At 39.1% G+C, this 265634-nt stretch overlaps 48 protein-coding genes, 6 long non-coding RNA genes and 20 other non-coding genes across 116 annotated transcripts in view; 30 read left to right on the plus strand and 44 right to left on the minus strand.

Moving 5' to 3' along the window:
- Positions 1 to 4760: 4760 nt before the first annotated feature.
- Positions 4761 to 8355, minus strand: LOC116931391. Its single transcript, XM_045168351.1, is given in 8 exon segments — positions 4761 to 5583; positions 5585 to 6666; positions 6750 to 6860; positions 6949 to 7026; positions 7114 to 7422; positions 7583 to 7691; positions 7758 to 7935; positions 7994 to 8355. Coding segments are annotated over 7 exon segments (2085 nt in total). The 5' UTR covers positions 7761 to 7935; positions 7994 to 8355; the 3' UTR covers positions 4761 to 5190.
- Positions 8356 to 11000: 2645 nt separating this feature from the next.
- LOC116931325 (collagen alpha-2(V) chain) lies at positions 11001 to 16424 on the plus strand. The gene is given in 22 exon segments (XM_032938887.2): positions 11001 to 11255; positions 11326 to 11611; positions 11669 to 11839; positions 11907 to 12002; positions 12087 to 12112; positions 12114 to 12186; positions 12249 to 12374; positions 12443 to 12532; positions 12611 to 12682; positions 12756 to 12845; positions 12918 to 13076; positions 13156 to 13302; positions 13386 to 13444; positions 14280 to 14739; positions 14808 to 14960; positions 15039 to 15146; positions 15217 to 15342; positions 15438 to 15518; positions 15591 to 15662; positions 15746 to 15835; positions 15918 to 16076; positions 16172 to 16424. Coding segments are annotated over 22 exon segments (2961 nt in total). The 5' UTR covers positions 11001 to 11015; the 3' UTR covers positions 16249 to 16424.
- A 3341-nt stretch (positions 16425 to 19765) lies between these two features.
- LOC123469402 lies at positions 19766 to 20557 on the plus strand. Its single transcript, XR_006642673.1, has 2 exons — positions 19766 to 20113; positions 20390 to 20557. It is a non-coding gene; the product is annotated as an uncharacterized LOC123469402 (long non-coding RNA).
- Positions 20558 to 23216: 2659 nt separating this feature from the next.
- On the plus strand, positions 23217 to 25762 carry LOC116931397 (collagen alpha-2(I) chain). Its single transcript, XM_032938987.2, has 9 exons — positions 23217 to 23378; positions 23471 to 23741; positions 23803 to 24180; positions 24279 to 24449; positions 24511 to 24600; positions 24667 to 24828; positions 24899 to 25057; positions 25126 to 25335; positions 25417 to 25762. The coding sequence occupies exons 1-9, from the start codon at positions 23367 to 23369 to the stop codon at positions 25515 to 25517; spliced, it is 1554 nt and encodes a 517-aa protein (XP_032794878.2). The 5' UTR covers positions 23217 to 23366; the 3' UTR covers positions 25518 to 25762.
- A 46-nt stretch (positions 25763 to 25808) lies between these two features.
- Positions 25809 to 28424, minus strand: LOC116931393. Of its 5 annotated transcripts, none has more exons than XM_045168353.1 (5): positions 28223 to 28424; positions 27677 to 28057; positions 27544 to 27603; positions 27363 to 27476; positions 25809 to 27305 (listed from the first exon to the last, which is right to left on the minus strand). In XM_045168353.1, the coding sequence occupies exons 2-5, from the start codon at positions 28023 to 28025 to the stop codon at positions 25873 to 25875; spliced, it is 1956 nt and encodes a 651-aa protein (XP_045024288.1). In that variant the 5' UTR covers positions 28026 to 28057; positions 28223 to 28424; the 3' UTR covers positions 25809 to 25872. The 5 variants fall into 5 exon arrangements, with proteins under 5 accessions (XP_045024288.1, XP_045024291.1, XP_045024287.1 ...); XM_045168356.1 differs by having other exon boundaries at positions 25809 to 27302; positions 27677 to 28146; XM_045168352.1 differs by having other exon boundaries at positions 27677 to 28146.
- An 880-nt stretch (positions 28425 to 29304) lies between these two features.
- Positions 29305 to 30571, minus strand: LOC116931404. Its single transcript, XM_032938996.2, has 4 exons — positions 30326 to 30571; positions 30104 to 30241; positions 29875 to 30012; positions 29305 to 29779 (listed from the first exon to the last, which is right to left on the minus strand). Exons 1-4 carry the CDS (start codon positions 30545 to 30547, stop codon positions 29744 to 29746), a joined length of 534 nt encoding a protein of 177 aa, XP_032794887.2. The 5' UTR covers positions 30548 to 30571; the 3' UTR covers positions 29305 to 29743.
- Positions 30572 to 31002: 431 nt separating this feature from the next.
- On the minus strand, positions 31003 to 35055 carry LOC116931387. The gene is made up of 2 exons (XM_032938966.2): positions 34777 to 35055; positions 31003 to 34711 (listed from the first exon to the last, which is right to left on the minus strand). Exons 1-2 carry the CDS (start codon positions 34904 to 34906, stop codon positions 31200 to 31202), a joined length of 3642 nt encoding a protein of 1213 aa, XP_032794857.2. The 5' UTR covers positions 34907 to 35055; the 3' UTR covers positions 31003 to 31199.
- Positions 35056 to 35252: 197 nt separating this feature from the next.
- On the plus strand, positions 35253 to 36885 carry LOC116931403. Of its 2 annotated transcripts, XM_032938995.2 has the most exons (6): positions 35253 to 35568; positions 35664 to 35810; positions 35878 to 35978; positions 36048 to 36172; positions 36238 to 36434; positions 36498 to 36885. In XM_032938995.2, the coding sequence occupies exons 2-6, from the start codon at positions 35667 to 35669 to the stop codon at positions 36663 to 36665; spliced, it is 735 nt and encodes a 244-aa protein (XP_032794886.2). In that variant the 5' UTR covers positions 35253 to 35568; positions 35664 to 35666; the 3' UTR covers positions 36666 to 36885. The 2 variants fall into 2 exon arrangements, with proteins under 2 accessions (XP_032794886.2, XP_045024292.1); XM_045168357.1 differs by lacking the exon at positions 35253 to 35568 and having other exon boundaries at positions 35577 to 35810.
- Positions 36784 to 40022, minus strand: LOC116931390 (nose resistant to fluoxetine protein 6). Its single transcript, XM_032938972.2, has 11 exons — positions 39535 to 40022; positions 38976 to 39459; positions 38617 to 38914; positions 38385 to 38548; positions 38187 to 38323; positions 38081 to 38115; positions 37812 to 38005; positions 37609 to 37747; positions 37347 to 37542; positions 37017 to 37277; positions 36784 to 36938 (listed from the first exon to the last, which is right to left on the minus strand). The coding sequence occupies exons 1-11, from the start codon at positions 39869 to 39871 to the stop codon at positions 36856 to 36858; spliced, it is 2328 nt and encodes a 775-aa protein (XP_032794863.2). The 5' UTR covers positions 39872 to 40022; the 3' UTR covers positions 36784 to 36855.
- A 558-nt stretch (positions 40023 to 40580) lies between these two features.
- LOC116931402 (DNA-directed RNA polymerase II subunit RPB1) lies at positions 40581 to 41655 on the minus strand. Its single transcript, XM_032938994.2, has 3 exons — positions 41552 to 41655; positions 41033 to 41473; positions 40581 to 40952 (listed from the first exon to the last, which is right to left on the minus strand). Exons 1-3 carry the CDS (start codon positions 41567 to 41569, stop codon positions 40662 to 40664), a joined length of 750 nt encoding a protein of 249 aa, XP_032794885.1. The 5' UTR covers positions 41570 to 41655; the 3' UTR covers positions 40581 to 40661.
- A 311-nt stretch (positions 41656 to 41966) lies between these two features.
- Positions 41967 to 45221, minus strand: LOC116931375 (nose resistant to fluoxetine protein 6). The gene is made up of 10 exons (XM_032938941.2): positions 44785 to 45221; positions 44234 to 44717; positions 43873 to 44167; positions 43505 to 43805; positions 43397 to 43431; positions 43135 to 43328; positions 42928 to 43066; positions 42674 to 42869; positions 42343 to 42603; positions 41967 to 42253 (listed from the first exon to the last, which is right to left on the minus strand). The coding sequence occupies exons 1-10, from the start codon at positions 45101 to 45103 to the stop codon at positions 42171 to 42173; spliced, it is 2307 nt and encodes a 768-aa protein (XP_032794832.2). The 5' UTR covers positions 45104 to 45221; the 3' UTR covers positions 41967 to 42170.
- Positions 45222 to 45707: 486 nt separating this feature from the next.
- Trnan-guu lies at positions 45708 to 45781 on the plus strand. The gene has a single exon. It is a non-coding gene; the product is annotated as a tRNA-Asn (tRNA).
- Positions 45782 to 47727: 1946 nt separating this feature from the next.
- LOC123475900 lies at positions 47728 to 47950 on the plus strand. Its single transcript, XR_006651447.1, has 2 exons — positions 47728 to 47778; positions 47839 to 47950. It is a non-coding gene; the product is annotated as an uncharacterized LOC123475900 (long non-coding RNA).
- A 625-nt stretch (positions 47951 to 48575) lies between these two features.
- LOC116931369 lies at positions 48576 to 50222 on the plus strand. The gene is made up of 5 exons (XM_032938935.2): positions 48576 to 48905; positions 49028 to 49176; positions 49251 to 49420; positions 49550 to 49686; positions 49790 to 50222. The coding sequence occupies exons 1-5, from the start codon at positions 48729 to 48731 to the stop codon at positions 50075 to 50077; spliced, it is 921 nt and encodes a 306-aa protein (XP_032794826.2). The 5' UTR covers positions 48576 to 48728; the 3' UTR covers positions 50078 to 50222.
- Positions 50223 to 50767: 545 nt separating this feature from the next.
- Positions 50768 to 53477, plus strand: LOC116931371. The gene is made up of 9 exons (XM_032938937.2): positions 50768 to 51094; positions 51178 to 51329; positions 51394 to 51527; positions 51605 to 51741; positions 52345 to 52482; positions 52591 to 52739; positions 52812 to 52939; positions 53012 to 53136; positions 53257 to 53477. Exons 1-9 carry the CDS (start codon positions 50963 to 50965, stop codon positions 53338 to 53340), a joined length of 1179 nt encoding a protein of 392 aa, XP_032794828.2. The 5' UTR covers positions 50768 to 50962; the 3' UTR covers positions 53341 to 53477.
- Positions 53478 to 55897: 2420 nt separating this feature from the next.
- On the plus strand, positions 55898 to 62651 carry LOC116931368. Of its 2 annotated transcripts, none has more exons than XM_045178934.1 (5): positions 55898 to 56243; positions 56364 to 56512; positions 61715 to 61857; positions 61988 to 62124; positions 62228 to 62651. In XM_045178934.1, exons 1-5 carry the CDS (start codon positions 56067 to 56069, stop codon positions 62546 to 62548), a joined length of 927 nt encoding a protein of 308 aa, XP_045034869.1. In that variant the 5' UTR covers positions 55898 to 56066; the 3' UTR covers positions 62549 to 62651. The 2 variants fall into 2 exon arrangements, with proteins under 2 accessions (XP_045034869.1, XP_032794824.2); XM_032938933.2 differs by lacking the exons at positions 55898 to 56243; positions 56364 to 56512 and adding exons at positions 60825 to 61378; positions 61492 to 61640.
- Positions 59225 to 60438, plus strand: LOC116931372. Its single transcript, XM_032938938.2, has 5 exons — positions 59225 to 59456; positions 59524 to 59666; positions 59749 to 59876; positions 59945 to 60081; positions 60161 to 60438. Exons 1-5 carry the CDS (start codon positions 59385 to 59387, stop codon positions 60248 to 60250), a joined length of 570 nt encoding a protein of 189 aa, XP_032794829.2. The 5' UTR covers positions 59225 to 59384; the 3' UTR covers positions 60251 to 60438.
- Positions 62652 to 62815: 164 nt separating the features above from the next.
- On the plus strand, positions 62816 to 62889 carry Trnan-guu. The gene has a single exon. It is a non-coding gene; the product is annotated as a tRNA-Asn (tRNA).
- A 46-nt stretch (positions 62890 to 62935) lies between these two features.
- On the minus strand, positions 62936 to 63765 carry LOC116931374 (endocuticle structural glycoprotein SgAbd-3). The gene is made up of 3 exons (XM_032938940.2): positions 63606 to 63765; positions 63364 to 63488; positions 62936 to 63293 (listed from the first exon to the last, which is right to left on the minus strand). Exons 1-3 carry the CDS (start codon positions 63642 to 63644, stop codon positions 63029 to 63031), a joined length of 429 nt encoding a protein of 142 aa, XP_032794831.1. The 5' UTR covers positions 63645 to 63765; the 3' UTR covers positions 62936 to 63028.
- Positions 63766 to 64678: 913 nt separating this feature from the next.
- On the minus strand, positions 64679 to 64752 carry Trnan-guu. The gene has a single exon. It is a non-coding gene; the product is annotated as a tRNA-Asn (tRNA).
- Positions 64753 to 65749: 997 nt separating this feature from the next.
- Positions 65750 to 65823, minus strand: Trnan-guu. The gene has a single exon. It is a non-coding gene; the product is annotated as a tRNA-Asn (tRNA).
- Positions 65824 to 66161: 338 nt separating this feature from the next.
- Trnan-guu lies at positions 66162 to 66235 on the plus strand. Its single transcript has one exon. It is a non-coding gene; the product is annotated as a tRNA-Asn (tRNA).
- Positions 66236 to 66363: 128 nt separating this feature from the next.
- Positions 66364 to 72560, minus strand: LOC116931366. Its single transcript, XM_045178948.1, is given in 20 exon segments — positions 66364 to 66579; positions 66581 to 66693; positions 66783 to 66964; positions 67060 to 67193; positions 67271 to 67408; positions 67496 to 67659; positions 67724 to 67862; positions 67923 to 68073; positions 68159 to 68348; positions 68500 to 68806; positions 69944 to 70056; positions 70128 to 70309; positions 70384 to 70513; positions 70604 to 70648; positions 70651 to 70741; positions 70802 to 70965; positions 71038 to 71176; positions 71244 to 71394; positions 71478 to 71664; positions 71761 to 72560. Coding segments are annotated over 20 exon segments (2988 nt in total). The 5' UTR covers positions 71948 to 72560; the 3' UTR covers positions 66364 to 66498.
- A 2681-nt stretch (positions 72561 to 75241) lies between these two features.
- LOC116934100 (trypsin alpha) lies at positions 75242 to 78314 on the minus strand. The gene is made up of 11 exons (XM_045179013.1): positions 78163 to 78314; positions 77945 to 78101; positions 77701 to 77848; positions 77513 to 77623; positions 77304 to 77442; positions 76581 to 77228; positions 76317 to 76503; positions 76070 to 76217; positions 75888 to 76004; positions 75690 to 75827; positions 75242 to 75622 (listed from the first exon to the last, which is right to left on the minus strand). Exons 1-6 carry the CDS (start codon positions 78206 to 78208, stop codon positions 77038 to 77040), a joined length of 792 nt encoding a protein of 263 aa, XP_045034948.1. The 5' UTR covers positions 78209 to 78314; the 3' UTR covers positions 75242 to 75622; positions 75690 to 75827; positions 75888 to 76004; positions 76070 to 76217; positions 76317 to 76503; positions 76581 to 77037.
- On the minus strand, positions 75717 to 76629 carry LOC116931363 (complement factor D). Its single transcript, XM_045166971.1, has 5 exons — positions 76581 to 76629; positions 76317 to 76503; positions 76070 to 76217; positions 75888 to 76004; positions 75717 to 75827 (listed from the first exon to the last, which is right to left on the minus strand). The coding sequence occupies exons 1-5, from the start codon at positions 76627 to 76629 to the stop codon at positions 75717 to 75719; spliced, it is 612 nt and encodes a 203-aa protein (XP_045022906.1).
- A 427-nt stretch (positions 78315 to 78741) lies between the features above and the next one.
- On the minus strand, positions 78742 to 80348 carry LOC116931354 (mite allergen Der p 3). The gene is made up of 6 exons (XM_032938917.2): positions 80193 to 80348; positions 79974 to 80124; positions 79719 to 79866; positions 79547 to 79651; positions 79339 to 79477; positions 78742 to 79168 (listed from the first exon to the last, which is right to left on the minus strand). Exons 1-6 carry the CDS (start codon positions 80236 to 80238, stop codon positions 78882 to 78884), a joined length of 876 nt encoding a protein of 291 aa, XP_032794808.2. The 5' UTR covers positions 80239 to 80348; the 3' UTR covers positions 78742 to 78881.
- A 357-nt stretch (positions 80349 to 80705) lies between these two features.
- On the minus strand, positions 80706 to 83037 carry LOC116931358 (serine protease ami). Its single transcript, XM_045178996.1, has 7 exons — positions 82865 to 83037; positions 82473 to 82636; positions 82231 to 82387; positions 82017 to 82164; positions 81822 to 81929; positions 81629 to 81761; positions 80706 to 81536 (listed from the first exon to the last, which is right to left on the minus strand). The coding sequence occupies exons 2-7, from the start codon at positions 82525 to 82527 to the stop codon at positions 81307 to 81309; spliced, it is 831 nt and encodes a 276-aa protein (XP_045034931.1). The 5' UTR covers positions 82528 to 82636; positions 82865 to 83037; the 3' UTR covers positions 80706 to 81306.
- Positions 83038 to 83372: 335 nt separating this feature from the next.
- LOC116931359 (serine protease ami) lies at positions 83373 to 84858 on the minus strand. The gene is made up of 6 exons (XM_032938923.2): positions 84703 to 84858; positions 84483 to 84630; positions 84198 to 84345; positions 84028 to 84129; positions 83807 to 83948; positions 83373 to 83737 (listed from the first exon to the last, which is right to left on the minus strand). Exons 1-6 carry the CDS (start codon positions 84746 to 84748, stop codon positions 83505 to 83507), a joined length of 819 nt encoding a protein of 272 aa, XP_032794814.2. The 5' UTR covers positions 84749 to 84858; the 3' UTR covers positions 83373 to 83504.
- Positions 84859 to 85583: 725 nt separating this feature from the next.
- On the minus strand, positions 85584 to 87048 carry LOC116931355 (coagulation factor IX). 2 transcript variants are annotated; one of them, XM_032938919.2, is made up of 6 exons: positions 86925 to 87048; positions 86710 to 86866; positions 86493 to 86640; positions 86321 to 86431; positions 86117 to 86249; positions 85584 to 86052 (listed from the first exon to the last, which is right to left on the minus strand). In XM_032938919.2, exons 1-6 carry the CDS (start codon positions 86971 to 86973, stop codon positions 85685 to 85687), a joined length of 966 nt encoding a protein of 321 aa, XP_032794810.2. In that variant the 5' UTR covers positions 86974 to 87048; the 3' UTR covers positions 85584 to 85684. The 2 variants fall into 2 exon arrangements, with proteins under 2 accessions (XP_032794810.2, XP_032794809.2); XM_032938918.2 differs by having other exon boundaries at positions 85584 to 86055.
- A 1273-nt stretch (positions 87049 to 88321) lies between these two features.
- LOC116931360 lies at positions 88322 to 90065 on the minus strand. Of its 2 annotated transcripts, XM_045179018.1 has the most exons (6): positions 89921 to 90065; positions 89767 to 89826; positions 89473 to 89656; positions 89274 to 89391; positions 89130 to 89179; positions 88322 to 89043 (listed from the first exon to the last, which is right to left on the minus strand). In XM_045179018.1, the coding sequence occupies exons 3-6, from the start codon at positions 89482 to 89484 to the stop codon at positions 88486 to 88488; spliced, it is 738 nt and encodes a 245-aa protein (XP_045034953.1). In that variant the 5' UTR covers positions 89485 to 89656; positions 89767 to 89826; positions 89921 to 90065; the 3' UTR covers positions 88322 to 88485. The 2 variants fall into 2 exon arrangements, with proteins under 2 accessions (XP_045034953.1, XP_032794816.2); XM_032938925.2 differs by lacking the exon at positions 89767 to 89826 and having other exon boundaries at positions 89921 to 90060.
- Positions 90066 to 90123: 58 nt separating this feature from the next.
- On the plus strand, positions 90124 to 91002 carry LOC116931362 (2-iminobutanoate/2-iminopropanoate deaminase). Its single transcript, XM_032938927.2, has 5 exons — positions 90124 to 90304; positions 90364 to 90524; positions 90600 to 90668; positions 90735 to 90790; positions 90849 to 91002. The coding sequence occupies exons 1-5, from the start codon at positions 90237 to 90239 to the stop codon at positions 90912 to 90914; spliced, it is 420 nt and encodes a 139-aa protein (XP_032794818.1). The 5' UTR covers positions 90124 to 90236; the 3' UTR covers positions 90915 to 91002.
- On the minus strand, positions 91001 to 91756 carry LOC116931361 (signal recognition particle 19 kDa protein). The gene is made up of 3 exons (XM_032938926.2): positions 91617 to 91756; positions 91249 to 91505; positions 91001 to 91186 (listed from the first exon to the last, which is right to left on the minus strand). Exons 1-3 carry the CDS (start codon positions 91676 to 91678, stop codon positions 91053 to 91055), a joined length of 453 nt encoding a protein of 150 aa, XP_032794817.1. The 5' UTR covers positions 91679 to 91756; the 3' UTR covers positions 91001 to 91052.
- Positions 91712 to 93289, plus strand: LOC116931357 (CAAX prenyl protease 2). Its single transcript, XM_032938920.2, has 7 exons — positions 91712 to 91842; positions 91950 to 92120; positions 92180 to 92282; positions 92353 to 92497; positions 92558 to 92725; positions 92784 to 92852; positions 92919 to 93289. Exons 2-7 carry the CDS (start codon positions 92023 to 92025, stop codon positions 93170 to 93172), a joined length of 837 nt encoding a protein of 278 aa, XP_032794811.2. The 5' UTR covers positions 91712 to 91842; positions 91950 to 92022; the 3' UTR covers positions 93173 to 93289.
- Positions 93290 to 93419: 130 nt separating this feature from the next.
- Positions 93420 to 96679, plus strand: LOC116931353 (GATOR complex protein NPRL2). Of its 2 annotated transcripts, XM_045178977.1 has the most exons (10): positions 93420 to 93552; positions 93659 to 93872; positions 93932 to 94049; positions 94126 to 94374; positions 94431 to 94567; positions 94640 to 94737; positions 94806 to 94936; positions 95028 to 95070; positions 95148 to 95274; positions 95400 to 96679. In XM_045178977.1, exons 2-10 carry the CDS (start codon positions 93810 to 93812, stop codon positions 95577 to 95579), a joined length of 1146 nt encoding a protein of 381 aa, XP_045034912.1. In that variant the 5' UTR covers positions 93420 to 93552; positions 93659 to 93809; the 3' UTR covers positions 95580 to 96679. The 2 variants fall into 2 exon arrangements, with proteins under 2 accessions (XP_045034912.1, XP_032794807.1); XM_032938916.2 differs by having other exon boundaries at positions 93432 to 93872.
- Positions 96680 to 102330: 5651 nt separating this feature from the next.
- On the plus strand, positions 102331 to 107882 carry LOC116931352 (homeobox protein goosecoid). Of its 4 annotated transcripts, none has more exons than XM_045178971.1 (6): positions 102331 to 102515; positions 102745 to 103801; positions 103886 to 104184; positions 106813 to 107065; positions 107191 to 107319; positions 107769 to 107882. In XM_045178971.1, exons 2-6 carry the CDS (start codon positions 102958 to 102960, stop codon positions 107852 to 107854), a joined length of 1611 nt encoding a protein of 536 aa, XP_045034906.1. In that variant the 5' UTR covers positions 102331 to 102515; positions 102745 to 102957; the 3' UTR covers positions 107855 to 107882. The 4 variants fall into 4 exon arrangements, with proteins under 4 accessions (XP_045034906.1, XP_045034898.1, XP_032794805.2 ...); XM_045178963.1 differs by having other exon boundaries at positions 102755 to 103801; XM_032938914.2 differs by having other exon boundaries at positions 102331 to 103801.
- Positions 107883 to 108336: 454 nt separating this feature from the next.
- LOC116931349 (protein-associating with the carboxyl-terminal domain of ezrin) lies at positions 108337 to 110842 on the minus strand. The gene is given in 9 exon segments (XM_032938907.2): positions 108337 to 108712; positions 108715 to 108952; positions 109025 to 109165; positions 109269 to 109441; positions 109503 to 109642; positions 109719 to 110084; positions 110152 to 110243; positions 110304 to 110489; positions 110547 to 110842. Coding segments are annotated over 9 exon segments (1806 nt in total). The 5' UTR covers positions 110730 to 110842; the 3' UTR covers positions 108337 to 108425.
- A 267-nt stretch (positions 110843 to 111109) lies between these two features.
- LOC116931351 (electron transfer flavoprotein beta subunit lysine methyltransferase) lies at positions 111110 to 112239 on the plus strand. Its single transcript, XM_032938913.2, has 3 exons — positions 111110 to 111387; positions 111474 to 111604; positions 111664 to 112239. The coding sequence occupies exons 1-3, from the start codon at positions 111110 to 111112 to the stop codon at positions 111996 to 111998; spliced, it is 744 nt and encodes a 247-aa protein (XP_032794804.2). The 3' UTR covers positions 111999 to 112239.
- LOC116931350 (SET domain-containing protein 9) lies at positions 111747 to 113418 on the minus strand. Of its 3 annotated transcripts, none has more exons than XM_032938909.2 (7): positions 113329 to 113418; positions 113095 to 113240; positions 112887 to 113028; positions 112690 to 112813; positions 112493 to 112616; positions 112298 to 112413; positions 111747 to 112216 (listed from the first exon to the last, which is right to left on the minus strand). In XM_032938909.2, the coding sequence occupies exons 2-7, from the start codon at positions 113181 to 113183 to the stop codon at positions 112008 to 112010; spliced, it is 804 nt and encodes a 267-aa protein (XP_032794800.1). In that variant the 5' UTR covers positions 113184 to 113240; positions 113329 to 113418; the 3' UTR covers positions 111747 to 112007. The 3 variants fall into 3 exon arrangements, with proteins under 3 accessions (XP_032794800.1, XP_032794802.1, XP_032794799.1); XM_032938911.2 differs by lacking the exon at positions 113329 to 113418 and having other exon boundaries at positions 111747 to 111917; positions 111989 to 112216; positions 113095 to 113322; XM_032938908.2 differs by lacking the exon at positions 113329 to 113418 and having other exon boundaries at positions 113095 to 113322.
- Positions 113419 to 136096: 22678 nt separating this feature from the next.
- On the minus strand, positions 136097 to 139606 carry LOC116935433. Of its 16 annotated transcripts, none has more exons than XR_006645273.1 (9): positions 139449 to 139606; positions 139264 to 139341; positions 139047 to 139198; positions 138766 to 138808; positions 138532 to 138706; positions 137998 to 138046; positions 136890 to 137936; positions 136609 to 136667; positions 136097 to 136532 (listed from the first exon to the last, which is right to left on the minus strand). XR_006645273.1 is itself a non-coding variant. In XM_045172089.1 (9 exons), the coding sequence occupies exons 3-8, from the start codon at positions 139083 to 139085 to the stop codon at positions 136622 to 136624; spliced, it is 294 nt and encodes a 97-aa protein (XP_045028024.1). In that variant the 5' UTR covers positions 139086 to 139198; positions 139264 to 139341; positions 139449 to 139605; the 3' UTR covers positions 136097 to 136532; positions 136609 to 136621. The 16 variants fall into 16 exon arrangements, 7 of the variants coding, with proteins under 7 accessions (XP_045028024.1, XP_045028016.1, XP_045028015.1 ...); XM_045172089.1 differs by lacking the exon at positions 136890 to 137936 and having other exon boundaries at positions 138532 to 138609; positions 138668 to 138706; positions 139449 to 139605; XR_006645277.1 differs by having other exon boundaries at positions 136890 to 138609; positions 138668 to 138706.
- A 949-nt stretch (positions 139607 to 140555) lies between these two features.
- Trnai-uau lies at positions 140556 to 140677 on the minus strand. The gene is made up of 2 exons: positions 140640 to 140677; positions 140556 to 140591 (listed from the first exon to the last, which is right to left on the minus strand). It is a non-coding gene; the product is annotated as a tRNA-Ile (tRNA).
- A 574-nt stretch (positions 140678 to 141251) lies between these two features.
- Positions 141252 to 141324, minus strand: Trnar-ccu. Its single transcript has one exon. It is a non-coding gene; the product is annotated as a tRNA-Arg (tRNA).
- A 446-nt stretch (positions 141325 to 141770) lies between these two features.
- Trnai-uau lies at positions 141771 to 141892 on the minus strand. The gene is made up of 2 exons: positions 141855 to 141892; positions 141771 to 141806 (listed from the first exon to the last, which is right to left on the minus strand). It is a non-coding gene; the product is annotated as a tRNA-Ile (tRNA).
- Positions 141893 to 142137: 245 nt separating this feature from the next.
- On the minus strand, positions 142138 to 142210 carry Trnar-ccu. The gene has a single exon. It is a non-coding gene; the product is annotated as a tRNA-Arg (tRNA).
- Positions 142211 to 142558: 348 nt separating this feature from the next.
- On the minus strand, positions 142559 to 142680 carry Trnai-uau. Its single transcript has 2 exons — positions 142643 to 142680; positions 142559 to 142594 (listed from the first exon to the last, which is right to left on the minus strand). It is a non-coding gene; the product is annotated as a tRNA-Ile (tRNA).
- A 232-nt stretch (positions 142681 to 142912) lies between these two features.
- On the minus strand, positions 142913 to 142985 carry Trnar-ccu. Its single transcript has one exon. It is a non-coding gene; the product is annotated as a tRNA-Arg (tRNA).
- Positions 142986 to 143435: 450 nt separating this feature from the next.
- Positions 143436 to 143557, minus strand: Trnai-uau. The gene is made up of 2 exons: positions 143520 to 143557; positions 143436 to 143471 (listed from the first exon to the last, which is right to left on the minus strand). It is a non-coding gene; the product is annotated as a tRNA-Ile (tRNA).
- A 1199-nt stretch (positions 143558 to 144756) lies between these two features.
- Trnar-ccu lies at positions 144757 to 144829 on the minus strand. Its single transcript has one exon. It is a non-coding gene; the product is annotated as a tRNA-Arg (tRNA).
- Positions 144830 to 145176: 347 nt separating this feature from the next.
- On the minus strand, positions 145177 to 145298 carry Trnai-uau. The gene is made up of 2 exons: positions 145261 to 145298; positions 145177 to 145212 (listed from the first exon to the last, which is right to left on the minus strand). It is a non-coding gene; the product is annotated as a tRNA-Ile (tRNA).
- Positions 145299 to 145531: 233 nt separating this feature from the next.
- On the minus strand, positions 145532 to 145604 carry Trnar-ccu. Its single transcript has one exon. It is a non-coding gene; the product is annotated as a tRNA-Arg (tRNA).
- A 446-nt stretch (positions 145605 to 146050) lies between these two features.
- On the minus strand, positions 146051 to 146172 carry Trnai-uau. The gene is made up of 2 exons: positions 146135 to 146172; positions 146051 to 146086 (listed from the first exon to the last, which is right to left on the minus strand). It is a non-coding gene; the product is annotated as a tRNA-Ile (tRNA).
- LOC116919828 (organic cation transporter protein-like) lies at positions 146167 to 149099 on the minus strand. 2 transcript variants are annotated; one of them, XM_045168567.1, is made up of 12 exons: positions 148732 to 149099; positions 148417 to 148669; positions 148246 to 148349; positions 147995 to 148149; positions 147728 to 147896; positions 147514 to 147655; positions 147266 to 147387; positions 147099 to 147185; positions 146910 to 147037; positions 146656 to 146837; positions 146453 to 146592; positions 146167 to 146351 (listed from the first exon to the last, which is right to left on the minus strand). In XM_045168567.1, exons 1-12 carry the CDS (start codon positions 148971 to 148973, stop codon positions 146270 to 146272), a joined length of 1806 nt encoding a protein of 601 aa, XP_045024502.1. In that variant the 5' UTR covers positions 148974 to 149099; the 3' UTR covers positions 146167 to 146269. The 2 variants fall into 2 exon arrangements, with proteins under 2 accessions (XP_045024502.1, XP_045024503.1); XM_045168568.1 differs by lacking the exon at positions 146167 to 146351 and having other exon boundaries at positions 146449 to 146592.
- Positions 149100 to 149405: 306 nt separating this feature from the next.
- LOC116918894 (mucin-5AC) lies at positions 149406 to 155487 on the minus strand. 3 transcript variants are annotated; one of them, XM_045168564.1, is made up of 20 exons: positions 155370 to 155487; positions 154232 to 154333; positions 154023 to 154158; positions 153311 to 153916; positions 153133 to 153189; positions 152965 to 153021; positions 152796 to 152855; positions 152611 to 152658; positions 152445 to 152507; positions 152272 to 152370; positions 152099 to 152155; positions 151716 to 151814; positions 151538 to 151594; positions 151347 to 151400; positions 151081 to 151179; positions 150910 to 150966; positions 150561 to 150616; positions 150386 to 150478; positions 150128 to 150287; positions 149406 to 150020 (listed from the first exon to the last, which is right to left on the minus strand). In XM_045168564.1, exons 2-20 carry the CDS (start codon positions 154241 to 154243, stop codon positions 149737 to 149739), a joined length of 2154 nt encoding a protein of 717 aa, XP_045024499.1. In that variant the 5' UTR covers positions 154244 to 154333; positions 155370 to 155487; the 3' UTR covers positions 149406 to 149736. The 3 variants fall into 3 exon arrangements, with proteins under 3 accessions (XP_045024499.1, XP_045024500.1, XP_045024501.1); XM_045168565.1 differs by lacking the exon at positions 155370 to 155487 and having other exon boundaries at positions 154232 to 155277; XM_045168566.1 differs by lacking the exons at positions 152445 to 152507; positions 152611 to 152658; positions 152796 to 152855; positions 155370 to 155487 and having other exon boundaries at positions 154232 to 155277.
- A 56-nt stretch (positions 155488 to 155543) lies between these two features.
- LOC116931346 (N(4)-(Beta-N-acetylglucosaminyl)-L-asparaginase) lies at positions 155544 to 157122 on the plus strand. Its single transcript, XM_032938906.2, has 5 exons — positions 155544 to 155742; positions 155794 to 155950; positions 156011 to 156236; positions 156298 to 156382; positions 156440 to 157122. The coding sequence occupies exons 1-5, from the start codon at positions 155544 to 155546 to the stop codon at positions 156883 to 156885; spliced, it is 1113 nt and encodes a 370-aa protein (XP_032794797.2). The 3' UTR covers positions 156886 to 157122.
- A 134-nt stretch (positions 157123 to 157256) lies between these two features.
- On the plus strand, positions 157257 to 160211 carry LOC116931345 (protein phosphatase 1H). The gene is made up of 5 exons (XM_032938905.2): positions 157257 to 157735; positions 157815 to 158073; positions 158143 to 158298; positions 158387 to 158875; positions 158951 to 160211. Exons 1-5 carry the CDS (start codon positions 157407 to 157409, stop codon positions 159614 to 159616), a joined length of 1899 nt encoding a protein of 632 aa, XP_032794796.2. The 5' UTR covers positions 157257 to 157406; the 3' UTR covers positions 159617 to 160211.
- Positions 160212 to 176372: 16161 nt separating this feature from the next.
- LOC116930270 (E3 ubiquitin-protein ligase RNF170) lies at positions 176373 to 177959 on the plus strand. The gene is made up of 6 exons (XM_032937665.2): positions 176373 to 176649; positions 176735 to 176808; positions 176872 to 176970; positions 177033 to 177106; positions 177171 to 177305; positions 177378 to 177959. The coding sequence occupies exons 1-6, from the start codon at positions 176546 to 176548 to the stop codon at positions 177690 to 177692; spliced, it is 801 nt and encodes a 266-aa protein (XP_032793556.1). The 5' UTR covers positions 176373 to 176545; the 3' UTR covers positions 177693 to 177959.
- A 187-nt stretch (positions 177960 to 178146) lies between these two features.
- On the minus strand, positions 178147 to 190681 carry LOC116930267 (orphan steroid hormone receptor 2). 5 transcript variants are annotated; one of them, XM_045179523.1, is made up of 9 exons: positions 190542 to 190681; positions 181962 to 182242; positions 181662 to 181841; positions 181349 to 181513; positions 180811 to 181181; positions 179760 to 180155; positions 179521 to 179629; positions 179139 to 179402; positions 178147 to 179027 (listed from the first exon to the last, which is right to left on the minus strand). In XM_045179523.1, exons 2-9 carry the CDS (start codon positions 182080 to 182082, stop codon positions 178927 to 178929), a joined length of 1707 nt encoding a protein of 568 aa, XP_045035458.1. In that variant the 5' UTR covers positions 182083 to 182242; positions 190542 to 190681; the 3' UTR covers positions 178147 to 178926. The 5 variants fall into 5 exon arrangements, with proteins under 5 accessions (XP_045035458.1, XP_032793551.2, XP_045035447.1 ...); XM_032937660.2 differs by having other exon boundaries at positions 181349 to 181528; XM_045179512.1 differs by lacking the exon at positions 190542 to 190681 and adding an exon at positions 189071 to 189325 and having other exon boundaries at positions 181349 to 181528.
- LOC123476816 lies at positions 182123 to 182452 on the plus strand. The gene is made up of 2 exons (XR_006651681.1): positions 182123 to 182258; positions 182391 to 182452. It is a non-coding gene; the product is annotated as an uncharacterized LOC123476816 (long non-coding RNA).
- Positions 190678 to 192405, plus strand: LOC116930269 (phosphoserine aminotransferase). The gene is made up of 6 exons (XM_032937664.2): positions 190678 to 190819; positions 190913 to 190984; positions 191046 to 191176; positions 191243 to 191603; positions 191659 to 191828; positions 191893 to 192405. The coding sequence occupies exons 2-6, from the start codon at positions 190925 to 190927 to the stop codon at positions 192257 to 192259; spliced, it is 1089 nt and encodes a 362-aa protein (XP_032793555.1). The 5' UTR covers positions 190678 to 190819; positions 190913 to 190924; the 3' UTR covers positions 192260 to 192405.
- Positions 192406 to 192552: 147 nt separating this feature from the next.
- On the plus strand, positions 192553 to 194411 carry LOC116930268 (tRNA (guanine-N(7)-)-methyltransferase non-catalytic subunit wdr4). Its single transcript, XM_032937662.2, is given in 9 exon segments — positions 192553 to 192712; positions 192780 to 192914; positions 192973 to 193181; positions 193249 to 193340; positions 193427 to 193594; positions 193657 to 193814; positions 193872 to 194119; positions 194177 to 194208; positions 194210 to 194411. Coding segments are annotated over 9 exon segments (1239 nt in total). The 5' UTR covers positions 192553 to 192638; the 3' UTR covers positions 194333 to 194411.
- Positions 194401 to 203374, minus strand: LOC116930271 (protein patched homolog 2). Its single transcript, XM_045179559.1, has 24 exons — positions 203129 to 203374; positions 201898 to 202144; positions 201749 to 201822; positions 201493 to 201671; positions 201242 to 201423; positions 201046 to 201171; positions 200880 to 200983; positions 200696 to 200816; positions 200326 to 200622; positions 200158 to 200264; positions 199949 to 200090; positions 199558 to 199873; positions 199346 to 199491; positions 199121 to 199279; positions 198931 to 199056; positions 198600 to 198866; positions 198360 to 198526; positions 196887 to 197126; positions 196675 to 196816; positions 196598 to 196608; positions 195420 to 195616; positions 195191 to 195356; positions 194765 to 195129; positions 194401 to 194701 (listed from the first exon to the last, which is right to left on the minus strand). Exons 1-24 carry the CDS (start codon positions 203245 to 203247, stop codon positions 194589 to 194591), a joined length of 4113 nt encoding a protein of 1370 aa, XP_045035494.1. The 5' UTR covers positions 203248 to 203374; the 3' UTR covers positions 194401 to 194588.
- A 2847-nt stretch (positions 203375 to 206221) lies between these two features.
- Positions 206222 to 207083, minus strand: LOC116930265 (protein transport protein sec31). Its single transcript, XM_032937659.2, has 3 exons — positions 207011 to 207083; positions 206819 to 206874; positions 206222 to 206742 (listed from the first exon to the last, which is right to left on the minus strand). The coding sequence occupies exons 1-3, from the start codon at positions 207026 to 207028 to the stop codon at positions 206367 to 206369; spliced, it is 450 nt and encodes a 149-aa protein (XP_032793550.2). The 5' UTR covers positions 207029 to 207083; the 3' UTR covers positions 206222 to 206366.
- Positions 207084 to 207899: 816 nt separating this feature from the next.
- Positions 207900 to 208825, minus strand: LOC123476819 (predicted GPI-anchored protein 58). The gene is made up of 3 exons (XM_045179565.1): positions 208738 to 208825; positions 208519 to 208574; positions 207900 to 208455 (listed from the first exon to the last, which is right to left on the minus strand). The coding sequence occupies exons 1-3, from the start codon at positions 208753 to 208755 to the stop codon at positions 208014 to 208016; spliced, it is 516 nt and encodes a 171-aa protein (XP_045035500.1). The 5' UTR covers positions 208756 to 208825; the 3' UTR covers positions 207900 to 208013.
- Positions 208826 to 209749: 924 nt separating this feature from the next.
- Positions 209750 to 209822, plus strand: Trnar-ccu. The gene has a single exon. It is a non-coding gene; the product is annotated as a tRNA-Arg (tRNA).
- Positions 209823 to 210088: 266 nt separating this feature from the next.
- Trnai-uau lies at positions 210089 to 210207 on the plus strand. Its single transcript has 2 exons — positions 210089 to 210126; positions 210172 to 210207. It is a non-coding gene; the product is annotated as a tRNA-Ile (tRNA).
- Positions 210208 to 210419: 212 nt separating this feature from the next.
- Positions 210420 to 210492, plus strand: Trnar-ccu. Its single transcript has one exon. It is a non-coding gene; the product is annotated as a tRNA-Arg (tRNA).
- A 335-nt stretch (positions 210493 to 210827) lies between these two features.
- On the plus strand, positions 210828 to 210946 carry Trnai-uau. The gene is made up of 2 exons: positions 210828 to 210865; positions 210911 to 210946. It is a non-coding gene; the product is annotated as a tRNA-Ile (tRNA).
- A 920-nt stretch (positions 210947 to 211866) lies between these two features.
- LOC116930264 (acid phosphatase type 7) lies at positions 211867 to 214665 on the plus strand. Of its 2 annotated transcripts, XM_045179612.1 has the most exons (7): positions 211867 to 212246; positions 212359 to 212562; positions 212635 to 212850; positions 212907 to 213318; positions 213387 to 213558; positions 213618 to 213834; positions 214347 to 214665. In XM_045179612.1, exons 1-6 carry the CDS (start codon positions 212117 to 212119, stop codon positions 213825 to 213827), a joined length of 1344 nt encoding a protein of 447 aa, XP_045035547.1. In that variant the 5' UTR covers positions 211867 to 212116; the 3' UTR covers positions 213828 to 213834; positions 214347 to 214665. The 2 variants fall into 2 exon arrangements, with proteins under 2 accessions (XP_045035547.1, XP_032793548.2); XM_032937657.2 differs by lacking the exon at positions 214347 to 214665 and having other exon boundaries at positions 211868 to 212246; positions 213618 to 214116.
- LOC116930263 (DNA repair protein XRCC1) lies at positions 213843 to 216712 on the minus strand. Of its 2 annotated transcripts, none has more exons than XM_045179593.1 (11): positions 216476 to 216712; positions 216052 to 216249; positions 215762 to 215988; positions 215567 to 215688; positions 215110 to 215495; positions 214877 to 215052; positions 214702 to 214815; positions 214402 to 214641; positions 214191 to 214337; positions 214049 to 214124; positions 213843 to 213985 (listed from the first exon to the last, which is right to left on the minus strand). In XM_045179593.1, the coding sequence occupies exons 1-11, from the start codon at positions 216524 to 216526 to the stop codon at positions 213872 to 213874; spliced, it is 1851 nt and encodes a 616-aa protein (XP_045035528.1). In that variant the 5' UTR covers positions 216527 to 216712; the 3' UTR covers positions 213843 to 213871. The 2 variants fall into 2 exon arrangements, with proteins under 2 accessions (XP_045035528.1, XP_045035517.1); XM_045179582.1 differs by having other exon boundaries at positions 215561 to 215688; positions 216476 to 216710.
- An 11868-nt stretch (positions 216713 to 228580) lies between these two features.
- LOC123476825 lies at positions 228581 to 229757 on the minus strand. 2 transcript variants are annotated; one of them, XR_006651696.1, is made up of 3 exons: positions 229698 to 229757; positions 229093 to 229151; positions 228581 to 229016 (listed from the first exon to the last, which is right to left on the minus strand). It is a non-coding gene; the product is annotated as an uncharacterized LOC123476825 (long non-coding RNA). The 2 variants fall into 2 exon arrangements; XR_006651695.1 differs by lacking the exon at positions 229698 to 229757 and adding an exon at positions 229370 to 229474.
- Positions 229758 to 242541: 12784 nt separating this feature from the next.
- On the plus strand, positions 242542 to 244045 carry LOC123476824. Its single transcript, XR_006651693.1, has 3 exons — positions 242542 to 242669; positions 242754 to 242838; positions 243986 to 244045. It is a non-coding gene; the product is annotated as an uncharacterized LOC123476824 (long non-coding RNA).
- A 303-nt stretch (positions 244046 to 244348) lies between these two features.
- On the minus strand, positions 244349 to 250062 carry LOC123476823. 3 transcript variants are annotated; one of them, XR_006651692.1, is made up of 13 exons: positions 249742 to 250062; positions 248791 to 249657; positions 248451 to 248713; positions 248233 to 248370; positions 248089 to 248173; positions 247776 to 248018; positions 247001 to 247129; positions 246816 to 246936; positions 246418 to 246749; positions 246286 to 246357; positions 245088 to 245125; positions 244947 to 245027; positions 244349 to 244851 (listed from the first exon to the last, which is right to left on the minus strand). It is a non-coding gene; the product is annotated as an uncharacterized LOC123476823 (long non-coding RNA). The 3 variants fall into 3 exon arrangements; XR_006651691.1 differs by having other exon boundaries at positions 245088 to 245129; XR_006651690.1 differs by lacking the exons at positions 246286 to 246357; positions 246418 to 246749; positions 246816 to 246936; ... (5 more) ...; positions 248791 to 249657; positions 249742 to 250062 and adding an exon at positions 245589 to 245763 and having other exon boundaries at positions 245088 to 245304.
- A 900-nt stretch (positions 250063 to 250962) lies between these two features.
- On the plus strand, positions 250963 to 253189 carry LOC116930826 (protein adenylyltransferase SelO, mitochondrial). 2 transcript variants are annotated; one of them, XM_032938226.2, is made up of 5 exons: positions 250963 to 251600; positions 251662 to 251792; positions 251866 to 252022; positions 252096 to 252254; positions 252311 to 253189. In XM_032938226.2, exons 1-5 carry the CDS (start codon positions 251098 to 251100, stop codon positions 253056 to 253058), a joined length of 1698 nt encoding a protein of 565 aa, XP_032794117.2. In that variant the 5' UTR covers positions 250963 to 251097; the 3' UTR covers positions 253059 to 253189. The 2 variants fall into 2 exon arrangements, with proteins under 2 accessions (XP_032794117.2, XP_045024490.1); XM_045168555.1 differs by having other exon boundaries at positions 251458 to 251600; positions 251667 to 251792.
- Positions 253098 to 255920, minus strand: LOC116930825 (G patch domain-containing protein 2). The gene is made up of 10 exons (XM_032938225.2): positions 255574 to 255920; positions 255428 to 255507; positions 255152 to 255369; positions 254891 to 255091; positions 254606 to 254803; positions 254175 to 254532; positions 253864 to 254111; positions 253681 to 253784; positions 253476 to 253616; positions 253098 to 253394 (listed from the first exon to the last, which is right to left on the minus strand). The coding sequence occupies exons 1-10, from the start codon at positions 255746 to 255748 to the stop codon at positions 253303 to 253305; spliced, it is 1815 nt and encodes a 604-aa protein (XP_032794116.2). The 5' UTR covers positions 255749 to 255920; the 3' UTR covers positions 253098 to 253302.
- A 6197-nt stretch (positions 255921 to 262117) lies between these two features.
- Positions 262118 to 265634, minus strand: part of LOC116930699 (dopamine D2-like receptor) — a 46021-nt gene continuing 42504 nt past the window's right edge. Inside the window, exons 4-8 of the mRNA XM_045168556.1 lie at positions 264904 to 265284; positions 264698 to 264837; positions 264352 to 264580; positions 263320 to 263563; positions 262118 to 263226 (exon numbers count right to left, since the gene is read on the minus strand). Of these exons, the coding sequence (XP_045024491.1) occupies positions 263012 to 263226; positions 263320 to 263563; positions 264352 to 264580; positions 264698 to 264837; positions 264904 to 265284 (1209 nt within the window). The 3' untranslated portion in view covers positions 262118 to 263011. The remainder of the gene's footprint in view (positions 263227 to 263319; positions 263564 to 264351; positions 264581 to 264697; positions 264838 to 264903; positions 265285 to 265634) is intronic.

Consider the following 265634-nt stretch of genomic DNA (forward strand, 5'->3'; position numbering starts at 1 on the left):
CACCAACTTCATTTATGGTTTTTAACATGTAAATGAAAAACTATAAGACCAATAGAAAAATAAACCTGATTTCCGTGATTTTCATTCAATTCTGAATCTAAATCATGTATTTTAAGCCAAATTTGAAATATGGTTGGCCAAAAATGAAAAAGTGGGAAGGGTATAGCCTTTCCACTTTTGTCAAAATCGGCCAAAAACGACATCTCTTGAAATTCTCCAAAAATCAGACGGCATAATCGAAATTGAACGCTGATTTCAATTTAGTCATTGGTTTTCTCTTTAGACTAGCCGTTAAAAAATTAACGAAAACAGTTCTGTTAGCGCACCAACTTCATTTATGGTTTTTAACATGTAAATGAAAAACTATAAGACCAATAGAAAAATAAACCTGATTTCCGTGATTTTCATTCAATTCTGAATCTAAATCATGTATTTTAAGCCAAATTATAAATTTGGCCAAAAATGAAAAAGTGGGAAGGGTATAGCCTTTCCACTTTTGTCAAAATCGGCCAAAAACGACATCTCTTGAAATTCTCCAAAAATCAGACGGCATAATCGAAATTGAACGCTGATTTCAATTTAGTCATTGGTTTTCTCTTTAGACTAGCCGTTAAAAAATTAACGAAAACAGTTCTGTTAGCGCACCAACTTCATTTATGGTTTTTAACATGTAAATGAAAAACTATAAGACCAATAGAAAAATAAACCTGATTTCCGTGATTTTCATTCAATTCTGAATCTAAATCATGTATTTTAAGCCAAATTTGAAATATGGTCAAAAATGAAAAAGTGGGAAGGGTATAGCCTTTCCACTTTTGTCAAAATCGGCCAAAAACGACATCTCTTGAAATTCTCCAAAAATCAGACGGCATAATCGAAATTGAACGCTGATTTCAATTTAGTCATTGGTTTTTTCTTTAGACTAGCCGTTTTAAAAATTAACGAAAACAGTTCTGTTAGCGCACCAACTTCATTTATGGTTTTTAACATGTAAATGAAAAACTATAAGACCAATAGAAAAATAAACCTGATTTCCGTGATTTTCATTCAATTCTGAATCTAAATCATGTATTTTAAGCCAAATTTAAAATTTGGCCAAAAATGAAAAAGTGGGAAGGGTATAGCCTTTCCACTTTTGTCAAAATCGGCCAAAAACGACATCTCTTGAAATTCTCCAAAAATCAGACGGCATAATGGAAATTGAACGCTGATTTCAATTTAGTCATTGGTTTTCTCTTTAGACTAGCCGTTAAAAAATTAACGAAAACAGTTCTGTTAGCGCACCAACTTCATTTATGGTTTTTAACATGTAAATGAAAAACTATAAGACCAATAGAAAAATAAACCTGATTTCCGTGATTTTCATTCAATTCTGAATCTAAATCATGTATTTTAAGCCAAATTTGAAATATGGTCAAAAATGAAAAAGTGGGAAGGGTATAGCCTTTCCACTTTTGTCAAAATCGGCCAAAAACGACATCTCTTGAAATTCTCCAAAAATCAGACGGCATAATGGAAATTGAACGCTGATTTCAATTTAGTCATTGGTTTTTCTCTTTAGACTAGCCGTTAAAAAATTAACGAAAACAGTTCTGTTAGCGCACCAACTTCATTTATGGTTTTTAACATGTAAATGAAAAACTATAAGACCAATAGAAAAATAAACCTGATTTCCGTGATTTTCATTCAATTCTGAATCTAAATCATGTATTTTAAGCCATATTTAAAATTTGGCCAAAAATGAAAAAGTGGGAAGGGTAAAGCCTTTCCACTTTTGTCAAAATCGGCCAAAAACGACATCTCTTGAAATTCTCCAAAAATCAGACGGCATAATGGAAATTGAACGCTGATTTCAATTTAGTCATTGGTTTTCTCTTTAGACTAGCCGTTAAAAAATTAACGAAAACAGTTCTGTTAGCGCACCAACTTCATTTATGGTTTTTAACATGTAAATGAAAAACTATAAGACCAATAGAAAAATAAACCTGATTTCCGTGATTTTCATTCAATTCTGAATCTAAATCATGTATTTTAAGCCAAATTTGAAATATGGTCAAAAATGAAAAAGTGGGAAGGGTATAGCCTTTCCACTTTTGTCAAAATCGGCCAAAAACGACATCTCTTGAAATTCTCCAAAAATCAGACGGCATAATGGAAATTGAACGCTGATTTCAATTTAGTCATTGGTTTTCTCTTTAGACTAGCCGTTAAAAAATTAACGAAAACAGTTCTGTTAGCGCACCAACTTCATTTATGGTTTTTAACATGTAAATGAAAAACTATAAGACCAATAGAAAAATAAACCTGATTTCCGTGATTTTCATTCAATTCTAAATCTAAATCATGTATTTTAAGCCAAATTTAAAATTTGGCCAAAAATGAAAAAGTGGGAAGGGTATAGCCTTTCCACTTTTGTCAAAATCGGCCAAAAACGACATCTCTTGAAATTCTCCAAAAATCAGACGGCATAATGGAAATTGAACGCTGATTTCAATTTAGTCATTGGTTTTCTCTTTAGACTAGCCGTTAAAAAATTAACGAAAACAGTTCTGTTAGCGCACCAACTTCATTTATGGTTTTTAACATGTAAATGAAAAACTATAAGACCAATAGAAAAATAAACCTGATTTCCGTGATTTTCATTCAATTCTGAATCTAAATCATGTATTTTAAGCCAAATTTAAAATTTGGCCAAAAATGAAAAAGTGGGAAGGGTATAGCCTTTCCACTTTTGTCAAAATCGGCCAAAAACGACATCTCTTGAAATTCTCCAAAAATCAGACGGCATAATGGAAATTGAACGCTGATTTCAATTTAGTCATTGGTTTTCTCTTTAGACTAGCCGTTAAAAAATTAACGAAAACAGTTCTGTTAGCGCACCAACTTCATTTATGGTTTTTAACATGTAAATGAAAAACTATAAGACCAATAGAAAAATAAACCTGATTTCCGTGATTTTCATTCAATTTTGAATCTAAATCATGTATTTAAAGCCAAATTTGAAATATGGTCAAAAATGAAAAAGTGGGAAGGGTATAGCCTTTCCACTTTTGTCAAAATCGGCCAAAAACGACATCTCTTGAAATTCTCCAAAAATCAGACGGCATAATGGAAATTGAACGCTGATTTCAATTTAGTCATTGGTTTTCTCTTTAGACTAGCCGTTAAAATTTAAACGAAAACAGTTCTGTTAGCGCACCAACTTCATTTATGGTTTTTAACATGTAAATGAAAAACTATAAGACCAATAGAAAAATAAACCTGATTTCCGTGATTTTCATTCAATTCTGAATCTAAATCATGTATTTTAAGCCAAATTTAAAATTTGGCCAAAAATGAAAAAGTGGGAAGGGTATAGCCTTTCCACTTTTGTCAAAATCGGCCAAAAACGACATCTCTTGAAATTCTCAAAAAATCAGACGGCATAATGGAAATTGAACGCTGATTTCAATTTAGTCATTGGTTTTCTCTTTAGACTAGCCGTTAAAAAATTAACGAAAACAGTTCTGTTAGCGCACCAACTTCATTTATGGTTTTTAACATGTAAATGAAAAACTATAAGACCAATAGAAAAATAAACCTGATTTCCGTGATTTTCATTCAATTCTGAATCTAAATCATGTATTTTAAGCCAAATTTAAAATTTGGCCAAAAATGAAAAAGTGGGAAGGGTATAGCCTTTCCACTTTTGTCAAAATCGGCCAAAAACGACATCTCTTGAAATTCTCCAAAAATCAGACGGCATAATCGAAATTGAACGCTGATTTCAATTTAGTCATTGGTTTTTTCTTTAGACTAGCCGTTTCAAAAATTAACGAAAACAGTTCTGTTAGCGCACCAACTTCATTTATGGTTTTTAACATGTAAATGAAAAACTATAAGACCAATAGAAAAATAAACCTGATTTCCGTGATTTTCATTCAATTCTGAATCTAAATCATGTATTTTAAGCCAAATTTAAAATTTGGCCAAAAATGAAAAAGTGGGAAGGGTATAGCCTTTCCACTTTTGTCAAAATCGGCCAAAAACGACATCTCTTGAAATTCTCCAAAAATCAGACGGCATAATGGAAATTGAACGCTGATTCCAGCACCACTCCTTAGTGTGTTGTTGTCTACAGAAAAAACTTGTTGGAGGCCTTTTTAATAAAAAAGGCCTCCATCAGTCCATCCATAAGGCTAGCATAAAAAGTTTTTATACTAGTTCTGCAATACCTACACAACAACTATTTTAAATTTTCTAATTAGTTTTAAAGAAGGATTGTTAGTAATTTTATAAGTTAATCTACTACCCCAACACTTAAATATAATTTTTTATGAATTTATTACCTTTGTTTCAGTAGGGGTCGTGTGTTGGTTTCACTGGTTTCACCCTTATGATGGCGGAAGTTCCGCATACGACGGGAAAAGATTCTGCAGAACTGCAGCCCCTCCGCGATCCTAGCAGAAGAATTCAACAGCAGCGTCCCTATCGACTAAATCCGGAAACCTCGCTTTACGTGGCGGGATGATTCAAAACATGAAGGGGAGCACTCCAGGGAAACGCTTGTTAACGCGTTCACGAATTTTTACTTTCTTTCCCCACGTCATCAATATCAATGTTTTACTGGTAGATGAATGTCAGGAAATTTGACGGTATTGACCAACATTCTATTTAATGAACATTAAGTTACTTTGGCCAGTAACTGTTTAATACATCTAAATACAATTGCTAATATTGTTAAAATTGTTTTTCTCAAATAGATAAACGAGACGGTGATCTTCCCATGCAACCTTTTAGCTCTATTATTTTTTTCTGTTGCGACTGTATATTTGTATGACTCATTAAACGATGATAACGAGGTAAAAAAGAAAGATCTGGATTTGGCTGAGAAAATGGTAGAAAACAAAACAAAAAGAATCGGCACATGTCACCCTTTAAGTGTAAGGATGAAAGTTTTAGGACAAAACTGGTGGTCAATAGACACCTTTATGACCATGTTGTAGGATTTAGATTTAAACGAACTAAACGATCCTTACACGTTTATTATAAAAAAAAAAAAAAAAAAAAAAAAGGGATTGGCCCCAGAAGAATGGTTCCGTTTGTCGTGATGAGAAAATAAACCGGTCTTGGATTGATATTAAAACAGACACGAAGAAAACTATCGTATGCAAAATGAATGGGGAACATAGTATATAAACCAAGGTACTGTCAATGTTCCAATATCTTCAAACATTCTAGCCCGTCATCAAACTCGAGCTGTCTGAGTTGTTGCTCGGCATCGTAAAGTAAATCAAAAACTTTCTGAGTCAAAAACGAGTTTCCACGAAGTGCGATTTTGTTCATTCGCTGGATACACCGCCATATGGTTTGAAACTGTTCCAACATCATCGTCCCGTTTTCAACCAAGTCACTTTGCAATACAGCGACCAAATCTCGTCCAGTTGATTTTATGCTTTTCCATTTCATTTCAGCCTCGTATCTTTGGTTAGCAGGGTCGGACAAATTGACAGGCTCCTTTTTCACGTAAACCCACCGGAAAGGCTGAATAGCGTGCATATCCGAGTTACATTTTCCCGGGCAGACAGAACACGAATCACCGATTAACCGAGTCAGACAGATTTGAAGAAGACATACTCTCATTTTCTTTCTTCATAGACGAGTTGCTGCCGCATGTGACGTAGCATTGGGTACAATTATTCACGTATTGGCCGACAGGGAGGTCCACTTTTTGTGTCAATTCAACTTGGAACTTTTCCAAAGCTTCATCGCTCGATTGGATTTGTGCTTGGCAAAAAACAATCATCTTCTTTGTCTTGCTAATTTCTTCCATTTTCACGCACCCGACCTTGATGAGTGGTCGAAGTCCATCTACAGTCACTTCCATTTGTTTTCGTTCTTCCAAAACCTGTTTGGTTAAACGCAGCGATCTTTTCTTTTTCTCTGCCAGAGACGTGAAAAAGCTCTGCATAGTTTCTTGCCACGAAGATGTGTCGCCTACGCAACTGATTGGCTGCCATGTGCTGACGATTCCATCAACGTCGTTGCCGAATATGGACAAGAAAGATTGTTGGCTGACATCTGTCACAGCAGTTACGTTGCAAATCATGTCCAGCTCCTGAATACTATCCTTATCTTTGAGGAACTCGAGAAATTCTTTGGCTGTTCTTTGGTCATTGAACAGTTCCGAGTCACATGCGCTAAAATTACTAGGCATGGCGACTACTGTCAGTGAATAAGGGACGCGGTATCCTTCGGCATGATGGAAGGTGTAGACCTTGATACAGTTCACCTGATAGATGGCTTCCAATTGGGTTACTTGAAAACGAAATTTATCTTCCTTTTCAACGGCGAGGACGTAGTTGGCGATGCAGTTGATAAAATCCATTTGCTTAGATGTATTTTCTCCAAACACCAAGACTATACGGTGCTCCGTCTGGTGATTGGCTTCACCGAAAGTAAATCGCTCAACACTTGAGAATAGGTTGCCCAGTTTCACAAGAGGAATGGCATAGAGATCGAAATCATTGGTGTTGGCAATCTTTTTTGATTGTTTTACTAGCGTCTCAGCAAAGCGAACTTCTTTAACCGGTTCGTGGATATTGTCTGGTATTTCGAGTATTTCTTCTTCGACTGGCTGACGGCATGAAAGAGGGCCCCACTGTTTGTCATTCCTCAGCGAATTCCCTAATGCAGAATATCGATTTCAATGTTTGACAGGATAAATAAAAAACAGAGGAAACCCTAAATTGGCGCAGGAGAATGCGTACCGAAATTTTGCAGAGTTGTGAAAAGGGTTTCATCTGATGGTGGAATTGAGCCTGACGGAAAATTCTGCTCCATGGAAGGTACTTCCTCTGGTCCTTTACTTGGACAGGAATCTGTAATTTCACACAAGTAGTTAAGAAAAAAATAAATTCAGCTTGACTTTGTATTGATGAATTATAGAAATCTTACCAACTAACGAACCTGCGCTATCCATACTATGAAACCGAAAATTGTTCAACACTTCCAACGAAGGCGGATTCAACACAACTGCACATGGCACTATAAATAATATTAGAAATGATACTATAATGTTTTCCTTATTCACAAAACTATAAATGATGGAGAATTTTTATAGCAAAATTTTACCGACAGCTGGAACACTTTCTGGTCTTGGATATTTTCTGGGCCGACCTCTTCCTCTTTTAACTTTTACGATTTCTGACGAGGGCATTGTGTTGGATGTGGTGAGTATTTGATGGGAGATTTGGGGCCCTGATGGAATCTGATGAATATTAGTGCCTGCTAATTCAGTCGTAGACACGTTGTTTTTAGTAAGAGAACTGTCCACACCGTTAGTTGAGGCCGAGATTTCTTCGGAAACTACGTCTCGTGCCTGATTTCGCGAAATTGACCTTGTTGTTCTACGTGAAGAAACATCATTAGATGGCTCATTATCTGGTGAAAAATAGAAAAAATTTGAAATCAAATTAAAGGATAAGTTAGAAAGACTGATGAGGTATAGTCACCTCAGTTTAAAGTGAAATTGCCATCGCTGAGCAGAAGCGATTTTTTAAAGAGAACTTGAAGAAGAAACAATAATCTCCATAATATTTACCATGTAAGTGATTGTGCATAGCAGAATAGGCAATATCATCACAGTGAGATTTTTTCTGTCTCTTGTGGGGAGTTGAGAAAATAACATTAGACGAAAGGATGTCTCTTGCCTGTAGAGAAAAACCGCAGTCTGAATCAATAACAATAATACTTTAAGTAAGTACTGCAACACCTACCATTGCCAGACAAAATCAAAGAAACCACTGTTAAAGAAAATGTTTATAAATTCCAATATTCTTGAAACAGGGATAATGATTCCTGAAAATATACTATGGTAGCTATTTCCGAGGAAAACGACGTCGATTTCCAGCAGGCACTGCCGAAACACCTGTAACGTGACACATACAAATAAAACTGTTTTCTGGTGGTAAGAAAACGTTGCCAGAATAGTGAGTTGAAGAAAACCGATTACCGATTGATTTAATCACATTTATAAATTTCTTGTTTCGACCAAACTAGAATATTTTTTGATCAACAAACAACCCTTGCCACGACAATGTTAAGGAAATAAAAGTGTGACGTGTCATTTTTTTTCTCAGACTGGGGACCTGCACCGTGTTAATCGGGGAAGGCGTTTCGGGGCGGCGCTTTCGGGGTACGGGGCGTCAGCCGATCGGGGCCAATTGGTAGTTAGAGGAACTGGTTAGACTTGAAGTGATGGCAACAAGTGAACAAGGTCTAAAGGATAGGGCCTTCCAAAGAATCGATTTTTTTCCGGTCTTTTAACGATTCAATACTTCACCATCTAGCCAGCACATACTTCACATTTAATCCGTAAACAGTTTACGTGTTACTGCGTATTATTACTATCAAATATAGACCTTTTTAAGATTCCTCGGTGTGTTACTGTGCGCCCATGGCGGGGATAGCGTACTAGCTGCGACTTGGATTCTTAATCCCTTGTTGTTTTTTCTTTTTGTTATTAAAATATTTAGTTTTAATTAGTGTTTCTTCTTCTTTCCATCCGGTCCTTTCAACTAAACATATTTTATTTTATAACTTAAAGTTATATAATACGCATTATTCCTATATATTACGTCATATATATTATATATATCCCTATATATTTACATCCTATATATCCTATATACTACGTATTAATATGTATTAATAACTTAATGTTATCCGTAAAAATATAAATAAGGAATAGACAAATTTTACAGAAATGGATAGCCCTCATCAAGACGTATCTATTTCTGTTAAATTGTCGCTTTAAAAGGATCTACTTGAGTAGTAAACCGATTGGCTATTTTTTGTGTAGGTCGGTGTGGTTTGACGGGTCTCAGGGAGTTTCAGGCCCCAATAAAAATCATAATCGGGAAAACAATTGGTTAAAAATTTATAAAAATTGCCGAAATGGTTAGCTCTTGATAATCTCTATCCATTTTTGTAAAATAATTGCTTAAAAAATAATTACTCGAATGGTAAACCGATTAGCCATTTTTAGGACAGGTCGGTGCGGCTTACTGGGTAGCGGGTAATTCCCTCCTCCCAGTCATACATGACATTTAAAATAATTATTATCGGGGAAACTATAAGCCCGAAATCAAGAAATTTTAACAGAAATAGATAGCTCTCGGTGAGGGCTATCCATTTCTGCAAAACTTATGAAAAAATATTCATAAACAAAAAAGTTTAAGACAAGAACTCTGGAGAGAGGAAGAACTTGGAGTTTTTGCGCTCTATCGAGTAAGTGACTGACGCGTACCCCCATTGTTTTACGAACGCACCTTGGTGTTTTAAGATTAGCTTTTGTGGCTGGAAACCATGTTTGTTTCGCGACAAACATGGCCGCCAGCCGCAATTTCTCTCTTAAAATAGTAAGGTGCGTTCGTAAAACAGTAGGGGGTACGCGTCAGTCACTTGCTCTATAGATTTACTGGACCTAATAGATGTAAGTCAAAAATTTCATTCTTTTTCAAATTTTTTTGTTTATGAATATTTTTCATGGCTTTTACAGAAGTGGATAGTCCTCACCAAGAGCTATCCATTTCTGTAAAATTGATTAATTTCGGGCTTATAGTTTCCGGTGGTAGTGGTAACATAAACATCAAAGCCGACAGCTGTTGAAAGATAAAATTTTATCCCTGAGGGATTTAGTTTACTAAATTACCGAAGGTTTAGGGGCCTTTAACGCAACACAACTTACAATAGGCTCCTCCTCCAGATAGGGACCCGAAAAGGTTTATTGGAATTTTTTCCACCAATAGGAATGAAGGAAAGCGAAAAAACAGCATTAACGATATTTTTAAGCTGAAATTAGTAGATTTAAATTATGATGAAGGTAACAAATTATAATGCACGTCATTTTATTGTCTTAATTGTTAAACTATGTGACAACTAGAATCTTTTTTTCGTATGTAACAAAGTCAACAATCGGCCATTTTGTATTGTTTGCGGTGCTTCAACATTTGGAAAATAGATGGCACCTTTGTACTTTTTTCTAGTTCAAAATTTAAAAACTAGATGTCACTATTTCTTATGTAAACAAAATAAGAAAACAGCAATTGAGATTTGAGACAAACAGTTGTCCGGATTATGTTAGGTTTCGAAGCCGATCAATAAAACAAACACGAAAATGAGAAAGAAATGTTAGATTGCTACATGTAGCAGTAATTGTAATAAAAACCAAACTAAATTGTTTTGTATTCCGCAAGAGCTCAACGAAAACATAAAAGATTGGAAAACGTGTCAGAGTAACAAATTAAGAAGACAGACTTGGATTACGAATCTTGGAAGTGAAGAGATAATTTAACAACTATGACAACTAAAACTAACCTTAAATCCCGAAGTCGCCTAAGGGGCTTTATTTCGAAGTAATGTGAGAAAATGCCAATTTTCGCTTCGACTGACCCACCCATTTGCTATGACCCCGAATACTTTAATAACCTTACCATCGCCATGTTGCAGAGCCATCTACAGTCCGATTTTTAGACGATAAGTGAATCAGTAAAAACTAGCAGACGAACTTTATTGTTCGCTTAAAAGTTTTTAACAATCAACCAGGCACCAGGCTGCAGTCACCCAAACCAAAACCGAGTTGAATAACCAGAATAAGAATGGAACATTTCAACTCTTACATGATAAATTTATGTTTCGAAGAACGAAATTCTGAAAATTGGAATCCTAAGAGTTGTTGGCATTGGCAGAATAGGTGGCATTTCAAAGAGTGGCCATTCTGCAACAAGTGTTCAACAACACAGTGGCGAAATCAATCACAAGAATAAATGATGACCATTCCAACAATGTACGTGACGTAATAATGTAATAGCAAATTATGAATGTAAAGGATGCTAAGGAAAACGAGTCTCCTTCTTACCTTTCGTTCGGGTGTAAACGTACGACGTCCATTGCGAGAATTTGCCACGAGTAGCTTCAAGATATCACTACGCCGCATTACCAAACTATGACCAGGAAAACAACATGAGATAAACATGATTTTTTGCATCCACAGACGTGACGTGGTGACGTCTTTCTTATTCAATACGTCGCGCTCGAGAAGGTGGAGCTGTCTCGAATGGGGAAAAAAAACTGAACTCCGCCTCTACCAACGCCCTGAAGAACGAAACAAGAAAGTTAAAGAGTATTCTCAGTCCGTCCTGGCTGTGCTCAGTTGCCTAGCGGACGCTGGCCGATCGTGTGGGACCAAACGCACGGAAGTCATGAAACTCGTAGTAATCTCTTTCAAATCAAAAATATTCTTGAATTAGTAAACAAAATAAAAAATTTGTTTTGAAATTCTAGGTGGGCACATCTTGTGTGCTGGTGATCTTAACGACCGCCTTCGCTTACCCAACAACGTTTCTTAAGGGACAAAGAAGAAAACAGTTGAACAACACCTTCGTTGCTGATGATGATTATGGATGGTACGCACCAATGGCGATGATACTAACCCCTTTATCACCAGAAAGCGGAGGCCTTGTCAAACATCGACTGGGTTCTCGATTCCCTGCTGATGGGAACATCCCACTGAGCTGGTCACCTGATCCATGGGCGCATCGTCTCCAACAACCACCTGCATATCATTACGGTAGGTGATTTCTTGACTCCGAATGTAATCTGTTAATTAAACAATTCGTGAAATAAGGTCACACACGGTTTCCAGTGGTTCACTCACCATACGACGATTTTCACGAGAGCCAATGGGCTCGAATAATGTGGTCCTTGATGACGACAGGAGCCGTTTACCTACCGAAGAAAGCAGTTAGTGAAATGAGTGGGGATTCCTATTCCAAACTCAGTTGGCCTGTGGCTTCAGGTAAATCATTTCTTGACAATCTTTTGTTCGTGATTCAAAGTAAACTGAATTTCATGGAATGCAATAGGCGGTATAGCTGAATCCAGGACGCCACAAGAAAAAAACAAAAAACAGAGTTCGCTTCCGTGGTTAGTCAATCTGGCAGGTCCACCAGGTTTGCCAGGTAAGTCCCAAATGAATTTCACCTTCAAATTTCTAGTTAAAATCAAACAGCTCAATTAAATCATTCTTTTCTTTCTGACGTAAGGTTCCGACGGGATAGACGGAGTCGAACGGGCGAGATGGTAAAGATGGCAAAGATGGAACACCTGGGCCTGCTGGCCCAGCAGGAACTAAAGGAGACACTGGTAACAACATTTTTTTTTGAACGGGAAATCATTTTAGTTTATCATTGTCTGTAAAAATAAAGGCATACCCGGAAAAGACGGACGTGACGGGCTGATTGGGCCACCAGGAATTGCGGGTCCCATAGGGCCACCAGGCCAGCAAGGGATTCAAGGATTGCACGGGCCACTAGGACCTCCAGGCGTACCAGGTAAAGCTTGCTAGCCTTTTCAATGTAAAACGCTTATGCACAATCACTTTAATCAAATGGCTATGCAGGAGAAAAAGGAGAAGATGGCAAGGACGGACGCGATGGATCTGACGGGACTGACGGCAAAGATGGTACTCATGGTGCGCCCGGTCCGGCAGGTAACTATAAAAGAAAATTAGAAAACGTGTAAGATCGAGTATTGCTAAATTGATATCTTAAATTCTGTGGATGCAAAGGGCCTACTGGAACTCCAGGACAGTTTGGAAAAGACGGACAAGATGGCCAACCTGGAGTTGCAGGACCACCAGGTTAATTTGTTACACAACAAAGGATGTTTTCATGGAATATTATTGTCTTATTTTTTTTTTCGAACAAAAAAAGGTCCTGCTGGCCAAGACGGACAAGACGGAAAAGACGGAGAGGATGGTAAAGATGGCAAAGATGGTCAACCGGGACCACCTGGTCCACCTGGTACGCATTGACAAAAACAAAGAAAATCGTTGAAATGATGAGTTAGTGTCATGAAACTGCTTGTTATCTCAGGTACTCCTGGAAAGGACGGTAAGGACGGTACGTCTGGAACAGCCGGACAAACTGGACAATATGGACAGGACGGACAAGATGGTCAGGCAGGCGCTCCAGGTCCAGTCGGGCCAGGAGGTACACCTGGAACTGGTGGCACAGATGGTCAAGCAGGATCAGGTATCCGTGTGTCCCTCATTTGAGTTATTACCAGTTTGTCTTTGAAATCCCTCGATCAATTTATTATGCCACTTCGTAGGAGGTGTTCCAGGCGTCCCTGGAACGGCTGGAACAAGTGGAATTCCAGGTATACCAGGAATACCGGGAGTGGCAGGAGATGCAGGTGAACCGGGTGCCGCTGGTCCTGCCGGTTCGGCAGGTACTGCAGGAGCAACTGGAACATCAGGTTGGCAAAAATTTCTTATCGTTACAGAATACAGAAAAATTGTTCACAATGAGTTACCAACTAATATGCTTTGTGAGTAACAGGTACGGGAGGTGCGCCAGGATCACCCGGTGCACCGGGCGCTCCCGGATCCCCTGGTGCGGCCGGACGTCGTTAATCATTTTGAATGTTATGTGCCATTTTAAACTTCTCCATTATTTCCAAGTGCTGCAAAACTAGATTGAATGAATGCATTAAACACCTTATTTATCTGACGTTCCTCTTCTTTCAAAAATGAATACATGAAACGGATTGGATGGATATCGAGTTGAGGAAAACCTTTTTTGGCTTTTAATTGATGGTAATCATCCTATAAAATAAAGGAACAATCGATAAGTTTTACAACATCCACATAAAACGAAACGGACTTGCCAGGAAAAGTTGCACTCACGTCGGAATGGCTGCATTATCATATTTTATGAATACGAGACGTTTGATGAGGTTTCCCCGCTGTTCCGTTCAACAGACACGCATAATTTATTTCGTTGCTTCTTCTCGTCTGCATAAAGAAAAATGATTGAAATATCTTTTTCTGAAATATTATTGCCATGTGATATGGAGATTACCAGCCAAATTCCTCTAGGTCAAGATGGTTCAATGATTCTTCGTGCCAGACATCCAAAAACAGCAGGAAGCTTTCCTGTTTTTTTTGTTTCATTCTTCGCGTTGTTGTTCACCGGTTGTTCCGCCTACGAACAGAATCGAGTCCCGCCCTGTTTCTCCTCGTTTCCCTGAATAAGAGTGCCCAATTCAAAGCGGCATTCGCGCAGTTCGCAGAGCCTCAGCTGAGTTGGGTTGTCGGCATTTCGGCAGCTGGAACCGTGGATGATCGTAGAACGAGCCACCATGAAGACCTTGGTCAGTAAACAATTCGACTCACATTCTAAATGATTTTCACATATTTCTTTATTCAAATCAAACTCACCATGTTTTCACAGTTCTTTGTTTTAACGTGGACGGTGGGATCGATGGCGTACCCGATGGAACCGACAAATCGGACGGAAGAAGAGACGGCCGTCGATGGCGAACTCGGCTGGTACAAGCCCGTCGCCGTCATCCTGAAGCCGGCCACCGAACGAGATCTGCAGGAACGACTTCTCCAAGCAGAAGAAGAAGAAGATCCGTACATGTTTCATCGGTACAATCAATTTCGTTCAGCTCCTCCGCCTTGGCTGTCCGTTCCAGAGCATCCGCCGTACGATCCGTGGGCTGATTTACATCAGGGCAGACACTTCGGCAGGGAAGACAGGCTCAGTGACGTGTACCAGAGATTCAAATTGCCCAGTCACGTTCAGGGTAACTTGTTATCACTGGCCCGGATGGGTTTAGTTGCCATCCCGGCCAAAGAAATCGGCCTTCAAAATCGGGGAAGTGTTGAAGAAGAAGAACAACAACAAAGTGAGGATGCACTAATTAAGTCATGAAAGCTCACATTTAGTTAACGCACTTGGTTTTTTTTTGCATAGGTGTGCAATCTCGCACACCTGATCATTACACGGGTAACAAGCCTCTAGTAGCTTACCCTCAACACAAACCAGGGAAAAAGGACAAAGGAGCAGTGACTTTATTGTACGATCTTGTTGGTCCTCCCGGCCCACCGGGTCCTGTCGGTCCTGCAGGTAAGTCTTCTCGAATCTGATTTGAAAAATTTGCATAGTACATTTCATTTGTGTGTGTGTGTGTGTGTGTTGTTGTAGGCAAAGATGGTACAAACGGGATTAATGGAATCAACGGAGTTGATGGTAAAGATGGTACGGATGGAGCGCAGGGACCTATTGGTCCTACAGGACCGCAAGGACTTACCGGTAATTTCTTGATGAGCGTCTCGATTTTTGTTTTTTTTCTAAATTATTTCGGCACATTTTCACGTTTCAGGCAGGCCGGGAACGCAGGGCGCTACCGGTACCCCAGGCATTCAAGGTGCTTCAGGAGTACCAGGTACACAGGGCCTCCAAGGCATTCAAGGACCTACGGGACCGCAAGGCATCCAAGGACCAAGAGGTTAAAACAAAAAATGGCAGGATGATTTTAAGTTTAAATGATTAAAAAAAAAAAAGAAAGATTGGAATAACTTTTGTGTTTTCGAAAACAAAAAGGGGATGATGGAAAAGATGGCAGAGATGGAACGAATGGAATCAACGGAAAAGATGGAACCCCTGGAACTGCTGGAGCAACAGGTAAGTCATTCAACTTGGTAGCTAAACATTCTTCTTGTCTCTCTTGGATTAATCAATCACTTTTACGTGTAGGGCCACCCGGCACCCCCGGACAAAACGGCCAGGACGGGAAAGACGGAGTAGCCGGGCCGCCAGGGCCGCCAGGTCATTTTCTTTTGTCACGATTTCATTATTCTGATCGTTACGTGTTGACGGGGTTTAATTAACAAACATTTCACCGTACAAAGGCCAACCAGGTGTTGCCGGACAAAATGGAAAGGACGGGGTTGACGGTAAAGACGGTCAGGACGGAACACCGGGAGCACCCGGATCTCAAGGTAATCATTTTCCGATTTTGTTCGATGTTAAGATTGTGATTAGCTTATTTCTAATCGTATTCTTTTGAATTGATTTGATTAGGACTTCCGGGAAAGGATGGACAAGACGGGACCCCAGGAACGTTCGGACAAGACGGACAAGATGGACAAGACGGAACGGGCGGTACCGCTGGCGTGGCAGGGGTTGCTGGTCCCGCAGGTTCAGTGGGGACGGCAGGTTCTGCTGGACCTGCTGGTGTAGGTAGGTCTCCAAATCATTTTTGGAAAATATACATATTTTTTGTTTTAATTGAAAAAAAATGATTCAATCAATAATTGAATTGTTCTTTATTTCAGCCGGAGCACCGGGAGTCCCCGGAACACCAGGAGCAGCCGGAGCACCCGGAGCACCCGGAGCACCCGGAGGGAAATAATCATGAAATAATTAACATTTGCCATTTTTGTTTGTAATTCTATTTAAATTAAAAAAGGGTATGAGGTTTTGGTGCAACGGATTGTCTGTACTCCGATATGGCGATGTTCAACTATTGTTGGTGTTAACTCTTATCGCTGTTTCCATCACGCAATACACAATGAAATTGTTAATTCATTCACGCGTTAGCTTATGTGGGGGGGGGCTAGACACACCTGCAAACGAATTCGTATAAATGATTGCCGGTTACAAAGTTAATGCTCAGCCAACTTGATTGATTACATTTGATGGGGGTCATCCTATAAACCAAAAAGGACTAGTGTCCTTATCTGAAGGTGTGTAGCTCCATCTCAAACGTGATGCGCGTATATCTAAATGCAACGCAAATCAAAAGGAAGCGCATCGCATATATATAGTAGACAGACAGGACCGGTTTTCTAAAACATTTCTACTTCGAAAATGTAAGACCTGAAAGAGAAGAAACGCGTTCGTTCAAAGATGGGCACGGGACATGCACGTGAAGAGGCGCAACAAACAGCGTGAGCGCTGCCGTGTCGAGAATGCTAGTCACTTATTCACGTGATGTGCGGGAGAAGGGTGGAGTATCTGTCCATCGTCTATTTCGGGACAGACAGTTGTTTTTGTTTTTTTAAACCCAAAAATTCGATTACGTCTTTGGTAAAAGCGGCGAATGGATTCGTGGAACAATCGATCTATTCTTCTATACTTACCCTTTTTACAAGAGCCCCTTCTTTTATTACTATTTTATTTTGTTAGCTATCTTTGGTTTGCCATCCAGGACATATGATTTTTCTATTTTTTACCCAAAACAACGAAGAGACAAACGAAAAAAAAAAAAAAGATACACACGAAATGTCTACTCCAGGCGGGGTAACAAGAATAAATGTTGAGTCTGGCATCCTACACCGGACAAGTTCAAGTTCGGATGTTGCCCTTTTAAAGAGACCGAAGAGCCCGTTAAATTTGCTCGGGGCGTTATATGACACTCGGAGTCTTTATTCGTTTAAGAAAGGACACTAAAGGCAGTAAAACGACAATGGAAATTTAAAAAAAGAAACATGAACAAATATACTGCGAAAGCTTTTGCATGTCGGCTTTTGAAATAGCATTGTCAACGCAGAATGACAGTGCTGAATTTTATCGCTTCAAATCGATTACGTCACTCGAAATTCACGCCCTCTGTCGCAATTAAGAAAGTAACGGTTTTTTTTTTTTTGTTTTGTTTAAAGAAGATTTGAAAGCGTCTCTGACACAATGCGCTGCAAGTCTATGAAACGAACCATAAAAATAAAACTAAACCATCAGATTTATTCGGTCCATCACGTCCGTAGAAGGTAACTAGCATTTCATTCATAATCATGATGGATGGCTCAGATGTTACATGTCTCAGCATGCTGTATACAATTTTTAAAGGAAATCAAAATGCATATTGTGAGGGTATGGACAAAGTCGCAACCGCCATGAATCATTCTTTCTGCAATCATTCGCTATATCCTGTTTGCATAAAATTCTTTTGCGCAAGAATCGTTTTCTTTCGTTGCTGTTCAGAGTGGAAAAGGGGTAAGAAGAAAAACTTATGTTAAGCGCGCTGTAATGCGAAGCAAAAGAGTTGATCTATTCACGTCTTTCGCTAAGAGCGGCTATCAAAGTACAGAAGAAAACGAAGAAATCCATCGGCTTTAAAAAGCATTTTGACCGATAGCGAATCTCTTGAAATGCCGAATAGGTATGAATCAATGTCAACTGTTGGACGCTTGTAACGCCGCGCATGCGATTTTCAACATTTAAAAAACAATGAAGTCTGATGTGTCGTGGTCAGAATAAACAAATCCTTTGATTCACTTGTGCTGAGCCGGTGCACAAAAGGCCGGCCTGGAAATGAGTCAGGAAAGTGCTGATTACACGGATCAGCAGGTGATTTTCACGAAGGCATATTTTAAACAAACACAAGGGGAAAAAAAAGAAAAGAAAAGATGCAATTCTAATGATGGTGCACAAAAGGTAAGCATAATGAAGACACGAGACATGAGAAAAGGGGCCTCGTCATTGTGGAAATCGATCAATGGCAGATTTTGAATATTCTTTAAGTGATGCCCTTCGCATTCAACTTAGGTTTAAAAAAAAAGAATGAGTGTATTATTATGGTTTTTTTTTTTTAAGGAAAGGTGATGGACTTGATAGATAACTCAATTTTTACATTGAATGAATGAGCAAGTCATTATTCCATCAAACTTTCGGCCAAAAACCACAACTCATTTCAAACGCGATCTAAGAAAATCGATTTAAAATAACGAGCCACGTTTTGTGAATGCTCGTTTCTTCAAAACTATACGTGCATCTGGTTTCACGGTCGTTAACTACACCGAGTATCACGTGTCACGTGAAAGAAACAAGTAACCTCAACAGTTTCGTTAATCGCATTACAGTAGGCTCGTGAAAATTAGCGTAACCGACCGCAGTGTTGACGCCAGACGTGACTAATACAACACATATAACTAACCACAAAACGTTATTTCTTTCTCAATAGGTTGTTACTAACCTCTTTTAGCCTCTTATGTACAACAATAGGTGATGTGACGTGGGATGGCTTGCCGGCTCGGGTGTACGAGAACACAGATTGTAGGAACACCGAAAACAAATATTGACACACGAGTCTTCGTCTGCTTGTGATATTATAGGGGTAAACAGCACCCCAGAAAAACAAAACAAAAGACATAGGAATTTTTATAGGTTTAAGCAACCATTTGTTGCAAAACTCGAGTACTGAAAACTGCAAAACGTAAACCCTTTGACAGAAACAAATGCCGGCCGTTTGTTTTGCACGCATCACGCCCCACTTTAATTTCATTTACCTCCAGAGGGCGTTATACAGCACAATATCCAATGCAATAATACACGTCGATCACAATCTAATTCATTTGTTCTCTAATTGCATTTAATTATCATCCGGCGAATATCAAGACGGATGGCCATTCGTTCTCACGCAGACCACCTGGAAAGATGCAGGAGATGGGGCAATCTTTTCTGCACGAATTTAAATCTTTCTTCTACAAGTGTTTTCGGTAGATGGATAATAAAAAAATTAAAATACAGGATGTAATCTAGCCGTAAGTCACGCACATCCATCTCGTCCGTCTGTCATATTTCTCACTCACCTTTGATAAATGCCTTATACAGTGGAAATCTATTCTGCTCATTGCTGACTATACCCATCCGTTGGCCGCAAAGCGGACAGGTCTTTTTTTTTTAAATTAACACTCTGACCTCAACAACTCTCTCGTTAGCATATTATTATGTAAATTAGGTGAATCCGGGTAGATAATAAAGGAGCAATTCATACAAGGTTATTTGTTATTTTATATCGTACATTCATGACTCAACCACAATGAGGACTCTGCACGCCCAAATATTGCTGTCTGGCTGACCCAGGTCTAAGAGTATATAATACCATTCCATTATGTATGCGACGACTAGTTAAGCGTCAACGATTTTCTTCTATTCATTTTTTGTTTTGGCCTTGAAAGGTCTCTTGAAAATCAGATGGTATTCATTATTTTATCCCAAGGAAATGCTAATCGGACGCAACTGTTACCATTTTGGTACATAAACAAGGAAAGAAGAATGCAGTAGATTATATTTCCAGTCCCAATAACTTGTGACATTCGTCCTCTTAAATTGATTGTCGTCTGTAGCACGTTTCGTGATTATATCTTTTCAGCTTCCATTTTTTGAGGGGCTGATGTCTTGGTCTACAACCTCCTGCAGTTCGTGTTTGGACGCCCAAGAAGAACCAGCTGCTAACCGACAACCCGTTTTTGGCCTTCTTCGAGTCATTTTCATACAATGTGAGTGTTCAAAATCATTGTTTCATTTGAAAACTTTTCTTTTAAATGACTGGAATTGCTGGAACGAAAACTGGATTTTAAAAACGTGTGTTCTGTTTTGGAACCGACCGTCGTTGCTATAAGCAGTTTGGATTGCCCTTATACAACTCTGTTCAAATCTCCAATATTTTTCAAACTGGTTAGCAGCGGTCCGACTGATGAACCAAACGCATCACTTTCAAACCTGCTAATCAACTATTCGTGATCTTCCAGCGTTTTTTTCTTCTCTCCTTTTAGGTTTGAACGAATCCTACATAATGGGATTCCCCGAAAAATACGATTAGAAAATGATGTTGAACACTCACATCGTATGAAAATGCGGGCTTAACCAAACTTAATTATCAAGCAAAGAAAACAAAGTGAAGTGATTGTATACGTAAAAATAAATCGGACTTAAAAGATTAACCCCGACTTTTCCTATATTTTTTTTTAAACCGAAATATTCCTTATATAAAACTAAATGTTTTTAGATTCGACATTTGATGAGAATGTCGACCATTTGATTCGGGGATTTATCGTTTACAAGTTGTATATGAAATTCAAGCGTCTGAAATTATGCATCCTTTCTCTATTGCGCGTAGGTTATACACGTTATAAACAATCACTGTTAAAAAAGTACACCACTATTTCGGGGTTATTTGCCCGAAAAATTCGGCAAATGAGATTTGGGGTTATTAACGAAATTTTGGGGTTATTAACCCTAAATTTGTGGGGTATTATAGGTACAGAAAGAGAAAAAGGTTAGTCTGCCACGGGACTTAAACACCAGATCTTCCGATTCGCAGTCCAATGCTTTACCACTGAGCTACATTCGACGAAATTCAAATGGCAAACATCTCTTCAAATATAATTAAAGTCGGTTAGGTGATAGAAAAATTTAGGGAGAAATTTTTTAAGATATGGTAACATTCGATTTTACGTTCTAAAATTCTGTTTTTGAACATCGCAGAAAACGCAGATTCATAAAATTTGTGAAGTTGATAAATATAAATTGACTTAAATTGATGTAATAAAAAGACATTAAATAAGCAACCCAAAACAATTGTATGTGTTTTTAGTATGGTCATTTTAGCTCTTATACCTAGGACAATTAGTAATTTGAAATTTTTTAAATGAGCACTATTTATACTTACTTTTTAAGGAAGTGTAAAAAACCCGTACAAAATCGTACTGTGGGATCACATATAAATTTGCAATTGAAAATTTGAAAATCGAAAATGGGGGTCTAATTGTAAATATTTTATTGTTTTGAGTACATGTAATCAAACTTTATGTGTTAATAAACGTGTGTTTGCATGTTGCTTCTCACTGCGGAAAATTTTTCTTTATTTGTAAGATTTATCGAACTGTATTATTTTATAACAAAGTCCAGTCTTTCCTAATTGAAAAAAGACCAGATAATTTTCAAATTGCTCAGAATATCTCTTAAAACTGAAGAATTTCAGTCTATCAGTCTCATCCTGCCTCTTTTCGTTCCTGTTTGTATGTCGACTACTTTTATGAATAATATACCTGCGTCGTTTCTTCGAAAATATCTTTCTCTTTATAACAAACCCCGAAATTTCTGGGATACAGCCCAAAAATTTCGGGGTTATTTGTCTAAAATGTTTGCATTGAATTTTAAAAAATGCGAATAGTAGTTAAAACCCCGAAATTTTCGAAAAAAGTCAAAATTTCGTACATTCTGACATTTTTCGGGGTTGACAACCCCAAATAAGTGGTAATACCCTTTTTAACAGTGAATAAATTGTGACATTCGTCCTCTTAAATTAATTGTCATGTGTAGCACGTTTCGTGATTATATCGTGGGATATCTCGTTACGTTGCCAACCGACTTGGCTCAACATTATTTTGATCAAAGGCCAAATGTCAAGATTTTTGGCACAGATACACACGAGACTACGTGTGCGCAAGCACATCGAACGGGAAATCCCGTTCAGCATAGCATGAAACATTCTTAAACGTGGCTTTTGCATATAGTATACATCTAATTTTTCAGTGCATGTGTGAATAATAAAATTTTTTTTGGTGATGTTCCCGTTACTTGGCTCGCATTTGTTTAAGGCGTTTCAAACGCGGTGCATCCCCGTTTGTTTTTCTGTTTTTTTTACAAGAGGATGGTAAAAGTAAATATATTTTAGTAAAATGTATGCAAAGTGAACTTATAGTATGATATCCTTTTAAGGCTCGAACGAACTAATGGATTCGGCTGTTGGTTTTGGCTTCGTCCGTATGAGGTCACAATGATAACCGAAAGCCCAGAAAAATGAACTGCAACATTCATTTCTATATAGAGTATACGCATACCTGTAAAAACACAACAATTAATTTCCAATTGATATTCAGATTACATGTCATTGCCCTATGGTAACCTATACGGCCACAAACGTGAAGGCTGCAGCCTTCACGACATGCTGTCTCGAATGAAACGCGGGCAAGCTATTTGTGACCCTTTCCCGAACAGAACAGGATTTGAAAACCAAAACAGGATAAAAAGGTTGGGTTTGGATTCGTCCGTAGAGGTCACTGAAAAATGGATTATCAATAAACAAACCTGTGTATACAAACAGATTTTTGGCGAGTGGAAGGACAGTTTTTACAGGGAAAGCCGAATAATTGATTAATAAACACATGTTCTGTTTATGTGCCGTAAAGGACAGTTTCACTATTATTTTTTAAGAGTAGCATCTGTTCTTATTGAATCAATTAGATCGACTGGAAAGCTTTTGTGATATATACGACACATTCCTGAATTTCTGAATTTATTCCAAACGTCTCCTCGTTCAAACTTGATCGTTGGAATGCGATAGTGGATCATTTTAAGTGACCAAACGACACAACAAGAAAACATGGTCGGCTTGAACAAATATGCTGGTAAATAACGGCCGTGAATTTGTTTGATGTACAAAAAAATAAAAACGCATCGGTCATTGGGGCACGTATGGGAGAGTCAGAAACCTGCCCTCGTCTGCAGCCTGCCTTCCGGGAATGGTAAAAAAAAGGAACAACCCAAAAGAAGAAAAAAAAAAAAAAATTTATAGAAACTATTCGGTAAAAGAAAACGCACTGCGCTTTTCTTTGCTTGCTGACCGTCCATACCAGTTCCTGAACTGAGCTGGGCGTTGATAGTGATGGTGTTTCCAACGTGATTAAATCTGAAGTTATACACATATTTTTTAAAAAACATTGCAAACTACAGTTTAAGAACACAACAATGACGCTGCTGGTAAGTTGAAACATTTTTTAGATCATTTCGTTTAAGTGTAATCGTAATATATAACATCAACATTTGTATAACGTTCATGTGTCGTGTATCAGGGAATCGGTTCTTTATTTTACTTGGTGGCTGCCTATTTAGCGTTTCCGACGGGCAATTCGACAGTTGAACAATCGACGCAATCCTTTGCTATGCCACCAACAAGTCGTTCGAGTCGTTCGTATTATCCTTACCGTTACACAGGACGTTATTCGCCTGCCGACGTGTGGACGATTCACGAAAATCGACGATACTTTGTGGACGATTATTTATTTGGACGTAGGACTCCTTTTGAATTCTGGAACCCATCGCTGAGTCCTCCCAGAAATTACGGTAAGAATCTTCTATATTTGAAAACTATTAAACAGCTACTCGTGAATGCCTGTCAATTTAGGTCACCATCGTAGGCGTACGGGACCCCCTGCCGATCATCGCAGCCCTTCGCGACGGGTCGATGATGAATGGTGGAGGATCTTACGGTCCATGGCCAAAACGGGCTTAGTTTCTTTAGAGAAGAGCAAGATCGGTTCGAACGTCTATTACGCTAACAATGACGATACGTCGGAAACGGATGGCGAATCGTTTCATTTCGGAGGCCAAGCTCAACCGAGAAGACCCAATCGATTTGAAAAGAACCCAACGAAAAGTAAAAAACACAATCGCAAACCATCGCAAAACGTTAAGAAAGACGAGGACGATGATGAATACATTAAAAAGAGACCAGCCATGGGTTTGGGATTACCTTGGATGTTTAATTTAATTGGACCGCCAGGTATAATTGATTCATTCTCTTTATCCCACCCCCACCCCATTTTGTTTTTGGTTTTGCTGTTCAAACTTAATCGATTGCGGATGAAAATGAATGTCCAGGCCCGCCTGGGAAAGATGGCCGAGATGGATTAGCTGGACCAATAGGACCAACAGGTATGCAAGGACTACAAGGCATTCAAGGTGTTCACGGAAGTGCTGGGCTCCAGGGTGTCCAAGGGCCTCCAGGTGCACAAGGACCACAAGGCCCACCCGGTGTCCCAGGAACTCAAGGTATATATATTGAAATAATTGCATTTTGTTTAAACGAAAATGTTTAACGACTCTGATGAAGGACGAGATGGAGCTGATGGCAAAGATGGCCGGGACGGGGTCGAAGGAAAGGACGGCAAAGACGGCCAGGATGGGGCACCTGGTCTGACAGGCAATACATATTCCTATATGCTGATTACGGATCTATATAGTAACTCAATCAACTGATGGCAAATAGGATTGGCTGGAACAAATGGTCAAGACGGGAAGGACGGAAGAGACGGTCAAGATGGCGCTCCGGGTCCACCAGGTGTGCCAGGAGAAAATGGGAAAGATGGACAGGACGGAAAGGACGGCCAAAACGGAAAAGATGGGCAGGACGGAGCTCCAGGCCCTCCAGGTATGTGATTTATACATCAATCGATGATGAAATCAATTAGGTCCTTATTGTGTTGTATAACAAACATTAGGACCACCTGGAAAAGACGGGAAAGATGGAACTGACGGCACAGGTGGGCAATTCGGACAGGACGGTACCGATGGCCAAGAAGGACAAGACGGCAAAAATGGAGCCCAAGGTCCAGTTGGTCCTGCTGGAACATCTGGTAAAGACGGAACGGATGGAAAAGGTATAAAGATTGACATCGGTTTTGTTAAAGGCAATCGAACTTTAAATTGATCACATAAAACATTTAAGTCGGAGATCCGGGTTTGCACGGTCTTCATGGAACGGCTGGCGAGGCTGGAAATCCTGGATCGCCAGGACTTCCAGGTGAATCAGGTGAACACGGTACTCCAGGAGCGGTTGGTCCACCAGGTACACCTGGTACAGGTGGTACACCAGGAACTGGGGGTACTCCTGGAAGCCCAGGCTCGCCAGGATCGCCAGGATCTCCCGCATCTCCAGGTGATTATTCATTTGAATATAAGTACACCCGTGTTTTTTAAATGCAAAATTTGAAAACGTGTGTATTCAAACCCATTATAGGATTGCCTGGCGATAATGGTATCCCAGGAGACCCTGGGCCGCCAGGTAACAATGGAGTACCTGGAAGTCCCGGAGTGCCCGGAGTACCTGGAGTTGGTTGAGAATAATCCGAGTTGCATCGATGCTGCGGTCACATGTAAGGAACGAAATCTTCTTGCCTACACCTACACCGTATACAGAAGCTTCAATTCTTTTATTTATTGATATTGAATTCAAGGCGATTGTTATATCTCCTTATATCCAAAATTGATTGTTTAATCTCAATATTATTTATGTTTTATTATTCGAGGTCTAAAAACAACAGCTTCTACATTACAAAGGATGACAATACAAATTACGGATTCTATATACTCAGCTAATATCTGTTGACGCATAAAAACAAACATATAAACTTCCAGCAATTAAATTCTTATTTACTGGGCTATGGTACATAAAACTTGTTAATCTATACACGTTTTAATGTCGTAAACTTTCCAGCCCTTCATCGAATCCGAGTAGCTTTAAATGCTGCTCTGCGTCAAAGAGGCAATCGAAAACGAATCGATTTAGAAACGAATTGCGGCGCAAGCCGATCTTGTTGATCCGCTGGATGCACCGCCAGGTGGCTTGGAAATGTTCCAGCATGGCCATGCCGTTCTCTTTGAGTTCACTCTGCAACTGTTTAACCAAATCACGTCCTTTTGATTTGATCTCGTTCCATTTGATTTCCGTTTCTCTTCTCCGATCCTGCAGCACGCGGTTAGAACGACCGACCCTCTCCTCTTTGACGGGTACCCAACGATACGATTGATTCGAATGCATATTCAAATTACATTTCTCCGGACAGAACGAACAGAAACCCGTGGCTGTTGTTTCAAAGAAATCCGAGGACGGAGAGCCATCCTCTTCGTATTTCAAAACACGCGGTTCAACGAACGAATCGTGACACGTGACGTGACAATAGTCGCAATTATTCACGTACTGGCCGACCGGCAGCTCCACCTTTCGTGTGGATTCAACATTTTCATCTAATTCATCGTTGGAATCGATTTGCATTTGACAGAACACGATCATTTGTTTCGCTTTGTCGATCTCTTCGATTTTAGAGCTACCGATTTTAACGAGTCGCTGGAGACCTCTGACGGCCGCTTCCATTTGTTTTCGCTCTTCCAGCACGTGCATTGCCAACACAAGTGACCTCGTTTTCTTTCTGGTTAGCGAAGCAAAGAAACGTTGCATATTCAAGTGCCAAGTACACGTGACGTCAGTGCAATCGTTGGGCTCCCAACTGCTGACGATTGCTTCAACATCGTTACCAAAGATGGACAAGAATGATTGCTGATTAATGCTGGCCTCGTTCACGATGTTGCATATCATATCCAGCCCTTGAATGCCATCTTTGTTTTTGAGAAATTCGTGGAATGTCTGAGCGGTTTCTTGGTGATTGAAGAGCTCCGAATCGTCAGCGTCGTACATCGGAATACAAACGATTGTGATTGAAAAGGGAATGCGGAATCCTTGTGCGTGATGAACCGTGTAGACTTGAATGGAATTCGTTTGATTCGTTTCCTGTTCATTGATTAGAAAACGAAATGTGTCTTTGTGTTCGACGTTGAAAATGTAGTTTAGCATTCCGTCAATGAACTTTGTTTGGTTTGATCTGTCGGCACCGTAGATCACGATCGTTTTGTGCTCCGGAAGACCGTCCGGTTGGCCGTAAACGTATCGCTCGAAGCTTGAAAATGAATCAGCTGATTTTCGGAACGCAATGGCGTAGAGATCGATTCCATTGCAGTTGCCAATGCGAATGGATTTGCCGCAAATAGTTTCTGCTATTCGGATGTTTCCATCGGTTGATGACGAACGACGTGATAAATGACCAAACGGATTTGCATTCTTAGATGATCCTGCTTTAAAAGGATATAGTTGTTAATCCGTAAATCTGTAAAATTAGTGATAGTACACACCCGGAGCTTCGCTGCTTGTGGGTTCGGATTGCGCATTCAAATTTGTCAGAGGACGAGGAACGATTTGAGGCATATCGTTCGTGTCACTAGACGACCCTGTATCCATTTCATCGTCTATAATAAATTCAAAATGGAGTTAACCACAACAGTTGGGATGCAATCGCTGTTATATATATCTTACGTGCTAAAGAAGTGACGCTAACCAGTCGCGGAAGATCGTACGATACCTCATCGTTTGAATCTGTTGAATCAAAATGAATCGCGTTGTTTTTCAGTTATTATCTCGTAAACATTGATGATTGTTAATTAAATACCAATCAGTTCATTAGTGTCTGTTATGACAGGAGTCGATTGATCCTCAATTGGCTCCATGGATCCATCGACGTTCTCGTCGGGAGCCGGAACTCGAGAAGCGGATCGAGTTCGTCTTGCGGCCGTTTTTGGTGGGGGTCTCTTCTTCTTTTCCTGAAATCGTCGGTTGCCGAACCATACTCGTACGACTTCCTCGTCCATTCGGACGGCATTGGCCAACAAAGAAATTTCTTTCAGCGATGGCTTCGGTTGCTGATGGAAGTAGTTCTCGAGGACCTGCTTGACCGATCCCTTGAACAACGTCCGCTTCCTCCTCTTCCTGTTTCCATGTTTTTTCCCCGTCGGTTTCATTTGAAAATTTTTCTTTTAAATGACTGGAATTGCTGGAACGAAAACTGGATTTTAAAAACGTGTGTTCTGTTTTGGCACCCGACCGTCGTTGCCAAGCAGTTTGAATTGCTCGTATACAACTCTGTTCAAATGTCCAATATTTTTGAAAACTAGTTAGCACCGGTCCGACTGATGAACCAAACGTATCACTTTCAAACCTGCTAATCAACTATTCGTGATCTTCCAGCGTTTTCTTCTCTCTCCTTTTAGGTTTGAACCAATCCTACATAATGCGATTCCCCGAAAAATACGATTAGAAAATGATATTGAACACTCACAGTGTACGAAAATCACTCGAGAAGGTCAAACAAACGGGTTGTCGGTTAGCAGCTGGTTCCTGTTGGGCGTCCAAACACGAACTGCAGGAGGTTGTAAACCAAGACATCAGCCCCTAAAAAAAATGAAAGCCATAGGGCAGAAACTGGAACATTTTTTTTTTTTTTTTATTGTTTTCAACATTTGTCGAATCCCTGATGGGTGAGGGGCGAGCCTGCATGAAAGAAAACCTCCACACTTTTAAAAATGGGGCACATGAAATCAATCAACAAGAACGGATTGTTAAGTTGTTAATGAATAAAAGATGGGGGAAGTGCTTTGCTGTACCAGTCGCGACCGATATCTAAAACATCAAAAATGTGCAGATGGTTGCAAAGAGAACGGACACATTCAAAGAGATTGCAGTCAGGTATATAGGCGTCTTCCTACATGTCTATCAGGCCGATTGGGGGTGAATAGAAAGGGCCGGAAAACAGCTCCTCCTTCTATTCAAATTGAATGGGCAGGTAAAAAGAGAAGTGGTCCTAAGAGACAAACCCATTCCAAGAAGAGATTTTGCTCCCGAGTTCTAATTTTATTCGACATCTTTATAGTGCAAAGACATTCACTTAAGTTTTTAAGTAGTACCTTTTTTAACTAAATGCGATGCTAAAACGAACGAACAAAATTTGCAACAACAATTTAACTGCAAATGGCTTAACCAAACTTATAATTATCAAGCAAAGAAAACAAAGTGAAGTGATTGTATACGTAAAAATAAGTCGGACTTAAGCCCAACTTTTCCTATTTTTTTTAAACCAAAATATTCCTTATATAAAATTAAATGTTTTATAGATTCAAAATTTGATGAGAATGTCGACAATCAAGTTCAATTTGATTCGGGGATTTATCGTTTACGAGTTGTATATGAAATTCAAGCGTCTGAAATTATATACATCCTCTCTCTATTGGGCGTATATACACGTTATAAACAATCGTCTTGTATATTTCCTTGCACAAGTGGATCAACACGGGCAAGATATCGTATACACCTCCTACACCATAAGCACCTAATAAGAAATTGCACCTTCACCGACAGTTAGAATATTCCCTTGAATTGCCTTATAAAAAGAACCCAGCACAATGCGTTTTATGTATAGCATCTATTACACGATGTCGGTAATCATTAGCGCAAGGTTCTTGTTTCAACACCTGGTCTACCTTTCTTCTTTTTTTTTTAACATTTAACGAGGGGGGGGGGGGACATTTCTTTTTAATTTTTATTCGGGTTTTACACGACACTTGTTTAATTTTTTAATTTTCAAGGTATGACGATATGATATTTAATTAAAATCACTTGGGTGGGGCATGTTGATTCAACGTGTGCCCATTATCGATGACATTCGATCGAACGTGTTGGCAATTCAACGGGAAATCGATTGTCGACAGACCAAGGCACTCTGTGCAGAAAAAAATGAAAGGATGTACTATATTACACTATATATGTTTTGAATTGAACTGCTAGCCGGAGAAGCTATACGGAAAATGAGGTTACCGAATGAGCTTTACGCAGTTTCCAGTTCTCTTCTTGTAGCTTTAAAATGACTTGTTTGCTCGTTTTATCTCGGTGATTCCCCTGAAAAGTGGCCAACCGGTCCCGTTCGGCGTCCCACTCGGATTCGCGAATTTTCGTCTAAATCCAACGTCCATATATGATGAAATTTTAGCCCCGGGCAAAATATTTGTCACAACAAAATAATACAAATATTATTATTTTTTTTTACCTGAATTTTGATGGCTTCTAAATGTTGAAACAAGACCTTCCTTTCCTGTTCGGATGCTTTCAGCTTTTCAACGATTAATCTGACACGTTCGTTTTGCTGTTGATTGACACGAACCCACTGGTGCATAGTGAAAGTCATCTGTTTTTAAAAATCGCCCACAGCATTTTAAAAACAAAATCTTAACAAGATTAAACGTTTTGTTTTTGAATTGAAAATGTGTACGTCGTTGATTGATTGCCGCATCAGAATGTTTTCTTCCATGGCCGTGTCCACTTTGCGATGCAGGGCGGCCGAATTGCAACATTCGTGAGTCGATTGACTGGATTCCAAAGATTGATTCTCCATCAATGACTTTGTCAAAGGCAATAACGCAATACTGTCCTCAAGCATCGGCTGCTGGACGGTAGATGTCTGTTGGCACGTCATGACACTCAACTGGTCCATCTCGGACTGACGACGTTTCCTTGCACAACTGCATTAATAAACTGTTTTGTTTTGTTTTGTTAATATCCAAATCTGTCTGGTCTGGTCTCTAACCAGCAATTCTGTTGCCTTCTGGCGCTGCTGGCAGTTTGCAATTGTGTTATAAGAGCTCATTATGCAAACAGCCCCTTCTCCCTTTAGCTCTTGGGAAGTCCCCGACTTTTCATTTCCGAGAAGATCTTTCGGTGTCCTTTTATTGTTTTTTTTTTTAAGGGTATATTGGCCAGCAGCTATACAGCTTCCGTGATTACATACTGGAATAATAATAAGTGTTTGAAAGATACCTTGAGGAAGGTCTACTTTTGACAGCAAAGATAGATGCAAGGCACCGTTCCAAATACGTGAGTGTGTCCGACTTAATTCCAGTCTTCAAATCACACTCTACTAGCAATTGTTGGCTGTAAACAACAACAAAATCTAGTTGAAAAATGGCGAATATCATTCGCTTTTTATTGACGCCCTCTACGATAGAAAGAGGAAAACACGTTGCAGGTAGACACACACAAGAATTATATTAGTGTAGAACTTTAGGGGGATAAAGAATTCAACGATTATCTTTCAGCTGAGGTTGCACAACATAACAACACAAATATTTCAAGAAATAAATAATCAACTAACAGTCACCAATAGCGAAAGAGTTTGCAAATGTTTCGACAAACTTCAATTCGTAAGGTTCGCTACCCGTTTCTTCCCCATGGCAAATGGCTGACGGACTCTTGCCGGCCGGCTGGACAATCTTATTTTCGTGGTGATCGCGGGCCAGGCTTTGCTGCAGCTCATTCAAAATCTCCAAACGCGTCACGTAGCCGGGCGCCGATTCTTCGGCGACTCGGCTCCTCATTAGACTCAGGTAGTCGGCCAGACTGAGCGTGTTGGCGCGTAGAGCTGTCGCCTCCAGCAAAAGGCAACTGGAACCGACACGAGCTAAAAAGCAGAACAATTTGGCTTTGGTCATCTTCAACTCGTTTTGGCAATGCTCCAACAGCTGCTCGGTCGTCAGTTTATCGTTGGAATTCGACTCGAATTCGGCCTTCATTTCTGCGTCAGTCGTAACCACTCGATGCGCCACGTGACGCCACTGCCACGATTGGTACTCGTGCTCCGTGGCCGGGCACGGGCAAAAAACGTGCGAACACTGCTTCTTGATGCCGCGAAGGTAATCGAAATTCATTGATCGAATAGGTCCCTCGCACGTCCTCCGGCAACGTCGGCAATTATAGGAAACGTATCCTCTACGGCATTTCACCTTCAGGCGACGCGTGTCCGTTTTTTCCAGCGTGAAATTCTTGTTGGCTTCCATTTTATCGCCGTATTCTTTGATTTTCCTGTGAAACATTCGAATGTTCTCAACGTTGACCAAATAAACTTCCAAGCCGCGTTCGATCTCTTGAAGCGATTGATCCAACAGCAAACGGCGCTGGATAACGTCGCGAGTCGAGCCCAAATCCTTTGCGTTCATCTTCTCTAAATGATCGAAAAATGCGCGAAAATTGTCTTGATCCATTCGCCAGAAGAGCTGGTCGAAACAGACGTCGTCTTCATCTTCGTTGCAAGCGAACAGAACAGAATTATCGAATCGATTGTAAGTGAAACCTGTCGATGCAGCGGGAAACGTGGCAGCGCTGCAAGTGTCAACAACAGGATAGGCCACGTCTGCGAACGTGGTAAGCAGCCGGATGTTGTCCTTGACATCTTTGCCGAATAAAGAAAGAACCGAATCGACGATGTGGGGCTTCGTCGATTCGACATCGTTGGAAGCGGCCACAAAACAAACGGCGTGGATGTGATCGATTCGAATGTTCTGATGCGTTAGGAACCGTTGAATCTTGCTGGAATCGCTTGGTTCACCAGCGTCTTTGCCGTATCCAGGTGTGTCGATGATCGTGATCGAATACGGAATGCACATCCCGTCTTGATGGCGGATGGTGTAGGCCGTCACCGAACTCGTTCGGCTCTCGCCGACGCATTTGAAACGGAACGGATCGTTCCATTGGACGCCTAAAATGTAATTAATCATGCCGTCGATCAAAGTGCTTTTCCCGCTGCCCGTAGTGCCCATTAGCATAATAATCTTGTGATCACGGCGGTTGAACGGCGTGCAAATGGAAGGACGAGACGGGCCGACGTCCATCCATCGGAAATCGCCGTCGATGGAATTCTCTTTGACGTTCAACAGGTGGATGTTGGGCTTACCTCGGTGCATTAAAATGCTGTTCTCCAGCGCAAATGTTTCGGCTATTCTTCGATTGTCCGATTGACATCGTGAACGGATCGAGAAGAACAGCCTGGCGTACGATGGATAGTTGAACCAGATTGCGTCTTCTTTGGTGGAATAATGAGCTCCGTCTTTATGCAAATCGCTTCTACGAGTAGATGCAGCGTCGATCACATTCGAGAAATCGCTACGGCCGATGCAAGTGTCGACCGCCACTCGAATTTCAATGGCCGATCCGGTTGGAAAGCTGATCATCGTTTGATTTTCGCCCGGAATTGTCGTCTTCCGCTGCATCCACGACTTGTCACAGCTCCCTTTCGGTCGGTATTCAACTACAAAATGATGCGGATAACCTACATCTTGATAGTTCCATAAAACTCGAACTACATCAGACGATTTCAGATCGATCGCGTTGTCTTTTGTTGGATAATTAACTCGGAGATCGTTGGGCGGATGAGGCAACGCAATCAGATTGTCCTTCAGTAAGTTATCAGCCTGGTAGACGGAATAATGGCAGCCATCTTGGCCAGGATCATCGAATGTTAGGAAGAATTGCAGTTGATCTTCCAGATGTTTGTTCTTCTGAACGTGATTGGCAAATTCACGAATCTTGTCCAGCACTTGCTTCCTCTTGCTTTGAATCATATGCCACGGAAGTCCGTCTTCATTGTTCTCGTTGTCTTTGTCACAATAGTCCAACGTCAGTTCCACGCATTTGCCAAGGTGATCTCGCATCGCTTCCAGCATCGCATTTGTTTCATCATCCACGGTCGGAATTCTTAAAACGAGTGCAAAGTTTCGAACGAAGGTGTCAGCCAATTCTCTTTCCAATTGAGTTCTGTCAGCAAAGAAGACTATCTCCTTCATGTTGGCCATCTTCTCAATCATGTCCGATTCAGACTGTTTGAAGCGGAGCCATTGTTCCAGACGAGGCGGTTTGAAAAGCGGATGGCTCCGTGCGATTTGAACGATTCGTTCAATTTCTTGATCGTCACTCTTCGCATTTTGCCGGGCCTTTAGCATTTCATTTTTCAGGCTTGCCTGGAACTTGCCCTGATATCCAGCAACGGCATCATGGAACTGACGTAAAGGAACGCGATGCATTCGGTTACCTGTCGTACGGGTTGCCTCATCTGCCATTGCCATTATTCTGTTCAAAGTGTCTGAGATTCGACAGCAACGGATCACCACATCGACGTCTACATCTCGATATTCGAACGCTTCAAGTGTTCCAGCTGAAGCCACGATGAATTTCAATGGAAACAGCATAACAGCGATGGCGTTATCTTTGCTGTTTTGGTACTCGGGGTTCTGAATTCGTTGGATTAATTGGAGAAAATGCTTGTAAGCTTCAAAAACACAATACTCACGAACAGAATGAGATTGATAATCAGCGTACAGTCGGCATTTAACACGAGTCAAGTGCTCTGCTTGCCTATCGTCAAACTGTTCCACGAAAGCGTCCAAGTGCCGGCCGTTTGTCAAAGCGATTTCCATTTTGGACGTTATCTTGGACAAGTGTTCTTCGGCCTCTTCTTCTTCGACGTTGGCAAGATCGTGAGTCATGACGCAATAGGCCTGTGCTCCGTAAACGACACCCACAACCAAGTGAGTGGCTTGATTGAATCCGCACAAACCTGATGCCACGTCCTCTTGATCGACAGTGCGAAGATCCTTGTGGGATTCCATTCGTAAGGCAACAGTTCGAGTGACGTGACCCGGTTGATCTCGATCTGTTAAGTACCTGCTGGAACCCGACAACTGGCCAATGATTCCGGCTGCAATGCTGGATCGTAGATGTTCATCGACACCCAAACGTTCCCACTTGGTGTACGACAGTCCAGAGTCGGAGCCAAACGATTGCACCTGCATTTTGGAAACGATTTCAGTCGACCATTTCGAATCTCGATCTGGACACGATTTGAACCACATCATTATCAACAAGACGATGTGTCAATGTCAATGATTTGTATACCTGGTAGGATGATGCTGTCGTTACGATAGTTGTACAGATCGCCCACTTGGAAGTGACGTCCCAATGCTGCCATTTCAATGACGTAACGATCCATGACGTCACAACGCGTCCATGTCTCTTTATTCGCCATGTTGTTTTTTTTCAGAAGGTGTTTACAGATCCAGCCAGACGAGATACCCACAGCCAGCACACACCTGTGGCTATCGCAGACTGTGCAATTATTGCGCAACTTGGAACACTCGACAAACAAAGAATTATCCGAGGGGGATAGGGTAAAGAAAGCGGGTAAAAACTGGAGCCAAAGCCCTCAAGTGTTATAGCAGCTACGTCACTGCCCCAGGGCTAATTGATACGCCTTCGTTCATATTCAATAACAAGAGTCGATTCCCTCCATTGCCTATAATTTCACCTGCATTTATTAACAGACGTTTTTCGTGTAATGCAATTATTCTAAATTGAGAAACACTTTTTGTGACAAACGTTAAGAAACACGTTTAGCCACGCCCTTTTCAGCAGTTGCTAATGCCATCACAGAGACACGCTATCTACCGCCATCTTACTAAATACAACCCATATATATAAATATGTATCACTTGACGTGTACAGCATTAAAAGACTTAACGAGGATAGTAACAATCGGACCTTTTGGGGAGTTGCCATAGTAACCTCTGATTACATCTTTCATCCGGGCATAATAAAATATACACAAAATTAAGAAGACGCAACACCTTCGAAATCGTTTATTTCGTGTTTGACAGCCTAACCTTCTGGATTTGCCATTTACATTTACAAGTAACCCCCCAAAAATAAATAATTGATTATAGTTTTAAATCAAATGTGTGTGTTTCTTTATCCATTCAACAAACAACAAAAAAAACAAAATGAAGAAAATGCGGCCAGGTAATTATGCGGTAGCTGGAAACTCCCGCAGGACGCCGAATGTTGGACGGAAGACGGTGAACGTCAAGACGGGACTACTCCGATTGTTCTCCATCATCAACATTCTCATCTACTCTCTCTGCGTCGGCTTAGAGGTATAACGTCATTTGTTTTGTTTTGTTTATTAAAAATTTGAATAAAAATGAATCATTTGTATATTAGGCGGTCCATCCGTACATTGGCCAGGGCATCTGGGGTTCCAGCGTTCACTTGATTTCCGGCTTAGTTGGATTCAGCGGTTCTTACAGGCCCACAAAAATGAGGTAAGATGAATAGGCAAAGTTGAAATGAGACAGCCAACCTGTGCTAGTTTTTTTTTTTTTGAATTTCAGGTTGTCATGGGTGTTGGCCTTCTCCTGTTTATCCATCATGTTCGCCTTGATTGTCAGCGGTTTGTCGTGGGCTGGCTACACCGACTGCCATCACTATCATTCTGAATACGACCTTGATATTGACAGTACGTTGCCATTTAACAAACGCATCGATTTCCGCACATTTAACGAGATTCTTATTGTGGAAAAGTTTGCAAAAAACCCATTTCTCAACTGGCTTTATTGGTCGTTAATATCGTGGCCCTCATCTTCAGCCTTTTGTCCGTCATTGTGGTTGCACGTCCGTTGTGTTGTGCTCCCCCTCAGCCGCAGAATCGGCCAGGTTTTCCTAACATCAATGTCTCCGTCATCGGATCTTCAACAGACACGTCCAGGGGGATGACAACGGTGGTTAATGAAAATCAGATAACCCCATAAAATCATTTTGAATTCAAACAATGGCGTTTTTAGGTTAACTCGTCAGCTATTCAAACCTTTCCGTCGCACAGGCCAGAGCGGGAAATCCTCGCTAGAATGGCCTTATTTTCATCACGTCGCCTGGAAGAAGAAGAAGAAGAACGACCTCCTCGTTATTCTATTGCCGTGGCAGAATCTGATGAACAGCAAGCACAAAGTTAACAATACAATATTTATTTGCGAATCAAATCAGCTGGCTTTCCTATATTGCTGTATGAAATGCATCGTTTTTGTTGTCTATGGAACGGTCTATAACCAATCAAATAATTCTTTGAATTGATATAGAATTTGTATATTATTCACCAACGGACGTGTGTAACGTATTTGTTCTAATAATAATCCGTTGCGAAATTTAGTATTTATTAAACGATTTGCTTTTCCAGTCGATGCGTCTAGACGAGTGTTGCTGCACAACTTCTGATTCTCTCGGTTTAGCTATAAGAAATTCGTTTAAATAGTATAGGGGCATCGTGATTGTGAAATGCTTATTGACAAAAATTATGGCATTCTTACGTGGATAAAACGGAGCGAAGACGAGTTTCTCCAGGTTTAGGAAAGAAGCCTCCACCGTGATGGAGACCACAAATGCCAGCCCGAAGACAGTGGCCAAAATCCCGAAATAGGTCGTCAATTGGCTGAGGAATGTGTAGTAAACGAGTTTGCGATTGGAGGCGTAGAACGCGTCCAAATACGAATAGTGAATGAGATAAACGCAATAACTCAATCGACTTAGAGGTAGGAATCCTTTCCAGGACAGCAATCGATTGATGAAGCCTTCAACCAATTGTTTTCTTCAATGAAATACGATGAACACGATATACAACATTAACGTGCATTAATTACCGCCATAACCACGCGTGCAAGCGTACACGATCCAGCCCACGGCGATAGCCCAGGCTGCTCTGTGTAATGAACCGTAACATAAGCTGATGGCCGGATCGATGGTGGGCACTTTGTTCTCGTCTAAATATGGAACCAATCCGTAGATGACTGCCAGGATGATAGCAGACGATAATGTCCAAAATATCACCAATATTATCTGCACATCATTTTGAAAATTAACATCATCAAATGAATTGATGATACAAATGTTATTTATTCATACCTTGGACGTGCGTTTCTGTGATTCTTTCGTCACGTGCAAGAACCAACCGAGCCACACTCCAACGATGTAAGGTGGAGCTCTAGTCCACGGTTTAGTGTAGTAATAATCAGCATCCAATCCCATTGCCAGCGTATCGAATCTGCACAATTATTTCATTCAAGATTTTATCCAAACTGCAAGGATGCCAGTGTGAAGGATCGTACGTTCGGGTGGGCATGATGGTCGGCATCAAATCGAACACGGCAAAGATGGCGAAGTTGGCACCGATCGTGCCTAGAAAGACGAAAGCAAGTAGTGCCAGGCCGATATTTTTGCGACGCCACAACATGTAGATGAACAGCGGCGAGAGGATGAACAGCTGCATGTCCAGTGCCAGGTACCACGTCTGTTCCATGCACTGATGTTCCCGTTGAAAAACAAGAATTCAAGACAATACGCTGACATCTGACATATTGAATACAAAACAACTCACCTGGACGTTGATGTCGGTCGGGAAGAGATTGTTGACTGTAGTTTAATCCAAACTCAATTAGTTTCAGCAACAAAGAAGTGATGGGATATACATAAATAGAACTCACTGTAGAGGAGATGCCACCACCAGTTGATGCGACATCCGTAAGCAGATAATTGAACGTTGTACCAATTGGGCCCCGTCCCCGTGTACACGATCAACGTAGCGACGAATCCGAGAACAATGGCGTACACTGGCGTCAATCTGCAGCGTAAAACACGTGACGTAATCCACTAAATGAATATTTTAATGAACAAAAAAAAACCGGAGATATCGATGGAGATAGAAGAAACCGATGTTGAATTTGCCCTTGTTGCGATCCAGTTCGGCCAGCAAAAGATAGCAGACGAGCAGACCGCCCACCAGCAAGAAGGTGTCAACCGAAATTGTGGCATTTGAAATGCCCTGGAACCACCACGTCATCGCATCCTAAATTCACGAAAGAACATTTCTTCAGTTAGACCAATTAACCATAGTTTGAATTGTTATATACTCACGTCATTGACCATGCTTGGATTCATCGAATTAGAAGCTGGGCCAATGATCCACGAATGTCCGATGACCACCCAGCAGGTGGACAGGACTCGTATGCCGTGAACGCAAGCCAAATTCGAAGGTGATTTCGTGCTTTTCATCGACAGCAATCGTCTTCCATTAGTTAATGCTGAGAAACAGTGTAAAACGTTAATAACATGGCCGTCTTTCTTGGAATCGAAAGGCTCGTTCAGTATCATCCTCCACGCATCGTGAACGGTTGCCATGACAACCAGCAATCCCAATGAGCTCAATACAACTCTGTGAAGATGAACAGACATTAGAAAATGTAAGAAGATCTTCAAAATGGATCTTTGTTTACATGACGGTAATGTCGGGTCCATCGAAAGAGGGCGGATCTTCGTCATCTGTAAAGCAGTACACTTCGTCCGTCACGGTCACGAGCGAGTAATTAGCGATGATGTAACTACCAACAAGCTCCGCAACGGCCTGGCCCAGGTCATCAGCGCTGCAAGACGATGGCAAACAGAAACTGATGCTAGGAAAAGCGTAGGCGAGTACGTCAGCCTTTGCCACTTTGGGTTCGACACGCCCCGCCGAAGGCGACAGGGCGCCCAGCAATTGTAACAACGTCACCAAGTTAGCGCTCCGTTCTTCATTATTGGTAGGCACTTGAGGATCAATGATGTCCGATTGCATAACTGGAGCCGCTTTGAAATAGGCCGTGCAGTACTGACCGGTGAAATTGGGACCGCGGACGGCCAGGCATTCATCGAACAACCCGTCGGCGTGAAAATTGCCCGATCCGTACAGTCCGATTGGGACTTTGCCGGAAGATTCCTTCACTAATTGAAATTGTTTATCAATTGATGATCGAGATCAAAGAAAATGCCACATTTACCGTTCATTCATCAACTTACTCTGCATAGCCCAGGAACGCCGGTAGAGATTGTGGACGTAATGGATACTATCCACCTGGCATTGGTGGCTGATGTTGCTGGCCACGGCCGTCGGGTACGAGGAGGACACCAGCCTAACCACTAAATCATGAAGCCACTGCTGGATCAAGTTCAATTGATCGCTTTCGTCCAACTCGTTTTCTTCCAGTTCAACCGTCTTCTCTTTCCACCACGATTGGAATGTTTGCTGACGAACGATCCCGCCCAGTCGGCTGACAGACTGGCCAGCAACACCAGCTTGACGACAGCAGTTGATACTCACGACAACAATGATTATTAATCGGCAACAGCTCTTCATTTTGTTCTTTCGTCTCTCCAATGACCAGCAAAAATCAGACACGTTGAACTCGATCACGTTCCAATGACTGTGACTACGGTCACCGCTTAACAAGCCATGAGACAATGATTGATTGGTTTCAATCGTTGATATTTATATACGTACAGTGCACCAACTTGCACCATAGTTCAAAATCAACACACACCAAAAAATACTGGACCCCCTAGTCGTTTGCTGATAATCGTATCGGATGGGAGACAAGATTACGTCACTTTGTCAATATGCACACACGTTCACATTTAACAAATAGTTTTTCATAAAAGATAGGAATCGCCTCCACAACTGCATTCCTCAAAACCTCAAATGGTTGAACGTTATTTGGGGGCCGTTGCTGATGGCTAAAAGGACCTTGTTAGAATCTATGGTTTTTCCTAGGCATTCCATCACTAATGTCCTTACATGACAAACAAATAATCTTTCGACAACTATAATTAACGATTGCTTCATGTTTCGGGCAGGAAAATGTTTGTCCTCATCCGTCAGAACAGCCCTGGAATAAACGTGGACGTGCTGGTTGATAATATAGAAAATGCAGATGTGTCATCGTGATCTAATCACTTCTCACGTTGGGGTTTTCACAATTAGGCTAGATATATCTCTGTATAATAGCTTGGTATATGTGTGTTTATCGATCGAACTCGTGGTTTTCCCACGAAAAATGATATCCCCATTGATTTCGTACACACGGCTCTATTTTTGATTGGTCAACACACGCGCAATTCGGAAATGTACACACATTCAAAAGTCAAATTCAGTAAGCCGAATTGTACGATGGAGTCGTCTGATAATAGTTGTTGCCTTCATATTTCGAGGTGCTGTAATAATTGGAATGATCGCTGTTGGATTGCCCGGCCGGCTCGTACGAGACATCCGCCCTGTAGCCGTTCTCGTCCGCTTCGTAGGTCACGATCTGTTTGCGACCGTCCGGCAAGTTAACGGTGTACTCTCCGCGAGTTAACTCGTTCTCGTGCGTCTCGCTACGCGATTGCTCGTTACCGAAATAATCATTGACGTTGAATTTGAATGCGTAATTGTGCCATCCCTGGTAATGAAAGAGAATCGAATTCATTTTGATCGGATTTGTTTGAATGGATTAATAAAGATTGAAGAAGTGATACTTACGTTGTCATCTCCTTCGTACTTCTCCGGATAATAAGAGGGCGTGGTGTAGGCTGTGGTGTGCTGACTCGGTTGGTAATACGTCGGTTGGGTGGTATAGCTTGGCTGGACCGTGTAAGGTTTGCTGGTGGTGTAAGCCGGAGCGGCGGAGTAGTAGGGTTTCGGGGTGGTGTAGTAAGGTGCTGAGGTGGTGTAGTAAGGTTTGGTTGTAGTGTAATAAGGAGCTGGGGTGGTGTAATAGGCTGCTGGGGTAGTATAATATTGTTTAGTGGTGGGGTAGTAAGGTTTGGCAGTGGTGTAGTGCGGCTTGGCTGTGGTGTAGTAAGTTGGCGGGTTGGCGTAATACGCTTTAACTGCGGGGTAGTAATTGATCGGCTGCTGGGGTAGTAGAAAGCCGTAGCTGCTGGACACTGGTCTGATTGCGCATAGCGCAGTTAAATAAACCTGAATTGAATAAAGAAAGTTGGTGTCAGGATAACCCATTTAGAAAAGATAAATTGAATAACCAGATAATGACTATACCAAAAGAGAGAGAAACATGATGCTGGATTGCAACTGTCTGTGATATGCTACTCTTCAACTGTGCACACTCAAAAGCTGACTGATGATCCTTTCCAATTCAAACGGTGTTTATATACAAGTCCGTCAAAACGAACAAACAAAGTGTGAAACAAAATGGCACAGAAATCCTTGAACTTCATCAGGGTACGCTCAGTCAAAAGTTAAATCCCGCAATTGTTCTTTATTCGTTAAAATTTACTGGGATTGTTTCCTATTGTGTATATACTATTTACTTCCATCATTTTCCATTGTAATGTTTTCAAATAGAACTATACATGCAATGCACTAAAGCCAATGGTTGTCTCAGAAGGCCGTATAGGGATTTCGACCAGGTACATTACCTGAAATACGATCGACTCATTATATCCTCGGACTATTTAAGCGGGTTTAAGTCTGTTTATTCCCCTATATAGTTAGGCATTACAAGGGCATGTGGAGCAATCGGAATCCCTCTTCTCCCACAGGTGTTCCCTGATGAGCAAATACAGGTATTTCAACGTTATAATTGGGGTAGTTTAAATGTTTCAAAATTCAGGTTTATTCGAGGGTATGGTTCGAAATGGCTGACATTCGCATGGTTTTACACTCGAGCCTCGACGTACGTAGAAAATGAAGTAATATCAGGTATGGCTTTAGGGACATCATAATTTCTTGGCGACAGGCCTAATTAGATAAGTTTCCAACAATCGCAACAATTTTGGTTTAAAAATTAGAATATCAAAGTTGCTCCTTTACGTTGTTTGTTAAATTACTTTTAGGTTTAGGAGCAAAGAAGAGTTTCTCCAAATTCAAGAAAGATGCCTCTAATGTAACAGCTGTCGCGAAAGCCAAACCAAAGCAAATGAGGAGAACGCCGAAACAAATGGTGAACTGTCCGAGCATCGTGTAATAGTACTGCTTCCTCAGTGCCGCGTAAAAGACGTTCAGGTAATCGTAGTGAATGAGGTAGACGCAGTAGGTCAACCGACCGAGCGGTACAAATCCCTTCCACGATAGAATTCGGTTAACGAAGCCTTGATTGACCATCCAAAATGTAATTAGTTTCCGCGCTGCTTTGATAGTTTTAGTGAATAGCATCGGTACCTCCATAGCCTCTGGAACAGGCGAAGATGATCCAACCAATGACGATACCCCAAGCGAACCGATGTAGAGGACCGTAGGTCATGCTGACGGCCGAACTGATTTCGGGAACTTGCGAACGATCGACGTAAGGTGTCAACCCGTAGATGATGGCTAACGCAACGATCGTAGACAATGTCCATCCTAAAGCTACTAATAACTAAAAGAGAGGACGTTTAAGGCCTCAGATGCATAATGTTCGTTCAAATTGGATTTACTTTGGCTAGTCGAACTTCTGATTGTTTGGTGACGTGCAAGTACCAGCCGAACCAGATGCCAACCAGGTACGGGGGAGCTCTAGTCCACGGTTTAACGTAGTAATGATTGAAATAATCAGCCGAAGTTGAAACATCGCCTCTAAAATCATGTGCAAAGAAGGATGAAACACGTGACTGAGTAGCTCAAAAAGGAATTATTCTATTTACACGCGAGTGAACATCAAAGTTGGCAACAGGTCGTAAACGGCGTAAGCGGCAAAGATGGACGCGAGACAGGCCATTGTAACAGTGGCCAACCAAACGAGGCCCACCTTCCTCCATCGCCAAAGCGGATAAACGAAAAGAGGGGCCACAACGAAGAGTTGCATATCCACCTCCAGGTACCATGTTTGGCCCATGCACTTTGTGTTCATATAAAAATAATGTTCTAGAAACCATTGAACGTGAACGCTCATTTGAATTGACTCACCGAAATGTCAGGATCGCCAGGAAACAAATTGGTGACTGTAAAAATGATTTTAAAATGCTGAGATGTTTGAACTTCAATTCAATTTTGCATCGTAAAAAAAAAACTAACTGTAGAGGAAGTGCTTCCACCATACGATGCGACATCCGTACGACGCCAAATTCACGCTGTACCAATTGGGACCGGTGCCCAGGTAAACCATCAGCGTGGCTACAAAGCCGAGGATGATGGCGTACACTGGCGTCAATCTCAAATAGCGATGAAGGTAATAGAGACCAACGTTGAATTTCCCGTTGTTGCGATCGAGTTCACGCAGCAAAAGGAAGGAAACCAACAGCCCACTCATCAAGAAAAACGTGTCAACTGAGACGGTGCCGTTAGCGAGGCTTTGCATTCCCCATGTGTAGGCGTCCTTCAAAAATGTTTTGAATCATATCATAATGAAATCGATTGACACACAGTGCTGCATCAGGACTAACCGTTTTAACCGCCCTGGGATTCATGGATTTGTAGGCACCTAAGATCCAGGTGTGTCCGATAACGACCCAACAGGTGGAGAAGAATCGAAGGCCGTGAATGCAGCCGAAATTATCGTTCGATGTCGATTGTTTCATCGACAAGATTTTACGGCCGTTGCTCAGTGCTGAGAAACAATGCAGAGAATTCACGAACGGCCCGTCCGTCTTGGAATCGAAATCAATTCCGAAATACATCCGCCAGGCTTCGTGAACAGTCGCTGACGTAACCAACAATCCAACAAGACTCAGCACAATTCTACACAAGGAAAACATTAAATGATTAACCAATGAATTATACTATAGATAATTTGAGTTAATTTACATGACTGTAATGTCGGGACCATCGAAAGTGGGATGATCTCTCTCTTCTTTGAAACAGTACTGTTCATCTGTCACGGTCACGATGGAATAATTACCAAAGACGTAAGGACCAACGAGTTGGGCAACGGCCTGTCCCAGGTCAGCAGCGCTGCAAGACGATGGCAAACAGAAACTGACGCTGGGCAAAACGTAAGTGCCAGAATCAGCACCGGATAATTTGGGTTCAACTCGTCCGGATCCTGAAATTTGACCTAAGATGCCGAAAAGCTGGAAAATTGTGATGAAATTGCTGCGGCTGTTCTCGTCAGGTGGGTCGGGCGGGACAAGTTCAGACTTGTCGACAAGCGCCGGTTTGAAGAAGACGCTACAGTATTGGCCGTCGAACGATGGCGCACGAACTGCCAGACATTCGTCAAACAATCCGTCGGCGTGAACATTCCCAGCTCCGAACAATCCCGGCGGTAATTGCCCACTTGATTCTTGCACTAATTGAATGGGTTATATTTAAACGTACGTGGAGGGTATAAAAATTAAACATTTTAAAACTTATACTCTGTAAGGCCCACAGGCTCCGATTTGCATAAAGACTGTGCACGTAATACTGGCTGTCTTCTAGACATCGTTGACTGATGTTGTTCGCAACGGCCGTAGGGAAGGAAGAGGATTTAAGCGCTGCCAACACGTTGTGAATGATGGATGATGCATCGTACGAGGTCCCGGTCTCTTCCAATTTCTTCGTGATCGCTTCACGCAACGTTTCCAACGATTCTTCGCCAGCTCCCATTGATGTGGCCAGATTCGCGAATTGCTGGGACTGACCTCCTGTCCATAACGAGCCAACGGTCAACACGACCATCCAGGTAGTTTGCATTTTGCAGCAGACAGGTGTAATGTGTGGAACGACTAATTGCCCGCACCGAGATCTATTTATATATACGTAAATGGTGTCTGTACCGGTATTGAACGGACTATCTCTTCTTTCGATATTGTCCCTTCTCATCTTGTTCGTTCTCTTTTCCCATATATTTAATCGTGAGCCTCTTATCGGAGAGCAAATGCATTGCACCAGCGGATGAAATTTCTTTCCCTCTACCCATCGCGTTCTTTTCAGATTTTTAAAGGTGCAAACTTCAAAGTTCGAGCCTCCATTAGTGTTTCAACTTGAGGTGAAATCCTATGTGATTAGTTTATTGATTTATGCATGGCTGCTGATAATTTTAGGCTCCAAATAACCGAAAACGTTTTATATTCGTTTACGGAAAACGGTTATAATAAGACGAAACAGGTTCCGGGAAGAAGACAGCACAGCAAGCTTCACTTTAGGATATAATACACTTTGAGGCCAAACTAAATAATAAAATAGAACAACAATAACGAGCACACTGGGAAAATAATTCATAGTCGAAAAAAGCCGGATGCTGATCTGCCAAGGCCAATATGAAGTTTAACTTAGTCCTACAGTCACAAACTTATATGCCTCTATGGCGCAATTGGCTAGCGCGTTCGGCTGTTAACCGGAAGGCTGGTGGTTCGAGCCCACCTAGGGGCGATAATATTTTATTTTTCAAAACAATAACTATAAATACGTTCTTAAAACAGGTACCCAACTTTATACGGAACGCCATTTAATCCCCTTGTTTTGTTTATTGACGTTCCCTCCGACCTAACTCAGAATTTATAACACAAAACAACGTTGTAAAATCTTTTTATTTAACTATTCCATTTGGTTGACTTAATAGCAGCTTATATAGTTTAAATCCACCTGGCCTTATCGTCACATGACGCAGAGGCCGTCCATTGGGCACGATAAATAATTAAATTTTTTTTTTTTTTTTTTTTTTTTTTTTTTCGTTGTAGCTATATTTACGCTCGCCATTGAACGCTTGAAAGTAAGGCTCGTCGTGCTAAGAATCAGGCCATTTTGGGCGTCATTATCTTACGTCGTATACAGCCCAGAATGGATTGCATCCACTGTTAAAAAACGGTATTTTAAAAGTGGTTTTTATTTTCGAAAAAAAGGTGATTTTTCACCCGAAAAAAACAATGTGGGTTTTAACGGGGTTGTCCATCAGACAATGGTGTTCGCGAACTAATAAATGGTGCAGCTACCCCGAAAAGGGGCTCTGTTAATTGTTTATATTTTAATGAGCGTAGCGTTAGACATTTAAAAATTGTTCGTCTGTTTTGTGTTTTGACTTTGAACTTGTGAGTTCCAGATTTGCTGCATCATGGATTTTCAACTTGAGAATATTGGTATACCATATTAATCCCGATTAATATATATGAATAATAATAACCATATAATCCCCACCCGATTACCCGACTTCTGCCCCGGATCTTACCCAGACATTTTATTTAAGTTCAAAATTCGGAAAATTCTTCATGTTTTTCATGTCTTTCTCATTTAGCGCCACAGATGCGCCATTTTTTCAAGATGCCGCCGGGGCTATCGGTTTCACCGGGTATTTTGAAGAACTCGAAAAAGTACCTACCCGGGTCGCAACCGATCGGCCATTTTTGGGTAGGTCAGTGCGGTTTTTGGGGGTAGGTATCGAGGCCGAGCCCTAATTGTCAATAATCACCAAAACCATATTTCACTGTATGGCAACGTCAATGTGTTCAACTATAACCTACGGGAATTCTTGAAAATCAGTCGGCCATTGATAGCTACACTGTCTACATGCTTTCATTGTCCAACCTAAAGTTCAGTTTTCTATTTAAAACGTGGAAAGTAACTCTCAGTAACCCTAAAAATGGTAGATTCAGATCGTAAAAATGTTATTGTAGTGCTTGAATCTAAAGGAGACGAGGATTCAGATGATAATTTTGAGATTGGTTTTTCTAATGAAAATGGAAAGTATTCAGTTCTTGCTTTGATAAAAAAAAAAAAAAAGCCAAGAGTGAAAGAGTGCAAAATTCATTAAAGGATCGTGACTTAGTCTTTAAAAGACAAAGGGACATTAAAGAAGGTGTATGGGTTGTTGTGAGGGGGGATTCGCCAGTTAAGTCTGGTTCAATAATTAAATGCACTTTCAAAACCTCAGCCAAAAGGTCTTCCTTTGCTGCTACAACAGGTATTTACAATCGAAAATTGATAAAATTATGAAGCTAAGTAAATACAGTGCAGATTACTTGTTAATTATTATAGATGCTGCAGTTATGGATCCTTCTTCTATGCCTCTTGTTTCAAATGGTAAGAATGTTTTTTAAAAATAATTAAACATTAACATTTAATCAAAATTTTATCACTTCCCAGATGAATTTATAAAAGAATTGGTAGTTAAAAATGTGTCTACTCCTGTTACTATATATGGTATATATGTTTTAAAATAGATTTAATATAAAATTTTCTTTCAGCTAATGTAAATTTTTTAGATCACTCTTCCAAAAATGTCTCCACTTATGACATTTCACATGGTACTTAAATTCATGAAATTGGTTGATGATGTAATTATGTTTTATAATTTTTTTTATTTTTTTCAGATAATTTTTTTGTTCTTCCACAAGAATTGGTTGCTGAAAATGCTTTTTCTCATTCCTTGCGAGGTATATCTGGTTTATGAAAATAAGTTTTTAATTTCAACATAACTTCATTTGTCTTAAAAGATGCCTCTGAAGGAAACTGTGTGTTAGACAATTCAGAAACAAGTACTGATATCGTCGACAGCAGCTGTGATGACCATGCCCAAAATATTAGAAGCGTTGCGAAAAACCTAAAGAAAAGAAAATTGTGTTTCAATCGCGGAATCCACCCTCAAAGACAACGTGTCTGACAACTGCTGTACTGAAAGAAAGACGAGAACCAATTCAGTGCACACTGCCAGCCAATTTCAACTTCACCCAATTGATTTGATTGTTATTGCATGGTTCAATGTGCTCGCCTTAATTTGTTAACAAAGAAGACATTAATAATAAAGATATGTTCAGTTTTAATTATACGTTTTTATTTTAATTATTTTTGAATCCTCGCCATTGAACGCTTGAAAGTGAGGCTCATGGTTTCAATTTTACCGAAAGAATTTATCTTTATTTAGGTTTTATTTTAACCAGTTTTGGGCGTCTATTTCATCTTACGTCGTATAAATGCCCAGAGTGGATTGAATCAACAACATTCAAGAGGATGTTACTTGAATACCTATACGATGATGCTTTCACCTTAAAAAAAAACCCCAATCTTTGTAGTAAACGATGTGAAAAGATGAGTTATATTCGGCCAGTGTTTCTCTATACCAAATCCGAAATAGAAACGGAAATCTGAGGCTCACGATGCGATAAGCGTAGTTTGTTGCGGACACAAATCGATTCCGAGATAGGAGGCCTTGAACAATGTTCTCAAAAGTGTTTATATACTTTATGTTCAGCAATTGATGCGTAGCCCTACTTTAGTCAACAACTCGTTCTCGGATTGTGTCGATGGTTTTATTTTTGTCTACACGATCATTATAATATCGCTACTACTAATAATCAAAAGTTAACTATCCTGAGTTTGTTGAGAAATGCATAACAACGTCAACAACACCATGGGTAGGGCCAATCCGTACGGAATCGTTGGGCAACCAGTGGCGATGGGTCCTGCAAACACCCTCAATTACAACATCGGCAAGAAATCGACTACCATCCGCGCTTTTTCAATTATCAGCATCGTTTTGGGTGTCCTCTCCATTGCTATCCAGGTAATTTCTCGTGGCTTGGTTTTGTGTATGCAAATGTTGATAATCGTTCCGTCTGTCATTGCAATTCCTTCATCTTCAAATTGAAATTTTAAAATTGGATTTTTTTTTAACATGACATTAAGATTGCGGCGTTAGTATTCTATGTTATCTCCATCTACTGCGCTGTAAATTTACCGTTTGATGTTATCGGTCATGGAATCTGGTGCGGAGCGTTCTACTTGACGGCCGGCAGCTTAGGAATGGCTGCCTGTAGAAAATTGACGAGATCACTGTAAACAAAGTTTACAAACATATCTCCTTTAATTATTATTATTTTTTTAATTTCTCAATTTGATTGAAAAACAGTTTGATTGCGACCGTAGTAATGTCCGCGATATCAATCGCCGGTGCCATCGTCGCATCTACACTGTCCGGAATGGCGGCAGGCTATGGCTTCGACAATGGTGACTACAATGGCGACTACATCTACAATTATAGCATTTCATACAATCAAACATCATCAAATTCATCCTCATGTATGATTTTTCATTTATACATAATCCTCATTCTGCCATAACATTGGAGATATCCCTGGCTAATATCTCTGAATTCTCTGAGTCTAACTTTGATGTTCTCTTTCTCGGTTGGATGATTTATATTGACAGGTGACGTGTGGCTCGGCCTGGAATGGACCCTATTTTCTATAAGCATATTGGCTTTCATGAACTCAATTGCTCTAGTATCCTTAGCATCAGTTCCTCTCTGTTGTGGCGGACGTAATAAAGGCCCACAAGGAAACACTGTATGTAACACGTTGATCTGCGCTGAGACTGTGTTTTGATCTAACCGTTTTACACCAAAACTTATGGTGGGGCATGAATGTTAACTATAATGTTCTATTACAGAATTTTACCATTGGGGTTGGAAGCAATCAACAACCAATGTATTATCAGCCACAACCGATGTATTCAGCGGCTCAACAGCATCCGAATGTTCAGCAGGCCTATTATCCACAGCAGCAACAGTTTCAATTTTTTCAACCCAATTCGGGAGTCTTCAATGTACCCCAGCAACAACAACAGCCGACGCGGCATTCGCAACTACTGCAACAACAACAATCGCAGCAGAAACAGCCGGAACTACCGCGGTTGGCCACCAGCCAACGCCAAAACCAGTCCTTAAAATCTAAATAGTTGAAAGAGGCCAGCTACATGCTGAAGAAAACTAACCCAACCATTTGAAACAATCGAGTGCAGAACTGGGCTTGTTATTGACACAACGTTAAATGCATATCAACTTGGAAGATTTGAAATAATATAAACCCCATATATCAACCAATCAAAGTTTATTTTATTGAGCTCTCCGTTAGTAATATGCAAGCCACGAACCCGGTTATTTCATCAATTCAAATGAACGTGAATTTTTCTGGAAGCAAAAATTAATTTAAATGGCCTGATTTGTTTTGACGTTGTGAAGTCTTTTCTATTTTAACAATTCCATTTAGTTAACTTCTAACTATATCTTCCTCCTTTCATCTTCAACTATAGATTATTTGGTCCGAAATCACGGTAAACAAGCTCCGGAGGTTGCCAACTTTATTGCGTCTCAAATTTGTTGACGAACTTCTCGGGGTATATAAGTCCACAATATGCAGAAGCTCTAAAAAGTTTTGGGAACTTTTTTGTTTTAAAGTTTCGATAGTACAGTCCAACTTCTTTTTAAGATTGTCTTCAGAATTGGGATTTTAAAAAAATTAAGCCAACGTAGAAACTTTGAAAAACACCGGAAATCTTGTTATCCGCGGAGAAATGAGCACAACATTTCAGCTTGATTGCGACGAATCAATAGCATTGAAACTTGGAGCAGCGTATATACGGACACAAGACTGCTAAAAGCTGATAAAAGAAAAGGGTTTACTTACAAACGGTGAATCCTTGCAGTTCACTGCTGCGTGGCACATCAGCCAAGATCCTCTGCCGATCTATTTCCAGTATAGTCCCTCAGTGTCGTTTACCCCATTTAAAATCCGACCCTTTTCATCCGGGGATTTTAGTTGACTCGTTATACTGACTTTGTAAATGTGGGAGATGACACCCGCCGTCAATCTCAAATCAAATTGTAACGTCGATTACCCCGGAATGCGAGTGTTACCCATCAGGATGTGCTCCGTGTTTTGCATTCTCTGCGGGATCACGTCCATCAGCACACAGGTAAGCAAACACCCCCAAAACCGCTTCATTATGACAATTAAATATTTAAACACGTAACCAACTTGTCTACAACAATCATCCAGACGGCCGCTTTAGCCATTTTCTTGGAGACATTTGATCGTCATTACGTCAACTTCCCTTCGGACTTTGTCGGTCCCGGTATTTGGGGTGGATCGTTCGATGTAATCGCTGGCTGTTTGGGCATTGCTGTAACTTACGCGAGGAAAAAGACGCTGTAAATATTTACGGAGAACGCCTACATTTGAAACACACGCAATTTCATTCAATTTATTTGACAGGCTCGTTTCGACTGTTGTGATGGCGGCCGTATCGATTTTCGCTTCGTTCTCAACGTCTTTACTGTCAGCCGGGGCGGCTTCGTTAGGCGTTTACAGCTCTTGCTACAGAAAATTCGGATACTCTAATTCGATATGTATAATATAACAATGAATTGATGCAATTCGCTGATATTTGCTGCATATTCAGAGGCTGAAACATGTTCATCCACAGGTGACACATGGCTGGAGTTGCAATGGGCGTCAATGAGCTGTGGCATTTTAGCCTTGATCAGCTCAATAGTCCTCGTCATCCTGACATCAGGATCTCTTTGTACTTGTTGCAGGAAGCATAATAGTATCGTAGACATGGTAAACGACATTGTTTAATATGGAACTATCACACATTACGTTATGTCTCTTGCTGATGTGTCTTGTTTTGAATCTCCCATCACGCGAACGACTTGGAAATCCATGATGCGATTGCACATCAGACGGCGGCGTTCCAAGGGACATACGTCGGTCAGCCGATTCCAGATCATCAATTGCAGTAGAAACATGACATAACATTAAATATACCCTGTAGAACAAAAAGAATGGCTGTAATACATCCAATTAAGTCATGTCTAGTGCTCTTCTTTCCACAGGCCGGCTGGAACACAAGACGTTTTGCCATACATTTCCATTGCGCAGCCATTAACAAAGAGCTTGGCAACTGAAACCTTTTCTACATCATTTTTAATTCTTAGAAAAAAAAAATAATCTCTGGTGTATGCCATATATACGTTCGCCTTTCGTGTTCCAAGCAGCTTGCGATTGTCGACGGATAGACGACCGTCTTATATTGGCTAGTCCCTTTGAAATATTTACGAATAGTCAGCTGAACCTACACCCCGGTGAAGGCAACAAATTGAATTGCATCTAATTTTTACTCTCGTTTCGAACGTGACAAACACAGCAAGCTGCGGCTTTTGATACAAAGCTTTAAAAATGGCGCGAGGTACGAATTTCAAGGCAACTTCTAGCGGTGATTACCCCAACATGAAAGTGAAACACATCCGGATTTTTGCTGCCATTTGCATTGCCAGTGGCATCGTCTCCATTCTTTTGCAGGTATATATAAATCATCGTCACAGCGAGAAAGCTTAATTGCCGAGTTAATAGTCTTACTTTGATTGTATTCGATTTTTAAATGTTTTTTTTTTTTTAAATAAAATTTAGTTTGTCGCCATATTGATGGTCATAGCGAATAATGAATATAGTAACAACTTTCCTTCCGACAACATTGGCTGCGGAATTTGGGCTGGAGTGCTTTATTTGATAGCTGGAAGCTTGGGCGTGGCTGTCACTAAAACGAAGAAAAAAAGGCTGTAAGTATCGCAGATGGAGCCACACACCTTGACAAAAAAAAAAACAAACAAGACATTCATATTCATTTTCAGGCTTGTCGCTGTTGTGGTGGTATCGTCCTTATCGATTTTCGCGTCGATCGTAACCTTCATACTGTCAAGCGGTGTGGCTATCTTCGGTGGTTATAGATCTTGCTTATGGCGTTTTGGATACACGATATGTACGTGAGGCCTTGTTATTGTCGTCCAATAGAAACAAGTTGATTAACAATTTCGATTTTGTTACGTGGTAGGTAACGCATGGCTGGGATTGGAATGGACAATAGTGACGTGTAGCATCTTAGCTCTCATCAGCTCCATAGCCCTGCTGATCCTGGCATCTGGATCTCTATGCACTTGCTGCAGAAAGCATGAAATGGTAATATGGCTCGTTGATTGTTCATGAATATAAGAGATATAACAGGGTAATTGCTAAACGATGTCTCTCTTATATAACACGATGTATTCTATGTGTGGATTGCGATTCGGAATCATGAAGAGAGATCCTTTCTCGTACATTGAAGCCACGAACGTCGGAGAGCGAATGGCACATCGTCAACTGCAATTCGACGATGACTTGTAGAACAAGCAAAACTGCAGAGAACAAAATCGATATACGTTTTGAATCCGTTTGTCATGCATTGTTCATGTAGAGCCATTGTTTCCACGTATAACACTTGATACAGTAACGCTTTGGATTATGCCAACACCGAAATCAAACTCGCCTTTGACGATTTCAGTTGTTTGGTCCCAATCAAATGTCAATTGAGCTGGGACCGTTGTTCGCAACGATTTAGGCATCATGCAGATGCAGCTGTTCATTTCTTTTGGCATTTGCTACCTGCAAAAACCCTCTCTTCCATTTTTATTCTTAGAAAAGAGAGATGAAAGGGAAAGACTCGGCATAAATGATGCTAAAGTGTGTTGCATATACGTCTTCACTTTGTGTGCTATCTATAGCATCAATTGAGCTTAAAAAACAGGTTTTGCCAGTTGGAAAGTCAACGTATATTTCCATATTTTTTAATCGTCGACGAACAGACGATCGTCCGTGGACATCATCTACTTTCGCCAAAGACAGACGACGTCCTCCACTTCATGGACAGCTTCAGAGAGTAGCAGACATTCAAATCAGGAACAATTAGTTGTGAAAAGCAGCACTTTAGAATTGAATTGCGTTTCGTTTCTAACGTTATAATGTAACAACAACAACAATGAAAGTGAAATCCATCAGAGTTGTTTCTTCCATTTGCATGATCTGTGGCATTGCATCCATTGGTATCCAGGTACGTCATCATTCTATAACCTTAATTCAGAACATGTTTCATTTTCCAGTGATTGAAAAACCTCAGATCGCCGCCATAACGATATTCTTAGCGAAATTCGGTTATTACTACATTACCTTCACGTCCGATGTTGTTGGCTACGGCATTTGGGGTGGAGCCCTCAATTTGATTGCCGGATGTTTGGGCATCGCCCTCACCTACGTGAATGACAAGTCGCTGTAAATATCTCACCTGACGAAGAAACCGCAGACGTTGCAGAATCAAAACAAAACTTTTGTGCATCTCAAACCTTTCAGACTTGTCGCCGTTGTGGTTGTGGCGTCCTTATCGATCCTCGCATCGTTCCTAATTTCTTTACTGTCAGCTTTAGCCGCTTCTTTAGGCTTTTACAGCTCATGCTTATGGCTATTTGAATATTCAACATGTACGTATGGGATGTAGTGTGTACTTAATTATATATTCAAATTGATGGTGGTTTTGATTCGTATAGGTGACACATGGCTACGACTGGAATGGTCACTGATGGCATGTGGCATTTTAGCTTTCATCAGTTCCACAGCTCTCGTCATCCTGGCATCTCAATCTCTCTGCACTTGCTGTGTGAAACAAAATAGTAGCGCAGACAAGGTAATATAATTGTGAATATGCTAAAGATACGGAATAACATTCAAGAATTATGTCTTGTTTCATTTCCTATATATTCTGCGTGATCCGAATGTCCGGCTCCGTTTCCCGATCTCGTTAACAAACGCCATCTCGCGTGCAAATGGCGAAACGACTGTCCGTATGCAAATTGCATTCCGCAGGCAGAGACTTTCAAAGTGATGGAGATCGATTAGCAACTATATAGCTGAACATCATCTTACATTCCAAGATAATAATGATACGCAAATGAATTGCGTTTGCATGTCCGTGTTTGAGCCATGTCCATGTTAATTCTATTGTTAGTGATCGTCACGTTAAATACTTTTCAAAATCAACACGACCGATGGAAAAATCGAGATGTTTTTTTGTTATCCATGTCGGAGAGAAAACCGGTTCTAAAACCCGATTTTGGGAGAATGAGGAAAACTGTGTGTAAAAAAATTTTAACAATTATAGGAATGAATATGTCTTTACAAGATCTATCTAATTATGTAAAAATATTGCTTACAAAACAATAATTGGGAAAGTAAACCGCTTCGCCCTATTTCAGGTAGGTCGCTGCGGTTAATCGGGTCGAGGTACCCCTCCCCCTAATACTACTGAATTTTTCAATAATTTTTTGCGGGAGAACTATAAGACCAAAATAAATAAATGTTACAGAAATTGATAGCTCCTGATAAGAGCTATGTATTTCTGTAAAAAAATAACATAATTTTCATAAACAAAAAAATTTTGGAAAACAAGTTGTTTGTACTTTTTTTCGCTCTAGATATATACTACATCCAACACATTTCAAGTAGCAATTTTCATTTTAATAAAAACTTTTTTGTGTAAAATATTTTTTTATATATTATATAGAAATCACCGGAATTCCGGGTGGTGACCTCGGTGATAACAAGGTTTAAACGAGGAAAGGGTTCAATAACTTCTGTTGAAAATCCGTCCTTGAAGTGCCGGTAACGGCCGCTTGTGGTGCGAGTGTCCCACGTTCGCAGGGTGGACTTCTATCTGCAACCATCTGTGCGTTGCATTCATCACGTTTGCAACGCTTTTCATCATCGAGTTGAAAAATATCGTTACTGTCGCGCGCGAATCATTAGTCGTTTTGGTCGGTACATTTGGCTTGCCATAAATCTAACGTTTACAATGTGATAAGCGCATTTTGTTGGGGAGACGAACTAATTCCGTGATATAAGGTCTACAGGAGGCCTTGCACAATGATTACAACAGTGCTCATATTCAGCAATTTATGAGTAGCCCGTCTTTAGTCACTAATAACTCGTTCTCGGATTGTGTCGATGGTTTTATTTTGTCTACAATCATTATAATATCGTTACTACTAATAATCAAAAGTTAACTATCCTGACTTTGTTGAGAAATGCATAACAACTTCAGCAACACCATGGGTGGGCCCAATCCACCGGGAATCGTTTGGCAACCAGTGACGATGGCTCCTGCGAACACCACCAACTACAACATCGGCAAGAAATCGACTGACTTCCGCGATGTTTCAATTATCAGCATCGTTTTGGGTGTCCTCTCCATTGCTATCCAGGTAATTTCTCGTGGCTTGGTTTTGTGTATGCAAATGTGATAATCTTTCTGTCTGTCATTGCAATTCATTGCTCTTCAAAATAAATTTTGTAAAATGATTGTTTTTTAATGTGACATTGAGATTGCGGCGTTAGTGATCTACGTTACCTCCATCTACAGCTATGTATATTACCCGTTCGACGTTCTGGGATATGGAATCTGGTGCGGAGCGTGCTACTTGTCGGCCGGTAGCTTGGGCGTGGCTGCCTATAGAAAATTGACGAGATCACTGTAAACAAAGTTTACAAACATATATCCTTTTATTTATTTATTTATTTTTATTTAACAATTTATTTCAAAAACAGTTTGATTAAAACCGTAGGAGTGTCCGCGATAACAGTCGCCTTTGCCATCTTCGCATCTACACTGTCTGGATTAACGGCAAGCGATGGCTTCTCCAATCGCTGCTATAACGTTAACGGTCGAGACCTATGTATGATTTTCCATTGATATATAATAATCCTCATTGTCTGTGATAACAGTGGATATTCATGACTAATTCTTTCGAATTACGTGAGTCTAACTTTGATGTTCTCTTTCTCGGTTTGATGATTTATATTGACAGGTGACGCGTGGCTCGCCCTGGAATGGACCCTATTCTCTATCAGCATATTGGCTTTCATGAACTCAATTGCTCTAGTATCCTTAGCATCAGTGCCCCTCTGTTGTGGTGGACGTAATAACGGCCCACAAGGAAACACTGTATGTAACACGTTGATCTGCGCTGAGACTGTGTTTTGATCTAACCGTTTTACACCAAAACTTATGGTGGTGCATGAATGTTAACTATAATGTTCTATTACAGAATTTTACCATTGGGGTTGGAAGCAATCAACAACCAATGTATTATCAGCCACAACCGATGTATTCAGCGGCTCAACAGCATCCGAATGTTCAGCAGGCCTATTATCCACAGCAGCAACAGTTTCAATTTTTTCAACCCAATTCGGGAGTCTTCAATGTACCCCAGCAACAACAACAGCCAACGCGGCATTCGCAACTACTGCAACAACAATAATCGCCGCAGAAACAGCCGGAACTACCGCGGTTGGCCACCAGCCACCGCTAAATTAGTCGTTATAATCTAAACAGTTGAATGCCCAGCTACATGCTGAAGAAAACTAACCCAACCATTTGAAACAATCGAGTGCAGAACTGGGCTTGTTATTGACACAACGTTAAATGCATATCAACTTGGAAGATTTTAAATAATATAAACCCCATATATCAACCAATCAAAGTGTGTGTTATTGAGCTCTCCGTTAGTATGCAAGCCATGAACCCAGTTATTTCATCAATTCAAATGAACTTGAATTTTTCTGGAAGCAAAAATGATTTAAATGGTCTGATTTGTTTTGACGTTGTGAAGTCTTTTCTATTTTAACAATTCCATTTAGTTAACTTTTAACTATATCTTCCTCCTTTCATCTTCAACTATAGAATATTCGGTCCGAAATCACGGTAAACAAGCTCCGGAAGTTGCCAACTTTATTGCGTCTCAAATTTGTTGACGAACTTCTCGTGGTATATAAGTCCACAATATGCAAAAGCTCTAAAAAGTTTTGGGATCTTTTTTGTTTTAATGTGTATCATGCCATTTCCATGATCTGTGGCATTGCGTCCATTGGTATCCAGGTACGTCATCATTCTATAACCTTAATTCAGAACATGTTTAATTTTCCAGTGATTGAAAAACCTCAGATCGCCGCCATAACGATATTCTTAGCGAAATTCGGTTATTACTACATTACCTTCACGTCCGATGTTGTTGGCTACGGCATTTGGGGTGGAGCCCTCAATTTGATTGCCGGATGTTTGGGCATCGCCCTCACCTACGTGAATGACAAGTCGCTGTAAATATCTCACCTGACGAAGAAACCGCAGACGATGCAAAATCAAAACAAAATTTTTGTGCATCTCAAACCTTTCAGACTTGTCGCCGTTGTGGTTGTGGCGTCCTTATCGATCCTCGCATCGTTCCTAATTTCTTAACTGTCAGCTTTAGCCGCTTCTTTAGGCTTTTACAGCTCATGCTTATGGCTATTTGAATATTCAACATGTACGTATGTGATGTAGTGTGTACTTAATTATATATTCAAATTGATGGTGGTTTTGATTCGTATAGGTGACACATGGCTACGACTGGAATGGTCACTGATGGCATGTGGCATTTTAGCTTTCATCAGTTCCACAGCTCTCGTCATCCTGGCATCTCAATCTCTCTGCACTTGCTGTGTGAATCATAATAGTAGTGCAGACAAGGTAATATAATTGTGAATATGCTACAGATAAGGAATAACATTCAAGAATTATGTCTTGTTTCATTTCCTATATATTCTGCGTGATCCGAATGTCCGGCTCCGTTTCCCGATCTCGTTAACAAACGCCATCTCGCGTGCAAATGGCGAAATGAATGTCCGTATGCAAATTGCATTCCGCAGGCAGAGACTTTCAAAGTGATGGAGATCGATTAGCAACTATAGCTGAACATCAGCTTACATTCCAAGATAATAATGATACGCAAATGAATTGCGTTTGCACGTCCGTGTTTGAGCCATGTCCATGTTAATTCTATTGTTAGTGATCGTCACGTTAAATACTTTTCAAAATCAACACGACCGATGGAAAAATCGAGATGTTTTTTTGTTATCCATATAAAGGAAGTTGATAATGTGAAGGCTTAGATTCATCGACCGACGCTGATAACTGGTTGATTTCATCACAGGCTATATGAATATCTACTTGATCTAACGCGCACTGTACATGTGCAAGTTTTAGATAAGAAATTAGAGCTGATTGAATATTTTGAGCTACAGCTCATATCGCCGTTCTCTCCCATTTTTCTTGTTTGCTTTGTTTGTCTTTTTCTGTCTGTTCTTTGCACCAGGCCGCAATGACGTTGTCATATCGTGCTATAGATGATACATATATACTGAAAGAGGAAATGAAATGAAGGTCATTTTTGCGTGATTATCAAGTCGAGTAAACTATTATTTTTGTTCACGCGTAACGTCTTTGTTGTTGGCAAACGTTACGTGACCACACAAACGCGTGGAGATCCTCTTTTCCCCCGCCAAAAAAAAAAAACGATTTCAAATCGGGAATGAAACCAGTTTTAGTCGTCATCTTTTCAGTGTTTTCCATCATCTTTGGATTCGGATCTGTCGGCCTACAGGTAAAAACAAATCCATCATTTCAATGAGCGATGTTTATTGTTGTAATATAACAAAGAAATTGAACAGCTGGCCGCTTTGATATTGTACACGAGAATCAGTAACTATGTTGTGCTCGGCTACGATGTCGTCGCCCACGGAATCTGGTGCGGTTTCATTTACATCGGCGCCGGAAGTCAGGGACTGTATTCCTCGTACAACCAACCGAAAGCGTAATGAATAATTTCAAGGATTATAGCTACTTATAAGCCGATAAAACAAGAGTATATATACACATTCATTCTCAAATTGCAGTCTGTTCATGACGGTAGTGACCGCAGGCGTCGCAGTTTGCGGAGCCATTGTTGCAGCCACTCTGTCCGGTTTGGTAGCCTCTTCCGGATTCTCTTACGCTTGCGATGCTTACCATTATTCAAGCTCATGTAATTATACAACATTTTAAAAACAATTAAAGCTTATTAGGGATTGCTGAAGATGCAATTGACGACAGGTTTACCGTGGCTCGATCTCGAATGGGCCCTGATGGGCATCAGCATCTTGGCGGGCATCAACAATTTAATTTTGATGTACTACGCCAATGTTGCACGTCATTCCGACAAGTGCCGCGGGAGAAATCACCACATTAGAGTAAGAGTTTTTTTTATTTGTAAGGCAATTCAATTTGATGAGCATAGGTTAAATGTATATTGCTATTCTATCCGAACAGAGTGACAGTCATTCAGAATCGCCTGGTCCTTACGTCATTCACGACCGGAGGCATCAGCAGCCCCAGAACGTTGTAACATCCGACATTTAATATCGCTCTTCTATTCGTTTGTTTTTGTTGCTGTACATTTCATATTTTATTCGCAAATGATATTCACAATGGTGTAAATATATAGAACATGACAACTTCACAATTCAAAATGTTAAGACAAACATTTGACTATAAATGAATTGGGTTGAATTGCGAATAATGTGCAAAATACATTGTTCATCGGTGTATATTCATATTTCATATTATTTAAAAGTGTTCACTTTTTTAAATTGTTGTGCCTTTAGGGCAATTGAAGGAGAATAGATAAGGCTGTGTGTCGAAAGAACTAACACTATTGAGCACACAAGGACTATATACTAAAGTTTAAATCAGCCTGTCCTTATCGCCACAGGACGCAAAGGGCGTCCATTGGACACAGCCGGTCTTAATCAACTGTCAAATAGCTTATCATTTCCATTTTCTGTTACGTGCGTTCCAATTTTGTTTGTTGGTTTTTCTTGATCGTATAATGCCGACGCCCGCCGTTGAACGCTTGGAGAGTGACGTTCGTTGTTTAAAGAATCAGATGATTCATTCTGCTTGGACGTCATTATCTTACGTGGTATACAGCCCAGTGCGGATTGCATCAACAACATTCATGTATACGTTGATGCTTTCGCCTTAAAAAAAAACCCCAATCTTTGTAAACGGTGTGAAAAGATGAGTTATTCGGCCAGTGTTTCTCTAAACCAAATCGAAACGGAAATCTAACGTTTACAATGTGATAAGCGCATTATGTTGGGGAGACGAACTGATTCCGTGATATAAGGTCTACAGGAGGCCTTGAACAACGATTACAACAGTGCTCATATTCAGCAATTTATGAGTAGCCCGTCTTTAGTCACTAATAACTCGTTCTCGGATTGTGTCGATGGTTTTATTTTGTCTACAATCATTATAATATCGTTACGACTAATAATCAAAAGTTGAACTCTTTAGTTTGTTTAAGAAATGCATAACAACTTCAGCAACACCATGGGTGGGCCCAATCCACCGGGAATCGTTTGGCAACCAGTGACGATGGCTCCTGCAAACATCGCCAACTACAACATCGGCAAGAAATCGACTACCCTCCGCGCTGTTTCAAATATCAGCATCATTTTGGGTGTCCTCTCCATTGCTATCCAGGTAATTTCTCGTGGCTTGGTTTTGTGTATGCAAATGTATTCGTCTGTCATTGCAATTCATTGCTCTTCGAATTGAATTTTGTAAAATGATTGTTTTTTTAATGTGACATTGAGATTGCGGCGTTAGTGATCTACGCTACCTCCATCTACAACTATGTATATTTACCGTGGGATGTTATCGGTCATGGAATCTGGTGCGGAGCGTTCTACTTGACGGCCGGTAGCTTAGGCGTGGCTGCCTGTAGAAAATTGGCGAGATCACTGTAAACAAAGTTTACAAACATATCTCCTTTAATTTATTTTTTTATTTTTATTTAACAATTTATTTCAAAAACAGTTTGATTGCGACCGTAGTAATGTCCGCGATATCAGTCGCCGGTGCCATCGTCGCATCTACACTGTCTGGATTAGCGGCAATCGATGGCGTCTCCTATCGTTGCTACGTTTACAGTCCATACTATGTATCAGACTCAGACCTATGTATGATTTTCCATTGATATATGATAATCCTCATTGTCTGTGATAACTGGATATTCATAACTAATTCTTTCGAATTACGTGAGTCTAACTTTGATGTTCTCTTTCTCGGTTGGATGATTTATATTGACAGGTGACGCGTGGCTCGGCCTGGAATGGACCCTATTTTCTATCAGCATATTGGCTTTCATGAACTCAATTGCTCTAGTATCCTTAGCATCAGTTTCTCTATGTTGTGGCGGACGTAATAAAGACCCACAAGGAAACACTGTATGTAACACGTTGATCTGCGCTGACACTGTGTTTTGATCTAACCGTTTTACACCAAAACTTATGGTGGGGCATGAATGTTAACTATAATGTTATATTACAGAATTTTACCATTGGGGTTGGAAGCAATCAACAACCAATGTATTATCAGCCACAACCGATGTATTCAGCGGCTCAACAGCATCCGAATGTTCAGCAGGCCTATTATCCACAGCAGCAACAGTTTCAATTTTTTCAACCCAATTCGGAAGTCTTCAATGTACCCCAGCAACAACAACAGCCGACGCGGCATTCGCAACTACTGCAACAACAACAATCGCAGCAGAAACAGCCGGAACTACCGCGGTTGGCCACCAGCCAACGCCAAAATCAGTCGTTACAATCTGAACAGTTCAATGCCCAGCCATATACTGAACAAAACTAACCCAACCGTTTGAAAGAATCGAGTGCAGAACTGAGCTTGTTATTAACATAACAATAAATGAATATAAACTTATAAAACTTTTAATACAACCCCATATCACCAATCACAGTGTATATGTTATTTAGCTCTCCGTTGGTACAAAACATTCGCAAAGCCACAAACCCAGTTATTTCATCAATTTCAAACGAAAAAGATTTTTTTTTTTTTTGAAGCAAAAATGATTTATTTGTCATATGATTATTTATTTAAACAGTTTGTAGATGCTAAGCCTCTATGGCGCAATTGGCTAGCGCGTTCGGCTGTTAACCGGAAGGCTGGTGGTTCGAGCCCACCTAGGGGCGGCTTGATTCTTTTATTTTTATAATACGTCAATAAATTTTTATCTCGTAAAATAGAATAAGACTTTATTAGCATGAATAATTTAAATAAGACAACCGCTCTATACGTGAATGTAAAACTACACTTTCAGTGAAGAAATCCTTAATAGGATTCGGCCAGTTTGGGTAGAGTGGGGAGAACGCGGGCGATCTCTTCCGGAATGGGGGGAGGTGTAGGCAAGTGGTCACCTTTAGGTTGGAATCCCTTCTCATCAGCAACCCAGGACAGTGTGATCTTCTGGCCTTCCGGCGAAGTGTAGTAGGTATTGCCCTGGTTAGTGTTGCCAGATGTCACTTCTTTATCGTAACCGGGCAGTTGTTTCTGGGCCTGGGATTCGTCGCGGGTTGTTCCATCAGATCCAGCAAAACTTCATTGTTAAGTCATTATCATTAGCAACAATTAAACGTGTTGATAAAATTTGCAATAGTGGAAATTACCTCCACTGGCTGCTGCCGTCCAAGTTACGAACATCCGACTGGCTGGTGATGGTAATCTCCGGCTCCTTCTTGTAAGCCGGGAGAGATCCAGCGGCAACGGTGGCAACGAGAAGGGCGAAGATGAACTTGATTGCAAATAAATTTCATTCGAAAATAAAATGTAGTGATATTCAATTTAAAATGTAACTTAAATGTAAATTTTCTGGTTATGCATAAAATTGGGCTTTTAAAGATCAGCTTACCACTTGCATGTTGGATGATTGGCGAATGTCTGATACCATTTGAGATCCATCTCAGCCCTTTTTATACTAGCGATACGGTGCTAAGTGTTGGGGCAGTTGCTCTCTCTTCTTCCAGTGACCCATTTGCATATGCAGATTTCTCGATAGTCTACCCTCCGTTATTGCGTAAGCGGCACCCAGTCTGCTGCACATTTCGAAGTTTATTTTCTTTTTCGCCGTTTAAAAATTGCACATGCCCTTCAGACGTCTCTTAACTTTCACTCGTGTCTAAAGCTTTCCTAGAACTACCCCCGTCTAGCTATAGGACACTTGGTTTGTTGAGAATCAAATGTAAACGATTCGAATTTCTATTAGAACGCGTCTTTGCTGTTGGCGATAGACACGTGCCAAGTCTAAACAGCCTAGAAATATTAACGTCGGTTGCTATGCCAGCTCATTCAGCAAAGTAACGCGTGTCTAGCTAATCATCCTATGAAATCAGTGGGTTTTAGAAACGTTCTAGCTGTCAAAATAAATGTGTTTCAAACATTTGATAAATGCAAATTTCGACTTTAAGAAAATTTAAATAATTTGTTTGCACCCATCGACAGCGCATGCAAATTCGACCGAGATTCATGACGTAGGCAGCCTGTGGGGTGGGCAATTATTGAAAAAGAGGCAGGGTAAGCAAAAAAGAAAACCGTCAAGGCCATGGGGGGGGGAGAGGAAAACAAAAAAAAAATTGCATAATGTTCTTCTGGGAATGCCAAACCTGATGCAAAATAACTGAAATACAATAGTTTTTGGGGACTTCAAGGAGGGAGGCGTGGGAAGGAAATTCAGAAACTAAAAAATTATGCAAATGATCAACTTTAACAAAAGGCGCCAAAAGCCAACCATAACATTTTTTTCTTTTCACTGTGCATAGCCACGAATAAAAATTTAAAAAAAATGGAAGTATTGAATGTGTGACGTGACAAGAATTCCCAATAAATTTTGGTTAAACATTAACTATTATAACATATATTGCAGCAAGTATAAAAAGTTGATAAATTCTATGCAAATTATAATTAAATGAAACTTAAAAAGGACTTCGCCCCTAGGTGGGCTCGAACCACCAGCCTTCCGGTTAACAGCCGAACGCGCTAGCCAATTGCGCCATAGAGGCTTGTTATAAAACAGCAACAGAATAAAAGCATAACCTAGTACTATTTTCGGGATTCTTTTTTCGTGATTATCGGAAGAACTATAAGTTCAAAATGCACAAATTTAGGTGAAATGAGAAGCTCTTGATGAGAGCTATCCATTTTTGTAAAAAAATTTGAATAATTTTTATAAAGTAAAGAAGTTGATAGAAAAATTTTTTCAACGTTTTTGCGCTCCGCCAGTATACTCGACCTAATAGACACAATGAAGAAAATAGTTTTCTTTTAAAAATTTTTTGTTTATCAAAATTTTTCAAATTGTTTTACAGAAATAGATAGCTCTAATCAAGAGCTTTTCATTTCATATAAGTTTATGCATTTTGAAAACATTATTCTCCTGATAATAATTATTTTAATTTCGCGTAATACTGGGAGTGGGGCCCGGCCCCGGGTCGATCGGGTAGCTTTTTGACAATCGCTTGGGTCGCTTCGGATTTTGATGTGGTTCTTTCAGGTTTCGGGGCGCTTTTTTTTTTTTTTTTTTTTTGCTTGTTTGGGTCGGTTTCCAGGTCTAAACCGTTGCCGTCAGAAAAAGATCACTGGTTGCAAAACCCGGTTACATGCTCGATTACAACGCTTTCTAGCCCGTTTGCCCCAAATTTTACCCCTATTTTTACCCAGAAATTTAATATCCAGATACAGTTATGAAAAATACACGTTAATTTGTTAAATAATAATATCAAATTAAACAACAATTAGAAGATAATAAACATTTTATTTTACAGATAATAATAATTAAAAGATAATGAATGATTATTATAATATTCAACGACATCAATGACAATGACTACAACATCTAGATTCACCACATGCTTGTGTCCCTTGTGTAATTCATTACAGGGAATTGAATCAAGACTTTTTTTGTTAGTTTTCCAGGTAGCGTCAGGGCATCTAGGCAAGATCACGTTGGTCAATTGCAATCATAAGTCTCAGATCTGGCAAAATGCAGAAAAAATAATACGCCCCTAGGTGGGCTCGAACCACCAGCCTTCCGGTTAACAGCCGAACGCGCTAGCCAATTGCGCCATAGAGGCTTGTATGTTAACGGATCCTGTATTTTTGAAATTAGGAGACATCTTAGACTATTAATTCGTATTAGTTTTTTCTCGAGTATTTCTTGTTCTTTATTATAAACCCGTAAGCGGGACATATTCTAAACAACACGAAACAACATTTAACAATGAGGTGCTTCCCATGAAACTAATTAGAATTAAACAGCCAACCAGCTGTATTTGAACAGGTAATAGAGCATTTAAGCCTGTCTTCATAGGTAAGCAATAACTGCGCCGCGTTCAGCTGAGGTGAGTTGCAATGCCTATCCATACCCTCCAACATGATTTATAGCATTGTGCAGTTGAGAATGTACATACATGCCTCTATGGCGCAATTGGCTAGCGCGTTCGGCTGTTAACCGGAAGGCTGGTGGTTCGAGCCCACCTAGGGGCGGCGTCTTTTTGCCTTGCAATTTTTTAAATTATTTTATTCACGTATTCTCCGTTCTCAATGATAAAGTATTGTTTTCCATTTCCGACAAATTTATCACATTCCATGGCCAATTAACTTAAACATCTTCGTTCACGATGAGGCTTGTATTTTTTGTGCCAAAAACTAATCATGTAATTGTAACACAGTTGGCAGTATGTGAAAGGCAATGCTGCCCTTTTCATTTTTTATTTTATGCATTGCATTTTCAACATTTAGTTCCATCATCATCGATTCATTAGCGGAATCATGCCAGGCTCCGAACCGGCTGCTGGTCCAGTCCTCTTGTTCCGGCCTTGTTCAGCTTGACTGAAAACGGTGGTCGTCATGCTCCTCGTCTTCGGGCACTTCCCAAGACAGTTCATCATCAAACAGCCTATGGCGGGGCACTTGATCGAAAATGGGCAACTTCAGCAGAAATCCTATTACGCCAAAAAACCAACACGTAAAGTCAACATTCGAAATCGATAGTTTACAGCTCCGTATATAACTTTAAAACGTTCTCGTTTACCTGTCAGGAGGCCACCTACAATGGCGACAGCAAGAGTGGTCAGAAGAGCATACATTTGAAAAGCCGCCTGATTGGTGGCAGAACGGCCCAGCCCGGGCTCCATATCAGCAAATTGGCTCTTCAGTTGGATGAATTCCGTCGTGTTCAATTCGGGTACCCTGGCTGGGAACTGACGGAACAAACTGCCATCAACATAAACATTTAAACAATTAACCTCTTTTTAAAAAAGAAAATCAAATCTAACACTATATTTTATCTAAGAAAAAAACAATAATACCTGACACCGTATTCTTCTTGGGTTGCCATGGCAGCGGTAATTGCTCCGACGATGCCCGCCATCACGCCGGGCATACCGTGCAAATTGTGGACACCACAAGTGTCGTGAATGTTCAGCTTCTTGTTCATGGCAGGCTGTGACAGTAGTGAATGCACATTTTTATTGTAGCATTATTTTAAAAAAATTTAAATAATATGTTAATCGATCACACCGTAAAGAATCGATAGCCGAGAACAGACAAGGCTCCCGCAGCGCTTCCGACTACCATCGCTCCCCACGGATGGATCATCATATCCGCCGCAGTTCCGATAGCGACGCCTCCAGCTAAAGTCGAATTTTGAATGTGAACCTGATAGGAAAGATTAAGCTCTGATTGGTTGATTGTTTGCTGATTTAGGGTAGAGTAAAAATGGAGTTCAATCCGACTTCGACATACCATGTCGAATTTATTGTCTTTGCTGACCAAAGAGGAGAGCGCAAAGGCCGTTACGCAACAAGCGGCCAGCGAATAGTAAGTATTGATAACTGCCCGATGCTGGGCATCGCCTTCGGCCAATCCGGAGTTGAAGCTGGGCCAAAACAACCAAAGGAAAATGGTACCTAACGGCGGGAATGTTTGAAAATGCATTCCATTTGAAAGCCTGTACACAGTTTTCAACATTACCAATCATTGCAAACGTATCGGATGTGTAGGAAGGTCCTTCGTTATCAGAAGAATGATCTCTGCGCAGCACAAAACTGACGGCCAGACCAAAATATGCGCCAAAGACATGGACGAGCATGGACGCTCCGATATCCGAAACCTGACGCAATTGAATTCATTCAAAACAATGATCCATTAATCCCGTACAATTTCAATATACTTTGAAGGTCTCCAATCCAAGGTGTTCATTGCCAGCGAAGATGACGATTTCAATCAGCGACATAACGATCAACTGGAACGGGGTGGTCACTCCGAGGACGGCCCCGAATGAAATGAGAACAGTGGCCGATGCAAAATCAGCATTCAATAAACTATTTTCAACAAATTTTTGCTCGTTTAAAATTTAAAAACAAAAATCACGTACAGAAATTGCGTTGAATTATAGAATCGACGTACTTGGTAATACTAACGTGAATCGAATCGGAACCTTCCAGCCCGTGGAAGAATCCCTGACAGAGGGTGGCCCATTGCAAGGTAATGGCGGCGATCAGGAAATTGAGAGCAACAGCGCTGTAGCCGTACTTCTTTAAGAACGTCATCAAGAATCCGAAGCCGATGAAAATCATGACGTGGACATCCTGAAACACTGACCCCAAAATTCGCATTACATTAAACAAACGATTCGAATGCATTTCTAAGGTCATTTGATGCGTAGTAGATCTCCGTGTCGTTAAACCCCGGCCACGCCTCGTCAACAAGACAAACGAAGCAAATTCTTACGTTGAACAACAACTTACTGGGATAATAGTGTCCGAGAGTATTGACGTCATCATTAGGGCGATGATGTCCGTTGGCACTTTCCGTTGTCTTTTTGCCAGCGTCGCTGCTATTTCCGACGCCATCCTGGACTGCACTTTTAGGTGGCGTCGTACCTGCGTGAATCTCAGGCTCGGCCGGCGAATCGTATTCAACGAAAAAACCGAACAGGACAATGAGAACGGCCTGAAGGAATAACAAGAACGGAATGTGCATCATCCGCGGCCGACGCGGCTGCAAACGATCTTCCATCGACATGTTGAATTCTGTATTTGAATTTGATTTTGGCTACCCAGGCAACGCACGTGCAGTAATAGCCGAGTCTGACAGACTACTGAACACCGGCCAACGTTGGTATACGTGTGACGGCGACCTCTGCTGTCCGTATGTTTTTTTTAATGATTTTCCTTCCCATTTCTACCGTCCAGCCATTAAACGAGGTAATCTTGAACATTTCAATCTATAGGCATTCTGTATGTTTTGTTTTGTTTTTTTAAATATACACCTGCAACTGAAAACACGCATTGGTAAACACGACGGGAACCCATTTTTTGGCTGTGTTATCACACGAGATCTCATTCACAGCCAGACTTCCCCGATTCTTAATGCAACACACTTGCAATAACAACAAATTTAATTTATGCAGAAGCGCGTGACTTGCCGTGTGCACTACCGCATTCCCGACGACCCCATACACCCACGAAACTTTAGTTGGGAGGGGGACAACTAACGAACTGATTTTTTCTGGCAGATATATCAGTGGACAAACGAAGGATAATTAAAATGTGGGGCTAATGAACCCTCGTCTATAATGTTTTCTGTGCTAAGTGGGTAGACATGTCTCTATTAATTGGGGCTCCATTCAAACGGCTTTTACCTGTTGATTTTCCCCGTAGATTGGGGTACGATAGGTTGACGATCTCACCGTCACATTCTATTGGAAAGCGTTTTCATTTCGTTATCATATGATTGGCTTTCTTTTTCTCTTTCGGTTTGTTTCAAGTAATGATGAATCAATCTCATCTCACATTGAGGTGGATAGCATTTTAAAAAAAACTTTGTAACAAGTTGGGTCGAGTCTTTTTTTTTTTTGCTTTTTTCTTAAATAAACATCTGATTTGTTTGCTTTGAATGCAACTAGATGGGACAACAAAGAAAACTGAAACGAGCATCAGCGTAAATCGTTAATCATATGGTATAACACATTAGCACATCAAACAATACACTTCAAGGGCTCAAGTATAGAATTAATCTAGAAGTTTTTCTCTTTAGCCACGGATTGTAGTAATGATACAAATTATTTTAAAAAAAAATGGCAGTGATCAAGATATTGTGCGCCACATTTGCATATATTTAAATGTGCGTATCGCCCACTGCTTTGCCGTGATGGACCATCGGCGAAGCCGACGTGTCGTGATGACTGACCTGACTGATCCCTTGGTGATGGTGATCTTCTTCGGGCACTTCCCACGATAATTCGTCATCAAACAAATGATCTCTAGGCACTTTGCCGAATATTGGCAAGCGCAAAATCAGCCCTGAATTCGAAAATGTCATTATTAGCACAAACAATCAAACTCACAACGTATAAAATGTAAATGAAACACACCTGTTACTAGTCCACCACTGATTGCTATTGCCAAAGTGATGAAGAGTGTCGCGATCTGATAGCCTCCCTGCATCGAAGCTGAACGACCCAATCCCGGATGGAGATGTCCAATGTGATGATGAAGTTCGGCGTATTCGGCAGTGCCTTCCAGCGGTCCTCGTGCCGAGAATTGCCGATACAAACTGTTGTCCAACATTTGAATGAAATTTACATTTCCAATTTCTATAAATGATTGAAAACTATCATCAAGTTCAACCTGTATCCATATTCTTCTTGAGTGGCAGCTGCGGCTGTAATCGCACCGACGATTCCCGCAATCACGCCGGGCATGCCGTGCAAATTGTGAACGCCGCAAGTGTCGTGAATGCCGAATTTGCGGTTAATGACTGGCTACATTTCAGCAACATCGTAAGGCGCGTGAAAAACGTAAGTTTGAAATCAATCAGCTGACGACATTTTTGTTCACGTATCCTCACCGTAAGGTATCGATAACCGAGGACGGACACCGTTCCGGCGATACTGCCGACAATCATGGCACCGAACGGGTTGATCATCATGTCCGCCGCTGTGCCGATGGCCACGCCTCCAGCCAGCGTTGAATTTTGGATGTGGACCTGAACGATTCAAAATGTAATCACGAACCAATCGACGAATCAAAATCGATCTACACGAACCATATCGAATTTGTGTTCTTTGCTGACTAACGAGGAGATGGCAAAGGCCGTCACGCAACACGCGGCCAGCGAGTAATACGTGTTGATTACTGCCCTATGCTGGGCATCGCCTTCAGCGAGTCCGGCATTGAAACTGGGCCAAAACAGCCACAGGAAAATGGTTCCTGAATGTCCAGCAATTTCATCATTTTTGATTAGATCATCATCATACGAACGGATTCAGTGCAAATGTATACCAATCATGGCGAAAATATCAGAATTATAACTGGCCCCTTCTTTCTCCGATGTGACGTCACGACGCAAGACGCAGCTGACGGCCAGCCCGAAATAAGCGCCAAAGACGTGGACGAGCATCGATGCTCCGATATCGGAAATCTTTAAATTCAAATCAAATGGTTTTTTTGCAGCAGAAGTTGAAACAAAGTCATTCACAATAAATTACCCTCAAAACTTCCAGGCCGAGATGTTCGTTACTGGCGAAAATGGCAATCTCACAAACGGCCATGACGGCCAATTGGAGTGGCGTCGTGACGCCGATGACGGCGCCGAACGAAATCAAAACAGTGGCCGACGCGAAATCAGCGTTCAACAAACTGAATTTTTAAAACGAGAAAAAACAAAAACAAACGACGTCATTCATTTCACGCTTTCATCTGCATACATTTGCATATTATACCTGGTGATGGTAATGTGAATTTTTTGGCCGTCAAATGTGTGGTAGAATCCCTGGCAGAGCGTGGCCCATTGGAGGACGATGGCGGCAATCAGGAAGTTAACAGCCACGGCACTGTAGCCGTACTTCTTAAGGAACGTCATCAAGAATCCGAAACCGATGAACATCATGACGTGCACATCCTGGAACACTAAAACCCCCAAACAGCAAAAGAGAAAATTTAAACCGCATTGAATCGTTTAATTGTTTTTAAAGAGCATCACATCGAATTGGTTTGGAAATTTACTTGGATAGTAATGGCCGAGGCTGTTGCCCTCGTTGGTGGTCGCATTTGCATCTTTGTCGAAGGCCCTGGCGCTGTGCGCCTCTTTGTCGTACTCGACAAAGACCCCAAACAAGATGATGAAAGCCACCTGGATTGCCAGTAGGAACGGGATATGGCGTCCGTGCATCAGGAAATGTTTGCACGACATTTTTGTTGATAGCAAAATATCAAAGAATCTCAGAAGAAACACCAGAGATGTACAAATTCACGAAGGATTTCTGGGTAAATCACAGGATTCTTTTCTCTTATTATTGTGTTTTTACTGGGAGCAGCGTAGCTCTTCACGTTGGCCACCTGGACACTCGGCTGTTCGACAGCCCTTTATGCGGCCGCTCTTTTATAGCCAACGTCAAAGTTCAATCACACAGAAATGGACTACACAGAAAAACACCTACCTCCCTTGTATCCAGGCGATTGACACTGGGCTACGACACGAAAGCCAACTGTTACGCAACAAGCCACGATCCAGGGAAAACAAAACACAAAATTCAGAAATAATAAAGAAATGAAGAAAGTATCAACAATGGCGGTAAACAACACGCCTTCGTGGACGTTTTAACGAGCGTAAACGTTACGTGTCACGATTTTTCTGTTCGATGAAATTTCAATCAGATGACACGGCACGACGTGTGTATGAGAAACACAGAGCCAACCACCCGAATGAATGCAGGATTTTTCCACAAATGAGGATGCAAATGGGTCGTTAATTAAGTTCTCGGGCACCTCACGATTAATATTTAAGTGCCCGCTATAATCCTGACGAGTTTGACGTAAAAATACAGCGAGAAAAGTTGCAAATGCAAAGTGGGCAAAGGTATGAGATTCTAAATGTCCGCTCAGCTGTTTGGATCTTAGTCCCCTCGGAAGGGGGGGAGTATTTATCTGTTTTCTTTTTTGGGGGGCTGAGTAAGGAACAAAAATTGAAAATACATGCAAAAGGGAAGGGTAATAAAGAAAATTGGTGCAAAAACCCCCGTCTCAAATGACGACGGTTGCCCTTGAGTTGCCTTAATCCTAAAGGAATTTACATAACTTGGTCTCATTGAGATGGTCTCTAGGTTGGTTCTCGACGAAACGTTTTTTTTTTGGGGTTCGATGTGTGCAGACGCATAATTCGCATTTTGTCCAGTCAGCTGAGACGTTTGTACAAATTAGTCTGCTGATGCAGGCTGTCGCTGTGCGGAAAACAACGTTGTTTGTTTTCGTTGTTGGACACAAACATGGCGATCTATAACGAACCTGCCACACTTGAATTACTAATTCATTTTTGTTTTTTTTTCTGCATGACCTTTTATTTAATCGAATATTTAAAGATACCTGAGAAGGGCACCACCAATCGAGGCTTAAAAAATAAAAAAAAATTTTTATTAAAAAAAAATTAAAAGAAAAAAAAAAAAAGAATATCCCAAAAAACACAAGGAGGGAAAGTCAAATGGAATTGCCAATTAGTTTGAAATATGTTTTATTCACATTGCCACTTTGGTTGTTTTAAAGAAATAAGCGTTGGAATGCCGGAAGTCCTATATAAGAAGTGGAATCAAATAAGGACTAACCGCATAAACTAAATAATACATGAACTATCCAATTTCAAAACAAATCAACGAGCTATACAGGACCTCCCATGAATTTTGGCAATTTATTTTTTTTAATTTTTCTGTTTTCGCATTGGCATTGATTGGTTGAGGCTAACTGCATCAAACGAGTTACGATAAATGAATCCGATCGACACACACGAGAACTAGATCTCTATGCAAAACTGTATGTCTGCTGGTGACATTCAGAGCGTGTCGTTGTCAACAGATGACGCCACCGTCTCTTAATTGATGGTGTGATCTCGGTCGTTCGCCCTCAAAATCGGGATTAGTGTTGTTGGAATTAAAGCAGCAGATAGAAATTGAATCCAGTTTTACGCTGTTTGGTGCCATACTCTGACGTACGATGATGGCACCCAGCCGTCTGCTGACGTTATAGCAAGACTGCGTTACGGACGTTTGCTATTAGCATTGTAATCATTTTCATCATGTTGAGAGAGAAAAAACAACAACAAAAGAACGGCGTGCCGATTGAATACAAAAAAAAAAAAACAATCCAAATTATGGATGGAATTCCCGACGTTAAGGCTCTCGTCACCTGACGGGAAGTCGCGTGAAAACGATGCCCAATTTCTTCAGACAGGATGATGATGATGATCCATAAATAAAAATTGTGTGCGTTGAATTATGTAGTAAGGGCTGTGGTTGTTGTTCAAAAGGTATAAGTTAGATCCGATTGCAGCGTGAACAACAACGTGATATTACTGTGCGGAGGGCGCTATACGTCTGTCGGGAAACCAATTTGAATATTTATGTAGCAGGTGTATGAGTATAAGGTGTGTCTCTGCACAGAATTTTCGGACCTATAATGAACTGGCTGAATGAACAATGTTGTGCTCAGCCCGTTCAAATTTTCAAAATTGAACAGATCGGTCTTGAAAAACAGCGTCAATTTTCGCTCAACAGATGGCAGCTGTTGCTTTGAGAGTGTAGAAACAATCACATTTTCACCTGATAAGCGTCAATAACGTAAGCTTGATTTTGTCTGGCTGATATGCAAAATGCAATATCAACAAACAAATTTCTATAACACTTGATTTTTATCAGAAAGAATATGAAAAACAAGACAGGACCGTTCGAAGGATATATCTATGGTAGCTTAATATAAGCCCAGCTTGGAACTGTCTCAATGAAAAGCTCGTGAAAAGCTCTTCTTCTGACATAGTTTCAGTATCGCTGTTTATATTTATACAATGATTAGTTGACAAAATAAAGCTCTGATTGCAGCATATATACGTCGTGGCTCTTGTATGGGTATCGTCTCGTATACAGTTAAAGTGAGAGAAAGAATTTTATTTGATGAATCAAGACGGTATATATACAGTCCGATAGCGGATGGGCAGCTCGTGTATATACTTTACAGTGTGGAAACGCACGTTTACGTTGTGTGTTTCGTTTCAGCCGCTTGACAACAAGAGATCCGCATTAATCTCTGATAAACGAGGAAACAAAAAAAAGAACCTGTCTACGTGATGAATAACGATTATAGGCATAAATCAATAGATTTCGACATTATTTACATGGGGAACAAACAGAAATGGTGATCTTTTATTCCCCTCGCCACGAGTACCTACGGCTGTTATCATCACAAGGAAACATTGATACACAAATTGACAATCACGTGAGGTGAGGTGTGATAACGATCCGTGAGCTCATTTGCCTATGAGCTCTTCCCATCAAACGGAATATGTTGTTAATCAAATCAACGTATCCCCGTTTATTCTAATTAGACGTATAGAGCTGACACTTAGGGGATGAATATATTTATTTTCTGCCAGAATATGAAGTCAGTCTTTACAACACCGTGCCCAGTCTCATCGATAACGTCGTAATAACAAAAGACGAATCAATCAAACTAAATCAATTGTATTCATCTCTTTGCAGTTGAAGCTTTTTTTATTATTATTTTTCGCTCGTATTGGTGCATGTAAATGAACGCCAATGTGAGCTGCAATTAGAAATGGGGAAAAAAATAAAAAATTGAAGTATCGGAGACACGCAAAATCCCGTAGTTTATGTTTAACGTCTAGAAGTGGCAGGGATTGGCTGCTGTCCGGCGATCCTGTACAGCCAGGCGTAGTAAACCGATAGGCGGGTGAAGACGCTTGGTTCCGCAGGATCGCACGTTTCACTGCGCTTAGACAAAACTCCGACAACGATAGTTGTTTCAGTAGGAGCAGTTCCGTATGTTTGAACCAGTGGAGATCCTTCGTCGAAATTGCATGGAGCAGCTACAAGGAATGGACAAGTGATCATCAAGGCATCCATCGTGTAAAAGAATAGCCGAAATTGCTCTACCAATGTTATCCATGTCCATGGCGCAAATCATCTTGGAAATTTGGAATTCGTTCCGCGCCGTAACGTTCCACAAATTGCATTGTCTTCTATCATTTTAAGTTGTGCATGACGGAGTCTTGGAGAAAATCCTCCTCCGGCCTTAAAAAAGGTTAAAATTATCAAGAATTTTATGGTATGTTATGGTGTTAAAGAACCTACCACTGTAGCGCCCCATCCCATAAACGTCCCCATAGGAGTTGGTAAATCATCTGTAAAGACTTCATTGAACTTGATGAAATTTCTCAAGACGCCGTCAAGTTTGATCAATGATGATAGCTAAAAATGAATATTTCGAATGGGTTCAAAACTGCCATAAACTTCTGTTAGCGTATTCAATCAACCTCAATCAGTGCAATGTCGTCTACTAGCGTGTCATTATCGAACGTGTCGTAAGGGATCACTCGGAAAACGGCATGCCTTTCTTCGGAGTAGTCGTAATCAATCAAATTGACCTGTCCGGCCACAACTACCAACTCGCCAAGAACCTTACTAAAGAATACAATAACAATCAATTTAAAAAAAATAACAATAGTCATTATTTAATTAATGAAAAATGATGGATGCCCATCGCGAAAAGAGATAACCCACTTCTCCAGACAAGACGCAGTCGTGACGATCCACTTTTCGCTGTAAATGAATCCTCCACAAATGTGGGAATTCTCGTACTCGATGGAGACAACATAAGGGAACATGGCTTCATATGGTGGTGTTGCATCTGTTGGTGCTATGGTGATCGGTGTCCCTCCAACAAGGCGTTCCTCCACATGAGGAGCACCTTACATGCAAAACAAATTAACGTACAGCTGCAATGAATTGCTACTAAAGAAAGGCTTGAAAACTATAACGTATTACCTGTAACAACAGCGACAATAGCTAAGATGAAGAACACGATGGGCTGCATGATGGCTTCTGTTCGCCGACCTCGTCAGTAACTGAATCCCAGCGTCCGAACGTCAGAACAAACATAGAGGCTCTCCAAACGTTCGGACTTTGAACCGAAACGATAAACACAAAACGAAAAAAAAAAATATTCCCCGACAAATCAAAATGGCCTTTGTCTAAAATGACCAAGGTGCAACAAGCAAATCATGAGATTGACAGTCTGTTTACTGTACATCGAACGTCACTCGTTGCGCAATTTCAACGCCGTCTGTTTAAGTTGAATTTCATGTGTATATACTGAATTCAAATTTCCATACCAGCACCTTTACAATCAATACATCACGTTGGGAACTTAATTATTCAGAGGGGTAAAAACCCATGTCTTATCGTTTTCAAGTTCTATGATAATTTGTATAGGTCTATACAATTACTGCGGCTGTGGACCGGCTGTTTGCTGCAGCCACGAATAGAAAATGGACAGACGAGTGTAGACGCTCGCAGAGTCCACCGAGCAGCTCTCCGCCTTTGACATGACACCAACGGCGATGTGTTGCGATCCGCTAATTTGAACGAGGGGAGATCCTTGATCATATTGGCATGGAGATCCGGCAGTGGGGACTGTATTATATATTACAATAAATCCTTTTTCGTGAATCAATTGATCTTACGCGATAATATAGGAGATGATTTTACCTGGTAGATCGGCAATGGCACCGTTGGCGCATATCATAGACGCCAGTTTGAATTCCGGTTGGGAATAATCGCCACATTGAACTTCTTCTTTAATGTCTACGGTTCCGTAGCGAAGTTCAGTAGATTGCACCTCATCTCCCTATTTTACAACGAATAATTAATGACGTAATTACCATAATTATTTAGACTTTTTATGTTAATATGATTACTGCATCAATTGCACCCCATCCGATGACGTTTGCAGTCAAATCATCCGTGTCGACTTCGTTGTAGTTCACAAAATCAATGTTGGGCGAGGTCAAATCAATGTCTCTCGTCACCTATGCAAATTAAAATTTATACCCACCCCCTCAGATCCAATTTTGGAGGTGATTTTAAATAACGAGTCTTTATATACCTTGAGAAGCGCAATGTCGTTCATTTTGAACGTACTATTGTACCCTTCGAAAACATAAATATTGTAAACGGATATGATTTGCTCGGAGCCCGTCGTCACGTCCCAATTCAAGCCGCCCGCCATGATTTCCAACGCGCTCGGTAATTTCCTTTCGTCATGCAAATAACAGAGATATGGACGAAGAAAAAAAAAAAAAGGTCAAACGATCGTCTTATCTTTGGATTTCCATTCGATCGTGACGCACCCAACGACGCAAGACGCTGCCGTGATGATCCATCGGATATTGTAAATGAACCCGCCGCAGAGATGGCGTTCGTTTTCAATGACCGAGACGACGTACGGGAATTGGCCCAGCGTGGCCGCATCACCTCCGATGATGCGTTCGTTCAACACCGCCAGTCCTTTTAACGTTATAACGTTCGATCAGTTAAAATGATGCTCTAATAATTGCATTACATATACCTGTAACGGAGCAGATGATAGAGAGGAATAGGAGAACAGGTTTCATGGTTGCCGACGGTTACTAACGGCATAGGATAATGTCATATCGCATCTCACAAAGTCTTTTGTTGTTGTCGTGAAAAATGAAAAATGACGGGCGTGCATAATCGTTAAGTGATAAGCGTCCAATGATTCATCCATCATGTGATTACATATACATTTTCTGGATATTATAGCGGCTAACGTATATGTATATAGTTCATTTCAATGCTGAAGCACAGATGGCGACGTTAAGAATGGTGCATAAAATCAGTGTATTAGAAATTCGTTTGAAATACTCATTTCCATAGCCGTTTTAAGTATATTTAATATATATTGGAGGGTAAGAGATAAACGTTTCCACATTTCAAACTTTGATGTCTTCGACACGCATTCGATTCAAAACTGATTATGAAGCGCAGCAGCAAACGTGTCAACTTCCCTTATCATTTTCTATCATATCATTTTACTAAATCATAAATGTCTTGACATGCATCATCTTGATGATCTTATATTGCCCTATTTATTCAAAACGAATTGAGAGAATTCAAATGTTCATAATTGAAGGTTCTAACGTGTTTATTCATGTCCAAAAAGTGTTTGCCAACGACGTCGTTCATCAACGCGTCGTCAGTAATAAGGGTGGTATTGAACGACATCTCCTAAGAGATGGTTTCACTTGAAAATTTCTTTGTACATGCTTAGATTTTACCAGGTGGAACGATTGTGGTAGGTTCAGGTGTAATAGGTGCAGGTGTCGTTCTAACCGGCTGTTGACCAGCTGTGTTGATCAGCCATGAGTAGAAGATGGAGACGCGCGTGTAGACGCTAACAGCGGTGTCCAACGAGCAATCCTCACTCTTGGATAAGATGCCAACAACAGTTGCAACCTCGTTAAATTTTTGAACTAGTGGTGACCCCTCGTCGTACTTGCAAGGTGACCCGACAGCCCGCCCATTTTTGGCAGGAGGAGTAGGAGCAGGAGTTGCTGAAAGATGAAAAAATTAAGTAAGGTCGTTGTGTTGTGTTTTAGATTTCCATGATGTAATAGACAACAGAAATAACATCTCGATTGAATGTCATTTATCCTCTACTAACATTCGTCTTTCATGATTCATTTAATAAATGACTAATCAAATTTTGAAATGTTTAACTTACCATCAGGGACAGTCGAAGCGCAAATCATGGTGGCGAAATTAAAGACGGTAGTATTGAAAGTTCCACAAAGATCGCCGGAACCCTTAACATTGATGTGGGCTACCCCATGACGAAGATTGACGGATTCGAATCCTCCCTCCTATTTCGGACATTCATCATTCGAAAAGTTTGAACAGGACGCATTTTGACAAAATGTATCTATACATACGAAAGTAGCGCCCCATCCCATGATTTCTGCCGGCAACGTGTTGTCTGCCTCGTTGTATGCAACAAAGTCAACGTTAGTGTAATCAAACGTAATGTTTGCAGTGAGCTGTCAAGAAATTATAGCCGATGCTGATCATTCATCAAATGCTTTTTATGTACAATTTATACAGTACCTTCAGCAGAGCGATATCGTTTAGCTGCAAGATGTTGTCGTATTGCGGGAAAATGGTGACTGTGTACACGGAAATCGTCTGCTCGTTAGGGTCAGCATTGATAGCGCTTACTTGGCCGGCAACGACTTTCAATTTGCTTGGTGTTTTCCTTGAGAAAAAAAAAAAAAAAATAAATAAAAGAGAATTTTAGTTGGTAGTTCGTAGGCCTGCAATCAACGTCCAGCAGCTTACGTTCGATTAAAAATTATGTCTTACCCTTCAACACAAGAGGCTGCGGTGATGATCCATCTTTCGCTGTAGATGAAACCACCGCAGAAATGGCGATCATCATCAGTTATGGAAACCACGTACGGATATTGTCCAGCCACGGCTTGATCTCCAGCATTAATGCGCCCGTTTGGAAGCGCTTCACATACATCAATTTGATTATAGGTTCGCAATTTTAAATTTGTATATATAACTTATTGCGCTTACCAGAGACGGAGCAAACGATAGCGATTAGGAGTAGAACGGTCTTCATGGTTCTCAACTGGGTTTCCAAATGACAGTCGTTCGGCTTCGCTCTCCTGTATCCCTAAATATGTTTGCCTCGAACTTTGAACGCGTCTACTTTACGATAACAGGTGATTGATATGTAGGTGTTCGTTTCTTTATCGCGCATCGGTTTCGATTGCTTTCACAATTGCCCACAGTTTTCTTAAACCATCCACTCGTTAACCGTTGCATTTCAGTCGTCTGCGTGAATGTATATAATGAATGCAATACTATAATGAGCAATTTTTTACCATTTTTATCGATCAATGGCTTCTACCAAGATATTACGGCGTTCGACATTCGAAGAGGAACATCGAGTTGTATAATGCAAACAACCCACATCTAATCCAACACACGTGCCTACACCCAAACTATAGAAATCCTCTGGAATAAAAAAACCCATGATTATTTTTAGGGGGAATTAAACCTGTAGGGGAAAACCGTTAAACAACACACAGCTAAATCCTCTATATTTTGTACATACACAAAGTTTCGTAATCCTCGTATCAAACATCGTGATGGAAGATAAAAAATCAAACAACGTACCCAACGATGTGAAAGAACGTCTGTCTTCCTGACACGCATCAAGACAAACCGAGTCGTATTACATATAGACACGTTAATCTATTGCACCGAGTTTCTAACGACGAAATATATGACATTAGAATTAACTACATAGACCATACGTGGAGGTAAATTAAATTCCCCTAGTTTCTTTTGTTTACTTTTAACGAAAGATTTTATGATATGGAGAAAACCTCGTACACGTACTGTAGCCTACACATTAGCCGATATAATTGTTTGTTTTACGCTTGCTGGTATATATCAATATACAAAGTCCCCGTATCTCATTTTTAAATGGTTATAGATAGCGGGGGTTTTGTAGCAGGAAACGACATAGTTCATTTGGGTGATTTAGGGATTCAGCGATGTCTAATAATAATAACAAATACATATAGAAGATTTAGTCAAAATGAATCGATTGCAGTGATTATACGATATTCATGTTCGTATAATCAACCGCACATTGATTATACGAACATTCCCGATAGAATTATCGGCTGTCTTGTGGACGATGAGGTTGCGGTCCGGCTGTGTTCAGTAACCAAGAACCAAAGAGGGACAGACGCGTGTAAACAATAGGTCGTCCCAACTCGCAGATTTGCGTTTTCGAATAGACGCCGATGGCGGTGGTGATTCTCAGCGATTCATTAGAAGGATCAGTGAATTCCTGGACGAGTGGGGATCCTTCGTCGTAAGTACAAGGAGTTCCGGCAGGAAGTTCTTTCCAGAAAGAACAAAAACTGAACTAATTTGCTTAACATATTGACAGAATTATATATCATCACACACACACACACACACACTATATATACCTGAGAGCAAAGTGCCTGCAGCACATATCATTGTTGTCGGATCAAACTCCTCGTTGCCAAAGGGTCCGCACGTTGCGTAGTCATTGGCTCGTACTGCCCCATAGCGAAGGTAAAGGGATTCGTACCCTGCCTCCTATTTTGGTCAGTTTGCGAAACGCGTCAGGGCATTGTTATATCATTTAGGAATACTTACGTAGGTGACGCCCCACCCCATGGTGATTGCTTCTTTCGTGTAATCCACCTCATTATTGTATTCAATGAAATCAACGTATTCATAATCGAACACAATCTCTGCCGTGAGCTGTTGACAACAAACAAACCAAACATATTAAATGATTCAAACAAATCAAAATCAAAAATTAAAAAAAGCTTTGCTTATAATACTAACCCTAACAAGAGCGATATCATTCGCTTTGTTCGTGCTGTCGTACTCGGGAAAAGGATTGAGGGTGTACACAGCCATCGTTTGCTCGTTAATGTCTGGATTTAAAAGGTTAAACTGTCCCACAACGACCTTCAGTCTAGTTAACGATTTCCTATAAACGAAATGGCAACGAATGAATCGTTAGATTTCTATTATATAATAAGGACAGGAATGTTACCCAACAAGACAAGACGCTGTCGTAACGATCCATCTTGAGCTGTAGATGAATCCGCCACAGAAATGGCGTCCATCTTCTGTGATGGAAACTACGTATGGAAACTGGCCAGCCGAAGCCGAATCACCTCCGATGATGCGACCGGTCTGAGAAAACGACCCTTAACGAATAGACATGAACGATTATGCAATAATGAAGGACAATAATGTTACATTTTGCAACCAATTTCCAAAAGTGTGTTAGACCTGAAATACAGAAGATTACGGCTACCACAACTAAAATGGACTTCATCATTGTCATCACGAGTTGCAAACATATCACAAACGCGTCTGGCTGTTAAATGACGTCCGACCTGTTCGCTTTCCTTTTCCAAAATAATATTTGAACGCTGAACTGCGAGTGGGGACATCTGAATTGGATAACAAGCAATTTTTCTATAACCGGGTTTTCCCATTTAATTCTCATTGTTTCAACGTGTCGAAATTGTTTGGGATAGCACTGTTGGTATTAGTCCTAAAATGAGCGGGATGATTGGCCATTTAGGACTACCGCGGACGAGTGAGTCCCGCCCCTGATCAGACACGTTCAAACGAATTGTACGTACACTATATACGTACAGTTTACTACCTTTACTAACCGATAGTCCAGAGTCTTTAGTAATCGGTGGTATGGCTGACAAGCGTCGTGTGGCGTAGTAGTGGCTGCTGTGTTCTTCTCCATTTCATTTTCCTGAAGAGACGCGAAGAAACTGGATGTACAATGATGTTGATGAAGAATCAAAGGAGTTATGTGTACAGACAAAATACTGATGGTGTTGATTTATTGTCTCACTCTCCCTCTTTGTTTTGATCATCAGCTCCCAAGGCAACAGAATGAAACGAGGTAAGCTGTTTACTGTTTCACGACGATTGTGTGGTGTGTCCAATGTAACTCGCAGTTAATTGCTAAAAAAAGTGAAAATAAAGGCCATTAAAGTTGGATCCTTAGGCGACGAAGCGTAAAATTTTAAGTGTTTACCTTTATAGAAACAGAGGCTGCGATAACAAACCAGCATCTCTCACCGTCTCTGAATTCAAACTGTTCGGAATGAGTCACCAGTTAAAAAATGTTTTAGAAAAGTTAAATGTCTTCAGTTGGCCTTATAGTTTGGTGGAAAAGAGTTGTATTGAATAATCAAATAAGGTATAGTATAATTGCCATTTAAGACTTTTGGGCTTCAGAGGCTCTTGCTATATCCAAAGTAAGAGGAACGTGTTATATAGTCAGCACTTTGTCCTTTAGAAATGTGAGCTGTCTTGGGAACGCGTTGGTTGTTGGCCGGCTGTTTCCAGCAACCACTTTGAATAGACGGACAAACGAGTGTAAACTCCCGGATTTTCCAACTTGCAGCCCCCTGTTTTAGAAAAGATGCCAATAGCAGTGGGGATGACCAATGCAGGATTGGCAGGATCGGTTAGTTCTTGCACGAACGGGGATCCCTCGTCATACTGACAAGGAGACCCGTATGGAGCTGGAACAAGAGGAACAATACCAAATGATATTCATCACGATATAGACGGTCTGGATACGGTAGACTTACGTGCGGGCAGGGATATTCCAGCGCAAATCATGGTCGCGGTATCGAATTCATTGTTTGTATAATTGCCACATGGTAGTGTAGCATTGGTTGCAACGATACCAACACCCCCGTAACGTAAATTGACAGACTCCAACCCTCCGTCCTGTTTCAACCAACGATAATGTCAACATGCTCTTCGAGGCGGCAACGTGTTTTTGCTATGTAAGGAAATATATACGCACAAAGGTGGCACCCCATCCCATGACCTCTCCTGGAATGTTAGCCGCTTCGTTAAATGCGATGAAATCGACATATTCCCCATCGAATAGAATATCTTCTTTGAGCTATATCAACGAGAAGACAATGAATTATATATAGCAACCGTTTAAGTTTAACATTACACGTGTCTAACCCTAATGAGTGCGATGTCATGTCGTATGAACGTACTGTTGTACTCGGGAAAAATCGTGATGGTGTAGATATCCATTATCTGCTCGTTAACATCTGGGTTTATAAGGTTGAACTGTCCGACAACGACGTTCAGTGTCTGCATGGATTTCCTATAAACAAAACGGCAAGAAGAACTTGATTGCAAAGACCAATCTGAATCTCAATGAATCCCTTTTCTTTCAAGTGAAAATTGCCCGCCATTTGTTATTCGCCATTACAAAATGTGAAACTGACTATTATAATATACCCAAAGATACAAGATGCTGCAGTGACGATCCACCTCGTAGCGTAAATGAATCCACCGCAGATGTGACGACCATTTTCAGTAACAGAGACGACATACGGAAATTGCCCCGGTGAAGCCAATTCTCCTCCAGTGATGCGCTCACGTATTCCTTAACACCAAAAACGATACGCCAATGTCTATCTATATACCTTAAACGGTTTCCATTTTCAGCAAGACCTACCTGAGACTGTGCACGTAGCAGCAAAAAGAAGGAACAAAATCTTCATCGTTATTCAACAATAACGCACCAGCCAACCGTTCGGCTTGTGTTCGCATACGATACAACCTTTGCGAGGTGGTACTTCATTGTTCGAAAGCTAAATATCGATATACAGTACGCTATAGATAAGCAATAACGCTATACATGTTCCTGTGTGCCCATTATAAGGCCTATTATTCAAACCAAATTATACGATAACGAAGATGGGCCTTGTGATGTTCACGTCGTAGCTAAAGCCATGCATCAGTCACGAACTAAGTACCAACGCTTTAAATCGAATGGAGTACCTGCATCATCTTTTCAATGACACGAACATATTTGCGCTTATACTTTTTGAAATTTAATTCATCGATTAATGGAATAGAAACATTTAATTTGTTGATGTACTTGGTATCAAACTCTGTACAATGCTGATAATCAGTTCATAACCAAGTTCACGTATGATGTTATAGTCTCCTGTGATGTCTACTCACAGTCTGCATCAACTGTAGGTAAACAAATCGACAAGTAACGAGACTGTTTGTTGATATTCAACATTTGAAACGAGTTTGATGTAAACTTCTCGTGTCTACATCTCACCTTCACAATTGGCTTATTGAAATAAATGTGTACAGCATGAACTAATTTTTCTCTTGTGTCGAACGTATACGTGATCATCACGTCAGCATTCCAAATCTCTGTTATCTATATACTTTGTTTTTGAAATGCTGTTGTCACTTCCAACTGAGGTAAGACTGACATGTAGCTTCTATTACCTATAATATTCGAGAGAACGTTTCGTCCGATCGTGTTCAATGACGAGTTGCACCGTTCAAGACGTCCAAACAAATTGAATTGTTTCATTGCGTGGTATACGTGTTATATTCCCTTTTATATTATTATACAACATGAACATTCTTTTCAATTCATAATTTGCAATATAAATGTTGACATCACAACTAACTTAAATAGAATCCTGCTCCGTCCCAGCAGTTGTAACATCGGGTTCCGTCCCAGTTGTAACGGCCGGTTCCGTCTCAGCAGTTGTAACGGCCGGTTCGGTAACTGTCGTGACAACCGACTCTGCTGTTGTCACAGGATTTGTGTTGGTAATTCCAGGCTCCGGGGTAGTGACGGTGGTATTATCCAATTCCTGCTGGCCGGCTGTCTTCAGAAACCAGGAGTAGTAGACGGACAAGCGAGTGTACACGCTGGATTGATCCACAGAACAGCCTCTGTTCTTCGACATGACGCCCACCACCGTCGGTTTGCTGTTAATGTATTGGACCAAAGGCGATCCTTGGTCGTACTGGCACGGAGCACCAGCAGTGGCTGCTGTATCCAATCAAATTTCATTAGGATTTAATCCGATTTAGGTGTATAATTGTATAGCTACAGGTAGTAGTTGCGGCGTTTGTGCAAATCATGGTTGCCAATAGGAAGTCTGAGCCGGTGTAATCCCCGCAATCCATTTCATTTTGGATAGCTGTCGTGGCGTAGCGAAGTCTAATCGATTCAAATCCTCCTTCCTAATTAATTAAAATTTTTTTAAAATTCAGAACTTGCTAATTTTGGTTATGTTGATGAGTGACCCATATACCTGATAGGCACCCCATCCCATGATTATGGCCTCTGGGTTCGTCAAATCAACTTCGTTGTAGTTGATGAAGTAAACTCCATCGGGAGTGACGTAACTGATATTATTCGTCAACTATACATAACAACATTTTGGAATGAAACGCAGTGAGTCGAAGGAGGAAGTGTTGACATACCTGAAGAAGGGCGAGGTCGTGGAGCTGATTGGTGGCATCGTATTCGCTGAAAGGAACAATTCGATAAACTGGGTGGATTTCTTCATGAGGATCAGGTGTGGTGAAATCCAGCTGTCCCGTAATCACTTTCAGGTTACTCGCAATTTTTCTAAACATCGTGATAACAAACAAGGGGATTTAAAATCGGTATGTGACTTATATATATGAACAGTCTTACCCGACGATGCACGACGCTGTCGTGACGACCCATTTCTCGCTGTAAATGAAGCCACTGCAGAAATGTCGATTGTTTTCAGTCAATGAAATGATGTACGGAAATTGCCCAGGTGAGGCGATCCCACCGCCTATGATGCGTTCATCGTAAGTCGGTGCTCCTGGTTATAGAAAGGGTCATTAACGATTCTAAGACAAATGATTGCAAGAAGTCAATACCTGCACTAAGGTAAAGGATGGAGAAAAGGTAGGCAATGGTCAATTTCATTGTTCTTGAAGGAAGTGAACTCGATTGAATGATGTCCTTTTAAAAACGTGGGTTTCCTATTTATGACATTGTCTTGGGTCTTATCACAGCAATTAACTTCGATGGTGCGACCTTTCAAGATCGATAACAGAACGAAAAGAGGAGTCACGCGCTTTTCGAAATGACGCAACAGTTTGACGTCAAGTCTTACAGAATAATTCAGTAAATGGGACATTTCGTGATCCCAGCGTAACACTCTGTTTAAACAAACACAGAAATTAGTTTGCGGTGTTTTATATAGGCCTACCTGTGATTGGGTCCATCAAATTCAATGCTTGTATATATTTCAAAACTGCGCAAGATGTAAACACCCTGTTTGTTCTCCAATAACATTAGGGTTCTCACGTATATTTATGTGAGGACACATGACTACAGTATCGGTTCCATATCTATAGACTTATGCAATGCAATGATGTTTATCCAACTAAATGTTTTCAACCGTTTTCAACAGTTTCACACGTATTTACATTCTGGGTTTGAGTGTAATCTAACGAATAGTTTCGAAAACAATCACTACTTCATTAATTTACAATAATTTAACTCAATTCGCATTTCTTTTCCGCTCTATGAGCATTATGTTTCTTTCTTCCGGATGAACCATAATTGCAAGAAAGTGCAATCCATGGCGTATAGTTCAACAAAATAATGCGGTATAACCTTTTCTGCATGTACCGGTTTTATACCGGATATGCAAATCACTATTAATTGCTAAAGAAAATATTAACAAAAAACAACGTCTGCCAACTTACGCAAGAGTATAAAGGGCAATCGTATCACCAAAACCCAAAGATCCCAAAGATCATTTGTGTACAACGCGTCGTACTAGTCAAGCATATATCGGATATGTGCGCTATGATTTAATCACATAATTATCAGACTATCATTTGACATGGCTGATTAGTGCCCTAGTGGACTTTTACTCCTTGTCACTTGATGAACACCACGTAGTCAACGTCATTTTGAAAATCGGGAATTGTAAATTATTCATAAGTAGGGCACCGCATCTCTGAAATATTCAAAACACCTTCTTTTATAGAAGGTATGATATACTTATGTATTTTTCTATTGATTACGCAGCAGTTATTGAAATACGCATACGTGGCATTTGAATCAATGCTTTTCGTTTGCGACTAAAAACTAATGTGTCACGGTTTGATTTTGATTGAGATCTCGTATGTCATTCGCGCATAACGATATTAGTTTTGTTGATGACGTGCAAGATCAATATGTCCAAACATTGCTATCAGCAGATATACCGGTGTATAATGCCCCCGCGTGCTACTATTTAGATTAAGGTTGTCTGCTGTGATAAGGAAATGAAACGTTTACTTTGCTTTTGTAATGCCAACGTAACTGTTTGACTTGACTCCATCACATATCACCAATACACTCGTGGAGGGCCAAATAGCAAATGAACGATCACGATTGGTATATAGTAATACCTCGAATTATATTCAATGTCCTTGAAAATGTTTAAGTTTTCTTGATGATGAAGCCTCTGTAAGAAGTGATACCGTAATACCACTGCGTGATTTTGTCGGTAGCTAAACTTTGTTCGTTTTCTTCATCACCGTCAACTTCAATTTGCACTCGAACCTTATCGTTAGCCTCCAATGGCAACGTCATTTCAACATTTCGAAGAAGCCAGTTTTGATCTTCCTCCGGTTGGCCATCTTTCGTTGTTATTACCGTATGCAAAACGCCCTTTTCTTCGGGATTCGTAGGCAAAATAACGGTCCCGTTACGATAGAACTTGACCAACAGATTTGAATATGGGCCCTCCAATGGCTTTTCAACTGTCAGCGAGAAATAATAATTGCCTTTGACCGGGGTAGTAAAACGCAGATCGTTCGGTTCCATAACGGCTCCGTTGTTCAATAAAACAAAGTCACTAGGAATGACAGAAATTCGGGTGACATTCATTGTTTTCATTGGTTCGACTTTGTAGAAATGGAAAGCTGCTTGAACTCCATCATCTGGCGAAGGCAATGGGAGAAGGCTCTCTTTCTGGCGTAGGAAAGTCGTCAGCAGCTTTACATTTGGGCGTGAATATGTCATAAAAGGCATACACATAAATGTGAAATTATCTCTAATGGTGTTGCATAATTTGTTGTTACCTCCTTCTGTTTTTCTATCGTTTTTATGGTTTCCTCATTAACGTCCTTGCCTTCACAGAAGAACGAAACATCCGCAATAAATTACAAAAAGAAATGAATTTAATTAAATAAATTTGCAAATTAATACGCTACTATTTACCTTACCTAAATAGAATTTTACCAAGCGCTCTTTGCCGATCTCCACTTCAAGTACCTTTGGCATTGGCCGGCTGATAACTTGGGCGAATGCCGTCCAACTTCCCAGCATACACATCAACCATATCTGAAATGAGATTAAAACAGAGATTCTCAATGTAACAGATTAATTAGCAATAAAAAAAAACAAAAAAAAACAACGTCCTACCACATAGCACATTCTTTTTCCGCTTAGAGATGGTTATATGGGTTCGTGTTATGAATCCTAATGGAGTTGCAAATTCGGGAATTGTTGTAGATGTACTATACTCCGGACTTTGCGAACCTATGGTAAGGTTAGGTAGCCTTGTCACGGAAAACGACAATGGTGGCCGTTGCGTCTTAGCCAGTAGCTGATTGCCAGGTATACCGAATGACGTGATATTGAAAATCGGTCAATTTACATCATATACGCTATTCAAATATCTGCTGGAGATCAGATTTCATTCATAGCACAACTTACAGCACAACAAAGCTGTTGCAAGTTTCAAAACACACCACGATATACGTATCAGGCCATCCACTGGACGGGGTACGCAGTGAGAAAAAAAGAAAGCGGCCATCAGGAATTTTTGATCTCTCCTCCTTCAATCCCGACGAACTCACGAATTCCCTACCTCGAAAATTTGCAGTTTCTTGGAATTTTAGGAAAAGAGGGAAAAACAACCACTCAATTAAGATGGAATTGTGTCAATTTGTGCCCAGCAACACCGAAAATGAAAACAAATGGAAAACATTAACGGACCCTTCCTCCTGAAATTCGTTCAAGATCGTGAGCGTCGCCTTCGCCATCTGATGTGAAAAGTCGTAACAATAAGGTCATTTGCGATCTTGGCAGAATACCCGTCGGGAAACACGTAGCCTTTTCTCTAAAGAATCTCTTTCGATTGATAACATAGTTTGTTTTCTTCATTCTAAGTTTCAAACTCGATCATGTCGAACACCATTTTACGTCGCATTATTCACTCATCGTTTGCTCCAGCAGCCATCGGTCCTTATAGGTAATATTTCTTGAGCACTGTCTATAAAATTTGCTTATCTTACATTGCCATCAAAATAGTCAAGCTGTTCTAGTGGACAAAACATTATACATCTCTGGACAGCTAGGACTTGATGCCCAAACCGGGTCATTAGTTCCTGGAGGGGTTGAGGCTGAAGCAAAGAAAGCCTTGGATAATATGGGCCATATTCTAGAGGCAGCTGGAATTTCTTATAAAAATGGTAACAAAAGTTTGTGGTATAGAAAGCATAATTTTTCATAATCATTTCCATACTTCTGGGTTTCAATATGTTTAGTGGTTAAGACTACCGTATTGCTTGCAGACATTAATGACTTTGGCAAAGTAAATGAAATTTATCGCCAATGTAAGTTGTTACCCATACTTATAAATCTTATAGCATAAATGGTTTATTGAAATCTGTTCTATTTAGATTTTACAGAAAATTTTCCTGCTCGTGCTGCCTACCAGGTTGCTGCTTTGCCTAGGGTATATAATTGAAATTTTTATCCATTTAGATCCAGTTAAAAAGCAATTTTTAAAATAGGCTGGAAGAGTTGAAATTGAAGCTGTTGCTGTTGTTGGGGTAGTAGAAGACATGGCTAAACTGTAAGAAGTTTTAAGTTTGCTAGGATTTTACTATTACTGTTAAAATATTTTTGTTCACACAGAGAACTAAAAATAGAAAAGCTCAAACAGTTTATAATGTAATTTCATTTATTTTCATCTTTTCTTGTACATAATTGTCCAATTAACGTCTTCCTCCTTTGCCTTTCTTCTTACCACCACCACCCTGGTTGGCTGCTTGTCCTTCTCCACTTGACTTGAAGACTCTGCTTTTTAAATGGGGAATTTTCTCTCCAATGTATAAAAACAATGAATCTCCTATTGTAATATTTCATGTCAGTCATGTTAGCCTCTTTCTAAATTCATACTGTTCATCTTACTAGTGGGAAATGTTGGATTGACAGGTGATCCATCCTCATTTTTCAGCTGGACCCTAACTCTTCCACGCATTTCCTCTTCCTTGCTTGACTCCCTTGAGTAGAACTTTGGTTCAATTCCTACCTTGAAATTAGCGGCTTGTAAGACATCACTTATTTCAGTACAAGTAGGTCGCTCAACAGCACGGGATTTAGGAACTCGGCGACCAGCTACTCTAGTCTTATTGCTGTCGATGTATGCAGGGTAGATGCAAATCCATCTGTCAAAGAAAACACCAAGAAAGAAACAAACTGAAGGATGATGAAAACAGAACACTTGTCAAGCTTAACTTGACACAAAGTCTTAGCCAAATTTCATGGACTTGATTTACCTTTCAGGATCACTAGGTTTCTTATTTGGGTTGAAAGAAGTTCTTGTGAAAGTGGCAGCCATTTTTCGAAGTCAACATCAGCACACTGGGTGACGTGAACAAGTAAACAGACGACTTTAAAAAGTTTCAGGTGTTTTACCCACCTGCCCCTAGATGGCTTGTTAGTTTTTAAAGCAGACGAACATCAATTTCTTATCGTTCAACAACTGACAAACCGCGAACACGGGTAATGTTGCCTTAGTTCAGTTTCTCATTCGATACACAACTATAAGCATTCTAATATTATTTTTCTGTTTATTATTTATATATTAATCTCCCCATAAAATTCTGTAGTCGACTGCGCAGTTGAAATCGCTCATGATGATCAAACCTTGATTGCTTAACAGCGACCATAATCAGCACAGTCATGGATGAGAGCTGTTCTAAAACAGCAAATTTGTCCTGCTTTATACTTTCTTCTGTCTATGTTGGAAGCCTCTATGTTTGGAAGTCAACTGAAGATAGGTATTGCTTTAATTGACACCAGAAATCATCTCTATGCATATTGTTTTTAATCCTCTTAGAAATCACCCCAAAACTGTGATCCGGAGGTTTATCAGTGCATTCTGCATGTTGTTTGTGGCCCCAGCCATTGTTTACATCACATTAAAATATATGAACCCTAAGGTGAATGAAGGTTTTTTCTACATTTTCAAAACTTTAAACTTTAATAATTTATGATTCTTTAAAATTTTAGGAATCAATTGATCTTTTAAGTTTATTGGGTTTAAGATATAGTGGCTTATTGTCAGCCATCTCACTACCAGTGCTTTTGACATCTATCCTCTTTTTAGGCCCAATCACCATCACATTTTTTGATGGGTCATGGAAAGATATGTTCAGTGAGTTTAATTTTACAATGTAGGTGAGTGGGATAAATAAAATTATTGCTTTGGTTACAGGTGCAGAATGTTGGAAGACTAACCTGCAAGATATATTATGGATTCGCAATCAAATTGTCGCCCCGATCTCGGAAGAATTTACATTTCGAGCATGCATGCTTCCCCAGCTGCTCAAATGCTATTTAACTTCACAAGCCGTTCTAGTCAGCCCATTGTTTTTTGGAGTTGGTAAGGTGGTAAAGAAATTTGTGTGTATTAATGGTGGTTAAAGGCTTTTATATTTTAGGGCATTTCCACCACATGATCGAGCGTTGGCGACAGGGTATGCCATTGTTGCAGTCTCTACTTGTCTCATGTAAATAATAAGAGAACTGGACGTTATTTTAAGGGGAGTCCATATAACGTGCCTCTATCGCTTTAGGTTTTCAGTTTGCCTACACTACCCTCTTCGGAATGTATGCGGCTTTTTTATTTATTCGCACGAATCATGTCGTGGCGCCTTGCGTGGCGCATGCGTTCTGTAACGTGATGGGTTTTCCCGATTTTGGTGAGATTGGTCGGCAAACAGGTTGGAAAAGGATCATATTGGCTTCAGCATTCGTTGCCGGTCTTGTTGGGTGGTACCTCTTACTTTGGCCTTTGACTGAACCTACTCTCTATTATAATAACCCATGAGAACGCATACGTGATGCTAGCGAAAGTCGTGTTACAACAAACTAAACACTACCATAAAACGGTGCTTCAGCAGTGGTAATGAAAAGCGTGGAAATAAACTTGCTTCTGTGTCACGAACTTATTTTTAAGCGCATCTAGTATCTTTTATGACTGTTAAAGAAAGCCGAAATTGCACGTTCAAATATACTTTGAGAAGCCAATGTTGCTTTTGAGAAAGATAAGAGGCTCCTCGCAAGGTGGCACTGCTGGTGTTGTTTTCATTTGCATATTTTGGAGATTCTGAAAGCACCGTGCCGACTGCGGTCGTTTTATCACAGTTCAACGATTGTTCTTCGTGATAAATCAGCAATCTTCCACTACAGACTTTCGAAATTTCATTGGTTGGTCAAAGTTAAATGAATTCATTTGTAGAAGATGTTCCAGTAGAACACTTATTACGTGAAAATACCACCGCTCAAGTAAAGAAGACGATGCATGGTTTTTCAGATGGTACATGAGAAAAAGGAAGTAGCCAAGCTGGTCGTCACCCACGTTTTCTTTCAACGATCATTATTTCAGAAATTCCGTTCTGTGTTTCTGTAACCTAAATATTCGTGTAATGTAATCCAAGAATCATATTGGCTACATAAAAAGAAAAATGATCAAAGCCATATTTTTTTCCGAGTTTCATCCAACCCTGGGACCTAAAATAAGCTATCAGGTACTTTGTGTTTCTAACCATTTTAATTAAATTTTTTAAAAACACTTGTTGTGATCTAGGTGCCAGAAGATTATGTTTCTAAGGAAATATTTGATGCAGTTAGCGTTTATATCATTCCTAAAGAGCAACTAGATAGTTGTATCATTACAGTGAATGTGTTGGGGCACAAGATAACAGGTAAGATGTGTGCAATTTGCTTGTTCAATGCTTCATATTTAGATTTCTAGCTTAACTCTTTTTTTCACTTTTGTAGGATATCCTGTGCGCATATCAGATGAGAAGTATCCACGCAACTTTTTGATTTTCAATCTGTGTTTTGTGTGCGATTCTGATGCCAGAACCGTACAATTTGAGCTAGTTGTTAGGAAGTTAGCTGAGCATTTGGTGACTCTGGAAGTGGAACAAAACTTTCTGTCCACTGAATCTAACAGAGCATTGTTGCCCAAAATTTTAGGCCAAATTCTCAGTGATCTCAATTATTGTGGGTTATGCACAGTCACAGGTAAATCAAGATGATTTATTTTGATTTTAATTTACTCAGCATTTTTTAAAAATTAGTTGGGACGTCAACGTTACACCTTAAAGTAATCCAAGTAGCCGCCGAGCCCCCTCCCGTATTTGACCACCACGTCCCTGTGTTCACGTCGGAGTTTTCTCCGCTAAAGCAAGACTATTGGGACCTGACTACAAAACAGGTGTTTATTTCATAGAACAATGGATCTTTGACAATATCTTTACGCATACAACTGGTTTTGGGACAAGAGTAGGTATTGCCGTACATCGATGGACGCATTCACGTTGCTAGAGTAGCAATCGAGGCCGACGTAGACATCGGTTTGGTCAAGGCCTGTATTCAGAATCTCTTGTAAGCAAATTTATTGTATTGATCCCTGTGTTAAAGATCTCCTTTATTGACTTTCTTTTCGTTTTTAGATACTATGGTGTCGTCCAACTCATTCCCATTTTCCAGTACAGCAACATGTACGCTGCCACGCCAAAGCTCCGAGAGCTTCCCATGAATTCAGACTTGAGCAGAGAGTGCATCACTTTTGTTGCCAAATCTGGTAAAAAACTGACTCACTTGTTGTTGTTTTTTTAAAATTATCTTATCATCTTCTACATTGAAACTTATCAATCCTTATTTTACTGCTCTAGATAGACACCCGCCTTCATTTCGAGATGTTTTCCAAATGTACTGGTGAGTTGATTTCTTTTGCGTTTCCAAAATTCATACGCAAACTGATCTAATGAAACCTTTACGTTCTTTCGTAACAGTGGGATGACTTACGGTACTACCATCAGAGATCTGTGTCTGCGCTTCAATCCGCACGCATTGCGCATCGACGAGCACCGACTAGTCCAGTTCGGCGTCCTGCAAGGCATCATTCGTCGGATTTGCAAGGTTAGTCAGTGCGTTCCTCTCTTTCATTCTTTTCTTTTTCTGCGACTCCCTATCGAGTAACACGTTCCCGTTGAACTGTCTCCCTTTTTTCTTTCTCGCCCATTTTTTTTTTTTGAATGAGTCAGTATCCGGTGTACAAACCGGAGACGCAACGGGGATCGCACAAGAAACAAATGACCTCTTTGCATCGGCTCTGCACCGGAGTGGCCTCTTACGACGAGATTTGCTGTCGAACGGGCATGTCCTACCACGAATTGGACGAAAAAATTGAAGCCGATGCCGACATATGCGTCCTCTGGAAGTGAAACGTGTTAACGCCCCCCTTCTCTTTCCCTCTTTTAATTCAATCATCCTATCCACCCTAGCCCATCGATTTTCGTTTCACCAAACAAAATCAAAACCAAAAAAAAACAATTTTTTAGCGACTCGTTAATTCCAAAACGAACAGTTCAACGTTCCCGAACTGAACTCCCTTCATTTTATTTCATTTTTAAATTTCTTTCTTTGCAATCGGATGCCTCTTTTATTGCGCAACACAAGACCTAAGTCAGTCGTTGGCCATCGTCACGTTTAAATAGGCAAATGTCGAAACTTACGGGAACAAGTTTCAACGTTTCTTCCCGACCGTTTCTCGCAATTGTGAAAACAAGGATCGAGGTTTAGAGAGGCAACGATCCATTGGAATTTCCTCTTCCTCCCGTAGCGAAAAGGTGAGGGGCACTCACGCAGGCGAGTAGTATTTCCAGACAGCCGTAGAACCGACGAGGTCCCAGTAAATCTGTCCGCTAAGTTTTGACAATCTTTGTTGGCCGTTAAAATGTGCTCGTCGGGCTTTGAAATGGGAACACGAGAAAAAACACACACTACAAAAGATGGGGCTACGCATTCTCTTTGTCCCTATTGGCCGTCTGCCAAAAATTCCGCTCCTCTTGAAAAAGAAAAAGAGAGAGACCCTAATAAGATTTACACGCATCAACATGGCGCGATGGTAGAAACAGAGAGAAATATTACAAGCAACAAAAAAAGATAAAAGCCTCTCCCACTGTTTGAAACGTAGCTCCGCACGCAACAGCGTCCATCCTCTTGGCATCCGAGAGGCTTCCGTTCGTGAGAGAACCGCGTTTAGTCTCCCCCCCCCTTTTTTCTTGCGCTCTTAAACAAGCAGACAAGAGGTTTATGCTGATAAGGAGTCGACAAGCTTGTCGACAAGTGTTATGTCGACAAACCGACACGGCGGTCACCCCCCACCCACTTGGGCCTATCTCAATGGCCGTACGAAACACTTTCTGCCACTATACGTGTATGAATATGTTTTTGTTTTTTTTTTGTATTTTAAAGAAGAATTAATATGCCATTTTATGTCTGACGTCTGGCACAATAAAGTGGAACGCTATATTGTACCATATCCGGGTTTATTTTGATGTGTGTGTGTGTGCGCTAATCTCGTTAATTAAAGAAGAAAAAAAATGGTTGGATTTTTTCGGATTTTAAAAAAAGCCTGGCACGGTGTTGAGTTACTGGCGCTTCCTGCGTGAACATAAGACGGCGTGATTTTGTTGGGTGCAACCCATTGCAGGGCGATTAAATGTCGATCGGTTTCCCTTGCCGAAACAGATTAACCCTATCCCAACCCGTAGATGTATGCACATCGTTTTGAATCGGCTATCCTGTTGTCGTCGTCTCTATGACAAGCCCGGGAAATGGCCGATTAAATGCGGCTGTTTTTAGCGTTGGCAATCAAAGACGTTCGTTAACATGCCATTTCTAGTCTGCATATTGCAGACTAGACTCTCTCCCTTGTTTCTTTTTCTTTTTTTCTATTTCATTCGTCATCTTGGATTACATTTCTCTCTACTTGTTGGCCAGTCTTCATCATCGATCATTGACTGGCCATGCGGAACCGTCCGTCGATTCTTCCGAGGCGGAAAAGTCGGGGACGGCCGCATCACCAGCACGAGTCTTGCGGTGGAAGCAGTTGAGGGAAGGGGGGGAAATCTGGTTTAAAGAGTCGTCACACAGACTAGAGGGGGTGCTAATTTGAGAGCTTGATGGACGACATTTCTCTTATTTTTTTTCCCCTCCTTAAACATCTCTCTCTCTCTCTCTCCGAGTTATTTGCCTTTTTCCTCCCTCTCTTGTCGTTTTTGACTGTCGAGACGAGCCGTACACGCACAAAGACAAACTCCCTTTTTTCTTCTTTTTTTTGTGTGTGTGTATGTTCCATCTCATTACGTAGGCGTAACCCGTTCGGAAAAAAAAATCGAAGTTCTTCTTTCTTGATCGTTTTTTTTTTTTTCTTTTTCTAACTGCACCCTCCGTTTCAGCAACTCTGGGCCCTGGGCAGGTCATCAATTCTCTTTGGCCGTGGTTCCACATAGTCGCCGTTAGTAAATGTAGACATAACCCCTGAGCGCGCAGTTTGCGTTAGCTACGGTTACACGGGGTGGCTGGGTGGGGGGGGTTTACAAACACATATGGAGTCGAGTTGTTTCGAATGGCTATAGAGAAACGAGACAAGAGAGAAAGAAACGAGAAATGGAGACAAGCAGATTGCGTATCCTCTTCTATACTTTGTGTTTCGTGCACCAAAAACGCACGTCTCCATTTTCCATCGCCTTTTCATTTGATTTTTTATTTGTTTGTTGCCCGGATATGACCTGTCGCGCCCGCCGGCTTTTGCACGGCCATTTGCTTTCTGAAACTCGCTCACTATAAGCAACACAATCTATAGACACAAAGAGTCAGCGCTATTCAGTCCGCTTCCGAGAAACGGGAAAAGAATTAGAAAATCGTCTCTTCTTCTTTTTCTTTTTTTGATTGATGGATGAAACTCTTCCATCGCCAGGCAATTTGTTCAATAGCCCGAGGCAAACATCGTTCGTATTATATTCACGCCAAAAGAAAAAAAAGGAAGAAAACAAGATGGCGTGTCGGAACGAAAGTCCTGTAGGCCTGTGACATCACAACGACGGGGTTTTCACGCAACCAAGCCGTTTAGAACGTCAAACTCTGGGAACGTTCATTCATTGTGAATTGACAGCCGAAGGCAATGATTGGTTTGAAAGGAACAAGAAAACAAAAGCGATACGAGTCGCATCTTTGGGATGGATGTACTTGAACGTATTGCGGGCGACAGATGAAACCCAACATTGAACACCTCAGCAAGAAGAAGTGTTGCGATGGTGGATGATGGTCGTGCTGCGTACACAATAAGTCGATGCTTGTTGAAAGAGGAGCCCTTACTGGCTGCTGCTGGATGAGTCATAACGGAGATCCGATGAAACGCACAGACAGCAAACGGAGGCAAAAGTCATCGACACTCGCATTCAGCCGCACGACGTGTTCCATGGCGACGGCCAGACCGCGCAACCGCCTGTCTTAATCACTTAATTCAATCATCATCATCATCGCTGTATCCCTCCCTCAACGATACCGAAGAAACAAAGACGGCCATTTAAAAAGAACAACAGCCATTTGCATAGACAAACACGTCAAGACAAGTTGAACGTCCGGGTGTCCGATTTTCACCGTTTTTTCATTTCTTTTTTGTTTTCAGAACGGACTGACGTTGCCTAATTTCTATATGATGTTATAGCAGAAGCAACGATGATACTTGTTGACAGCTCGGCCAACAAGTTGATGTCCAATCATCACTTCTTTGACTTAACCAGACTTGACTGAAACAGCCAACGCCGGAAAGGCTTTGCTTTGCTCATTGGAGTGACAACGATGATCTAATAACGCAAGAACCCACGGATTGTGTCATCCGCAAAATGGGCAGCAAGGCGAATATTCAAGGGAAATTTGCATACGAGTTGACCGGAATCGAATGCGACATCCCTTTCCCCCCTTTTCGTTCGTTGACGCCATCACGGAATTCCCCCGTCGGAAATAATAATAAGAATTTGAAAAAAAAGGGGGGAGGGGGGTTGCATAATAACATGCAACCAAATCAAAAGGGAAGGATGTGAAACTAGAAAAAAAAGGGAAGGAAGAGGGGGAGGAAATGTTTGAACGACGACAAGTCCCTCAGCCATACGAAATGATTTACTTTTAAAGGCCTAAAAAAAAAAAAGAAAAGACTAACGCATACTTCCGCAATGGATGCGCAACATACACGTCCTGTACAACACACACACACCCGCACTTTCAAAACTTGGTGAGTTGCTCTTTTTTCTTTTTCTTTACACTCCCCTAACGAAGCATCAGGAATTCGAAATCGTTCGAAGGCCTATTTAGAGGTAAACGAAACGTCTTTTGATGTTCGTTTGTTTTTTTCCGGCTACTGTTGTTGTATGTATGGCGCCAGGAGACATCGGAACGTATAGGCCTAACTATCAGCTGTTTCTACTTTTGTTTTGCAGTACAATAACATCTCGTAGTATTTGGTGACAGCCTCAAGTCTTGACGTTCATGAGGATCGAGTTAAACAAAACTTTTAAAAAAAAAAGATACACAGAAATAACCCAGGAAAACAGACCCGCATTGGATGACGTTATGCCGATAGAAACATGAAATGTTGTTGACACAAAAAAAAAAATAGAGCACTTGAGTCAGATCGATGCACCTCATCCATGGCATTTCTATCGTGGCTGGCCAAAGCAAAAAAAAAGAAAAAGGGGGGAGAGACGAGTTTGACACGCCCAACAAAACATTTCAAATGTAGTAGATATGCATCATATACAAAAGAATAGAGAAAAAGAGAGAGAGAGAGAAGGGTATATAGACGGTTTGTGACAGCTGACACTGTGGTCCAGCCTTTGGAGGCGGCGAGTGTCGGCTCTGTCTGTAGAAAAAGGTCAGCGCACCCACCAGCCGGCCCGTCAGCCAAAGCAACGTTGCTGGTGGACGGTCCTCTGATATTACAGAGGCGGTGACCTCATCCTAATGTATATTTTAAATATACACCGTATTTTTCGCGACTTTTGTCGCTAACGTAATGACTAGATGTAACATGGGCCTCATCTTTGATTGAGGGCGAATTGAACAGAAGACGCTGAATGACACAGCGAAAATAATCAATCGAAGTGGGCCGATCATTTGAAATATGGAAACGATGGCAGCACTATCTGTCTGCACATCTTACCGTTGTGAAAGAAAAAAACACATCACGGGATTCGTGTTGCCTTGCCATTTAATACGTCGCCGTGTAGAACCGTCTAACCTCCTGATAACCCCCCCCCTCCTTTTTTTTTTTTTAAATATATGGAAGGGCAATAAAAATTAATAGAGACGTCGGCGCAATTTGATACAAAATCATAATCCGTTTTTCTTTTGTTTTTTTTTTTCCCTCCCCCCTTTCAATCAAATAGCCTTCCGCATACTAAAAACTGGTGTGGAGGCTGTTACTCAACGGATTTCAGCGGTTCTAATATCAATCTGCATAATAACGCTTTCAGTTGTTTTCAAAGAAGAGGCATTCGAAAAACACAGTCCGTGTTATTTCATACGCCTCGCCCTTACAGCGGTGTAGTAAAAAAACCAAACAAAATTGTAGCGCGTCATCAACGATTTGAAAGTGACGCAATGGCCAACAGTAAAAATGCGAGGTGATACGGTTTCATTTTTCATAGCCTCGATGACACCGCTCTTCATCCAAAACAAGCAGAAAACAACGAGCCAATAACAACCTTTTTTTTTTTCTTTGCTGACGCTCCATCGTCAAAGGATCCATTACTACCCCCAGTCTACGTGCGACACGGATTTCGAATAGTTGCCTCTACTTTTTGTTTTTGAAATGCAACAAGTCATAGCTTAGAGCTTAAAAACGTAGGCCGATAACACAATACGCTTTTTTTTTTTCCCCTTCAAACTTTGCTCATTTTCGATGGTGATGGCGGCCTGATGGTTTGAACGTATCCCGTTTCAAGGGTCCAGGCGTCTCACTGGCGACTTGCACCGGGGGTCTTTTTTTTTTTTTTTAAATTCTATTTGATTTTTTTTGAAAAAATACATCCCAGTAAATAGTTTCATCTCATATTAACTGACCCCCCCTTTATTTTTTTGTTTCAAATTATTGTGTCTGTCTTAAAGAGATGGGACTCGTTAATTTTAAATGGCAGATAATTGAATAAATAGGGTCGCGTGCACTGGCGCAGTGATGGGCCAATTTGAATCATCCGCATTTAACACTTGTGGCCTCTTTCTCATTAGACTAATGCGCATAATCAATAGATGCGAACACGTTGAAAAACTATTGATCAACAAATAATTAACAAGTTGATTATTCGTTTACTTCGTTTACTCTCCTCCTCCCTTTTCATCTTTTTGTTTTTTTCTTTTTAATGAGGCATGTCGCATTTGAAAGCTCTCGACGCTTCTTTAATTGAGTCTGACGATTATTTATAAGCTGTTGATCTGAACATTTGGCCTGCCGTTTGGTGGGGTGAGGGCATCTCTTGGGTCTGCGGTGGGTCGTGCGGGAGGCCGCGGATGACGGTACGCAAGACGGATATGGTGACTGAGTTGGACTAATGAGCAGGGAAGGCCAAGAACTTTTACTTTGATTGTCTTAATAGACGTTCGGTCTATTATGTTGTTACGGTACAGCACAAAAAACAAACAAAACAAGCCGGGGAGGGAGGGGGGGAGGCTTGTATAAGAGCGCAGGAATGCGACGGCGTTCCGTCACGGCGCGTCGCGTTTGATGGAACAGGCCAGCTCATACCTTATGTATTTCTGAGCAAAAAAAATGAAAAGAGGAGCTCGTGACGGCCAGGCCATCCAGCGAAATTCAGCCGCAGGATATCGGGAAGAGGAGGGCGCACAGCGAGCAGATGCAAACGTTTGCCAATAAACGTAAGACGGCCATCATAGCCAACGCCACGCAAGTATAGTTTAAATCAATTTGAATCATGTCATTTTTCTTTTTGTTTTTGTTTTTCGCAATGTTCAACTGGAGGTCCGACCTATCGTCCATTCGTGCAGATTTAACAAAGCGCTAATGTGAGTGTCTCGTTCTTAGCATTGACACCCTCCTGTTTTTTTTGGTTTTTTCCAAAACGTTTATGGAACGGAGATATCTTAAATGCATATTTATCTTTATTTTGGTATTGTTTTAAATTTTTTTCTCGGTGCCTTCATCACTCTGCCTGCATCCTCGTAAGTGATGACGACGTCTTTTCAAGGGGGAAAAAAGAGAAAAATGTACTCCCCGGTGCGGCCCCAGCATTGCGGGAATCGGGACTGGAGCGCCCTGCACGTCGTTATGTCACAACCAATCAGAGCGCCCTTCATCAATGGTACGTAGAAAAATAAAAAAGGCAAACCCCAAAACAAAACAAAACATCATTTTATTCTTTTCTTTTCTATTCTTAAGTTGTAATCCCAACATGGCTCCGGTGTAGTGTGCATACATAAATATCTAGTCTTAAACTAAATTCTTACACACACACACACTATTTGATTTAATGTAATTTTTTTCAGCTACAATATTCGAATAGAAGAGATTGAAATGATATTATTTTTGAGGGGGGCAAAGGGGCTTGTCTGATTGGTCGGAGCTCCATTGGCGCTGTTCGAGCTGATCGCAGCGAAAGGAGGAGGAGCCTGGAAAAAAAGGGCTCAGCATCGCCTAGGAGAAGAAGAAGAAGAAGAAGGAGGAGAAGAACTATAGCCGTGCCACTCTATTCGACTGGCATTCAGTAGTTTGATAGACACTTGAAGTGTCGGGTCGCAACGGTCATGGCTTCCTACACATTGCGCATCAACCAGGGAGGGACGGTCCAGCATCATCACCACCACGGTAGTGGCCAAGTCATCGGTGGATCGGCAGGGAATTATTTGAATGCGAGTGGTCACCATCTCGGCCCATCATCGAATTGCGGTTCAGGCACAGCCGATCTCTTGGCCGTCAACACCTACCTGGAACGATTCTCCAGCGGTGGCAGCAGCACCCCCGCCGTGGCCTATCAACCGGACGTGACGGTGATGGCCAGTGACAAGTTTAGCAATTTCTACATCAACAATAATAATAACAACAACAGCAACTCGGCTAGCAGTTATCAGAGAATAACGCCGTCGATGGAGAGTCAGCAACAACAACAACAACAACAACAAAGTGATTATTTCTTGCCGTATCTTGGCGGATCGCAACAGCAGCAGATGACCTCCCTGCAACACCAACAGATCCACCAACAGCACCAACAGCATCAAGAACAACAACATCAGCAACAACAATCGTTGCTGGCGCAGGATCAGCAATGGCCAGTGATGCCTTACGACAATTGCGCAGCGGCCGCGGCGGCTGCGGCGGCCGCCGCCGCCGCCGCCGACACGCTCAAAAGGTTCTCCGTGACGCGCCTCATTCAACACCATCATCACCATCATCATCAGATGGAATCGCCTTCGTTAACAGGAGGTGCTAGATCATCTGCCGTGGGGTCCGGTGGTGACCCGTTGATTCCCGCCGTCGGTGTGGCCCTTCCTTCCGCCCACCAATCGCCCACACCGGTCCAAGCGCACGGACTGATCGCCTCCGTCAGGGACGATTCGGAGACATCATCGCACGCCACCGATAAAAGCGACGGTATGTCTGCTTGCATTAAACTTGAAAAAAATTAAAAACAAATACAAAAATGTATTTGACGTTTCATTTTGGTTGAAAATGCAGACGAATCAGAAGCCGGCGGCGATCCTGCCAATAAGAACTGCGCTAAGAAAAGGAGCAGCTCGTCATCGTCTTCACCTTCATCGCCGTTGATGTCCCACCACCATCGTCACCATCCACATCACTCGATGTCGAGCGTGTCGTCGAGTGGCGGCAGCAAAAAACCGCGTCGCAATCGGACGACGTTCACCAGCGCCCAACTGTCGGCGTTGGAGAAGGTCTTCGAGCGGACGCACTATCCGGACGCGTTTGTCCGTGAAGATTTGGCCAAGCGGGTCAGCCTGAGCGAAGCCAGAGTTCAAGTACGTTTGTTTTTGCTTGTTTTCTTTTTTTCTTTTGTCTGTTATTATTATTACGACGAGTTGCCATGTGCGGATGTCAAGAGCCGCCAGTGTAAACGACCACAAGGGCGCCGATGTACACACACGAAAACGACGTCCTTCATTCAATTCCGCACCCAAGTTGTCCGTGAAAGAAAACGCAGAAACAATTCTTCCATTTATTTTCCGCTCTATTTCAGCTCTTTCCTTTACTGTCACAACCTCCCCCAGAAGAAGAAGAGGGGAGTAAAATAACATTTGATAAATGGATGATGAGAAAACAGAGGGGGAAAAAAAGGAATTTACATTTTTTGTTTCGTATTTTTGCTCGGGAATTTTTCGGCCAAAGTGAAGTGACAACTGTTGGCTGGCTATGCTTAATGAAGCCAAGACAAATGTTGTTTCCCTTTTATTTTAACTTAACAGTTCACTCTCGATCTTATTTGCCCTTCCCCCTCTTTTTTTTCCTTACGTCCGCCTCTCTAACGTGCCGGCATCGTTTTTCTAAAATTTTCTTTATCTCTCCTTATTTTTTTTCTTTTCTGTCTTCCGTTTGCCCGGTGTTGTTTCAAACGAAAAGACAAGAGAAATGAATAAAATAACAAAAATGGTCGTCGGTCGGATTGAGTGGGGGGAGGTCATTGAGGACGTTTATTCAAAAAGCCTCGCAAAGATTGAAGTCGAGATTCTCTTGTTTTACAGTTTCTTTTTCAAATCGGTGTCGCTTGATATTTGCATACGATAGCCATTGAGAAATTGAATCGAAGCTTCTATTTGCAGATTCGTGTTAAAACTGCGGAAATGCAAAACAACACCCCCGTTTCATTTTGGGATGTCCAACAATATCAACGACGGTCGCTCCAATTTTTTGTTTGTTAATCTCGCACATCTCTCTGCTCCCCTTCCCTCTCGGAAAAATGTATTGCTAAATGAATCGCAACGAAAAGAAAAAAAAAATTTTGGAATTGGCACTCGGGCACGGCAGTTTATAGTCGCAATTTGATCGTCACTCGATCCAAATTTGATTTGGCATCAGTTACAAGAGAACGTTCTGTTGATTCTTTCCCGTTTCGGTGTGTTTCATCTCGATTACGTTTGTCTACGTGATTTTGATTTTTTATTTGATTTTTTCTTTCTTCCCCCATCTTCATAAAAAGATGGACCGGCTAGTTGGTTTTTTAATCGGTTAGGGATCAAAAGGTTTAAAAAAAAAGAAAAAGAAAAAATCCCGCACCCGATCTCAGTTTTCTCGGACGATTTGCGCACCGTCAGCAATAAACCGCTGCGCGTATTAGAAATGCGACTCTCTTTGCACCCGCCAGTTTTTTTTTTAAAGCTATGGCGATGCTTAAACGAAAATAGAAAAAAAAAAAATATTCATGAATTCATTTTTCCTTTATTTTTGGATTGATTTAAAAATTGTGACGACATTTTGGGAAGCGCATAAATAGTCGTCGATGATCAATGAGCTCATTTCAATTCTGATTCTGCCGCGCAGAATTTGTGTTTCGTAATTCGACTTGTTTCTTGTATTTCGCTCTTATTTTTGTTGTTGCGATATTTTAGATTTTCGTTTTGTTTTTTGTTTTTTTCAATAAGAAAATGCCAATAGGTCAACGGGATCAGACGCGGGTGGCGCTCATCAATCTCCTTCAATGCTAAATAGCTTCATTATCGCGCTGAATGTAATCTATCCTTTTTATACTCGGCCACCGCCTCGTGCGTCAATGGCGTTTTCAATCATTTGCATGTCCAATTTTTTTTTTTTGTTTTCGCCAATCACCTCTCAAGGTTAGAAAGCAATCGAAATTCGAATTTCTTGAATGTTTTTCATTTGCGTTCATGGTTACACGTGCGTTCATTTGATTGCAAATTGATTGCAGACTTTATGGGGGGGGGGGGCAATGGATAGCATAACGTTTGACAAGGTCAAAGGTTTAATATGTAAATCAAATTAGATAGACGCGCACACGGTTTCCTTTAGCCGACCAAATCGAGAGCTCAAAGTCTCGACTGTACGCTCGGCCATTTGCATACGAGCAGTCCAGTCCGGCGCCGCCAGGATATAGGCAGACGACTTTGTCGTCTTTATTCTTTTTCTTTCATGTTTGAATTCTTTCTTCTTCTTCTTCTTTTTCTTTTTGTGTATGTCTGTGGGAGGAGAAAGGAAGGAATTGTACGTCCCGCCTATCTTTTCTTCGGTAACTGACGCACCCCCCCCAGCAGTTGAACAGTAGACATGGGGGGGGGGAGAGTGAGGCTAAGGATAGTTTTCTTACTTCTTCCGACAAACGACGGCATTCCGCCCATCCGGCCACCCACACCCCTAGCGAGAACTGGCCTTTTCATTCTGTGCTTTGCTCTCTTTCCTCTGCTGCTGCTGGCGCACCGTCGTCGGCTGACACGCACCCATCAACTGTCTCCTCCAATTAGGGCCATTCACTTGGCCGATATATTTAGAGTGAGACGGTGCCATGGGAAAAGATGCAGAGACGGAAACAATTGCCGTGCGCTTCTGCAAACGTTTCGGTTTCATTTGTCTTGATGTGGAGAGGGAGGCAAACGAATTCAATGAGAAACGATGAATTATATAAATGCCGTGATTTGCAGGTGTGGTTTCAAAATCGGCGCGCTAAATTCAGACGTAACGAACGATCGCTCCAATCGCCGTCGGCCACGAACGTGACAACGTCGCCCGTCCAGCGGGTTGCAACCACAGCTTCATCGTCCTCTTCGTCGTTCTCCACCTCGTCAATGACGTCGCCGCCCGTCAACGGCGCCAAATCTCCGTCGGACTTGACCGCGTCCGACCAGGCGTCTTTCGCAGCCCGCACGGCCCCTACCGTCCCGTCGCCCAGCAGCTGTACGTACATTTTAACTGACGCCATTAGAGGCTTTTGTTGATCCAATCAAATTGCTCCCTCCTTCAATTTGAAACGAAAGAAAAAACAATCGCGAGGGTTCTCTATGTTTCTTTGTTGCTTTTAGTCGATGGACTGTACGCGGTAGGCAGCTGGAAGAGCAGCAGTGCAGCCCTGACGGCCCACTCTTCGTCGTCCGCCAGCAGCGCCTTACCATCGAGTCACCACGCCGCCGCTTTGGCTCTCATGCAGTCGGGTAAGTCTCTCCTTTCTTTTTGGTTGAAATCCTTATTCGTTTCATTCCTAACTCGCATCCCCCCCCATTTCTTCGCTAATTGATGGTGATATGCAAAAGAGCATAGTGGCATCCGTGCTCTTCATCCGCACACAAAATTTTTTTTTTTTGAATTTGATTTACATGTTCTCCTCCTTCACGTCACTCTCTTTGCCCATGTGCGACGACTTCACGCTCTTCCATTTTTTTTGTCCCCCCCATCTTTCAAAGCCGCTACGACGGCGGTTCCTCTTGTGCCTTTGACTTGATGTGCGCCCAACAGGTGCCGAATTAGTTTTCCCTCCTGTTTAAAATTCCCAGGCTACTCAAGTCATTCATAAAGTCGTAGTTAGATCCATCACCAATCCCGATGCTACCATTTTTTTGTTTATTTTTTTAAAAGTAATTGTGCTGTCTTTCTATTTGGCCAGCAGGTTTCTCTTCGATGTACCCGAACCCGATGCCAAGCTGCAATTACGGATTGGCGTCGCTTCGCTACTCGGGCGGAATCAACTAGACCTCCTACAGTTATAAGTCAAAACAAAGAAAAGAATGAAACAAGATCGATAAACAAAACAAAACAAAAAAAATACGACGTTATGCATTATAGATATACTGTTGCTGTATTGACGGATATATTTTTTTTTTGTTTGATTTTATTCCCCCCCCCCCCTACACCCACCTCCGCCAAATTTGACCCTAATTTTTTTTTCTTTATTATTATAACATTGTTGATAATTCTTTGGCCTTGGCACACACAACGACATGATGAAAACAAATCCTTTCATTTTTGTTTGTTTTTCAAATCATGTCATTCTCTTGTCTCGTGTGTGTTTCTTTTTTTTTTATTATTATTATTATTATTACAAAATTGGCATATACAAAATACACTACATCATGCGCGTCGTCGTGATTGCTGGAATGACTAGACACAGGTGTCGATGTGATATAAGAAAGCAGTTCAAAACTGATGGAGAAAAAAAAAAAAAAAAAAAAAAACAGATTTTCTAATCTTTAATCTCTTTCTCTTTTACCTTTGCCCAATACATTTGAAATCGCCACCCCTCTTTTTAATTTTTCTTTTTTTTTTAGTCATCCCAATTCCAGCCATCAACTTCGTCTTTTTCCTCTTGCGATTGGACGTTGAAATCCAATCCATTGGATCCGGTTGACACGGCCATCGGTTCGTCGGCCGGAGCGAAAATGGCCGGAGTGGACGTGATGGTCGGTTCCATGTCGGCGAAATAATCAATCTCGTCTTCGCGCGATTTGATTTGGATTTCTAGGGCCGACAAGTCGCTCACCAGCGGCTTCTTCGTCGTCACTCTTGCCGGACTCTGCAGCTCTTGTTTCTTTCCAGGGAAAGAAGAAGCCGAGGTTGAATCGGGATTGGATTCGATCCTTGTTCTCTATCGTCTTCACAAACTTCTTCTCCTTCAGCTTCCCAATCGGACCAGTGCTCATCTGAGTCCGTTTTTTCTAGCAGAGAATGCACCCCGTCTTCCCCGCCGTCAGGTTCGTGACGTTCGGGTAGCGTCCGAACGTGCACCACGGCGTTGGGACTCGATTTCTTCCTGACCATTTCCAGGACTTTGGCTGGTCGGATTTCACTTTCCTGGAGAGAGAGTAAAACAAACAACGGCTGATCATTTTCATACGTCCACGTGTGCTTAGCTTTGCCTATTACCTTGGGCATTCCATTGGTGAAAAGTTTGAGTCTCGTACCACCGATAACGGTGGACCCGCCGAGAATGGGAACAAGGCAAGCCAAAGCTTTCAACGTGGCCGCCACCACCGTGTCGTCCGTGTCTTTGATGCCTAAAAGCAACTGCCAGCCAAATAAGATAGGGAGGATTATGTATGCACGATGTGGAAGGCCAGTAACAGAGGGGGATCGTATGACGCGCGATATGAATGAGCTACTCGTATACCTCCGGAAGGATATTATGAACGAGATGGTCTGGTTCCATCAGACCGACAAAGTGTGGGAAGTAGTGAAGCAGGACCAGCCTAATCTGAGCGTCTCTCACAGGGAAGATGCGCGACACCACTGGCAGGACGAACAGCCGGTAGTTGGAGGCGTCAAATAACCCTTGCGTCGAATCTGTAAAAGGGTTCGATGTTATCGAACGGTTTCATTGTTCCATCGTGCCTGGCAATCTCACCTGTTCTGGGGATCAACAGATGAGGTAGAAGGTGTTGCTGAGCGGCCACGCTAAGCACTACTAAGCGGCTAAGTAGAGAGCTGGCCAATTTGCAGCCGACTACGCTTTCTGACATTGAGTACAGTAGCGTCGGTAAGTCCCTTCAAAAGAAAAATACAAAATGTCAAAACAAAACAAAAAATACGAATAAATCATATCAACTTTTGCTCGTTTTACCTGAAAAATTCGTCCTTTTCTTTTTGGGACTTGATGGAAATTTGAGCTAGAAATTCTTGGGCATGCAAAAGAGGCTGGTCGAAAAATTTATGCCTCGAAAGAACTGAGGCAGTTGGACGAGATTGTGGCGTGACACTTTGCATCTGCTTATTGGCTAAATCACGGAAGACATCGGCGTCGGTAACGCCAGATTCCACGCATTTGCTTATGGTCTCTTTAACAAGTTGTCCGAATGCGAAGATATCTCTTGACGAAACGTTGCCACCACCGGGAAATTTAGTTTTCTTTTCATCTTCCGGGGCGATGGCCTTTTCATATCGAAAAGATCGAATCTGATCTAGAAAGCCTTCAGTCACTTCGGCAAAACTATGGAATATTAATTGGTTGTATTATTAATTGGCTTTTTTTAGCTTCTGTTAGCCAATCATCATACCTGCAAGCAAGATCAAAATAGCCCAATTTCCAATCTCCTCCTGTGGTGACGAATATTGCATCTTTGCAAAGGTTGTTATGCACAATATTAGCCTGCTCACAGAAGTGTTTTTGTTTATTATTATTTAAAGCCAAGTCAATCAGAGACAGTACCTTGGAATGTATGAAATCAAGAGCTGAGACAATATTCTGAAGCCCACAGCATATTTCCAGCTCAGTTTGCTGTGGCAGGACTTGGCTCAAAGGTGTAACATACTCAACAAATAGATGGACAGTTTCACCTGCTATACATGAATTCAAGTACTTGAGGATTGACGGATGTCTCAACGTTTTCAATCTCTGTTTCAAAGGAGAGGCTCAATAGAAAATTCATTTGATAAAGAAAATTTAGCGAACCTCGACCGCACGTTGGAATTCCTTGCTAAGTTGGCCGTAACTTTTTAATTTTCCTGTAAAAACGGACACTGTTTCACTATCTGAATTCTTTCTCGTGGCTGAATGCAATGTCCAAGGTCCTAATTGGGCATAATGTGCATCGTCAACCTGATACTCAGATAAAACACTTGAATCGTTCCCCATACTAACTGTCTCATTAAAACTAACGCAAGGGAAGGTGACTTAAACTATTATTTCACGAAGTGCTACACAAACACAAATCACCTGTCAGTTCTATCGGATTTTGGCGCAACGACATCTAGTGGCCATCGTACAAATTTTTGAAATTGTTGTTTCGTCTGCTTTATTGTGAAAATTGTGCCGGTTGCTAAAAAAGGGTGCTTAAAAGTCAAAACTCAAAGCATGCTTAAAGCAACTTTACATGGTTAGTTACGACAAAGCTACAATCATGTATAATGATGCATACATTGTCGAGTGATTCGGTATATTTTGACAGAGAAAGTCATAAAGGCATTATTGACTTGCAAAATTTCATTCAGAAACTGTTTTCCTTCTAACAAATTATGAATCTATTCAAGCCGCATCGTCTGTGGTTTTACCGTGGCGGAATTATGTTTTCTGAAAGAAATGTTTCTCGGCGAATTCATTCTTACTCGAATTATCGGGAGTTAATAGAGAGTTATACTACTATCTCAGATAAACATTTGACTCCAGAAATCAAATTGAGGCTAATTACGCCTGAATGTCAAGCATGGAACGAACCAGTCGAAAGCAACTCCCAGCATCCACTAGGTGAACCATTTTGGGCATTCTACTGGCCAGGTGGACAAGCACTTTCTAGGTATGGCTATTGGATCTTAGTTACTCATAATATCATATGGCAATGTTACACTTAAAGCAATTTACAGTGGCAATTTAGAAAATTAGGTATATTCTAGATAACCCTTCAGTCACCAGAGGAAAACATGTGCTGGATTTTGGATCTGGAAGTGGAGCACTTTCTATTGCTGCATTAAAATCAGGAGCCAAGTCAGCAGTAGCCAACGATATTGATCACCGTTAGTGAAAAGTTAATGTTTTTCCAAAAAAGTATTTGAAAATATGCTTCTATTTTTAGTGGCCATTGCAGCTTCACAGTTGAATGCACAAATCAATGCAGTTGAGCTGAAATTCAGTGAGGAAAATTTAATAGGCAATGAATGCATGGATTACGATTTAATTCTTGTCGGAGACATGCTTTACGATACAACCCTCTCGGATTCTATAGCAACTTGGTTACTGAACCTCCGCTCGGCCAACAAGACAGTTCTTGTCGGTGATCCTGGTCGAGGACCTGTTGGTACCTCATCCCTATTGGCCCAGTTGTGTCGTCTTGCAAAATACGAACTTGATTCAGTCACCAAAAAAGACAATTATGGGTTTCATCAAGCTCACGTCTTTACCCTTCTTTAACAATGTTTCTCAAGCATGCACCACAGTGTAGTATGTTGAAAAAAGTTCTGTATCAACTACAATGTCCTTCACCGCAACGAGAGCTACTAGCCGCAGGAAATCTGCCCGATTCCATTCTGAAGAGCTGTAGTAGATATTTGGGAGATAGCGCCTCAACTCAATTGGAAATCTATCCAGTGGAAGATCACACTCTTGATAGGCGACGTTGCAAGGAAAATCTAATAAAACATCACAAAATTAACCGTATGAATTGATTCTGAATATGAGGACTTCGGAAGGTATGTGCACGCATACTTTACCTGGTGTCTCATTGTTAACATATTGACCACAGTTAAGGGGATTAATAAAGTCTCCTGTTAGCCAGCTTAAATCGGCAGGAAAGAAAGGCCAACGCAGATCTCGGTGTACACAAGACCTGTTTTGATTACAGAATTCTACTCACTAAGCGATAGTTCATGGTGCTAAGACACCCTTCCATCATACGAATTTTCTACTTGAAAATCATGCGCGAAATACCGCTGTCCTTCCCGTCTAGGTGCAGTCCGTCAATGCAACGGAAAATGAATGGATTGGCAATCGATTGTAAAAGCAAAGGTTCTGTACCTCTATAAATGGTCCCTGAAAGTAAAAAAGAAAAAATTTATTATCCAAGTACATTGCAATGTCTAGCCTTTCATTGCTAATAGAAAACCTGGATAAAAAGCAACTATAGACCCTGCTGTAACAATGCCCTGAGTTACAAAAACTCCTACGCCAGCCCCAGGAATAGTACTCTGTTTTAGCTGAACAGTGTAGCCCAACACTTTTTCCATTACCTAGCCAAAAGAAATCGAAATTGGTTAAACTCTCAAAAATAATATTTTTTGAAATGGGTAAAATATGATCTACCTTAAGTGATTCTATTGGTTTCTTGTTTACAAACCCATTATTCAAGTTTTCATGTAGAGATGCAGAAAAATGAAACAATGTGCTAATAATGGCATCATCTGGAACTATTTTGTCATCTACCTTGCGAACTGAACGATGACCTCTGAATAAGGCGTGAATCAGTTAGACTTCGAACTTGGAAGTAAAATCAGAAGTATTTGTAGCCTACTTCTCTTTCAAGTTGAGCGCAATCCATGGAACAAATCGAAAGCGGTACGACAACCATTTTTTCTTCACCAAATGCCAGAATCCTTTCATAATTTCGTGTTGACAATGGTGGACAATACGCACTCGCTATACTGAAATATAGCTTGGCTAAATGAAGACAATATAAAGTAAAAGTAAAAATATATGTATAGATTTGTCTAGCATTAAATTTAAAAATCAGAATTGAAAACAAAACTTTATTTCGTCTGTGGCGACAAAAAGTTGCCAAATGTATCTTTTTTAGAAGATGTCACCGACCGGTTTGACGGCTTCTCTTCATTCTTCAACACTTGGAGAAAGGGGGATCTGGAGACTGGACTACGGTAAAAATTGAAATCTAATTCGGAAGATACCTAATTGGCAACCGTTATTATTATAGTGGGAATTTTCCTCCTCTGCAGTGGTGCAAATCGAATTTACAGTATTGCTCTTCATCGATATTACTCTTAAAAGGACGGAAAAGCAAGGTACAGTTAAAGCAAAGGTTTTGATTTTGAAGTCAATAATGCTCTACCATAAATGTTTAATATCATAAATCAGCAACACGGAACGAAAGCAGGCTCTAATTAGCCAGATCAACCAGTGGTAAAACGATCTTCTACTGAACAAAAATCGCAAAATGTAAGACTTGTCTTGTAACGAGGAAGTTATCATATCCCATATGGTCTAGTGGCTAGTTTATGGAGGGGTTTCCGGAAGGGGAATAAACATGTATGAGGTAGGTGCATTTTAAAATATTACTAAAATTACATAAATAAAATATGAGGGAAAGAATCTACTAATCTACTGGGTGGGGAGTTTCTACGGGAAAAGGGGGGATATCCTCAGCTTCGGGGTTTGGTGCACCATGATGGAAATGGGCACACACCATATCCATTGATCCCTGGATCACTGCCAATCGGGCCTTGAATCGGAAGGCACCCCAGGATCTTCCGTTGATTCCGAGAATCGAACGGATTTCGTCGTTCCTGGGGTACCATGATCCAAGAGACCCGACAACCAGGGGGAGAATCCTCCCATGCGAAGAATATTTATCATATTTCCGCTGGTAGGCATTCTCCATACTCCCTGGTTGGTCATAGCAGACCACGACGTCAACCATCACCCGGGAACCGGATAGTTGAAATTCAACATCCGGTCTTAACCTTTGCCCGGGGATGGCATTGTTGATCGTGACGTCGTGTCCCTGCTTGACTAGCAGCGATTCCAAGAGATCTTGGATGGTGTTGTGCCTCTTGGTGGCGAGCTGGAGACCTTCTTCACAGTGGTTAAGCACATGAAACCCGGTCTCGTTTTCCTTTCCGCATCGGCGGCAACTCGTATCTTGCTCCTGTGAGCAAAACCACGAGTGCCCCCGAAGAGGAAGGATGTCGAGCCGGGCCCTGTGAAGATATCTCCAGTCGCGGAAGGAGAGGGGCGTACGGCAGGATACCAGGCGAGCCATGTCTTTCGACTTGTCTTCCAGGGAGAGGCCAGTGGCAACTACTCCCTGGTGGCTCTTGTCGGAAATTAGGTCCCTGGTATAGCGCTGCCGAGCTACTTTCCGAAGTCCGCGGACTGCCTTGACTGGGCTTACGGAGACGTCATCGGCGACAATTCTTAGATTTTCGTCGCCGGATACATCAATCCGCACTCCCAGTCGTTTGGCAGCTTGGCGGGCAAGAGTCCAAAGATTGGACCCTGCCTCCGCGTACCTCAGTCTGTAGAGCCCCCCATCCACGGATCCCGAAAGATATTCCCCAACTGGCAACACTCCTGGATGCTCGTTTCTGAACCCTCGCCGGATGGTGTCATGGAGCTGCTCTCGGCATATGTTCCTCACTGTAGGGTCTCTACAAGTGAGGAGCTGAGCAGACCCTGGCGATGGTCCAGATATCGGCATCATCAGTGAGGCGGCATGTTCCTAGGCCCCCAACCCGCCGGTCCGCGTAGAAAAACGGGACCGTTGCGTGATTGGGAAGGTTGCAAATTAGGCCTAGAAACTTCCTACACTCAGTGTCCAGTTGGGTAAGACAGTCTTTCAGGACCCGACCCGAAGCGAGGTGATGGGAAAGGGAGGGAAGAAGGTGGCTACGGAAGATTTCAAGTTTTTGCCATGGTGCGAGGTGGGAGGCGGCAATCTTGTCGAGGTTAGGGATAAGGTCAGTTGGTGGTCGGAACCGCAATTTTCCTCCGATCGGTGTACCAAGATATGTTTCTTGGTCGTCTGGACCCAAGCACCGAATTAATTGATCACCAATTCGGCACTGGGCGTCAGACGGCTTGCCTTTGTCGAAGACCAGGCAAGCACACTTCCCGGCATTAAATTGCAGCCCCAAGGTGTTTGCGGTGAGGGTAAAAACGTTTAAAATGTTTTGGAGCTCGGAGGGAGAATTTGTAACCACGGCAATGTCGTCAGCATATGCCGTGGTTTTCACGAGCGAGCCAAATATTAAAAATCCGGGGTTAATATTGGACTTTCCGGCCCTGACGAGGGGTTCGGAAGCCAGGTTAAAAATAGGGGAACTAAGAGCGTCACCCTGGCGAACACCTGCTGTCGGGAAAATGCGGATGGATTCTTTCCCAACGGCAAAATCCATCCGATTTCCCGAATATATGTCCACCAGGATGCGCCGGAGGTCCTCTGGTATTGGAAGTGATGTGAACAGCTCATTCAGAACGGCGTGAGGCACAGATCCAAACGCGTTGCACATGTCCAGCCATGCAATAGACATGTGCTTTCGTTTGGTCTTTGTCTCCTCGACAACCGTCTGTAAGAGCTGTGTATGTTCCTGAATACCATGGACCCCCGGGAGGAAACCCTTTTGCTCGGGAGATAACCAGCCAAGGTCTGAAGCGACTTGCGTTATTCTCTGGCTGATCACTCCCGAGAACAGTTTGTAAATGGTAGGAAGAAGGGATATTGGTCTAAAGTTGGAATAGTCGCTAGTGTCCCCTTTCTTGAAAATGGGGACAGTTCGCGATGTCTTCCAACAATTAGGAACCCCTAGCTTCCAAACCATTTTACAAACTGTTTCCAGCAGAATGCAGTTGGGGTCGATGGCTCTAAGATGACGGTATTCTAGGCCATCAACCCCTGGTGATGTGTTGGTAGCCCGGCGGAGCTTAGCTTCAAGCTCTTGTTGGGTTGGCGCACGATTAAGGAAGTTCATCTGGTCCTCTGAAGGTTGGGACCAGTCGCAGGTGTCGTAGAGTTCCCTCGCACTTTGGCACTGCTGCGGAGATGGTCTCAATCGGTTGTAAGTCCTCTTGAGATATTCCTCCGCAGCTTGTACAGTACCATCGTAGGAGGGTAAACGGTCTTCGAGCACCTGTCGAACGGCTCTTCTTGGGTAAATGTTGAAGAGCCGCTGAATCTTCCTCGCCTCGTACGCCTTTTGCTTGATATGTCGCCGGGCCTTCTGCATCTGCCGGTTTTGGTTTCTTTTTCTTTTGTCAGGGTTTCCTCGGGGTTGTTCAGGGCTAGGGTCTTGTAAAATTTGTGCTTTAGGGAGCCAGTCAGCTGTGCAACGTTCGAGGACATCGTCTAGGTCATGTAGAGTCTCACAGCTCAAGAAGGCAGGAACCCAGAGACTGACAAAATCGTCGTCTCTTTGACTCTGCTCTTCTGAGCTGTGGTGACTACGTCCTCGATTGCTGTGCTGACTGGGGACAAAGGATAAGGTCTCGGGGTTAGGTGAAGGGTCTAAAATCTCTTGTGATAAAATTGTGGGGCTAGTATTTTCTTGTGGGGGAGTTCATAAAGCCAACTAAAATTTTGTGTATTAAAAGAGGAGGCGAACTCCCTCCCAAGATCTAAAATAGGGCTAGCGGTAAAATTTGCTGGAGATAGGACATTACCAGGGGATTCCTCGATCGCTGGGATTTCCACCACGGATAGCTCATCACGCTCGTCTTCTGTTGCAGTAACATCCTCTAGAGAGATCACTGCAGCAGAAGAGTCACGGTTTGAGCCATCCATACTGGATATCCCAGCAAATCGGATGGAGGGTGATGGGTTGTTATTAGAATGTAACCTTTGGTAATGTCCTTTTAGTGTAGGGCCATCTCCAGCAAATCCACACACTCCGCATTCCCAATATTTAACTAGTCGGAGTGTGTGGGCTGTCTCTAGGTGTCTGTGGATACTACCCATGGCTCTGGTGTTAGTTGCCAAGGTAGTCCACTCACACCTAGGACACTTCGTGGGTTTACCAGGGTATTTTAAAATGATTTTGTCCCCTTCAATTCTGGAAGGGGAAAACGTGGGGAGAGAAGAGTGAGCGGGATTAGGAGACCCCTGCAGAACCATCCATTGCAGATGCAATGGTTAGTTCGAGGGATTGGCGGAGAATACTGGAGGAAAGGGACTCAGTACAAGGTCTTGCATGTCTGCCGGCTGAAATAAACGAATTAAATTCCTTTTTACAGCCAAGGCAGACATACTGGGTGGTGTACTGAACCCCTCTCCTAGAATGTCTTTCTTTTATGTGTGTCTCCGCCAATTGTCTCTTGCGATCCCCAGACCAGGGACCGCTACCTCGCTCACCTTGACAGGATTTCTCCCCACATTTTAAAATAATTGGCAGAGGAACTGGGATTTTAATGATTGTCCCATGGAGTCTTACTCTAGTAGCATTTCTACTAGATGCTCCTACCTCTGCCATTGCTACCCTGGGCCCACTTACATATGAAAGAATAAAACAGTAATTCTTATTGACTAAAAACAAACAAATAAAGAAAAAATCGGTAAAATATTGTTAGAAAAATTTAAAAAAACCATTAAAAATCTGAAGAGAAAATTCTAAAAAAATATAGAAAGAGAGGAATTTAGAAATTTAAGAAAGAAAGAAAAAAAATAGAAAAATAGATGTTTTAAGTACTAAAAATTAAAAATTAAATAATTTTGTAAAGAATAAAAAAAATAGAAACCGAAGAAATTGTGGAATAAAAAAAAATTTAGTGAAGAATAAAGAAAAAATTTTAAAAACAAAGAAATTGTGGTATAAAAAAATTAATGAAGAATTAAAAAAAAAATAATAATAATAATTTAAAAACCGAAGAAAGTGTGAAATCAAATAAAAAAAAAATTCATGGATGAAAAGAATAAATAAATAAATTCTATAGAGTACTAAAATTAAAGAAAGATATGCATTAAAATTCAATATTTGTTTTGGTTAAAGCATAATAAAAAAATTTTTTTTAAAGGGTTTTTTGGATGTAAATGGATAAAATGTAAAAATAATACAAGGAGCTAAAACATTTCATCAGTGACAACGGGAGCTCTTTAAAAACACGTCTGCTCTACACGAAGTCTAGCAGACCGACTAGTGGCTAGGATACTTGGCTTTCACCCAAGAGGCTCGGGTTCGATTCCCGGTATGGGAGGGTTTTTTATTCATTTCCAAGCAGATTTTCTTGTAACAACAGTCAAACACAAAAGAATACATTGTCTAATTAAATCTTTTTGGCTACTACAGGAAATGCAATTACCACGTTATCACTAAACAAATACTTAATCCCGACTTTTTGAACAAAAAGTTGCCCTTATGTTTTCATTTATAAAAAAAAAACGCTGGTTTAACGAGAAAACCAATAGCATAATCGAAATCTGCGTTCGATTTAAATAATGCCGTGCGATTTCGGTCGAATTTCAAGAGATGTCGTTTTTTTTTCAGATTTTGACGAGTTTTTCATTTTTAGCCAAATTTTAAATTTTGCTTAAAATACCTGATTTCGATTCAGAATTGAATAGTAATCAGGGAAATCAAGTTTATTTTTCCAACGATTATATAATTTTTGAAATAAACGTAAAAAACAAAGTTAGTGCGCTAATAGCACTTTCTTTAAGTTTGCTTTAAAAACGGCTGGTTCAACAAAAGATCTATTAACTTAAAAGAAATCAACGTTCAATTTTTATTATACTATGTGATTTATCTTTTCTCCAAGGCTATCGGGAACACCGGGAGCCATTGAGTAAAAAATATGACAAGACTTATTATGTCAGGCTTATTTTAAAACCTGACTGAACTTAACTTAATAATCATTCATTTCTGAATCTAAATCATGTATTTTAAGCCAAATTTGAAATTTGGACAAAAATGAAAAAGTGGGAAGGGTATAGCCTTTCCACTTTTGTCAAAATCGGCCAAAAATGTCATCTCTTGAAATTCTCCAAAAATCAGACGGTATAATCGAAATTGAACGCTGATTTCGATTTAGTCATTGGTTTTCTCTTTAGACTAGCCGTTAAAAAAATTAACGAAACTGTTAGCGCACCAACTTCATTTATGGTTTTTAACATGTAAATGAAAAACTATAAGACCAATAGAAAAATAAACCTGATTTCCGTGATTTTCATTCAATTTTGAATCTAAATCATGTATTTTAAGCCAAATTTGAAATTTGGTCAAAAATGAAAAAGTGGGAAGGGTATATAGCCTTTCCACTTTTGTCAAAATCGGCCAAAAATGACATCTCTTGAAATTCTCCAGAAATCAGACGGTATAATCGAAATTGAACGCTGATTTCGATTTAGTCATTGGTTTTCTCTTTAGACTAGCCGTTAAAAAAATTAACGAAACTGTTAGCGCACCAACTTCATTTATGGTTTTTAACATGTAAATGAAAAACTATAAGACCAATAGAAAAATAAACCTGATTTCCGTGATTTTCATTCAATTCTGAATCTAAATCATGTATTTTAAGCCAAATTAGAAATTTGGTCAAAAATGAAAAAGTGGGAAGGGTATAGCCTTTCCACTTTTGTCAAAATCGGCCAAAAATGACATCTCTTGAAATTCTCCAGAAATCAGACGGTATAATCGAAATTGAACGCTGATTTCGATTTAGTCATTGGTTTTCTCTTTAGACTAGCCGTTTAAAAAATTAACGAAAACAGTTCTGTTAGCGCACCAACTTCATTTATGGTTTTTAACATGTAAATGAAAAACTATAAGACCAATAGAAAAATAAACCTGATTTCCGTGATTTTCATTCAATTCTGAATCTAAATCATGTATTTTAAGCCAAATTTGAAATTTGGTCAAAAATGAAAAAGTGGGAAGGGTATAGCCTTTCCACTTTTGTCAAAATCGGCCAAAAATGACATCTCTTGAAATTCTCCAGAAATCAGACGGTATAATCGAAATTGAACGCTGATTTCGATTTAGTCATTGGTTTTCTCTTTAGACTAGCCGTTTAAAAAATTAACGAATCTGTTAGCGCACCAACTTCATTTATGGTTTTTAACATGTAAATGAAAAACTATAAGACCAATAGAAAAATAAACCTGATTTCCGTGATTTTCATTCAATTCTGAATCTAAATCATGTATTTTAAGCCAAATTTGAAATTTGGTCAAAAATGAAAAAGTGGGAAGGGTATAGCCTTTCCACTTTTGTCAAAATCGGCCAAAAATGACATCTCTTGAAATTCTCCAGAAATCAGACGGTATAATCGAAATTGAACGCTGATTTCGATTTAGTCATTGGTTTTCTCTTTAGACTAGCCGTTTAAAAAATTAACGAAACTGTTAGCGCACCAACTTCATTTATGGTTTTTAACATGTAAATGAAAAACTATAAGACCAATAGAAAAATAAACCTGATTTCCGTGATTTTCATTCAATTCTGAATCTAAATCATGTATTTTAAGCCAAATTTGAAATTTGGTCAAAAATGAAAAAGTGGGAAGGGTATAGCCTTTCCACTTTTGTCAAAATCGGCCAAAAATGACATCTCTTAAAATTCTCCAGAAATCAGACGGTATAATCGAAATTGAACGCTGATTTCGATTTAGTCATTGGTTTTCTCTTTAGACTAGCCGTTTAAAAAATTAACGAAACTGTTAGCGCACCAACTTCATTTATGGTTTTTAACATGTAAATGAAAAACTATAAGACCAATAGAAAAATAAACCTGATTTCCGTGATTTTCATTCAATTCTGAATCTAAATCATGTATTTTAAGCCAAATTTGAAATTTGGTCAAAAATGAAAAAGTGGGAAGGGTATAGCCTTTCCACTTTTGTCAAAATCGGCCAAAAATGACATCTCTTGAAATTCTCCAGAAATCAGACGGTATAATCGAAATTGAACGCTGATTTCGATTTAGTCATTGGTTTTCTCTTTAGACTAGCCGTTTAAAAAATTAACGAAACTGTTAGCGCACCAACTTCATTTATGGTTTTTAACATGTAAATGAAAAACTATAAGACCAATAGAAAAATAAACCTGATTTCCGTGATTTTCATTCAATTCTGAATCTAAATCATGTATTTTAAGCCAAATTTGAAATTTGGTCAAAAATGAAAAAGTGGGAAGGGTATAGCCTTTCCACTTTTGTCAAAATCGGCCAAAAATGACATCTCTTGAAATTCTCCAGAAATCAGACGGTATAATCGAAATTGAACGCTGATTTCGATTTAGTCATTGGTTTTCTCTTTAGACTAGCCGTTTAAAAAATTAACGAAACTGTTAGCGCACCAACTTCATTTATGGTTTTTAACATGTAAATGAAAAACTATAAGACCAATAGAAAAATAAACCTGATTTCCGTGATTTTCATTCAATTCTGAATCTAAATCATGTATTTTAAGCCAAATTTGAAATTTGGTCAAAAATGAAAAAGTGGGAAGGGTATAGCCTTTCCACTTTTGTCAAAATCGGCCAAAAATGACATCTCTTGAAATTCTCCAGAAATCAGACGGTATAATCGAAATTGAACGCTGATTTCGATTTAGTCATTGGTTTTCTCTTTAGACTAGCCGTTTAAAAAATTAACGAAACTGTTAGCGCACCAACTTCATTTATGGTTTTTAACATGTAAATGAAAAACTATAAGACCAATAGAAAAATAAACCTGATTTCCGTGATTTTCATTCAATTCTGAATCTAAATCATGTATTTTAAGCCAAATTTGAAATTTGGTCAAAAATGAAAAAGTGGGAAGGGTATAGCCTTTCCACTTTTGTCAAAATCGGCCAAAAATGACATCTCTTGAAATTCTCCAGAAATCAGACGGTATAATCGAAATTGAACGCTGATTTCGATTTAGTCATTGGTTTTCTCTTTAGACTAGCCGTTTAAAAAATTAACGAAACTGTTAGCGCACCAACTTCATTTATGGTTTTTAACATGTAAATGAAAAACTATAAGACCAATAGAAAAATAAACCTGATTTCCGTGATTTTCATTCAATTTTGAATCTAAATCATGTATTTTAAGCCAAATTTGAAATTTGGTCAAAAATGAAAAAGTGGGAAGGGTATAGCCTTTCCACTTTTGTCAAAATCGGCCAAAAATGACATCTCTTGAAATTCTCCAGAAATCAGACGGTATAATCGAAATTCAACGCTGATTTCGATTTAGTCATTGGTTTTCTCTTTAGACTAGCCGTTTAAAAAATTAACGAAACTGTTAGCGCACCAACTTCATTTATGGTTTTTAACATGTAAATGAAAAACTATAAGACCAATAGAAAAATAAACCTGATTTCCGTGATTTTCATTCAATTCTGAATCTAAATCATGATCTAAATCATGTATTTTAAGCCAAATTTGAAATTTGGTCAAAAATGAAAAAGTGGGAAGGGTATAGCCTTTCCACTTTTGTCAAAATCGGCCAAAAATGACATCTCTTGAAATTCTCCAGAAATCAGACGGTATAATCGAAATTCAACGCTGATTTCGATTTAGTCATTGGTTTTCTCTTTAGACTAGCCGTTTAAAAAATTAACGAAACTGTTAGCGCACCAACTTCATTTATGGTTTTTAACATGTAAATGAAAAACTATAAGACCAATAGAAAAATAAACCTGATTTCCGTGATTTTCATTCAATTCTGAATCTAAATCATGTATTTTAAGCCAAATTTGAAATTTGGTCAAAAATGAAAAAGTGGGAAGGGTATAGCCTTTCCACTTTTGTCAAAATCGGCCAAAAATGACATCTCTTGAAATTCTCCAGAAATCAGACGGTATAATCGAAATTGAACGCTGATTTCGATTTAGTCATTGGTTTTCTCTTTAGACTAGCCGTTTAAAAAATTAACGAAACTGTTAGCGCACCAACTTCATTTATGGTTTTTAACATGTAAATGAAAAACTATAAGACCAATAGAAAAATAAACCTGATTTCCGTGATTTTCATTCAATTCTGAATCTAAATCATGTATTTTAAGCCAAATTTGAAATTTGGTCAAAAATGAAAAAGTGGGAAGGGTATAAGCCTTTCCACTTTTGTCAAAATCGGCCAAAAATGACATCTCTTGAAATTCTCCAGAAATCAGACGGTATAATCGAAATTGAACGCTGATTTCGATTTAGTCATTGGTTTTCTCTTTAGACTAGCCGTTAAAAAGAATTAACGAAACTGTTAGCGCACCAACTTCATTTATGGTTTTTAACATGTAAATGAAAAACTATAAGACCAATAGAAAAATAAACCTGATTTCCGTGATTTTCATTCAATTCTGAATCTAAATCATGTATTTTAAGCCAAATTTGAAATTTGGTCAAAAATGAAAAAGTGGGAAGGGTATAGCCTTTCCACTTTTGTCAAAATCGGCCAAAAATGACATCTCTTGAAATTCTCCAGAAATCAGACGGTATAATCGAAATTGAACGCTGATTTCGATTTAGTCATTGGTTTTCTCTTTAGACTAGCCGTTTAAAAAATTAACGAAACTGTTAGCGCACCAACTTCATTTATGGTTTTTAACATGTAAATGAAAAACTATAAGACCAATAGAAAAATAAACCTGATTTCCGTGATTTTCATTCAATTCTGAATCTAAATCATGTATTTTAAGCCAAATTTGAAATTTGGTCAAAAATGAAAAAGTGGGAAGGGTATAGCCTTTCCACTTTTGTCAAAATCGGCCAAAAATGACATCTCTTGAAATTCTCCAGAAATCAGACGGTATAATCGAAATTGAACGCTGATTTCGATTTAGTCATTGGTTTTCTCTTTAGACTAGCCGTTTAAAAAATTAACGAAACTGTTAGCGCACCAACTTCATTTATGGTTTTTAACATGTAAATGAAAAACTATAAGACCAATAGAAAAATAAACCTGATTTCCGTGATTTTCATTCAATTCTGAATCTAAATCATGTATTTTAAGCCAAATTTGAAATTTGGTCAAAAATGAAAAAGTGGGAAGGGTATAGCCTTTCCACTTTTGTCAAAATCGGCCAAAAATGACATCTCTTGAAATTCTCCAGAAATCAGACGGTATAATCGAAATTGAACGCTGATTTCGATTTAGTCATTGGTTTTCTCTTTAGACTAGCCGTTTAAAAAATTAACGAAACTGTTAGCGCACCAACTTCATTTATGGTTTTTAACATGTAAATGAAAAACTATAAGACCAATAGAAAAATAAACCTGATTTCCGTGATTTTCATTCAATTCTGAATCTAAATCATGTATTTTAAGCCAAATTTGAAATTTGGTCAAAAATGAAAAAGTGGGAAGGGTATAGCCTTTCCACTTTTGTCAAAATCGGCCAAAAATGACATCTCTTGAAATTCTCCAGAAATCAGACGGTATAATCGAAATTGAACGCTGATTTCGATTTAGTCATTGGTTTTCTCTTTAGACTAGCCGTTTAAAAAATTAACGAAACTGTTAGCGCACCAACTTCATTTATGGTTTTTAACATGTAAATGAAAAACTATAAGACCAATAGAAAAATAAACCTGATTTCCGTGATTTTCATTCAATTCTGAATCTAAATCATGTATTTTAAGCCAAATTTGAAATTTGGTCAAAAATGAAAAAGTGGGAAGGGTATAGCCTTTCCACTTTTGTCAAAATCGGCCAAAAATGACATCTCTTGAAATTCTCCAGAAATCAGACGGTATAATCGAAATTGAACGCTGATTTCGATTTAGTCATTGGTTTTCTCTTTAGACTAGCCGTTTAAAAAATTAACGAAACTGTTAGCGCACCAACTTCATTTATGGTTTTTAACATGTAAATGAAAAACTATAAGACCAATAGAAAAATAAACCTGATTTCCGTGATTTTCATTCAATTCTGAATCTAAATCATGTATTTTAAGCCAAATTTGAAATTTGGTCAAAAATGAAAAAGTGGGAAGGGTATAGCCTTTCCACTTTTGTCAAAATCGGCCAAAAATGACATCTCTTGAAATTCTCCAGAAATCAGACGGTATAATCGAAATTGAACGCTGATTTCGATTTAGTCATTGGTTTTCTCTTTAGACTAGCCGTTTAAAAAATTAACGAAACTGTTAGCGCACCAACTTCATTTATGGTTTTTAACATGTAAATGAAAAACTATAAGACCAATAGAAAAATAAACCTGATTTCCGTGATTTTCATTCAATTCTGAATCTAAATCATGTATTTTAAGCCAAATTTGAAATTTGGTCAAAAATGAAAAAGTGGGAAGGGTATAGCCTTTCCACTTTTGTCAAAATCGGCCAAAAATGACATCTCTTGAAATTCTCCAGAAATCAGACGGTATAATCGAAATTGAACGCTGATTTCGATTTAGTCATTGGTTTTCTCTTTAGACTAGCCGTTTAAAAAATTAACGAAACTGTTAGCGCACCAACTTCATTTATGGTTTTTAACATGTAAATGAAAAACTATAAGACCAATAGAAAAATAAACCTGATTTCCGTGATTTTCATTCAATTCTGAATCTAAATCATGTATTTTAAGCCAAATTTGAAATTTGGTCAAAAATGAAAAAGTGGGAAGGGTATAGCCTTTCCACTTTTGTCAAAATCGGCCAAAAATGACATCTCTTGAAATTCTCCAGAAATCAGACGGTATAATCGAAATTGAACGCTGATTTCGATTTAGTCATTGGTTTTCTCTTTAGACTAGCCGTTTAAAAAATTAACGAAACTGTTAGCGCACCAACTTCATTTATGGTTTTTAACATGTAAATGAAAAACTATAAGACCAATAGAAAAATAAACCTGATTTCCGTGATTTTCATTCAATTCTGAATCTAAATCATGTATTTTAAGCCAAATTTGAAATTTGGTCAAAAATGAAAAAGTGGGAAGGGTATAGCCTTTCCACTTTTGTCAAAATCGGCCAAAAATGACATCTCTTGAAATTCTCCAGAAATCAGACGGTATAATCGAAATTGAACGCTGATTTCGATTTAGTCATTGGTTTTCTCTTTAGACTAGCCGTTTAAAAAATTAACGAAACTGTTAGCGCACCAACTTCATTTATGGTTTTTAACATGTAAATGAAAAACTATAAGACCAATAGAAAAATAAACCTGATTTCCGTGATTTTCATTCAATTCTGAATATAAATCATGTATTTTAAGCCAAATTTGAAATTTGGTCAAAAATGAAAAAGTGGGAAGGGTATAGCCTTTCCACTTTTGTCAAAATCGGCCAAAAATGACATCTCTTGAAATTCTCCAGAAATCAGACGGTATAATCGAAATTGAACGCTGATTTCGATTTAGTCATTGGTTTTCTCTTTAGACTAGCCGTTTAAAAAATTAACGAAACTGTTAGCGCACCAACTTCATTTATGGTTTTTAACATGTAAATGAAAAACTATAAGACCAATAGAAAAATAAACCTGATTTCCGTGATTTTCATTCAATTCTGAATCTAAATCATGTATTTTAAGCCAAATTTGAAATTTGGTCAAAAATGAAAAAGTGGGAAGGGTATAGCCTTTCCACTTTTGTCAAAATCGGCCAAAAATGACATCTCTTGAAATTCTCCAGAAATCAGACGGTATAATCGAAATTGAACGCTGATTTCGATTTAGTCATTGGTTTTCTCTTTAGACTAGCCGTTTAAAAAATTAACGAAACTGTTAGCGCACCAACTTCATTTATGGTTTTTAACATGTAAATGAAAAACTATAAGACCAATAGAAAAATAAACCTGATTTCCGTGATTTTCATTCAATTCTGAATATAAATCATGTATTTTAAGCCAAATTTGAAATTTGGTCAAAAATGAAAAAGTGGGAAGGGTATAGCCTTTCCACTTTTGTCAAAATCGGCCAAAAATGACATCTCTTGAAATTCTCCAGAAATCAGACGGTATAATCGAAATTGAACGCTGATTTCGATTTAGTCATTGGTTTTCTCTTTAGACTAGCCGTTTAAAAAATTAACGAAACTGTTAGCGCACCAACTTCATTTATGGTTTTTAACATGTAAATGAAAAACTATAAGACCAATAGAAAAATAAACCTGATTTCCGTGATTTTCATTCAATTCTGAATCTAAATCATGTATTTTAAGCCAAATTTGAAATTTGGTCAAAAATGAAAAAGTGGGAAGGGTATAGCCTTTCCACTTTTGTCAAAATCGGCCAAAAATGACATCTCTTGAAATTCTCCAGAAATCAGACGGTATAATCGAAATTGAACGCTGATTTCGATTTAGTCATTGGTTTTCTCTTTAGACTAGCCGTTTAAAAAATTAACGAAACTGTTAGCGCACCAACTTCATTTATGGTTTTTAACATGTAAATGAAAAACTATAAGACCAATAGAAAAATAAACCTGATTTCCGTGATTTTCATTCAATTCTGAATATAAATCATGTATTTTAAGCCAAATTTGAAATTTGGTCAAAAATGAAAAAGTGGGAAGGGTATAGCCTTTCCACTTTTGTCAAAATCGGCCAAAAATGACATCTCTTGAAATTCTCCAGAAATCAGACGGTATAATCGAAATTGAACGCTGATTTCGATTTAGTCATTGGTTTTCTCTTTAGACTAGCCGTTTAAAAAATTAACGAAACTGTTAGCGCACCAACTTCATTTATGGTTTTTAACATGTAAATGAAAAACTATAAGACCAATAGAAAAATAAACCTGATTTCCGTGATTTTCATTCAATTCTGAATCTAAATCATGTATTTTAAGCCAAATTTGAAATTTGGTCAAAAATGAAAAAGTGGGAAGGGTATAGCCTTTCCACTTTTGTCAAAATCGGCCAAAAATGACATCTCTTGAAATTCTCCAGAAATCAGACGGTATAATCGAAATTGAACGCTGATTTCGATTTAGTCATTGGTTTTCTCTTTAGACTAGCCGTTTAAAAAATTAACGAAACTGTTAGCGCACCAACTTCATTTATGGTTTTTAACATGTAAATGAAAAACTATAAGACCAATAGAAAAATAAACCTGATTTCCGTGATTTTCATTCAATTCTGAATCTAAATCATGTATTTTAAGCCAAATTTGAAATTTGGTCAAAAATGAAAAAGTGGGAAGGGTATAGCCTTTCCACTTTTGTCAAAATCGGCCAAAAATGACATCTCTTGAAATTCTCCAGAAATCAGACGGTATAATCGAAATTGAACGCTGATTTCGATTTAGTTTGGTTTTTCTCTTTAGACTAGCCGTTAAAAAATTAAAGAAACTGTTAGCGCACCAACTTCATTTATGGTTTTTAACATGTAAATGAAAAACTATAAGACCAATAGAAAATAAACCTGATTTCCGTGATTTTATTCAATTCTGAATTAAATCATGTATTTTAACCAAATTTGAAATTTGGTCAAAAAAAAAAAAGGGGGAGGGAAAAACTTTTTGTCAAAAAATCGGAAACTTGAAATTCTCCAGAATCGACGGTATAATCGAATTGAACGCTGATTTCGATTTAGTCATTGGTTTTCTTTGCTAGCCTTAAAAAAATTAACGAAACTGTTAGCGCACCAACTTCATTTATGGTTTTTAACATGTAAATGAAAAACTATAAGACCAATAGAAAAATAAACCTGATTTCCGTGATTTTCATTTTCAATTCTGAATATAAATCATGTATTTTAAACCAAATTAAAAATTTGAAAAAAAAAAAAAAGGGGGGAAGGGTATAATGCCTTTCCACTTTTGTCAAAATCGGCCATCGGAAAATGACATCTCTTGAAATTCTCCAGAAATCAGACGGTATAATCGAAATTGAACGCTGATTTCGATTTAGTCATTGGTTTTCTCTTTAGACTAGCCGTTTAAAAAATTAACGAAACTGTTAGCGCACCAACTTCATTTATGGTTTTTAACATGTAAATGAAAAACTATAAGACCAATAGAAAAATAAACCTGATTTCCGTGATTTTCATTCAATTCTGAATCTAAATCATGTATTTTAAAACCAAATTTGCAAATTTGGTCAAAAATGAAAAAGTGGGAAGGGTATAGCCTTTCTTCTTTCATCACATTTTAAATTATCAAAATGGACATAATAAAAACTGATTTCCGTTTCAATTCTGAAATCATGTAGAAATAGACGGAAATTGAAATTTGGCGAAAATTTAATGAATTTTTTTCATAATAATATAATCGAAATTGAACGCTGATTTCGATTTAGTCATTGGTTTTCTTTTTAGACTAGCCGTTTAAAAAATTAACGAAACTGTTAGCGCACCAACTTCATTTATGGTTTTTAACATGTAAATGAAAAACTATAAGACCAATAGAAAAATAAACCTGATTTCCGTGATTTTCATTCAATTCTGAATATAAATCATGTATTTTAAGCCAAATTTGAAATTTGGTCAAAAATGAAAAAGTGGGAAGGGTATAGCCTTTCCACTTTTGTCAAAATCGGCCAAAAATGACATCTCTTGAAATTCTCCAGAAATCAGACGGTATAATCGAAATTGAACGCTGATTTCGATTTAGTCATTGGTTTTCTTCTTTAGACTAGCCGTTTAAAAAATTAACGAAACTGTTAGCGCACCAACTTCATTTATGGTTTTTAACATGTAAATGAAAAACTATAAGACCAATAGAAAAATAAACCTGATTTCCGTGATTTTCATTCAATTCTGAATCTAAATCATGTATTTTAAGCCAAATTTGAAATTTGGTCAAAAATGAAAAAGTGGGAAGGGTATAGCCTTTCCACTTTTGTCAAAATCGGCCAAAAATGACATCTCTTGAAATTCTCCAGAAATCAGACGGTATAATCGAAATTGAACGCTGATTTCGATTTAGTCATTGGTTTTCTCTTTAGACTAGCCGTTTAAAAAATTAACGAAACTGTTAGCGCACCAACTTCATTTATGGTTTTTAACATGTAAATGAAAAACTATAAGACCAATAGAAAAATAAACCTGATTTCCGTGATTTTCATTCAATTCTGAATCTAAATCATGTATTTTAAGCCAAATTTGAAATTTGGTCAAAAATGAAAAAGTGGGAAGGGTATAGCCTTTCCCCTTTTGTCAAAATCGGCCAAAAATGACATCTCTTGAAATTCTCCAGAAATCAGACGGTATAATCGAAATTGAACGCTGATTTCGATTTAGTCATTGGTTTTCTCTTTAGACTAGCCGTTTAAAAAATTAACGAAACTGTTAGCGCACCAACTTCATTTATGGTTTTTAACATGTAAATGAAAAACTATAAGACCAATAGAAAAATAAACCTGATTTCCGTGATTTTCATTCAATTCTGAATCTAAATCATGTATTTTAAGCCAAATTTGAAATTTGGTCAAAAATGAAAAAGTGGGAAGGGTATAGCCTTTCCACTTTTGTCAAAATCGGCCAAAAATGACATCTCTTGAAATTCTCCAGAAATCAGACGGTATAATCGAAATTGAACGCTGATTTCGATTTAGTCATTGGTTTTCTCTTTAGACTAGCCGTTTAAAAAATTAACGAAACTGTTAGCGCACCAACTTCATTTATGGTTTTTAACATGTAAATGAAAAACTATAAGACCAATAGAAAAATAAACCTGATTTCCGTGATTTTCATTCAATTCTGAATCTAAATCATGTATTTTAAGCCAAATTTGAAATTTGGTCAAAAATGAAAAAGTGGGAAGGGTATAGCCTTTCCACTTTTGTCAAAATCGGCCAAAAATGACATCTCTTGAAATTCTCCAGAAATCAGACGGTATAATCGAAATTGAACGCTGATTTCGATTTAGTCATTGGTTTTCTCTTTAGACTAGCCGTTTAAAAAATTAACGAAACTGTTAGCGCACCAACTTCATTTATGGTTTTTAACATGTAAATGAAAAACTATAAGACCAATAGAAAAATAAACCTGATTTCCGTGATTTTCATTCAATTCTGAATCTAAATCATGTATTTTAAGCCAAATTTGAAATTTGGTCAAAAATGAAAAAGTGGGAAGGGTATAGCCTTTCCACTTTTGTCAAAATCGGCCAAAAATGACATCTCTTGAAATTCTCCAGAAATCAGACGGTATAATCGAAATTGAACGCTGATTTCGATTTAGTCATTGGTTTTCTCTTTAGACTAGCCGTTTAAAAAATTAACGAAACTGTTAGCGCACCAACTTCATTTATGGTTTTTAACATGTAAATGAAAAACTATAAGACCAATAGAAAAATAAACCTGATTTCCGTGATTTTCATTCAATTCTGAATCTAAATCATGTATTTTAAGCCAAATTTGAAATTTGGTCAAAAATGAAAAAGTGGGAAGGGTATAGCCTTTCCACTTTTGTCAAAATCGGCCAAAAATGACATCTCTTGAAATTCTCCAGAAATCAGACGGTATAATCGAAATTGAACGCTGATTTCGATTTAGTCATTGGTTTTCTCTTTAGACTAGCCGTTTAAAAAATTAACGAAACTGTTAGCGCACCAACTTCATTTATGGTTTTTAACATGTAAATGAAAAACTATAAGACCAATAGAAAAATAAACCTGATTTCCGTGATTTTCATTCAATTCTGAATCTAAATCATGTATTTTAAGCCAAATTTGAAATTTGGTCAAAAATGAAAAAGTGGGAAGGGTATAGCCTTTCCACTTTTGTCAAAATCGGCCAAAAATGACATCTCTTGAAATTCTCCAGAAATCAGACGGTATAATCGAAATTGAACGCTGATTTCGATTTAGTCATTGGTTTTCTCTTTAGACTAGCCGTTTAAAAAATTAACGAAACTGTTAGCGCACCAACTTCATTTATGGTTTTTAACATGTAAATGAAAAACTATAAGACCAATAGAAAAATAAACCTGATTTCCGTGATTTTCATTCAATTCTGAATCTAAATCATGTATTTTAAGCCAAATTTGAAATTTGGTCAAAAATGAAAAAGTGGGAAGGGTATAGCCTTTCCACTTTTGTCAAAATCGGCCAAAAATGACATCTCTTGAAATTCTCCAGAAATCAGACGGTATAATCGAAATTGAACGCTGATTTCGATTTAGTCATTGGTTTTCTCTTTAGACTAGCCGTTTAAAAAATTAACGAAACTGTTAGCGCACCAACTTCATTTATGGTTTTTAACATGTAAATGAAAAACTATAAGACCAATAGAAAAATAAACCTGATTTCCGTGATTTTCATTCAATTCTGAATATAAATCATGTATTTTAAGCCAAATTTGAAATTTGGTCAAAAATGAAAAAGTGGGAAGGGTATAGCCTTTCCACTTTTGTCAAAATCGGCCAAAAATGACATCTCTTGAAATTCTCCAGAAATCAGACGGTATAATCGAAATTGAACGCTGATTTCGATTTAGTCATTGGTTTTCTCTTTAGACTAGCCGTTTAAAAAATTAACGAAACTGTTAGCGCACCAACTTCATTTATGGTTTTTAACATGTAAATGAAAAACTATAAGACCAATAGAAAAATAAACCTGATTTCCGTGATTTTCATTCAATTCTGAATCTAAATCATGTATTTTAAGCCAAATTTGAAATTTGGTCAAAAATGAAAAAGTGGGAAGGGTATAGCCTTTCCACTTTTGTCAAAATCGGCCAAAAATGACATCTCTTGAAATTCTCCAGAAATCAGACGGTATAATCGAAATTGAACGCTGATTTCGATTTAGTCATTGGTTTTCTCTTCAGACTAGCCGTTTAAAAAATTAACGAAACTGTTAGCGCACCAACTTCATTTATGGTTTTTAACATGTAAATGAAAAACTATAAGACCAATAGAAAAATAAACCTGATTTCCGTGATTTTCATTCAATTCTGAATCTAAATCATGTATTTTAAGCCAAATTTGAAATTTGGTCAAAAATGAAAAAGTGGGAAGGGTATAGCCTTTCCACTTTTGTCAAAATCGGCCAAAAATGACATCTCTTGAAATTCTCCAGAAATCAGACGGTATAATCGAAATTGAACGCTGATTTCGATTTAGTCACTGGTTTTCTCTTTAGACTAGCCGTTTAAAAAATTAACGAAACTGTTAGCGCACCAACTTCATTTATGGTTTTTAACATGTAAATGAAAAACTATAAAACCAATAGAAAAATAAACCTGATTTCCGTGATTTTCATTCAATTCTGAATCTAAATCATGTATTTTAAGCCAAATTTGAAATTTGGTCAAAAATGAAAAAGTGGGAAGGGTATAGCCTTTCCACTTTTGTCAAAATCGGCCAAAAATGACATCTCTTGAAATTCTCCAGAAATCAGACGGTATAATCGAAATTGAACGCTGATTTCGATTTAGTCATTGGTTTTCTCTTCAGACTAGCCGTTTAAAAAATTAACGAAACTGTTAGCGCACCAACTTCATTTATGGTTTTTAACATGTAAATGAAAAACTATAAGACCAATAGAAAAATAAACCTGATTTCCGTGATTTTCATTCAATTCTGAATCTAAATCATGTATTTTAAGCCAAATTTGAAATTTGGTCAAAAATGAAAAAGTGGGAAGGGTATAGCCTTTCCACTTTTGTCAAAATCGGCCAAAAATGACATCTCTTGAAATTCTCCAGAAATCAGACGGTATAATCGAAATTGAACGCTGATTTCGATTTAGTCACTGGTTTTCTCTTTAGACTAGCCGTTTAAAAAATTAACGAAACTGTTAGCGCACCAACTTCATTTATGGTTTTTAACATGTAAATGAAAAACTATAAGACCAATAGAAAAATAAACCTGATTTCCGTGATTTTCATTCAATTCTGAATCTAAATCATGTATTTTAAGCCAAATTTGAAATTTGGTCAAAAATGAAAAAGTGGGAAGGGTATAGCCTTTCCACTTTTGTCAAAATCGGCCAAAAATGACATCTCTTGAAATTCTCCAGAAATCAGACGGTATAATCGAAATTGAACGCTGATTTCGATTTAGTCACTGGTTTTCTCTTTAGACTAGCCGTTTAAAAAATTAACGAAACTGTTAGCGCACCAACTTCATTTATGGTTTTTAACATGTAAATGAAAAACTATAAGACCAATAGAAAAATAAACCTGATTTCCGTGATTTTCATTCAATTCTGAATCTAAATCATGTATTTTAAGCCAAATTTGAAATTTGGTCAAAAATGAAAAAGTGGGAAGGGTATAGCCTTTCCACTTTTGTCAAAATCGGCCAAAAATGACATCTCTTGAAATTCTCCAGAAATCAGACGGTATAATCGAAATTGAACGCTGATTTCGATTTAGTCACTGGTTTTCTCTTTAGACTAGCCGTTTAAAAAATTAACGAAACTGTTAGCGCACCAACTTCATTTATGGTTTTTAACATGTAAATGAAAAACTATAAGACCAATAGAAAAATAAACCTGATTTCCGTGATTTTCATTCAATTCTGAATCTAAATCATGTATTTTAAGCCAAATTTGAAATTTGGTCAAAAATGAAAAAGTGGGAAGGGTATAGCCTTTCCACTTTTGTCAAAATCGGCCAAAAATGACATCTCTTGAAATTCTCCAGAAATCAGACGGTATAATCGAAATTGAACGCTGATTTCGATTTAGTCACTGGTTTTCTCTTTAGACTAGCCGTTTAAAAAATTAACGAAACTGTTAGCGCACCAACTTCATTTATGGTTTTTAACATGTAAATGAAAAACTATAAGACCAATAGAAAAATAAACCTGATTTCCGTGATTTTCATTCAATTCTGAATCTAAATCATGTATTTTAAGCCAAATTTGAAATTTGGTCAAAAATGAAAAAGTGGGAAGGGTATAGCCTTTCCACTTTTGTCAAAATCGGCCAAAAATGACATCTCTTGAAATTCTCCAGAAATCAGACGGTATAATCGAAATTGAACGCTGATTTCGATTTAGTCACTGGTTTTCTCTTTAGACTAGCCGTTTAAAAAATTAACGAAACTGTTAGCGCACCAACTTCATTTATGGTTTTTAACATGTAAATGAAAAACTATAAGACCAATAGAAAAATAAACCTGATTTCCGTGATTTTCATTCAATTCTGAATCTAAATCATGTATTTTAAGCCAAATTTGAAATTTGGTCAAAAATGAAAAAGTGGGAAGGGTATAGCCTTTCCACTTTTGTCAAAATCGGCCAAAAATGACATCTCTTGAAATTCTCCAGAAATCAGACGGTATAATCGAAATTGAACGCTGATTTCGATTTAGTCATTGGGTTTTCTCTTTAGACTAGCCGTTTAAAAAATTAACGAAACTATTAGCGCACCAACTTCATTTATGGTTTTTAACATGTAAATGAAAAACTATAAGACCAATAGAAAAATAAACCTGATTTCCGTGATTTTCATTCAATTCTGAATCTAAATCATGTATTTTAAGCCAAATTTGAAATTTGGTCAAAAATGAAAAAGTGGGAAGGGTATGGCCTTTCCACTTTTGTCAAAATCGGCCAAAAATGACATCTCTTGAAATTCTCCAGAAATCAGACGGTATAATCGAAATTGAACGCTGATTTCGATTTAGTCACTGGTTTTCTCTTTAGACTAGCCGTTTAAAAAATTAACGAAACTGTTAGCGCACCAACTTCATTTATGGTTTTTAACATGTAAATGAAAAACTATAAGACCAATAGAAAAATAAACCTGATTTCCGTGATTTTCATTCAATTCTGAATCTAAATCATGTATTTTAAGCCAAATTTGAAATTTGGTCAAAAATGAAAAAGTGGGAAGGGTATAGCCTTTCCACTTTTGTCAAATTCGGCCAAAAATGACATCTCTTGAAATTCTCCAAAAATCAGACGGTATAATCGAAATTGAACGCTGATTTCGATTTAGTCATTGGTTTTCTCTTTAGACTAGCCGTTTAAAAAATTAACGAAACTGTTAGCGCACCAACTTCATTTATGGTTTTTAATATGTAAATGAAAAACTATAAGACCAATATTTAGAAAATTTCAGGAAATATGGGCTGTATATAAAATCTAATAACTTTAAAACTAATTCCCCCTTCCAAAAATCTTTTACTGGGTTTGTAGAAGAGAATTAGCTCTTTAACATAAGACAAAAACGGAAGAGGAGGGGATTAAAGATAACTAACGGCAGTGATTTTCGCTAAAGCCGTTTCCCCGTAAACTCTGTGTTAAACACGGAAGCGGTTTTTGGGTAGTAAAAAGGGAGACGGAACTCATTTTTCGTGTGGTGTTTCATCATTTTACAAGTTAGGGAAATAAAATTTGGCATGCATGACTCCATTTCCATCCATTCAAAGTCGTGCCACGAGATCTCACGAGACTGTCGAAACAGAAAATCTGTTTTGTACCTCTCGCAGAAAAGGGTGAGAGAAAAAATGCTTGGAGTTCATCGGATGTGATAAAAAGGGTTACAACAAATGGTACCACAAAATGTGCGTTAATGATTGTCCTGTAAATGTGGCTGACGAATGGTTTTGCATGACCTGTAAAAAATAAAAAAATTTAATCCTGAATATTAAATATTAAAAGTAATATTTTTTTAGTTGCCTAATGTTAATGTTAACGAAAAGAAAACATATTGCTCGTTCTAGAGCAATAAGGAAAGTCGCGACTCGAAGCAGACTAAAAAAAAATGGGGAAAAAAAAATAATAAATCAAAAATTGATATAGTTTGGCAACGCTGTGTGAGGTGCAATAAGTGTGACCTTAATACATATGTAGTGAGACCATGTTGACAACCTCACACGGCCTGTGGAAAAACCAGTCCGTTGCCAGGCGACGCACAAAGCCCGGCCTTGAAGGGGGTTGGGAAATGCGAGGTTTGATAGAATCCCTATCGGGAAATTGATGTTAATTGAAAAGCTTAAACAGGAAGTATTCATTTCTCAATGAATCTGGATATTCAGAGTTTGTAACTGAAAATTTGTTGTTGTTGAAATAAACCTTCAAGTCTTAAAAGAAGTGCTATTGACTTTCAATATTCTGCTAGAGTTGGATCTCCATTCTTGAATTTACTCGGAAACTTTCACGTAGAAGTATGCTTAATGAAGAATTTATTTAATGTTAGTTTTATTGTTTTGTTCACGGACTTTTTGCATTGACATAAACTGGATATGTACCGCTCTATAATTAGTAGTATTAGAATTAGAATCAAAAAGTTCATATCAATGCAGTTCTCGCAATAAAAAATGAGCAAGTTTTTTAAGCTTGTATTTTTTTTAATAAATTGTAAAACGAGATGGCGCTGCTGCGCATTTATACTTGTTATGTGATCAAGCTCTATGTGACCATAGACAACGAAGTGGAAGATCGCTAACGCTTATATCCCTCTGTAGCGATGCGCGTGAGGTACCGCATAGTGGCGCTGAGTCCGCTAAGATAATAATTTTGGGTTTCCCTACTGATCCAATGCTTCACATACTGTAATTTTTAATTAAATCATGCACGGTATCACTTTGGTATGCACATGTAAATTATGCACAAAAATTCAGCATATCGTGTGAATTATTTCATATTTTTAGTGGTTGGGTAACCTACGTTCATAAAATGTTTTATTTTCCCCCATTTTCCCTATCTCGAAAATTCGAAAAAAAAAATTTTTGTCTCAAAACAAACTATAAAAACGAAACACCATTCTTCGCGAGAATACTAAACACTTAAAACATTTTACCCACCCTAACAAGTATATGCAGCATTCCATCCCTGGCATAGCTTGCGCCAATCATAATCAGCTCAGAACTGGAGAGAATGATCTTAAAATGCATTTCCATGTGAACTAAAGATGAACTGAACATGAAATAAAAAAGAACTCACCTGACATAGACAACACCTTCGAATCTTATCACCACAGTGTCACAAGCATCTAGAAACGGTAAAGCAAAGGACGCAGAAGATTATTTATCTCACCCATGAATTTATAACACCCCAACGACCATACCAAGCGAAAACCAACTTATTTGTAATCCCAACGACTATTGACTTTACAAACAGCCAAGTTACCCCTAATGAAACAGATAACAGTAAATTGAAAGCAAACGACATGACAAAAGTTAATATGTAAACATTCGAATCCCCTCAAACGCGAAGCAATTTACTTGGCTTTCGACAGACTAGTATGAATTGAGTTTTGCAGTTAAATAAAACTCAATCGTACGTGAACGTACAATCTGTGTTATTAATAGCCCTACAACAAGAGCCAGGCCCAGTTTTAGACATCCACGGGATTACCTATAGCAAACAGTGCACCCCGTATGTGACTCCCAAATGCGAGATTTTCGGAAGCCATGGAAGCAACGTGAAAATTCAACAGGGATAAGCTCAGAACTCAACGACATAATGTAAACCTACCGACAAACAGCGTCGACAACAGCGCCAGCCCCGCCAATGAAACTCTGGAATAACCATACTTGTCTCCTTCAAAACAATCTTAAACGAAAGGTTCCTATATCAGCACCAACCAAAACCCATCTCACAGCCCAAATACCTGCATCCAACAACCAGAATGCATGGCCATCTCTAACACCTGTGAAAGAACACAAAGAGTAGAGATCCACAGCAGCTAAAAACATGAAATAGGCCTACCTGAGAAAAACTCAGCAGTCAAAGAAACACCACTACAGATGAACTATGAAAATCAATGAACAGACAACCGATAATGAATCAAAAGGACATAAATATCCAAAATCACTATTGATCACTGCATAAATGACAATAGGGGAATAAAATTTATCCCCATCGAATGAGAAAATATCAGCTATCATTAACCACAAAGAGCCTCTAATCAAACCAAAAATCATTGAACTAATTAAAGAAAATTAGCATCATGCAACTTAAACAAATTTTAACGTGCAACACATACACACCTTGAATGGAACGACCAGCAGCAATTGCCTCACCGCCATAGCAAATTTTACAGTGCAGCACAGCAATATGAAACACAAGAGAAGCAACTCTTACTTCAACCCAAGACATGATCCTGAAGGTACATACTCAGGCTCAAGTTATCAAATTTTATCTGAAAAGGTAAACCAAAATTAAAAAATCAATCTCTGTGATACAATAAATTTGCATCAATCATACAGCTCACGTGAATCATGCACATCTGACATTTGGTTGGCTTCGCCACGCAATCTTGCGTACAGAAACATTTGCTCGCCACTACATGGAATTAAGCCAAATTAAACACTCCATACCATGACCATAATATAATTTTCAAGTTTATAGAGCATGTTTCATAATGTACCAAACTTTCCAATAGAACTTACGAATTACGATTCCTTCAAACACACAATCGCAACGTTGATAGCTGGAGCTTTCCGACTTCCAACTGGCAATTAACCGCGCACACCACACATTAAATAGATGACGGATGGAGGGAGGGAAGAAACACGTGCAAAGCTCAAGGCAAAGGGCCAGGCCGGATCACTTGCATATGTTGCCAAACGGAATAATAGAGTTTAATACGAAAATGCATTATATTTTAATGAAATGTAATAAAATAGGATATGGATAAGTAATAAATTACATTAAATATAATTTAAATAAAAAATAATTTTATGCCGATTTTTGAATCATATATTGTATTGACAACCCCGTAAGATGGAAATCAAACGTTCAACACAACCAGACATGTTCACTATTCAGTGATCGCTACAAAGTCATATGATATAACAGATCGTTTTACTTTAGACACGGAACTTATTTTATTGTATACCCATGTATCCAGCCCACCTATTTTCAAGAATAAACAAATGTATGTAACACTTGCATAGCACTAGCTGTTTTTCGTGTATCGCAGTGAAATCAGACTGTTTCACTGACGCTGAATCTGACAACAGGTTTGTTGAACAAGAGTCAAACCATGTTCCATGGCCGTGGGAAAAATGGCATACCTTTCATAGGATTTTATGTGTAAAGTATGACAAAATCCAAGACTAGATCGTGAACAAACTTTCTTGCAGACGAATTTGTATTACCCATCAACAAGAAACAATTTCGAAGATGTATTCCGCATTATAATATTCTACTACATGTTTGTACCACTGGTGGGACTAGAACACATAATTCCCGGCTTAGGACTTTAGGAGGCTACAAAGGCTTACCTAATCATTAAATCACACGGATCTATGAAACACATATTGTACCGTGAGCTAGAATCCCAACTTTCTGCAAGACTTTTTCACATTTTCTTAAGCATTCCCAATCACAGCGAAGCCTTCTAGTCTTTACACTGTTCTGCCATACTCGTTAAAGGTGTTAATAAGTGTGTAATAGATCGATCGATCTCCTATTGACGTATTTTGTTATAAAACTTGTGTGCAATAGAACAAGTTAAATTATTGGGAAAGTCATATAGTGGATAAAACCAATAATTCTCCAGGCGAGGCTCGAACTCGCGACCTCGGCATTACTTCTTTTTCCTTTGCATTATTTATCAGCGCAATCATTTACTGTCTTATAAGTACCATGCGCTAACCAACTGCGCCACTGGAGATATTTATCTTGTATTCCATATATACTAAGATTTTAAATATTGTCGCGGAGGGACAATAGCAGAAATGCTTATCTCTTCCTAGAGAAGCTACAGCTGACGCTGTAATTACGAATATGGAAATTCGTTGTAATGTCATCGGGCATTACTCTTTATTAAGCAGAAATTTTAAAAATAGATTAAGAAAGTACGTTAAGTTCATGTAACCTTAGGGGAGGGGCGTATTTTCAAGGCTAGTATAAAACCCACTATTTTCTCTCCCTCATTAGTTCTTATTCCGCTAGACCCGTAGCTACTAAGTAAAAGAGTGTTATTCTTTTTCTCGCATGTATTTCACTTGTTTTGAGTTACAATACATCCCTTTAAAGTCAAGTGTGACAATATACTAGTAGATTACAGAACCCTCTAAGTGTTAATTCCCATTCAGTACAGGTATTAACAGATTTTTGATTTTCGTGACCCAATCATTCATAGAGTGTTCGCCCACATCGCAGTTAAAATCTAAATAATCTCTATCAACCTTTCTGCTTCGAGACAAACATTTTTAGATGCAATGCCATTAATTATTCATTTCCTTTACCTCTGGCGGGACTCGAACCCGCAATCCCCGGCTTAGGAGGCCGGTGCCTTATCCATTAGGCCACAGAGGCTTGCGAGTTAATAATTTGCATTTAACTTTTTAAAACATGAAATTGTTTACGTGATAACTACCCATCACCAAGCAACAATTTTAAAGATGTATTCTGCATTATAATATTCAACTACATGTTTGTACCACTGGCAGGACTAGAACTCTTAATTCCCGGCTTAGGAGGCTACAAAGACTTACTTAATCATAAAATCCCACGGATCTACGAAACACATATTGTAGCGTGCATTTAGAATCCCAACTCTTTGCAAGACTTTTTCACATTTTCTTAAGCATTCCCAATCACGGTGAAGCCTTCCAGTCTTTAAACTGTTGTGTACTCGTTAAAGGTGTTAATAAGGTTGTAATAACTCGATCGAACTCCTATTGACCTATTTTGTTAGAAAACTTGTGTGCAATAGAACACGTTAAATTATTGAGAATGTCACAATGGATAAAGACCAAAACTTCTCCAGGCGAGGCTCGAACTCGCGACCTCGGCATTACTTCTTTTACCTTTGCATTATCGATCAGCACAATCAGTTACTGTCTTATAAGTACCATGCGCTAACCAACTGCGCCACTGGAGATATTTGTTGGTTATATTTGTTTTGTATTCCATATATACTAATATTTTAAATATACTAGTAGATTAAAGAACTCTCAAAGTGTTAATTCCCATTCAGTACAAGTATTAACAGATTTTGATGATCGTGACCCAATCATTCACAGAATGTTCGACCACATCGCAGTTCAGATATAAATTATTTCTATCAACCTTTCGGCTTTGAGACAAACAATTATAGACGTAATGCCATTAACTATTCATTTCCTTTACCTCTGGCGGGACTCGAACCCGCAATCCCCGGCTTAGGAGGCCGGTGCCTTATCCATTAGGCCACAGAGGCTTGCAAACTGATAATCTGCATTTAAATTTTGAAAACATGAATTTGTTTACGTGATAACTACCCATCACCAAGCAACAATTTCGAAGATGTATTCTGCATTATAATATTCAACTACATGTTTGTACCACTGGCAGGACTAGAACTCATAATTCCCGGCTTAGGAGGCTACAAAGGCTTACCTAATCATTATATCACACGGATCTATGAAACACATATTGTACTCGTTAAAGGTGTTAATAAGTGTGTAATAGCTCGATCGAACTCCTATTGACCTATTTTGTTAGAAAACTTGTGTGCAATAGAACACGTTAAATTATTGAGAATGTCACAGTGGATAAAGACCAAAACTTCTCCAGGCGAGGCTCGAACTCGCGACCTCGGCATTACTTCTTTTACCTTTGCATTATCGATCAGCACAACCAGTTACTGTCTTATAAGTACCATGCGCTAACCAACTGCGCCACTGGAAATATTAGTTTTGTATTCCATATCTACTAATATTTTAAATATACTAGTAGATTAAAGAACTCTCAAAGTGTTAATTCCCATTCAGTACAGGTATTAACAGATTTTGATTTTCGTGACCCAATTATTCACAGAGTGTTCGCCCACATCGCAGATAAGATATACATTATTTCTATCAACTTTTCGGCATTGAGACAAACAATTATAGACGTAATGCCATTAACTATCCAATGCCTTTACCTCTAGCGGGACTCGAACCCGCAATCCCCGGCTTAGGAGGCCGGTGCCTTATCCATTAGGCCACAGAGGCTTGCAAACTGATAATCTGCATTTAAATTTTGAAAACATGAAATTGTTTACGTGATAACTACCCATCACCAAGCAACAATTTCGAAGATGTATTCTGCATTATAATATTCAACTACATGTTTGTACCCCTGGCAGGACTAGAACTCATAATTCCCGGCTTAGGAGGCTACAAAAGCTTACCTAATCATAAAATCCCACGGATCTATGAAACACATATTGTAGCGTGCATTTAGAATCCCAACTCTTGGCAAGACTTTTTCACATTTTCTTAAGCATTCCCAATCACAGTGAAGCCTTCCAGTCTTTAAACTGTTGTGCCATACTCGTTAAAGGTGTTAATAAGTGTGTAATAGCTCGATCGAACTCGTATTGACCTATTTTGTTAATAAAACTTGTGTGCAATAGAACAAGTTAAATTATTTGGAAAGTCATAGTGGATAAAGACCAAAAGTTCTCCAGGCGAGGCTCGAACTCGCGACCTCGGCATTACTTCTTTTTCCTTTGCATTATCTATCAGCACAATCAGTTACTGTCTTATAAGTACCATGCGCTAACCAACTGCGCCACTGGAGATATTTACTTTGTATTCCATACATACTAATAATTTAAATATAGGGGAGAGTGGGGGCAATTGATACACTTTTTGGTTTTTTGTATTTCTTGAAGAAAAAACTGAATAATTTAATATAAAAATTATATAGAATTGTAGCCTATTATCTCAGCTACTAAACTGTATTTTTTCAAATGAGAAAAGATTAATTTTAATAGTAGTAAATTGTAAAAAACTGAGGTTGCTTCGAGTGTTTTAATTGCCATGGTAGCAGGGCAATTGAAACGGTGTGTCAACGCAATTGCAACGCGGGTTTTCCCATAAGGAAGCTTCTTTATACCCACATAAAATGAAAATCACGATATCTCAGCAGCCACAACTGCTAGTGTGATCAAATTTTACCAATAGGTACAATGCGATTTACAGATTTTTAAAATATGCTTAAATTATATCGTAATTTAGTTTAAAATATTTAAATAATTAAATTTAAAAAAAAACATTAAGCAACATGCTTTTTTAAATAAATCCCAAACAGCGAATACAAGTATTATAGTTGTGTTAATATGATGATTTACATTTGTTTAAATGAATTACGTCAAATACTTGCAAAAAAATGCAACCACTCGCAGACAGGGAATATAAATAAAGTGTTTCAATTGCCCTGCAATAGGGTCATCGTTACATTTAATTATTCAAAATTATTTAAGAGTGCAGGGAAAAATTAAATGACATTAAATTGTAGAAAAATGAATTGCAAATCATCTGAAACTAATTTTATTACTAAAACGTAGCGTTTTAGGGGTTAAAACAAAACAATTGAAAACGCAAATTTAACAGACGGAGAACAAAAAACAGTTTTTTCGAGATATTTTAAAAAGTTTTTAATAAAAAAACTCGTAAATTTTTCTAAACTTGTAAACCCCCTCATTCTATTAACCCTAATTTTTTTCAAGAAAATCCCTCGTATACGGCGAGAGAAACAATTTTTGTTTCAATTGCCCTGTGTCTCAATTGACCCCACTCTCCTCTACTAGTAGATTAAAGAACCATCAAAGTGTTAATTCCCATTCAGTACAGGTATTAACAGATTTTTGATTTTCGTGACCCAATCATTCATAGAGTGTTCGTCCACATCGCAGTTAAAATCTAAACTATTTCTATCAACGTTTCTGCTTCGAGACAAACATTTATAGACGCAATGCCATTAATTATTCATTTCCTTTACCTCAGGCGGGACTCGAAACCGCAATCCCCGGCTTAGGAGGCCGGTGCCTTATCCATTAGGCCACAGAGGCTTGCAAACTGATAATCTGCATTTAAATTTTGAAAACATGAAATTGTTTACGTGATAACTACCCATCACCAAGCAACAATTTCGAAGATGTTTTCTGCATTATAATATTCAACTACATGTTTGTACCACTGGCAGGACTAGAACTCATAATTCCCGGCTTAGGAGGCTACAAAGGCTTACCTAATCATTATATCACACGGATCTATGAAACACATATTGTACTCGTTAAAGGTGTTAATAAGGTTGTAATAGCTCGATCGAACTCCTATTGACCTATTTTGTTATAAAACTTGTGTGCAATAGAACAAGTTAAATTATTAGGAAAGTCTTAGTGAATAAAACCAATAATTCTCCAGGCGAGGCTCGAACTCGCGACCTCGGCATTACTTCTTTTACCTTTGCATTATCGATCAGCACAATCAGTTACTGTCTTATAAGTACCATGCGCTAACCAACTGCGCCACTGAAGATAATTGTTTTGTATTCCGTATATATTAAGATTTTAAATATACTAGTAGATTAAAGAACTCTCAAAGTGTTAATTCCCATTCAGTACAGGTATTAACAGATATTCGATTTTCGTGACACAATCATTCACAGAGTGTTCGCCCACATCGCAGTTAAGATGTAAATTATTTTTATCAACCTTTCGGCTTTGAGACAAACAATTATAGACGTAATGCCATTAACTATCCATTGCCTTTACCTCTAGCGGGACTCGAACCCGCAATCCCCGGCTTAGGAGGCCGGTGCCTTATCCATTAGGCCACAGAGGCATGCAAATTAATAATCTGCATTTAAATTTTGAAAACATGAACCTGTTTACGTGATAAATACCCATCACCAAGCAACAATTTTGAAGATGTATTCTGCATTATAATATTCAACTACATGTTTGTACCACTGGCAGGACTAGAACTCTCAATTCCCGGCTTAGGAGGCTTCAAAGACTTACTTAATCATAAAATCCCACGGATCTACGAAACACATATTGTAGCGTGCATTTAGAATCCCAACTCTTTACAAGACTTTTTCACATTTTCTTAAGCATTCCCAATCACGGTGAAGCCTTCCAGTCTTTAAACTGTTGTGTACTCGTTAAAGGTATTAATAAGGTTGTAATAGCTCGATCGAACTCCTATTGACCTATTTTGTTAGAAAACTTGTGTGCAATAGAACACGTTAAATTATTGAGAATGTCACAGTGGATAAAGACCAAAAGTTCTCCAGGCGAGGCTCGAACTCGCGACCTCGGCATTACTCCTTTTTCCTTTGCATTATCGATCAGCACAATCAGTTACTGTCTTATAAGTACCATGCGCTAACCAACTGCGCCACTGGAGATGTTAAATTTGTATTCCATATATGCTAAGATTTTAAATATACTAGTTGATTAAAGAACCCTCAAAGTGTTAATGATCAAAATATTGACAAAAATAGTCTACATCGACACTGAATCATCGATTGTTCCTTTTGGTTCTTCCATTCGATTCTTGCTCCGCCGCAAACATGATAAGGTATACCTAGCATTCGTATAAAAGACAACATGTGCATAAAATAACATATCACAAATAGAAGTAAATAAAAAAATTAATAAATAGAACTAACTAAGGAACTCGCTTACTTTTCCATTTCCTCGGCTTCTTCAACTGTGTCCGGTAGAGTTGTCTTGTTAGTTTCAGGTAAAAGAAGACAAAGGAGTCCTACACTCAGGTTGACACCAGCAAATACTATGAAAGGCAATGCTGGATCAATTTTCCTTCCCTGTGTATAAGCCGTAAATTCAGGTAATCTCCAGTAACGTAATATTTTACGTAATTTGCTTACAGCGGTAGCTATAATAGGTGCTAATATCCCACCAACACGGCCAAAGGTCGAACAGAGTCCTACTGCAGCACTTCTAGCTGATGTAGGGAACAGATCTGACGTATAGGAATAGACCGTTGCCATCACGCACGATATGAACAGTTTTCCGAGCATGGAGAAAGTGATCCTGATTGCCGGAGGATCTTTATCACAATCAAGCAGCTATTCATGCTTCTCTTTGCCCTTTTAAGCAAAATAATATATCTAATTCATACCTTCAGGAACAAGGCCTGTTATCAGACAAGCTACGCCACTGGCAATCAAACCGCCGCTGAGGGTAGGTCTTCGCCCAAGTTTGTCCACGAGAAAGATACCGCTAATATAGGCTGGGATTTCCACAGCCCTGTGGGTAATCAATTGAAATGATAAGAAATCAGTGAGCTATAGACGAATTGGATACTTGCATTGCTAGTTCATAATTGAGGAAGAAGTCATCAGATAAGTTCGTCGCTGCAAATGTGATCCCGTAATACCCCATCACGGCAGCAATCCTTTAGGTTTTTCCATCACAATTAAATCGTTGTTCTGGGATGCTAATAGTATATACTTGATGTACAAACTTGATACTTACCAAGCCAAGAACATGATCGCAAATCTCTTCAATAGAACTTTGGAATGAAATACATCTTGAATGCTCTCTCCCTTTGAAACGCTGCTGGAAACTGGTTCCCCTTCGTGATCGCGGCCACCTGTCTGTTAAAATATTCGTAGACATGATTGTGTCGTAATTTTGCTGTTATAAAAATCTTAATGTTTTGTTTGACTCAATGGACATTTGCAGACTTAATATATAAGATGTTTAAGGATTTTGGTGTGTACATCGTCGCTTTTTTCTTTTTCAACAAAGATCAAGTGATCTGGCACGTTTTTCTTATTCATTTTCGCCGCCTGAAGGATGAGGAGACGGGCTTCTGAGTAACGTTTCTTCGCGATTAGCCAACGGATCGATTCCGGGACGACCCTTTTCATTTCAGAGAATCATGCATAGATCAGCAACAACTTGATGTAAAACACGTACAATCGGAGTTCTTACCAATAAAGGGAGACGAGGGCAAACATTGGAACACTGATGACGAGTTGCAGATTTTTCCAATCGCGGATGTAAAAAGCCACCAAACCAAGGACTGCGCATCCGACGGTAAAAACGCACTGGTATATGAAACCGCACATCACACGGTATTTCTTGCCAACAGCTTCCACACCTAACTCGTTACCGGGAAACGTTTTTAATTGGAAAGAAGAGTAATAAATTCATCGTTTTTTCAGTAGTGAATAGTTTCAAAGTTACCAAACAACTTACCCCATACGAAAAGTATAAGAAAATGGCCGATGGCGGTGACGCCGCACAAAAATCGCAACACGCAGAATGTAATGAAATTCGGAGAAAATGCCAAACCAGTGGTTAGAGTGGCAAGAAGCACAACGTTCACAGAAAAGGCCAACTTGCGGCCAATTCTAAACAACAATATTACTTCAATTAGGATAACCTTAAACAGGTTGGATACCTATACACCTACTGACTTGAATTCTGTATAAGAAAATTAGGTATACCTATCGGCTATGTTGCCAAGTGTTGCTGCACCAATTAGCATTCCAAACATGTAAACTGAGCTGGCCAGGGTTTCTTTCCATTCGTTTTCGCAGGTCAAATCAAACTGTAAAATAATGATTCTTACATTTAAAAAAAAAAAGCAATTCTGCAGGAGTATATGATAAACAAACCTCCGTGACGATGGTTGATTGGAATAATGATGTATCATAAATCCAATGGTCACATCCTACAATCATTGTTGGGTCAGTCGGGGCGTCAGGTTGCTGGCATTCTTCTAAGTTTGTCCAAGTATAATTGTAACGATTGCATTGATCCGGGGTATTGTCTTCTTTCCAGGGAATTGTATTGTTTAGCCAAGGCGTGAAGAAGTGATTGGACTCAGACGAAACGCTATAGTCAGCATCGCAGCCCTCTACAAAACACCTGTGCAAGAGTTATACATTTACAGCTTCAAACAAACAATAAACGTTTAACGAATTATTCACCTATAATCAGGAACAGCGCCCGTGAACGTGTAAGACATCACCACCATACCCGGGAAAAACGCGGGTACGCAGAGCCATAAAAATGTACGTAGTTGATATTGTCCTAACTGCCCTACATGTTCCAAAATGTCGTCGTAGTTGAAGCTTTCCCCTTGCTGTGTTTTAAGGTCATTTTGCTGACTCTTTGTGGAATCGTCTTCGTCGCAAATGGAGCTTGTGGATGAATGTTCCGCCATTCCCATTAATTGTGTATTCAATTAAAGTTGAAAAAGGCTTAACTTTCGCTGTTTTAATGACAGAAAACTCCAGGAACAAGAATTAGGCCAAGCGCGGTGCATTTGCTACATTCATGCAGCCGACTGATCACCAAAGCGACTCATTTGCGCATGAAGACCCTTCTTAATCTCTATAGTCTGGCCTTGATTATACTGATGTAGTGTGCTCTAATCATAGCTGTCATTCATCGTCTATGTTATTATCTAATGATAATTTTTCGTGTCATGCAAGCCCAACAGTGGCAAGGCTTCAAATGCCATTGTTTGCTTTGTGTTTACTGCCGTTTTATGTACATAAGCTTCGAGCTGTCTCACACAGCTTGGAACGAATAACTAAACGTCAGCATATTGAATTCAGACGCATAAAGGAAGGGAAAGCACAAGAGATGAGATACTGCATTCTTTTGTGCTACATTCATTTTTATTGGCTTGATTTGATCCAAAATGATTTCATCAGAAATATGATTGTGCTCCAGAAGCAAGCCTAAAATTTCATGTACAGTCCATGATTGGCTTTGGAAGCACGGACGCAATGCGCTCCGTTGGGAAAGGGTACTGGGACACCAATAATTTTAAAAATTACGATTCATGATGATCATGTGTCGGAATGTTTACATTATTAGGTTGCAGTTTTATTTTTATGGTTTTAAATTCAAACGAAAATTGTTAGTGGTCGGAATGTATAGTGGGTATTCGGAGTTCGTGTTTAATCGACATCGCCTACGTCTTGTTAAACAATTTCAGGGCTTACAAGAAAGCCACCAAAACTAGTCATAAGGTGTTCTAGATTTTCACTTTCATGAATGGATCCGACAAGTAATTCAACCTCAACAGTGTCATTTTCTTGCAGCTTAACTGTAGCCTGTAGAATCACAGGGAACCACCCATGCATGTCGTTGGAGTTGACATGACCTTCGGCCAACATTTGTGCAGATTTTTCTTTCTGATTTCTGTTAGCCCAGAGCCGAACAGTGATAATGCTTGTGCCCGAAATCTCCGCACTGGCCTTCAATGCTAAATTTAAAACACTTGGAATTATTGAACGAAAGCTTCGTAATGTCGCTCGACATTCGACTATTGCATAAATCTAAGAGAAAAATAATAAAAAATTCCGTAATAACCGGTAAAGTAGAAATGGTAGTTTCCGTTAATTGGCACTGTGAATATTCCTGATGCTTGGTTAAACGCCTTTCCATCATTTAATCGATTTATGAGGTACGGCTGTATAGTATTCTTTTGATCAAAGCTACTGTTCCTTTGAGCGAAAAAAGCAACGTTTGTCTGGAATTTTAAATATACAGTTACATTTGCAAACGCTATTCGATTCCCATTTGTTTAAAAAAGCCAATAAAATTCAAAGGAAAAACAGAGTTACTTACCAGTTTTTTAGAGTAACGTTGCTCTTCGCCATTAATCTTTTCTACCACTTTATCTATCTTTTCCTCGATTGTTTCCAGTTTTTTCTGTATTATCTGAAATGAAATAGAAATACGTGAAATCTAAATGTCAACAAAAACGTACCTTGAAACGAATAAATGCTTCACTACTGCTTACCTTGTTGGCTATTTTGGTAAAAACTCTGATTTCATCTTCTGATACATTTCCGCTATCTAAAACAAAATTCAGTTTGGATTAATTTAGCACAAGAAACTAAATGGATCAAACGACCAATGATAACAAGCAACATAAGTGATGAAATGGGAAACTTTAACTTCCGATGATAAAAAATCGATTATCACTGCAGTAAAACAATTTTATGGAAACTTTTACAATCTCTATCGGATCATGGCCTTTCCTTTTGGCGGACCTATCAGAAAAGAGTATTGGAGGAACACATGGCTCGAGCAATCATCGTGACAGGGTTGAAAACGAAAAAGAATGGAAGTAGTGCACTGATATATACCTGAGCTTTCTGGAAGAATTGCATTAGTAGTTGGATTATTGGTTATTCCTAAAGCCCCTGTGGTATCAAAGAGGAACGAGAAATTCATTAGAGGCTTACCTTAAAAGAGAAATGTAAATATTCACCAAGTGCAAAACTACACTCGGGGAAAAAGAATATTAAGGAGCTTACCAGCATCTATAGTTGCTTCTGTGGTAACAGGTTTGTTTTCCATATTCGGCGTTGGTTCCGTCATAGTTAATGCCTGAGCATAGGCATTTGACACTATTTCTGCATTGGAGTTTTAATCAGATTTTTTTTTTTTCGGGATAAACTATTAACTAAAGAAACTCATCATATGAAATATACACACACCCAAAAAAAACGCCCATGACTTCGACTGAAGAATTTCCCTACCCTTCAAACAGTAAATAGAAAGGAGAATTGGTGATTGATACCTGAGATTTCTGAAAGATCTGTAGTTATCGGATTATCGGTTGTTCCTAAATCCTCTGTGGTATCAGGAGAAATTCATTAGGTAGAAGGATCAGCGAATAAAAAAGCGAATAAACAAACAAACATGCGTTGATAGTGAAGAATTTTACTATCCTTTAAACAGTAAATGGAAAGGATAATTCTTGATTATTACCTGAGACTTCTGAGAAATCTGCACTGGTGTTCGGATTATCGGTTATTCCTAAAGTCCCTGTGGTATCAGGAGGAATGAGAAATTCATTAGGTGGAAAGGTTATATCTTAACAGGAAAATGTAAATGTTCACAAAGTGCAAAATTACACTCGGGAAAAAATGAATATTAAGGTGCTCACTGGCTTCTGTAGTTGCTTCCGTGGTAGTATCTTTGACTTCCGTGTTTGGCGTTGGTTCCGTATTAGCTGATGCCTGAGAAGAGGCAGTTGACGGTAGTTCTGTATTTGAAGTTTTAATCGGATTTTTTGAACAAAAAATTAGGGTTGAAGTATTAACTAAAGACAGATGATTTTATGAAATACACGGCTACTGTGGATAAAATCTACGTGTTTCCGACATGTTGCCAACTGACATCAAGTTTACAATACTTGCTTAGGTGGAAACTTCGCCGAACGTAGCGAAGAGAAAAGCGGAAAAAACAAAAAAAACAAAACATGCATGGCTATGAAGAATTTCACTACCCTTTAAACAGTAAATAGATAGGAGAATTGGTGGCTGATACCTGAGGTTTCTGAAAGATCTGTCCTGGTTGTTGGATTATCAGTTATTCCTGATGTTCCTATGGTATCAAGAGAAAATGAGAAATTCGTTAGGTATAAACCTTAACAGACAAAATGAGAATATTAACCAAGTGCAAAACTACACCCGGGAAAACAAGAATATTAAGGAGCTCACTGGCATCTGTAGTTGCTTCCGTGGTAGTATCTTTGGTTTCCGTGTTTGGCGTCGGTTCCGTAATAGTAGATTCCTGAGCATCCACATTTGACGGGGTTTCTGAGTTGGAGTTAATACAATTATGGATGAACTATGGACTTAAGAAATACACAGCTACTGTAGATAAGATATACCTGTTTTCGATGTGTTATCATCTGGCACCAAGTTGACAGTACTTGCTTGAGTGGACAATTCGCCTAACGCGGCGGATAAAAAAGCGGAAAAACAAAACAAAAATGCACGGCTATCATTTCACTAGACTTTAAACTGTAAATAGAAAGAAGAATTGATGACAGATACCCGAAACTTCTGCATTAGTTGTCGGATTTTGGGTTATTCCTGAAGCCCCTAGTGGTATCAAGAGGAATGAGAAATTCATTAGGTGGGAAGGTAACCTTAGCAGAAAATTGTAAGTATTCACCAAGTGCAATGCAAACACCAAGTGCAATGCAACACTCGAGAAAAAAGAATATTATGTAGCTCACCAGCATCTATAGTGGCTTCCGTAATGGCTGCTGCCTGATCAGGGGTATTTGACGGTATTTCTGTATTGGAGTTTTAATCAGATATTTAAAAACAAAAGAATTTAAGGACGAATTGTTGATTAAAGAAACTTTGTATATAAAACATACAGCTACTGTCGATCAAATATACCTGTTTTCGATGTGTTACCAATTGGTATCAAGTTTACAGTAGTTGATTGGGTGGAAACTTCACCGAACGCAGCCGATAGAAAAGTGGAAAAAAAAATACACGCATGATGTGAAGAATTTCATTGTACCCTTTAAACAGTAAATAGAAAGGACAATTGGTGATAGATACCTGAGATTTCCGGAACATATGGTTTAGTTGTCGGATTATAGGTTAGTCCTAAAGTGCCTGTGGTATCAGGAGAAATGAGAAATTCATTAGATCGAAAGGTAATACCTTAACAGAAAAATCTAAATATAAATCGAGTGCAAAACTACACTCGTGAAAGAAAGAAATAGCTCGCTGGCACCTGTAGTTGCGTTGGTGGTAACATTTCTGGTTACCATTGTTGGTGTTGGTCTCGTAGTAGCTGATGCCTGAGTAGAGGCATTTGACGATGGCGTTGAATTCGTAATAGCTGATGCCTGAGTGGAGGCATTTGACATTGACGTTGGTCTCGTAGTAGCTGATGCCTGGGTAGAGGCACTTGACGTTAGCGTTGGTATCGTAGTAGCTGATGCCTGAGTGGAGGCATTTGACATTGACGTTGGTCTCGTAGTAGCTGATGCCTGGGTAGAGGCATTTGAAGTTAGGGTTGGTATCGTAGTAGCTGATGCCTGGGTAGAGACATTTGAAGTTAGCGTTGGTCTCGTAGTAGCTGATGCCTGGGTAGAGGCATTTGAAGTTAGCGTTGGTCTCGTAGTAGCTGATGCCTGGGTAGAGGCGTTTGACGTTGACGTTGGTGTCGTAGTAGCTGATGCCTGAGTAGAGGCATTTGGCGTTGGTCTCGTAGTACTTGATGCCTGGGTAGAGGCACTTGGCGTTGGTCTCGTAGTACTTGATGCCTGGGTAGAGGCACTTGGCGTTGGTCTCGTAGTACTTGATGCCTGGGTAGAGGCACTTGGCGTTGGTGTTCCTGTATTGGAGTTTTAATCAGATTTTTTTAGGAAAAAAAATGGGACGAACTATTAACTAAAGAAACTCATTATATGAAATACACAGCTACCGTGAATAAAATATACCTGTCCTCGTCGTGCCACCAACTGGCATCCCGGTTACTGTAGTCCTACTAGCTTGAGTGGTCAATTGGCCGAATGCAGCGGATAGAAAAACGGATAAAACCAAAACAAATGCATGGCTATGGAAAATTTTACTACCCTTTAAACAGTAGACAGAAAGGAGAATTAGTTAATGACAACAATCATAATATACTTGCAATATTAAGTTTTACCATTGCTTTCATAGTCGAATTTTCGTTTTGCTTTCGGATGTACAAATGAGTCTAATTACGGTCTCTCTGCTTATATTTGGTACGTATAATACCGACTACGTGCTTTTTGAAAAACAAAATTAGTTTTCACTCAACAGAAAAATGATACGTCCGAAACGAACAAGATACACGTTAAGAAGAAAAAGGTTACAAATTTAGCAAATCATTTTAGAATCAGCTTTCAGTCTTCGTTTCAATCCATGTGGCCTTTGTGGTTCTTCTAAAACTTTACATCTAAACATGTTTCAGAATTCAACAAAGCTAAGCTATTTTGATTGAAATTGAACGCGGAATTCGAATTTCAGGTCAGATTTAGCGTAAGCTAATCTGTTTCAAGTTTTGATTAGAATTTGAACATGTTAGAATTTCATTAGAAGGTCCTACTGTTAAAACTACAAGTGTAACTTGAAAATGGACCTGATTTTCGTGATCGCCGTCCAATTTCGAGTAGGAATCAAGAGCTTTTAGCCAAAGTTGGGATTTGACCAAAAATCGCAAAAGTGAGAAGGCTATAGCCTTTGCTGTTTTTCAAATTCTTGAAAATTGGGACATATCTCAGAATTTGACCAAACTTAACCATCCTGACCAAAATTAAACGAGGATTTCGAATTTCAGGTCACATTTGGCGTAAATGAATCGGTTTTTGTGTTATGAGTAGCATTTGAGCATGTTCGTATTCCTAGATTTCCATTTCGAAACGTCTTATTATCGAAAATACAAATCACAATCCAAAACGGACTTGATTTTCGTGATCCTCGTCCATTTTCGAGTAGGAATCAAGTGTTTTTAACCAAAGTTGGGATTCGACCAAAAATCGCGAAAGTGAGAAGGCCTTTGCTGTTTTTCAAATTCTTGAAAATTGGGACATATCTCAGAATTTTGCCAAATTTAACTATTCCAACCAAAATTGAACGAGGATTTCGAATTTCAGTCCTGATTAATGACTTTACTGTTAAATTTTGGACATGTGTATACCGTTCTGTTTAGAGCCTTTGCCTCAATAAACTTTACTCTCTAATGGAAAAAGTAAGTCAATGACCAGCATTCGGCTGTTTAACTACATAAAGAGTCCATGCAACCATGCCAATATGCCATATACCTGTGCCATATATGAAATACGAAATGACTTCGTATTGAGCCTCATCTTTCGGGTCGAACTAGTGGCGCCGATGTCTGTTATGTGACTTGCTTATTGCTCCACGATTCACATACAAAGATAAGCAGACGAACATACTTAGTAATTTTGTGCTCGACAAATATAAAAATCAGTATAATGTTACTTGGGGTTATTATTGGGTTGGCTGCCTTCTTCCTACAGTTCAATAGCTCCTCCGGAGTGCAATTTGTAATTAAAACTATGAATGATGAGATTGGTAAAGAAGTTCCATTGTGGGAACAGCAATGGTCTTCAACAAAAAGTATGCTTCCTGCTGTTATCAATACATGGGCGTTCACCAATGCTACAAACAGAGGTAATATCTTTGACTAAGGTAGAAATGAATGCTTACTGTTATTATGTGTAGCATGGGAGGTCCTTTACAAAAATGGAAAATCTGCATTGGATGCTGTTGAACAGGGCTGCTCTGTTTGTGAAAATGAGCAGTGTGATGGTACAGTTGGTTTTGGTGGAAGTCCAGATGAAAATGGAGAAACAACCTTGGATGCCATGATTATGGATGGGTAACAATACCAACACCTTCTTTCCTATACTTAATACATAAACTTTTTGTATTTTTAAAGGCCCACACATAGCTGTGGAGCTGTTGCTAGTATGAAAAATATCAAGAGTGCCATCAGTGTTGCAAGGAAAGTTATGGAACATACAGACCACACACTCCTAGTTGGTGAAGGTGCGACTCAGTTTGCAGTAGAAATGGGCTTCCCCTATGAAAACTTGACAACTAATGAATCTAGTGAAATTTGGCAAGAATGGAAAAACAGAAACTGTCAGCCCAATTTTTGGATGGTAATCAACTATTTTTTTTTATAAACTGAGCCATAATTGACATATAGCTCACTCGCTTTAGAATGTACTGCCTATTCCAGAAAGGAGTTGTGGGCCATATACTCCCTATGAAGTGCAAAAGGAGACGGAATTCGGCACAAAAGATGGTATAAACTATTGATAGTCAATGCGTAAGCTGGATTACATTGATGTTTGCTATTTAGAACCTAAAAAAAGCCATGACACCATAGGAATGGTAGCAATTGATGTGGATGGAAAGATGGCTAGTGGGACATCCACTAACGGTGCTAGACATAAAATCCCAGGACGAGTGGGTGACGCCCCCATTATAGGTTCGGGATCTTACGTGGACCAAGAGATTGGAGGTGCTGCTGCCACCGGCGATGGCGATGTCTTAATGCGATTCTTACCAAGCTTTGCCACGGTTGAACACATGCGAAGCGGCATGACTCCGAGCACTGCCGCAGCTTACTCCCTGAAACGAATAGCAAATTATTACCCTCGATTTGAAGGAGCTGTCGTTGCAATGAGAAAAAATGGAGAGTTTGGTGCCGCTTGCCATGGTTTCAAAAATTTCACGTATGCCGTTTCGAATCCCGATTTAGAGCAACCTCGTGTGTTTTTCGTCGATTGCGTTCTTACCGAATAATATTTCTTGCTTTCTTCTTATTGTCGTAAAAATATGTTGGGTAACTATAGAAAAGGAGAGCTCTCTGTGATCGAATGTCATATGTGTAATCGTTGATTTCAAGTGAACTATTGTGCAATTTGCAATTACTATTACAGGTTCGAATTAGGTTTCATTATCTTCCAGTTCAGAGGCTGTAAAAAATTCGAGTGATATTCATAATGGTACCAATAAGTAACAATACATAGAATGAACATACCAAAAGTTTTTTCAATAGAAGTCGACAAGTCGTGTGAATAACAACGGAAATTCTTAGCTAAACAAATCCGCGGTACGATGACATGGCGACAACAGAGCCATCTGGCAAATTTGTATACATAACAGGTCTACCAGGCGTCTGCTAAATGCTGATGTGTTATTTCTCATTAATTGTTCAGCCGTGCCAGGAATTATTTATTGTTTCTCGACTGCCATTTACAGGGTTATTCTTTCGTCAACACTGTGATTGTCTTGTTTTCACCGTCTGAGACGGTGTTTTGTTGATGTCTGTGGAACTTTTTACATCGTCGCTGTCGCACCTATTCCACTACCGTCCGTTTCTCGTCACACGCATCGTCTCGGCCATGCTCAACAAATTCAAAAATGCGTTTTTCTCCGTGGTGAACAACTTGGACGCAACGTCAACAGACAAAAATAATGATATAGGTCCTAATGGTGAACCAAAATTACCCCTAAAATTTCCATACTCCAGACCACACTTCCTGCAGCTCAACGGTGAAGATGAGATCCAGGTGGCTGGAGATCACGCCATCAGACCCATTATTGTTCCAAGAGACATTACCAAAATCCCCTGGAATTCTGGTTATGCAGAGTCAGTTTAAACTATATTATATGTTTATATAAAATTATTTTGTTTCTAATTTTCCCCTTTGTGTAACTGTTTCACACAGGGCTGTCAATGCTGGCAAGTCCTTAAGGAATGAAGACCAGGCAAGAATCCATGTGGGCTACCTGGAAAGAAGACATTCCGACAATGGTCACTCAGCTGAAACTACTGAATTTCACACGCCACCCTCCACCCCAGAGAAAGATTCTACAACACAGAGACCCAGACAAAGGATACCTTATGCATATTTTGCTCTTTTTGATGGTCACGCCGGAACCGGAGCGGCAATATCGGCAGCCAACGAACTTCACTGCATTCTTCACGTAACATCTTGACAGCCCCAAATACCTTAAAACAAACTCAAGTGTAATCTCTTTGTCTTTATTTCACAGGATAAATTAATGGATGTGATTCATCATTTGCTACCTCCTACAGACACAGGCGAGTGTGCCCAGAATGGTCGCAATCAAGTTCTGTGGTTTCCCGAGAGAGAGATTAGTGTGGAAAGTTTCATTGTAGGAGCATTAGAAGCGACGTTCCACGAGATGGTAACACTTCGTAGCATGCACTATAGTTTTGCAGATATCGGCCTTAGTCGTCAACCTGATCCATTTCTCTTTTTCTTTTCTTGTTTAGGACAATTTGATCGCTGAAGATCGATTCGTGTATCGTGTAACAGGCGGCTGTACAGTGGTCGTATCTCTTTTCATTTGTGGCAAACTCTTTGTGTCGAATGCTGGAGACTCACGAGCCGTTCTCTGTCGTGGCCGAAAGGCTTTCCCGTTATCAAACGACTTCACTCCCGAAACAGAACGCCAACGAATTCGCAAGCTGGCCGCACTGCAGCCAGAGCTGCTGGGTGGCGAATACACGGCGTTGGATTTTTCCCGTCGTCCCAATCGACGCGATATCGGTCAGCGGTTACTCTACCGCGAGCCCCACATGACCGGATGGGCATACAAGACGGTCACACCAGAAGACCTCAAGTTCCCCGTCGTCTACGGTGAAGGCAAGCGGAGCCGTGTCCTGGCGACCATCGGTGTAACTCGTGGCTTCGGTGACCATGACTTGCGTGCCCCCAATTCCAACATCCTCATCAAGCCTTTCCTTTCATCACAACCCGAGGTCGTTATTTCTTTCTTTATTCTTCTCAACATTTTAGCTGACCATGAATATTGCATTTTGTTTGACTTGATTCAGGTTCGCATTGTGGATATAGAAAAGGAAGCCATTTACGAGACGGATGTGTTAGTGATGGGCACTGACGGTCTGTGGGACGTGACGAGCAACGAGCGCGTTGCCGAATCGGTCCAGCGCAGTTTGGAGCAGTTCCCTATCGAGGACAGTGCAAGGTATCGATACCGCTTCACGTCGGCTGCACAAGATTTGGTGATGTGCTCTCGCGGCAAGCTGAACGAGCGCAGTTGGCGAACAGCTGATAGCAAATCGGCCACGATCGATGACATTTCCGTCTTTGTCATCCCATTGGCCGCCTACAAGGAGGAGTATCTACGTTGGAAACTCGAAATGGAATCTCATACTCTGCGCCCGGAGACTAAAGCGGCGGACATTCCGGTCAATGAACCGGTCGGATCTTTGTCGACAGTCAGCGTGGGCAACCAGCCGGGTCGAATGACCGAGCCCGCCAATACGAACGGTACACCTGCTGTAAATGAAACTGCCCTATCGGACCCGTCTCTCGACGCGGTTAGTGTCGAAAAGGACGAGGGCATCGTCGTCATGGAAGAAGAAGCTGCCGTCGTCACCGCTGCCGACAGTGCGCTGCCTCTGAACGAGGCTGTTGATCCCTTGCAAATTCCCGCCGACGGAGCGGCCGGCCTAGAAAATAACGAGTCCAATTCGTAAGACTTGTTTGAGCATTCGTTTTTTTGTTTATTGACCGTCATAGGTTCGAGTTGCTTTTTTCGACCGCTAGATGGCATTGGCGGACGCGTACAAAAAAAAATGAAGGGAAAAAGCGCTGCATCTTCTTCCTTTTTCTTTTGGTTCCCCCCCTATGGCGAAAAAAAAAAAAATTACCGATCGCCTTAAAAATTTTTCTCTATTATTATTATTATTCATCTAATCTTATCCATTCCTTTATGTTTTGTTTTGTTTCCGCGTTTTTGTCTTTTGAAAGAAATAACGTGCTCAATAGGGAACGTTGGCGGTAGGCATCTTGGAGCGAGGGAATGGTGGTTCGTGGTCATCGATTATTAGCAATTTTGTTTGAAAGAAAAACTCGTTGTATACTAATCTGAATAGCAAGAGAGTGAAAAAAATGTGATTTGTCAAATGCACCTAATAATTCCTATTGTTATACTCCCCCCCTCCTCAGTGTCTATCTTCATTACGAAAACTGTAAAACAAAACACATTCATACAACTGTGAGAAAGACGAAAATAAAAAAATTAATACAAAATACGATACCGCCGCTTGAAAATGAATGCCGGCTACTTAACTTTTCTTTCATTCTTGTTGTTGAAAAATTTCCCTAATAAAAGATAAAAATGACCCGTATCAGTGGTGGACTCGTCTTTTTTTAAGAGGCCATTTTTCAACAAAAAAAAAAAAAAACGAGTCATTTTTTTTCCCCCTCCTATTCCTGAAATCCTCTTTTGCTAGGCCTGTCGTGTATAAGATTTGGTAATCAAGAAGAATCGTATCCGGGAATGGCCCCTCCTCTCAAGGGGGGGAAAGTTTCGATTCCAAGTTATCGTTAGATATTTTTTATTTTTTTCAATGCTTCTTTATTTTTTATTTTTTATTTTTTTTGTATTTGTCTGTGTGGGGTATAGAGCCTATTCTATTGTATACGTCCCGCATCAAAGAAAATGATCCGGCATAGAAAAAAAAAAGAAGTGCGGGGGGTTCGTTTTTTTTTTTTTCACGTCATCGCGGAGGAAGAGCCGAGGGAGTTTCCCACGTCACATCGGCGTTTCCCTTAAAAAAAAAAAAGAAACTTCCCGAGTTTTGCGCGCCTATACAAAAAATTCACCTCTCGTTTTTTTTCAGAGGGGGTATGTTCCAGTGTGACGTAAAAAAAAACTGGACACAAAAAAAAAAATGCGTCCCCCTTTTTTCTCACGTTCCATCAGATCCTATTTTTTTTTTTTTATACGGAGGTATTTGTATTTTTTTGTTGTTTGTGTGTGTACGATGTACATGTATATATATACACATTGCTAGCATAGGGCTGATTACCTGAACAGCGCGTCACACTGTTACGTGTTTGTTTCTCACCGTTATAGCTTAAAAAAAAAAATAGGCAAAAGCCGATACAAAAAAATGGCTGCGTGGTTGAAATAACGGTCATTGGCTATAGATGTAATTTCAGAGGCATATTGGTATATAATAAAAAATAAATCGAATTTCCAGTGATGAAATTCTATTTTTTGTGTGTGGATTCGATGTGTGCGTCCGCATGGCAATAAAGAGCGTACCCAATTTTCGTAAGGGAAAAGTATTTATTTATTATTTTATATTTTTTTAATATGAAAAGGAAGAAGAAAACCACAGATTCTGTTTTTTTAAATTTAATTCAAAAGAATATCATCCGCTTTTTTTCATCTTCTGAACTGGTTAGATTAATTCGAGTTGAATACGAGTCACGGTCCAAAAATGCTGAGCTTCTCCATTTTCTTATGATTTCTTTCCCCCATTTTTTTTTTTTAGTTTAGAAATTCAGGGGGATCTCTGTTTCCAATGAAACGATTTTCTTTTCTTTCCCCAACCGGAAAAAAAAAAAAATAAGAAAATTCCTTTTTTTTTTTTGCACTTGAGCGACTCACGTCGGCCGATTGAAGGGCGGAGGGAAATAAGAAACTTTTTTTTTTTCTTCTTCTTTGAATAGAAAAAAAAAAATAAAACTTTGATAACTAAAAAAGAAGATTCGAATTTCTTGGCGCGCTCAACGGAACGCAGAGGGCATTTCGTTCATTAACTATTGTATATAATAGAAGCGTCTATTTCGCTGACTAATGGTCGGCCTTGGCGTCTTAAATTCAAAAAAAGAAAAGAATCATTTTCTTTTTAAAATACATCCCTACACACACAATAATGTGTATAACCTCAAGACTCGGCTTTCAATCGTTTGTTATTGTTCCGCACTGTTAATCTAATGACTCGACTTGATGGTATATAGTCTACTGTCCTTCCTTTGATTGCTGCCTATTTGTTCGTCTGCACCTAACAAACCTTCCAGCATTTGTCTGCCTCCTGTGTGCGTGCATCGTTAACTCGAAATAAAATACCTGAAACTCGATTTTTGATGACATGTTGAGATCACGGATGCGGCAAAAAGTATATTGTACAACAAAAGCCACACACACAACAAAAAAAAAACGAATAATAGAAATGAAAACAAAGTCACATCCATTCTCGTAGATAGATGGATCGTATCGATCCCATTGTCCCCGGCTTTTTCAGCCGCACGCACTGCCGATTCATTTATTATATATATATTCTATATAACACATAAATCCGAATTCAATACAGCCGACATTGCCGGAATTTTAATATATTAACACGTCCATTTTTAGTTTGCGATCGAAATTTCCCAAACGATCTTCTCGCCGTTTTGCGCATTGACGTCAGTTGTCGATGATGAACGAGCGATCCCACCCTTGTCTGTATATGAGTTCCTTAAAAAAGAAACGACATGAATCATTTTTGGGAAGTGATTTGAACAACGTTTGACTTTGATGTCAACCGTTTTTCTATATAGAAACATCCGAATCCACGCAGCACATTCCACAGTGACTTCTTTAAATGATTTTTATTTTTTTAAATCGATCGTCATTCAATACGAACGCGCAAAGTTCTGATTGTATGGGTCATTCGATATATTAGTCTGCGTGTGTCTATTTTGCTTTATACAAATAGAAGCACTTAATGGTCAGCCCATCGTCTATACTTTGATGTGGTTGGCGCGCATTTGACCATAGCCTCGTTAATCCACAGCAGATGTGTTTTTTTTTTCCTTTCTCTTAACACAGTGATGATTGAATAGACCCAAAAATTGAAAACCTATCTATTATACAAAGACAGATATACTTGGCACATACTTTCTGATGGCGTGATGCACGTCTATAAATGCTTATAAATACACACAACTGTATAGATGTATATATACACAGAGCTCTGTTTGAATGAAGGGGGTTATCAGTCTAGTCCAATCCTCTATATTCGCCTGTATAAAATAAATGCGATGGGCTAAACAAGGATGAAAAAAAAAAATCCTTTGATTTTTTTTATTTTTTTCTTCCCCTTTCCATCATTATTCCAATCTGACAATATACTCATTGATGAGGAAATCTCGAAATCCAGCTACATCGGCCTGGTGGTAAATATACAAAGAAGAGCACCCCTCGGGCTATTCATTTTTTTTTTTGATCTAGTAAAAAAAAAAAATGCTTCTCCCCCCTTCACTTTGAGAAGAGAAGGGGGGGTTACGCAATAGATGGAAAACCCAAGGCTTGCACACCCTCTCGATCTTAGGGGTTGATTGAAACCGCTTTTTTTTTTATATGTATATACCCTCGCCTCGAGATCTAGCCGTTCCACAGAGGTGGAAGGCCCATCATGCCGCGCCCTAGATCCCTCACTCTTTTTTTTTCGATTCCCATGATGATGAATCCTGCTCTCTCTCTCTCTCTCTGACATGTAAGCCTTTTTTTATTTTTTATATGAATATAATGCCGTACATTTTATAAAGGGGGGGATGAGAGACATTCCACCCCCCACGCACCAACTTTTTTTTTTTTTTTGGATTGCAACCAGGATGGAAAAAATATATATATATATATCTAACCCCCACAATAACCCGTCATGTATTACGGCATCGAATAAAAGGGGTGTTTACATCAACAGCAGCTGTCTGAAAAAATTGTGTGATCCATAAACTCTTACATGTTCTTCCAATATTTTCTGGCCTCTCAGATTGCATATCATTCCCCCCTTTTTTATGGAAAATTATATAGTCTCAAAAAATATAATAATCATAACGTTTGTGTACAACATACATTTTAAAAAAATCAAACAGTTTGTCATCCGTTCACAGTTTTATAATCTAAAACATAATTTTTTTGTTTTAAAATACACTTTGGCTATCCTATATAGGGTCTGTAATATTTATATAATAACAGAAAGAAATAATCCGTTTATGTGTTTAATTTGTCTTGACATACATTTGCCCGGAGCTTTCATCGAAGGCTTTCAATCATTTTGGCAGATTTTGCTTGATATGATTTGCCATCCACTTTAATCGCTGCAATCTCTTGTTAATGATGAAAAGGCCGTAAATTTTGGCCAACACGGGGATTTATTATGTAACGCACAACCAAAAAACCATCTGTTGTTTGCCAATGTCCGCAGCAGCATCCATCAGCTGTTATCTTCAGCCCACATATTACACGTTCATATATAATACAATTACGGTCATTGAAAAAATACAACGAGCATAGAAAACAAGTTCAAATTGAAACAGTTTTTTTAAATTTCATCTTCTATACAAAAAAAAAAACGTGTCGACATCAACTCGGATAAATGATCCGACCTACATAATATACTATAACAATATGAAAAGTGGGTCTACATATAGAACACGGTATAGACTACGTGTACGTGTATATCTAAATAATTAATGATAGCTCTATAAATAATGTATACTTGTTTTACATCGTACATTATTAAAAGCGAACGTTATATATCTTGTATATAAATATATAGGTATAGTATCTACGTATATAACTTGGGTTTTGGAGAGGGCAAAAAAAATATATATGTTTATATATGGGGGGTTGGGTAAGGGGGGGGGCTGGGGGGTTGGGGTGTAGGATAAAAGAAATATTAGGCAGAGAGGAAAAGGGGGGAGATATATACAGACATATCAACGGGGTCGAGCTACAACCAATTAAATTGCTCCGCTCGCCATCTTGCCACCTTTTGTCATCGGCTTGCTGATTGGTTCAGTTTGAGCTCCGCCCAGGCGTCGCCGGGTGGAGCTCTGTCTCCTCCCACCGTCGCTATATACACGTGATGTGTCTGATGTAGTAGATTCCATGTTGGAAAACGACGGTCATTGAATCCCCTATGTATGCGCGTCATCTTTTTTTTTTTTTATAAATTATTATCATTTTTTTTTTTTTCGATTTGGCATCACCTAACGGCCAAATTAAATATGCAAAAAATGCAATTTTCCTGGTGACAAATTGCTTTTTGAATTTTGATGAGTCATCAATTTGCCAGCCGATTGCGTTACATCTCAAACGATTTGGCTTCTATATAAACTGCACATACAAAGATCAAGAATCACGAATCAATTATAATTTAATTGTTAAATGGGAATAAGCAAAGAAAAAAACAAATGGACGTTCACAGACAATCAGATTAAACAGGATCATCATTAAACATAACGCGCATGTTGCCACATTTAAAACACGAACGACACATTATTTGCTGTTTTTTTCAGATTTTTATACCTTACAGATGAATTTTCTTGATATACAAGGAATGTGGCCGGCCGCTCGCTGGCAAAAGTGGGCGTTGCCCTGAGGGAGAAAGAGACACACACACACACACACACACACAAAAAAGAAAATGGGAAGAAGGGAGGGATGAAAGTTGGGGAGGAGTTGGTGTGAAGTTCCGTGACCGGCGCGCGGCAACAGTTGCGTCTGCGATCGTGTCGTGAACGGATGGCGGCGTTTGATACGCGCCCTAAACTCCTTAAAAAAAAAGAAAAATTTAAAAAAAAAGGAAATTAAATACCCTTCCTCCTAAAAGCGGTTCCTAGTAACCGCGGTTTTGTTTCCTGGATAGATTTCATCAAACGTTTCATCGTGAATTGTTTTGCCACTTTCTTCAGTTCGTTCTTTGTACGGGGTAAGTGATGGCCAAAATCATAAATAAATAAATAAATGGTGTTATCATTTAATATAGTTAATTTAATTGATATTTCAGTGGGGGGAAGGGAAAAAAAAGACTATAGGATTAGATATAAGTGTTTTAAAACTTGCAAGGCGAATTGGATTAATTAATTCCATTGAAAAATGATGGATCGTTTTTTGTTGCCGTTGCCAACGTCGCGATGGAATGTGAACTGAAAAATCTATTTTATTTTTGAGTTCCTCCCTCTTTTGTTTTTTTTTTAAATTTGACAAAACATCTTCCATTTTTAAAAAAATTAAATGGCCGGCTCTTTGTCATTATTAGTCGTTACACAATAAAGAGACCCGCCTTTATTGGATTGGATTCCATTTTTGTCGCCCCCCTTCTTTTCTAGGTATTTTTTTTTTTTCAAAATCTTGAGCACAAAATATAGATGGCAGTCGTTTCTCTTTTACCGGTTTAATAATTAGCGGGATTGAATTCATTTTTATCCTTAAAAAAGGAAAATACATTTTCATTCTGAGGACTGAATTCTCGTGAAAGAGGCTAATTATTTTCGATATAATGTCGACCTGCAAGTAACAAAAAAAAAACAAAAAAACAAAAACCTACACAGGACAATTTGTATTTTCATCAGATCCGCTAGGTTTTATTATTCTTATTATCCAGCTTGTTAAAGACATAAAAAGACGATGAAAGGGAATTAGCTCGATATGACGTCTGCCCATTTTCATGTGGGCCTCTAGGCCTCCTCCTATAAATATAGTCCCCTCTATAATATAGGCCTATTAAAGAAAATCATTTCAATGTATATAGGCCCAATAAAAATAAAAAAAAGACTAGAAAAAAAAATTATTGAAATGAATTTCTAATGGCTTAAATTTAAAAAAAAAATGGAGGGGGGTAGGTCTAAACATTTTTCAACAAAAAAACAAAAAAACTCGGCCGTCGCGGTTCTGAATGTAATCAACCATCCGGAAATGAGAAACAATAATTTAAGACATTTTTTTTTTTTCTATTTTTTGGAAAAGAATAAAAAAAAAATAATAAAATAAAATGGCTTCTTGGCGCACTAACTGCTGCCGACGCCTCGAGCTATACACCTCGACATTAATTGCCGTTACAGCACCATACCCTTTTTTTTCTTTCTTTCTTTCTTTTCATTCCCCCCCTTTTTTTCTTTCTTTCTTCTATCATAATCATCAAGCTTGAAAAAAAAAAAAAACTCAATTGCATTCCGTGACCATTTTAAAGAAGAGGACTCCCCTTTCTCGTTTATTTCTTAAAAGATTAAGTGATGGTCTTTAATGAGGTGTGTGGAAAATAGTGAAATGTTTATTTTTTTGAAAAAAAAAAAAAAAGATGTCACTGTTTTTTTGCTTTCAAAAAAATCCTGCCGGACAACATTCTGAAAGCTCTCCCCCCCTCTAAAAAAAAAATGAATGAATATAGAAAGAAAAGAAAGAAAAGAAAACAAAAAATGATTTCGTTATTGACGGTTTTGATTTTATATATTTGTTATCAAAACTGCCAACACGCGGAAGTGAATAAAAATCAAGCGGTTCGGTTGGGTTATAGACTCCGACGGCGGATATTGCATCACGCCGCATAACGAGATGTGTGTGTAGAAAGACACACACATAGAAAGTCATTGTTGATATAGAACAACATCCGCTTCTATATATACAATTTTTCTTTCTTGATTTATTAATAATAATATCGATTTCATTCTTTCCCTTTTTTTTTTTGAAATCAAATTTGGGTCTATCCATTCGATCGTTGTTTCCGCCCTGGGAGTGACGTCACACATCTTATTATATACAAATGATGCACACCTTGAGAAATTGACAGGGGCGTTTGGTGTACAGATTTTGTTTAGTTGACCTCGCCTCTTCTATATTTTGTTGAAATAGAAACAAGTGAAAAGACCTTGAGACATTTTCACCTGTGTGTGCTGCACGAAATGTTGAAATAACGCGAACGAGGAGTGCATTCCCGCCCAGTTTTAGCCTATACGTTGTTGTAGTGTTATATGTAATGACTTTATCTATACATACGTAACAGAAAATGTTGTGGTTTGAGGTCGATAACGGTCATTTTCAGATTGAAAATTTAGGAAATTAAACGTGACTCGATAGAGAGGGGAAGTTGCTTGTTTAACGGCTTACACGAATGGATCGTTAATTGCATATACATTTATATAGAACCCTATACTTAACTCTTTAAGTATCTTTAGGCTGTCTATCGATGCTTTAAACAAAAACACAGAAATGGCCCTAAACAAAATTCGAGTTGATGGCTATAAACAAATGTATACAGCACATGTCCAATTCCAAAATGGCTAATATTATTAGTCTAATATAAATAAATATTTAAAACCTTCAAAACACAAATAAGACAGAACCAAACATTTTAGTTTTCCATATATTTATAGAAATTTCCCTTTGCAATATTTGATTGTTTCTCTTCTTATACATGAAATTTGAAATAAAACTCGAATGTGCATACGCAGAGCAGCCAGAGCTACAGCGCATGTGTGTGCTGGGGGTCGTGCAGCACATTGTTTAGTTAAAAAAAAAAAAAAAAATTTGTTCATTCTATTTTTGAACTGAGGAGAGAACAGTTGGGGGGCGGGTAAGATATTTAGTGGGCAAGAAAAAAGTGGAGTATATATATATAAGTGTACACACACCGTGCGTGGAAGAGAAAGGCGCGGTGACGCAAGACTCCCGCTGATATATTTTCTACACACAATGATTCTCTTGTTTTTTTTATTGCTGCAGGCTAATATAGATTATCTCTATACAGAGAACGTCTCAAGTTGATTGGGATCGACTCAGTTTATTATATATAAGAAAAATAAACAAAATAATCAGTGGGAATCAAGTTAAAATTGTTTTTAAAAAAAGAGATAAGACAGCACATATGGCGCTGTCTTAAGTGATTGAGTTCCAGGGCAATAAAAGTTAATTGGGCATTTTTTTTTCTTACGAAAAAGAAGAAAAAAACCTTGCACCGGTATACATATAACAATAGTTGCACACACAACAGAGGGCCCCCACGCTGAGGATGGAACTTCTTCTTATATACATCGTCCTCTTCCTTTTAGAAGGCCCCCCCCCTGTCCTCGCTTCTTCATCCCTCCTACACACCAAAACACGGTTAGATACAACAGGTGTCGATGGTGTCAAGTTACGCCCCTCCTATATTCTCCTCCCTTTATTCACCTTGTCTTCCCCTTTTATTTTTCTTGTTATCTTCCCAACAAGAAATGACTATAATTTTTCATGGTGCGAACATCCTATTCTCTTATATTCTATTGTTGTAATTATATTTCAAAAAAAAAAACAGCAGTTGCTCGCAGTTATATCGTCAGTCAACTTTGTATCTCTCAGAAAAAGAAATTCAAGTTTTTCGTAAAACGAAAAATACGGTTGCCATGGAGACGGCGCGTAGGCCTATATCTATCACACAGGAAATGAACTTTCCTTGTCGCACCGATATAGATTCAATTGCACTATGCACATCGAATTGAAACAATATAGAAATGATTATTTATAAAATCAAATCAAATGAAAGAAACGCAGCTTGAATCCGATTTTCACGCGTCAGATGACGTCAGCAGTCTCCCGCAGAGAGAAAGGCAGCCCAAAAGAAGCATTTTCGCGCCCTCTGACCCCACTTTTTTTTTCTTTTTTACATGTCGACTCATTTGTTATAGCCTCTCTTTTTTTTTTAAAGATGTTCTCGCTATATACAAAACACTAGAGACGCTTTGAAGTGTCTACTTAGTATATATGTATATATAAGAGACTTGTAGCAACAATTTCTTTGGCTGCATTTTTCACAAACGGTTAGGCCAAATCAAATGAATATGTTGTTTTTTTTAAAGACATTTTTATTTTTTTTGTCTGGTCACGATGTTTTCACACAGCTCCGTTTGGGGGCCCTTCATGACGAGATGCTTTTTCCTTTGGCTGCTGGTTGAAGCATCTTCTTTTTTTCATATACTTCTATACAAAATGCGATGGTGTTTTGTGTATAGAGAAAAGATGGCCAACGCACAGCTGGCCCAACAGCAGCAGCACTTGACCGTTTTCTTTTTCTTTTTTTTTAACAAGACGTATGGAAGGGAGGGAAGGAAACGGCCAGTTTTCTTGAGCTGTAATATACACACAGGGCTTGTTACGTCTTTTCATTCTTTCGTCTGTATATACATGCGATGGACGTATAGACTGCACACAAGAAATCAAATATTAGACAGCACTTATATTATTTATGAAAATAGTGCCGACTCATTTTCCAACAGCTTTCTAGCGCTCGTGTAAACACACAAAAGATTTCTGTCCCATAGGCTTAACACACATTTAAGGTTTCGTCATCGTTTTACCTACATTTTTCCAGATGATTCTTATTTCATTTTCATGCGCTATATCTTATGCTGGAATATATGTTTAACGTGTTTATGATGTACTCTTTGACTTGATAATTAATTTGTATAGACTTTTATAGATACGAAAGTTGATCTCATCAAATAGATTCTGAACGGCGTTATCGTCTCTTGACAACACCTGGACGGATTGATCTATATTTAATCGAGATTAAATTTCTATAAGATAAATAGGCACAGACTTTGAAATTGATTGAAACGAATGACGAGCCTCAACGAATTCAAATGTATGTCATATACTATATAGCCTATATACTGGCAGCGTGAAAAGAGGTGCCGGTCTTGGCGGGCGTGGTCTCGTAAAATAAATCAATACTTTTGGGCTTCGCTTCTCTTAAAATTCTATGCGTTTCTGCGTCTGATGCCAACACACACACCCCTCGCGTACATCTACATAAAACTCTCCAGCACACACACACTGGAAAAAAGGAACAGTTAAAATCAAAGAAAAGAAAAATGAATTTCTAATGATCTTACGGTTCAATCGCACAAAAAAAAGCCGAATTAAATTTCGTTCGAGAATTTTATAGACTGGCCTATATTGATGTGTTTCTTAGTAGATATACAGAGTCGCATTTCTCCATTTTGAAAGAGCTGGGAAATGACTGAACCACCACCGATATTAACTCTGAATTAAATTTCGTGAGGACCCTCTAGAGAAAAATCAGCAGCCCTGAACGTTTAGACGCGTAATGCATAATGGCGTATCGCCCTTTTTTTATATGATGTAGATAAATCGACTTTAATCTCTTGAACTGCGCTCTACTTTTTGTTTTTCATTTATTGTTTGTTTTCTTTGCCATGACGTCCAACTATTTATACCGGCATTATATAGTTAACGCGTTCAAATGTGAAACAGACACAACTGTTAGGTGCTGAAAAGAATAAGAGAGCCGTCACGGCCCAAGAGTTGGATCTGCGCGCCCAGGAAAGCGGAACGTTGGCGTCTGCGACACTAACGCCATCTATTGTCGGTTTCTGTTTTATTTGTGTGCGGTGTGAAAAATCGAGACATTTCGAGAAGGAAAAATGAATGCGCCTATAGAACAACAATTCGTGTTGATGTCCAATAGTTTTCTTTCGGAACGTGTACGATCCTAATCGCTGACGAAGAGATGGGTATATAGATCCCAACAACAACTGCCGAGAGGTCTCGAATCGCTGTTTGAAACAACAGTGATAATGGAGTTTTCCTTTTTTTTTCTTTTTTATCTTTGTGTTTAAACTATCGATCGATGACGTCAGCAACAAAACAACGACAAAAAAATAGGGCCAAACAAAAATCATATTAAAAAGAAAAAAAGAAACGCGGCGAAACTGGATCCAGCGGCTTGACGGAGCTCGACGGCGATTTTCTCAAATGTTGACATAAACTGAGGCCGTCGAGTCAACAAAAACTGTTTTATTATTGACTAGGAGGGTTAAGATTGAATTTCTCTCCATCACGGCGCCTAATTCGTTTAACTTTGATTCCATTTAACTATAGATACAGCCCCTTGTTCAAAATCAGTATAAAAAAGAAAATTGGATGCATACAATTTGATGATGATTCAAACTGTAGCCATAAACGCAAACACCGCGAAGATTTGAAAAAATAATCGAAAAAAAAAATTGTTTTATTGATTTCATCCATTTCCGTATGCATAACTGGATACGTAATGGAATTAGCTCGCCAATTAAGGTAAGTATATAACATCTTTTTCTTTATTTGTAAACATACATGTACACCTCTATACAATTTAATGTACTAGATATTTGCCGCATACCTAACACACACACACACACGTCTATTATAAGGGGGTGGGCGGAGGGATTTGCAGAGTTATAAAAAAAAAAAAATGTGGGCGGGGTCTCTTTTTAGGGGGGACGCGCGCCGACGCCATCGCCCGTTATTATATATACAACACACGTTTTGCCTTATAGCGACCTGCCCTCGCCCTGCATATTATAGTTTATAGACGAACAACTAAACATAACAGAAGGTGAAAACTTCTTTTCTTTTGATTCTTTTACACAGAAAAATACGCATAAAGGCTAACATTTTTTTTTCTTCTTCTCTCGTTGCGTCATATCATCGAGCCGTTCAATAAAGTTTCGCCTTTTTGGCGTTTGATCGATGGATGTTCACTACCTGCATGTTTTCGATCATCTATAACATTGTGTTTAATTCTTTTTCCTTCAAATATTACCACGTGGAAATGTCCTGGACGATCTTCAACTGCTGATGCGGATGGCCCCCCTCTTTTTGATCGATGGATGATGGATCATTTTCGATGCCTTTGGATTCCAGGTGTTTGTTTTTTTCAATTCTTTCGTTTAGCTAACTGCCGTGCTGCTGCGTTTTTCAAAAATGGCTCCCAATGTTTTTGATTGTTGCTCAGAAAGCCGTGCCATTTCGCTATTGTTTGGCTGAACGCCGAAAACATATACAAACTGGCTTTCGAGAAATAATCAGAATCACAAAAGGGCGAAGAATCAACGTACAACTATCGCAGCACGCAGTGGTGCATTTACATAACGCACACACTCGATTGCTATTCTCTATTATACATTTCATTTTGCACGATTTAACATTTCATTTTGATGTCGAATCGTATATCCGTCATTTTGTTTACAGAGATGTTTAGGAAGAATTACGTACGATGTTGACCGCACCGATCAGCAGACGCCATCTATGGTATTTAGAACACTGGAAAATCCCAGTATTTTGGAACGATGTATTGGAAAACAACTATGTGTACAATCTTCGTATTTTGGTCAATATCAGTGTGCGTTGATTGACTTATTGACACTAATGGAAGCCTACCTTATCTGTTTGTTTGTGTTACAGTCTCTCCGTGTGTTGCCCAATCAGGCCCATTAGGTATTTAGGCCATATTCCAAATGTCAGTCTGGCCCAGGTATTTCCAGTACACGAGGACTTATCGTATAGAAGCATCGCCCCTTTTATTTTTGAAAAAGCTTCAAAGCTTACACTTCTTCTATGCAAATGAGGGTTTTTTTTCCCCGCATCATCGATTAATTTTCGGTTGTAATTGTCTGTTGTGCCCAGGTGAAATGCGCGTCGTGGGCTGGAATTGATTATGAATTTTTTAAAGTGAGGAAATAACACGGGACGGCTAATGACGAGACGATCAATTTCTAGGCAAATTCCAGCACGGGATGTTATAGCGAGAGAAAACTGGTCAAAGATGCCGCTAATGGACGGGGCGGTTAAATCACGGAAGTGTTTTGTCGATTCCCGCTAGTTCGTTCCGTCGTGTTCATTCAAATCGGTTTTTAATGGGAACCGTTGGTTAATTTGTGATTTTATTATGTTCAGCACTGCTAACGAAGCGCGTGAGAAAGATAGTAAATAAAAGAAGAGGAAAAAAACTGAAAATTTAGTCACCATCGCCATCTATGGGACATAAATGTGAACGCCATCTAGCAGCCAACATTTGCACCATTCCGATTCTCTTGAAAACAATGGCGAGTTCACCGTCGGATGCCAAATGATATGCGTCGAACCGAAATTTAACCAACGATGAACGGTAAAGTCTTATCTTATTTATAGTCAAAGCCCTTTCTTTTAAACTTAATTGTTTGTTATTTACAGAAAGGATTTTACGAGCCAGCAAGTGACGTCTCATTCTGATTTCGGGGTAATGGTGCCGGCGAATGTCGATATATTGTCCCACGCAATTCAAAAGAAGGATGTTCCTGACATTAACAAAATAATAAAGGACGAAAAGTAAAAAGAAAAAACCAAAATAGAACACCATGAAAAATGATGAGACACATAAAGTTGATTCATCGTCAACCAAGCGGGTCTACGACATATTCCCATTATCTCTCTCTTTTCTTTTTCCTTTTTTTAATAGGATTAAAGAAATGAGAAGAAGAAGAAAAATAAATTCACACTTTGTAAGCTTCAAAGCGGGAGTCACGCCTCAAGCCGCATAGACAAGACCCACCTAAAAAATAAGTGACGCAACAAATCATTCGGTGCTGCGGCAAGTAGGGCGTGACATTCCACCGTACAATATGTATACGTAAAAGAGACCTAACGCAACATAATACTCGGAAAATAAAAAAAAGAGGGGGGACGAATACTTGGGGCGCAAGGCTAACAAGCTAATCAATTCCAGAACCTGGAGAGACCTTGTACACAGCAATTGTTCAACCTGTCATCAGGTCCATTATTCGGCCACTCCAAAAGCTCAATTTGCAAAATATTTTCATGTAGACTTGTTTTTTCCTTCGTTTTCCCGAGCTGTACAAACATGCAGAATTATAATGAGGGCTATCCAACATGGCGTAGCTAAACAGGTTCAGACTTGTGATATTCACAAACATTCTGCTATAGAAATGTGTGAAAGAGAATACAGGTGTAAGAGGCGACCTTTCTAACATGAGGCAACTAATTGTTTTAATTAAGCCAAATGCATTTAAAAAAAAAGACAGTTATGATTTCTTGCTTGATTCCTTTGATCTTCTTTGACTTGATTGTTTCATTTCACGCAGAGTTATGTGTTTAGTTTAACTTGTTATTGTGCGAACCAGCAACGAAGCGTAAATATGAACAGCATTTTTATACTTGCAGGTCTGCGGTCACGAACCACGTCCCCCCTTTTTTTCTTTCTATTAAAGCCACAATAATCTTTTTACCCTTGGCCCTGTTTTTCTTGTTGCCCAATGCCCTATGACAACCAGTCAACCACCTCTCACGTCCGTCCAAACGAAATCTCGTGAAGAACGCAAGAGAAAATGTCCTAACTTCATAAATCGATTGTCAGTTTAATCCTTAAAAAAAATGTTCACGCCCTATCCTTTTAGGGCTAAAATGAATTTTTCAAAGTGACTGATTTCGTGCTCAGTGTGCGGTTTGTGAACGGGGATGACGTTGAAGTGTCAAGAGTTCAATTAATCAGCCCATTGAATAGGAAAAAATGTGAAAGAGGGTCGTCTGAAATCATCGCTACTGAACTGACTTACGGAAAATGCACAGTCACCAAAACGGTGTTTACTGAATGCACGGGAAATATGGTCGATGATAACAAAAAAGACGTTACCTGGAATTTGGAAGTCGGAATTCAAGGTTGTGGAATTGCTATTATGGACGAGATTTCCTTTGCTTACTTGTGACCTGAATAGAATTGAAAGCCACCTGATTATTATTTTTTTGGCCATAATGCTTCTATACAATCTTTTGTGAGTTTACTTTGAACGAAAGAACGGGCATTCAGGCATGATGAAATTCCTCTTTACATCCAAAGTCTTTCCTAGAACTTCCAATAGATGGCAAACTTAATAATTTTGTAGATAGAGAAAAAAAAAGGGAAAATAACAAAATTGCATACTTGAATTTGGGAACACCGTGACATCATTAAGCATTTCCAGTAAACAGAGCATAGCTGATGGGTTCCTGTGAGGTCATCAAGGCGATAACAAAAAGTAGGCAGGTCATCGATGAATACTTTCTTTTGTTATTGATCTCCTTTCAAATGCCGGGTAGAAATGGTGTCTCTAATGGGTAGTACAATTCTCAGAAATTAACAGCTGGACGCCTTGGGCATAATCTATTAATAATTTACAATTTAAGCCTTCTAATATCAATTCATTTGCATCTCCCTCCGAGGTAACAATTGAGTTGTTTTAAGTATACACGATGTCTAGCGATTAGCATCCGTCTATGAATGAATAATTCATAAAAATGCAAATTTTCGAATAGAAATGTGGCTGATTTCTTTTTAAGTTTACAGTAGTCAGTCACGTATGCTCGGTCCGTATAAACATTGCTTAAGAACTCAATACCACGACAATTTTGGTCTTTTTGGCTTACGTTTGTTGTTATTGTCATGTCGACGACGTCTTGACATTTGCTTTCATCTATGACCATTTGGAAAGTCAGTGAACTTTCAAAGAGATGGCAAGTCGCAACAATCATATACCGTTTTGAATTTACATAAAGTCATGATGGATTACCAAGCTGTGATGCATACATCTGTTGCAACTCGAGTGTAAGAGATAATAGCATAGACCGCATTTGAACCGACCAACTGCTGTTACATGGCGAGATTCGGTCAACGAGTCTTGCAAACGTTAATGAAAGAGACATGACTCCGAGCATTAAACAGTACCAGTCTTCAAGTATTCTTAATATACGTCAAATTATAAGACTATATAATCTAATTGTTAAAGTGAAAAAGAAAACGCACGTTTTTACCTTGCTGAAGAAGAAGTATCAACTGCTGTCGGAAGAGGGTTCCAATTCACTTTAGGGAATGTCACTGTTTTTTTGTTTTTTTACGGTGGGTGTTATTTTCGTCTGCTTTGTTGGGTACGTGCGGTTAAAATTTTACGATGTATCAACGTTGTGAAACCGTGTTGAGAAAGTGTCCCAATGTGCCCTCGGTTTAGCTAATAAGGAAATTTAAACGTCCAATACACCCTGGTGCAATATCCAGGGGAAAATGTTAATGTCTTTGCTCAGCATTGAAGGTGTTGGGGAAGAGGTTATTCTCAGCGCAGTCGCCTTTGTACTTGCTCTCCTTGTTTTTGGATATTACATGATGAGGTTGGTTAATTTGATAATTTATTCTTGTGTTGGCCAAGTTTGTGATAAAATTTTTTTCTGTGTGTGTGTGTGTTGCCCCTAATAGAAATGAAAGACGAGAACAAACTGTTCATCCTGAAGAGAGGGAAAATATGAATTTACTTCGTGAATCAATGCGTGGTAAAACTTTTCCTTGTTCATAAAAAAGAAAATTGATGCTAATAGTGACATATCTGATTCAAGTTGAACCAAGAAGAAGGTACGGCTCACAGAATCAATGTCCCGTGTGCCTAAATGATATTGCCTATGAGGTGGAAACCAACTGTGGTCACATTTTCTGCTGTAAGTGTGAAAGCTTACATTTTAGGCTAACACATACCTTGAAGAAATCTTTCCCTTTTTAGGTAAGTGCTGGCTTGCCTACAGAGCTCATGGTAGTTTTTTAGGGGCAGTCCGTTGCCCTGTTTGCAGACAGCAGGTGAATAGTCACACAAGTGCCACCAGATGGGATACAATCAACTTACAGATGTCTTACATTTCAGGTTACAATCCTGTTCCAGTGTTTCACCGAGAATGAATTGAACCCTACCAGCGGATCAGAAGAAGAGCCGGAGCTCGGCACGTTCATCCGCGAAATTAACAGCTACAATCGTCGCTATAGCGGCGAACCCAGACAGGTGCTTCACATATGGAGAACAAAAACGTATTCATATTAACTGTCCCTATAATTATTATTTTTTTCCTGTTAGTTCTGGGAAACTGTACGCGAGCTTCCCATTTTGTTTCGTCATCTTGTAAGCGAAATCTTTTCGGAGGGTGGCTTCCTCTACCTGTATCGCCTTCGTGTCAGCCTTCTCGTCATTGGTTGTGTGATCTACCTTCTCTCACCACTTGATATCATACCGGAAGCAGCTTTCGGCATTCTTGGCCTTGTAGACGACATGTTGGTCCTCCTAGTCGTCAGCGTTTTCCTTACAAACGTGTACCGCAACTACATAGCTGACGGTGGAAATATTTTCGGCCGTCATAATCAAGCCCCACCAGTTTCGTCTACATCAAATTAATAACAAACAAGTGCCGCTTAACCCCTCATTCTTGTTTTAAATTTCTTTTTTACCCCCTCTTCTATTGTAATCGTGCCCGTTGTATATGATATATGGTGTAATGTGCTTTTATTTTATTTTGCCGGGGTTATTCATTTCAAAGTACTTTGTGGGATCAGTTTCTCCCTGATTTTTTTTTTTTCGTGTTTTCTCTCCATCCAAGAGAAAGAATTTTTTGTATTTATAGAAAAATACCGACACTCGAAATAGACATGAAAGAAAAATGCAGCAGTCGGCAGCCAGTATTTAGTCAGCTGACGTAAGGTGGGGAGAGATGGTGGGTGTTACAAATGGATTTTTCTTTTCTTTCACTATATATATATATAAAATCCTCTTTCGTAACAAGAGTCTAAAAAAACAAAACAAAACAAGGATGTTTTTGCAGGGAGGACTGGGTAGTGTATAATGACAGGCGGGGATTTTAAAAAATTTTATTTTTTTTTTAAGCTTATTTATAAATCGTTTCCGATCGAGCATATAACTTTCTGAAATGATATAAACTCGCGAAAAAGTCTTGTAGTTAAAAAGATTGGTGGACAGAGAGAGATAGAGAGAGAAAAGGGAACACAACCACGTCAAGAAGTCAAATATATAATATAAGGGAAGTTATGCACAAGACATTAGTCCTTTTTCTTTGTCCTCCAGGATTTAGGATTTGTCCTCGGTACTAGATATAGCACAACATATTGTATAATAATTAAGAAAAGAAAAATAGATGGGAACAAAAGAGGAGGCACTTTGCAAACCTTCGATCTCTCAGAAAAAAGAATCAGTGGTACAGTTCATATGTTCAAAGAGTGAAAGAGGCTTGTGAAGTGATGATCGTATAGAAGGATAGACAAATGAAGCCTCAGACACACTTTTCTTTAAAAGTGTAAATACAACTCACTCGGTTGGATCATTTCAAGAAAAAAGACACACACACACACACGCACACATCAAATCAATATATATATATATATGTGGATATATGCACACACATGAACCCAGTTTTGGATATACAGAAGAAAAACAAAACATGAGGCAATTGTCGGGGGGGAGGAGGAACCCGAAAGTTAAGAAAATCCCACCCCCCAAAAAAATGTAATGAATCGGGTCATCAATTGTTTTATATCTATATTGAATAATTAATAATGAAGAAAAAAAAAGAAAAAAAAAAAAAAAAGGGATGTGTGTGTGATGACACACATCCAATTTAGTGGCCGGCTGGAGAGCGCGAATGCGTCCGGTGGTTACCCGGCAATGGTGAGGAAGACGACTGTTGGCCTCGGGGGCTAGGGCTGGCCATAGCTCCACCTACATTTCAAGAAAGAGAAAAACATTTTCAAATGACGTACGTGAGAACAAAGTTGATCGCCATTATAATGATCATTATCTTTCTGCGGTCGGATCGTTTGTTCTATTTACCAAATTGGCCGTTGTACTCTGTCGAATCCATTCGAAGGATGTAGGGAATGACCGAGTCAATGTGGACGGTGCCGATCAAGGCGGCGAAAAACAGCTCCTCCATCAATCCGGGCTGGAGCGAACGGAGCGGTGGGAGCCTCAACAGCAACCGTGGGAATCGATCTTCAGCCTCTTCGTTCCACGTTTGCGTCACGTACGTCCGCAACTCTTTCACAGCCTTGTCCTGAAAACGCTCCACTTGACGGCCAGTCGACCCCGCGTGATCTACAGATTTTCATTTTTACAAAACACGACAAAAAAAAATAAAAAAATATGACAAATGATGCACATTTTTCTTTCTTCTTTCGGTTGGGTAGTTTATAACAATAAATCGTTTTCATACCTGGACTAAAGAGGGCGATGGCTTTCAAGTAAGCATATTCATGCTCGTCGACCTGTAGTTTGGCCATGGTGTTGACGTAATCTTGCAACTGCAAAACGTGCTCCGTCACCTGGACAAACAGTGGCAAGAAGATGAACGGTCGTTAACTCAATTGCTGAGCAAAAGAAGGGAAAAAAGAAAGGTAACGTTTGAAAAGGAAGGTAGAAGGTAAAAAAGAAAAAAAAAAAAGAAAGAGGTACCAATTTGACTCGCTGTGCCGAGACTTTGTCCTGAGCGACGGAGGCTTGAAGGTGGGTGATGATGGCCGTCAAAATGGCCGGTAGGGACATGATGTGAGAACACTGCGCCATGCCTAGGGCAAAGAGTTCAGACCAGCAGCCCCGAACGAGTTCGATTTGAGTGTCGGACGAAAGCAGCTGGAAGGCGCCGATAGATCGTGCCCAATGTACTGAAAGGAACAAGAGCCGTGAGGCACTCTCGCAGATGAAGTGGGCATTAAGGAAGACGGGCATAGGTGATGGCGTCGTCAGCTGGAACGAAACGTTGCCATCAGACAGTAGGGGACCTTCCAGCTCGTAAAGACCATCATCCTCGTAATCGGCTCCCGTGCTTGACGTGTCTCCACCATTCATGTTCTATGGGCAATAATAGTGAACAAGAATACGCTGTTTTACTTTTTTCATGCCCCTCTTTTTTTGGTGTGTGCAACGGGCAGGTTCATCTAAAGCAACAGGTGTTGGAAGTTGAATATGGTTGGGGGCATGACAGTTACGTGCAAGCTATCTGCAGCAAAGAGTCCCAGAAAAGACAAAGAACAATAGCATTACGAGGAAAGAAAAAAAAATGTATACTAAAAGAGAAACTCTGTGCTACAATTGAATACCACAACAGGTTCCGAAGAGGCTTCCTCTAAATGGAGCCCAATTAATTCCTTTTTCATGAGAAATTTGATTATGCTTGAATAAATAAATAGACGTCTGAATGGTTTAACACTCGATTATGGAATATCTCCAAAAGGTATTCAAACGAGGTCATTAATCTAGACACCCTAATTATGTTGATTTCAGTGGCACAATTTATCGATGCGATTTTTGGAAACTGGATACTTTTCACTACTGTGTCGAGTGCAATCAATTTGAAATGTTATCGCACACGCCAATCGTAACGTGGTGTTTTTTTACGAGCAGACGAACATTTTTCGCCTCTAGGCTAAACTCGCAATTACAACGTTTCCAAAATGAAACAACAACAAAGTGTCCCTCCTATAAAAAAATAATGAAGATGGCATACCTTGGCCATGGTGTCAAAGGCTTTAGAAATGAGGTTCTCTTTCGCCAGGTGAAGTGCATTGGCGACGGCCGCTTCATCGTTGGTGGTCGAAGCAGAATCTTCGTCATCCGAATCGTCCTCCTCTTCCATTTTGACATTCTGTCCTCCTCCACCACCACCACCGCCACCACTTCCACCGCGCTCGTGGTGATGATGATGGTGATGATGATGTCGATCTGCACTCAAAGCTCCACGATCAGGTCTGTCAGCTGGCGACGCTCCTCGATGGTTCATCGGGTTACTGCTGACACCGCCGAAGGCTTCCGAACGCATGCCGGCCAACGACGTCACCACGCTGGCCAACGTGCTGAGATCCGCGTTCCAGCCAAAGGCTTTATTGATATTTGATGAAAACGTTAAACAAAAAAACAACACAAGATCAATGATGGGTTTTTTCTTTCCTTTCGCACATCGTTTTCGCCAGCGGCTGATTGATTTATTTCAACAGCAAAAAAATGTGCCATGCAAATTTGTATTTAAAAAGAAAAGCCTATCATACGTTTGAGGATGCCTGGCGATGAAACGTTTTGTCCAGAGGCTGAAAGGGCGGCACTGGCCGCCGATGAGAGATCGCCGCGCAAGAGGAAATTGGCCGATGTCAACAACTGAGACGACGGAGACTCGGATTTCTTGTCGCCGGCTGGCTTTCGCTCCGATTGCACCGCTGGACGGTGAGAGTCAACACAATTGAAAAATAAATGAGCGAGAATTATGACGCATTCAAATCGATCATCTTTCAACTCATTTTTTCTTACTCATTTTTTTTTTTTTTTACGATTAAATAATTAAAAAAAGAATGGACAATTATTTACAATCGCTTCGCATGCCCATCGAAAGGCATTTCTGCAGTCGACAGTACTGACATCTATTGCGATGATGTTTGGTCACTTCGCAGTCCTTGCCACCGCGACACGTGTAGCCCAGCTGTTTGCGGATGGATCGTTTAAAGAAACCTTTACAACCTTCACAGCTGATGGCTCCATAATGGCGGCCTATATATTTTTTTTTTTTTTTACAATAATAATTTTTAAAAAGTTGAATCAATTGAGGGGGTAGGGAAATATATTAAAAAAAAAAATAATAATAATAATAATCATTTCATTTCATTTCACCTGAGGCTCTGTCTCCGCAGACGACGCAGTACTCGACGGAGAGCGCCATGGCTCCACGTGGCGTCTTGTCGCCGGCGACGAGACTGATCGCCGAAGTGGACGTGTCCATCCTCATCGGCATCCAGTGGCACTTCTTTTCTTTTCTTTCTTTCTTTCTTTCTTTCTTCAACGGATTAAACAAAAAAAACAAGAAAAATCGTGTCGTGCTGTTTTTCTTCTATCTCTCGCAACCGGCACGACGCTCCAATCAAAATCTGGCCGGTTCACGCACCAATCATCATCTACAGAGATCAAACAGTAAATTTGAAAATCAGTTCTCTTTTTTTTTTTTAAATTCATTAGAATAGAAGAAGAAGAAAAGAAAAAAAAACGAGTCCGGTGGAAAGTTCAACCGGATATTCACAACAAGTTTTTTTTTCTTTTTTCGAGGACGGAAAAAGGACGTGCTGGTGGGGGGGATGCGGTCACGCCGGACAAACAATAAACAACCCCAAAAAAAAATCCCATCCAATACAAGTTAAAAAAAAAAAAATGGAAGAGAACCGACCTCATCATAAAAATACCCCAAAAAATAATAATAATAATAAAAGGTTTCGGAAAAAAGAGAAGGAGCAAAAACGATGGTGTTTGTGTGTCCAGTGTGGAACAAGGACGAACGGGGAGAAACGGACGCCGCTCACCTTGACACCCCAATGGCCACCAAAAAAATAAAATAAAAAGAAGAACAAAAAAAAATAAAAGAGGTTCCTTTTCAATATTTTTCTAGTGAGAAAAAGAAAAGGCAGCACAAAACTGGCCAACCAAGCGAAACAAACCAAACCAAAAAACTACACCCCCCATTTTTTTTGTTTTCCTCAATTTCCAGGGAGCGCGACACCTGTTGCTTGCGGCACAACACACTTTTTTTTTTTTTTCAACAGTTAAATAACAAGAAAACCAAACGAAATAAATGGTGAAAAGAAAAACAATCGGTCACGAACTCCCCTGGCCTTTATTTTTTTTTTTCAAAAAGTTTTTCTTCTTCTTTTCTCAATTCCAAATTCCAAATTCCAAAATTTTGTGTTTACCTTTTTTTTTTTTTCTCTTTCTATTTCCCCCTTCCCCCGTGCTGTTGACGTAAACCGATTCACTGACAAACGAAAAAGAATTCCCGAAATTTCTTCGTTTGTAAAACAAAAACAAAACACCAATCACGAAGACAAAAAAAAAATTCGTTCACGATGTTGTTGTTGTTGTCGTCAATTCGAAAAGGGGTTCAAAAATCAAAAGACTGGAGGCGGCCGATATCAGCAGAGAGACACGGATCAGAGTGGACTGTCTTGATGGCGACCTGGTCAGCGACTGTTGTGTTTTTTTTATTCCCGCCCGCCTGTGAACCGCACACACTCTCTCTCGTGTGTGTCGGTCCACTCCTCTCTGTGTGTGTGTGTGGCTCACGGCACTAGCCGCTACACCACCTGGCTCTCTTTCTCTCTCTCTCTCTCCGCCGTGTCTTCTCAGCCGCGGCCGACAGTACGCTGACCTGTTGCTGGAACGTGAACCCCGTCACATGTGGTTCCAGCAAGAGCGAACCATGCGGAACCCGTAAAATGAAGAAAAACTAAAAAATATTTAAAAGAAAGAAACAGATGATTTTCTACATCCACCTTAGAAAGTCTCTTCTCACAGGGACGGCTTGATTGCGTCTTTTGATATAGCCGCATCTCTTCCTTTTTGCGCTGAGTCAGCACGTGAACAGAAGCGCTTCACTGTTGTCACATTTCTCTCTTGTCCCTCTTCTTCTTCTTTTTTAACTGGACACGATATTCTCACATTGAAGCGACAGATGCGCTGGAAGGTGGTGGATACGTTGGATTTTTTTCCTTTTTTAAATTATGAAAGAAGAATCTCTTCTCTTTTCAACATGACCTGCTAGGAATGTGTAGCCTCTTATGTTTGACCTCTTCCGAACCAGGATTGAAAGAATTCGAATAACCAATAATGTTCATCTCTTATTTCTTTCAAACACATTCCCTATCCTTGTAAAGAAATTCATATCAAGGTAGCGTGTCGTTCCCATAGGTAAAAATAAAACCAAAAAGAACGACGGGCCGGAGGAATCTAACGACAGATGGCGTGCAACAGCTGCTGTTGCAACTTACTACAAAGTAGCCTCTTTACACGAAAAAGAAAAAAAAAAAATCGTAAATAATAAGAAAGGGGGACCGAGGGTTCAAGTTCCGCACGGCCGGGCACCTGTTCATCCAATCAAAGAGAAATGAATTTATTTTTTTCCTCTTTTTTCAGTTTTTTTTTTCACGGGGCCTGTGTAATGACGGGGAGGTTGGCCAGAGGTTTCAAGCGACTGGTCATCGTCATCATCGTCCGTATATACTACCTGAGAAATGGATTATATACCTTGAGCTTATACTCACGGATGCGTGAACGCCGGTCTAGAAATAGACGGTGCGCGCAAGGCGACGCATCCGAAACGCGCGCCGGGGCATTTGGGGAAGGGTTCAAGGACCAAAAAAAAAAAAAAGAGAGACACCACAAAAAATTGGTTAATAACAACAGGCTTGGGAAGGAACTCGTTGCAAGAAATAAAAAAATAAAATAAAAATGAGGAGAAAAGCTACTGGGCCGGAACTTGGGAGGCTATGACCACCGGGCGAATGGTTTCAGGGGGTGCATGAAGAATAGAAAAAAGAAAGCTCACGGTTCGATAGGGTTGACAGCCCACTAGACATCCCCTTTGAACAAGAAATAATAAAATAAAATTAAAAAAAAAAATCCGTTCAAACAAAGTTCAGGTCACGACTTGTGTCTATACAAACAACCCGAAAGGGACCTGCACAGCAGCGATGACCGGGCAAATTTCTTCTTTTCTCAAATGTCACTGGAAAAAAGAAAAAATGGCGTCCGTCACGGCTGCTGTGCCCCCTTTTTTTTCTTTACGTGGATCTTCTTCAAACGGGTTGCGCTACATTACAACAAGAAATAGAAAAAAAAAAAAAAACTTGTGCTGCATCAACTTATCATAAAATACCGTCATATGTGTACACGAAAAAAAAAAAACATATCGGGACCTGCTGCCGACATCACTTGGGCGTGAATTGTACCCGCGAAGGGCAGCGGACCGTGATTTTTTGTTTTTTTCAATAATAACAGCAACCTCTTTAGGGACTGGAATCTCACTGGGTACACATGTTGCCATAGGAACGAGACGACAGATGTGCCGTACAATCATTGTTATTATTGCAGCCTTTTAAAAAAAAAAAAAACATGGTTGCATTTTTACATTTTTTATTGACTGCTTTATTTAAAGACGTTCAAAGAAAAATGGAATAGGCGATTCCTCTGTTCCGAGTCAAAAGTTCAACAGCAGTTGCAAAGAGGCGCGTCGTTTTGATGCCGGTCATTTGAAAAAATGAGATCCTCAAAAGAGAAAAAAATGAGATCCGGCTGCCGAGATTCTCTCCCCTCTTTTCAAATCACACGCTCGTCAATCAAACACCTGCGCGCGCGCGCGCGATCGAACCGCAGCCGTGCCTTCACTACCTTTTTAACATGTGGTGAAAAACCAATGCGGTTTTCAGAATATCCAATTGTTTTTTGTGAACCGTCGACGTAACATTGGCTGATCTCATTTTTTTGTTTTTTGTTTCCCAAGTCAAAAAGAGTTTAAATGATATTATCTTTGATGAAAGAATGGCCCTCAGCGTGCCCAACTTTGTGCTGTGGTTGTTCCTCTTGATTTTGTTGCATTGATGAACGACCTGTGCTGTCGTGACAGGTCGCTAGTCACGATTTGCTGCGCTACAAATCTGGGAATTTTTTGAAAGTTAATTGAGTAGACGATGGCTTTATTTGTTTCGATACAAGAATGAAAACAACAAAAAAAACTGGATCAAATTGTTCCAAACGGATTTCTTTTTTAGAAGGTTTCCGCCCACTTCATTTCCCCCCCTCCCCCACACACCGATTCGTTTCGATTTTGGCGTGCCGGTTTCGTTCGGGAACAAAACGCCATCTATGAGCCGACATGTCAACCCTTTATCGAAAACAATTGAAATGTCTTTCTGATTCGACTCAAAAGGGAAACGACAGCCCGTCACGTCTAACATAAAAAGGATGACCGCCATGTGCGTCCTGTTCTTCTTAGTCTGTTATCGGGTTCATTTCAAACCCCCCCCAAGCAAAAAAAAAAAAAAAGAAACGTTTGCGTGATAAGCCTAGAAAAATTCTAATCTGTGTCAACTATGGAGGGGGAAAAAAAAAAACAAGACCGGCCACACAAGTGGACGAGAGTTTCCGTCCATAAACATAACGAGTTGGGGGAGGGGGGAATTTAATCACAATAAATAATCAAAACTGTTGAATTCAATTTTAGAAGAAGGGGGTGGGGGGGAATGTTTCACTTCTCCTGTCATCGTGATTAAAACGATCCTTGACCGACTGATTAAAAATCGTTCCCCCCCCCCCTCCGTTTAAATCGACAAACACTTTTTCTTTTCCGAAAACTGAATTGTGTGAGGTGGAGGTGGTGGTGGGTGGGTGGGGGGTTGATTTTCGTGACATAAAAGCATCGGTCCGAAATGAGAGAGATAGAGGACACTCTTCCCACGCTTGTTTCTTTTTCTTTTTTTTTCCTTTTTCGGGGGCAATGAAAAATGCATTTCCCAACTTTTGTGGGATTGGGCCAAACTAGGTCAACGAAGACGCGTTTTCAGGTCGCTATTACCGCAACCGGTTTTCCCATTTTTTTGTTTTATTTTGTTTTCTTGTTAAAGTGGGAAAAAGAGAAAAGAAAATAATAAAAAAAAATTCAAACCTCCAGCTGACTTATGTTGGAGAACAAGTGGAAGGCTTAAAACTCCAAAAGTCCCGAATCGACCCTCTTCATTTATTTAGTTGTTTTTTTTAACGATCAGAAATAAATCGCTAAACCTCACCCCCCAATCCCCCCTCCTCCCCACCTTTCGTTACGAAAGGCATCTCGCTACGTCAAACGGGTCAAACCGGTTCAAATGGCACACCGACATGAATTCAGATTAAGAGACGAGGGAGGCGGGATCAAGACAGAGAAAGAGAAAGGCTGTGTTGGAGGTCACGAAAGCATCCACAGTCAACAAATGCCAATACAAAATGCTTATTATTTCCCCCTATTTTCTTTTTTTCAAATTGTGTAATTTAAATAGCCGCTAGGAGCACACAAAATAAAAAAAAGGGGGCGCAAAACAGCAGTTGCACCTGAAGCAACGAATTAACGATCAAAGAGAAAATGTCTCATTAAAGCGCTGCCAACAAAAACAGCATCTGTCATCCCGTAGATAATGACATTCTCCCTCGTCATTTCATTTGTTCATTTCTTCTTCTTAGCTTTTTCTTTCATTGTCCAAGCTTTCGTGACTCCACCCACCCCCACTTTTTTTTTTTCAAAAAAAGGGCTGTCGATCGATGACCCGGGTTCACCGTCCCACGAACCAAAAAAAACAAAACAAAAACGAGAATCGTGAGTTGAAGAAAAACACTTCAGGGGGGGGGGGGGAAAAGAAGAAGAGCGGACCATCCAATGACGGACGATGGCGAGCAAGTCTTTTTTTTTTTCTTTCTTCTTGTGCCACCAGTTCCCACCTGTGCGTGTTTTTTTTCCTTCCCGTTTCTATTGAAGAAAAATAAATAAAAAAGAAAAACGACATGGTCGAAAAGGTTGGCCTGGGGTCACCGACCGGTCACGGGGCATTAAATCTCGTTCAGGTCCACACGTCTGGTGATGATTGTTTTCTTTTCAAAACCCCCTCCCAAAAAAAAATTTTTTTTTTCATTTTTTACGACTTTCAACTTGTACAACTAGAGGCAAAGTTATTTGTGTGTGTGTCTGTTGTGTGTGTGTGATGAACATTAGTCGACTGACCATCTGCCGCAATTTGTCTTTTGCCGCGTTCCATTCTGGTTCGGTGTATATCATCATCTGTGCTATTTGCAGCTCATCTGGCGTGCGGGAGTAGAGAAAAGAAAAGAAAAAAAATATACCAAACAGAGGGGGAGAGATTTCTTGAAATATTTTTTTTTTTTCCTGACTGAAAGGTCACGAACCTCTGACGACCTCTGCGGGAACCCGGATGAAACGCAGCGCCCCCGGTCGATAACGCGCGCACGCTGAATTATATCCCCCCATTTTCGTGGGCTCCCTTCGAGGGATCTCTCTCTCTCTCTCTCTCTTTTCTTTTCTTGGTTGTTGTTGATATTCGTTTGATTATAACCAAATGGGGTAGAGGCGGTGTTTCACGCAGTTTCCCGCATCATCGGCGGGGCAACACACACAGATAAATTTATTCAAGCCCGCATCCATCATCTTCCATCAGAGAAAAGGAAAGAACATTTTTCGATGGAATTTCAAATAAATAAATCGATTTTATTCACCCCCCCCCCCCGTTGAAACTTCAAAGTAAAATGCGCAATTTTACATTTTCAAATCCCTATTTCCGGTTCTACAATTTTCTGAACCGTTTTTTTTTTTTCTGTTGTTGTCGCACACATTTCCTTCTCTTTTACTTCTATTACAACAAACCCTCCTTTTTTAAATCCCCTTGGAAAAAAAAATATATTCAAGGGGGTAGTAAAAAAAAAAAAAACGGTCAGCACAAACAACTCCCCCCTCTCTTGTCTGACATCCTCTCTGCACCGCCAAAGTCCCCCCCACCCTAGAAAATTTTTTTAACAAACAACAAGGTTACGGGTTCATATTATACACAAGTTTAAGCAGTTGATATTCACTTTGGAAAGAGAAAAAAGAAAAGGTCATGGGGAGAAACGATCCCACCATCTTTTTTTATTTTGAGTACTTGTTTCCTATTGGCTAGCAATATTCCCTACACACAAAATGTCGACCTTCCTTACCCCCCTAAACGACCTTCTCCAATTTGGGGGCCGGTTTATTCTCGTCATGTGTGTTTCAGTTAGTTTGGAAAGGGGAGAAAAGAAGAAAATAACAGCGAAGAAACTGAATCTGAGAGCCAGTTGAGTAAACACAACAGTCCACTAGATGGCTACGCAAAACGTGATAATCGTCGCTTCTTTCCCTCCAAGTTTGGCCAATCAAACAAAAAACAATTAATGCAACTCACCTCAAATGAAAAATGGCTGCCCGCAACAAATCAAAGCACAATGTAGTTCCATCGAGAAGAATTTGGAAAAAAATAATAAATAATTCCAAACAATTTGCACCGCAAAAACACTGCACTAGTAAACTCAACAGCATACGCGCACACACACAGCACACACACACACACACATACAGGATGGGAATGAGAAGGCGGAGCTGAACTGCAGTAGACCCTCTCGCAGTCACGACCTGTCCCGCACTCCGACCCTTGGCTTGTAACACTGCCAAGCGCGCCCTCTTTTCTACTTATTTTTATCCGACCTTCTCTCTGTGTCCCCTTCTTTTCCGAAGGAGGAGGGGGGGGGGGAAGGAGGAGGAGATATCCAACAATAAAAAAGAAAAGAAGATAGGGAGAAAGACGCAGCTAAAAAAGAAAACGAAGCCCAGAAGAGGGAGCTGGCCGCACAATAATATCTATCTACTACCTGGGCTACACAGCTTCCAAGGTAACATATAGGCCAAGCGTAACCTAACCTAAACCCCCCCCGTTCTTTTACACCACTCCCTCCTTCTCGCCCTCCCCCTTTTTTTTTCTTTTTCTCAAACCCAACCCCGTCGCAACCTATCGATCCACGTCGTCCCCCAACCAACAAATCGATACTCGGTAGTACCTTTTTCCTTTTATTATTTATTATTTGTTGTTATTTTTGATTTTGTTCGTTCAAACTAATAAAAAAAAAAGGAACTTTCGCCCCCGGTAAAAAAAAAGGGGAACATTTTCTTTTTTGTGTTTTGGAACGCATTCCTCAGTTTCTTTCTCCATCCGCCGAATCGGATTTCTTGTTTAACGTAATACAGTCGATCAAATGTTTCCCGTCGCATCGGACTCGCGGCGGCGGCGCTGGTGGACACACTCGAAACATAGAAAAAATTGTTCGAAAAAAGTAAACCGAGTTGATTGCGACCGTTGTCCTTCCTGTCTCCCGTTACGTGTTTTTCGGAGTTTTTTTATTTATTCAGTTTGAAAAGAAAAAAAAAAGGTTTTTCAACCCAAACGACAGGACACAGGTAAACAACACATTTCAAATGTTTCCTTAATGATAGTTGGGGGGCTCTTGGCCGTCCACGCTATCGTCAGTTTCCAAGGTGACCGCACCCCTGACCAATCATTTTACCTTTGACCTTTACACATTTCAACGACGACGAGAGTTCGAGCCGTATTTCCATGCATGCTTGATTTTGTGGTATCTCCTTAAAATAATGGCCCCATTGGCCATCAACTAGAACAGAACACATTCAACGTAGCACAACCTTTTCTTATTTCTAGGTCAGCGCCATGCCAAGATCAACGGCTTTCACTTTCGCTTGTTTTCAACCTCGTTTTGGCCTTGAGGAGGAAAAAAAAAGCTCGCGCATGCACCATGAGACCAACCGATCACTTTTATTATGCTATCGTAAACCTGCAAGTTTAAGTTTTGCTTTGGTTTTCTTACCTTTTTCTGGCGACTGCGAAGCATGAAGTCCAACACGAGGAGAAAACACAAGCACAAGCCAGGAGAGTCACAAACACTTTAAAGTGTGGTACACACGGTGTGTACAACGCCCAAACATCTGACACATTCGCTGTCATCCGAGTCTCGTTGCCCTCTGACCGGTTGTAATTCCCGAAAAATACCATATGACCTCGCGGCCACAGCAGATCACGATGATTGTGCCTTAGGTGGCGCCACGTCCTGATTTACATATCTGCGCCATCTCTCAGTGATCATTAGTACTTAAACCTATGGAAGAAATTATTTTTAATTATTAATAACTTTTTTTTGTTTTTGTTTTCATAAATTGTTGTTTTGATTGTCGAGTACAGACAGTCATCAAAATGTCAAATAACAAGAAAATTATCAACTTCAGCCCGGGTCCTTCCAAGTTACCGGAAGAAGTAAGCCAAGTTTGCATCATTATGCTGTTTTTGTTTTCTCAACAAACCTTTAAACTTACAGGTTGTGGCAAAAGTACAGGAAGAACTCATAAACTATCAGGGAACAGGTATCAGCATAATGGAGATGAGTCATAGATCCCCTGAATTTATGCAAATTGTAACTAATGCTCAGAAAGAGATTCAACAACTTCTGTAATCTTCCACTCTTAAAAACAAATGAGAACACCCTTTATTCACATGCAAATTCTTTCTGACTAGAAACATTCCTGCCAATTACTCAATATTATTCATGGTGGGAGGGGGAACAGGGCAATTTGCTGCTGTTCCCCTAAATCTGATGCATTCTGGTGGCAAAGCTGTCTACTTGAATACAGGCATTTGGTCCTCAAAAGCTGCCAAAGAAGCCTCCAAGTATGGTCATGTGGTTGAAATCAAACCTGATCTCGAAACATCATCAGAAATTAAATGGGATCTGGACCCAGATGTGTCATATTTCTACTATTGCTCCAACGAAACTGTACAAGGGGTAGAATTGCCTTGTATTCCTGATACTCATGGAATCCCTTTAGTAGCAGATATGTCTTCCAACATCCTCACCAAAGATTTTGACATAACAAAAGTATGTGATATTTCTAAAGCAAAAGAATCCTCATTTTATCATATTTTGTTTTCAGTTTTCCCTTGTATTTGCTGGGGCCCAAAAAAATATTGGTCCAGCTGGTATTACTTTAGTGATTATTCGTAGTGATCTCCTGGGAACACCTTCCCCTTTCTGCCCAACAATACTCAATTACACTGTGATGGCTAAAGAAAACTCACTGCACAACACACCCGCATGTTTCAGGTATTCATACAATTTTCGCCGAACAAGTTCACAGTTTTCTACATTATTAACATTCTGTGCAAAGTCTGTATGTTATGGCATTGGTTTTCAAATGGATCACCCAACAAGGAGGTGTAAAAGTTATGGAGCAACGCTCAGCTTCAAAAAGTCAAATGATATACGAAGTTGTCGACAATTCAAATGGCTTCTATAGCTGCCCAGTTCCAGCCTCCGTTCGCAGTCGTGTCACCATTCCATTCCGTATTCAACAGGGCAACGAAGAGCTTGAGAAAGAATTTGTCGATGAAGCCAAAAGACTAAATATGATTCAACTGAAGGGTCATCGATCTGTCGGTGGGATACGGGCGTCGCTATATAACGCCGTGACTGTCGAAGAAGTCGCTATTTTAGTTAACTTCATGAAAGATTTTATGAAATCAAAACTGCAATAGTTACAAAAAAGGTGAGCTTCCCAAAGCGCTTATCGTTTTAATACTCATAGTTTTTCGGTTTTACGGGTACCATAGAACTTTTTATTGTGAACTATCTTTAGTCCAAGGTGATATCAAAGTGCCTTAATACATTCCGTTCATTCAAATGTAATTGTCATTAGCCGTTACATTTGTCCACTTTTAGAAAATCGATCATTTATTACATTGAGTAAAAAGCTAAAAGTAAATAAAAGTTGCGAAACCCTTCTACTTTTGAAGCAACGAGGGTGGTTACAAACATTTCAAATCGGTCCCGCTGTTGGCGCCGTCATCCATTGGTACACTCTTGGCTCGTGTTTTCGTCTGCAGCGTGTCAGACATTAGTTACACCGGCTGAACGATGGCTCCCTTCGTCGCACGTGGAAATCATATTGCCATTGGATCTGAAGATTCCGTGTTGTGTATAGACACAACGTAAAGTTTTAATATCATCATACATTGGCTAATTAATTTGTACATTTTAAAATTCTCGGGTTTACAGGACTGGCATTTTCAAATATGCCTCCATACCCCCTTTGTCGGAAAGCGATACAAATAACGCTAAACCAAAGCAACAAACGGAAAACGCTAAGCCAAAGCAACAAACGGAAAACGCTGAACCCGAGACAATTTCGCAGTTCGTAAATGAATGCTTCTGTTTTTTTATTGTTTTGTCAATAACAATTTTTATCAAGGAAAACTAATTCAGAAGACTATTCTCATCTAAATTTGGGTACTTGCCTAGCTTTATCATCATGTTCCTCATTTTTGGCTGTCTGCACATCAGATAAAAATCTGACGGTCTGGAATTTATCCACTATGGAGGTTATGAAACAGTGGAAGACAGCCCGAAAAGTATCTTCCATTAAATTTGACAGTGGCAGCACTCAACTTTTTGTCGCTGGTATGGTTATTTTTGTTATAAATGTTAATCAGTAGATAATCAGTTCTTTAACTCACTATTCACTTAGACAAAGCTGGAGATTGCTTCTGTTATTCTCTGAGCACGCCAACTGACCAAGGAAAACTAATTCTAGGACATTTGTCTATGCTGTTAGATGTGGTAAGACAGTCCAGCTCTTGCGTTTTTCCTCTTTTGTTGGTGATCCTGATTTATGTTTATACATGATTGGTTGATTTTTAATGTAGGTAGTTTCTGATGACAACAAATTCATCATTACTAGTGAAAGAGATGAAAAAATCAGAGTTTCTTGTCTGCCCAATGCATATAACATTCATTGCTATTGCTTAGGGCATACTGAGTTTGTCACATCTTTGGCTTTTATCAGACAAAACTTGTTACTCTCAGGCTCTGGTGTAGGTATTTACCCTCACCAATCTATTTTGTGCATTGACTAATTAGAAAAAAATTGTGATAGGATGGAACATTAAAGGTGTGGGATTACTTAAATAGCAAGCTGTTGCACACTGAGAATTTAAAGGAGCCTTCAGATGAAGAAATGGACAAGGCGGTCAGATCTGTAGTAGTGCATAGAGTCTCAGAATCCATGTGTATTGCAGCTGTATTGCTGGATAGGTATTGTATGTCACAATTTATGTTGAAAATGTTACTAATGGTTTTGAAATTCCATAGAGTTAAGACTATATTCTTATTCAAAATTAACGGCGAAGAGCCCACATTTCAGCGGCAAACGATACATTTCCTAGCCCAGCCTTTAGAAACTGCATTTACCGAAGAGGGAAGTCTTTACGTTTTAACAGACAGTGTTACGAACCCTATTGAGTTTCTAGGAAAAGACGAATCGTTTCAATACACCCTTGGAGAATCTGCAGTAATTGGAACTTTGTTAGCTAATGCCAACCATCTCAAGATCATTCAAGGTAATTAGTGAATTAATTTTTTCAGTTTTATCGTTTTAGTTAATATTTTTATTTTAGATGCCGTCCATTCCTGCAACGGGGATTTGAAACCCCTTATTCAAGCGCTGGTTCGATAACGTCCAAGTTTATCGTGAGAAAAAACTGGAACAAATGAAGACACAGCCTTCGAATCCAGACGTTATATCTATCCCTAAAAGGTTACGAGTCGAATAAATTTTCGTCAACCGTCTTTCTATTCCCTTGTAAATTCAAATTATTCTTTGAATGATACACATACAAAATTTGGCGTATGGCTTTTTTTTTTATTATTTCACCAACCAATAGAAGATGACCATGGGGAACTTTCATTTTACAGTGTGGGACGTAGGCATAGTATAACGATCTCTTCTTATTTACTCTACTACAAAACTTGCTCTGTTGGATGATGAGCGATGTGTTTTTTCGACTCGTCTTTCTAAGAATGATTGCCCTAATTTTTGGTTTCCAGGGCAGCGGCACCGGAGATGATTTCAATCAACTCGCGAGTGATGACAGCTTGACGCGTGCGGTTGAATGTCATCGTCAGTTTGTCAATCATTTCACCTTTGTAGGAAAAATGACATTAGTAAATGTGAAGACGAGGGAATTTTAAAACTATTAAGTTACCGGCGTTTTTGCTGGCGTTGTCCATGGCAGTCATACGGGAGGATTGTTCAGATGTGGCATTCTCCTTCATGCTGTAAAACAGGAGCGAGGCCAGTGAGAATTCGGTGTAGGACTGGATGACGTCACTGTCCAAAGAGTCGTAAACGGGTAGTTTGGAAGCATTAGCCACGGCATTCTGACTGTACAATGGCATTTCAGTCGTACGGAAAGATACGACTGTTCGGAAAGCGTTGAACAGGATTTTTCCTTTGCTGAACTCAATACCAGAGTTGATGATGCTTTGTGCAACAAGAGCAGCGTCACCGAATACGGCTGGTTTACGGCCTACCTCAGTAACTACCATGGCAATGTTCTTTGCGTACAGCCTGGTCAGAAACATTTAGCATACTTTTCCCAAATGTTTCTTTAAGAAAATTTTGACCTGACCTTTGCAAAATGTTTCGGACTTTATCGCCAACGATGACTACTTTGGTGTTTGGGTTGGCGGCAATATCGGTTTTTACAATACGACCGATGGATGAGTGCACTGCTCCGCATAAACCACGATCCGACGAAACGGCGATGATCAGCTGTCCCTTCTCACCCTCCTCGTCTACAGTAAAGATAAGGGGAAAATGAGCTTTTGCTTACAAAATATTTATAAATCATCAAATACCTTTGACTTCAGCCTTCTTGTAAAACTCTTGGGCACCAATTCCATAGGGGCGAGCTAATTTCAATTCCCTTTCAGCCTTGGTGTATTTGGCAGCAGATACCATTTTCATGGACTGGGTGATCTTTTGGATGTTCTTTACCGACTTGAGTCGGATGGAGATCATCTTCAAGGTAGCCATACCACGCACCTGCTGGCTGCTAAAAATGGAAAGTTAAATAGTGGTCAAGAAGTTGTATACAATAGGCTGTAATGGTTCCAGCACATCCATTTGCTAAACCAAAGCAGAGCAGAAACTTAAAGCAAGGAAGATACATGCCTTTATATTCAAATAACATTGCCTAATTGAAATGAACTAAACATCTTGTTGCAAACGAAGAATTAAAACGCTATTTGTATTGATCTACATGCCGGTTGAAAAGTGTTAAAGATTAAAACATTATACAAGAATTTCCGATTCTATCACTGGAAGCAGTCAAGTTATTATGTAGAATTTCATAAAATTATTTTAATGAACGTTAACTAACCATTGTGGAATAATTGCTGCTGATCGGCTGAACATTTTTTCGGCTGATTTTCTCAACTCGCAATATGGTGGACGAAAAAGACCTGATCACAGTCTTTCTCTGGTAAAGAAAGGCCAGCTAACTGCTTCATTTCTAGGAAGGTATAAAAAGGGCTGTTCTCAGCGCTCCAAGCGGTGGTCTTATGCAAAAATGATTTTAAGTTCCCTTAATATTCATTTTGAAAGGCTTATAAACAGCGATATTATGTTCGATCTCCAGAATTTGTGTTTGGTCAAATTCTGAATTTGTTAAAATACTTTTAAGATTATTTTATTTCAAGAAGTATTAAAACCTGATGTATGGCTGTAGGTAGAAGATAATCGATGGCTCTACAGAATGCTTACCGAAATAAACGCAGACGAAAAAGATCCGTTTGGCCTTTTTTATCAAAATTAAAACTTGATTTTTACAACACCAATGCCAATTCGCTATAAACTCCATTATATGGGCTAAAATTAAAATAAGTTTTATTTCAACTTAAATAACAAAATACAATTTACGGTCTTAACAAAAACCGTGCATGGTGAACTAGATTTTTTTTTAAATAAACCAAAATAAAATTCAATGACGAAGAGGTCAGAGCAGTTGGCAACCGACTGTGTAGAACACCGTTACCGAAGCAGTTCCTAAAACCCCATCGAACAATTCTTTAAAAAATGGTGGGAGCTAAATATTTGCAGGGGTTAAATTACCTCGTCATCGCTGCTGCTTGCCGATGTATCATCACTCATATCGAGATGAAATTCGTGGTCGTCAGTGGTCTCAACCGATAGGATATCATTCGCCGAAAGAGTGACTTCTTGGTTTAGCGTGGTGTAGTGGCAAATCACCTCTCTGATATTTGCAAATTAGAGTAAGCCACACGTACACACATACACACATATGATTGATATAAGCTATAAACCTATTCGCGTAACGATATCTTCTCCAAAGAAGAAACAGTCCCGAAAGTGTAAATCCTACAAAGATGGTGATTGCTAGTAGAGTGGGCCCTGAAGAGAGGTGATCGCGATGATCCACACCAATGGTCGAATAATGAGCCAGATTCCATACGGAGGACGAGTTTGTTTCATTGTTGTTATGAAAGACCGCAGATGTTGAAATGAGCATGGGTTTGGTATTACCCCGGCGTTCAGTAGTTTGCCTAATGGTTATTAAATTGAAACTAATTAGGCGATCAAGTCCCTGTTTAGATACTGATAAATGTATGCAGACGACTGAAAGAGACAGTATCCATTGGCTAGCAATTGTGGTGATTCACTATGCTTCTGGTTTGTGATATTTGGTTTTAGTAAGAACTAGTTAGATGCAATTCAGGCAAAGACATGAAATAACCTAAATGTTTACTTCTCTTTCCGATTTCCTATACTTGGATTATAAAATTGGACGCCACCTGGCGGGCTGATACAGAGAACATGGGAACGATAAATTTACCCGCTTGTTGAATTGTTTTTTTCAGTTTCAATCAGGTTGGCCGCAAGCGTGGATGTATCTAAACAATTCAATGAGGCAAACAAATACAACGAAGCAACAATAACTTGCATGACAAGAACAGATTTCGCCATCTTGGAACTCATAATCGATGCCTTTTCAGAAATCGTTGGACTAGCTGCGCGCGACGCTGATTCTTGGAAACTTTACTTTCTAATCGATACACCTTTGCACTTAAATCTTCTTTCCAGGCCACCATCCTACATCGATCGGACTAGTTATGAGCTTTTTGCTAGTCAAATTACCGGGAAAGAGATGTATTAAGCTTTTTCATGTAGTCGTATTACGCATGGTTTGTTTTATTGAAAACTATTTTCATATTGCGTTTCCAAGATTAAATGAATGAAGAAAAAAACAAACAACAGAATTATCAGTGGTGATTTTATTTATGCGTCACGTACACAAGTGAACAGATTTAGGGAACAGTTATCGCAACAGTCATTCCCACAGATTTGGGTAATCCACCACACGGTTGGTAAAGCAGTGCAAGTGGCTTATAAATTTGTGGCAATAAAGTTACACGACAATATAAAGTGACGCTTATACGTAAATGTATAAATGTAAACAACTTCAAAAAAACTTAATATTCAATGAGAAGTGATATGCGATTAAGACAGACGTATTAAGTTGGGCGGCGAATCTACGGCAAAATTCATCCATCGAATACCTACGTACATTTCGTAAGTAAAGATCAATCGTACTTTACAAATGGCGATCGGGACTTTTTAATTTTCGTCTCAATCACAGGTGAATTGGCCTAATCTCAATTTGTTTTCACTCGTAAATATAAATAAATAAAACGGACATTTTCATTCAGAGTCGACAATCCATGTCTATGATTTTCTTAATAGCAACTTCTTCCTTCAGAACTCCCACAATTGCTGACTTTTCTCGATGAGTTAATTGTGGTTCAAGTTCTTCGGCGGTGACTGCCTTGTCTTCAAGGTTTGGCGGACGATCCAAATCGAAAGGCGGTGGACCGATTAGGGAAAGAATTACAGGGAAGAAAAGCAATCCGTGGAACAGTCCATAGGCGACAACAAGAACGAATATCTGAAAAGAATGTTAGTTAGTTTAACACTGGCGAAACAGTAGTAGTACGCATAACAATAAAACTTCAGGTAACCTTAAAAAAAGTGATGAAAACATGAGAATCGGAGTTGGCGAGGAATATGAAGGCCAAAAACGTGCTGAAACCTCCGTGAAAAACTGCTGGACCAATAGAGGAAACCGTTGCTGCAGCACGTTCATTCCTGGTGCCTGTTTTTGTCATGAACGTATGTGCGACATGTGCAGCATAATCGACGCACAGCCCGATGGCCAACACCAAGTTTATGCAGGATACGGTATCAATTGTGAGTCCCCAAAAATGCATCGTCCCATTCACGCATACCTAAAATATAACGAGGGAATTTAACAATCCATTTCTACCAAATTATGGCAACAAATAATACTACCAAAGTTAAGACGACGCAAAGAAGTACCAGGACACATGCAAACAAATTTGCGATCAGAATAAAAGTTGTGATGAAGACGCAGACCATGGCTATTGCCAAGTTCCGATAAAGTTCTTCCATGATAACCTGAAAGAAGCAAATAAAAATTATAAATTCAAATTATTGCATGGAGATTGACATTAACAGTTACTTCGTCTGTTTCCCAAGAAGAAAATATGCGAGCTGAGGCAAAAACTTGGCTTCCAAATTGCTGCGAAAAATCTTCCGCAATGTCTTTTATCCGTCTCATAGCAGGAATGTGTTCTTCTCGCCCAGAAAACGGACGAAAGACGAAATCAAAATTCGTAATCTGTTTGTTCAAAGAAAACCAACAATATATCCATTAGTGATAGAAAGTGAATATCACGAACCATACCGATATCGGTGGTGCGATGGCTGATCTGCACTGTAAAGGATCTTCAAATTTGAAATTTCTACGAAACTTTGCGCCCTTCTGGGTAAACAGATAGTTCTTCAAGTAAGTTGAAAATTGTTCGTCTGTCATATTCTGATTCATCCAGTCTGATAAGTGAAAGTATTAGAATTATAATGCCCTTGGGAACTTGTTCGGCGATCTGTTTGGCTTACCAATAGCGTGACGCTTTGCTGTAAACTCCTTGAACCCACCAAACCAGTCGTCCACTTGGCTCACGATATTTGTTTCGTTCCTTACAGTATCAATTAATGCATCCAGGCGGTCCAAGTTGCTGGACAAGTTTGTCGTCTGAATGTAAATCGACGCCATTTGACCGTTGTCTGGAAAATGGCTTTCAATGACGGAAAAGTATTGAGATAGATATGTTGAAGTAGGAATGAACCAAAGCGGATTGAACTCTTGACGCATTAGGACAGAGCCCCAGGTATTGATACCGAACAGAAAAGCGGCAAGGACCAAAATGAAAACCTGTCGTTGGTGAATGGGAAAAACAGATGAGTAATTAGGTCAACTTGGTGCTCATGTCATTAATTTCGGAAGTACCTTGGCCGGCCACTTGAACAGATATTTCGCTAAAAATCGACTGAAAAACAATTGTAGAGGTTCTATCCTCGACAGACTACTGGGTTTCCAGTTCCGATGGACGAAACAGGGAATCATACCATCGCGATGACTTTCGATTCGTCTGCGTAAAGTAAATAAGGTTAAGGGCTTATTGATAATGCTTTATCAATAGATTTTTAAAATATTACTTTTGATCCAATGTCAACCATGCAACAAAAAAGGATGCCTGGAAAACGTAAGTCGCTAAAATTCCGACAGCAGAATAAATGCAAAACGATCTCAGGGACGGTAAAACCTGTAGTTGGAATGTCACGGTTAATTAAAGCCACTACCAGAATTGCATGCTTAATAATTACAGTGGTAGCTCCAACAGCGAAGGCGGCGAAGTCAGTGACTGAGGTAATAGTGATACTAACTCCTGCGTGTTTCATAGTTATTCCAATGCGAACTGGTAATGACCTTTTCATTTCTTCCTTGTTCAAGTTGCTCCAGCATTGAACAATAACGAACATGTCGTCAATTCCAATACCCAGCAACAGAAATGGTAAGATGGAATGTACTGGTCCGTAAAATACCCCAAATGCAGAACACAGTCCGTAACTAACTACGATGGCCATAGCAACAGAGGCTATTCCAGTTAAGGACAAAAATGCCTAGATTGTAAGAATAAAAAGAATTAGACAAAGCAAACGGCGGCTAACACGATAGGCTATTTTTTTTTTCTACCCTTTGTTCAACCAAGTTAAATTTCCCGAGCATCAACTGGACGTAAATAAAGACCACACAAATGCCAGCAGCCAGGAGTCGAACATCGCCAAGGATCGTAGCAGAACTAATATCGCCAAAACTAAATGAGTTATAAGAACATATTAGTGAGTCATCGAAAACAAATTAAACTTTAGTCTTATACCTTCTGGCAGCCATATAATACAGCTTTGAACTGTTGGGTGGGCTCGTGAAATTGTGAAGCAAATTTACGAAGGCTTTTTCCCATTCAAGATTAATCGGATCCACCTAAAAAGAAAACGCCTTTTTCATTTGACCAAGTAAATAAAGTGCATAATAAATCCACTCACCACTTCACCCGTTCCGGCGTCATTGTCGGTGACGTCATTTGCGATTAAAGAGTAATTGACGCGAGAGAACAATTGGACGAGCAGCGATCCAGCCGAAACGATATGGCCCGTTTCATTGAAACGAGGCTAAGGTCGAATTACACCGCAAATGAAATAAAAGCTAGGCAATATAAAACTGATAGGAGGAAAATCGTACTTGACCAAGAAGACTGCTGTACTGGACCCTGGTGAGATTACTCTTCTGAACAGTGTTGATCGTATTGATGATATCCTCCCTAGAAAGTTTACTGATAACTTCCTTTTTATAATTCCAAATGTCTAGGATATTATTCTCTAAACAAGCTTCTTCCAGTCCTTCAACGATATCACAAAATATACCTAAGCCGGGGAAGTACAGATTAGTCGTGAACCCAAAGACGGAATGGTTAATTTAATGCCAAATTTTACCCGTTGGAAGGTCGATAGCTGGTTCGAAATCTGGATCGATGGATGACGATGGCATTTCTTCGAAGTTGGCGTCAAACCCGTCAAAATTGAAATCTTCAAAATCGAACGGGTCGTTTTCACTGATATTTAATTGTCGCTTCCTTCGTTGGTTAGTCTGCTGTTCGGTTACAACTGGTACCCTTTAGAAATAAACCATTTGATTAAACAAGCATTCACGCATCCTCAAATCCTTCGCTGTTATTTTAAAAAATTTTACTTGAAGCAAACGTCCCTCCATTGATATCCACTCGCTGAGGAAACGGCTGTTATGTTATCATGAAGTTCCAGCATCTACCAGTTGACACAAAAACATTTTAATAAATGAGCATTTGAAAATCGAGATGTGTGTAAAAATATGATAATTACCCATAAAAGGACTTCAGGCCTCAATACATTATCGTCGACTACGACCCAAGACTGGAGGCGAATCTCGTTGGGGAAATTCTCTTGGAGCCATTCGCTATTTTGTACGAAACCGGAATCTTGTGGAATCCAAAGCTTCGTGGGTCTGTTTTCAGCCGTGAAATTCAGCAGACCAATGGAACACGTAGCAGCTATCACAACACTTGCAACGATGTAGGTCCATGGATTTTTGGCTACAGTGATTCCCCATCTACCAAGATGAGAATTGTTGATTAATTTGTTAAGTGGTAAAAATATTTAAATAATTTTTATTGAAACAAAATCGCCATCACGTGAAGACCAAAATTAAAAGTTTTTCTTTGCCAGGGGATGGTCAACAGCCTTGACTATACATTTACACTGCTACTAGATCGTTGCATAAATCCGACTGTGAAAATACGCAAGTTCATTATCCCGATAAAACTTTATGTAAACACGTTTTCAGATAAACGTTATATGCGAAGACTGGCGACCTACTCGGGATACAAATCTGTAATCAAATATTGAAACTTTCTCGTTTCAATGAACCCAGAAAACTAGTTTCATAACGTATTGTTTGAATGATTTCTACAGCGCACTACTAAGCCGATTTTTCATGGCACGTTGGTACATTTTTCATTTCTCATTCGTGATTATTTCACGTATAAGAGTGCACTCGAACCGAAAATTAATAATTTTCTGACTTGATGTCGGAGAATTCGAACTTTAGCCTAGACAGACACATGAGCAAAAAGGTATTAAAACGTACAACTCCAAGGGTCAAACACTGATAATACGATGTCACAGGGTTCTTCTGGCACACGTGTGATGATAATCAAAACGACGCAAATGACAATCACGTTTTGCAAATGAGCAATACATTACAGGTTAGTATCATAGCGCAACCCATAATCTTTCTTCGATCTCCAGGTACGCGAAACCGGTCAAACGCATTTGCCAGAAGAAGTGAAATTAGTTGTCTTGTAACTAAAACATTCTAAAAACCATTCCGGTTTGGTATTTAGTGCAATTTTAGCAGACGACGTAAAGACTAGCCTTGAAATAGTAAAAGTCCGTGATGTGCGAATAATAGGTTTTACTACAGTCGATTGCACGTATGAGATGGCGTTTCTACTTTAACGACCACAAAATTATTCAAGGCCAAACAATTGTGCAAGTCAAGAAAACCCAAATGACGTAAGAACGAGTCACCAACCTCAAGAAAAAATTTTCGAAGTTCGCCATGAAGATGAAAGATGCTCGATTCACGCAGGACTTTGTTGATGTGGAAGTACTTTGTTTATGGCACTCATATTCGAGATCGATTTCACCCATGATGAATGCACGAAATAGAACACTGAAACACTTTTCCAATTCGCCTACCGACTAAGTGAGTCCCGTTTTAAGACACGGATAGTACTTTCTCCAATCCGTACTTTTATTTAAATAACCCGACCGGTTCAAAATCTCCCATCAGACTAAATCGTCAAAAGCCTGCAACCACACACTACACTGTTAATAACGAAAACCAACCCAACTCGCTACATTGGTGCCCAAGGAAAAAAAGCCCTGTCTCAGTATGTAAACATATCAAGAAACGCCATCTAAGGACGCATTTCCAAAGCTCTGAGAGACTCCAACGGAAACTAGAGTTACATAAGACATTTGGGACATATTCAACTGTTAAACCTGATAGCTTCTCGACACACCAAATTTACCAAAATTCTAATTACGTTGTAATTACGGGATAAATCAAAATATTTTAAGGTATTCTCATATCCATGTTTTATTTATCGATTTATAACCACAGACGATCTAAGAATCGATTCATATGAAGTATTTACAGGGATTATTTGCGTTGGCGACATGCGGGTTTTTGCAATGGCCGATAGGTAACTAAGGAACAAACTGGTAACTAATAATAAAGAATATAATTTGATTGCGTATGGTATTCATATTTTTATGTTATAACTATATGTAATGTTGTGCATGCGAGGTGCTACTATCAGCAATTTAAACGCTAGACTTGTTTGTATTTAATGACGAAAAATGTTGGCCTTAGTTCATAAGAGGTCATATTTTGACCCTCTATACCCAAGGTTACCTGACCAAAGCGGAAGTCACGTGCTTAGTTACCGGTTCTTTTTTGCTTAGTTACTAGCTCGGTCATATGCAAACAAATATGTCGCTGACATGAAAATCGCTGTGATGATTTTTGCACGCATTTCATGAGACCTTGATTATGCTTTGCACGTAGAAAAGCCTAATATGAAAGCACTCACTTATTCAGGTCATTCAAGGAGAGGAAAAGTTTACAATGATGAAGTTTTTAGGAATTACACAAAGGAGAATTTATCAGCAACTTCAAGGATGAACTAGACCGTGTTAGCTAAGCCCTGTGGTGTAAGTTTTAATTTTAACCTTCTGTGACTTTTAGCTCCCAATCAGTAATGTTTACCAGTAAATGCAGACCCACAGTCTTGAGTACTAGTTTCACAGAGATCCACCTAACCAACATAGTAAATTCTATCTGTTACTTGTTCGAGTTCAAATCAAGGATGCCAACACAAAATGATTTAAGGTAAAACCATCATTTGAAATAGTAGCAGCCTTTTAGGCATCATATTGCTGATTAGTACTTATGCTGTTCAACTAATATTTTGATTTGCAAACATGTCTACTTAAATGTGTAGTGAGAATTAAGTTGAACTTATCATCTCTATTAATGATTCTTGGATTTACATTAACTAATGCATAGAGAAATAGTAGATTCACAGGTTTTCTTTGAATGGCATGTAAAGCCTTTATTTCCAGTGTCAATGTGGCAATCTATTGGCCTGAATAATTAAAAGTGAAACCATACATGACCATGATGGGACTTTGGTGTTGTTTTACAGATATGCCCAGCTTTCCTGTCCTAGTTCTTCCCTCTATGAAATAGCAAGTTACATCAGCTAATCAGTTTCTTTTTTTTTCCAGTTTTTAATTCAGGTTCACCGAGTAGTTCGATCGCACTAAAGATTTTTAAAATCTTACGTAATCGTGCATCTAGGTGATAAATGTGTTCATAATAGGCCAAAAAATTGAACAGCAAAGGCTGATGTCAATAACCAAAGTTCTGTTCGTGAAGTTGTCCCGCCTCGAGCTAAAAATAGAACTTTATCTTAATACTTTGGACGGGTCCGTTCTAATTATGGGGTATTTATAGTCAATGTATAAGTGACAGCATAGCTTTATCAGCTGACAAACTAATCCGATACGTAACATGTTTCATCATTGTCTACCTAGCCCAGTCGTCCCACAATAGTCTAAATTTGGATCCAAAAATACCAGCATTTTGATCAAAGTTCAAGCGAAAAAAGCATATTTCAATTCGTTTATTTTCGTTTCATTTCAATCCATTTTTGGTGCTATTTGCCCGTCTGTTTATCGATAGCCGGATTGCACGACCTTCAGCCATGCAGTAGAATTTTATCATTGGGTAGATATGTGTAAAAATGAAAAATATTAACTGATGCGGTTGTGCGACGATTTTTTACTTCTATTTGCGTAGAAATTACTCGCCTTAAACGCAGTTTGAATCCCAGTTTGTTACCGTGTTGAAAAGGGGAAATATTTTGGGTTTTCCCAGTACCGATGTCCCAGCAGTCAAACGAAAAACCTTCTGAAGAGCTTATACACCCAAGTTCTCATGAAATCCGTAACAAATATTATTTCTTTTTCCGAATATTTTGTTTTTGCAAATATCAAAGTCATTTCTGATTTTGATAATTTGCCAAGCGAAATCGTTTCCTATTTGCTTGAAAAATGTTTCGTATGCCATTGACTAATGCACGAAGCCATTCCTGGTATTCTGTAATTTAGTGATTTCGCCTGTGTTTCCAAGTCCAATTTTGATTAAAACGTCACGTTTAATCTTCACATTCCATGGCTTCTAGTTATGCAATCAACGCACTTGAGCGATATTGCATAAGTAGTCGTTTAATTACTGGCAGTACCGAAATGTTTACCCGTAAATGTGATGCCATTTCTTCACAAATCAAATGATTATTTGAGATAAGTGACCAAAAAAACATGGCTCAAACTATAGCGTGAAACATTATTTGTCTAAGCAATCCGTTTCAGAAGCGTATCATAAAGATGGTATGTATAGATATTTTGTTCACCTTTGTCCGGCTTGTTTTGGTGTTATTATTAGTTACAAGTTCTAAAGGTAGCTTTTATCATTTTTCTATATGTTTATCTCATCATTTTCCTTTCAAATTTTAATTACGTGCTTCGTAACTTTAGTGCTAAAGGATAAACAAAGACAATTTTTTCATGCGATAATTTTTATTATTTTTTTTTTATAGAAAGGTACCCAGCTCACAGACAACGTTTAGTACAACACAACGTTTCACGTCAACCATAAGGTACAAAACGAAGAGATCGAAAGATGAGATTCATTTCTTTTTTTAATAACCAGAATGTTGGGAAGCAGGGTGGAAGACGGTTTGCTGGGCAAAAGCGGGAGCAGGTGCAACATCGGGAGCAGAATAAGTCTGTTGGGCAGCCTGTTGGGGTCTATCGAGAGGAGCGGTGGTGGCGACGGATGCACCGGTGGATCCAGCTGGAACGGCAACGCAAGTGCAGATCTGTTGGGTGGTCGTCGGGAATGAATGCTGGGTTGGTGCGGGAGCAACTGGAGCTTCCTGGACTGGGGTAGGGGCGCTGTACGTCTGCGGAATTGCCACCGGAGTAGCTACGACGTTGCTGTTACCCCACACTTTGTTACCATATCCTGCGTGAGGTGCTGGAGCGGGGACGGCTGCCGGCTGGGTTGCCCATGATCTAAACCCAATTTTTAAAAAACGTACGAATTGTTTTAGATTTCTAAATGATAGAATTTTAAAAAAGTAAAACGTACGGCGTCCTGTATGCACCGGAGCAAGTTGCTGCCATAACAACGCACAAAGCAACGATCTGTAAAAAAGAGAAAGACAAATTTTGGAAAATTGATCAAAGTTTATACAGTGGAACAGACACAAAGTGGAAGCATTCCTTAGGTAAATTGGTTTTTAAATGTCATAGAAAATTAATTCAATTGAAATTTACTTACAGTTTTGAAAGAATTCATTTTGAGTTGAAGTTGTTGGAAGTCGAGTTGCTGGAGTGCAAGTGTGTGTCGAACTTGAAATCAGGGCTGGTTTTTATACTGGAAGATGGCCCTAGATGACCTTGGACATCTGCATCAATTGCCCCATCGTGAAGTACGGAAACCCATCCAAAAAGGTGAAATGAATAGAAAATTGACCTAGTTTGAATATAGCGACGAGTAAAATGGGGGGAGGGGGTTCAAAGTTACTTTCACAAATGTCTCACAGTCGCCGTGGACATTGATTGGTTACTGCAATAAACCCTTTCCCTTTTCGCGCTTAGAAGCATATTTTTTTTTTTTTTAAAATAGTCTCTACCTGTTCATCGTACAAAACAAAAATTCAGTTTACAGCCGTTGTTTGTAACCCGCATTTTGAAGATGAATGCATTCTAAGCGTTTTCATCTAAGACAATGACAGCCCCGAAAATGTATTTCAATTTCATTGATGTATACGTTAGACTAAAGAGATCACTTTTAAAACGTTTAAATGACCGAAAGCTATTCCAAATTCCTAAAAGAGCGACGACATTTTTAAAAAATACTTCATTTGATTTCAAACTATTTCAATTTAAGCATAGGCTATGATGAATTTCATTAAATGTTATCTCTTTTCTGCTGTACCTGTTTTAGGTCAAGTATCAAAAATATTGTAAAAGTTGTTGTGATTTAATGTATTTTTCTTAAACACAGGGCCCTTTAATTCTATAATCCTTGCCCTTATATTCGATATTTTGATACGTTTCATTGGAACATAAATCCTCACATCTCATATACACATTAGCCCGTGTCCATAATAGGTCGGGATTGACTTAACATTTTACTCCGTTTTAATAATAGTATAGAGAAGTTGTTTTACAGTGCATGAAAGAACTGTTTATTCATTTTTTCAAGATTCCATCTGCATTTTTAATTCTCAAACACAGTCGAATTTTATTGAACGCACGGTCTGATCATCTATTTTCTTTTAATAGCGGGTGAGCTTTGCCGGGGAGGCATAAGCCGGACGGGCATACTGGGCAGGAGGAGCCAAATCAACTGGAGCGGCCGTGGTAGTATAATACCCATTGTGAGCAGGAGCTTGTGTGGACAAAGTCTCTTGTTGGCTAGGAGCAGCTGGAGAATAAGCTGATTGCTGGGCAGGAGCTGATTCTTGCTTAGCGGGAGCGGCCTGCTGGGTGGTGGCTGCACCGGACGATGGCTGCTGGTATTTTTCGATCATGCCAGCAGCGGTAGCTTCAGACACGGCCGTGCAAGTGCAGATCTGTTGAGTTACTTTGGGGAAAGCGCTGGCAGGTATGTTGGTGTTGGCTGGAACCGGAATTGTCTGATATTTGGTTTCCGTCTCAGACTTAACTGGAACCCAGGGTTTGGGTGTAGTTTGCATTTCCCAGCTTGGTCTGCCTGACCTGGTAAGTGAATAAGTGATGTCATGAAGATATTTGATTAAAGAAATTAATTTGAATATTTACTGCAGATATTGGCCAGAGCATGTCGTAACAGCCACGACGGAGCATACGGCAAGAACCTATATCAGGTAAAAAGAAATTGAGTTACGTACACCCTCGTCAGTTATGTTTTAATCTCTATTTAAATACTGTAGACCTAAATTGAATTTTAGTTTTCGAAAATCTCGACATGTAAATCAAGTTTTTACTAGACATGCAAGACCAAGCTAATTGAAAACTCACCAGTTTAAAGGTGTTCATTTTCTTCGGAGGAAGTAGATGGGAGAGAAGTGTGGGTGAGTAGTAGTAACTCCTGAGAGTAGCTTGTGAAGATTGGGATGACTAGGGTGAAACAACCTCGACCTTATATACCTACAGCTCACACGAGTTTGTGTGTACCGTTTTCCTCTTTGACCTTGAGGGTTAACAAGGAAGATTGTCTGTTAAGCTCTAAAGGTAATCTGCGTGCTATGGATTAGAAAATGGGTCAACTTTCAATAAGGCTACGAAAGATGCCACAGCTCAAAACTATACTTGATACAAAAATGAAAGTATAGTTGCTTATTCTAATTGTATTCATAATTAACAGACGTAGTCCCCTTACGTTTCTCAGATTGTTAAAGTACTTTTCATAGAAAATCCATGTCCCTAAAATGATGTAAATTGATAAGTTGTGTCATCGTGCTCGATTCGAGGGAATTTCCTAGGCTTCAACGTACACCTAAGTTTAAAATTTCAAGTTTCGGGGATAAATTAAGTTGATTTTCTTCGTTTCATTTATTGTCTATCGTTAACTGCAGTCGATATATTCTTTAACCTTGAATTATTTTCGGTGACAACCAAAACTTTCATTTCTTTTTCTACCTGGAAACAAGGTCTTCGCCTTAGACCGGATGTGAGCCTACATCTACAAAGTAGAGGTAGGTCAGGTTCGCTCAAAACATTTTACCTGCTTTTTCAGGAGATTAAATGTAATGTATAAATAGACGAGAACTAAAAAATACGCTTTTCCTGTGACAGGTACGTAAAAATTTCCCCACAAAATGCCGTAAAATGATTAAGTTAACTAAAATTTTATCTTTTGAAACATTTTCTTGTTCAATTCTAGTGATGGATCCGCATCTATTTTGGTGGGAATTCCACTTCTAAGTCCAGTGCATATGCACAACGGAAATGTTGTTGATATGATGTGATTTTCTAAAAAAATTAGAAGACGCTTAACCTCATTTTGAATATATTTTTATTAAATATTGGAGCTTCTGTGGCCTAATGGATAAGGCACCGGCCTCCTAAGTCGGGGATTGCGAGTTCGAGTCTCGCCAGAGGTAGACAAAGATATACGAATTGCTTAACTAATGTGTGTTTCGTTGTAAGGAAGAATGGATGCAGTGTGACGAGTTCTTTCACTGGATTTAACAAATGCAGAACGGATGAAAGTAAGAATGAAATGGATTTTTTATGCCTTGAAGTAAAACTAATGATTAGTACGTATATTTAACGTATTCTAAATGTTTCTTTTTGGATACGGTGCAAACTCAACACTTTGAATTGCCATTTCTGATAACTATATCTTTAATACGAATAAGGTCAAATATCTCCAGTGGCGCAGTTGGTTAGCGCATGGTACTTATATGACAGTAACTGGTTGCGTTGATGAGTTGTCACTTAAATAAAGCAATGCCGAGGTCGCGAGTTCGAGCCTCGCCTGGAGAATTGTTTATATCAATGAATACCCCAAGTCTTTTTTAACTTACTTGATTGTCCCAGGCTAAGTTTGCATTTTTATACGAAACAGGTGAACAACTCTTCTGGTGATTTGCCTAGACATGGACAAAATTACCCTTCATGTATCTACGTTGAGCGGATTTCTTTATAGAAGAAGGCACCCGCTACAATACTAATATTGTTAATTACCTAGTATTCAAGCCTCTGTGGCCTAAAGGATAAGGCACCGGCCTCCTAAGCCGGGGATTGCGAGTTCGAGTCTCGCCAGAGGTAGTTGTAACACATCAAGTCAATCTTTGTGGAAATATCACGTTCCATTAAACGTAGTGTTCGAATTTACATAGTATGACAATACATCGTCCCCATCAATGAACCCTTCACTAATAAACGAGCAAAATCTTGACATGTGTTGTCGAGCTGAAAGACGGAAATAAAATGGTTTGTCTTTCTTTGAATTTTTGTTAGATCTGGCGTGAATTTCGCTTTTGTACAAAGCGGTATGGTCTAACGGATCTTGAACTGATGACTCGGGGTCACTTGCCGATCAATGGAAACCAAGGTTTCGTCATTTTTATAATACTAATAGGAATATTTAAAATCATTAAATATCTCCAGTGGCGCAGTTGGTTAGCGCAAGGTACTTATATGACAGTGTCTCGCTGCGCTAATGAATTATAGGAAGATGAAAGTAATGCCGAGGTCGCGAGTTCAAGCCTCGCCTGGAGAATTATTTGGTTTGTCTAATTTTCTTTCTAGGAAATTGTTGTAAATGAAATCAATATATTTGGATAACTCTTCTTTACTATATTATAGTTTTCTTTAGGTAAAAAAAATGTTCGTGCTAGCCGTCACAGTAGTTTTTATAGTTCATACCTCTCAAATCGCTAACCATAACTAAAATCTTGCTGTTGGTGTTACCTGTTCTGTTATACCGTTCCGCATGGCATTGCTTACGTGCATCCAATTGAAAAGATTCAACCTTGGAACAGATATTGTCCAGGTCAGTAAAAGCCTTTTCACTGAAAAAATGTACCTGGAAATAAGGTCATACAGTTCGTTTTATTTCCGACGTAGAATAGGTTGTTGGTCCTTTCTACCTTTTTCTTCGGCCAATCCAAAGGCTGCTTTTCAAGGTAAGCATGATAAAGGAAGGTTTCCATTTAGCATTTCAGTGTTACATCTTTTACCTTGGCAGTTCGGCTGGTTCCAGTGAGAATATGACAACTTATGCTGCTGCAGTTTGGAGCCAGGGCTGGACAACATAAGATGTTGGCAACTGATGCGAACGGAAAGAAGTTCCATTTCCCACATGCGAGTCATCTTCAAAGTCTGGCAAATGCATGAGCTGCTTTAAGTACAAAGCTAACAGTGAGGGTTTCGTGACCTGAAATCGCGTTCACAATGAATTATCTCTGTGCAAGCGCACAAATTAGTTGCAAATGTCCTTCTGAACGTTAAGTAACTGATCGAAAATGGCGGAGTTAATACGGAGTCGAGTCGATACGGTTGAATATTTCTAAAGTGAGCTTAATGCAGTTTTGCCAAAGTTCGGCTTTAGAATCGTGAAGGATTTGTCATGGTAATGAGGGACCAAGGGCACACAGGACTCTTGGGGGCTTGGACCAGATCCGGTACGAGCAGACGAAGTAAATACGGACCTTACGGGAGAATAATTAGGCTAGTGTGGAAAACAGAGCTGTCACAACTGGAGCCAATGTTTTCATTAAGTTTGCTAGTTCTAAAAGTAATTTTGAAATTGTATTAATTAAAAACAAACAATAAAGGACAGTGCATTCTTCTCAGTGACAGTCTACCTTCCAGTACAGCATTGTTTTCAAAACATGACCATCAATGTTACCATTTCCATGGTCCATTTGGCATAAGAAATTAAAAATTAATGCAGAATTTAGTGAAAATGTTAGTGCTTTCTAGTATGTTCCTATCATTCTCCTTTTATTGGTTGGCGTTGGTAGGTGCCACTTCCATTTATGATGTTCAGCCACAACAAATTCATTTATCTTTCTCAGGTACATGCTGGTGTAGATATTATTCAATATCATTTGATTCTTATTGTTATTTCTTGATATTTTTCTGTCTTATTTTTTAATTTCCTTTGAATGTGGGTATTTTTACTTATAGATAATGCAAGGGATCTTGTTGTCACATGGAGTACAATGAATAGTACAAACGAAGCAAGTCTTGTGGAATATGGAATTGTTGAAAGTAATCTGACTCAAACAGCCACTGGGGTTGCTAAAGAATTCATAGATGGAGGACTAGCAAAAAGAGTGCAATTCATTCACAGAGTAAAACTTAAAGGGCTGTTGCCAAAGCAGAAATACTGTAATTTTGGGTTTTCTCATACATGATCGGTGAGAAGTTGTAACCCCTTTTCTTTCTACATATGAATTGTAGTTTATAGATGTGGAAGTTGGCTTGGTTGGTCTAGCCTGTACAATTTTCTCACTATTGACAGTTCGGCAGATTGGTCTCCAAGACTTGCTGTGTACGGCGACCTGGGCTCAGAAAATCCTCAGTCGCTTTCACGGCTGCAAAAAGAAGCACAGGAAGGTCTATACGATGCAGTATTTCATGTTGGTGATTTTGGATATGATTTGTATGAAGAAGACGGTATGTATTTACCTCAAATATAAGGACTCACTGATACCTGAAAGTACACTTTCTAGGTCAGCTTGGAGATCGATTCATGCGCCAAATTGAACCAATAGCTGCCTACTTGCCGTACATGACCTCAGTGGGAAATCACGAAGAGAAATATAATTTCAGCCACTACAAGGCTCGTTTCTCTATGCCAGGCAACGAGAATGGCTTAATGTACAGTTTTAACCTAGGCCCAGCGCACATCATATCCATTTCAACAGAATTTTACTATTTCATCAACTATGGTTTCAAGCAGATTGCTTTACAATACGACTGGCTTACACGCGACCTCGAAGAAGCCAATGCTCCTGAAAACCGGACAGTCCGCCCCTGGATAATAACCATGGGTCACCGTCCAATGTATTGTTCGAATACAGACCAAGACGATTGTACAAAGAAAGATACACTTACCCGCGTAGGACTTTCTTTATTCCACTGGTATAGGCGTAATCATCCGCGCATCATATCAGGCCAGAGAATGATTAAACACAGCATCTATCATTTAGGTTCGCCTTGGAGCCACTCTTTTACAAACATGGAGTGGACTTGGCCTTGTGGGCTCATGAGCATTCATACGAGCGACTGTGGCCTTTATATAACCGTACGGTAATGAATGGAAGTCTGGAGCATCCATATACTAACCCGAAAGCCCCAGTTCACGTCACAACTGGATCAGCGGTACGAAGGATCAATTTTCATATTGAATTCTTTACTTTTACAATCATTTCGATATTCAGGGTTGCCGAGAAGAACGTGATGAGTTTATTCAAAAATTACCATATTGGTCAGCCTTTCGCAGCAACGATTATGGATATTCTCGTTTATTAATCGCAAACAAGACTCATTTGCATTTGGAGCAGGTCTCAGATGATCAAAATGGCCGTGTGGTGGACGATTTCTGGATCACGAAAGATCATGTTCGAGGTTACTTAGATCACGAATTATAGGACAATGGTAAACAGTTCATCTTAGAATTCCGTTATTATTTATCTCACTTTGACAGTGCAATTAGAAATGGGTCTAGCATAACCAAAGCGTGTTGTTTTTTGCATTCTCTTATCCAATCACTTTTAACGATTTTTATTTCTTTATTTTTCGCCAGTACCTTTAAAAAAATGTTAGCAAATAATTAGTGAACTATTTCTCAAAGTAACGAAATTATTCAAACCTTCGCAATCGAGGCATCATCTGGGTTGTCTGTAATGAAGTATTTAATACTGGATCTCCGTTTGGGAACGACTTGACTATTGTTTAAAAAATAGTAGTTAATGAAAAATCAAAAATTTAGCACTCCATCAATAATCGAATACCCCTGAAGATCAGTTACGTAGCGGGTAAGTTCTTCCTTGACATCTTCAGACAAATCTTTTCCCAGCAGAAATTTGCCATCATTGTAAATATTTGAAGATTGAAAATCTTTTGAGAGATTCTGTTCCTGCAAAATTTTCCTCTTTATCCTATTTCAGAACAAGGAGAACAGCCATTAATCAACATTCGAGAGTTAGCGTCTGATAAGCCTACATATCAATTTCATCGTCTGTGTCCACTTCATCTACTTCAGTTGACCCTCCGTAGTCGTCTTCATCTTCTTTGACTTTACTAGTTTTGGGCGTTGCGCAGATACTACTAGCTGTCTTAGAGACGGGGGCTGCTACATTGTTATTCCGTTTAGGAGCTGGGGATGTCGGATTCTGGTCCTCTGGTCCAGCCCAAATTTCTTCTTCGCTTTCTTCCCCTCTGTCGTTTTTATCTAAACAATAACTTTATACAAAACGTTTAAATTAATATTAATCACTTACGCAAAGAAATGTTTCATTTTACCGTCTCCAAGGTAACCGTTTTCGCTTAGCGTAGCAATCTTCTACCCAGTTCTTTGTGACAATTTTACCTTTACCCTTCACTTCGAGGAACTTCGGCGTATTGTAAAAGGCACACCTATAATAAAAATTTGCAGGTGAGCACAGATCGGCAAAGAAAAAGTTGAAATGGACAATACACCAAGTGAGTGCAGGACGCATTCCATTCCGGTTTGTACGTGGCTCCCAAGGCCTGCAGCTTATCCCGTAACTGCGATCGTAGTGGGTTCTGAAAACCACTGAGTACTACTACGACGTCATCCAATAGACGATTAAAAGGTTTGGTTATTTTTTGTTTCTTCACTAACTGTTCCACCTAGTTTGCATAAAATAATCGAATTTCTTCCTTTTTGAACATTAACTTGTAAATTACACTTGTCGAAGGAGAGGATGGCGGTGCTTTCCTCTTCGCTGATTCTTCCTTCCGCGAATGATTAGGGGTGGCATTTTTAAATTTGTTTTCGTCTATTTTCTTATTTGATGGTTTCGCTGGTGGTGTAGCGGACGGCATAGACGATCTAATACGATCCGACTCTACCAGTTTACGACTAGGCAACGACTGAATTTCAGCATTGCTCGAAAATATTTTTGAAGTTGTCGGACTTTGGTACTGTAATGTTTTAAGTTTATCTGTTAACTTTATGTCTGGTCTGCCATCCTTTGTGGGTGACTGTTTCAAAATGCTCAAAGCCTCTTTCTCACTCTGGGCTAGAGCAACTGAAGCGAGACTTTGCGACGCCGCGCGGATGGCACCAGGCTCTACATAAATAAAGATATTGTGTTTTACACACTTGAAAGGCGGAATATTAAAATTGTGCCATTACGAGTACTTGGTGAACTGGTCATCGGCGATTGGGACGACTTGAACCGAGAAAACAGACTGCCTTGCTTGATGGGGTCGTCGGTCTGCCCTTCTTTAAGTTTGAACATCCCAAAGTCCATACTTTTTGAACTGGTAAAAAAAAAAAATTTTTTTGCCCATAAGAGTGTGTAAAAATAGAAATAAAATAGTTTTGTAAACATACTTTTGAACTTTACTAGATGACTCCTCTGGGGCATGAATAGTTATAAATGAAATTCCATATTGTAGGTGCTTGTTAAATGGTTGGGTACACACTACTCTAACACGGTCCCATTTCTCAGTTAGCGTGGCCTTATTCAAATCTTGGTTTTTGAAAATTCTCACACGCTGGAGATTTGTTTCATTACGACATTCTTGAGGTGTCATAAATGTGGCAGAATTCAAGAGTGTCTATTGAGGTACACAGATACATATATTAATATGCTTTGTGTTGCTTCTTTTAAATTTTCAAACCTTGTATTCTTCATCTGGGCAACCGCTTCTACCTACTAAAATTTCAATGAAAGCAGAGCCATGGTTTCCAATGTCAATGGCAAAGATTAGTGTGGGCTTTTCTAGCTGAAGTTCAACCCAAGCTTTTTGTTCTCCACCAGATTTACACCTCCATTTCCTGTATGCTCCATCTTTAATTAGGTTTTCTGTTGGTTGATTCTACAGAATGGAAATCAAAAGAAAATGAAAAAGTTTTTGTGTGAATCTTGAATTTCATTTGGGTACACCTTGGTCACAATGACAAATGGCTGTACAAGAACTGCTACTAAAAGAATAAGTTTATCATAATGCAATTTATCAGCAAATTCAATCAGACAATATATGATTAAATTGAAGACATCAGGTTTCTACAACACAGTTTTCTTGATTTTCTTTACTAACTTACGGGATCCTCACTGCTGAAACTAATGACACGATGAAATTTAATGGGTGCCATTGGATTGATATTTAGTTGACAAAAAAGCCAGATTAGAAATTGGCAAGATAAACAATAATTTTAGAACAGCGTGTTTAAGTTTTTAAAAATACATTAGATATTTCTGCGATACAGCATGAGGCTAATGTTTTTATGTTTGCAGCTGCATACTACCAATTTTAGCCTTCACATTTTCATTTTTAGGGCTGGCCGGGGCCGCCGGGCCCAGACCAGAGTAATAGCAGAGTAATACTGGTGTAGCCACGCTTATGGCGGGCCCTCCCATTGCCTTTTTGGCCTGAAAGTCTTTCTGTCCCATAACGAAAGCGCCACAGCGGCTGTGTTGTGAACTTGTGATGTATTACGTTTTCGCTATGTTTTCGCTCATTTTCGTCGTCTGTACTTCAGAAAGTAAACAAAAAGTGGCTTAATTCATTAGTGTGAAAAAATGTATGTATAAACATATGGGTTGTTATAACAATAACAACCCTTTAAACTCAATTCATAGGTGGCAGTTACGGTTATGGGACACTTAAATCGATATCTTGCCTCATTTTCTCACAATCGATACGCGAAACTGACAACAACTTTTGGGAAAAAATCCGAGAGGGGGAGTTAACATGGCCGTGGCTACACCAGTATTCTATTAGTCTGGGCAGAGTAATAGAATACTGGTGTTGGTGTAGCCACGCTTATGGCGGGCCCTCCCATTGCTAGGGCTCGGCCCCGTGTCCAATGGGTAGGTATTTGGGCGAATGGGTAGGTCTTCTCGGCAAAAAAATTGGATCCGGTGGGTAACGGTTCCTAAGACTTTGTGCCCACTACCTACCCGGGTACCATGTGGGTATAACACAATTTCGAAAACCGTTTCCATTACCCGGGTTCAAAACCCGGTTATCCCCGATTTCCTACCCGATTACCCGAGTTTTCCCTGATATCAAGTGACGCCCTTTGAATTTCCCGCCACAAAAAATTTTGTTTTGCTACCCTCCCTTTTAATTTAACTTGGGGCTTTGCAAGCCGCCATTTTCCAAGATGGCGGTGGGTATACCCGGTTTGCCCATCAAATCCGCCCAGCTTACCCACTTTGGCAAATAGACTACCCGGATCGCTCATAGGCGACTTTTTTTGGCGACGAACCGCGGGTAAACTGGGTTTTCGAGAACCGGGGCCGAGCCCTACCCATTGCCTTTTTGGCCTGAAAGTCTTTCTGTCCCATAACGAAAGCGCCACAGCGGCTGTGTTGTGAACTTGTGATGTATTACGTTTTCGCTATGTTTTCGCTCATTTTCGTCGTCTGTACTTCAGAAAGTAAACAAAAAGTGGCTTAATTAATTAGTGTGAAAAAATGTATGTATAAACATATGGGTTGTTATAACAATAACAACTCTTAAAACTCAATTCAAAGGTGGCAGTTACGGTTATGGGACACTTAAATCGATATCTTGCCTCATTTTCTCACAATCGATACGCGAAATTGGGAACAACTTTTGGGAAAAAATCCGAGAGGGGGAGTTAACATGGGCCGTGGCTACACCAGTATTCTATTACTCTGGCTGGCCGCTGGCGCCTGGCGGTAGCGGGTAGCGCTCGGCCCCGCGGAAATCGGAGAGCTTTTTAGTCGATCCGGTGCGGGGATAATCTTAATCGGGGAAGTGATTTCGGTGCTCGGTGCCTTCCCCGATTATCAATGAATACTTTGAATAGTGATCTAAATTGGCAATTGCCCTGCGGCCAACAAGAACAAAATGTGACCCTAGTCACGTGATTCTCGTTGGTCTATAAAAACTCAAGGTCACTGGTAAGACTAACCCCCTATGGCTAAAGCGGTGCTATCGGTGCAGCACCGATTATAGCACCGTTCCGCACTGAAATAAGAAATCCCCGCACCGAAATTCCCCGATTCATTTTTATCGGGGAAGCTTAGCGGTGTCCCCGATTAGAAAGTGATCGCGGCCGAGCCCTAGCTGGCGGTAGAGCTCGGCCACGGTTCTCGAAAACCCGGGTTACCTGTGGATCGTCGCCAAAAATAGTCGCCCATAGGCGATCCGGGTAGACTATTTGCTAAAATAGGTAGGCTGGTCCGGTTTTGATGGGTAAACGGGTATACCCATCACCATCTTAGAAAATGGCGGCTGGGATGGCGCTAGTTAAAGAAAAGGGAGGGTAGCAAAAAAGTTTCTAAGAAAATGCAATCTTGTGGCGGAAATTTACGCACCACGCCTTCAACGAAGGAGGAGTCCACTACATATTGAATTTATCGATCGATTGTTAGGCCCATTTCGATCGCTACTGTACAAACAATGGCGGCATGGCGAAGACGCGCATTGAAATTTGGAAGTGGTCAAGTGGATGCATGTGTGACTTGATGTGGCGTTGCATGTGGGAGGCTCCGTTGATAATGGTAATTGTATTAATAAATTAGGGTATGTAAGGCAATGAGTTATGCCATAATATCTCACTTACTTCACAGACTGGTCATTTGATGATACGTGTGAACAGTGGTAGTGCTTGGGTGCCTCAAGAGGGAATCGTACAACATAGCCATAGAGCTAAAAGTCATAGAAGATTTTTAAACTGTTATTTGATTTTGTGTTGTTTCAGCAGTTATATCAATTATACTAGGGGCCCTCACTCCGTTCAGGAAGTTCCCGATAGGACACAGCCTGGACGCCAATTCGCCACACAGAAACCCGGAAACCATTTGCTCTTCCGGAAAAACTGATGACTGAGGCTGTGAGTAATCAAGTAGAGCAAGTTAGTTATATCGATGGGCAAACAGTTTGTTTAAGAAACGTTCAAACTGGACGAACTAGTGTCAAGTTAAACGTCATCTAGCGGTAGTAAATTACCTTTGGGAAACAAACAAATAAAAAAGAAAGAAGCTCCATTCGGATTTTAAATTATAATAAGGATCTTAATCATAGTTAATCAGAGTCATAGAACCCTGCATCAGGGTTCCCCCCCTGATTAGGGGGGAAAAAAATAAAAAATAAAAAAAATGAAAAATTGATATAGTTTGGCAACGCTGTGTGAGGTGCAATAGGTGTTACCTTAATACATATGTAGTGCGACCATGTTGACAGCCTCACACGGCCTGTGGAAAAACCAGTCCGTTGCCAGGCGACGCACAAAGCCCCGCCTTGAAAACAACTTCGCGGCCTGATTTTTCCCTATCTTCATGACCGACGCGCCATCTCTCTGAAAAAAAATCTCCCAAAACTTCGAGTCGCTCTTAGATTGCTCCGTGTTCCTTTATCGTTGAGCCGATAATTGACACGACCCCTTCGTTAATCTCCGCGTTATCTCCTCTACAACATGACGTCAAGTTTTGCGCCACAGCATCTAAAATAAGAAAACGTATAAAAGATACGTACGAGACCCTGAAATCGACTCGAATGGGCCGACTAAACTGCTCCGCACTCCTTCGTCGTTCAGCCGACAAAAACGGGGACTCGACCGGAAGCTGCTGCATTATTTCCTCTACAAATATAGACCAATCTCAGTGGCACAGCATCTAAAAAAAAAAAACAAACGAAAGATTAGTGCGGACACCCCTGAAATCGCCGCGCCATCAGCGCCATCTCTGGGGTAAAGTCTCAGAAAAAGTGTCGGTCGATCCACCGGTCGTTGTAGAAGGGTAGGGGTGCCTGTATCAGGGGGTTGGGAAATGCGAGTTTTGATAGAATCCCTATCGGGAAATTACTGTAATTCAATGATATGTTCATCCCTTCCCACTTTTTCATTTTTGACCAAATTTCAAACTAGGGGCCCTCACTCCGTTCAGGAAGTTCCCGATAGGGTCCGGCCTGGTCGCCAATTCGCCATAGAATCTCGGAAACCATTTGTCCTTACGGCAAAACTGACAACGTATCCATGTAGGATGAAGACGAAGTGTGAAGTAATCATCCCCGCTTCACCCCGCCTCCCCATTTTTGTCAAAATCGGCCAAAAACGACATCTCTTGAAATTATCCAAAATCCCACGGCATAATCGAAATTGAACGCTGATTTCGAATTAGTCATTGGTTTTCTCGTTAAACAAGCCGTTTCAAAAATTAACGAAAACAGTGCTGTTAGCGCAACAACTTAATTTAGGGTTTTAACGTTTTAATAAAAAACTATAAAACCAATAGAAAAATAAACCTGATTTTCGTGATTTTCATTCAATTTTGAATCGAATTCATGTATTTTAAGCAAAATTTGAAATTTGGCCAAAAATGAAAAAGTGGGAAGGGTATAGCCTTCCCACTTTTGTCAAAATCGGCCAAAAACGACATCTCTTGAAATTATCCAAAAATCATACGGCATAATCAAAATTAAACGCTGATTTTGATTTTGTGATTGGTTTTCTCATTATACCAGCCGTTAAAAAAATTAACGAAAACAGTGCTGTTAGCGCAACAACTTCATTTATGGTTTTTAACATGTAAATGAAAAACTATAAAACCAATAGAAAAATAAACCTGATTTCCGTGATTTTCATTCAATTCTGAATCTAAATCATGTATTTTAAGCCAAATTTGAAATTTGGTCAAAAATGAAAAAGTGGGAAGGGTATAGCCTTTCCACTTTTGTCAAAATCGGCCAAAAATGACATCTCTTGAAATTCTCCAGAAATCAGACGGTATAATCGAAATTGAACGCTGATTTCGATTTAGTCATTGGTTTTCTCTTTAGACTAGCCGTTTAAAAAATTAACGAAACTGTTAGCGCACCAACTTCATTTGTGGTTTTTAACATGTAAATGAAAAACTATAAGACCAATAGAAAAATAAACCTGATTTCCGTGATTTTCATTCAATTCTGAATCTAAATCATGTATTTTAAGCCAAATTTGAAATTTGGTCAAAAATGAAAAAGTGGGAAGGGTAGCCTTTCCACTTTTGTCAAAATCGGCCAAAAATGACATCTCTTGAAATTCTCCAGAAATCAGACGGTATAATCGAAATTGAACGCTGATTTCGATTTAGTCATTGGTTTTCTCTTTAGACTAGCCGTTTAAAAAATTAACGAAACTGTTAGCGCACCAACTTCATTTATGGTTTTTAACATGTAAATGAAAAACTATAAGACCAATAGAAAAATAAACCGTATTTCCGTGATTTTCATTCTATTCTGAATCTAAATCATGTATTTTAAGCCAAATTTGAAATTTGGTCAAAAATGAAAAAGTGGGAAGGGTATAGCCTTTCCACTTTTGTCAAAATCGGCCAAAAATGACATCTCTTGAAATTCTCCAGAAATCAGACGGTATAATCGAAATTGAACGCTGATTTCGATTTAGTCATTGGTTTTCTCTTTAGACTAGCCGTTTAAAAAATTAACGAAACTGTTAGCGCACCAACTTCATTTATGGTTTTTAACATGTAAATGAAAAACTATAAGACCAATAGAAAAATAAACCTGATTTCCGTGATTTTCATTCAATTCTGAATCTAAATCATGTATTTTAAGCCAAATTTGAAATTTGGTCAAAAATGAAAAAGGGGAAAGGAATTTTTTTTTTGTCAAAATCGGCCAAAAATGACATCTCTTGAAATTCTCCAGAAATCAGACGGTATAATCGAAATTGAACGCTGATTTCGATTTAGTCATTGGTTTTCTCTTTAGACTAGCCGTTTAAAAAATTAACGAAACTGTTAGCGCACCAACTTCATTTATGGTTTTAACATGTAAATGAAAAACTATAAGACCAATAGAAAAATAAACCTGATTTCCGTGATTTTTTTAAATTATAAATTTTCAATTCATGATTCTGAAATTCTCCAGAAATCAAGGTATAATCGAAATTGAACGCAGATTTCGATTTTTTTTTTTAAACATGTAAAAAGTGGAAAGTATAAGAATAGAAAAAAAAACCTGATTTCCCTATTTTTTATTCTGAATCTAAATCAGTATTTAAAAAAGACTTTTGTCAAATTTTCCAGAAATTAGACGGATAATGAAATTGAACGCTGATTTCGATTTAGTTCATTGGTTTTCTTTTAGACTAGCCGTTTAAAAAATTAACGAAACTGTTAGCGCACCAACTTCATTTATGGTTTTTAACATGTAAATGAAAAACTATAAGACCAATAGAAAAATAAACCTGATTTCCGTGATTTTCATTCAATTCTGAATCTAAATCATGTATTTTAAGCCAAATTTGAAATTTGGTCAAAAATGAAAAAGTGGGAAGGGTAGCCTTTCCACTTTTGTCAAAATCGGCCAAAAATGACATCTCTTGAAATTCTCCAGAAATCAGACGGTATAATCGAAATTGAACGCTGATTTCGATTTAGTCATTGGTTTTCTTTTTAGACTAGCCGTTTAAAAAATTAACGAAACTGTTAGCGCACCAACTTCATTTATGGTTTTTAACATGTAAATGAAAAACTATAAGACCAATAGAAAAATAAACCTGATTTCCGTGATTTTCATTCAATTCTGAATCTAAATCATGTATTTTAAGCCAAATTTGAAATTTGGTCAAAAATGAAAAAGTGGGAAGGGAATAGCCTTTCCACTTTTGTCAAAATCGGCCAAAAATGACATCTCTTGAAATTCTCCAGAAATCAGACGGTATAATCGAAATTGAACGCTGATTTCGATTTAGTCATTGGTTTTCTTTTTAGACTAGCCGTTTAAAAAATTAACGAAACTGTTAGCGCACCAACTTCATTTATGGTTTTTAACATGTAAATGAAAAACTATAAGACCAATAGAAAAATAAACCTGATTTCCGTGATTTTCATTCAATTCTGAATCTAAATCATGTATTTTAAGCCAAATTTGAAATTTGGTCAAAAAGGAAAAAGGGGGGGGGGAGAACCTTTCCACTTTTGTCAAAATCGGCCAAAAATGACATCTCTTGAAATTCTCCAGAAATCAGACGGTATAATCGAAATTGAACGCTGATTTCGATTTAGTCATTGGTTTTCTCTTTAGACTAGCCGTTTAAAAAATTAACGAAACTGTTAGCGCACCAACTTCATTTATGGTTTTTAACATGTAAATGAAAAACTATAAGACCAATAGAAAAATAAACCTGATTTCCGTGATTTTCATTCAATTCTGAATCTAAATCATGTATTTTAAGCCAAATTTGAAATTTGGTCAAAAATGAAAAAGTGGGAAGGGTATAGCCTTTCCACTTTTGTCAAAATCGGCCAAAAATGACATCTCTTGAAATTCTCCAGAAATCAGACGGTATAATCGAAATTGAACGCTGATTTCGATTTAGTCATTGGTTTTCTCTTTAGACTAGCCGTTTAAAAAATTAACGAAACTGTTAGCGCACCAACTTCATTTATGGTTTTTAACATGTAAATGAAAAACTATAAGACCAATAGAAAAATAAACCTGATTTCCGTGATTTTCATTCAATTCTGAATCTAAATCATGTATTTTAAGCCAAATTTGAAATTTGGTCAAAAATGAAAAAGTGGGAAGGGTATAGCCTTTCCACTTTTGTCAAAATCGGCCAAAAATGACATCTCTTGAAATTCTCCAGAAATCAGACGGTAAAATCGAAATTGAACGCTGATTTCGATTTAGTCATTGGTTTTCTCTTTAGACTAGCCGTTTAAAAAATTAACGAAACTGTTAGCGCACCAACTTCATTTATGGTTTTTAACATGTAAATGAAAAACTATAAGACCAATAGAAAAATAAACCTGATTTCCGTGATTTTCATTCAATTCTGAATCTAAATCATGTATTTTAAGCCAAATTTGAAATTTGGTCAAAAATGAAAAAGTGGGAAGGGTATAGCCTTTCCACTTTTGTCAAAATCGGCCAAAAATGACATCTCTTGAAATTCTCCAGAAATCAGACGGTATAATCGAAATTGAACGCTGATTTCGATTTAGTCATTGGTTTTCTCTTTAGACTAGCCGTTTAAAAAATTAACGAAACTGTTAGCGCACCAACTTCATTTATGGTTTTTAACATGTAAATGAAAAACTATAAGACCAATAGAAAAATAAACCTGATTTCCGTGATTTTCATTCAATTCTGAATCTAAATCATGTATTTTAAGCCAAATTTGAAATTTGGTCAAAAATGACATCTCTTGAAATTCTCCAGAAATCAGACGGTATAATCGAAATTGAACGCTGATTTCGATTTAGTCTTTGGTTTTCTCTTTAGACTAGCCGTTTAAAAAATTAACGAATCTGTTAGCGCACCAACTTCATTTATGGTTTTTAACATGTAAATGAAAAACTATAAGACCAATAGAAAAATAATCCTGATTTCCGTGATTTTCATTCAATTCTGAATCTAAATCATGTATTTTAAGCCAAATTTGAAATTTGGTCAAAATATGAAAAAGTGGGAAGGGTATAGCCTTTCCACTTTTGTCAAAATCGGCCAAAAATTACATCTCTTGAAATTCTCCAGAAATCAGACGGTATAATCGAAATTGAACGCTGATTTCGATTTAGTCATTGGTTTTCTCTTTAGACTAGCCGTTAAAAAAATTAACGAAACTGTTAGCGCACCAACTTCATTTATGGTTTTTAACATGTAAATGAAAAACTATAAGACCAATAGAAAAATAAACCTGATTTCCGTGATTTTCATTCAATTCTGAATCTAAATCATGCCTTTTCCACTTTTGTCAAAATCGGCCAAAAATGACATCTCTTGAAATTCTCCAGAAATCAGACGGTATAATCGAAATTGAACGCTGATTTCGATTTAGTCATTGGTTTTCTCTTTAGACTAGCCGTTTAAAAAATTAACGAAACTGTTAGCGCACCAACTTCATTTATGGTTTTTAACATGTAAATGAAAAACTATAAGACCAATAGAAAAATAAACCTGATTTCCGTGATTTTCATTCAATTCTGAATCTAAATCATGTATTTTAAGCCAAATTTGAAATTTGGTCAAAAATGAAAAAGGGGGACCCTTCCCCTTTTGTCAAAATCGGCCAAAAATTACATCTCTTGAAATTCTCCAGAAATCAGACGGTATAATCGAAATTGAACGCTGATTTCGATTTAGTCATTGGTTTTCTCTTTAGACTAGCCGTTAAAAAAATTAACGAAACTGTTAGCGCACCAACTTCATTTATGGTTTTTAACATGTAAATGAAAAACTATAAGACCAATAGAAAAATAAACCTGATTTCCGTGATTTTCATTCAATTCTGAATCTAAATCATGTATTTTAAGCCAAATTTGAAATTTGGTCAAAATATGAAAAAGTGGGAAGGGTATAGCCTTTCCACTTTTGTCAAAATCGGCCAAAAATGACATCTCTTGAAATTCTCCAGAAATCAGACGGTATAATCGAAATTGAACGCTGATTTCGATTTAGTCATTGGTTTTCTCTTTAGACTAGCCGTTTAAAAAATTAACGAAACTGTTAGCGCACCAACTTCATTTATGGTTTTTAACATGTAAATGAAAAACTATAAGACCAATAGAAAAATAAACCTGATTTCCGTGATTTTCATTCAATTCTGAATCTAAATCATGTATTTTAAGCCAAATTTGAAATTTGGTCAAAAATGACATCTCTTGAAATTCTCCAGAAATCAGACGGTATAATCGAAATTGAACGCTGATTTCGATTTAGTCTTTGGTTTTCTCTTTAGACTAGCCGTTTAAAAAATTAACGAATCTGTTAGCGCACCAACTTCATTTATGGTTTTTAACATGTAAATGAAAAACTATAAGACCAATAGAAAAATAATCCTGATTTCCGTGATTTTCATTCAATTCTGAATCTAAATCATGTATTTTAAGCCAAATTTGAAATTTGGTCAAAATATGAAAAAGTGGGAAGGGTATAGCCTTTCCACTTTTGTCAAAATCGGCCAAAAATTACATCTCTTGAAATTCTCCAGAAATCAGACGGTATAATCGAAATTGAACGCTGATTTCGATTTAGTCATTGGTTTTCTCTTTAGACTAGCCGTTAAAAAAATTAACGAAACTGTTAGCGCACCAACTTCATTTATGGTTTTTAACATGTAAATGAAAAACTATAAGACCAATAGAAAAATAAACCTGATTTCCGTGATTTTCATTCAATTCTGAATCTAAATCATGCCTTTCCACTTTTGTCAAAATCGGCCAAAAATGACATCTCTTGAAATTCTCCAGAAATCAGACGGTATAATCGAAATTGAACGCTGATTTCGATTTAGTCATTGGTTTTCTCTTTAGACTAGCCGTTTAAAAAATTAACGAAACTGTTAGCGCACCAACTTCATTTATGGTTTTTAACATGTAAATGAAAAACTATAAGACCAATAGAAAAATAAACCTGATTTCCGTGATTTTCATTCAATTCTGAATCTAAATCATGTATTTTAAGCCAAATTTGAAATTTGGTCAAAAATGAAAAAGTGGGAGCCTTTCCACTTTTGTCAAAATCGGCCAAAAATGACATCTCTTGAAATTCTCCAGAAATCAGACGGTATAATCGAAATTGAACGCTGATTTCGATTTAGTCATTGGTTTTCTCTTTAGACTAGCCGTTAAAAAAATTAACGAAACTGTTAGCGCACCAACTTCATTTATGGTTTTTAACATGTAAATGAAAAACTATAAGACCAATAGAAAAATAAACCTGATTTCCGTGATTTTCATTCAATTCTGAATCTAAATCATGTATTTTAAGCCAAATTTGAAATTTGGTCAAAATATGAAAAAGTGGGAAGGGTATAGCCTTTCCACTTTTGTCAAAATCGGCCAAAAATGACATCTCTTGAAATTCTCCAGAAATCAGACGGTATAATCGAAATTGAACGCTGATTTCGATTTAGTCATTGGTTTTCTCTTTAGACTAGCCGTTTAAAAAATTAACGAAACTGTTAGCGCACCAACTTCATTTATGGTTTTTAACATGTAAATGAAAAACTATAAGACCAATAGAAAAATAAACCGGATTTCCGTGATTTTCATTCAATTCTGAATCTAAATCATGTATTTTAAGCCAAATTTGAAATTTGGTCAAAAATGAAAAAGTGGGAAGGGTATAGCCTTTCCACTTTTGTCAAAATCGGCCAAAAATGACATCTCTTGAAATTCTCCAGAAATCAGACGGTATAATCGAAATTGAACGCTGATTTCGATTTAGTCATTGGTTTTCTCTTTAGACTAGCCGTTAAAAAAATTAACGAAACTGTTAGCGCACCAACTTCATTTATGGTTTTTAACATGTAAATGAAAAACTATAAGACCAATAGAAAAATAAACCTGATTTCCGTGATTTTCATTCAATTCTGAATCTAAATCATGTATTTTAAGCCAAATTTGAAATTTGGTCAAAATATGAAAAAGTGGGAAGGGTATAGCCTTTCCACTTTTGTCAAAATCGGCCAAAAATGACATCTCTTGAAATTCTCCAGAAATCAGACGGTATAATCGAAATTGAACGCTGATTTCGATTTAGTCATTGGTTTTCTCTTTAGACTAGCCGTTTAAAAAATTAACGAAACTGTTAGCGCACCAACTTCATTTATGGTTTTTAACATGTAAATGAAAAACTATAAGACCAATAGAAAAATAAACCTGATTTCCGTGATTTTCATTCAATTCTGAATCTAAATCATGTATTTTAAGCCAAATTTGAAATTTGGTCAAAAATGAAAAAGTGGGAAGGGTATAGCCTTTCCACTTTTGTCAAAATCGGCCAAAAATGACATCTCTTGAAATTCTCCAGAAATCAGACGGTATAATCGAAATTGAACGCTGATTTCGATTTAGTCATTGGTTTTCTCTTTAGACTAGCCGTTAAAAAAATTAACGAAACTGTTAGCGCACCAACTTCATTTATGGTTTTTAACATGTAAATGAAAAACTATAAGACCAATAGAAAAATAAACCTGATTTCCGTGATTTTCATTCAATTCTGAATCTAAATCATGTATTTTAAGCCAAATTTGAAATTTGGTCAAAAATGAAAAAGTGGGAAGGGTATAGCCTTTCCACTTTTGTCAAAATCGGCCAAAAATGACATCTCTTGAAATTCTCCAGAAATCAGACGGTATAATCGAAATTGAACGCTGATTTCGATTTAGTCATTGGTTTTCTCTTTAGACTAGCCGTTTAAAAAATTAACGAAAACAGTTCTGTTAGCGCACCAACTTCATTTATGGTTTTAAACATGTAAATGAAAAACTATAAGACCAATATTTAGAAAATTTCAGGAAATATGGGCTGTATATAAAATCTAATAACTTTAAAACTAATTCCCCCTTCCAAAAATCTTTTACTGGGTTTGTAGAAGAGAATTAGCTCTTTAATATAAGACAAAAACGGAAGAGGAGGGGATTAAAGATAACTAACGGCAGTGATTTTCGCTAAAGCCGTTTCCCCGTAAGCTCTGTGTTAAACACGGAAGCGGTTTTTGGGTAGTAAAAAGGGAGAAGGAACTCATTTTTCGTGTGGTGTTTCATCATTTTACAAGTTAGGGAAATAAAATTTGGCATGCATGACTCCATTTCCATCCATTCAAAGTCGTGCCACGAGATCTCACGAGACTGTCGAAACAGAAAATCTGTTTTGTACCTGTCGCCGAAAAGGGTGAGAGAAAAAATGCTTGGAGTTCATCGGATGTGATAAAAAGGGTTACAACAAATGGTACCACAAAATGTGCGTTAATGATTGTCCTGTAAATGTGGCTGACGAATGGTTTTGCATGACCTGTAAAAATAAAAAAATTTAATCCTGAATATTAAATATTAAAAGTAATATTTTTTTAGTTGCCTAATGTTAATGTTAACGAAAAGAAAACATATTGCTCGTTCTAGAGCAATAAGGAAAGTCGCGACTCGAAGCAGACTAAAAAAAATAGGGAAAAAAATAATAAATCAAAAATTGATATAGTTTGGCAACGCTGTGTGAGGTGCAATAAGTGTGACCTTAATACATATGTAGTGAGACCATGTTGACAACCTCACACGGCCTGTGGAAAAACCAGTCCGTTGCCAGGCGACGCACAAAGCCCCGCCTTGAAAACAACTTCGCGGCCTGGTTTTTCCCTATCTTCATGACCGACGCGCCATCTCTCTGAAAAAAATCTCCCAAAACTTCGAGTCCCTCTTAGATTGCTCCGCGTTCCTTTATCGTTGAGCCGATAATTGACATGACCCCTTTGTTAATCTCCGCGTTATCTCCTCTACAACACGACGTCAAGTTTTGCGACACAGCATATAAAATAAGAAAACGTATAAAAGATAAGTACGAGACCCTGAAATCCACTCGAATGGGCCGACTAAACTGCTCCGCACTCCTTTTTCTATTCAGCCGATAAAAACGGGGACTCGACCGGGAGCTGCTGCGTTATTTCATCTACAAAAGGAGACCAATCTCAGCGGCACAGCATCTAAAATAAGAAAACGAACGAAAGATTAGTGTCAACACCCTGAAATCGCCGCGCCATCAGCGCCATCTCTAGGGTTAAGTCTCAGAAAAAGTGTCGGTCGATCCACCGGTCGTTGTAGAAGGGTAGGGGTGCCTGTATCAGGGGGTTGGGAAATGCGAGTTTTGATAGAATCCCTATCGGGAAATTTGGCTTAAAATACATGATTTAGATTTAGAATTGAATGAAAATCACGGAAGTCCGGTTTATTTTTCTATTGGTCTTATAATTTTTCATTTACATTTTAAAAACCATAAATGAAGTTGGTGCGCTAACAGAACTGTTTTCGTTAATTTTTTTAACGGCTAGTCTAAAGAGAAAACCAATGACTAAATCGAAATCAGCGTTCAATTTCGATTATACCGTCTGATTTTTGGAGAATTTCAAGAGATGTCGTTTTTGGTAGATTTTGACAAAAGTGGGAAGGCAATACCCTTCCCACTTTTTCATTTTTGGCCAAATTTCAAATTTTGCTTAAAATACATGAATTCGAATCAAAATTGAATGAAAATCACGAAAATCAGGTTTATTTTCCTATTGGTCTTAAAGTTTTTGATTTAATCCTTAAAAACCCTAAATTAAGTTGTTGCGCTAACAGCACTGTTTCGTTAATTTTTGAAACGGCTGGTTTAACGAGAAAACCAATAACTAAATCGAAATCAGCGTTCAATTTCGATTATTCCGTGTGATTTTTGGAGAATTTCAAGAGATGTCGTTTTTGGTAGATTTTGACAAAAGTGGGAAGGCTATACCCTTCCCACTTTTTCATTTTTGGCCAAATTTCAAATTTTGCTTAAAATACATGAATTCGAATCAAAATTGAATGAAAATCACGAAAATCAGGTTTATTTTCCTATTGGTCTTATAGTTTTTGATTTAATCCTTAAAAACCCTAAATTAAGTTGTTGCGCTAACAGCACTGTTTCGTTAATTTTTGAAACGGCTGGTTTAACGAGAAAACCAATAACTAAATCGAAATCAGCGTTCAATTTCGATTATTCCGTGTGATTTTTGGAGAATTTCAAGAGATGTCGTTTTTGGTAGATTTTGACAAAAGTGGGAAGGCTATACCCTAACCACTTTTTCATTTTTGGCCAAATTTCAAATTTTGCTTAAAATACATGAATTCGAATCAAAATTGAATGAAAATCACGAAAATCAGGCTTATTTTCCTATTGGTCTTATAATTTTTGATTTAATCCTTAAAAACCCTAAATTAAGTTGTTGCGCTAACAGCACTGTTTCGTTAATTTTTGAAACGGCTGGTTTAACGAGAAAACCAATAATTAAATCGAAATCAGCGTTCAATTTCGATTATTCCGTGTGATTTTTGGAGAATTTCAAGAGATGTCGTTTTTGGTAGATTTTGACAAAAGTGGGAAGGCTTATACCCTTCCCACTTTTTCATTTTTGGCCAAATTTCAAATTTTGCTTAAAATACATGAATTCGAATCAAAATTGAATGAAAATCACGAAAATCAGGCTTATTTTCCTATTGGTCTTATAGTTTTTGATTTAATCCTTAAAAACCCTAAATTAAGTTGTTGCGCTAACAGCACTGTTTCGTTAATTTTTGAAACGGCTGGTTTAACGAGAAAACCAATTACTAAATCGAAATCAGCGTTCAATTTCGATTATTCCGTTTGATTTTTGGAGAATTTCAAGAGATGTCGTTTTTGGTAGATTTTGACAAAAGTGGGAAGGCTATACCCTTCCCACTTTTTCATTTTTGGCCAAATTTCAAATTTTGCTTAAAATACATGAATTCGAATCAAAATTGAATGAAAATCACGAAAATCAGGTTTATTTTCCTATTGGTCTTATAGTTTTTGATTTAATCCTTAAAAACCCTAAATTAAGTTGTTGCGCTAACAGCACTGTTTCGTTAATTTTTGAAACGGCTGGTTTAACGAGAAAACCAATTACTAAATCGAAATCAGCGTTCAATTTCGATTATTCCGTTTGATTTTTGGAGAATTTCAAGAGATGTCGTTTTTGGTAGATTTTGACAAAAGTGGGAAGGCTATACCCTTCCCACTTTTTCATTTTTGGCCAAATTTCAAATTTTGCTTAAAATACATGAATTCGAATCAAAATTGAATGAAAATCACGAAAATCAGGTTTATTTTCCTATTGGTCTTATAGTTTTTGATTTAATCCTTAAAAACCCTAAATTAAGTTGTTGCGCTAACAGCACTGTTTCGTTAATTTTTGAAACGGCTGGTTTAACGAGAAAACCAATAACTAAATCGAAATCAGCGTTCAACTTCGATTATTCCGTGTGATTTTTGGAGAATTTCAAGAGATGTCGTTTTTGGTAGATTTTGACAAAAGTGGGAAGGCTATACCCTTCCCACTTTTTCATTTTTGGCCAAATTTCAAATTTGGCTTAAAATACATGAATTCGAATCAAAATTGAATGAAAATCACGAAAATCAGGTTTATTTTCCTATTGGTCTTATAGTTTTTGATTTAATCCTTAAAAACCCTAAATTAAGTTGTTGCGCTAACAGCACTGTTTCGTTAATTTTTGAAACGGCTGGTTTAACGAGAAAACCAATAACTAAATCGAAATCAGCGTTCAACTTCGATTATTCCGTGTGATTTTTGGAGAATTTCAAGAGATGTCGTTTTTGGTAGATTTTGACAAAAGTGGGAAGGCTATACCCTTCCCACTTTTTCATTTTTGGCCAAATTTCAAATTTTGCTTAAAATACATGAATTCGAATCAAAATTGAATGAAAATCACGAAAATCAGGCTTATTTTCCTATTGGTCTTATAGTTTTTGATTTAATCCTTAAAAACCCTAAATTAAGTTGTTGCGCTAACAGCACTGTTTCGTTAATTTTTGAAACGGCTGGTTTAACGAGAAAACCAATAACTAAATCGAAATCAGCGTTCAACTTCGATTATTCCGTGTGATTTTTGGAGAATTTCAAGAGATGTCGTTTTTGGTAGATTTTGACAAAAGTGGGAAGGCTATACCCTTCCCACTTTTTCATTTTTGGCCAAATTTCAAATTTTGCTTAAAATACATGAATTCGAATCAAAATTGAATGAAAATCACGAAAATCAGGCTTATTTTCCTATTGGTCTTATAGTTTTTGATTTAATCCTTAAAAACCCTAAATTAAGTTGTTGCGCTAACAGCACTGTTTCGTTAATTTTTGAAACGGCTGGTTTAACGAGAAAGCCAATAACTAAATCGAAATCAGCGTTCAATTTCGATTAATCCATGTGATTTTTGGAGAATTTCAAGAGATGTCGTTTTTGGTAGATTTTGACAAAAGTGGGAAGGCTATACCCTTCCCACTTTTTCATTTTTGGCCAAATTTCAAATTTTGCTTAAAATACATGAATTCGAATCAAAATTGAATGAAAATCACGAAAATCAGGCTTATTTTCCTATTGGTCTTATAGTTTTTGATTTATTCCTTAAAAACCCTAAATTAAGTTGTTGCGCTAACAGCACTGTTTCGTTAATTTTTGAAACGGCTGGTTTAACGAGAAAACCAATAACTAAATCGAAATCAGCGTTCAATTTCGATTATTCCGTGTAATTTTTGGAGAATTTCAAGAGATGTCGTTTTTGGTAGATTTTGACAAAAGTGGGAAGGCTATACCCTTCCCACTTTTTCATTTTTGGCCAAATTTCAAATTTTGCTTAAAATACATGAATTCGAATCAAAATTGAATGAAAAGAACGAAAATCAGGTTTATTTTCCTATTGGTCTTATAGTTTTTGATTTAATCCTTAAAAACCCTAAATTAAGTTGTTGCGCTAACAGCACTGTTTCGTTAATTTTTGAAACGGCTGGTTTAACGAGAAAACCAATAACTAAATCGAAATCAGCGTTCAACTTCGATTATTCCGTGTGATTTTTGGAGAATTTCAAGAGATGTCGTTTTTGGTAGATTTTGACAAAAGTGGGAAGGCTATACCCTTCCCACTTTTTCATTTTTGGCCAAATTTCAAATTTTGCTTAAAATACATGAATTCGAATCAAAATTGAATGAAAATCACGAAAATCAGGCTTATTTTCCTATTGGTCTTATAGTTTTTGATTTAATCCTTAAAAACCCTAAATTAAGTTGTTGCGCTAACAGCACTGTTTCGTTAATTTTTGAAACGGCTGGTTTAACGAGAAAACCAATAACTAAATCGAAATCAGCGTTCAATTTCGATCATTCCGTGTGATTCTTGGAGAATTTCAAGAGATGTCGTTTTTGGTAGATTTTGACAAAAGTGGGAAGGCTATACCCTTCCCACTTTTTCATTTTTGGCCAAATTTCAAATTTTGCTTAAAATACATGAATTCGAATCAAAATTGAATGAAAATCACGAAAATCAGGTTTATTTTCCTATTGGTCTTATAGTTTTTGATTTAATCCTTAAAAACCCTAAATTAAGTTGTTGCGCTAACAGCACTGTTTCGTTAATTTTTGAAACGGCTGGTTTAACGAGAAAACCAATAACTAAATCGAAATCAGCGTTCAATTTCGATTATTCCGTGTGATTTTTGGAGAATTTCAAGAGATGTCGTTTTTGGTAGATTTTGACAAAAGTGGGAAGGCAATACCCTTCCCACTTTTTCATTTTTGGCCAAATTTCAAATTTTGCTTAAAATACATGAATTCGAATCAAAATTGAATGAAAATCACGAAAATCAGGCTTATTTTCCTATTGGTCTTATAGTTTTTGATTTAATCCTTAAAAACCCTAAATTAAGTTGTTGCGCTAACAGCACTGTTTCGTTAATTTTTGAAACGGCTGGTTTAACGAGAAAACCAATTACTAAATCGAAATCAGCGTTCAATTTCGATTATTCCGTTTGATTTTTGGAGAATTTCAAGAGATGTCGTTTTTGGTAGATTTTGACAAAAGTGGGAAGGCTATACCCTTCCCACTTTTTCATTTTTGGCCAAATTTCAAATTTTGCTTAAAATACATGAATTCGAATCAAAATTGAATGAAAATCATGAAAATCAGGTTTATTTTCCTATTGGTCTTATAGTTTTTGATTTAATCCTTAAAAACCCTAAATTAAGTTGCTGCGCCAACAGCACTGTTTCGTTAATTTTTGAAACGGCTGGTTTAACGAGAAAACCAATAACTAAATCGAAATCAGCGTTCAACTTCGATTATTCCGTGTGATTTTTGGAGAATTTCAAGAGATGTCGTTTTTGGTAGATTTTGACAAAAGTGGGAAGGCTATACCCTTCCCACTTTTTCATTTTTTGGCCAAATTTCAAATTTTGCTTAAAATACATGAATTCGAATCAAAATTGAATGAAAATCACGAAAATCAGGCTTATTTTCCTATTGGTCTTATAGTTTTTGATTTAATCCTTAAAAACCCTAAATTAAGTTGTTGCGCTAACAGCACTGTTTCGTTAATTTTTGAAACGGCTGGTTTAACGAGAAAACCAATAACTAAATCGAAATCAGCGTTCAATTTCGATTAATCCATGTGATTTTTGGAGAATTTCAAGAGATGACGTTTTTGGTAGATTTTGACAAAAGTGGGAAGGCTATACCCTTCCCACTTTTTCATTATTTGGCTTAAAATACATGAATTCGAATCAAAATTGAATGAAGCTTAAAATTTTGAATTTGAATTTTGAAAATCACGAAAATCAGGCTTATTTTCCTATTGGTCTTATAGTATAGTTTTGATTTTATCCTTAAAAACCCTAAATTAAGTTGTTGCGCTAACAGCACTGTTTCGTTAATTTTTGAAACGGCTGGTTTAACGAGAAAACCAATAACTAAATCGAAATCAGCGTTCAATTTCGATTATTCCGTGTGTATTTTTGGAGAATTTCAAGAGATGTCGTTTTTGGTAGATTTTGACAAAAGTGGGAAGGCTATACCCTTCCCACTTTTTCATTTTTGGCCAAATTTCAAATTTTGCTTAAAATACATGAATTCGAATCAAAATTGAATGAAAATCACGAAAATCAGGCTTATTTTCCTATTGGTCTTATAGTTTTTGATTTAATCCTTAAAAACCCTAAATTAAGTTGTTGCGCTAACAGCACTGTTTCGTTAATTTTTGAAACGGCTGGTTTAACGAGAAAACCAATAACTAAATCGAAATCAGCGTTCAACTTCGATTATTCCGTGTGATTTTTGGAGAATTTCAAGAGATGTCGTTTTTGGTAGATTTTGACAAAAGTGGGAAGGCTATACCCTTCCCACTTTTTCATTTTTGGCCAAATTTCAAATTTTGCTTAAAATACATGAATTCGAATCAAAATTGAATGAAAATCACGAAAATCAGGCTTATTTTCCTATTGGTCTTATAGTTTTTGATTTAATCCTTAAAAACCCTAAATTAAGTTGTTGCGCTAACAGCACTGTTTCGTTAATTTTTGAAACGGCTGGTTTAACGAGAAAACCAATAACTAAATCGAAATCAGCGTTCAATTTCGATTAATCCGTGTGATTTTTGGAGAATTTCAAGAGATGTCGTTTTTGGTAGATTTTGACAAAAGTGGGAAGGCTATACCCTTCCCACTTTTTCATTTTTGGCCAAATTTCAAATTTTGCTTAAAATACATGAATTCGAATCAAAATTGAATGAAAATCACGAAAATCAGGTTTATTTTCCTATTGGTCTTATAGTTTTTGATTTAATCCTTAAAAACCCTAAATTAAGTTGTTGCGCTAACAGCACTGTTTCGTTAATTTTTGAAACGGCTGGTTTAACGAGAAAACCAATAACTAAATCGAAATCAGCGTTCAACTTCGATTATTCCGTGTGATTTTTGGAGAATTTCAAGAGATGTCGTTTTTGGTAGATTTTGACAAAAGTGGGAAGGCTATACCCTTCCCACTTTTTCATTTTTGGCCAAATTTCAAATTTTGCTTAAAATACATGAATTCGAATCAAAATTGAATGAAAATCACGAAAATCAGGCTTATTTTCCTATTGGTCTTATAGTTTTTGATTTAACTTAAAACCCTAAAAATATAAGTTGTTGCGCTAACAGCACTGTTTCGTTAATTTTTGAAACGGCTGGTTTAACGAGAAAACCAATAACTAAATCGAAATCAGCGTTCAATCAACTTCGATTAATCCATGTGATTTTTGGAGAATTTCAAGAGAAGTCGTTTTTGGTAGATTTTGACAAAAGTGGGAAGGCTATACCCTTCCCACTTTTTCATTTTTGGCCAAATTTCAAATTTTGCTTGAAATACATGAATTCGAATCAAAATTGAATGAAAATCACGAAAATCAGGCTTTATTTTCCTATTGGTCTTATAGTTTTTGATTTAATCCTTAAAAACCCTAAATTAAGTTGTTGCGCTAACAGCACTGTTTCGTTAATTTTTGAAACGGCTGGTTTAACGAGAAAACCAATAACTAAATCGAAATCAGCGTTCAACTTCGATTAATCCGTGTGATTTTTGGAGAATTTCAAGAGATGTCGTTTTTGGTAGATTTTGACAAAAGTGGGAAGGCTATACCCTTCCCACTTTTTCATTTTTGGCCAAATTTCAAATTTTGCTTAAAATACATGAATTCGAATCAAAATTGAATGAAAATCACGAAAATCAGGCTTATTTTCCTATTGGTCTTATAGTTTTTGATTTAATCCTTAAAAACCCTAAATTAAGTTGTTGCGCTAACAGCACTGTTTCGTTAATTTTTGAAACGGCTGGTTTAACGAGAAAACCAATAACTAAATCGAAATCAGCGTTCAACTTTCGATTAATCCATGTGATTTTTGGAGAATTTCAAGAGATGTCGTTTTTGGTAGATTTTGACAAAAGTGGGAAGGCTATACCCTTCCCACTTTTTCATTTTTGGCCAAATTTCAAATTTTGCTTAAAATACATGAATTCGAATCAAAATTGAATGAAAATCACGAAAATCAGGCTTATTTTCCTATTGGTCTTATAGTTTTTGATTTAATCCTTAAAAACCCTAAATTAAGTTGTTGCGCTAACAGCACTGTTTCGTTAATTTTTGAAACGGCTGGTTTAACGAGAAAACCAATAACTAAATCGAAATCAGCGTTCAATTTCGATTAATCCGTGTGATTTTTGGAGAATTTCAAGAGATGTCGTTTTTGGTAGATTTTGACAAAAGTGGGAAGGCTATACCCTTCCCACTTTTTCATTTTTGGCCAAATTTCAAATTTTGCTTAAAATACATGAATTCGAATCAAAATTGAATGAAAATCACGAAAATCAGGCTTATTTTTTCGTTTATTTACGGCTCATTATAGTTTTGATTTCCTTAAAACCCCTAAATTAAGTCATTACGATTAAGAGATCGTTTCTTGGTTTTGAAAAAGTGGAAGGGAAAGGTGGTTAAATTCAAATTTGAAGCAGGTTTAAAAGTGATTACCTGTGTTTTGGATTTAAAGATTTTTAGTTTTGATGGCCTAACCCCAACTTAATGTTTTCGCCAATTTTCAAGGTTTTGTTTAACAGTGAAAACCAATTAACTGAATCGAGGAAATCAGCGTTCATTTGCCTTCTTATATTCCTTGTGATTTAATCTTGGAGAACCTAAATTAAGTTGTTGGTAAAGCCTGTTTCGTAATTTTTGAAACGGCTGGTTTAACGAAAAAAAAAAAAAAAAAAAGAAATGCGTTCAACTTCGATTATTCCGTGTGATTTTTGGATTCAAGAGATGTCGTTTTTGGTAGATTTTGAACAAAAGGGGGAAGGCTATACCCTTCCCACTTTTTCATTTTTGGCCAAATTTCAAATTTTGCTTAAAATACATGAATTCGAATCAAAATTGAATGAAAATCACGAAAATCAGGCTTATTTTCCTATTGGTCTTATAGTTTTTGATTTAATCCTTAAAAACCCTAAATTAAGTTGTTGCGCTAACAGCACTGTTTCGTTAATTTTTGAAACGGCTGGTTTAACGAGAAAACCAATAACTAAATCGAAATCAGCGTTCAATTTCGATTAATATTCCGTGTGATTCTTGGAGAATTTCAAGAGAAGTCGTTTTTGGTAGATTTTGACAAAAGTGGGAAGGCTATACCCTTCCCACTTTTTCATTTTTGGCCAAATTTCAAATTTTGCTTAAAATACATGAAATCGAATCAAAATTGAATGAAAATCACGAAAATCAGGTTTATTTTCCTATTGGTCTTATAGTTTTTGATTTAATCCTTAAAAACCCTAAATTAAGTTGTTGCGCTAACAGCACTGTTTCGTTAATTTTTGAAACGGCTGGTTTAACGAGAAAACCAATTACTAAATCGAAATCAGCGTTCAATTTCGATTATTCCGTGTAATTTTTGGAGAATTTCAAGAGATGTCGTTTTTGGTAGATTTTGACAAAAGTGGGAAGGCTATACCCTTCCCACTTTTTCATTTTTGGCCAAATTTCAAATTTTGCTTAAAATACATGAATTCGAATCAAAATTGAATGAAAATCACGAAAATCAGGTTTATTTTCCTATTGGTCTTATAGTTTTTGATTTAATCCTTAAAAACCCTAAATTAAGTTGTTGCGCTAACAGCACTGTTTCGTTAATTTTTGAAACGGCTGGTTTAACGAGAAAACCAATAACTAAATCGAAATCAGCGTTCAACTTCGATTATTCCGTGTGATTTTTGGAGAATTTCAAGAGATGTCGTTTTTGGTAGATTTTGACAAAAGTGGGAAGGCTATACCCTTCCCACTTTTTCATTTTTGGCCAAATTTCAAATTTTGCTTAAAATACATGAATTCGAATCAAAATTGAATGAAAATCACGAAAATCAGGCTTATTTTCCTATTGGTCTTATAGTTTTTGATTTAATCCTTAAAAACCCTAAATTAAGTTGTTGCGCTAACAGCACTGTTTCGTTAATTTTTGAAACGGCTGGTTTAACGAGAAAACCAATAACTAAATCGAAATCAGCGTTCAATTTCGATTAATCCGTGTGATTTTTGGAGAATTTCAAGAGATGTCGTTTTTGGTAGATTTTGACAAAAGTGGGAAGGCTATACCCTTCCCACTTTATCATTTTTGGCCAAATTTCAAATTTTGCTTAACATACATGAATTCGAATCAAAATTGAATAAAAATCACGAAAATCAGGTTTATTTTCCTATTGGTCTTATAGTTTTTGATTTAATGCTTAAAAACCCTAAATTAAGTTGTTGCGCTAACAGCACTGTTTCGTTAATTTTTGAAACGGCTGGTTTAACGAGAAAACCAATAACTAAATCGAAATCAGCGTTCAACTTCGATTATTCCGTGTGATTTTTGGAGGATTTCAAGAAATGTCGTTTTTGGTAGATTTTGACAAAAGTGGGAAGGCTATACCCTTCCCACTTTTTCATTTTTGGCCAAATTTCAAATTTTGATTAAAATACATGAATTCGAATCAAAATTGAATGAAAATCACGAAAATCAGGCTTATTTTCCTATTGGTCATATAGTTTTTGATTTAATCCTTAAAAACCCTAAATTAAGTTGTTGCGCTAACAGCACTGTTTCGTTAATTTTTGAAACGGCTGGTTTAACGAGAAAACCAATAACTAAATCGAAATCAGCGTTCAACTTCGATTATTCCGTGTGATTTTTGGAGAATTTCAAGAGATGTCGTTTTTGGTAGATTTTGACAAAAGTGGGAAGGCTATACCCTTCCCACTTTTTCATTTTTGGCCAAATTTCAAATTTTGCTTAAAATACATGAATTCGAATCAAAATTGAATGAAAATCACGAAAATCAGGCTTATTTTCCTATTGGTTTTATAGTTTTTGATTTAATCCTTAAAAACCCTAAATTAAGTTGTTGCGCTAACAGCACTGTTTCGTTAATTTTTGAAACGGCTGGTTTAACGAGAAAACCAATAACTAAATCGAAATCAGCTTTCAATTTCGATTAATCCGTGTGATTTTTGGAGAATTTCAAGAGATGTCGTTTTTGGTAGATTTTGACAAAAGTGGGAAGGCTATACCCTTCCCACTTTTTCATTTTTGGCCAAATTTCAAATTTTGCTTAAAATACATGAATTCGAATCAAAATTGAATGAAAATCACGAAAATCAGGTTTATTTTCCTATTGGTCTTATAGTTTTTGATTTAATCCTTAAAAACCCTAAATTAAGTTGTTGCGCTAACAGCACTGTTTCGTTAATTTTTGAAACGGCTGGTTTAACGAGAAAACCAATAACTAAATCGAAATCAGCGTTCAACTTCGATTATTCCGTGTGATTTTTGGAGAATTTCAAGAGATGTCGTTTTTGGTAGATTTTGACAAAAGTGGGAAGGCTATACCCTTCACACTTTTTCATTTTTGGCCAAATTTCAAATTTTGCTTAAAATACATGAATTCGAATCAAAATTGAATGAAAATCACGAAAATCAGGCTTATTTTCCTATTGGTCTTATAGTTTTTGATTTAATCCTTAAAAACCCTAAATTAAGTTGTTGCGCTAACAGCACTGTTTCGTTAATTTTTGAAACGGCTGGTTTAACGAGAAATTCAATAACGAAATCGAAATCAGCGTTCAATTTCGATTAATCCGTGTGATTTTTGGAGAATTTCAAGAGATGTCGTTTTTGGTAGATTTTGACAAAAGTGGGAAGGCTATACCCTTCCCACTTTTTCATTTTTGGCCAAATTTCAAATTTTGCTTAACATACATGAATTCGAATCAAAATTGAATAAAAATCACGAAAATCAGGTTTATTTTCCTATTGGTCTTATAGTTTTTGATTTAATGCTTAAAAACCCTAAATTAAGTTGTTGCTTTAACAGCACTGTTTCGTTAATTTTTGAAACGGCTGGTTTAACGAGAAAACCAATAACTAAATCGAAATCAGCGTTCAACTTCGATTATTCCGTGTGATTTTTGGAGAATTTCAAGAGATGTCGTTTTTGGTAGATTTTGACAAAAGTGGGAAGGCTATACCCTTCCCACTTTTTCATTTTTGGCCAAATTTCAAATTTTGCTTAAAATACATGAATTCGAATCAAAATTGAATGAAAATCACGAAAATCTGGCTTATTTTCCTATTGGTCTTATAGTTTTTGATTTAATCCTTAAAAACCCTAAATTAAGTTGTTGCGCTAACAGCACTGTTTCGTTAATTTTTGAAACGGCTGGTTTAACGAGAAAACCAATAACTAAATCGAAATCAGCGTTCAATTTCGATTAATCCATGTGATTTTTGGAGAATTTCAAGAGATGTCGTTTTTGGTAGATTTTGACAAAAGTGGGAAGGCTATACCCTTCCCACTTTTTCATTTTTGACCAAATTTCAAATTTGGCTTCAAATACATGATTTAGATTCAGAATTGAATGAAAATCACGGAAATCCAGTTTATTTTTCTATTGGTCTTATAATTTTTCATTTACATTTTAAAAACCATGAATGAAGTTGGTGCGCTAACAGAATTGTTTTCGTTAATTTTTTAAACGGCTAGTCTAAAGAGAAAACCAATGACTAAATCGAAATCAGCGTTCAATTTCGATTATACCGTCTGATTTTTGGAGAATTTCAAGAGATGTCATTTTTGGCCGATTTTGACAAAAGTGGAAAGGCGGGATGAAGGCGTTGATGATCAGCTTACGCCTCATAGGACATGTATACGGAGTCTGTTTTGCCGGAAGAGCAAACGGTTTCCGAGATATTATGGGAAATTGGCGACCAGGCCGTACCCTATCGGGAACTTCCTGAACGGAGTGAGGGCCCCTAGTCTGTTATGTCCAAACATGGAATGAGTCGCATGTGACTAAGTCAACCAAATGTGGCAACAACAATTAGTCGGTGGAAAACAACACATTCATTCCTGAGGATGGTTTTGAGTTTATCTATGCTTATTGTATGTTTTATTTTTATTGTTATTATTTTTTAATTAATATCTGAGGTTTTTCTTTGTCATGATTGAAATTTGCCATGTTTTCAGGCCAACTGGAAGGATTCCTCTTTTTCACAGAACTTTACCATTTTCATGGTATGTTAGCGGATTGTCAATTGGCATCATTAGAATGGTACAGTTTCCCGATAGGGATTCTATCAAAACTCGCATTTCCCAACCCCCTGATACAGGCACCCCTACCCTTCTACAACGACCGGTGGATCGACCGACACTTTTTCTGAGACTTTACCCCAGAGATGGCGCTGATGGCGCGGTGATTTCAGGGGTGTCTACACTAATCTTTCGTTCGTTTTTTTATTTTAGATGCTGTGCCGCTGAGATTGGTCTCCTTTTGTAGAGGAAATAACGCAGCAGCTCCCGGTCGAGTCCCCGTTTTTATCGGCTGAATGGCAAAGGAGTACGGAGCAGTTTAGTCGGCCCATTCGAGTCGATTTCAGGGTCTCGTACGTATCTTTTATACGTTTTCTTATTTTAGATGCTGTGGCGCAAAACTTGACGTCATGTTGTAGAGGAGATAACGCGGAGATTAACGAAGGGGTCGTGTAAATTATCGGCTCAACGATAAAGGAACACGGAGCAATCTAAGAGCGACTCGAAGTTTTGGGAGATTTTTTTTCAGAGAGATGGCGCGTCGGTCATGAAGATAGGGAAAAATCAGGCCGCGAAGTTGTTTTCAAGGCGGGGCTTTGTGCGTCGCCTGGCAACGGACTGGTTTTTCCACAGGCCGTGTGAGGCTGTCAACATGGTCGCACTACATATGTATTAAGGTAACACCTATTGCACCTCACACAGCGTTGCCAAACTATATCAATTTTTCATTTATTTTATTTTTTATTTTTTTCCCCCCTAATCAGAGTCATAGAACCCTGATGCAGGGTTCTAACTCTGATTAAGATACTTATTATAATTTAAAATCCGAATGGAGCTTCTTTCTTTTTTATTTGTTTGTTTCCCAAAGGTAATTTACTACCGCTAGATGACGTTTAACTTGACACTAGTTCGTCCAGTTTGAACGTTTCTTAAACAAACTGTTTGCCCATCGATATAACTAACTTGCTCTACTTGATTACTCACAGCCTCAGTCGTCAGTTTTTCCGGAAGAGCAAATGGTTTCCGGGTTTCTGTGTGGCGAATTGGCGTCCAGGCTGTACCCTATCGGGAACTTCCTGAACGGAGTGAGGGCCCCTAGTATATTTGCCCATTATTTCTTTTAGTTTTTGTTTGTGATCATATGTCTCACAGTGTTTGCATTTCTTCAGGTATGGTCCATATCAGCAGTGTTATGATGCACTTCTTAAATACACCGATCCCTCAGAAAATATTCTAATTGAAATTATGGAAATTTCTGCCCTTCATGCAGAACTGCACAATGATGGGTTCGTATAAACAAGCTTGAAATGACAAACCAACAGTATTTTTGGTTTGGCTTACACATGCAGCTCTATGACATGTTGATGTTAGCTAAATTGTTATTAATCATAAGGGTAGGTAGTATGAAATGAAATATCTTCTCTTGGATGTTTGTGTCTATATATTTTTTGAAATGACTCTTGATGCAGGAAGCTTTTCCTGCTTCTTACGAAAAGGGTCATTGCATGCCTTAATGTCTAATGCCAACCAAGTGTCATTGCAAAGATAGGTCAAAGATATATTAATATAGATTACACTCTGAGTGGTGGTGACATGGTAAAAAGAGAGAGCAGTATGAATATTTGCTGCATCATTTACTTCTATTATTTATATCTTCATGATATCTTACTGATTTCTATTGGTTTTATTTGTGGAAAGAATATCTTGAGCGGGAGAATTGGATCACAATTTACTAGATGTTTTACTATTTTAAATGAGTATCACAAAGAATTTTTTACTGATTCATGTTCTGTTTCTGTAATGTAATCCCAACGTGAAGGGCGAAAGAGAAGCCGGCGACGAGGTGATGGCGTAGACAAAGACGGCGAAGACGCCGAGACGGAGGTGAAGGCGAAGATGACTAAGACGACGAGACGGAGATGAAGGAGAAGACGACTAAGACGACGAGACGGAGATGAAGGCGAAGACATCAACGAAGACAGCGATGAGGTGAAGTCGTAGACAACAACGACAGGAAGACGAAGAAAATGTAGTTCTAAATAGATGAAATGAGGCAAAAAAAGAAGTAAGTGATTTTGAGCGGAAAATGGCATTTGTCTGATAAAACGATGAAAAAGACAAAGAACTTACGCGTGTGGTCCACTGGGGGCGAAACTGCCGAAATTGTCAAAACGGCAGAGTCGTACCGAAGGAAGATGAATATTTGCAGTCCTACCATAGAAGTTTTTGTTACAACACAACAATGCTCCATAATATAGAAACTTAAAATACCAAAAAATGGAGATGCTGTTAAAGCCTATCCATGTGAGCTGGCTAAGTAACGGTGAGAAGAACAGCAGGATTAACATTGAAAATTTCCGTGTACACAACAAAGACTAGGGGCCCTCACTCCGTTCACGAAGTTCCCGATAGGGTACAGCCTGGACGCCAATTCGCCACACAGAAACCCGGAAACCATTTGCTCTTCCGGAAAAACTGACGACTGAGGCTGTGAGTAATGAAGTAGAGCAAGTTAGTTATATCGATGGGCAAACAGTTTGTTTAGGAAACGTTCAAACTGGACGAACTAGTGTCAAGTTAAACGTCATCTAGCGGTAGTAAATTAACTTTGGGAAACAAACAAATGAAAAAGAAAGAAGCTCCATTCGGATTTTAAATTATAATAAGTATCTTAATCAGAGTTAAGGGAGTAGGGGGGAAAAAAATAAAAAATAAAATAAATGAAAAATTTATATAGTTTGGCAACGCTGTGTGAGGTGCAATAGGTGTTACCTTAATACATATGTAGTGCGACCATGTTGACAGCCTCACACGGCCTGTGGTGGAAAAACCAGTCCGTTGCCAGGCGACGCTCAAAGCCCCGCCTTGAAAACAACTTCGCGGCCTTATTTTTCCCTATCTTCATGACCGACGCGCCATCTCTCTGAAAAAAAATCTCCCAAAACTTCGAGTCGCTCTTAGATTGCTCCGTGTTCCTTTATCGTTGAGCCGATAATTCACATGACCCCTTCGTTAATCTCCGCGTTATCTCCTGTACAACATGACATCAAGTTTTGCGCCACAGCATCTAAAATAAGAAAACGTATAAAAGATACGTACGAGACCCTGAAATCGACTCGAATGGGCCGACTAAACTGCTCCGCACTCCTTTGCCATTCAGCCGATAAAAACGGGGACTCGACCGGGAGCTGCTGCGTTATTTCCTCTACAAAAGGAGACCAATCTCAGCGGCACAGCATCTAAAATAAAAAAACGAACGAAAGATTAGTGTAGACACCCCTGAAATCGCCGCGCCATCAGCGCCATCTCTGGGGTAAAGTCTCAGAAAAAGTGTCGGTCGATCCACCGGTCGTTGTAGAAGGGTAGGGGTGCCTGTATCAGGGGGTTGGGAAATGCGAGTTTTGATAGAATCCCTATCGGGAAATTTATTAAAAATGAGAAATCCAGATAATCCACCAAATTAAAATACCATGGAAAGGCAATGATGATGAATCTTATTCAATGTTGGCATTCAGCAGATTAAGAAGAGAGGAAGAGAAGCCTGTGTAGAGAAAATGGTTACAGATGTGTTTAGTGGAAGAGAAGTTATGTTCTGAAATACCACATTGAAGAGCTGAAGGGTTTTGATGATGGTTGGCTAATCAGAGAAACTTGGAAATCTGGATACCTGGGATGCTGAGGGTGGATGGTTAGCAACACAAAGTAGATGAAGACTCTGTCGTTGACTGACGAGAGAACACATCACTAAACTTAAACAAAAGGCTTGAGGTCCATTAACAGTACTTGAACTGGATGGTGATCTTCATGTAAGCAATAGTGGCCTTCTCAAAATGTCAGGATCTCTTATGGTACATTGATAGCAGGAATGCAGGCTGCTGGTTCAGCAGCTAGCATAGCTGACAAGGCGAAACACCAACACAGACAAAAAGCAATCTATTTCAAGGGTGTCCTATTCAATATATACCCAACGATAGCAATACTGAATAGATATCAACATACCGTAAATTTTTGACGAAAAATCCTTTGAAACACATAACAGCGTAACGAAACAAACACCCATTAAACTTGTCACTCATAATCTTCATCATAAACGCACAAAAATGCCATCTAGAGTTTCCGCCTAGAACCAAAAATTATATTTTATTTTGAATGTTGAAAACGGTACAATACTTGCTTTAGAGTACTTGAATTTTGTTAATCTCTGATAGCTGAATTCCAATTTTAGGCATTACATCCTAGAAAATAGAATACTAGTTGCAGCACGAAACGGCTAAACATTTGTAGGTAAAACTGTCGTAGCTCGTAGGATCAGCCTGTAGTGTTGAAAGCAAGAAAAACACGGAATAATAGCTACCACACCCTAACGAATGCGAGAAAAGTATTTGAAATTGTTAGAACATTAAAGCTCAATTTTTACTTTTTGCATATTGTCACGCAAATTTTTCGGAAGTAACCGGAAGTAGCCAATATCTCAGGAAATAATGATCCCATAACAAAATGAGTAGAATTTTCGTGATCCTTATTAAATTTGGGATGGGAAAAACTTGTTTTTTGCTAAAAGTCGGATTTGACAAAAATCGCGATTTTTCATGAACTAGTTCAGGAAAATTGCGATTTTTGACGATTTTGGGGTATTTTGAGTTTATACATGGAATCGACCCCAAATTAGACGAGGATCACGAAAATGTGAATCTTTTATCTGACAGACCCACAAATAAGGAGTTATTTGGTATTTTAAAACCAGAAGTAAAACCGTAAATTGAAATTCCGGAAATCTAAAAAATGAACTTTGTTCTCCTTCAAATGGTTAACAAGATTTTGATAGTTGTAAAAGTAAACTATTGTTAATAAAAGCTATGCGGTGTTTTAAAAGTTCTGAAAGTACAATTTCAGTTCTGACACCTAAATAGACTTGAATCGAAAAATCATACATTTAACACGATTAAACCACTTACTTACTTGGTATTTAGTGAAAACCTGCAACCGAAATATGACAGTACTTGTCAAAACAATGTTTTGGGTTCTACTAGTATCTGGCTGGATGCAGCTAGACTACGCAAGGCCCTTTCAATGGTTTGTCTGCTCCCGAGCTGCCCCGTATGCATGAATGAAAATGCCACGAGGAATTACATTTTAAACTTTTATTACCCTCCAGTTATCCATTCTTCGTGGATTAATCAACAAGTATCATCAATCAATCCCCTGAAAAGTGAAGAACACCTCTGGGTTTTAAGAATAATAATATAACTAAATATAAATATATAACCAGGACCAGGAAATGGGTGATATTCCAGTAATACTGTGGACAGACCCAGCTCACAACCTAAGACCTTACTTCATCTTTATGGAAATGAAATCTATTGGGAAAAATTGCGAAAAGGGTAAAGATCTTACTGGAATGCTACAACGCAATTACCTTTAAGAGGTTCTACTACACGACCGTAAATGCGCAACTGACGAATCATTTCGGAATCGTTATGATGAGTCTTTATGGCATCAGCGCGCGAAGAAACCATATGCGAAGCGGCCCCAATTAAATCCAGTCTCAAAGAAACTATAATATTTTCATATATGATGACATAGAATATTAGGCAATAAGATACATGCAACAACAAAAAAAGAGAAGTTTGATACCTTGTCCGAGAAGTAGATTATCCCAAGTGACATTTAAATCGTTAGCCGTTCTATCTATCACTTTGACAAACATATCGCCAATAATTCGACGTTTATCTTCCGGATTTACAGTCCGACACAACGAAAAAGTTTGGCGACCATGCACGTTGGTGGAAGCATCGTAGAAAGTCAATCTTGCTTTAGCAACCCAAAACAATTCGAAACATCAAATCTGATCGCTGGTATGACAATAGAAATGAGAAGCCACTGTCTGGAAAAGAGCTCTGTTAAAGAAAAAGAATTATGAACCATAGAATTTGAAATGTGACAGGACGACGTATAAATTAATCTCGTATCAAACTTTGGCCAATTATAAGATTCTGAAAGGTCCAGAAATAGTATTGAGCCTCCCACATGCAAGGCCACATCAAGTCGCACATGCATCCACTTCCAAGTTCCAATGCGCGTCTTCGCCATGCCGCCATTGACTGTACAGTAGCGATCAGTGTGCCCACTTGCTTGGTAGTCGAAATTCCCAAACAGTTGCCAGATTTTCGGAAAAATCACCATTCGCCAAAGTCAAAAACACCAGAAAATCACCACCAAATTTTTTTTAGTTTTTAATACAAAAAAACGTTTTAAAAGGTTGAAAAGCGTTAATTCTTGTTTATGTATCAATTAAAACACACTCAAATTAAAGTTACAGGTTAAACATTGCTTGTAAGTGTTAAAAACAATTTCTAAATTTGGTATTCTGTGTTAACGAATGAGGGAAAACGGCGCACTATTCATGGATAATTGGTGCGTTCGATTTAACATTTTTGGCTAAAATGACAAGTTCTTTTGGAAATTGGATTTTTGAAGCTGACTTTTCTTCATTCAACATCCAAAATTTTGCTTTGAGAATTGCATCAGTAGTAGGAGTCTCCTGCCGATTTTGCTTATCATCCTTGACTTCCTTCAAATGACTAAATACCCTCTCGGCTGATGCGTTACTAAATGGCAAACATAACAAGAGGTACATGCACTCAGTTAGATTAGGGAAAACGGGTTCACCGCAAGGATTTAGAGTAGAGAGAACTGCTTTCCAATAATCGTCAACTTTCATATTATACAACGCATAGCGATCTGTGACGCCAAAGTGAGACTTAGCAAATTTTGGATGCTTATTCTCATTTAGCCAATCTGGATTAAACTGTCTTGGTTTTTTTGAGGATGACTTACTGTCCTAGAGATATAACATAACAAATTACAAAGTTTTAACAATTACACACCGATTCAAATTAATTAGTCTAACTATATTCTCCATTACTTGAGTTTTCTTTCGCTTAGCCTGGCCCTGGCTTGACGAAACTTCCTCGACTTCGTCAGAGGACTCAGAGCTCATTTTGAATTAGTTGTAAACATTAAACAACCATATATACTTATATAGACTAGCACTAGCACAGTAGCACCACTAGCAATGTTGACATTGGTTAGTTGTGTGGTCTTGCACTTGCAGACAGTGTCGCCAGTGTGCTACAACTCCCTACAAGGTACAAGCTACAACTACCCCATCGGTTGCCAAGTTTGGTTAATTAAAATTTTAAAAATTAAAATCTCAACCTTAAATTTGAGCAACTTAAATAATTTTTTTTTTTATATCCAAAAATTCCCCAAAAATACAAAATTCACCATTATTTTCTGACACCATTTGAACACCATCAGACAGCCCGAAATCACCAAAAGTGGGCACACTGGTAGCGATTGAAATGGGCCTAACAATCGATCGATATATTCAATATGTAGTGGACTCCTCCTTCGTTGAAGGCGTGGTCTATTCAAATCCCTCCTATTAGTGTTGTTTTTTAGCAGTGCTAGTTAGCTATTTATTTGCTACAGAAACGATCAGCTAGCGATAAGAGTTGTCTATAAAAAAATGGATCAAACGGCGTTCCGTAGAAGCCTTGAGTGTAATCAGAGCATATGGGGCTTTTCGACATCTTTTTGTTACCCTTTATGCTTTTGAACAAATGTTCTTAGAGAAAACAACACACTCGCAAGAGGCGCTCTCACGGGTGGAAAATCACTCTTACGCCCTGACTCAAAACCATCGTTTTTTGTATAGTATTCCCCGCAAGACTGCAAGAGGGTACCCCTTTTCTGAGAGGGAAAATAGCCATAGTGGAGAAACCAGGGCCAGGGGTCTTTGTAGCGCTCGGCCCCGAGCCAATCGGGGAACTTTTTAGTCGATTGGGTGCGGGGATAATCTTTATCGGTGCGGTGATTTCGGTGCTCGGTGCTTTCCCCGATTATCAATGAATAGTGATCTAAATTGACAGTTACCCTGCGGCCAACAAGAACAAAATGTGACCCTAGTCATGTGATTCTCGATGGCCTATCAGAACGCAAGGTCACTGGTAAGACTTACCCTCTATGGCTGAAGCGGTGCTATCGGTGCAGCACCGATTATAGCACCGTTCCTTACCGAACTTCCCCGATTCATTTTTATCGGGGAAGCTTAGCGGTGTCCCCGATTAGAATGTGATCGGGGCCTAGCCTGCTTCGGCTAAGGGAAGGGCTAAGGGAAGGGCTTCGGGTAAACTTGTTGTTATTGTTCTGTTTGTTATATGCTGAGACAGATCCCGGTCATTAATAATTGTTTTAGTACGTTTCTAGTATCTATCCCATGCAATTCCCGATATTTGCGGTTATCCTCTTGGTTCCTGGTAGATCTCTGACATCTACCTCCTCTACGTGTTTAAATATCTCCCAACGTTTTCTAGTTTTTCTTACAAAATATTCAAGTAGCACCACTACCCAATGTTTAAAAATGAAATCTCTCTCTGAATGGAGTTTCAGCCAGCCAAATTTATTGACTCATTTCAACATTGACCCTGTTAGAGAAAATTTTGTAAGGAGAGTAACAGGGTGTGTCTTTTCCCGTGTCACACCAACCCACCTAAAAGCTGAACTGCAGCTTGTTTCTGCATCACAAGATGTTCTGAAAAATCTACTGGATTTGGATCCACATGAAGAGATGAATCCAAGTTTTTCTAACTTTCTTGCTGGCAACCAGTTGCTTCCAGGATCAGAACCATTGGCACACCGATATGGTGGTTATCAGTTTGGCTATTGGGCAGGTCAGCTAGGCGATGGTAGAGCAATAACAATTGGGGAATATGTTAACAGGTGATCACTCATTTCTATGACATTTTTATAGCTGTTTTTCAATTTACCTTTCCCTTACAAGTAAAGGGACTCGATGGGAACTGCAACTTAAGGGAGCTGGGAAAACTCCCTACTCTAGGAATGGTGATGGACGAGCTGTTCTAAGATCATCAATCCGAGAATTCTTATGTTCAGAAGCAATGGATGCATTAGGTAAATATTTGGCTTGATGCTATGATTGTCAATGATATGATTGGCCAAAATGTTATGCAACGTAAACATACAGGTATACCCACTTCAAGGGCTGCTGCAGTCGTCGTTAGTAAAGACATGGTTGTACGTGATCAATTTTACAATGGTAGGATGAAATACGAGCCAGCAGCAGTTGTCCTCAGGCTTGCTCCCACATGGTTCCGCATCGGATCTCTCGAAATATTAGCAAAGTACGCAATAGCTAACTAACCACTTGTAACGTATGGGGTTGTAGAGTATACCATTCGTCCTTTACCTCCTTAGAGAGCAAGAGAAGTTGAATCTGAAGCAGGTTGTTGACTTCACGATTGAACATTACATTCCCACTGTCGAAAGAGAAAATTACGTCAAGTTCTTCGAAACAGTCGTTGAACAGTCATCAGCTTTGGTTGCCAAGTGGATGGCTCATGGTTTCACTCATGGGTAACTATGATTAATCCGACTGCGTTATATTTACTGTGTTTTTATAAACATTGCAGTGTCCTAAACACGGACAACATGAGTCTTCTTTCCATAACGATCGATTATGGCCCTTTCGGTTTTCTGGATTCTTACAATCCATCATTTGTGCCGAACCACAGCGACGATGAGGGTCGCTATTCCTACCTCAATCAACCAAAAATCTTCAAATGGAATTTAGCCTGCTTGGCTGACGCTCTTCAACCACTTCTATCGGCTGAAGAACAGAAACAAACAGCAGACGTAATCAACCGATTCGATGAAATTTATCTAGAACAGTTCATGTCCATCTTCAGACGAAAATTGGGGCTTTCGCGGCCGGCCAAAGACGAAGTCGGGCTTATTCAACTTCTCCTAGATATTATGCAGCAGCGGCGAGCTGATTTTACTCAAACCTTTCGACAGTTAGGTGATATTCATCTAGATAACATAGAGCTAAGCGAAGAGCACTGGGCACTGCATTCTGTATCTAACCATGGTCGGTTCAGTGAGTTCATCGGTGTGTACCAGGCGAGCCTAAAAGAAACACAAACATCGGAAGAAGAGCGCCATCGTATCATGAACAGCGTTAATCCTCAGTACGTGCTACGTAATTGGATGGCCGAATCTGCAATCCGCCAAGCGGAGAAAGGTGATTTTCATTTGACTAACCTGCTGCTTAAGGTGTTGAGGAAACCTTATGAAAAAGACGATGAAGCAGAAGCTCTAGGTTTTTCCAAACCTCCACCTGATTGGGCATGTTCTCTCCGGGTTAGTTGTTCCAGTTAAGAAAACTATTTCTTCCCTATTAACCAGAACCCCGCATTGTACGTTTCAAACTGACTGTTCATTACATTTTCGATCAGGAAACTATTTAGTGTACACGGTAAGAGAAAAGCAAATACAAATATTGGCGATTACTTGTCCAAGATTATTCATTTGTGACTAATTCCACCAACCAGCCTTTGAAAGCCTTCGGTACCCCCCCTGTGTGCAACGATTCAAGACCTCCCATCAGGTCGGCACAGTCATTTTACATTAGCATAGCCATCGAGGCTGCCCCGACGGAAGCCACTTCCTCGACAGTTATCTCATTTACATTAGATTTTGATCCATGACCCAAACCTAAAAAATATGAATAATAATAATAACAATAAATCGCCATTTGACTTAATCTAGAAATATTAAGATTCTGTAGAAGCATACCTAAATACTTGGGTCGAACGACAGCTTCAACTGGAGATGTTCGGCCTGTTCCTTGAGGCCCCAAGCCACTGCCTGGGGTCCAGCCCATACATTTCAATATTTGACTGCCGATATTGTTGTCATCGATTGGAGGAGCTTCGTCTAGTGTGCCAAGGTAAAAGTGATATTATTCTACCAAATGTTTAGCACAGAGGACGCATCTCACTTTCTGATGTGACGGACGCCGGAGGAGTCTTCCTCTGGCGTTTAAAGTCACTCCATAACGAAGGCGAACGATCCATATCAATGCGCACTGCCTGCATCGTGTTGCTATAATTAAAAAAAAACGAAAAAGGAAATGAGTAAACGAAAAACTTTAACGTGGCCGAAGATTCAATTAGAAACCAACGTCGTCTTTTTCAGGACGGGACACTTGAGACCTCTGGCTCCTTCGCTGAGCATTTGCAGCGAATAGAGCGAAGCCAAGCGACTCAATTGATCGCGTTCACTTTTCTGCATTGGATGTAGTCGCAACTCGCTCTGAGCCGGGTCCTGGAGGAACCTCGAAAGTTTCTCGTTGGCAGAAGTTAATATACTAAAGGAAGGTCCGCGTTGAGCGCCCAAGTGCCGCCGGCCAGCTCTGATTTCACGCCCAGGCTGGTTAGAGAATAAGAGATGAAGTTACGAACACTCACGAAATTCGTTCGCGGATTAGATTACAATTCGATCTCGAAGCTTCTGCATGCGTAACCGGTAGGCATCTTTAGCTTCGTCGCTCAAGTGCTGCCACGATCCTTTAAGAAGTTGCTGGAATTTCTTTTCCTCTCCAGTGGCATCATCCTGGTCGGTATCGTCAGCCTCAAGTTCTTCAACGCCTCCAACGGTGCCCGCCGTACGGAAGCGAAATTGACGAGGAATGCTGTCTCTCTCCCACCACGGATTTCCGGGTACACCCCACGTGGGACCGTTTTCCTGATACCAATCGCTCTGCTCATCATCCGCTTCACGACCGTCGTCATAGGTATAGAAGCCTGGATCACTTTCCGAACCACTAACGCTACTACTGCTGATTTGTTCGCTATAAGCATTTAAAAAAATAATAAAAAAATGTTTATCAAGTCTTTCCGATTTGTTCGATTTTAGGGAATTACAGCTGCTTCATATCCAGATCCATGGAGTCGCTATTTAAATGACCGACAACCAACGAGGCGGCGCTGCAACAGGCAGCTGACAAGTTGGATGCAGTACCCGTGTCAGGCGACGAGTTGAGACTAATTTTCTCCAGCTCGCATTCGATACTCCTTTCCCGCACATTTCTCTTTCGTTTACCAATTATTATGCTTGGTACCCTTTTCAGAAAAAAACGGATGTTATAACCATCAAAATTATGGTGAAAAATCTGTTTAAAAAACAATTGTTTATAGCTTGAATAATACTTTTGAACATTTACTGGCTTCTTCTTGACTTTTCTTTGTCTGGGCTTCGCGAATATCGAGGAGGATGCAAAGGTTGAGAAAGAAAAGCTTTTCTGTTGACCAACCAAGGATAGATTTTGTTGACTATTTGCTTCATCTAACTCCAGCCCAACGTGAACCACAGGCTCTGGATCAACAGCCATCCTTTTAAACCTCCGCTTCCTGCAAGACAGCAAAAAAGCATGAGACAGACAACAATAATTATTAACCAATTTGGATTACCTTCTTGTATGAGGCCTCAATGGGGAGGCAGTCTCATTGAGTGAATCTGACTCTGCAACACTCAGTGGTTGTACCGTGGTCTTCACAAGTATTGATCTGGAAGGACTAGCTAGTGCTCCAAAAGAAGAGGTTTGCAAGCACGGGATGGCGAATGGTAGCCCAGAGGGCATGGCAGACAGAGCCACCTTTTCTTTGATGCTACCTTCATCTGTTTCAGTCTAGGACAAAAAAGGTATAACAGTCAAATCAAAATATATCTTCCACTTTGTATAGTACCTGCTGCACGCTGGAGTGAGCCTGTTCTCGGAAATCTTCCATTTCCGCTTCACTATTGCTGCTCGAATTACCAGCTTTGTCTGCACAGAGCCCCAATCAATTCAATGTGACAAACTTGCAGTTTCTTGTGAAATATTTAAATTTACCAATAATATTTCCCGTAGACTTTGTTCTGCGACGACAAAAACCTTTGTTGGTTTGTTTGGGTTGCTTTGACACTACGTTAAAATTTTTGTTATTGCTGCTGCTGGCACGCCTGGTACGGCTAAGAAAAAAATTACTTTCGTCTAAAGCAGTAGCCAGATCGGACCAAGCTTCCATGTCAAAACGCAATGCCCCAGTGATACCTGACTCAGCCGCTATACGCCCTAAGCTAGTATTCTTCAGTGTCTGCTAATCTTACGTCTACACATAACAAACACAGAGGTAGAAGCTGTCAACCCTACAACTTGCAGGCAATAACAACCTTCTGTGTTACACTGGGTCTGATGCACAATAACAAAAGATGTCGGCGTTGCCTGTTTTATCTATATCACTTATACTCTTTCAACCGTTTTTATCGTTCTATATTTAAGAAAAAACAAAATACAAAATTAGGCTCAAATAATATAATTTCCAACCTTGATTGAGCGCCACAAAATAAACGAACAGTGGATGGAAGCAGTTATTGGTTTAGTAGCTATCCACTTCTCACTGTAATTTTTACTTTATTCTCATCATGTTTGCCACATTTTTTAAAAGTAACTTTCTTACCTCTCTTTTAAGTCCTTAACGCGAAAAAGCTTTTTTCGCTGCTAGCAAGTACAGACTGAAGACTGTTTAAAATATTGAAGAAAACCATCATTTAGGACGTCCCTAACATTCATCGATCGTCTCGTGTTTCCTGGCAACGTAAATCTACGTGCTGCGACCAGATGAAATAGGAGAGAAAGAAAGGCAGTAAAAAGTAATCAAGTAGTAAAGTGACAAGGAGACGCTTACATTCGTAAAGTGAACTTGCTAGTATAAATTTATAAAGTTAAAAGGCACAATAACGAAAATTCTTTTGTGACTGCCTCAACTTGCAGATCTTGCATTTTAGTAACTTATTCAGTCCAAATTTAATCATCCGTTTTGCAACGAACTCAAAGTTCATTCTTTTAAAATAGAAATCAAGAAAACGTATAGAACCTAGAATAACATCGTTGTATAGATTTTAAAAATCCAGTTTACAACCGTCGTCAAGTAAGACTTTATGCTTCTGAGTTCGGCCGCGCCTTGTGCACAACACGTTGATTAGATCCGAAAATGAACTCGAACGATCAGACTAAGATAGACGTTACACACTACCACCACACTACACCATTCAGCCAACACCAATTAGCGCGTGAATGGCTCCATCAAGTTGGGCGATGCGTCAAGACGCGACCGTCCTTTCACAGTTCATTGTGGTCCCGCTATTGATTCGTTTAAACCTCTACTCCCAAAAAGTTAGCGATCGTATAACTCGACTTTGGACTATATAGGCCTATATCTTTCATCTCCGTCTTCGGGGAATTCCGAGAGAGAAAAAAAAAAGACGATCGTTACAATAAAAGCGGATTGGAGGCGAAAAAAAAATGTTGGGGGAAAATTTCTACAAGTAACTTACACATGCCGTCATCGTACATGTAAGGTGCACTCAAGGAAAATTTCAACATGACGGTCAATAAGATCGCGAAGGCTATTATGCGCCAATCTCGTTTGTGCAGATGCAATAACAAATGATCTTGTGTGTCAAAGGGCTATATCAAAGTACGAGTTACGGCCAAATCGTATCGATCCCCATGGCGATGATGAGCCAACCGTCTGATCTATTAGCTGTTGTATTAGTGGCACTATATATCCGTCTATTACAAAGCTCAGCAGACCGACAGATGTGCATCAATTCGATATGCAGAACAAAAAAGGCGGGCGAAGAAGAGCGCGGCTAGAAGCCAAGGGGGGAGAATATATACGCCGACTTCAAAGCGTCTATTTTAAATGGAGCGACCGAGTGGTTTTAAATGATTAATGAGTGGCACACGCAGGGAAACGGTCAGAATAGAGATGCACATATATATTCATCTGGTTGCATCAAGAGGAAGGCCAATTCACATCTACGATTACTACATATATATATACGGATTTGTGATTATGGCCGTCTAAGAGAACTGATGATTTGCATATCATAATGCAAGGAATTAAAACTGTGATCAAAATGGCTTGCCATTATTCTAACCCACGTCTATACAAATTGTAAAAATAAACGCAACTATCGATAATGCAAATGTATAGAAGCCAAGCTTCCAGCAAACTGTCATATTCAAATAGAGGTTTAATGAGGTCGTCTAATATATAGACCAGACAACTATTATTAACAGCAAAACTCCTCTCCTTTGACTGTATACAATACTGGGTTTTTAAAAATTGAAAAAATAATGGGGGTACGACAGAAGATCGATATCTTTGACCGTCATACATGTAAATTTCTGCTTTAAATAAAGAAAAAATGCAACGATGCTTCAAGTCAAAATGTTTTTGTTTTTTGTTTTTTTCATCGCTATTTTATAGATTGTGCAACCGAATATGCATCAGACGAGGAGGGCGTGTCGACATTTTGACGTTGTACCACCTCTTGCGTCAATATGTAAAACGTTCGCCCTTCCCTCACGGGGGTTTCATGCCATTCAGTTGGATTTGCATGGTTGGGGCTATATAGACTATACACAGTTCGAGGATGTATAAGTATATACACAAGTTTTGAACGTTCTTATATTATGCCAGACACAGAAATTCGATTTGCAGCACGTCCCAACAGACACAGCCTCCAGGGCGTATAATATAGTTTTTTTCTTTTTGTTTCATAACGAGAAATTCTACATTTCTAGATTAACATATATTTTTATTTATTTTTTTATTCAACACCCCACAAGCAGTTTAATAAGAAAATTGAATGCCTGTCGGGTCTATATAGTGCTGTGTATATGTAAAAGTAATTTTCTTCTTTCCTTCAATTGAATGAATTAGGCCTACCACGTTATGCCATTCGTTTGGTTCAAGGATGATGAGCGTTGATAAACATTACAGCCTCAAAGAATTTACATATCGACCGACCAAAGGCAAAAAAAAAAAAATGTGGACAAGTGCAAATATTACCACGGCCTTAACAAGAGATTTCCCATCAATTTACCGCATAGCTACACGGGAAAAATAATCCAGTGTTAAATTGGAAATATTGGAAATATGCGCGTCTCGTACCTTGACTTAATTATAGATATATAGAGGCCTATTACGCATTAGTGATGCGTGTTCTTTTGGTCGGAACTTCTCGGACGCCATGTGTATATAGACTAATAATGCCAGAACAAGAGCAATTGCTTCCGTACAGAAGTCACATCTTCATTATAATTTATTTTTGTTTATAATTCGACGATCTGTGAGCTGCTCCCAGCATTCGAAGCTCAAATTTAAGAAATACGAGAATGCTATTTTCCCTCCTCTCTTTAGACTATATAGTCTACATTTAATTGTATAATAGCCTATTACATGTGGCAAATCAGCAAAAAAAAATGGCGGTTCTTAAAAATTTTAAATAAATTATAAATATAGGAGAAATTGGAGGACAGCAGCGCCAGACTTGGGATGATTATAATCTTTAAAGTATTAAAAAAAAATTGGCCAATGTATAGCTGTACACACACACGTATAGTTCGCTCGGAACCCACAGCATGCAGTCTCTATATATATATACCATATATAAATGTATATTTTAGTATCGTCTATCTACTGATGAATTTCCCAGTGTGTGTGCGTGTATACACTATTGAAAGTGGAAACAATAACAGAAGGCTAGCACACGGGCGGCCTTTTGCAATCTGGAGGCTTCCCACTTGTGTGTATGTGTAAACCCCGGTTTTGTAACGCATCTCTTACCCTGGCATCCGGCCACTTCGATTTCTGTTTTTAGAGCACAAGCAGACGCGTTCCTTTCTCGCCATTATTTATCTTCAGCATCCGATGAGTCTGATGTGTTCTTCTCTTGCAATAATATGCAAGTTGTAAAACACTGTCTTATGTGTATACTGGGCCGCAATAAAAATAGGGTCAAGTCCACTCTATATAGCTAGTATATATAGCTAACCTGCTGTTTTAGTTTATTTTCTATACAGCACGAGGATGCAGCGTCTTGCTGGTTCGACGCAAATAGCTTCGCCAGCAGGTGGGAACAGCTCGTTATCTCTTTTGCATCGATATAAAGTATATAGTCTACACAATCCTTTTTCTTCGAAGAAACTTAGAAAATCACTTGAATCCATTGCGTCCAACAGAAATAAGAAGTCCAAGAAATTAAATATTCACGTCCATGCATATTGATGACGTTCTGTATAAATACACGTGGCAGGGAGGCTTGCAATTGAAGGACCAGTGATTGTTCAAGATCCTGGTTTTGCGTCGTGACCGAAACAGCAGAGACACGATAGACTCGAAAGGACACCTTGTATCATCCGCGTAGGCCTATATTATATCTAAGCGTTTCTCTCGAATGGCCCCCAAAAAAATATAATAAATAAAGGATAACAGCACAATAAAAAAGAAAGCGTGGCGCTGCGTACTCCGTTTCAGTCACGTAGGCCACCATTATAACGGGGTGTGTATAACCAATTTGTACTAATACCCTTTTTGGGACGCTTCTCAGCTGAAATGAACGACGACGTATGCTTCTACATTATGAATGCAAAGCGTCAGCAACTTGGGTTTTAGTATAGGCTACGGTACATATCCGTCCTTAGATGAATATATCGCGTGAAAGAGAGCAAACACTGTTCCTTAATTTCTGTTTTCGTTATGATCGCGATCTGTTGCATTTGGGCCCAACCAGCACCTTTTTCCATGTACAGCATCATCATTTTCTTTTCGAAAACGTTTGGCAAATCAGGAATATTCAAATTGATTTAATTAATAACGAAAATTTTAAGCCAAATTGTTGTATGTTAACTATTATAGTCTATATCTACCTTCAATGACATATTGCAGATGGCGGTCTCGTCATATAATATAAAGACACACCATAATCACATAACAATCTTCTTTGAAATTTATGTAGTTGACCTATTTATATCTGGCCCAGGTTATTAAATGGTGTAGACAATTAAAGTCAAGATGGCCGCTCACCAATAGATTGAGGGGGGGGGACGGCTGGTTTGTGTTTATAACAAAGAGGAGTAAAAAAAAATGGTCAAAAGGAAACAGCGGAGCGAATAGATAAAAAGGGATGTTAAAAAAAAAAAGAAATTAAGATGAATGCTGTCGCGCCGGAACGTTCTGTCGCGATCTTTGCTGTTTGAATCGCATTGAAAAAAGCGTTCGTGACGTTTAAGGTATAGAAGGAAATATAAAAAAAAAAAGAAAACAAAACAGCAACACAGCTGACAGGTTCTTTTTCTTCTTCCTTTTGTACACAATTGTTCGTTTGGTCCTCGTTTGTCACATTCTCTCCGCTTGAGAATGGACGTCGATTATTGTTCGCTTATACGAAAAGTCAGCACACGTTAATGATTGTTTTTGAAGAAGAACGACCTATGACTGTCAATGATATACCTTTTGGGGGGCTTACGTAAACGTTTAATAATAAAGTACTTTATTGGAATTAAATTTCGCTATATACTCGGAGGATATGTTAAAAGACCCGATAAATTACATTATTTAAAAAAAAAGAAATGTCGGACCAATTGAGTTGGCACATTCCTCATGGCTTTTTCCTTTATTTAAATTATATTTTTTTTTACATATTACGTCATATGCAAAATGTCAGTCCCCTTTAAATAGCTCAGCAGTTGCCTTTGTATTCAGCATTTAAACGACCTGGGGGGGGGCGATACAATTATTTGTTATGGCTTCCAATAAATATATGCTCGCTAATACACACAAAGAAGCCATAAACAAAAGACAAACGCGTACACCTGTTGGAGACAAGTCTGTTCTTTGAAAAACATACTAAAATAAGAATACACTTTCTTTATAAAACAAACATGTGAAAGCCAACCCAAATAAACAAAGAACACATAAATACATATAGACGACACGTATTGCTTCTGGCATCAGCAACTTCGGATGTTTTAATATGCATTTCATTCAGCCATCAGAGCGTGCAAACCGATTAGTTCAATGCCTATTATGTGTACCTACACACTAACAGCTTTTCTACACAATGCAAATTGTCTTTGTGGTATAGGATATATAGCAGAGGGATGCGCGTGTCACGTTGATTTCTATTACAACCGCTATTAAAATAAGCCAGACCCGATGAATAATAAGATTGCGTATAAAAAAAAACGCCAATATAGAGAGGGGCGAACCGAAAACACGACGGAAATATCTGCGTCTGACAGCTTGTATCCTGTTTTTGTTTTGCTTCTAAACAATAAAAACACGCGTGTATAATTGTCGTCGCTTTTCTTTACATTCGTTGTTGCTTATTATGCTGCTGTCTTGGCCAGATTTATATGAACGTCTATACTTCTGTTTGTGTCGTGAACAGCGCGCTGTTGTCATTGGTGCGTCGCAGCCCATAGCTATATATCTGGCGGCTTATATAATGTTGATTTAGAAAACAATTATTAGAACATGTTTTTTCAATGTGAAAGGAGATGCAGCATATATAGCCATCACATAAATGAAACCGCTCTCGGGCGCCATTAAAACGCATCGTTTATTCAATAACACATTTGTTCACATTATTTATAAATCTATACAAACGTATGAGGGGGAAGGGGGGGGGGAAGAGGATTGTTGTTTCAATTTCTGTTTCACAATCGGTCGATGGTTTAAGGGGGAAATACAGCCTTATAGAAGATCATGCGCATAGCCAGAAAACAAAAACAGAATGGGGAATTATTGTAGAAAAATACACACACACACACACACACACACACACACGTCGAACGTGAAAAGGAACGCAGCAGAACAGGTGAACGGCCATTGGGAGGTGTGGCGACAAATGGTGAATGGCAAAACAAAATTGGAAGGGACTATCAATCGATTCTTAGCAGTACATCGATAATGGAAGCGAAGAGTGATCGATTTCGACCTCCCGCGGGGAACCGAAGAAAATCAAATCAAAGCAAACGAAAAAATTGAAAAATAAAAATAAAATTTAATTGAAAAAAATAGTTAATTAACACAGCATATGCATAATAAAAAAAAGGAAAATTTATGCATAAAATTAAACAAGAATAATTAACAGTAATAGTCACGAAGTGGAAATATGAGCAACGATGCATGCACATATCGGCATTTGATAAAATTTTTTTTATGGCTCTATTATTTAAATAAATACATAACAGATGATCGGAGCGCCCTCGGTCAACATTGGCCGAACTAATTAAATTTTTGTTTTTTTTCTAAATATCGCTTTTATTACAGCAATTAAATAAATAGAAATTTTTATTTTAGTGTTTCATTTGATTTGAGACGGTAATTCTTTTTTTAAATTGGCGCTATCGCAACAGTTGATGAAGAAAACGAAAAAGAAAATGGCGGACTTAATTTTATTTAATAACAAAAAAAAAAGAAGGTTGGGGACTTTCAATCAGCACAGACGAGGATGCGCTTGAAGGCTTTACGGAACTCGAGGTTGAAAATGGTGTAAATGACAGGATTGATGAACGAATTGACGTAGCCCAACCAAGTGGTCAGCTGGAAAGCCGTTCCGCCCGGCTGACAGTCGCGTTCGAATTTCGTGCAAATGGCGTCCATGATGTTGCACGTGAAGAACGGCACCCAACAGATTAGGAACACGCCTATTTATACAGTTAATGAACATCCGAATTCAAATTGAAAAAATCTTTCGAAAAAAAAAAAAAAATTGAATAAAATGAAACTAATTTGCATACCGAGGACAATGGCGAGCGTTTTGGTTGCCTTTCGTTCTTTTTTAGCCGATGATTTTTCACGTTTCTTGCGGCTGGCCTTGTTCACTTTGTAAATGGTGAACCTGGAACCGGCCGTTTGATATTGTTTGCTCTCTTTGTCAGCGCCATTGCCGCCACCGTTGCCACTACCGCTAGGCGGCGTGCAGGCCGTCGAATCCACTCCGCAACTGCTACCTCCGCTCCTGTTTGCTTTACCTCTTTGTTGCTATTGTAAACCAAACAAGAAAACAAAATAAAATAATAATTATGATGATAATAATAAATCATTTGCCTCCCCACCGGAAGTAACTAAATAAAGTGAATTATTTTGTTATTTTATTCTCCAAAATAAATAAGAGGAGCGGCACAACAATGCACAAACATATCCTTTCTTCCGTAATCCTCTTTCTTTCTTCTTCTTTCTATTTGCTTCCAGTTGGCCAGTTTATGTACGCACGTAAAGCGAATCTTATACGATATTCTTAAATGCCCACTGATTACGTGTGTCTTGATGCGCCTATTATTCATTCGTTCGTTTTCTTTCAGCTTTAAACGCTCGACTTGTTTCGCTTAACACGCGTCACGTAATCAACAAACCACACCGGACTCTCTTCACAATTTCCGGATGGCTAGCCCCCCCCCCCTTCCCCACCCCCATGTTCAATTTAATTTCATTTAATTTTTTTTTTTTTCTTTTCAAAGAAAAGAAATCGATCGTTGTTTGGCTCCTATGTCAACACGCGTTCCGAATTGAACGCGTTCAAAGAAAGATGATGGCCGTCTGGCGTTAACGGACGGCACAATGGCCGTCAGCCCTGATTGTCCATGGCGACCCATTCTGACATTGGGATGGAGCGTGCGTGACTGCAACGTCCTCAACAACGCGCAGCGTTGGACGCTCTAGTTCTGCCTCATTCACAACACGGCAAATCGCAACGCCATTTGCAATTCGTTCGTTTCAAGTTGGTTTGAAAATGAAAAACAAAACCAAAAACAATCAAACTCGGAAGGCACCTTGATTTTCTTGGAAGTGGCCGGCTGACTGGTGGGCAAGGAGAGGCAAGAGACGCCGTCGGTGAGGAGCGAATGGCCGAGCGAGCCCGTCGCCTGCGGCTGATTGTTATAATTCGAGTCGCCGTTGCTCAGACCGGTCACAGTGGACGCCGTCGCCGCGGCGACCGTCGTTGTTGTCGTCGTTAACAGCAGCGTCGTCGACGCCAGTCCCGACGCAGGCACCTTGTTCCTATTCGTCCAGCCGTCCGTGCGCGTCAACAACAACGGGACAATAGCAGCGCGTTATTTGAAAATATTAGACTATGATTATTATTATTATTTAAAAAAAAAATAAATAAATATTTACCCGAGATGGGCGTTGGCCATGTCTTTCTGCTGCTGTTTGGCGGCCAGCATAAACTCGGTGGAAATGTCCCTGGGCAGGCCGCTATTACTTCCTTCTTCTGCCCATTCTTCGCCATTGTTATCGTCGTCATCGTCATCGTCCTGATGGCAATTTCAACGCCCATTAGCACAGACGAAAAAGCCAAAGATTCTAACGAGTTTTTTTACTTGGCTGCCGCTGCCCTGGTCGGTCGCTTTGTCCTCGTCGAAGAGGCTGCCGTGTTTCATCGTCATGGACGCGTTTCGGCCGAGTAGAGTCGTCTTGGCCAGCGTGACGGCCGGTGCGGACGACAGCAGCGAGCCGGCCAGAGCTCCCGCGTTAGATGGACTCGTATCCGCTACGCTGGCCGTGTCGCAAGCAGCGTTGCCTTTGGCCACGGCCACGGCGTTGACGTGCACCCTCTGCTGTTGCTGATTGCCAGCCATCGGCGGCGGCCCGCCGATGGCCGTCTCGGCCAGCCGCTTCGTGTGAGGAGCTAAATTGTCCATCAGGTGGGCGTGTTGAGGCTTGCGATTGGCTGTCGCCCTCTTCGCCCTTTCCCGAATGCCCTGCCATGAAACAAGAAGAACAATTGTCGTCACGTCCACCTTCTTTTCTTTGTTTTAAATGCCCCGCGCTTTTCGTTTTTGAGAGCTCTTCGCTCATTGGACGTTGAAAAAAAAACAAAAACAAATAAGGACAACTGCTTAACGATTGATGTTACAACAAGATATAAGCTCTCTTGCCATGCATTAAAAGCTACACGCCTATTTATTTCATAACGGCGTTGCGTCAAAGCGGATTTCCAAAGAAAAATGAACGTCATTTGCCACTCCGCTGGAGATGCGTTTCTATTTGTCAATCCGGGAAGGAGATAAGATAGGCAAGAGGATTAATAGCAATCAAGATAAAGAGGGAT

The sequence above is a fragment of the Daphnia magna genome, linkage group LG1 (genome assembly GCF_020631705.1).
Source record: "Daphnia magna isolate NIES linkage group LG1, ASM2063170v1.1, whole genome shotgun sequence".
NCBI lineage: Eukaryota > Metazoa > Arthropoda > Branchiopoda > Diplostraca > Daphniidae > Daphnia > Daphnia magna.

Coding starts and splice junctions, on each gene's coding strand:
- LOC116931363 (XM_045166971.1), bottom strand. CDS start 76,629: ATGCAGCCCATCGTGTTCTTCATCTTAGCTATTGTCGCTGTTGTTACA. Junction 76,504..76,580: donor TATTGTCGCTGTTGTTACAG/GTAATACGTTAT, acceptor TTTGCATGTAAG/GTGCTCCTCATGTGGAGGAA. Junction 76,005..76,069: donor ACGACATTGCACTGATTGAG/GTTGATTGAATA, acceptor ATTCATTTTTAG/CTATCATCATTGATCAAACT.
- LOC116930270 (XM_032937665.2), top strand. CDS start 176,546: ATGTTAATGTCTTTGCTCAGCATTGAAGGTGTTGGGGAAGAGGTTATT. Junction 176,809..176,871: donor ACTTCGTGAATCAATGCGTG/GTAAAACTTTTC, acceptor ATCTGATTCAAG/TTGAACCAAGAAGAAGGTAC. Junction 177,107..177,170: donor GCCCTGTTTGCAGACAGCAG/GTGAATAGTCAC, acceptor CTTACATTTCAG/GTTACAATCCTGTTCCAGTG.
- LOC116931372 (XM_032938938.2), top strand. CDS start 59,385: ATGAAACCAGTTTTAGTCGTCATCTTTTCAGTGTTTTCCATCATCTTT. Junction 59,457..59,523: donor TCGGATCTGTCGGCCTACAG/GTAAAAACAAAT, acceptor GAAATTGAACAG/CTGGCCGCTTTGATATTGTA. Junction 59,667..59,748: donor TCGTACAACCAACCGAAAGC/GTAATGAATAAT, acceptor CTCAAATTGCAG/TCTGTTCATGACGGTAGTGA.
- LOC123476819 (XM_045179565.1), bottom strand. Junction 208,456..208,518: donor TGCTCTGGCCAATATCTGCA/GTAAATATTCAA, acceptor TTCACTTACCAG/GTCAGGCAGACCAAGCTGGG.
- LOC116930264 (XM_045179612.1), top strand. CDS start 212,117: ATGCAGAATTTAGTGAAAATGTTAGTGCTTTCTAGTATGTTCCTATCA. Junction 212,563..212,634: donor GTTGCCAAAGCAGAAATACT/GTAATTTTGGGT, acceptor TATGAATTGTAG/TTTATAGATGTGGAAGTTGG. Junction 212,851..212,906: donor TGATTTGTATGAAGAAGACG/GTATGTATTTAC, acceptor TACACTTTCTAG/GTCAGCTTGGAGATCGATTC.
- LOC116931361 (XM_032938926.2), bottom strand. CDS start 91,678: ATGGCTGCCACTTTCACAAGAACTTCTTTCAACCCAAATAAGAAACCT. Junction 91,506..91,616: donor AAACCTAGTGATCCTGAAAG/GTAAATCAAGTC, acceptor TTTCTTTGACAG/ATGGATTTGCATCTACCCTG. Junction 91,187..91,248: donor CAATCCAACATTTCCCACTA/GTAAGATGAACA, acceptor ATATTACAATAG/GAGATTCATTGTTTTTATAC.
- LOC116918894 (XM_045168564.1), bottom strand. Junction 153,190..153,310: donor TACCACCAACGCAACTACAG/GTGCCAGCGAGC, acceptor CTGATACCACAG/GCACTTTAGGACTAACCTAT. Junction 152,659..152,795: donor GGAAGCCACTATAGATGCTG/GTGAGCTACATA, acceptor TGATACCACTAG/GGGCTTCAGGAATAACCCAA.
- LOC116931345 (XM_032938905.2), top strand. CDS start 157,407: ATGTCTGTGGAACTTTTTACATCGTCGCTGTCGCACCTATTCCACTAC. Junction 158,074..158,142: donor AACTTCACTGCATTCTTCAC/GTAACATCTTGA, acceptor TTTATTTCACAG/GATAAATTAATGGATGTGAT. Junction 158,876..158,950: donor TCCTTTCATCACAACCCGAG/GTCGTTATTTCT, acceptor GACTTGATTCAG/GTTCGCATTGTGGATATAGA.
- LOC116931387 (XM_032938966.2), bottom strand. CDS start 34,906: ATGGCGAATAAAGAGACATGGACGCGTTGTGACGTCATGGATCGTTAC. Junction 34,712..34,776: donor CGACAGCATCATCCTACCAG/GTATACAAATCA, acceptor AATCGTGTCCAG/ATCGAGATTCGAAATGGTCG.
- LOC116931350 (XM_032938909.2), bottom strand. CDS start 113,183: ATGAAAGGATTCTGGCATTTGGTGAAGAAAAAATGGTTGTCGTACCGC. Junction 112,814..112,886: donor AACCAATAGAATCACTTAAG/GTAGATCATATT, acceptor TCTTTTGGCTAG/GTAATGGAAAAAGTGTTGGG. Junction 112,617..112,689: donor TATAGTTGCTTTTTATCCAG/GTTTTCTATTAG, acceptor TTTTACTTTCAG/GGACCATTTATAGAGGTACA.
- LOC116930263 (XM_045179582.1), bottom strand. CDS start 216,526: ATGGCACCCATTAAATTTCATCGTGTCATTAGTTTCAGCAGTGAGGAT. Junction 214,816..214,876: donor GCGTCCTGCACTCACTTGGT/GTATTGTCCATT, acceptor TTTTTATTATAG/GTGTGCCTTTTACAATACGC. Junction 214,125..214,190: donor TACGTAACTGATCTTCAGGG/GTATTCGATTAT, acceptor TTTAAACAATAG/TCAAGTCGTTCCCAAACGGA.
- LOC116931360 (XM_045179018.1), bottom strand. Junction 89,180..89,273: donor CTTGGTAAAATTCTATTTAG/GTAAGGTAAATA, acceptor TCTTCTGTGAAG/GCAAGGACGTTAATGAGGAA. Junction 89,044..89,129: donor CGATAGAAAAACAGAAGGAG/GTAACAACAAAT, acceptor CCAAATGTAAAG/CTGCTGACGACTTTCCTACG.
- LOC116931362 (XM_032938927.2), top strand. CDS start 90,237: ATGTCGAACACCATTTTACGTCGCATTATTCACTCATCGTTTGCTCCA. Junction 90,305..90,363: donor GCAGCCATCGGTCCTTATAG/GTAATATTTCTT, acceptor CCATCAAAATAG/TCAAGCTGTTCTAGTGGACA. Junction 90,791..90,848: donor AGGTTGCTGCTTTGCCTAGG/GTATATAATTGA, acceptor TTTTTAAAATAG/GCTGGAAGAGTTGAAATTGA.
- LOC116931374 (XM_032938940.2), bottom strand. CDS start 63,644: ATGGTATCAGACATTCGCCAATCATCCAACATGCAAGTG. Junction 63,489..63,605: donor AATCATCCAACATGCAAGTG/GTAAGCTGATCT, acceptor TTTGCAATCAAG/TTCATCTTCGCCCTTCTCGT. Junction 63,294..63,363: donor GACGGCAGCAGCCAGTGGAG/GTAATTTCCACT, acceptor TTAACAATGAAG/TTTTGCTGGATCTGATGGAA.
- LOC116931369 (XM_032938935.2), top strand. CDS start 48,729: ATGCATAACAACGTCAACAACACCATGGGTAGGGCCAATCCGTACGGA. Junction 48,906..49,027: donor TCCTCTCCATTGCTATCCAG/GTAATTTCTCGT, acceptor CATGACATTAAG/ATTGCGGCGTTAGTATTCTA. Junction 49,177..49,250: donor AGAAAATTGACGAGATCACT/GTAAACAAAGTT, acceptor ATTGAAAAACAG/TTTGATTGCGACCGTAGTAA.
- LOC116931352 (XM_032938914.2), top strand. CDS start 102,958: ATGGCTTCCTACACATTGCGCATCAACCAGGGAGGGACGGTCCAGCAT. Junction 103,802..103,885: donor CGCCACCGATAAAAGCGACG/GTATGTCTGCTT, acceptor TTGAAAATGCAG/ACGAATCAGAAGCCGGCGGC. Junction 104,185..106,812: donor TGAGCGAAGCCAGAGTTCAA/GTACGTTTGTTT, acceptor CGTGATTTGCAG/GTGTGGTTTCAAAATCGGCG.
- LOC116931368 (XM_045178934.1), top strand. CDS start 56,067: ATGCATAACAACTTCAGCAACACCATGGGTGGGCCCAATCCACCGGGA. Junction 61,858..61,987: donor TGTATCAGACTCAGACCTAT/GTATGATTTTCC, acceptor TTATATTGACAG/GTGACGCGTGGCTCGGCCTG. Junction 62,125..62,227: donor AAGACCCACAAGGAAACACT/GTATGTAACACG, acceptor GTTATATTACAG/AATTTTACCATTGGGGTTGG.
- LOC116930265 (XM_032937659.2), bottom strand. Junction 206,743..206,818: donor TCCGGTGCATACAGGACGCC/GTACGTTTTACT, acceptor AATTGGGTTTAG/ATCATGGGCAACCCAGCCGG.
- LOC116930269 (XM_032937664.2), top strand. CDS start 190,925: ATGTCAAATAACAAGAAAATTATCAACTTCAGCCCGGGTCCTTCCAAG. Junction 190,985..191,045: donor CTTCCAAGTTACCGGAAGAA/GTAAGCCAAGTT, acceptor TTAAACTTACAG/GTTGTGGCAAAAGTACAGGA. Junction 191,177..191,242: donor AAAGAGATTCAACAACTTCT/GTAATCTTCCAC, acceptor CTTTCTGACTAG/AAACATTCCTGCCAATTACT.
- LOC116931346 (XM_032938906.2), top strand. CDS start 155,544: ATGTTACTTGGGGTTATTATTGGGTTGGCTGCCTTCTTCCTACAGTTC. Junction 155,951..156,010: donor GATGCCATGATTATGGATGG/GTAACAATACCA, acceptor GTATTTTTAAAG/GCCCACACATAGCTGTGGAG. Junction 156,383..156,439: donor GGAATTCGGCACAAAAGATG/GTATAAACTATT, acceptor TTTGCTATTTAG/AACCTAAAAAAAGCCATGAC.
- LOC116931371 (XM_032938937.2), top strand. CDS start 50,963: ATGTGGGAGATGACACCCGCCGTCAATCTCAAATCAAATTGTAACGTC. Junction 51,528..51,604: donor CGGATACTCTAATTCGATAT/GTATAATATAAC, acceptor GTTCATCCACAG/GTGACACATGGCTGGAGTTG. Junction 51,742..52,344: donor ATAATAGTATCGTAGACATG/GTAAACGACATT, acceptor TGCGGCTTTTGA/TACAAAGCTTTAAAAATGGC.
- LOC116931390 (XM_032938972.2), bottom strand. CDS start 39,871: ATGAAGAGCTGTTGCCGATTAATAATCATTGTTGTCGTGAGTATCAAC. Junction 38,915..38,975: donor GGACCCGACATTACCGTCAT/GTAAACAAAGAT, acceptor TCATCTTCACAG/AGTTGTATTGAGCTCATTGG. Junction 38,549..38,616: donor ATCCAAGCATGGTCAATGAC/GTGAGTATATAA, acceptor TCGTGAATTTAG/GATGCGATGACGTGGTGGTT.
- LOC116931402 (XM_032938994.2), bottom strand. Junction 40,953..41,032: donor AGTACGAAGGAGATGACAAC/GTAAGTATCACT, acceptor TTTCATTACCAG/GGATGGCACAATTACGCATT.
- LOC116931404 (XM_032938996.2), bottom strand. CDS start 30,547: ATGGACCAGTTGAGTGTCATGACGTGCCAACAGACATCTACCGTCCAG. Junction 30,242..30,325: donor TGCGGCAATCAATCAACGAC/GTACACATTTTC, acceptor TTTTAAAAACAG/ATGACTTTCACTATGCACCA. Junction 30,013..30,103: donor TAGAAGCCATCAAAATTCAG/GTAAAAAAAAAT, acceptor CGTTGGATTTAG/ACGAAAATTCGCGAATCCGA.
- LOC116931357 (XM_032938920.2), top strand. CDS start 92,023: ATGGATGAGAGCTGTTCTAAAACAGCAAATTTGTCCTGCTTTATACTT. Junction 92,121..92,179: donor TGGAAGTCAACTGAAGATAG/GTATTGCTTTAA, acceptor TAATCCTCTTAG/AAATCACCCCAAAACTGTGA. Junction 92,283..92,352: donor TAAAATATATGAACCCTAAG/GTGAATGAAGGT, acceptor TTAAAATTTTAG/GAATCAATTGATCTTTTAAG.
- LOC116931359 (XM_032938923.2), bottom strand. CDS start 84,748: ATGAAGATTTTGTTCCTTCTTTTTGCTGCTACGTGCACAGTCTCAG. Junction 84,130..84,197: donor ATGACATCGCACTCATTAGG/GTTAGACACGTG, acceptor TCGTTGATATAG/CTCAAAGAAGATATTCTATT. Junction 83,949..84,027: donor TGGGATGGGGTGCCACCTTT/GTGCGTATATAT, acceptor TGGTTGAAACAG/GACGGAGGGTTGGAGTCTGT.
- LOC116931397 (XM_032938987.2), top strand. Junction 24,601..24,666: donor TGGGGCACCTGGTCTGACAG/GCAATACATATT, acceptor GATGGCAAATAG/GATTGGCTGGAACAAATGGT. Junction 25,336..25,416: donor AGGATCTCCCGCATCTCCAG/GTGATTATTCAT, acceptor AACCCATTATAG/GATTGCCTGGCGATAATGGT.
- LOC116919828 (XM_045168567.1), bottom strand. CDS start 148,973: ATGGGAATGGCGGAACATTCATCCACAAGCTCCATTTGCGACGAAGAC. Junction 148,670..148,731: donor GGCGCTGTTCCTGATTATAG/GTGAATAATTCG, acceptor ACTCTTGCACAG/GTGTTTTGTAGAGGGCTGCG. Junction 147,656..147,727: donor GCCCTCGTCTCCCTTTATTG/GTAAGAACTCCG, acceptor TGAAATGAAAAG/GGTCGTCCCGGAATCGATCC.
- LOC116935433 (XM_045172081.1), bottom strand. CDS start 139,085: ATGGCGGTGAGGCAATTGCTGCTGGTCGTTCCATTCAAG. Junction 138,047..138,531: donor GTTGTCGACGCTGTTTGTCG/GTAGGTTTACAT, acceptor TACCGTTTCTAG/ATGCTTGTGACACTGTGGTG. Junction 137,923..137,997: donor GAAGGTGTTGTCTATGTCAG/GTGAGTTCTTTT, acceptor CATTCTCTCCAG/TTCTGAGCTGATTATGATTG.
- LOC116931403 (XM_045168357.1), top strand. CDS start 35,658: ATGAAGAAAATGCGGCCAGGTAATTATGCGGTAGCTGGAAACTCCCGC. Junction 35,979..36,047: donor TACAGGCCCACAAAAATGAG/GTAAGATGAATA, acceptor TTTGAATTTCAG/GTTGTCATGGGTGTTGGCCT. Junction 36,435..36,497: donor CGTCCAGGGGGATGACAACG/GTGGTTAATGAA, acceptor TGGCGTTTTTAG/GTTAACTCGTCAGCTATTCA.
- LOC116934100 (XM_045179013.1), bottom strand. CDS start 78,208: ATGAAACCTGTTCTCCTATTCCTCTCTATCATCTGCTCCGTTACAG. Junction 78,102..78,162: donor TATCATCTGCTCCGTTACAG/GTATATGTAATG, acceptor TAACGTTAAAAG/GACTGGCGGTGTTGAACGAA. Junction 77,443..77,512: donor GATGGGGTGCAATTGATGCA/GTAATCATATTA, acceptor GTTGTAAAATAG/GGAGATGAGGTGCAATCTAC.
- LOC116930825 (XM_032938225.2), bottom strand. CDS start 255,748: ATGGAAGCTTGGTCCGATCTGGCTACTGCTTTAGACGAAAGTAATTTT. Junction 255,092..255,151: donor TTGAGGCCTCATACAAGAAG/GTAATCCAAATT, acceptor GCTGTCTTGCAG/GAAGCGGAGGTTTAAAAGGA. Junction 253,785..253,863: donor CCCGTCCTGAAAAAGACGAC/GTTGGTTTCTAA, acceptor TTTTAATTATAG/CAACACGATGCAGGCAGTGC.
- LOC116931353 (XM_045178977.1), top strand. CDS start 93,810: ATGATCAAAGCCATATTTTTTTCCGAGTTTCATCCAACCCTGGGACCT. Junction 93,873..93,931: donor GACCTAAAATAAGCTATCAG/GTACTTTGTGTT, acceptor GTTGTGATCTAG/GTGCCAGAAGATTATGTTTC. Junction 94,375..94,430: donor TGGGTTATGCACAGTCACAG/GTAAATCAAGAT, acceptor TTTAAAAATTAG/TTGGGACGTCAACGTTACAC.
- LOC116930271 (XM_045179559.1), bottom strand. CDS start 203,247: ATGGGTGAAATCGATCTCGAATATGAGTGCCATAAACAAAGTACTTCC. Junction 201,672..201,748: donor TGGAGGGACGTTTGCTTCAA/GTAAAATTTTTT, acceptor TTATTTCTAAAG/GGTACCAGTTGTAACCGAAC. Junction 198,527..198,599: donor TTTTCATCACTTTTTTTAAG/GTTACCTGAAGT, acceptor CATTCTTTTCAG/ATATTCGTTCTTGTTGTCGC.
- LOC116931351 (XM_032938913.2), top strand. CDS start 111,110: ATGAATCTATTCAAGCCGCATCGTCTGTGGTTTTACCGTGGCGGAATT. Junction 111,388..111,473: donor GGTGGACAAGCACTTTCTAG/GTATGGCTATTG, acceptor TTAGAAAATTAG/GTATATTCTAGATAACCCTT. Junction 111,605..111,663: donor AGCCAACGATATTGATCACC/GTTAGTGAAAAG, acceptor TTCTATTTTTAG/TGGCCATTGCAGCTTCACAG.
- LOC116931355 (XM_032938918.2), bottom strand. CDS start 86,973: ATGAAATTGACCATTGCCTACCTTTTCTCCATCCTTTACCTTAGTGCA. Junction 86,867..86,924: donor CATCCTTTACCTTAGTGCAG/GTATTGACTTCT, acceptor TTCTATAACCAG/GAGCACCGACTTACGATGAA. Junction 86,641..86,709: donor ACAGCGTCGTGCATCGTCGG/GTAAGACTGTTC, acceptor CACGATGTTTAG/AAAAATTGCGAGTAACCTGA.
- LOC116931354 (XM_032938917.2), bottom strand. CDS start 80,238: ATGAAGACCGTTCTACTCCTAATCGCTATCGTTTGCTCCGTCTCTG. Junction 79,478..79,546: donor TGGGATGGGGCGCTACTTTC/GTATGTATAGAT, acceptor TGTCCGAAATAG/GAGGGAGGATTCGAATCCGT. Junction 79,169..79,338: donor CGCTTCGACTGTCCCTGATG/GTAAGTTAAACA, acceptor TTCATCTTTCAG/CAACTCCTGCTCCTACTCCT.
- LOC116931393 (XM_045168353.1), bottom strand. CDS start 28,025: ATGAAACCGACGGGGAAAAAACATGGAAACAGGAAGAGGAGGAAGCGG. Junction 27,604..27,676: donor AGACACTAATGAACTGATTG/GTATTTAATTAA, acceptor TTGATTCAACAG/ATTCAAACGATGAGGTATCG. Junction 27,306..27,362: donor CACAAGCAGCGAAGCTCCGG/GTGTGTACTATC, acceptor ATCCTTTTAAAG/CAGGATCATCTAAGAATGCA.
- LOC116930267 (XM_032937660.2), bottom strand. CDS start 182,082: ATGCCGATGAGGATGGACACGTCCACTTCGGCGATCAGTCTCGTCGCC. Junction 181,529..181,661: donor GATGGGCATGCGAAGCGATT/GTAAATAATTGT, acceptor TCAATTGTGTTG/ACTCTCACCGTCCAGCGGTG. Junction 179,028..179,138: donor AGAGTACAACGGCCAATTTG/GTAAATAGAACA, acceptor CTTGAAATGTAG/GTGGAGCTATGGCCAGCCCT.
- LOC116930826 (XM_032938226.2), top strand. CDS start 251,098: ATGCAATTCCCGATATTTGCGGTTATCCTCTTGGTTCCTGGTAGATCT. Junction 251,601..251,661: donor ATTGGGGAATATGTTAACAG/GTGATCACTCAT, acceptor TTCCCTTACAAG/TAAAGGGACTCGATGGGAAC. Junction 252,255..252,310: donor GCTCATGGTTTCACTCATGG/GTAACTATGATT, acceptor TAAACATTGCAG/TGTCCTAAACACGGACAACA.
- LOC116931358 (XM_045178996.1), bottom strand. CDS start 82,527: ATGACAATGATGAAGTCCATTTTAGTTGTGGTAGCCGTAATCTTCTGT. Junction 82,388..82,472: donor CGTAATCTTCTGTATTTCAG/GTCTAACACACT, acceptor CTATTCGTTAAG/GGTCGTTTTCTCAGACCGGT. Junction 81,762..81,821: donor TGGGGTGGGGCGTCACCTAC/GTAAGTATTCCT, acceptor TGACCAAAATAG/GAGGCAGGGTACGAATCCCT.
- LOC116931375 (XM_032938941.2), bottom strand. CDS start 45,103: ATGCAAACTACCTGGATGGTCGTGTTGACCGTTGGCTCGTTATGGACA. Junction 43,806..43,872: donor ATCCCAGGGCGGTTAAAACG/GTTAGTCCTGAT, acceptor ACATTTTTGAAG/GACGCCTACACATGGGGAAT. Junction 42,604..42,673: donor CTGTTCCAGAGGCTATGGAG/GTACCGATGCTA, acceptor TGGTCAATCAAG/GCTTCGTTAACCGAATTCTA.